This window comes from Colius striatus, chromosome 2 (genome assembly GCF_028858725.1).
Source record: "Colius striatus isolate bColStr4 chromosome 2, bColStr4.1.hap1, whole genome shotgun sequence".
Classification (NCBI taxonomy): Eukaryota; Metazoa; Chordata; class Aves; order Coliiformes; family Coliidae; genus Colius; species Colius striatus.
In genome coordinates, this window is record NC_084760.1 from 51,084,423 (window position 1) to 51,372,780 (window position 288,358).

The following is a 288,358-nucleotide window of genomic DNA, read 5'->3' on the forward strand; positions in this document are numbered from 1 at the left end:
TGAAAATTCATCATTATGTATTCAGAGGGCTGGTCAGTAACACTGCATTTGTCTTTCTTCCATGTGCAGAGTAAAAGTGGCATAGCCAGTCAATCCCCATCACATTCTGCTATTAGTTCTCCTACATATTCTGTTTTCAATGTCAGCATTGCCTCCTTTATGTCACTTGAAACCCAAGATTTTCTTGAAGTCTGTGTTACATTTCCTCCCATAATCTCAACATACATCCACCCTAATTCATTATCCAAAATTTAAATGAGATTATCATCTGGTGATTTCACCATAAACTTGACCTTATCTTTCAACAGGTCTATCGCATCCAGTGTTGACTGAAGCTGCATTTTCATCATTCAGGTGACTGGATGGAACTGACTTTAATTTTTTTTCTTTAGTGCTAAACTTTTACTGCAAGTCTGTGTACATATTATACAATAGTTGCACTTTCTATTCATCCACCCATAAATTGCATTTTTCCCTGACCTCAATATTAGGTAAACAATTTTATTCTCCTGTAGAATCAAGTACCTTCTGAATGTCCCATTTAAGGTATTTTGGAATATTGGATAGCATAACATAGCAAGAAAGATATTTTTTAAGAGATTTGTACGTGAATTCTCAGAGTCGGGAGACAAAGAACCATAAACCGTATTCCCCTCAACAAACAGTTAATATCTAGACAGTCTGTTAACAGATAGGTTACACAAGAGAAGGAATAGGAGAAAAATAGAATCCTTGTTGTAATATGAAGAAAACAAATTTCTTAGTAGTCAGTAACAAGATTAGCATTTAGTAATCCCAAAAAACATTATCATCAAACAAACAGTTACTGTTGTATTTACTTTCTGATGAAACCCAGTAATGATTTCTCTATGTTAATTGTGGTAATATAAATACTTACTATGTAATTAAAAACGTACATTTATATTAAAATATAAAGTTTTGGTGAAGGCCCCTCTTTTGCATTTGAATGATAATGGAGTACTTCTTTTTGCAGGGCCCAGTCATTAGCACATTCCATTCAATTTTGGGGCAAGAGACACCTTTGTCTGGGCATGCTGAAGTAGTATTAGTTTTTCCAAAGTAGAAGCAGGTAAGCAGTAGTATGGGGATGGAATTTTGAAACTACCTCTTATTGGAAGCTATTGATACAAAATCCTGGAAAAAAAGATGAAGGAGCTGGACTTGTGTTTTGGCTCACTCTGAAGCAAATTTGAGGCATAAAAAGTAATAGGAGTCAACAATTGTAGCTTTCTGTGAAACAAGGTAAGGATGTTGGATTTCCACAGAATGAGACTGCCAAGGCTGTGAAGCACCTGATGAGCTTGTCAACTGTGTACTGCAAGGTAAGAGGAAACTTGGGAGCTTCTGTAAGTGCTAGGTGCATGCTTCTATTTTAACTTCCGCTCATCTCTTTCCAAAGCTTTTTTAATTGTGTTCTTTGGTAAACTCATTCTCTATATTTCTTTGATCTTAACCTATCTTGCACTAAAGGTGATCTCAGTATAACTGGAAAATTCAAAGACTTGTCATTCTTAAAAGTAAGATAATGAACCATCTCATGAAATGGACTATATCATCTCACAGTGTCCAGCTTTCGAACGGCATTTCATGCAATAATTGGAATATAACAGAATATGCCTCTATACACACCAGTTTGAGAGCTGGCAATTCAGCTGTTTGTTGACAATAAATATTTTTCAGAATTAGCGTTATTGCGGAAATTCTTTTGTCTTGCAGTACAACAGTGGTGAGTGTGCTTGAATTACATGGAACCAGAGGAAGCATGAAGCTAAGTTAATCTTGAAAATCTAATGTTGGTTAGAAGGCCAAATTTTCTGTGTATAGGAAAGGGATTTGCACAATGCAGAAAAGTATTCCAATGGCAGAGTAGATCATATCATACACAAAGTACCTTTGCGACTCTCAGTTTCCACTTGCCCAGACAAAAAGTTTCCTTCAAAACAGACATGTTTTGACTGATATAAAGCCCTTAATCCCTGCTTTGTTGGTGCTGACAGAACAGATCCCTAGATGCACAGGATATGAGATATTCGGCATGCAGGAAGCTTGGGATTGAGGTGTACTAAGGGATGCTTGTTTGTAGCAGCCCAATTTCTCCTCATAATTATATCACTGGATATTAATTTGCTGAAATGACTTTTATGAAACTTCAAAAATATAGGCTTTAGGGCCCACTTCTTATGAAGCACATGACATTACAAAAACCCCTTTTTGAATGGGTTTATGCTTGGAATAGAAGAAAGTAAGCTCAGATAGTAAACTAAGAAAAAAAATATAGCCTAGAAATTAACAATACAAATGTAGGGAAATATCAGCTCTATGTCTTCTAATGCATTTGTCTTAAAATGCTGAGACATGTCCAAAAATCTTCTTGGACAGCATTTCCATTTTACTTTTCTTCTACTTCTTGCTCCATGTGTTTCTGATGCCATATACTTCTGGTGATGTTCTCACTGAAGATCAAAAAGTTTTATGTTAGACTTCTGTCATCAACTTGTGCTTGTTTGTTGTATGTAGGTCACAGATCACTGATCCGTATCTGAACAGCAAGGATGGTTCAGATAGGTGTGTTAGCTAAAGTGCATAGTCTCACACTCTGCTGTCAGTGTTACCTGGTGCTGGTTTGGAGAGTTAAACTTTCAAGAGATGGCATGATTTCTCTGAGGTTACTGTTATATTTTAATTGCAGGAGGTTGTAGTGGTTTTGCCAGGGCCAGATTTTGGTAGCATGAGGGCTACAGGAGTGGCTTCTTTAAACAAAAAGCTACCAGAAGCTTCCCCTGTATCTGATAGAGCCATTGCCAGTCAATTCTAAGATGAATCCCCAGCTGACCAAGGCCTGGACAATTAGTGATTGAGATAATGTCTCAGTGAATGACGTATTGGAGAAGGGGAAGAAGTTACTGCACAGTTGTTAAACTGCAGCAGCAGCAACAGGGAATGAGAATGTCAGAACATCTCTACAGACACCAAGGTCAGTGGAAAAGGAAGGGGATGAGGTGCCCAGGCCCTGGAAAAAGTATTCCTCCATGACGTGTGGTAAAGACCATCGTGAGGCAGCTGTGCCCCTGCAGACCATGGAGACCACTGGGGAGCAGAGATACACTGGCAGCCCATGGAGGTCCCTGTGCCAGAGTAGGTGGATACCTGAAGGAGGCTGTGCCTCTGTGGGAAGCTCACTCTGCAGTAAGTTGCTGGCTGGACCTGGGAGCCTGTGGGGAGAGAGGAGTCCACACCAGAGCAGGTTCGCTGTCAGGACTTGTGATCCTGTGAGGGACTCAGGCTGGAGCAGTCGGTACCTGAAGGACTGTTCTCCTGGTGGTTGACCCACTCTGAGGCAAGGTGTGAGGAGCTGCCCCTGTGGGAGGCCCCATACTGGAGCAGTTTGTGAGAGACTGTAGCCCTTTGGAAGGATACGTATTAGAGAAGTTCATGGAGGACTATATTTTGTGGGAGTGACCCCACAGTGTAGCAGTGGGAAGTGTAATGAGGCCTCCCCCTGAGAAGAAGCAGTGGCAAAGTCCATCTGTAATGAACTGACCGCAATTCCGATCCCCCATCCCCTGCACCGCTGGGGGGAAAGGAAGGAGAGTCCTGGGAAGAAGGATGAGTGGGGAGAGATGTTTTAAGTTTTGGTTTTATTTCTTATTTCCCTGTTCTGCTCTGATTGTTCATTAATAAATCAAACAATTTGTCCTCAAACTGAGTCTGTTTTGCTCATGACACTAATTACTGAGAGATCTCCCTGTGCTTATCTCGGCACACAAACCTCTCATTATATTTCTCTGTCTCCACTGTCCAGGTTAGGAGGGGGAGTGATAGAAAGACTTGGTGGGTATCTGGCTCCCAGTCAAGAGCCACAGAGGTGCTAACTAGCCATGTACTAAATCCAGGGAATGAAAGGAAATTCTTGTTTAAAAGTTTAATATCCAGTAAAGATACTCCCAGTCTAACATCAGGCAGAGCTACAGTCCTTGCTCTCTTCCTCTGGGTGTCAGGAGGATCCTATGCTAGGACCAGCCTTGGTAAGGAGTGGTTTCACTGTCATCCCCAGTAAGAGGTTTACCAAGTGCTGATGTTGTTACCTTGTATCCAGTAAAACAAGCAGGATCCAAGATGACTTCTGATAAAAGCAGGGTTATGTCTCTGTCCTGAGAGTGCCTAAGTAGATACTGTGGTACTATGCCACCTAGGCTTCTTCAAAATTCAGGATAACTCAGTCCCTAGAACCAGAACAAGGGAGATCTAACTGAATTGACTGATTTATGTTGCTCAATTCTGCATATTTGACAAAGTTTCTGAATTGCATTTTTCCATATTCCTGGTGGAGATCCTATAAAATCTGCAGAAAATGCCGACAAATAACAACTGCAGATCATTTATATTTTAGTGCAGTGCGTTACTTTGTGACTCTAAATTCAGGATAAGACATATTAAAAAAAAAAAGACATGAAAAGAAGAGATACATCTCATTGACCTCAAAATGTTGTTAACTTCTCTTATTCCTCTTGCTCTAAATAAGAGGCTTCAGTTTCTCTCTCAGGCAAGATAAATTGATGATAATGCTGAAAGACAAAATAAATTACTTATGTTTTCAACATAGATATTAACTTAGAGGTGGTCTCTTAGAGTCTAACACATTACTTGCAATTTTACTTTAAAATGAGATTCTAATTGACTTCTATTGATCTACTTTGTTTGTAAGGTATGTGTACTAAATAAATGATACAAATAGAGGTTCCTATTGATAAACAATCAATTACTGATAAAATTCAACCTCAAAACTGATGAGACTGCTTTTTAGACAGCACTCCAATTAATTCAGAAGGAGCTGATTCGCAAAGCAACCTCTGCAGTCATTATATAGTATCTACTTACTGTGGAGTTTACTGATCAGGGCAATTCACCTCTTACAAACATTTTTTGTTCTTTTTTTTATTATTATTTGTTTATTTTAAATTTTTACAAACATTTTATTTTAGTTTTGACTTAGAGTACACACCTCTACCGTAAGCTAAGGAAGTATTTCTCTGGCTTTACATTCTTAGGCTTCGGTTTAAAGTCAACAAAGAGATACCCACTGATTTAGCAGACTTTGGATTAGGTCCTTGGCTGTGATGCTAAACACCAGGAAAAACTCTACCTTATCAGTCCTGTGCTATGTCTGGAATATGATCATGCAAATTGTACACAGTGCTCATACTGCACCTTACATCTTGATAGGGTCCTGGGCAAGACAAGGCTCAGCTGTTCTGCATAACGGAAAACAATGAATAAAACAAGTACATTAGGGTCTGTTGCATATGATACAGAAATACCACTGCAAGGATTCCTGTTTCAGTGCAAAGCTCATAAGACTTGGGCTGTTCTCCAACCCTCTTGATTGTGAACTAAAGCTTATGCATAGATAAAACTTGGATCCAGCAGAGTCTATTACTCAAAGCTCTGTGGGAAAGTAGGTGTTGTATTTCTGTGTCTGTTTCAGACCTGGAAGCAATACATCTGTATTAATGATGGGCTTCATGTGTTACTAAACACTCTGTTGGATGTGAGGGTCTGAATACCTAGAACGAATGATCAACAGAGCACATCGCCTTCTCAGAAATAAATGAGGTCTGGCTGTATTTGGCAAACATGAATCTCTGTGTCTAATGAATATGTCATGTAAGCTTGAAGTTATATATGGGTTTTTAGTCCATAAACTCCACAAGATGCTTATTGGTTTTATTATTAACACAAAAAAACTTGTTAACAAAACAAAATATTGTGGGTTCATCCCATATAGAAAAAATTCCTGTAATATTTTAAAGTTTTTAGCAGGCTTTTGCTTTGCTTTCATTATATATCGAAAATAAGTAGGCTTTTGGTGAATACTTCATTGCATTACTATAAGAGCTGAACCAAACTTTTGTGGAGATTAATGGGAAAAGAGAGTATATTTGGGACAAGACATTATAATAAACAATAAGCAAGAATAAAAGTAAATAAATGATCTAGAAATAAATTATTAAATAAAAATGGTGCTCTATTGAGACAGAAAGTCATGGAAAAAACTGAAGAATCTTAGAAAATATAGTCAAGATAAGGCTCAAAGAAAGAAGAAGAAAAGTTTAGGGAGTATTCATTTATCAGATGAAGATATCCAGGTTGGTCCATCAGTCTAAGCTATGGATCTACTTAATCATGCTGATCTCTTGAACTGAAGGCACTTGGATTCAGCAAAGATAATTATGAGATTTTTTGTACTGATACTATAATAGCAGTTTATTTTAAAATATTGGCCACAAGAAAATCATTGTTGTCTTTAAAAGTATCCTTTAGTCTATCATTTTACTTTGTACAAATATGTTTAAAAGAAATGCATGTATATCAAAGGGATAAGAAAATTAGGGGCATTGAGTAGAAATTTTGTGCAAATCTCTTGAATCCACTTGGGAAACCAAAGCCCCAGGAGACTTTCAGGATTCAGCTTACATTGGATATTGAAAAATTGACTGATTAGATAAGAAGAAACAACATTTGAATAGTTTTAATATATTCAACTGAAGTTTGGAAAGTAATTCATTTCAGGCTAATATTAATGGTAAAATTTGGCCTCTGAGTATAGGCTCTCAATATAATATATTTCACCAGTCAATACAGACTGATGAAGCTCTATTCCTGTTACTAGAGCCATACATCTTTACACTGGAGCTCTGGCTCAGCTATAGACACTTATGCATATAAATAGTCTTTTCACATTAATATCCTCCTCAAGTCCTCAGAATAAGGTTTGAATAAGGAAAAACATGTTTGTGCATCTATGGGGTCATACTTAATTCACATCACGTCTTTATTTTGGAACATGTTATCAATACTGGTAAAATTCCTGAGTATTGTAAAGCTTGTATTCAGGAAAAAAGGGTGTCACAGACTCATATAAATTAGGGGAGTACATCTTTTCTGAGGAAACAGAAAATCATGATGAACAGCAGCCAGTCAGATGCCTAGTGCAAAACTGAAATAAAAATTGCTTTTCTGAGATGAGGTAAGAAAGAAAGGACTGAGAAGGAATGTTTGACTGGCAGATAGTTTGGCATTTTTTTTATTTTGGATTATTGATCCGAAGTACAATCCTATTTTCATTGGCAGTGAAGATCTTAACCAGCATAGATAATTATTGGCTTAGATTGTACTACCAAAATCTCAGCAGTTTGACAGTTAAATCAAGCATCTGCATTTCCTTTGAGGGAAAATTACCTCAGGATAGACTGACAACATTAATCTGTTCCAAATCAGTTTCTTTTATTATTATTTAACTAATGTTTTTGTCAGTAATATAATTTTTTATTAGTTTATACACTTTCCCAGAGCTGTAGAAAATCATGTACAACTTGTAATAAAATGGAAGCCCACAAGGAAAATTAGAAATCACTCACAGGCAGTGAAAATAGAATATTTGTTTCTTTCACACTTTGAAAATACGCAACCAGACAATATAAATAAAAAATACTTTTCTTATCTGTTTCACTCTAACATAGATAGGTTCAGCAAGTTCTGAAACTTGAGTGAAAGGGAAAAGTAATAAGTAGCTAGTTTAGGACATCTTGTGTATATTTATGAAGTGGGATTGCCAGTCATGAATTTCCAAAGAGATGAGAGGGATGTGATTGGGTGTAGTGTGTAGCTTGCCTGGGATTTGGGATGAGAAATCTGTGGAAGAGTGGAAGAGCTTTCTTGTTGGTCTTGAAAACCAATTTACTATAAGGGTAAGCTGAGTCAGATGGATTACTGAATAATTATTATTATTGTTCTTGTTATCATTCATACGGTTCTTATGTTTACTATTTCTATCTATAAATATTTGCAAGATGCCAAAATACTGAATTAGTCTACATAAATACTTTAACAAAGATAGAAATAACAGATCCATCACTTCTTCTTCAGAAAAAAAAAAAAAAACCAAACCACTTTGATGACACTTACTTTGGTGGCCAAAGGTAGAATTGTGGCTGTTCTTACTTCCTGATAGAGTATTTCTTCATCCTCTCTGTATTCCCAGGATTTTCTAGGTCGAACTAATAATTTTTCTCCTTACTGTATCTGGAGTCTGGTAGTTGAAGAAGAGTAAAATAAAGGGTAGGAAATTATTAATCTCAATTATCTTGCACATCTAAAAGTGTTTTTATATTCTGGTCCACATTGATATAAGGAATAAATTTTCTTTTTTTATCTCTGTCAAATAATTATTAGTTTAGATATGTCTGCTTTAACAAATCAGGTGTTCAGGAGAATCTGGGCTTAGGTGAAATCTCTCATATCCAGAGCACAGCCTGAATTGTTTTCTGCCAATTCCGAGCTTCAAGTAACTTGTTATGAAGATATCAGCAGTTCATCTTTTCCTCCTTTTTAAATAGTGACACAATGAATGACCAAAACTTGATCTTTGCATTGATTAGTAATAACAGTTTTGCAACGACTAGCCCTAGATAGCCGCTTAAAAGACATGAGATAAGAAATTTCAAAAATAGTCCACTGTGAAAATTTCACTGTTCTTTGTACCAGCTCTCTGCTCCATCAGCAGAGGGTTTATCATGTAGCTACTAAGCACAAATCTGTACTCCAATAAAAGCTTAAATTAACAGAAAAACACTTGCAGCTCATTAAAGTGGTATGAAAAAAGAAAGAAGATAGAAGATAAACACCAAAGTACTTTACGTATGGTTAAGTTCAATATCCAAGTATTATTTATTCATCCAATGTCTGCTGTGCCCTGTATTTATTATATGTTCTGTATAGCTGCTAAGAAGGATGCCTGGACAGCAGGAAACATAACTACTTACCTCAGCCAGCAAATCTGAGCGTGAACACGCAAAAGAAGGTTTGATCCTAATGGGAAACTACAGGGTTTCTCAGGTGACCTTTCTCATGAGCTGAAAGAAGCAGTGCAATTATTTACATAGGTATGCTCTAGGTACCCTGAAGTGATGAGGTCTGGACAACCCTTAGCACAGGCCAGTGCTATAAGCTGTAGAACAGATCTTATCTCCCTTTCCTCCTCTCAGCTTCAAACTGGTTTTAAATATGCTTTGGTCTCCACTGATGAGGTAACTGTAATCAGGAATTTATTTTTATTTCCTAACACAGAAGCAAGAAAAGAATTTTAACCATTACTCTTGCAAAGTTTTAATGTGATTAAAGAAACAAATGCCTTAATCTACATAGAAGTTTATTGGTGGATTTTTTGCTTTACTTAAACTAAAAAAAAAAACAAACCCAAAACCAAAAACAAAACCAAGTCAAAAAACCCACAACAAATACTCCAGTCTGGGAAAACAAAGTTGTGTTTTCACTGCAACTGAAATATTGCAACTTGTAATAGCGATACTGGCGTTTCCCAGACAACCTGGTCAAATGGAGAAATGCAGGAATAGAGTTTCTAACTCATCTGGAATGAGCTTGCTCATGTCTATGGCATGCAAAATTGTATCAATTAACATTGCTGTTTCACTTTGTTCGTGTATACATATCATGTACCTGAGTTGTGGTGAGGAAAAGGCAGTGCTATCTTCCTTTAGGTTATGTGATTTGTGGAGGGCAGGTGTTGTTTCTGGGTTTTTTATTGTTGTTTCTATCTGTATAAAATGAATATTCCTCAGTGATAACTAAACGTGTTAGAAATATGTTAAGGAAATTGTATTTGAATTATTCAAGTACAAAAAGGCTTGCAGAAATATTGTGTTCTGCAAGTTAACTGTGATTTTCAAGAAGCTTGTAAAATGTTTACACATATGAAGAGTTAGCAGGACAATATCCCACTAGTCATTTCTACTCTAGCACTACTGTATTAACAAAAAGGAAAATGTTCACTGATTTTGTTTTTCTTTTCCAGTCTCTGTAATCGGCAGTGAACCATACACTGAATTTCTTGCTCTGGTGGTATAATATTCCCTCTTCCATTATAATGTGCCCTACAAAAGGCAGAATACAAATAACATGATAAGAAACATTTTTTCATAATTTTACTCCAGTTTTCCCCCTTATGTATACAGAATAGTAAAACACATCCCACTAGCTAATGTATCTTATTTCTGAGCTGATAATAAGAAATTGTAAAGAGATGAGGTGGGTGGGGGTGGGGGCAGGGACAACAAGAACCCGTTCACTTAGATGGGTTAAATTACATCTTAATGGGCTAACTCCATACTAACCTAATTTTGTATTCTTTACCCTCAGCTCTGTATTACTGATCCTATTCCCACATGGATTCTCTTGCCATTCAATATTTAGAAAGTGCTTCTCTGCTCTACCTTTTAGGGACTAAATAACATTCACAACCTCTTCATAAGAAGCTGACCTCCACTGGCTGCTGATTCCCTCCCCCCACACAACAACCAGACACCAAAAGGCATAAAGAGCATGAAAAGCAATACCCCAGCTGCAGCCTGGGAGTGTTTTTTTGGGCTGTGTCAGAGTCTGCCAGACAGCCATGGAAATCCCTTCACACTACATCCCTTAAAACTTCACCTACCAAAAGTACTAATGTAGAAACTTTAAAAAATATCATGTAAACCTTCCTGGCATAGTTATATTAGACTTGATCTAAGATGTAACTTTGATGACAAGAGATCTAAATTATTGTATTTTAAATAGTAGTCTTGGATCAAGTACTGTATCTAGTTCTTGCTTCACCCAGCAGTGGCCCAGCTGTGGGTGTCCCCATATCAGCATTGCTATCAACCACTGCTTCAAATGAGCTGAAATTTCAGTGCTTTTCTTCCATTAAAATGCAAAAAAAAACCCAAAGCCAAAAAAATCAACCCAGCTGAACAAAGACAGCATAACAGTCCATTAAGGTTCCGGTCTTCATGGGAGATACCTAGTGAGCAGTACACAAATAAGGTAATGGTGCAGTGGTATTCTCTTGTAACACTCCCCCAAGGCAATTTTCCTCTCTCCAAAAGCTTTGACACTGTGTGGATCTGTCCATAGCATTTCACACCCTTGAAAGTTTTAGGAAATGAGCAACCTGTACTGCACTGCAGTGCTCAGGTGTGGAGTGGGGTCTCTACCACAGGTAGGACACCACAGGTAGGACAAAGGTTAGTAAATGGTTGAGCTGTCTGTCAGGTTACATTTGTTTTGTAATATTTACTCTGATATAAATTTACTTTTAACTTCCTGAAAATTCAAGATCTTGGTTTGCAAAGTGAGTGGCTTTAAGGATGCACTGGCCAGGACATACCCTCTTTTTAAAGCTTCATATGAGCTACCTGAAATAAGAGTTTAATCCTTTTAGATGAACTATCCAAAGGAGATACCGGCTTTTCCAACTTGAGCATTGCAGAAGTTTTCCCCAAAGCTTCTTTTTTGTTTTGTTTAGATTCAATAAAAGACTGTACATTCCCTCGTTACTATCTGCAAGTGTTCAACACTTCTCAGTGTAAAAAAGAAAACAAAAAAGTGAAGGCATAGTTATCTAAATGCCAACTAAATAAAAGCTGGGAATAAACCCCAAGTATTAGTACCTGTCACAAATAATCCTTGTTGAGTAATCAGTAGGAGTGTTTTTTTGCTGACATGCAATATATGAACAAATGCAGTATGAAAGAGTTGTTATTCTGTTTAGGATTATTAATTAAATTAAATACCTCTTTGATATAAGCCTCCACGCACCAAGTTATTTTAGCAGAGTTATATTTAGCTGCAGTTACCCATTTCAAAACTTTTACTTGTTCTTTACTACAGAAATAACAAGCAAATTCCACCATTTCAAGTCTTGTTAAATCCTTCCTTCAGAGATTGCATGTAAATACAGCTCAGTTTATATTCTTGAGGATTTCAGTAAAGATTTTTCAAGGTACATGCTAGTTTTCTCAGTGATAAGGATTCAAGAGTACAACTACAGATTTAAAAGTGTACCAACTGCTTATTTTAACAAGAATTTTATTTTCCTCTTCTCTGTTTTGTGGCAAAATTTGACAGGGGGTTCACAAAAAAATGTCATAATGGATTTTGCTCTTAGGGGGGAAAAAGGTAACAAACATAAAAAACATTTTTTTAATTCACTAACAGCTTTGTGTGAGCATTAATGTTTGAATGAAGTCTATAGACTGAGACCTGAGCTGTTGCTGGATGTTAAACAAAAAAGAATTTTTTGATTTGTTTTTCTGCTTAGCTACAGCGATGGAGATATGTAATTCTGTAACTGTGTTCTGTTGTACTACCCGTGACCTCAGTGGCGAGGGAGAAAATGGGCTTTTGCTGTCAGCTTCTCATCCTGTTACAGATTTGAGTTTTACTCCAACATTACTTCCAGTCTAATTGCATTTGACCCAGCACTCTTGCTGTGCTAGTGTCAGTCAGCATAACTGGAGGCCTGTGTAAGAGCTAGTATCTATACAGTAAATATAATTACTTGCTAAGCTTTAGACTTACCAGCGTTATGAACTTCCTCATTTTCATTTCCGTTTATGGAGGCAATACAGAGAAAGTATTTATGTATCCTAAGCACAACCAGTCTGCACTGAGAAATGAAGCTAGGAAAGTAATAAAGCTTGCCCTTTTAGTCTAAGTTTAAATTAAAACCAGTAGTTTGTTGTCAGGTGTAAAAATTCCTGCATATGTTTACAAGCAAATTACTGATGTTCACATGTACGCATTTTAAAATTGCAGAGTTGTTCATGTGTTTGTGCAGCTAGGGGATGTTTTTAATTCCCTGTTTCCTTCAATGTCCTTATTGTTTCTGCCATTACACCACAAAGTATCTAGGTCTGTTTGCCTTTGCATACTTACCTAAGTTTTTGTTCAATTTGAGAGTGGATTTAGCATTTCAGAATGGAAACCTACAAGTCACTCTTCTGCAGTATTCTGTTAACACCTGAAGCCACACACAGGCTAGACCCACAATAGTTTGGGACAGAGTTTTATTTCTTCAGCATCAGCATATTCTATACACAGTAAAGTGAACATATGACTTTCATATCTCTGAAGTGATGCCTGGAGCAAGTTGCAATACTAGTGCTTTCAGGCTCAGTGCTGCACAGTTCCAAGTGCATCTTTAAGGATGATTAGAAACATCAGCTTGGGGCTTATGTACCCATGAGAGGGGAAAAAGTAGAATATTTTGCAGTAGTAGGCTTTGCATTATGCATATCCATTGCTCTCCCAACTTGACAAAAGACATTGTGTCGGTTACAGCACAAGGCTGGGTGTATGCTAATCTCAGTTCTCTTCAGTTGTTTTTAAATCAGAGCAAGATATCTTCAATATACAAGCTGTTTCACTTTCACAATTCAGCCCTTTGCTTCACACTCAAACTGCAGTGCACCAAAAAGCTCTAAACCAGCAGGATATCCACAGTTATGTACTGATTCATATGTACTGGAAATCTGAAGGTTCATGTCTCTTTTAAGTTAACATAATTGAAAGCGGAAAATGACCTGTAAAATGCTACTGTTCTATTTCACAAAATAAAAAATGAGCATGTGCAAGATCCATCTACTGGGATCCTCTCCTCAAACAGTCTCATAACTTTCCTGTGATTCACATTCCCTGAGATTCACCATCCTCCCCCTCAAAAAAACCCCTTATCTTCTGTATTTTAAGCTTTAGTGCAAGATATTCAAACAACGTCTTTTGCGTGGATGCTCAGATGGAAGGTTTTAATTATTAAAAAGCACAAATCAATTATTTCTAGGTTTCTGGTTTCTAGTCATGCCTTTCTTTGTGTTTATGCATTTTCTCTAGTAAGGACTCTATTTTTGTCCTGGTATAACACTGAACACCCTAGACAGAATGTGACTTTTTGCAATGCAAAGCATGTGCCTTGTAAGTCTACTTAAGTACTGGATGCACCAGACTCTCAACACATGAACAGGTGAATTTTCCAGCTCACGTCCATTGAATCAAACAAATCCAGCTCTGCAGCATATGAATAGCATAACAGGCAGTCTCAGAGGATTCATTTGCACATAGAAGGGTGATACCCATGGGACTCACTCTGTCTGAGCCCATTTTCCTGCACATCAAGCAGTCAGGTCAGATCTACTGTCAGACTTTCTGCAATCCTTTTCAAACGTCATCATTAAGCCAGTAAAGAGCAGCTCTTGACCTGCAGCTGGCACAATAAATGTGCTTCAGGCTTCAGCATTCTGCTGTTTCTGCAAATGCATCCTAAACAGTAAATGTATTCCTTTTCCCTGCAGGTCTGAATTGCCCCATCTCATGGAAGTCATATACTTCTGGTCAGCGGAGATTTGGGAAGCACAGAGGAAACCTGGTGTCAGACAATACTTCCAGTATATTTTGTCACCAAGGGGCATGGAAAACCCCTGTATGCATCTTGAAGTGGGGTATGAAGTAGGAGTCCAACATGAATCCGTTGCCATCGCTGTTCAGTAGCTTCGTTAACCACATCTTCCTCCTGCATAGCAGTATTCAAGCACTACTGCAGTTTCCTCAGGTTCCCCAGGACTCCCAGCTTTAGTGTTTAGCATATGACTGGTCCTGAGGTTTTTCATCTTGACCACATGAGTACAATTATTCCCCCAGTGAAAAAACTACAATGCCAGATAAATGTCAAGGTTTTGCTCTTCACCTCCTAAAACAACTATGAGTGTTATGAAAGCTTGTAGCACTACATTTTTAATGTGCATCACATCTGTACATCTCTAGAATGATCCATCTAGATGAATAACAGCTGAAACACCTCTTTCTCTATGGCTGCCAAAAGCCTTTATGCACATCACATTGGTCAACACAGAAGAAATTGGTCATTTTTATAAATAAAATGCCAGCAACTCCTTTTCAAAATATTTAAAACATTTTTGGCAAATCAGATTTTTATAATCCTTAAACAGCTGTTTCATACTGAAACAAAACATAATGTTATACATGATGAATGTTTCAGAACCTCCCTTTCAATTTTATTAGCACAAACAGATGAGACAGAACAAAAAAAAAAAAAACCCTAAAACAAACGCAAAACAAACAAACAAACAAAAATAGTAGTGATAGAAAACCACATCTCTGTTTGTGGTTGTCTTGTTACACATCACGTTGGCAGCATCAGTAAAGTATGTGCAGCTAAGGCAGAGTGAGATCATACTATAAGGGCATAGCATGAAGACATCCAAAAGGTGAAGTGAAAGGAGAAGTTGAAAAATGCATATTCTTTTATAGAACTACTTGGGCCTGGTTTCTCTTCTGGTATGGACAGGCCAGTGGTGAAGGACTGGAGAGGCTGCAGGTATCTGACTGCTCCTGTAATTATGCTGTAGAAACAGCAGATGTGATCTGTGGGGCTGGTGTGACTGAATGTAGTAATTATCAGACTTTATTAGAGAAGACCATACTTTGTTCCTTTTGCTGAAGTGAAACATGTGCTTCCAGCAAGTCTTGAAAGGCTGGTACTTCTCTCTGCCCTAACAGCCCAGATGCCAGTGTTCGCTCTGGTACAGCCTATGTTCTTTTAATCTCAAAGATTTCTCCTGTTTTCTTCTGCATCTTGATTTTACCCAATGGACAAAATCACATTGTTCCAGAATACTCATTAACAGAATTAGTGGATTTACTCTAGGCTGACACAAGTAGGTAGGAACCATAGCAGGATCTGTCTCGTTTGCTTTGTGAACACCCCGAAACTTCCTTTCTCTGCCCTCCCATCTGGCTATCTTAAGAGTCTGGCGAATGAGAGGCACTGTTTTTAATATCTTATTCAGATAACAATATGGTATAAGTGGCAAATAATTATTGTTTTTAATACAGGAAAAAATACACAGTGTCATTGTTTCTATGTTACAAGCTGCATTAAAAAAATCTCTTCGTGTTGATTGTAATGATTATTTGTGCTACTGCAGCCTATAGACTTTTCATTTAAAAGTTTACTATTAATCAGTGTACTTGGAGCATTTTTCTCTGTGTGCATATGTCTGTGGATTTTATTATCCTAAAGAACCTACTCAGTAGGGTGTAAAAAGTGATTTAGAAAGTAAGTTTTAAAAGTACTTCAATAAAATAATGTATATAAATAATACATTGAAAACATTACAAATAAGGCTGCTAAATAAAGCACTTAAATGTTGATTTTGCATGGATATTCTTAATGTAGATTTTTTTTTTAAACTGGGCCTAAGATACACCATTTTCCTTTAAATGACAAAAGATGTGCATTATTGCTAAGGATACAATGCGAGTCAAATTCTAGTCTCCACTCTGAGATAGAAAGACATTGTGTACTACATGGGTATCGGAAAATAACTTTTTAATATGGGAAATGACAGACCTTATTCTCAGCTTTGTTCCAAGAAATGAGATTTGGTCTGATTTTGAAAAAACACTCTAAAATCTGATCAGCATTCTGTGTGAGAATGCGGAAATCCAGCAGAGAAACAAGTAAATAGAAGCACTTTTACACAAAGTGCTGTTCAACATCAGTAATGGGATGTTTCAAATATCATATAAACAAGTGTAATTATATGGTTAGTTAAATGCTTTTAAATTAAAATTTTAAACCTACTCTCTGAGACAGGGTGCAATATGTAGGGACGAATGGTCCTTCACGTTTGACCTCCAAGCACTGGAATGTTCTGTGATGCCCAAGCTGAGGAAGAGAAAGCAAACGCAGAGACAGATGGGGAATAGGGTTAGGAGGGAGCCTAAGGTCTTACTGAGAACAAGAGTTTCCAGCTATACTAAACAGCCATTACTTTCCTTCTTTAGATGGAGAACAGACAAATAACTTCTGTCTGAAACCTCTAGTAATCACAGCATGGGAAATTCAACACATTTTCCTTCACAGATCTTTGTAGAGAAACGTCCATTTTTTATACTGGGTAAAACTGCTGCTATAAGTCAGCTCTGGAGGTTTTGCACTAGTTTTTTCTTTTTGCAAATTATTAAAGCACTATGCAGAACATGTGTTTGCATTGCTGACAAGTTTATCACAAACTAGGCCAAGCACATGAGGTCCGTGGAAACCTGCTGAGAAAATCCTGAAGAGAGCCTGATGTCCTAACAATGGCAGAAGTCATGCCAGGCAGAGCTGCTGCACGGAACAGATGAGATGCATGTCCTCCTCACATCCCCACTTTGCTGGTTGACCCCCTTTTATGTTTAGAGATACTGAGATGAAAAGTGCACCCAGATCATGCAGGATCTCCAGGAAGAGAAAATTCCACAGAGATCATCTCTCAGAGATGGTTGTATCCCTAAACAGTTTCTTATAAAGTAAGCAAACTCGGGAGCTCCCAGGCCAGCCTGAGAGGATGTTAATTATGTTCTCAGTAAATATAGCGTAGCTCTGAATTGGTTAGTGGTTTGTTCGTTTCATCTTTATCTCAAAGAACAAGAGGCTGAGGAGGTGCATAGCCTGTCCCTCACTGGCACAACCCTGGACATCTGACTGAAGGAAGATCTTTAATACCGAGCAGAGAGAGATCTCAGGCAAGAGGTGGGGCTGGAAGGGCTGTAGAGCCAGAAAAGTCCATTTTGACATATAGGAGTAGAAAGATCAGCTCTTTGTGAAACTGCTCTTTTAGGAAATTGTGTGTTCTCTTTCCACAAAGGCATTATTTTCTCACAGAGACCAGGACACGAGAAATCCCCACTTTGCTATCTGTTGTTTGATATTGAGCAGTCAATGAAGAGCTTATCTTTTTTGGTAAAAGATGATCCTGAGGTAAAATGCATAAGTATTTTGCCTTATAATGATGTCTGAGCCCTTTGACAAAATGGTACAGCTTCCTAACAGAGGTCTCTTCTATTTTTTTTTTTTTTTCACCAGACTGAAGTTATTATTCTGCTATGGAAAGTAAAGGTTTTGCCTCCCTTCCCATTAAAATTCCACCCATTTTAATAGCAAAAGAGAAATATTTATTCTTCCCATTTCTAGTCCCCATTGAAATCTTTGCAATCTTATAATGTGTTTATCCTGAAGAACAGGGAAATATATGTGTTTTCCCCATATTGCAGATTGAGAATTAAGGCAGAAGTGGAGTAAACATCACAAGCTGAGCAGAGCTCAGCTCAGAAGTTCCAGGATTGACACTGTGGTTCATGAACCTGAGAGAGAAGCTGTGCTGATGCTGCTGCAGAACAGTGAAGAAGGGATGCTCTGACAGTAAAACATCCATGCTGTGAGTGTGTAGATCTATAGCTTCTACTCCTACTGTCACCCTCAAACAGGCTCTGCTTGGGGATTCCTCCAGTAGATAAAGGATCCAGGTTTAATACCACGAATAGCATAAACCTGACTCTCTGTAGATAAAACACAGGCGGTGAGAAGTGCCTGGTCAGCCATGGAGGATGAAGAAGGGAGAACCATGAATGGAAAGAGCCCATTCTCTCTCTGCTTTGTGACAGACTGTCTCTCTTCCGTCTTTCCAGGCAAGTAGGGAAGCACATGTTCAAATCTATCTCCTCTTCTCCTTCCCGGATGAAAACATTGGTCTCCCTTGCTTACATGTCCCCTTGCTCCTCCTGGCAACTAAATAGAAGATTAGGATTGGTAGTGGCAGTTCCTGACACAAGAGTGTTTGAAGAGGGCTGCTACCTTCATGATGGGGAAATGCAGAGAAGGAGATGACTGCCAAGGTAGACGGGGAGGGATAAATAGACAGATTGTTGTGTGCACAGGGAGCATTGCCTGCGTGGGGAATAGCGTGTTGGAGGCTGCAAAACGCAGAGCTTCTCCCCCCTAGACAGTCCAGCCTGGATTACTCCTGTGGGCACTTACATGACAATAATAATCTTCTCTATACAGTTATGCCAGTACAGGATGACTACGCAACCACCGACCTCCCGATGTGCTGTATCACTTATTTTTACCCTTTGGGTTTGATTGGGGATTTTTCTGGATTCAGCACCACTTTCTGATTATGCTGGAAGCACTTGGGGGATTTGTAACAGTAATAAAGTATGGTAGGTTTGGATAGGAATATTCTATTTAACAAAAAATGCTGAGATTTTGAAACTTATTTTCATTCTGTGTTGGAATAAAATCAAAGTCTTCCAAAAACTATTTTGGCAATTGAGCAGAGTAATCCATTACAGACCCACTGGGAGGTAGGAGGTCCTGAGCAAAACAGGATTATGGGTCTGGGTCTCTCCTCCCCTAAAAGTGGGCCCTAGACAGGAACTATTCAACAGTGCTGCTCCTTTGTTCTGATTCAGACTAGAAATTCCATTTCTGGATCTCCTTATGGAAAAACAATTTATTTTATTAGCAAAATTTCATTGCGATATATTTGTATTGTCTATTGAAAAAATCCAGGTCAGCTTCAAATTGAGGCCAAGCACAGAAATTAAGTATGTAGGTTCTCAGCATTCATTTCCTTTTTCTTCTAAGTGTGTATTAGGCTGCATCACTAAACTTTATGTTTATTATTTTACTTTTAAAATGTGCCATTTATAAAAAAAAAAATAATTAAAACCACAGCAACTGAACTTCTGTGGGAAATGACCTGACTCACCTTTCAGCCACTGCTTGCCAGCTTCACTTCAGAAGATCATTTGACCCAGAAGATCATTTACTTTCAGAAATGCACTGAAGGGATTCCAAGACATGTACGAGATTAGTAAAGTCATTTCAGGAGCAGCAATAAAACAGATCTCCACCTCAGGGTTCAGTTGACCTGAAGTGATGAGCCAACAGCAATCTTGTGGAATTCAAGGAGTATCAATGTAAACTCCTGGACCTCTGAGGAGCTAACCCTGCAAAGGTGCTGGCTGGGGGAAGCTGGGCTGGAGAGAAGATCTGAGGGAGGTGCTGATGTCCTGAAGCACCGTGAGCCATGCCAGAACCAGCAGTGACTAGGCAACAGGAGTACAGTCTATTCATCTAGGGATGAGACTATCCTTCTCTGCTGTGCACTCATGAGCCCTGAGGATATAGTACATGGTTTTGGGCCCCTTCCCCACAATACAAAACATGGACAAACTTCTGTGAGTTCAGTGAGATATCTCAAGATGGTCAGGACTGGAGCAGTTGCCCTGTGAGGAGAAGCTGAGGGATGGGGCTGGCTTGATGTGGGGAAGGTATGGCTCCAGGGAGGCTGTGGGGACCCCATGGTATCTACATGGAGGCAGTTCAGAAGAAGGAGCCAGGCTCCTTACAGCAATGAAACAATAGCTCTGATTTTGCTCTCATGTAGCCTCTTCTACAACAATTGTTCTTTCATTTCTAATAAAACTGTGAACTAATGGTTGTATGATTCATCAGATCTTAGTTTTAACAATCCGACATAGAAAAGATCACTTTATGTGGAAAGGAGAACTGGACATTTAGCTCTCCCTGGTGAGTGCAAGAAGACTACCTGGGGAACAGCAGGAGACATGGCTCCTAATGCAGACCCCTGTCTTTTGAAGCTGCCCCACAGTGGAGAAAATGTATCTGTACTGCTTTTTTTTTTTTTTTTTAAAGAATGGTGACAGGAAATAACCACTGCCATTATTTTGTTTCAAACTGTATTGAAATCTCACATTCCCAAACCTCTCTATCCACAACTACTTCACTCTGTCTCTTGATAACGTGGTCTAACCCTACTAATGGAGTAGATCTATAAATTCATTTATAGAAATTTATTTTCTAATTCAGAATTGTGTCCTATAATGAGTAATTTTAAATGCTTTGATTGGTTAAGTCTGACCAAACTCCTTTGTAATGGCTTGTTGAAATACTGGTCCCCAACAGATGTCACAGGTTAGTAAATGTCACATGGAAGAAACTTCTTTAAGCGATATCACTGTTAAGAGAAACATTTTATGCAGTATTATTTGCATTTTAACTGGTAAGAAGAAATAAAAGTGATATACTACTTTCAGTGTGAGGATTTTCTTTCATTGGCTTTGTTTTGGTTTGGTTTCACTCATATAACATGATCCTCATCTTCATGTAATAAAACCAGTTTGGACTCAATTTCTCAATCTTTTATTGGCTCAATCTCTTTGCAAATGAATCCATTATAAATAAATTTACAGCATGAGCCTTTTCCCCCATTCTATGGAAATTGGTCTTATTTTACTATCAATTACGTATGACAATCTAATACAGGATTGATACATACATGCAGATGGGAGACCACTTTGCCCATTAGGAGGCATTAATGACATTTATTCGTCATTTCACAGGAGGCCTTTGTCATAATATCACCTCTAATCCTATTTTCCGTGTCTAACAGGAAATATATTAACACTCGCTTCTTAAAGAAATGGTGCAGCTTCCTCTTGATGTTGCCCCAGGCTTATCTTCAGCCATGTGCAGCTGGGGCTGAGAACATGCTCAGCATTTGGAGAAGAGGACCTGGGAAGTTACAGAGAGCAATGTGTCTGTCTGAGAGGAAATCAAGCTTCAAGACTCTGCTGCAAATTTCAGCCCTGCAGAGCTGTGGGGCTTGCGGAACCAGGGTTTTGTTTCAACCCCAGAAAATGACAGAAATCCTTTGTGCAAATTGGGAGCAGATGTGGGGCTGGTTATCACACATAACCTACATTCTTGGCTGTTTGCATGTCAGATTTTGTTTGCAGAATATACCCAATTTTTGAATTGCACATTATTTCTTCTTCAGTTTCAGAAGTGGTGAAAACTTTGGCCAAATACCACTTGGTCCCTGGCTGTTTGTGGTGGTTTAGCCCTGGCTGGGTTCCAGATGCCCACCAAGTTGTTCTATCACTCCCCCCTCTAAAGTGGACAGGGGAGAGAGAAATATAACAAGAAGTTTGTGAGTTAAGGACAAGGAAATAATTCAGCAACAAGCATCACTGACAAAACAGACTCGAGGAGAAATTGTTTGATTTCTTTATGAACAATTAAAACAGAGCAGGGAGATGGCAAATAAAACAGAATCGTAAAAACATCTCCCCCTACCTCTTCTCAAGAGGAGGCCTCCTCACACTTCCCACTACTACAGTACAGAGTTCCTCCCATGGTAGACAGTCCGTGAAATTCTCCAGTACGGGTCCTTCTCATGGGCTACAGCTCCTCACGAATTGCTCCAGCATGGGATGTCCCACAGGGGCAGCTGCTCACACCCTGCCCCAGTGTGGGTCACCAGGAGAACAGTCCTTCAGGTGCCTACTGCTCCAGCTTGAGTTTCTCACAGGATCACAAGTCCTGACAACGAATCTGCTCTGGCTCTCCCCACAGGCTCCCAGGTCCTGCCAGCAACTTGCTCCAGGGTGAACTTCCCACAGAATCACAGCCTCCTTCAGGCATCCATTTGCTCTGGCGTGGGGTACTCCACGGGCTGTGAGTAGATCTCTGCTCCCCGCTGGCCTCCTTGGACTGCAGGGGTACAGCTGACTCACCATGGTCTTCAAGTCACAGGGGAACCTTTCTTCCAGTGCCTAGGCACCTCCTCCCTCCTTCTTCACTGACCTTGGTGTCTGTAGAAATGTTGTTCTCACATTCTCGCTCCCTGTTGCTGCTGCTGCAGTTTAGCAACTGTGCAGTAACTTCTTCCCCTTCTCAAATACATTATTCACAGAGGCGTTACCTCAATCACTAATTGGCCAGGCCTTGGTCAGCTGTGGGTCCATCTTAGACTTGACTGGTATTAGTCCTATCAGCTATAGGGGAAGCTTCTCTCAGATCTTTGTTTAAAGAAGTCATTCCTGTAGTCTTATGATACCAAAACCTGCCCTAGACAAAACCATTACACTGGTGAAGGGAAGCCCTGTTTGGGAAGGTGCTTGCTTGCTCTGCTGTTTCCTACAAGAGGGAGAGAGGGAGAGCACTGCCTCAGTCATGTGGGTGCACACCATTCCTTTGTGATAGGTGTCCTTCCCCGCTCCCCCGGGGCCCATGTCACATGCATGCAGGGCTGAACAGAAGACGAACAGTACTGTGGACCACATGCCCTCACCAACGGTGCCTCTACCTGAATTCTACACCATGACATGTCCATCTTCTCTCCTGTGTGCTATTTGGCTGTCTGTGCTGCCTGGTGAAACAAGAAGATGAGACAAAACCAAGTTTCCTTAAGGCTAGCTGTTTCATAGCCGTATTCTGAGTACTCTTCATACACATGCAGTGTGCAGAGTATGGGGGAAGGTGCTGCTGTCTACCAGTAAAACATTCCACTTATCCCATGGAGAGCTGAGTTGTTCCAGTTTATCTTATACAGAGTACATTTTTGTTGTCTGCAATGGATAGAAAAGAGCCCTGAGGGAATTAATAAAGCTGAGGTTGAGAAGTTTTAACTTAGACGTGCATAAGGAATAAATTAATTTTTAATACATTTTTTAAGAAGCACTTTTTTGGCTTGAAACCATCATGCCTGGTATGTTTATAAAGGCACCCATAGCATGCTCCAGTTAAGAGTCTGTCAGTGTTTCCACTGTAAACTGTTTTTTCAGGGATTTATATTATAATTCCAATATAAAATTCAATCCAGGCAAGAAAACTGGCATCAATCTTGGCCTGGGAGTGATGTTTACTTTAATGATTATTTAAAATTAGTTTTTCTATTATCAACATTTGAATATTGTTAATTAATAACAATATTTTGACCTTTAATCATTGTTAAACTTAAAATGGTATCCTGACAAGGTGCTTGCAGTATAAATGAACTTGGTGGTTTTCACACTTGCACAGCTTAAAAACATTTCCAAAACTCTAGATTAATTTTTTTTTTTAAAGCCATGAACTCATTTTCTGCAATCTCCTACTATTTAGGATAAAATACTAACCTGGGAGGGAACTGTAGCAACCAATTCTCACTGAAACACTCTAACTATCCTCCCAGAAGTGCTATTTGGCATTTTGCAGTCTGGACTCCTGGTCAAACTTGTTGCAATCCCACTAGGAAAAGGATGTACGGTGGAAACTCACTGGATGAAGTTCAACTCCCCAGTGGAAAGTATGTTTAATCAGCACCACTGAAAGGCAGAGAGACCATTGCATACACCAACCATCCCCTTGTACAGTGTTTTCATTGTTTTAAACACACATGCTCTCAAGACCTCCACAGAAAGTGAGGGGCTCAAAATTACATTCATCTATTTTAGATCTTTTTAATTAATGTTAATCTTAAATAAAAATATTTATAGTTCAATATCTGCTCATGAAAACAGAAAAATCCAGTGTTAGCCTAATGATGCAGCTTCACCCTTATCAACTTGTTTGTATCAATAGGATTTATAAGTTTCTCATCACTGGGTAATGTTATATACCATATGCTTTGCCTGCAGTACCTCAGCACATCGGGGCAGATTAAGGATAGAATTTCCGCCTACCCTTTGAAGATTTATATGAGACCTTTTAACCTCCTGTGAAAACAGTTTGGTGTTTTAATTGTTTTTATGATACTCAACAACAGCTTTTATACTTCCACAAACACTATGTAGCTCTCATGCTGTAAACAGTCATAAATTCAGTCAGACTTTTCCATATTGGAGCAAGGAATGACAGAAAGCAATGGTGTTCAGGGCTTTGTCAACATGATTCTGTGAACTTTCTCTCCTGCCAATCAGGGTTCACAAAATTTGTTGAGTTCATAGACTTTTCTCTCTGATCCTTTTTATCACCCTAGTTTAAATGAACAAATATGCTTGGGTTTTTGTGTATTGCACTATGACTGGGAAAACACACCTGAAATTCAAGACTGACACATATTGAGACCATATACAGCGCAATATATCTGTGATCTGCAAATCCTTCACCTTCCTCATTAGGCTGAATACTGCACATGTCAGGATTTTCCAGACAACCTCTCTAGAAGACAAGTCTGTGATATGATACTGAGCTTTCCAGCTTTTACTCACCAAAGAAAGTCTACGTAGCTGTGTTCTGGGCTTCCTATTGTCATTTCAACATGCCTTGCAAACTGTGAATGGATGTATCACACACAACATTACTGAGCAGTATTTTTATGGTTGTAGAGCTGAATCAGAGATTAAATGACTTGGTGAAAGTCATACAGGAAATTTGTGACAAAGCCAAGAATTTCCTCAAAGCAAACCAGCTGTTTTTAATTATAATTTTTCTAGTTCTTCTTTGGTAGTATTCAAACTTGAGGTGGACTCATACATGAGTACTCAGCATTCGTCTCTGTATATATACTCATTAAAAGAAGATCTGTAGATCTTACTCTAAAAAGCCTCTCTGAGTAGGGAAAAGAGACAGAGCAGGAGAAAGGACTCATTAGCTACACCCCATGCGTTTGTCAGAAGCTAAAACATAGAGCCAGCAATGCAGTTTGATCCAGGCCACACAGTAAGTTTGCATCACAGACAAGGAATTTAATCTATATCCCCTGAAACACCAGCCCAATGCTTTCAACATCTCCCTGAAACAGTTCATCTTTCATATGATATGCAGTCTATATTGCATGGCCTTGGAAATAATTTTTTTTTTAACTCTCTCTTCCTCCCTGAAATAAAGTAATCCAGGAACATTTCCACTGAACTTTTGAACCTTTGATGTTTAAATAGGTTTGAAATTAAGCAAACTGTGTTTTCATATTGTTAATTAGAAACACTCTGCCTTTAGCAGCTTTTACTTGATTAACTTCAAGCTCCCATGTCAGCCTGGAAAATGAAAAATCAAATGCCTTTAAATGTGTTAATCATTTTATCTGTACAATATGGTGAGGGAAGTAGATCTTTTGAGCACTGCATCAGGAGAAGGACTTCCTCCTGCCTAGGTTGAAAGTCATTATTTTGAACTAATAGCTGACCCCTTTGGCCCCTGGAAGGCCATTATGCTTAATGGTCTGAACTAATTTGCTGTGCTACAGGGTTGTCTGATCTTTATTTTAATCTCTTGCATCTTCTCCTGATCTTGCCAGGGAAAGCAACTGCTATGATATAATCCAGTTGGCACCAAATTGCCTAGGGGAGGGAACAGTTGAGCTGCTAAGAGACAAGGCTATACAGTCATTTACTGAGGTTTGACTCTCCTGGAAAAAAAAAAAAAAAAACCCAAACAAACAGGCAAGGCAAGGCAAGACATATGCATCCACATGCACATACACACATGTGCACAGTGTAAGAGGGTGGGAGAGCAGGAGAGTGAAGCTAGGTAAAGAGAAAATGGGAATAAGGAAAAGCATGAGACACACTATCACAAGCAAATCTACATTTCTAACCCTATTTTTCTTCCTTTGGCAGACTTTGGAAGAAAAATGATTTGCTGCTAGGAAGCAGAACTAGCTTTGCTAGCACTCTCTCACAAAATCAAGTGCTTATTTGAAATGTAAAATCCCTTTGCCAGCCACACGTGCCCATGTCTCTTCTAGCATTATTGAAGAAGCTGTTATAAAAAATAGCTAAAATATAAAGCAAACATATAAGGACCATCAGCTGCTATAGATATGTCCTTCAAGGTAAGGCAAGGTCTCATGGAGTGCTGCTTTCACAACCTCTGTCCAGATAAAGGGATTTTTAACTCCTTGAAACCTTTCTTCAGGTCCTCAGACCAGGGATGATGGAGAAAAGTCTGACTTAGGGGAGAGCAGCATTGCTTAGGTGGGATATGGGGCTCCACCACCAGTGGGGCTGCAGGGGTGCCAGGTAAAGAGGGAGACAGCCTCTTATCCCCTCTTCATCTTTCCCCTGTTCTAAGCAGCAGTATATCACAGAGTCTTTGCTTTCTGTCTCAGCTGACATCATTTTGTCTTTGCTCCTTACTTTACTGATCCCCATCTTCTGCACATATCCTGTTCTCTAAGCAAGGTAGAAATACGATAAAAATATGTCAAGTCAGCAGTAAACTGAAGATTTTGCAGTATGAGAGAGCTTACAACAAAGCTGTTTTACATATGTGTGTTTTTTATCTGCAGTCACACATGCATGAAATGCCCCAGAAATGTGCACAGCATGACCAACTATTTCAAATTACAGGTCCTCGTGCTTCCCTTTTCTTCCATTTTTCATGGCCAGCTGCTCTTGCTGATATCTTGTCTAATGTGCTGTGTCTGACTGTCTGGGGAGTCTTGGACCCTCTGCTTTGTAGCTGTTCTATTCAGAAAACTACAGAAGTAACAGTGTGTATTTGTGGTTTCTCCCATCTGCATCCATCGCAGCTGGCAATGAGCAGTGCCTCTGTCTCTGGGGCTTCAGTCCTTTCCATACTGGAGCCTTCTAGATGTGAGTGGTGAAAGTCCCAGGCACTTGTGAGCCCATCATAGATTCTGGCTCCTATCAGACAGTGCAGTCCTGCCAGCAAACTGAATGGAAACACAGTGTTTGTCTCCATGGCTCAGCCCTGAGTCTGAGGCTGTCCCTGTTAACAATGTCTGGACTATTGTGACTAAATTAGCAACCCTGAAGTTCAGGGGCAGGATGGACATCTATCAGCTAATATGCTTCAGTGTCTGGATTCTTAAAAATAACATTATTCCCTTGTACCTAACAAAAACAAAACAAAACAAAAAAGTCACATGGATTAATTTCTATTACATATCAGTCCCCTATTCAACCCCTGGGGCCCCTTGGACATGCTGTGATGGTAGCTTAAAATCACAACTGCACAAAGGAAGGCCTACTGCTCCAGCGGTCCTGGGGCACTACATGCCTCTGTCACATAAGGAGAGGAGTATTCCCATGGGGTGGCCCAGGCTCAGCCATGTGGATCCCTGTCCCCAGGCAGCTTCACTGTGCATGAGAAATCCTTTACTACCCTTGTATGGCAGCTTCGCATTCACTTGGGGTTATCAGGAAAATCCAGACCCCAGGATCTTGATTGTTTGGCAGAGTGTGTGCACCTCAGGGGTATTAAACACACGTCTAATCTTTCCATCTATGTCAGGATGAAAATTTATGTTATTACCCTTTATGTTTTAACCAATCAAACGGAAAACTAATTTTAAAAGCAATTTCTTGCAGCAAATCGGTCAAAGGAAAACAATTAAAAACATCAAGAGCTAAAAATTATCTGTCTGGAACAGCACACATCTCTCAAAGTTTTGCCATGTGTGCAGCAGGGTTACCATGGTTTTCTCTCCAAAGTTTTTTTTTTTTTTTCACAAAATCCTTTTATAAGACTTTCAGGGTTTCTAATGCTTTGAGTTACATTGTTCCCAGAGGACCTTCTCCGTGGTAGAGTGAATGCCTCAGTGAAATAAAAGGCCTCCTGCAGGTGGTGCTACAATGCTGCAAGTATTTTTAATTAGACTAGGCACAAAAACCACCCCCATTATAATTTTTTCTCACATTGCACCAAACGGAAACCTCATTATAGGCAGCAAAGTTCAAACTAGCTTCAAATGAAGATGTACAGATAAAGCATCTTGGAGACCTGGAGTTAGCAACAAAACTCCACTTTTTCAACATAGCTGGCAATTAGTTGTACATTAAGAAAACCATTTTCTTTCCCCCTGAAAATTCTGAAGAAAATTGTGGCTACATTCCTCATTGCTCAATGACTTGTGCAGTCAAATACTATGATGCAAAATGAGGACAAAGTAGATGTAAGATGTCATGTACCAGATAGGTTAGAATCTTTTACCTACAGCGACTTTACTAATGTCCAAGCAATGGACAAAGGGGTAATTTTGAGGTGTTGTTTGTTGGTTTTTAACATAATAATCTGACTGTTAATGGAAAAAACTTCATTGTTAAGGAATCCAATTTTCCACAAACTGGATAAAATAGCCTGTCTTAACCAGTCTAGCCCAAAGAGTCACTTCTGCATAGGCATGATCAGGGCTTGTTTCTCTTTGCCTTTAAATGACATCAGATGGCGCAACAAAATGAGGGCATTATGTATAAGACAAAGTTAGCTGTTGTTAGCTGATGTTTAGAACCTTCATCACTTCAATGGTTTTTAAGAGAAGATTGTTATTTTCTAGTCTTTAAAAGTGGGATTTCTTTCCTTGTTTCTCACCTGCTGACATTTATTTTTCTGCTTTATTTCCCTTTTTTCCCCCCCTATTTACTGATTTTGTTGTTATTGTGAAAGGAAAAAGGGAATAAAAAGAAAACATAAAAGGTCAAAATATTTTGAAAAAAAAACAGAATTTTTCAATTAAACATAAGAAAATTTATTTTCAGGTATCACTTACTACTGCTTAGGCATTCATTTTTATTCCCAATGTGCCCATAAGACATTGTTTTCTTTTTTTTGTGTTTATCTGTTTTCTAATCACAAACCATTGCAATCCAGGTTGCCTTGTAGTTAAAATAATTTGACATGATATCCTGTGAACTTCCCCCACTTGCAGTTGTTGAGGGAAAGAAACAATTAAGCCATCAGCACAAAGGCATCTAGGGCTGTCAGATCAGAAAATAAATGAAGACTGAATGGTGAAGCAGTACCAACAACTTCCAGAAGAAACAGTTTCAATTAAATTAAAAATGCAATAACAATAATTAAAATGCATGAGATATGCCTCTCAGCTAAGCTTGAATCTTTTGCTTTGATTTGATTTCATATTTTTTCTCTTCCTTATGTACAGCACCTGAAATTTCCCAGGGTATTTACAAGGAGAGGCACAGATTTGGAGACAGTGATATCCTACTCTTCAGTGACTTTTTAAAGAAAGTCACTGTAAGTATAGTGCTCTTATACTCTTCATTGTTTCATTTTCAGAGAGGCACAATGTGTCTGGGTTAGCATGGCTATTAGCTGTGCAAAGGCAAAATGTTTTTCATAATCAGAGAAGAGGTTGTCGCTTGCAAATAGAAAGCCTATTAGTACTCACTAGTTGAGCTGGTAGTGTTACATACAGCCCTTTCCTTGCAACGTAATATTGTGACCAAGTAGACATTCCTTATTTACTGTAATATTACAATTGACATGATAGATTTTTTTTCATGAGGTGAAACCGTGCATATAGAAAGGTTTTAAAACACTGAAAACAATCCCTGTCGTAAAACAGCTGCATATTATTGAAAAAAATCGGATAGATAAAGGGAATAAAGAGAAATTTTCTGTTATTTCTTTGAAGAAGTCCAGTCTTTGGATGAAGTCCATAATGAAGTAAATGAGAATAGAAAAGTTCTGTTTCTGAATGTGCACATCTTTCACCCTCTTGGGAAGGAAGCTTTGCCTTAGAGGGTTAACAGTTCTCATTTTTGGAGACACTAACCTTGGGGACTGTTCGTATGGATGTTATTTATGGCCTTATTGAAAGACATCAGTGTGTCCTTGAGAGTATAGGAATGACACCGGGCCCAGACTTATCACTCCAGGGGTTTCTGCAGATAGCAGCAGATATCCCTGGAGGATCCTTCCGCTATAACCTATATATTTTATCACTCTCTGCCTTTCTTAGGATGAGGCACAGAACTCTGAGGTAAGATTAGATGGTGACATCTGGTTTGCAGACCCCAAGGGTTTTATGTAGCACCTTGTGCTTAGCTGCTCAGTGCTGCAGAGGTTGAAGTGATTTACGGGCATGGGCAGTAGCAGAGATTTAGGCATACAGAGGACTCCACTCACAGGGACATAGACTCTAGGGCCACTGACAGAGGACTTGGGATGAAGTCAGTGCTGTGTTCAGACACCGCATGTAGTAGTGAGGTCATTATCACAGAAAATTCCTTTTTTTCTGGATTGATTTTTCTTCAGTATATAAAATTCCTCACCATAGTTATTTTTATTACTGCATGTACATATCATCACAGAGCTGATGTGAAGGCCCAGCAGACACTATTTATAAAGCACTCATTTAATAATAATAATAATAATAAAAATAAAAATAATTTGTAGGAACATAATGCTCTTCTGAAACAAATTCTCTGCCTTGGGCTTTCTTAATAGACTAGAATTGTGGATTAAACTTTTAGTGATTGGAAAATAACTTTATGGATTTTCACCTGTGAAAGGAATGGTTGTGATGTCTCCTTGGTCTAACTAATTTAAGATACTTCCAAAGCTTTCAATTTTTTGTTTGTAACCATCTTACACAGGAAATGTGGTACTGACATAACAGACATCTACCTAACACCATCAGAAAAAACACAAAGTCTATCAAAGAAGAAAGAACAAGGCACTACTTTTTTTCAGAGAACCACAGACCTTTTGTATTTACTGAAGAATTCCCCCTGACCAGTTGACATGAACTTGAAGCAACTGAGAAACCATACAGAAACTACAGACTACAGAGTACTCTGTTCAATTGCTGGTAGAAGCCTGTTGTTTCTTTCTATAAAAAAAGAAGCCGAACTTTATTTTTTCATTTGAAACTGCCATCAACTTTGTTTAGTTTTAACAGTATGGCAAGACTCATAGGCAAGAAGCCTACAGATTGAATTGAGAGGCCTTTGATCATAACCAGGTTGTCTTGCCTATGAGAAATGACTTGAATGGAAACAAGCAGAAGTCTCAGTCATGCTTTTCTCTTCTCCATGAAATCTGGAAGTTCTTGCCTCAACTCCTTGTGAAAAGCCATGACCCACCACATCTTTCACTGTAACCTTGAAAAGATTTCCATAATGTAGCCTGAGAGTAACTTCACTGTATAGGTGAGCGATCTACAACAAGTCTCCCCATAGACCAGTTCCTTGTTAATTTGAGGCCTTGGAAAGGACTAAATAACTCTGCTAAGTCAGAGTTCATCTGTTGGTGATTGGAGAGGACCTAATTCAAAATGTCCATATTCAAACTGAATTAACCACAGACCAGAGGAAGAAATTAGCTGAGTGAACAAGCCTTTCATTTTGTTCATTTTCACTCACTTCTTAGCATACATAGAAATAAAGAGAACAAAGTCCAAACAGCCTAGAAGAAACTACAGTATTTACCTTGTGGTCAGAAGCTGTTCTCAGTTGCCCTGGTCTTATATATAGGTTATATTAATTCTTGCTTAAAGTAGTGTTTGCAATGTCTCACACAAAAGCACAATTGTTCTGGATGTAAGTCTGTAGTCATATTGTCTCAAAGAAAAAGATAAACAACCTACAAACATAATTATACTCCTGCAGTGCAGGGAAACTTTTTCCTCTTGTCTCCACACATGTTAGATGGCACCCCCTCCTAGGTGTTTTTGTAAAGCACGGCTTTATTCTGTAAATTGCAGGATATAGTGCTTCAGAGGCCTGGCAACAAGAGTACAGATTTTTATCTCCATTCTGTATTAAACACTCCTGAATGCAGGGAACAATATTTGTGGCCAGCAGGTAACTCAAGGACTGATTGGATTGCCACTTGCAAGTCCTGCTGCGCAGAAAGAGGCTTTCCTGTCCCAGATAGATTTTCATGAGTTCAAAATTTCCATTCTGAATAATAATGAATGGTTACTCTCACTATTTTTTTCATTATTGTTTTTTAATTCCAATTATCTTGGTTAAAACAATGCTGACAGTTATTCCCGTAGTTGCAAAATGCTTAATTTATTAAAATGTTTTTCTCTCAAAAAGTATTTATGTTTTACTTGATATTAAATTGTGTTTCTAGGTGAAAAATTTCAGAACAGAAATGTTATGAAAAACTGAGATTTTTTTTACCAATTTGGAAAAAAGAAAAAAAAAAGAGTAAGACAGTTTTAAAACATATCAACCTAAATTCTATGGAGATATTGGAGGCTGAGTCTTGAACAAGCAGCTATTTCTAGTGAAAATTTTGGCTATGCATGTCCAGTTGACAAACTACATTTCCAACAAGGTGAGTGCAAGGGAGATAGAAAGACCCACATCATTTTGTAGTCTGTATTTATGAACATTCGTATTCACACGTGCTGAACAGTCAGCAGAAGCCCACAAGCAAAACCAGCCAGTGTAATGTCAGCATATGTCTTACCTAATGACTACTCTTTTCATTTCTGTTACAGTGGAGATAGTATACTTTTTATAATGCTTGCATTTCCTTTATTATTTTTCTTCCAAAACTGTGAAAAACAATGCACCATTAGAATATTTTTTTCTTGAATAAATAATAACATGACATACTACAAAAAGATATTTATTGTCTAGTGTTTACTTTTAAGACTTTTCGGCAATAGTAAAAATCAATAATAGCTGAAAGGGTTGTCATGCATTGGAAGGGGCTGTCCAGGGAAGTGGTGGAGTCACTGTCCCTTGGAGGTGTTTCAGAGGTGGTTGGATGTTACACTTAGAGAAATAGTCTAGTGATTGATAGGGCCGAGACAGAGGCTTGACTCGGTGATCTTAAAGGTCTCTTCCAACCAAAATCAATCTAAGATTCTATGATTCTAAAGAAATCAATAGTAGCTAAAGAAATCAGTTTTGATTTTTGGAACCTGGTACACATAGTTGGCATATTTTCAGTTTGTTTACTATTTCTTTACACTTGTATTTAGCTATTACTTATGACTTTGCAGTATTCTGACTTTTGCAGTATTCTGAGCAGTATTCTGAGAAATGGTTCCAAATAATGTATCTCAGAGATAGAAAGGTCAAAAAGATCTTTTAAAGTAAAGTTCAGGGTTTTTTTTTCATTGTTAAATTTCAAGTAGGAGTGTTGTTTTCTTAAGTTCTTTAGTAATGGGAACTTGTAGAGCAGCAGATAGAAAATTTGGTATATTCTGAAAACTGACACAATTTGTTAATTAGATATATATCCTTTTTTTGCAAAGAAATATTTTGCTTATGACTAATGTCTGCTTCCTACAAAATATTTTGATTTTTTTTTAACCCATAAAACACTGAAAACAGAAAATTTAAATAAAAAAATGTGGATTAAATCCAGAAGGAAGAAAACAATTGTGATGTCTCCTGCTCCATTTCTCATCGCTGTCTGGATGCTCAAGACACCAGGTATGATGGTTTGTCTTTGTTATGAGAATATTTTGTAGTTTTTCAGCAGAACAAGAGATAAGGATGCATTGGCTGATCTTTCTAGGAGGATAGAGAAAGTAGACAGGACCTGTGGTATGATTGCTGCAAGTTATTAACTGCCTACTTCAGCCTCTGCATGTGACAGGAAAAGTTGCAGCCCATGGTTTACATACACCAGAGAAAGACAATATGCAGACTAATTGACAAGCAGATATATCAAAATAACAGGCTGTAACATATAGTGATGAAAGTTATTCAACATATACCACATTTACCCAGTCTATCTACAAGGAAAGCTATGCTTATGTCTGTAATAGTTTTCTGTAAATGCTTGGCATTTACAGAATACAAGCACGAATTCTTATTAATGGAGAAAAGGAAATAGTGTTGCTGTGAAAAACGACACCTCTAAAGGAAAGAAACAGATCCAAGCAGCCAAAGAAAGAACAGGAGTCTGCATAAGTAAGTGTACTTGCACATGTGTCCACAAAACCACATACCTTTATGCATATCCTCATTCCAAATATAAAGTGTGATTAATCTTGGTTAATATGGGACAGGAAATATTTAGACTTTATCTGAAGAATTATTCTTTGGAAGTTTCTTAATTTGTAGAGTTAAATAGGGAGAATGAGTAGTTTCATCCTGAAGCAGAAATCTTAAACTCAATCTGATAAACTCCTTGCTCCTCCCTCTCTCCTTCAGCCACTCACTAATTTCTGACTTTCTCTTCCACAACCTTTCCATAATCTCTCTAATTAATATAGAAAAAGAAGCTTCCAGAGCTATGATGTGACATACGGATGGAGCTCAGAAGGAATGTCTTAGGGATGCAGCCGCTTTCCAAAATGTTGACTAGGATAAAGTCATATTAAGCCTTGTGGAATTCACCTTAATATGCATAGTCTCTTTGAATAAAATTTTCTCCCAAGGTTCCTAAAATTTGAACTAAATAAATTGCCTAATGGAAAGACTGCAAAACCTGAATGCATTTTTTATTGTATTTAAACACTTTAAATCAAAAGTGTGTTCCTGTAGCCCTTCAAGTGCTCAACTGAGAGTCATTTAACAGACTAGAAAGTGATTTAGAAATATCCAGAACATCAACTTGGTTTTTTTTCTGTGTATAGAGGTGACATAACAGCCTCCAGTACTGCACTAGATAACATTACTCTTACTGCTGGCAAAACATTCAGACAACGTAGGAGCTGATCTGAAATAGTACCAAATCAACTTCAGCTCAAGCTAAAATTTTAGCAGAATTTAGTTTGTTTTAAGTAACTTTTTCATTAATGCAGGTTTACATGGGTTTTCTTTTCTCAATCAGGTACAGAAGTGGAAGTTCAGAAAAATTATTTTTTTGGTTTATTGGGAGAGGAGATCTCAAAAAGGACTTGAGAAAGTTGGTTTTCTTAAGAATTTTAACACTCTGAACAGATTCACATAGTCTTCAGGAGGGATATTTATCCTCATCTATCTAGATAAATTGAGATTTTCCTTGAGTTGAAAATAATTTATTTTATGTCTTAAAATCTGTACCTGACAAAGTTTCAATTAGTAATCTTTTCCTCTCATTTTTTTTTCTCTAAGTAGCCCCCTAAAGTCCACCTGCAATGTGATATTTTTTAACATTCTACACATTTTTTCAGTAATTAATCTTTCATTGAAAACACTTTCTATGTTGCAGATCTATATTTGTCCTGTGTTTGTAACTGCTGTTGATGCCAAGTACTGCCCACTGAACATGTCAGGAAAAAGCCATCTACATAGCTTAGGTCAGGGGAATTACTACTTGCTAAAAGTCAAAGGTCTGCATTTACTGATGTGAGTTTTAATTTCTGGATGCAATTCTGGTGAATACCATGTGTATCTTAACAATGTTGGTACAACCACTAACAGAAAAAATGTGTCTTTGGTGTGTATTAAGGGAGAAGTTGCCTCCTTTTCAGTAAGGACAAGATCCAGCTGAATGCCAGCAGTTCTAGCCTACCTTTACATTAATAAATTCGAAGACAATGGCCCAGGCTTTATTTAACCGGCACTAAGTTAACCAGCACTCTCTCAGGGGTGTTCTAGGGAGACTCCAAGGGTTAGCAAGAGCATGGGCCATTCCTAGCAAATAATCTGTATGTAACCATCCTGTCTTGTCTTCAAAAACAAGGATGCGAGCCAGTCCCCACACAACCAAACACAGAGAATGAGCACTCATACAATGTCATATAATAGAGTAGATGTTGCTTTAGACTTTTTACTGCCTATGGTTATGCAAACCAGAAAAGAATGATGGGTAAAATAGAATACTGAACCTAAACTAAGATACGTTTGGGGTTATAAAAGTAAAATTTTGGTGACAGAAATGGAGGTAGGCATATTTATCTTGAATTCATATTTCCCATTCCTCTCCAGCTATAACTAGTAACAGAAGACTTGCAAATCACAATACTTAACCCATGATGAGATCTGTGATGGCTTCTGGTTTAAGCATACATGAGACTTTTGGCAAGATTAATTTTGAAAGGAATCAGGAAACTAAACCAAAGCCTTATTGGGGGGTATTTCTCCACTTACTATGATGTGGTCTCATCATGTCACTCAGGAATGAGGCATTTGCTGTTACATTAAACACAAAAATAACACAGGAAATTGATTTATGTTGGCACAGTTTTCCTATTTTAAATTATTTACCTGAAATCCAAACCAGAACTGTAGTCAAAGTATAGTTCAGAGCTCAGATTCCTTGGACTCACATGTTAGAGAACTCGACATTTGCTCCAGATGGTCCATCTGCCTTTGATTACTATTTTCTGGTAAATAAAATGAAGAGGTTACATACATTCATTACCGCATTAGAAAAAGATAAAATAATGTCAAGAGGTTTATAGAAGAAACTAATGAAAATTACCAGAGAGTGAGAACAAATATTAGAAAATAAGTATGTCCAGAACAGATCTTTAAGATTCTCTTTTATGTACTGTGTCTTGAGTTGGTACTTGGAGTCATGAGAATAAGCCATGGAGACGCTCATCATGTTATGCAGTAAGAAATTCCAACCACTGTGCAGGCAGGGCAATCGCTTGTAAATATGGATTGAAGTAAAAAATCTTTTTTTTTTCAGTTTTGAGGAAGTGTTTTGTCTGAAGAAATAGAGAACTATGCCATAGGAAAGGGGAAACTGAAGGTCAGAGGACATCTTACCTATGAGAGTGTCGAGACGGGGAATCCATTAAGGTGGTTGATATCACATTTTACTACATCTGCCAAACTGTAGTGCAAGTATTAGTGTAAACGTTTTTGAGATAGGAAGGATTTGGTTAACTTTCTGATTATCATTAAATTTTATTCCTCATGCTTTTGTGCTTTGGGTACTAGCCAGAACCTGAAAAGGAAATACCTCTGTACCCTGAGAGAAACTATTTGTGAGGAATTTCTGGCTTGACCTTAAACAGGAATTGTCTGAAATTACAGGAAAGACTTTTTACAAGATTTCCCTCCTAGTTTTGCAAATGCAAGCCATTCAAAGGTTTTGAATGCTTATCAGTAACTTCAGGAAGCATTTAAGGTTTGTCCAGTTTATAGTTAACGGGGAGAGGTCCTTGCAAGCAGCAAAGAATAATGTCATTTTCTCTAAAAGTTATTAGTTTCCTGACTCTGGGCTGAGTTGGAACAGTGGAGAAACAGGAGTAAAAACAGCATATATGTAGGATATTTTAGTATTCAACCTTGAGATGTTTAGCATGACCATTCAGTGCTACTATAGTCGTGAAAAGGATTGAAGAAGGTATGTGTGTTGCGTTAATTGCATTAATATTAGCTCTTTAAATTATAGTCCCAAGTGGACTTTTCCTACTGTGCATGCAGAAAGTATTACCTTTTCACAGCCAAACAATTTTAAAGCAGGTCTTTGTTATAAAAAGCTCCATTTCACAGTTTTCTGAGAAAAACAGGTAAACATCTCTTTTCCAAATCCATGGTTGTAACTGCCCAACACTGAGCAGAGAAAATGTAACATACTAGTCAGACATTGATGCAATTGAAAGCACTGCCATGTAAGTGTCAGCCTGTAAGATTGCTGACCTTAGAAGAACTACTGGCATGAAAGTATTCCACTTCTAACCTTATGCCTGTTAGGAAATTTCTGAAGAATTAGTATTTCCATATGGCTGAGGCCTCCTATTCAGTTTTCCTCTGGAAGCATTCTCTGTTACTGAGTATTTACTATAGAATCGTTCTTAAGAGTGCTGCTTGTCATGTGATAAGAAGATGCATTTACTGAGTGAAGATTTTGGTCACTTCATTGAAACCCAAGAGAAAAAATAAGAGAGGTGTCCTAGTCAAAATGTCCTTCCCTGCTCATTTCTGTGAATGAAGACTTCTGCTTGCTAGGTGAAATGTCCAACTATTCTTCTATTCTCTTTCAAGAAGTAAAGGAAGTCTCCCAAATTCAGCTTTTGAAGGAATGTCTTTATCACACAACTTCAAGACAGAAAAGAGGTTCTGATGCTGTTAAGAGCTTTTCCTTATTAATATATAATGATCTTGTTTTAACGAAATCACTGACTCCTCTTAATATTTTATTGTGGATAACCAGTGAAACAAACTTATGTGTGTTATATTATGTTACACTGAAGGGCAGTTTATTTGAATCTTAGTATTATTGGAAAACTCAGATATAGTTTAAGACATAAACGCCAAACTAAATAAATATTCCGTGTTTCTTCATAATTTTGCCAAATTTCTAGTAGTGATTAATTACAGGTCCTCTTTAGATTTATCCACACATCTTTTTTTTATCTTCAGAATATTGTTATTGTTATCATTATCATTGTTGCTGTCATTATCCTTATTGCTATTATTATTATTATTAGTAGTAGTAGTAGTAGTATTTAACCTTCATTATTCTTACCCACTCAGCTGACACAAAGTGTTCCACAGGAGAGGCTATTTTTCCAGAGAGCTTACCATGCTGTTACCTCATAGTCTAAAGAATGTAGTGGTATGTGATCATGGATTAAAATAGTGCTAAACATGATTTTCTTTAAATTTATTTAACATGAGAATCAAATCTTTAAACTTGACACGGGAAAACAAACATTTTTACCCAAAGGTTTGGCCAACTCAAGTTGGTACTTTGTTTTACCATGATCTTATACTTTTCAATACAGCCTAGGCCTAAGATGGAGGTAATGTTGACTTTTAGAGGTAGCAACTGATCTAATGCTTTAGACACTCCACAGACATCACATTTGTCTATAAACCTCACTACAGTTTGTTTCCATCTTTGTGACTTTGACACCCTTTTTACATTGTCCCTGTTTTCTGAGAGCTAAAATTCCTTTGTCTTGATACCCTTTGTATTTCACTTGTGTGTTTACTTACTTGTCCAGTTCCCATAAGCTTCAGTTGTAGATGCATCCCACCCTTTGACCTCAGAGACACTGAGTTGTTTTTCCTTAAGGACCCTTCTCTCTACTGAGAAGATATGTTCAGTTGGTATTTGGGAAAAGTGCTTTAGTCCCAAATCATTTTTGTATGTGGAATTGCAGAGACATCCCAGGGTACTGAAAGTACATGTAGGAACATTGCACCACACCAAAAAAGCCTCATAATTTAGTGCTTTGCCTAAGGTAGCTTCTTAAAAGATAATAAATTAGATCAAAATTTGCATAGATTTGTTTGAAATAGATTAGATCTCAGCACCTATACCTGAAACCATGTATTCCCAAAAGAGAAGGAATATTAGGCATAGATTTACCAAAATAGAAAAAAAGATTTTTCTTTTTATTTCTCCCTGTTAGTCATTGTTGAGAGTTGGTTGTGACTTGAGGGAAGAGCTCAGCTGAGTTGTAAGGACCTCTGAGAGCATAGCACCTTTCTGTCTCTCACACTCAGTCTGACAGAAATATACTATAAAAAAATTCACTTTTTAATAACGTGTTAGCCTTATGTTAATCTTGTAAATGTATATATCTAAGCTACTCAAAGGGCCAACTTCAAGCACTGTTTCTTTAAATATTGGCCTAGACCACGCTGTGAAAGCAGCAAATAATGTTTGACAGCTAAACAACAAGCATACTTGTCTTAACATTTTTCTTGCTTCGTTAGTTAAGCATTCTGTCTCCTTTTCACTAAAGATATATATTTTTAAATAGGCATTTAGGGACATATCCAGAGCTCATATACGATAATTGATTGAATAAATTTTCATTAATTCACTAGTTATTTTTCCCTCAATGTTTTATATTTTTAAAGCAAAATCTATGAATGATGGAAACTAGTTCAGTTTAGGATCTTGAGCAAAGCAATTAAAAGAAAAATATTTTTTGATGTGTCATGGTTTGACATGACAGCCTTTTCTGGTAAGGGGGAAGGGGCTGTAAAGATGGCTCCTGTAAGAAGTTGCTCGCAACTCTCCCCAGCTCTGAGCCAGACCCACTTCTGGGGCTGAGCCAATTAGATGCCTCCATGATCACTTTTTTGAGAAGAAGCCGGAAGGGGAGGTTTCTTTCTCCATCTTCTTTCCTTCTTCTGCCCCTTCTTTCTTCTGGCTGGTGGTGGTGCAAGGAGTAGGAACGGTGAGAGAAACAACCATGCGGACTCCAAGGTCAGTGATGAAAGAGAGGAGGAGGTGTGCTGGAACAGAGACTCCCCTGCATTCTATGGAGAGAACTGGTGAAGCTGAGATTTATTTTCATTTCTTTAAAGACCCCGCATCAGCGGTAAAGACTCATTATGATAAAGCTGACCCCGGACCAGGGGCAGCGATTCACTTCATTAAAGGCCCCGAGCCAGGGACGGTGACTATGGCCGGAGGAGGCCGTGTTCCGAAGGAGGGGCCCTTTATCACTATGGCCGGAGCAGGCCTTGTCCCCAGAGAGGGACCCTGCAAATGCAGAAGCTGCAGCTGCGGTGAAGAATCCACGCCAGAGATATTCACCAAGGACTGCGTCCCGTGTGAGGGACCCTGTATATTGGCAGAAGCTGCAGCTGTTGGGAACAACCCACACCAGAGAAGTTTGTGAAGGACTGTGTTCCGGGGGAGGAACCCCGTGTTGGAGCAGAGGAAGAATGCCAGGAGTCGTCCTCATCTGAGAAGACAGAAGCGGCAGAGCCCATCTGTGAGAGACTGACCACATTCCCCATTCCCTGCCCCTCTGAGCCATTGAGGGGGGGGGAGGTAGAGATATTGGGAGCAGTGAGCTCGGCCCGGGATGAAAGGAGGGATGGGGGAGGGAGATCTTAAAGTGCTGGTTGTAATTTTCTCATCATCCTACTCCCTTTTTGCTTTTATTCCATTCTGTTTCTTGTAGAATAAACTTTCCTACTTTCCTCTCTAAGTCGAGTACTGGAGTCTGTTTTGCCCAGAACCATAATTGGCAGTGAGCCCTCCCTGCCCTTGTCTCAATCCACAACAACCTTGCTTATTTTTTTTACTCCCATTTCGCTGGGGCCTCCGCCATCCTAACCAGGGTGGGGGTGAATGGGGGCACCGAGCGAGAGACTGTCGTGGTGCTGCTGTGCTAGCTGGGCCAAACCACGACATGATGAAAAAAAATTATGTTCTTGTCATGTAACTGAGTCTTCTCAGGCACTGAATATTGCTTCAGGAAACTGTACTATATCTTTGTCCTGCTTTAACAAAACCATGTATCCATACAGATTTGACTAAATTATGGCCTAGAAGTCATTGTACACGTAATAACTCAGGTATGTGTGAATTATCTATTTAAGTGATGTAGGTCATATAATCCTTACTGTGGACTAAGGAAACAATGTCTTGGAATTGGTTCAGGGGATATGAGAGGCTGCAAAATTTTATTTCCTAAAGTGTGCTGTTTAACACAGATATCACTGTAGTGATGAATGACTGTTGAATCTATGAGGTTGCTGGCAGAGCTCCAAGAAGGGAAGGCCAGCTTTCCTCTTGGACCCAGTTCTTTGCAGACCCTTCCGTTTAATTCTTGAGTAAAGAATGCTCCAAGCTTATATACCATATACTGCTGACCAACAGAGAGCTGGTCCAGGGCTGAATTCAGGAGGAGGTTACATAGAAATAGTTGGTCATTGCATTATACTCGACTTGGAATCCCAACAAGGTTTTCCTCTTAATGACATTAATGATAGCCGGGCTGTTTTTTGGTTTTTTTTTTTTTTTTCCCCTGCAGAAAGACCATGGGCTAATGAAATTTATTTGTCAGAGGAAAAAACTCAGATGATATGTTCTTTAAATATATACTTCTTTTATTTTCCCTACATGATTAAACACAGATTCTTGTCCGTAAATTCCAAGCATGGCTATTCTTACTTTCCTCTCATTCTCCGTTGTGGATTCACAGAATTACAGAAAGATGAGACCATTGCATGTCATCCCACTCATTGTAAAATTAATCCAATATTTTCAGTAAAGGAATATTTTTTCATTACCGACTGATCCTCTGTTATGAAATTTAACCCACTTGGGTGTGTGGGGAGAACATCTCAGTTTTCCATCTCCAAAATATGTACTTTTGTGCCAGAGTCAACAGGAAAAGACTTACAGCATCCAACTGACTGAGTTTCATATTTCCCTGATGCCCAAACAACAGGAAAGCAGCAGGACCAAAACATTTCATAAATTTCTTCCTAGGTGGTACAGACACCAAGACAGGATGTTTGGAGCTTTGTCCAGTCCCTGCAGGAATATTACAATACAGAGAAATTTTGTGCACACTATGCACATTTATGAGACATGTTTATAACTGAACTGGACAATGCACTAGCAAATATACTACAGCAAACAGTCCTGATCTGCCATGCAGTTGATGGAGAAGGCATTTATACTCCCAAATCTCCCCATTGTATCTATCTTTATGGTGTGCTTCAGCAATTACACAGGTGATAAATCTGTTCACTCTACGACCCTTTTCAGGTGCCTTAGGTCATGAATCAGGCAACCCTGATCTTTTCAGTTCCTTTCAATATGAGAATAATAATGGTTGCAATAATAAGAAGTATTACAAATTTCTTAGCATTTAAGAGAGGCAGTTCATTAGACAAGATACCAGTGGACCTTATGGGCAAATGTTCACCTGTACATTCATGCTAGCAGTTTCAGTTCCACTTCTGAGGTAGTTAGAAAGGACCCTCAGTTTCTTGGCTTATTTTATGTGCATGCAGTTAAGATATTTTTCACTGATTTTTTTTTTTTCTTAATTGGAAGCTTAACAATACTCAGTAGGCCACTTCTGGTTTTTACACTAAATAGATCTTTCTTTAGTTATTATTGACATTTGTGTTCCTCTTGACATTTCTTTCTGCTTGGCCACTACCTTGGACACTATGTAAAAACAAATCGTATCTCACAGAGCTTATGATCTAAGTGGATAAGATGAAAACAGAGAGAGAGTCACTTTTCCAAGGTCATCAATAAGCAGTGTGTAGAAACCAAAATAAAACTCAGTCTTCTTGACTCTTGGTCTCCCTCTTTGTTTTCTGAATCTTGCAACTTTTCTGGGAAATATTCTTTGGAGTCTGAAATCTTTATTTGGTATAAAAAGAAACATTACATATTATGTCATTACTTTGTAATATTCATTCAAGTGAGTCAAGGTGATAAACTATTCAGTTGATCAAGTGTTTTATTTTGTGAAGAGTCTTCCATATTAGAAGCAAAAACTAAAACGATTTTGCCTGAGAGTAAAATATTATTTATTCTATTTGGAAATATGTGTGAACTTGAACAAAGACTGTGTGAGGGAGGCTAAATTCACAACATTTGAAACACATTTGAGACACAGAAGTCTTTTTTTTGTACAAAAATCCTGATCAATTTAAGATTATAAAATATATTGACTGTAGATCTCATGGTTCTTCAGTTACTTCCATTACTTCTGTGTAGAGTAATTAGCATGTTTTCTGTGCAGATTGCTTCAAAATATCATAGCACACAGTCCAGTTGTTTGTGGACTTTACTGCCCAATAGAAGTTTATTATGTAAGAATATTAGAAAATTGTCCATGATTGTTTTGTGTCATCTCTCCTAAATTTCACCATCTGTTTGGTCCAGAGTAGAAGTTAGTTGTGTAAGCTATCTTCCTGGTCAACTAAAAAAAAAGTCCTCCAGGTAATGTGTTCTCTAAGTTCTTTCCAAAGACTACACAGAGGATAGAGTGAGTATCATAGCCTAGATGGCAATTTAGAGTTTGCTACATTGAAGTGGGATTAATTCTTCCAATCAATGACATAATAATAGCAGTTAGAAAAAATAGCTGAAATTCAGTATAGCAATTTATGATAATTCTTCATCCTTTAATTCTTCCATGATGGCTTTAGTTTTACTAGTTTAGTTTAGTTTTGTGGTGTGTGGCATTTGTCCATGTATATTAAAACGTAAAAATATCACAAATTTTTCTTTAAGGATTTAAATATGCTGAAAAAACTTCATAAGATGAATAAAAAACTTGCATCTGGTTTCTTCCAGAAGGTCTGTTGAATAAGTGTAGAAGGAGTCTATATGTTCATAGTAATTTACTCCTCCTGCCTTTCCTCTGTGCTTAATGTCTGTGGATGTTCTAGTGAATTAGTTTATTGATCATAGTTTTTGCAGGAACATTGAGACTTAGTACATGTTAAAGGAAAACTAATTTTGGTTTTATTGAGACAACTTTGTAGAGGGAAATCTGGGTTCTAAATGCTGTAGTAAAAAGCTGAGGAGCAAAAGTAATGTGTGAGATATGGTTCCAGTCACAAATATCTTTGAAACTATCCCTACTGTTTCATGTATAAAGGGCAAGTGAGGTCTGAAAATATTCCTTCTAAATTAAATAACACCCATATATTGTTGGACTCCAGTAAATTTGAAAGCCAACAGTGGCTGCAGACAAAGCTGAATGCCAGTTCTCTTTTTATATGAAGAACAACAGGTGAAACCTTGGCTTTGAGAGCCTGTAAAGTAAGCGATGTATGGGTGAGTGATGCTGGAATACTAGGGTCTCAGTTTAGTATAGCATATGGAAGATGTATGAAGACTTTTGTGCAATGTGAAGTGAATATGCTGTTCTGATGCTGAGGACAAACTAACAAGATCACATTGCAATCCACAGGTGCTTAAAAACTAAATCCCTAGAAATAATGTTACTGGATTAAATGTCGAGAAACATATCAGAATTACCAATAATGAATATCACAAGATTTGTGATAAAATCTCAAGAGCTAGCAACATGTGCAAATTCCACTCAGATATGAGTGGAAAAATACCAAATGTTTTAATTAAAAATCAGTCTATGCAGACAAGAATGTCCTTTCATTTAAGTATAAAAAGTAATTTTTCAATGTTTATTACAGTATAGTAATATTAAAATGTTTACAGTGAACTAAATTTCTTATTTTTGAGAATATCCTCTCATCATTTTTTACCTTATTGTGGATATTATTGTCTCCACAAGTATTTTGATGCTGAGATTTATTTTATTTCAAATCAGTTACAAAACCTGAAAGTTTCTATTTTCCATGATTACATACCTGAACTAAAAATTATTTTAGAAGTCTGTGGAAGGAGAGGAAAATCTGAGCCATATTTCACATAGATCTGACTTTGCTTCTCCTTCATGATTTCCTAGACAAAATACTGCTGATGGTAACAACAGGAGACCTCTGTGACTTTTTCAGAGACAATCAGTGGTGGAGATGATAGTGAGAAAATGTAAACACAATTATGCACACATCAATCACTAAAGTATTTCCTCCATCAGCTGTGAATGAGGCTGTAGAAAACAAAAGCAGGGTTACTAGAGCAAGGCAAAATTTCTTCACAGGAAAAAAAAAAGTGAATTCATTATAAATCCATAATAGATCACAGGTGAAAGAAATTATTTAAACAAGTCATGCTGTAACTTAAGAGAAGCAGGAAACATGAAAAAAATTCAGTAAGAGTCTAAACTTTGTCATACAGTATTTTCTGCTGCAACTAATTTAAAGGCAAAACATGATGATTTTCTGCTTGCTACCTTATTATGAAGGTATTATTTTCCATTATGAAATGCATGAAGGATCACCTTTGAAATTTCTTGAGTTTGATTTTAACTCCAAAATATGTATTCTAACATTAAAAAAATTGATGGAATCTGAGGAAATATGTACTTCAAAGTATCAGAGTACATGCTGTGGAGTATATATCCTCATATTGCTGTCCATTTGTTCCTGATTTGAAATGAAACCTGATCTCTCTTAGAATCGATTACAATATCAGCATCTTGTTCAATACTGTAAAGTTACTTGCCTTGATTCTAAGATTCATCTACAATTATTGATCTAAACATGCTATTGTTGTGAGGAACTGAAGAAATGGCTAGATGTTAAAAGAAAGATACTTTGTAATACCCTTTTACATTTTATAAATAAGAACTTTTAAGAAATGTTAAAATAAGAAGTATATTTAGACTGTAAATAAATATAGTAACAAACTGCTTTTATCAGATTTACTTCCATGCTGAATCTCACTTTTTAAATTCTCATTGAAGTTGATATTACAAGACTAATACGCCAATTTTGTTGGTGAAAAAAAAATAAGTAAATACCATAAAAGGATGTTGACAATATAAAGCCTATCTCTAGAGGATTAATTTATACTTCTTTTTATTACTACAGTAATTCTTTGAATCACCCAATCTGACAAGCAAACTAGTGTTTGAAGCAGGGTTATATCATTTGAACTTAGGTAATGCATGGAATCGTTACATGAGTATTCAAAAGTGTGAATGAATACTCAAGTTATAGTACGTTTACGAACTACAAATAATCATCCACAGATTTATGTCAGAATTTTGTTACTCATCTTCCACCTATTGTATTTCTGAAGATGGTGATTCTAGACTTAATACACTATAAGTTTAATTGTTTCTTGCAGTTTCTATGTCTCATGTAATTTTCAAGGTTTCGATCATGTCCTACTGAATGTGCTGAGGAATTATGACTGATTAAACAAGAGAATAAATCTTCTTTGGCAGAATTCTTTAGGCATGTTTAGTGCTGAAGAAAGACCTGAGATGGATCAAATTGCAGATCCACTGTGTTTCTGTTTTAACTGCCACAGTTTCTTGCAGAGCTGTGGTCCTGGCATCATTTCCAGTCTACTTGGAACTCAAAAAGCATAGAATATTTAATTTATAAGCAAAGAAAAACTATAATATAAATTGGAAACCTCATAGTCAGAAGTAAAGAACATTGAGGAGAGTGATTATTGGAAAGGCTATGTATAAGTTGCAGATTTCCCACATGTCTATCAGTATATGAATTGAGGTTTGGATCAGGATCATACTGTTTGATAAAAGAGTCATACGAGCTTTGTCAGCAAAGACTAGCCTTCCACAGAAATTGAGAGAAAATATTTTCATAGGGAAAAGGGAACAGAGAATTTTCTTAGACTATCTAAAAAACTGTGTTACAAGACAGAAAGAAAATAAGAGAAGATTATTTGCTTTTCATGACTTTTTATATTGAATTATACCGTATTTGTAGTGTAATATAACATTTTTGTTAAGCAGCAACATTATTTTATTTAAGGATGTCAGTTTTGTGAAAAACATACACTACTTGTTATTGGCAAATTCAGAGTAAAGGGAAACAATGAAGAATCTATGTTAATGACATCTATTTACTAATTTTTACAGTCATAGACCAAACTTTCCATCTCCCTGAAGCTTGGTGTAGTTATATTATAGAATAATTATCATTCAATCACACAGTCCGCATGGAGAAATAATATATTAGTTTTTATAACCTCTTGAGCTTTCAAGTACAATCCTTTCATCAGAGGGAATACAAGTTATTACCTTCCTGTAAGAAACTTGGTGCTCTTGTATTCCTGGACTATCAAACACTTTGATTATCTACAAGATTTAAATCCCATTGTTCACAGTAGTATGTTACAAATGAAGGAGAAAATGAAGACTAGTGTACATAATACATGAACTTTGGAGTTATGAAAGCTGGGGTTTTACCTTGATTTGATTAATGATGACTAGCATATAGGTCAGGAAATTGTCTTTTGTCTATGTACTTTGTTTTTTCATTTTCAGGTGCTTTAGTTATTTCCATTACAAATATATGTGTGTCTGTATGATGTCACTCTCAACAAGGTCTGTTGATGTTAAAATGTGACAAATTTGTTAAAAAAAATCCAAAACACAAAAAACTCCACTATCATATGAAGTGTCACTAGCTCTGTCAGACTGTGACATAAATGTTCTGAAATGAAAGGATAATTTAAGTACTATCCAGATATGAAGCTGTAATAATTTATACAGTATTTCTATGAGTTACATTATAAATAACTATATTTGGAATCTTAAGATTAAACTTTTTAGTTCATATAGGACTTCTATGTGTCTTTGAGATAGTTTGGAGATCAGTTTGGACATATTTCATCAGTATTTCTGAATATCCAGTGAACACTGATAAACCAACAGAAATTTTCCAACACTGTTCTTATGAAGAGATTGAGATTTTTTTCTGAAATTTGATGTCCAGTGATGTCCAGTTAGATGAGTCCAGTGCTCAGATTTGTAAGACCCACAGTGGCAGGCTGCCTGCTGAGAACCAGAAGAGTCTGGAGGGATTGGTCATAGAATCATAGAATGCTTTGCTATGGAAGGAACTTCTGAAGATCACCTCAGTCTGCCTCCTCTGCCACTGGCAGGCACATCTTCTACTAGGTCAGATTATTCAACGCAACAATGAGGCATTCGCAGTTTCTCTGGGCAATCTATTCCAGAGTTTCACCATCTTCATAGTAAAGCATTTCTTTCTTATATCTAAACTAAATCTAACCTCTCTTAGTTCAAAAGTGTTACCTTGTGCCCTATTAATACAGACCCTATTAAAAATTCTCTCTCCATCTTATAAGCCTCCTTTAAGTAATGAAAAGTCAAAATAGGATCTCCCCAGAGTCTTCTCTTTTCCAAGCTGAATAACCCCAACTGTCTCAGTCATTCTTCATGGTCCAGCCTTCTAATCGTTTTCATGGCCCTCTTATGGAACCATCCACAGGTCTATCTTGTGCTGGGGGTCTCAGAGCTGAACATAGTACTCCAGAGAGGATGTCATCAGAGTGTAGTCTAGGCAGAGAATCACCTCTCTTGAGCTGTTGACCATACTCCTCTTGATGTAGCCCAGGATACTATTGGCTTTCTGGACTGCAAGTGCACATTGCTGGGTCATACCCAATTTTTCATCCACCATTGCTCCCAAAATCTTCTCTGCAAGGATGCCCTCAGTCTATTCATCACTCAGTCTGTACTCATTGATACTGGTGATTGCATGACCCAGGTGCAAGAGCTTGCACTTGGCCTTATTGAACCTCATGAGGTCTATACAGACCCAGTCCTCAAGTCAAGGTCCCGCTGGATAGCATTTGTTCTGTCAAGTGTATCAGCAGCACTGCTCAGCATGGTGTCATCTGCAGACTTACTGAGAGTGCAATCAATCCCACTGCTGATGTCATTAATAAAGATATTGAACTGTATGTGCTCCAGTAAGGACTTCTGATCTCCTTTTGGACAATAAGCCATTGACTTCAACTCTTTGGATGCAGCCATACAGACATTCCAGCCAATTACCTATCCGTTAAATAGTCCACCCATCAAATCCATATATCTCCAATCTAGCAACCAGGATGTTGTGTAAGATCATGTCAAAGGCCTTACAGAATCCAAGGTGGATGGTATCAGTTGCTCGTCCTTTATTCACCAACACAGTCACTCAATTGTAGAAAACCATGAGGTTAGTCAAGTCTTTGTTGTATGTCTTTAATCTCCATCTGCCTTGACATAGCTTCCAAGGGGATCTGTTTAATGATTTTAGGAAATAGAGGTGAGGCTAACTAACAGATAGTTCCTAGGATCCTTCTTTTTACTCTTTTTAAAAATGAGTGCAATGTTTCCCTGGGGACTTTGCCTGATTGCCATGAATTTTCTAATATGATGCAGTGGCTTAAGAAATACACTTGCTAGTTCCCTCAGGCTACCCATCTCATTTATCTTATTTATCACAAAGCAGTAAAATATCTTTTGTATTCTTTTTCTCAATAATGTACTTTTTCTATTATTCTTCATATCCTTTGAAAAATTTAGGTCCAGCTGTGCCTTAGCTTTCCTGACCCTACTTGTACACTTCTAAGAAGTATCTATATTCCTGGACAGCATATCTCTGCTGTCTGTGATAGCATGGAGTACTCTGCCAAGATGACTCTATAAAATCATGTAACAAAAGACAGAAATTGTTCCCCTTTGTTTAAATTGAAACTACTAGTGTAAGTGTTGTCCTGCAGCAATAAGCTACACTAGATGATACTTTTTTTTTTTTTTTATGTTTTGTTTAGTACAGAGAAAGGAAGGCTTAGTTGAGAAAAAAAGAAACATGTTGTTTAATGTTGTTCCAAAACTGAGAACAGTCTTTCCCTTTTTGATTTTGGTTTTGGGATAACTGTTCACATTGTATTTATTCAAGTACTCATACTTTGCTGTCATTTAATCATTAAGGAATTATTTTTTCATAACTAAGAAAGTTCTGGTTTTGGTTTGTGTTTTTTTTTTTTTTTTTTTCTTGATATCTATGTTTATGTTGGTCTAAAGCATAACACTTTTTAAAAAATTCTGAGTGTCATGCCAAGGAGAGTATCAGCTGAAACCTTACATTAGTCTCATTGCCATACTGGATGTTTGCAATTAGTTGTCTTTCCACCTACTAATTATGTCATTCAGAGTCCAACTCTCAGCATAATAACAAAGAGCTAAGCTTGACAGTATTAGCAGGGGTTTTTTTAGCTACTGAAAACAAAACTAACCATTGTGTTTGTTAAGGAAAGCTGTGTGATTTTCAGCAGGGTCTTATAGGAAACAACAAATGTTATGATTTAACACATTCATTTTCATATTTAATTTGTACACAGTTATCATAAACCTCTAAGAGCTTCACACACATAATCAGTTGGATATTACTTGGTAACTTAACATGAAAAAATTATTTGTGACTTTGAATTTCTCTGTCTGTTTTATTACATTTGATTATATTTCAGTAGAGTTTGGCCTAGGATGTTTCTTATCTTGTCCCGAAAATTACTGCAAGGAAGAAGTGTTTAGACAGGGACTCTTCAGTCGGAGGAATAACCCTGTGAAAAGTGTTTTATCACTGTAGTATTGCATGAAGAAAAAGTAATCAAAACTCTTTCATTTTTTTCTAAAAACTTCTCTTTCCTAAGTTCCTTTCAAGAGTCATAATTCCTGTACAGCATCTTAAGTGAAACTTTAGAAAAATCTGGAGGTTATGATAACTGCCAGTCTTTCAAGATAACTGCAAGAGCTGTTAAGCTCCTGTGTGGAATAGACAGCTGGAACAGTAAGAGTCATTGCCCAAAGCACTTTTTTTTTTTTTAAAAAAAAAAATTGGTTAGGATTCAGATATATAGTGTGAATCTTCAGTCGTTTACATGTGCAGCTGAGGAACTGAGTATAAGATGATAGGAGTGTTTGTGTACACAGTAACGATGTCACTAAAGAAGTTCACAAACAAGCACCAGAAACGTAGTGAGGAATATTTCTATGCATTTAAGTAAAAACTAAAGAGAGCACATTTAGTTGATGTGTTTGCTGTTAAAAGCTGTAGTACTGCAGACAAATAAAGCACTTCTGGTCTTAGGGTTCTGTTGTGTTTAGGAATCAAGTTTTTTTTTTTTTTATGTGACAGTAATATCAAGGTTGCAATAGAGGAAGGCAAAAGAAGTACCTTAATGTTTAATTTCTTCTCTAATGGAAAAGAATAAGCATGAAAACCATGAATACTAACTACAACTACATGATGTTACCTATATTCACCTTCCTGCTATCTATGGAAAGAATTGAGAAAAAAAGAGTGAAAAACTCTTCCTTAAGAAAAAGAGAGATTTGATTCAGAAGAAAAATGAAGGCAGGAGCTTTGTATCTTCAACATCAAGAGAGAATTGTACCTCCTTCTACTCCCATATCAGTCATTGACAGGCACTACACAGAATAAGGTCATCAGGTAGGCTAATACTGTTTTGTACACAAATTTCTTATTAGGTACTAAAGGAGAACAGTTCTGTAAGCTTCCTGACTGTAATCTCAACCATGTGAGAAAAACCACCATTACTTCATCTGAAACCAGAGTTTTGCTCCAAAAGCTCAACGGAAGGAATATTGAATCTTTTTTTCTCTCTCTTTTTTTTTTTTCTTTCTTTCTGAAGGAATTTTAAAGCTTCTGCAGCTGTGCTGTTTGGTCTCAAAGGGAAGCCTAGGGCCTAGGATCAGCCTCAGATCATCTGCTTATGTGCTTTAATACTTAAACTAGAAAAACTAAATAAAAGGATGGATGCATTGACTTACACAGTACGGCAAATACTTTTGAATTTTGGTAGATTAGAGATCAGTCTGCTTTGGTTGAAAGGGGGAAGAAGTCTGAGAGAGCTCTATTTCTCTTGTTCTCTCTATTTCTCTTCTATTTCTCTATCTAATCCAAATGGCTTTCACTAGGTGAAGTCAATTACTCTGAAATGTTTGGTTCTTCAGTGACTCTCTAACCAAGGCCTCAGTTAAATGAATAATGAGACAGAAAGGAAACAATGTAAGATTAATTTTCTGCTAAAAGAACTGTATTAATCAGTAACAACTTACAGATTTCATGGGGAGCACCAGCAGGTTTACAACCTGACCTAATGATAGCTCTTGTCCTGGAACTGGTAAAAGTTTTCATGCTGAGGATCAGAGAAAGATTATATTATATGAATCCTCCCTTCACAGCTGTTTGTAAGGGTTAACTGAAAGGTTACAAATGCTCTTTACACTTGTCATAGTTTAATCCCAGCCACCAACTGAATGCCACACAGTCACCCACTCACTCTTCCCCTACCACAGGATGAGGAGGAGAATCGAAAACCAAGACTTGCAGGTTGAATTAAAAACAATATATAAAATAAAAGAAAATAAAAAAATATATTTAAAATAATAAAACAGATATAATAATAATGATTGTAATGAAAAGGAATATAACAAAAAGAGAAAGAGAAGCAAAGACCAAGAAAAAACTCAAGTGATCCACAATGCAATTGCTCCCCATCCTGCCCAAGCAGTGACCTGTCTCACTCCACAGCTCCCCCGGTTTCTATATTGAACATGACATTCCATAGTATGGAATAGCCCTTTGGCTAGTTTGTTCAGCTATCTTGGCCATGCCCCTTCCCAGTTTCTTGTGCATCCCCAGCCCACTCATTGGCGGGATGATGTGATGAACAGATAAGACATTGAGTTTGTGTGAATACTGCTGGGCAGTAATCAAAACATCCCTATGTTAACAACATTCTATTCAGCACAAATCTGAAATACAGCCCTGTATCAGCCACTAGGAAGAAAATTATTCCAGCTGAATCCAGGACACCACCATTAATTGCCTTGGGAGAGTTTTCAGCTATTGCAAGTCTAAATGACTCCTCACAGTTCACCAGTTTCTAGAACAACTCTTGTGAGAAAAGATGACAAAACCTAACCCTAAATTTTTCTTACATATGTCTTTTCTTACAAGACTCTTCCCTGTACAGATTCTTTATGGTAAACACAATAGTCACCCACTTCATAGAACCGCTACAATAAGATCCAGTATTTAAAAGTACTTTTGTAAAATCCCATATTATTTTGTAAACATGATAAAGTTAAAAATGATATGCTCTTTGAAAATATATGCACCAACCAAAAGCCATTGGTAATTAATTAATTGGATTCTGATCTCAGGTCTCGCAACATGTATACAGAGTTGCTTCATTGACATCAATAGCAGGTTGTCTTGGGGATCTGCATTTAGACTGATCTTGCTCCTCAAATGGTATAATTCATCTGAACATGGACAAGACAATCAAATCAAGACAACCTTCTGAATCAACTTTCCATTTTGAATTTTTTAACTATGTTGTAGCTAAAGACAACTTTACACCTTAAGAAATACTATTAGACTCTTCTTTTAGTCAAAGGGACAAGTAAAACTCTAGAATTGAAGCCCATGTAGAGGAACCTATGACTCATTCCAGATTTTTAAACTCTAAGAGAATATTTTAACTTGAATTGTCACAGTAAAAGAGTAAGGGAAAATAATCTGCAAGGCGGATTGAACTAAATAAGGTCCACACCTTGCATGGACCTCAGATCTTTATAGGAAATCAGTACAGTTCTCAGCAAATACATTTTTGTTAGCTAGTGCGGACAAAAAAAGATAGTATTCATTAGCAACCAATCTTGGTAAACTAAATACATTAATATTGAGGGAAAATGGATACTATAAGATGTTATTAAAAAAAAAAAGTAAATAGTCTAATGTTTCCAGCAGCAGGGTTTTTTTGAATAATCTTATTGCTCTGGGTCTTTCTTTGTTGCCAGACTCATTCCCAGGTAGGAAGATCTGATTTCCATCTTGATTTTACTGCCTTAAACATTCACAACTTTAAAAATATATAATGTGGTTTTTTTAGTTACCTTTAGGGTTTATTCTTCTCCTTCTTTGCAGGTGTCCTGTATCATGTAGTGTTTAAACAGAGATAGAGAGTTCTTTATACAATACTACTAAGCACCTGAAGAGGCAAAGTAGGTAATGTAAGCAATGTTTCAGGTGATTTGGGCAAATTTTGAGACAGATACAATGGATTTCAAAGAACTATGATAACCTTCATACACCATGCAGAATCAGTATGATGAATTAAAGCACATGGGTCCACACTAAGCTTCAGCTTGATTCCCCTGAGAAGGGGTCCTGGTTATGAAATCTACTGCAGACATTTAAGCAACTCCAAAGGAGTAGAGATTTCCCCATGGCACTGAAACCACACTCTCACACCATTTTGAGTACCTTAAAATATGTGAATAGAGATTAAAATAAAAGAACCAGCTGCTTTATGTGCACAAGCAGACATATTGTGTTAACGTTTTGTCAGGCAAAGTGGGGGGGAAAAGTAGGGAAAGACCCTGAAATTCAGCTTTGGTGACAGGGAGGCTGTGGATGGAATTTAGGAAAGGAAATCCAGGTGAGTGGTTTATAGAGCTGTCATTTGGGGTTGCCCTAGACTTTTGTTGATGACCTTCCCTGGCACACTTGCAATGTCCCTAGAGCTTAGTGCCCTATTCATGCTCATGCTCTGACATGATTTGGGGATGATCTGGACAGGTCCCAGTTGTCTCCTCCGACAGTGCAGATGATACTAACTGAAAGGGTACTGTAGCCTCAGTGCTTCTCATTGAAAACCTTGTCAAGCTTTAGTGCTGCTCTCTGCTTACCTAGCAGCAGCCATGTGGCTAAAACTTGACCCATAGAGCAAGAGAATTGTGACTATATCTCCCCATCTGGAGAGAATGCGATCATTGAAGAGATGAGGAGACTTTGGGCTTCTGTTATAAAGTAAAAGGGGTAACAAGAGAAGCATCCTCATCCTTCTCAAAGAGTAACCCTTGCTCAGTGAACTTCCTGCTCCAACATCTTGGGGAAGCTGTGGGGCAGCTCTGAATTTGAATGCACCATGTGCCATTTTTTTTTCCTGGGGGTGAGGTATGGATTGTTCTACTCACTGAAAGGGTTCTTGAGGGAACTGCACTGCCATTGACTTCCTAAAAATTTACATGTCTTTTACTGAAAGATCCTAGGATCTTTCAGCTATACACACACAGTTTTAGACATTTTAACAATGACATCCCAAAAGCTGGAAGTATTTAAGATGCTTCCTTGTGTTTCACCCTTAGCCTGTGAGTTAGCAAAAGAACTGTACAAGGAATGGGCATGTTTAGTGAAAAGAGGGTGCAGTTCTGTAAAATATTGCTATATACCTCAAATATTTCTAAAATACTTTAATAGCTCGGCATGAATTTTTACATTTCCAGTGTTCACCTTTGCCATAGTTTTCATGTAATCTGCAGAAGCAGTAATCAACAATAAATGCATGTGACACATGAAAGTTTCCATTGGAAAAAAATCCTTTAGGAAACTGCAGTTATTTGAGACAATGTATAGAAACAGATGCAGAAATGTGCTGCCAGTTGTTGAAGACTGTATTCTTAATGGTACCAAATATCTCTTTCTGGGTTGCTGCTGTCTGCTGACTGAGCAACTGGCAAATAGTCAAAGCTGCCTACCAAAGAAAAGCCTTTCTCAGTGTCAACTACATTTAAAATCCAGCCTCATTTTAGCTTTATTCTGAGCCTGGGTTCAGGAAAACCTGAGGTGTAAATAACATTATTTCAGAATGTGTGCTTCTTCCTGTAACACTTAATTGTTTGTACAGATATAAGCTGACAGTGGTATAGCTTGGCCCATTTTGATTCTTTTTGTTATACTGTGAATGCTTGCATGTGTTTTGATAGCTTCTCTTTCAAGATAAGACTTTTATTTCAGTCTTACTTGAATGTAGAACATGAAGCAAGAACACTTGGCTGTTTCCCTGTCTTTTTTCCCTAGATGTTAAAAAAAAGAGTCATTGCTATCATCTCCTTGTCTGTCCCACTTTCATTCACTCCCATTTCTGCCTCCTATTGTTGTTAACTTTTGCCATAGTTATTCATGTCCAAGCAACAGCCAGTAAAAAAGATGAGGATGCTTAAGTGCTTTATCCGTCACTGGAAAAGCATGAAAGAGCAGACATAGTATATACACTTCTAAACTGTCTCTCCTCTTGCTTTGTTTTCTGCATGTAGTACCAGGTGATATATAGCAGCTGCAAGAGAGATCAGTCTCAGTTTTTGGGCTTTATCTGAGCTCAAAACTCAAAGGTCAGGATCCATGACCCTAAATAGATTAAACTAAATAGAAAGGTATAAAGAAACCCTGCCATATGAACTGTTAACCTGAGGGAGAAAATCACTTTGCATTCATCTCTGGACAGAGGTTAAACTGAGTTTGGAGACATGGTGCTTAAGCTCCACTCTGAAGAAGTTAATATGCCTGCCAAACTGATTAAATGAGATATAATAATGTATTCATCTTAGATGTTCCCACTAGGCATTGAAATTAGCATACCCCTAAAACACAGCAGCTCTCAACAAATGTCATTTTTCTTTCCTTTCAACTGACTCAGTAAGATGGCCCAGAGTAATTTCTGACTAGGAAGACTTCTTTGAAAATAAAAAGTTGGAAACTGCACAGAGCATTAATATTCACCAAGCTTTGTGACTATTTTTAAGTAGAAATCTCATGGCCCCAAGGCTTGATATTTTTATTTTCTTAAAGATTAAAAAAAAAAAAATCACCTTTTAAAAAAAAAAAGAAAAAAGTTCTATCAGAGATAAAAAGAGGAAAACATAGATAGATGGACAGATAACGTTATATTACAGGAAAAGGTTCTATTTCAGGCTTACCCTAGCAGTACTTCCTATGAAGCAAAGCTTTCATAGGAGAGTTGTTCTGCTGGGATCCTAATACTATTAACAAATTAGCCAACACTGTTTCTGAGTTAAGATTTTTGGCTTTCAATAAATTACTCTCCCTACACAGTGCTGCCTGTCTTTTTCATGCCACTTTACTGCCTATTACATTATCTTAAATGGTGGTGAGAAGCAGGTTCAGTATGTTTTAGGTAAAAAACTTTCCAATTTAATTGCTTTATTACTGGATTAGTAGTTTTTATTTGTGATTAATTATCATGGTAAATTTATGTTGAAAATAAATTATGTAGCTTCTATGAATGTATCCTGCATTCTTGATTAACATGTTAAGATGCAGGAAAGAGTCTTATAAAATATGGTGAATGTTTTTTGTTTTTTCATAAATTATATGAATTTTTATATATATATATATATATATATAAAAGATAATTTGTTTACAGTACATTTCCTTGTCTGTGAAAATATAAAAATCATGTGAAATCATGTGATAATCCTGCTGCACAGGAGTTTGTGTATGAATTTTCTGAGTTCAGAATTCCTTGTGGCATTCAGTTGTGCTGATGTGCTTGTACAAGTTTATAAATGCAGCAATATTTGAAGAAAATATCTTTGCTTTCAGAATTCCCATATATTTCTAGCATTATCCTCATATTACCACAGAAAAAACCATTAATTTGTTATCAGAAATAGCAATAACATAAATCTTTTATTTATCATGTTACACTACAAAACCGCAAGTAGTTTGAAGATGGGGACAACATTTCGCAAGATTTTTTTATTAGACTAGATTTCTACTGAAAAAATAGTGTGAGCACCTAGCTCTTTTAGGCACATTTAAGTATGTTCCAGATTTTGCAGATAGCATTTTTTTCAAGTTTTGTATGAGATTCATTGGGATTTAAATTCAGAGACAGAAGTATTAATAGGAGATACTATCCATTTAAATATCCAAAATATGTAGGACGAGGCATACATCTGGGATGCAAAAGGCTCCGGAACTGTTAGTAAGGAAATAAGGAAACTTTCCCATCCAATTCTATTTCTCACATGAAGTCCTGAGCCCTGACAGACAAACAATATAATATGAAGTCATGAGAATGATGTTTCATAGCTACCAAGAATGAAGTGAGATGAATGTATGTGGAGAAACAATTCATTGTCTCACATAAAGTACTTCAACTGGGAAAAAACCCACTTTTTGTGTAGAACAAGCCTCCCTGTGTTAAAATGTGATACCTATGAACAGAATTGCATATGAACTCAAATAGCTTAATTTCCAAGCTAAAACATTACACATATATCCAGGCTAAAATTTTTTTCATTGCTCTGCACATGTATGTGTATCATTTGTTTTTTTATCTAAATCATGAGTCTTGACCTTAGATAATATGGGTTTTGATCTTCCTGACATTTTATCATACTTATTGGAAGACAAGAGAAGTATATACAAGGTACTCCTTTTCCTATTAACGTTACTTTGAAAATTAAATTCAGAAGGCAATTCCCTTATCTTGGCAGAACTGTCTTGGCTCCAAGGTTAAAATTCTTGGCTGTTTTGAGTTTGGAAGGCTTCCCATTTTAATCATATTCTATATCAGAGTGTGGTCTATATGCTTGGCATTGCCTTATTTAGATCTGTCAGGCAGCATTGACTGGCTGAAACCAGTTTAACTTTCAGCAGAAAACTAACAGGAGCCCAGTGCCGGTCTTGAATGAACCAGAATGATCTTAGCAAGAAGCTCTTTCCAGATAAGCAAAAACACTGTCCTATAGAGAGCTTGTCTCTGCTGAAAGACTGGAGATACATTGTTTTAATGAACATGGCTCAAGCTGCTGAAATCATTTGAGAGAACAGCTTTGGGGTTTATGATTTTCCTAAATCTCTTTGATTTCAAAAATATGGAAAATGTGATTGGAATCAAGATCATTTCTATTTAGCCCTTATCCCAACCACATGCATGCACTCTGGCTTTGTGTGTGTCCATGGGTATTCTCTTAGGAAGACAAAGCTCAGGATTTATTTGTTTTTTTTTTACTGTTCCACTGTAGTTATAAAAATAACTGTGACACAGCATCCTTCACAGCTTATAATTTAAAATGAGAAAAAAATTAATTAATTTTCCTGTTGACAGGAGCATTCAAGTCTGTACTCTTTTGCTTTGTCTCGAAATAAAGCTTCACTTTCTTCCCATAAACCAAGACAATCCTGGTGTAAGTTTCCAATCATTCATGTAGTCTCTCTTTCCTCTGTCTACTTAGTCTACAAGACTTTTACTTCTATACCTAATTTCCTTCAGTGCTTGAGGGACTTCAAGACCTCAGGACAGCAGCACATTTGAGAGACTGCTGATGCCTCCTAGCACACAGTCATAAGGGAGAGCAGCTTGGCTAACCAGCCACTCAGTATTTTGGATAGTGGTTTATCATCTGAAACTACTAGTGCAAAGCTTGGACTCTAATTCTTCCTGAGTGCATTCCTCATTCATTTAATTATTTATTTATTAGTGGAATCATTACCCTAACTTAAGAAGGATTGATTTTTGCTTTACAGCTACTGATAGAAAATATGCTGCTTTTGAAAGATGGGCATACAGGAGGAAGGAATAGACTTGTACTCAGACTTCACCACGCTCAAGAGAACAGTACTGTAGCTAGCCCTCTCATGATATTCTTTGTCTGACTGCTACTGACTTTAGCACATTAGATTGCTATTGGGCAGGAAAGAAGATGATTTAGGTTTTGGCCACTTGATAGCTATTCTTTGAAAAATGACCTGTCCTGAGGTTGCTTGGTACAAGTGACCCAGCTGAAAATGTACAAATTTACTGTCAAGAAGATACGGATTTTGGAGATGGTGTCAGTCTGATATATCACTTCACTAGCTCAACCAACACACAACATACTCTCTCGCTTCTTAAATTAAAGCATGAGGGAGAAGAAAGGAAAAAAACTTCCTTTGTCCTTGACTGTTGATGTGGGGTTCAATATGTAAATAGATTTATCTACAGTTTTACAATTGTGTCTCTAATTTTCTCAAAATCTCTCTTCTTCCTTTTCTCAGGATGGAAGACAAGTATAAGGCTGGATTGCAAGCTGACCTTCCCAAAATTTAGAAAAATTTAGTCTGTTTTGGTGTTTATTGATTAAAATCCAAGATGTCTCAATGCAAAAGTTAATGCGTTGTGAGTACTTCTGAGCTGGGACAGCTTCTCAGATGAGGTTTCTGCCTTATGCAGGTAAGTCTGAGACTAAAATAAATGTTTTCTTTTCACACAGTTATACCAAACCTCAAGTTCACTTGTTCCTCAGTGATCCCTGAGGAGAGATGTTGGCAAACCACGGTGTATCGCTTCACTGATAATGGGGAAAGCAGCAGAAGTGTACCTCTCTCCTATGGTCATGGGGACCTAATTTTCTACCAATCTGTAAAGAGAATTTGCTAATGTGGATAGTCTCGGTGACTGTGGATTCAGAATTTAGGAGATCTAACCTCTTTTATTGAAATTATTTTATTTTCCAATGTCATTAAGGTAAATAAAGGTGGAATTCTTTCTGAAACCCTTACCTAGGATATTCATAGCAGGAGGGAGAAAAGGAAACCATAGAGCATTCCAATTCCTTGCCTGCAGACTGTTTCTAACAAAATGAGATTATGAGATTATATTATTTTTTTATACCTTTTCATAGATACAATATCTAGCAATAAATATATGCATTTATATCTGTATCATATAGCAATATTGTTATAATAAAATTATATAGATATATGTCACGTTATTGATTCATAAAGATCTTTTGGCCAATATAAGTCAAATTAGGAATAACAGAAGATTTCTTAAAAACAATTTCTAACAAATTTGTTAAAAATGAGTGGCTGAGCAGAGGACAGAAACCAAGTCAGTGTCTGAGAGATGGAAAAGGCAGGAAGAAGTCAGGTATACTTGGTCAAAAACAGCTAGTTGGCTTACTAGCCAGTGCACATATAACAGATACATCACACATTGTATCTAAAAGGGGCAAGGAGCCTTGGGGACATGAGTGAGAAGTAAGGATATCAACCAGTTTCATTAGTTTCACTATAGAGGCAATAACTTCATTTTTCTTTCTGTAGTATATCAGTTTCTTACCTTGAACTTGTTATGTTCAGAGAGTGGAAAAAGCTGAAGTGCCTTTGTTGTCCAAAGCTCTGCGGCAACAATGAAATGGGATATGTCCAGACTAGCTATGTCTTTTACCATGCAGTATAAAGAGAAGAAAAATTTATCAAGATTCATCAGAATTTAGGAAAAAGTGGCAATCAGTTTGACTTACTAAGCAGGTGCGAACAAGGAATTTATCTCTAACCCTATTATTGCTATACCTTCAGTTTGTGACCAGTTACTCTGGCTGTAGCTCTCTATTTCAGGTTCTTTAGCAACTTCTCTAGAGTCTCTCTTCCTTGACTATATGAGCTCCTAAGGACTTTGGCTCCTAAGCGTAGAAGTCCTCAATCTCAATTTAAGACTAGAGACATATTTAAAACAGAGAAATGCCCTTGACATAATGCAAAGTTATAAAGTTGTTTTATAAATTCCCAGGACAATGCAGATCATCCTGATCTTTCTAAGATCAATGGAAGAAAACATTTAGCAGTGGGAACCATGGAGTCACCTGTGCATGTTTCATGACCAGAAGTTAACATTAACATCTGATTGTATTCTTGTGTGTGAAAATTACTGAATAAATGGTTATCAGTAAAGCTGTACTGTACCTCACTATCATCACTATAACAGTCATGCTAACTGAACTATTGCAGATAGTTTTGCTTTGGTCCTGAAGAATTTCTTTCCTATTCAAGGATAACACATGATACTGGGAACACTAAACAAAGATTGCTTTGCCACATCTTTTTGCTATTACTTTTGTACAGATAAGCCAAGTTTCCTCTGTCAAAGCTGTCAATCTAACACCTTTTACAAGAGTTATATTCACTATAAAAATGAAAATAAAATAAAAAAGTTGGGGAAAAAAACCCCTGATTGTTGTCAAATACTATACACAGAAAAATCTAGACATGTATTATTGGGTAGAAATGAACTTTAAGGTGTGATAGAAATACATGAATTTTAGCCCACTTACACTATGGAAAAAATTAAAACAGTTAGAAATTAAAGTATCTAACTGATGTAGAAAAATACAGGCTATGACAATGGGCAATGAAAGTTTATCAACCTTACCATCTCCATGTGCTCCTGGACATATAAGCAGTGATCAGAAAACTCTGACTGGGTAGAAAAAAAATGACAAATACACAGCTGTAAGTAGTAGCCCTGTAATGAATTGTAGACAGGTGACACTGCAATGGTAACACTAAGAAGAGAATAGAAAGATGTTTCACAAGTAAATCTTGAAATACACAGTGAACAAAACACTTTTTTTCAGATAGCTTATGATAATATTTAGCTACCTTGTTAATAATTTACAATTGAATTTAACTGAAATTGAACTTAATTTCACTTAAATTTAACTTAATTTCACTTAAATTTAACTTAAATATTTTCATCAAATTTTTTAGAATGGGGTTTTGTTATCAAATCTTCAGGTTCTGCTTTGTAAATGTATCTAGGAGCTTCTGGAATACTGATTGAATGCTGTGTTATCCCATATAGTTTTGCCTTACCATTGCCTTTCTTCTCTATGTTATCCATTTCTTTGGATGACTTTTTAGCACCCATACACATAAGTAACTGCAGAGGCTGCAGAGTTGAGCATACCAAGTAAAGGAATAGCAGAATGAAGGTTACCTCTTGGACACACTTGAGTGAGCTCCTATATGTGCCTACATTTGTGTCAACAAGGTTTTTTTTAATGTCATCTTTCCCGTAGGACTCTTGCTTCAGCTTCTGCCCAACATGGCTAGGTCCCAAGCAGCAGTTCAGTCTTTTCATCTCCTTGTTGGTGCCAAGTTAATGCCTGAGTTTCTGAGTGCTTTTGAATTTCTGGTCTAGAGATGGAATTTATTTTTTCTTTTAATTCTTGTGTAACTTATCACTGAATATCTGAAGGCTTTGTGAACAGCAATTACTCAATTTTCACAAAAATACTACTCAGAGGGGAGAAGTGTTTTGTTTTGGTTTTTTTTTAATACTTCAGAGAATATAGGCAGTGGGGAATTAAGCTCAAAACTATTGACTGGATTATTCATTTTCATCCTGAGACAGAAAAGACCTTCCTATTTACCCTTTGCATTATTAGCACTGTAAATTAATTTCCACAAATCAGAATCGAGCTTTCAGATGGGATAATTAGATGATAAGGAACATGTAATTTAATGAACACTTTTAAGGTGTGGATTAAGTGACTGAACCTGATATTGTAGAGGGATTCTTGGTACTTCGTAATCATGTCACCTAAGTGCATGTGAGGAAGAGTACAGAGCATAAAAGATGCTCTCACCTAACATCTTACTCAATTCATCAAGCAGAAAGCTGCCACAATTTCAAAATATTACTGTTCAAAATTGTTTATTATTACCCTGCTTCTAGATGATATTAACAGAACTGGCCGATGAAACTTTATGATAGTCCTTCAACTTCCTCTTATCTTTCTCATTCTACCAGGTTGACATGTGTGCACAAATCCACTTTAATCCGCCCAGTCTGTGTTAGTATTCTAGAAAAGCTTTGAGAGACTTATGAGTTTGACCTATAGGTTTAATTATAAGAAAGACAATCTGAATCACAGAATAATAATAACTGCCCCATAAAAGCCCCCTTAATTGATGCATTATTATTATATTCCACTGTTGACAGCTGGTTTTCAAGAATATTTTGCAAAAACCGTAAATTTAAAATCTTATGTACAGAATTCAGCATTATAATCACAGAGTAAGAATTTTCAATCACTCAGTATAGAATTAAAATGATACATTTAAATTATCTAAGTTCTGGCATTGTTCGTTATGTATTTTGTTGTACTAGTCTTAATAGTGATTACAGTTACACAGTCATTGATTTGTTTCAAGCTTGTTAGCCAAGTAAGTTAGGATGACTCTATCCACCCTGTAATTTGGTAGCAGAGCTGAGTCTAGTTTGCTGCCTTACACCCCCTGCATTCCAACATGACATATCCCTTTATGTGTAAACCTATTCCTCCATACCACATTGACCTGTGATTTGTTTCTAGTTTAGGCACTAATCGTTTTCTAGGTGCATCATGTGAGAACATAGTTGCTGCAACCAGAATCTTCTTAACACTTAATAAGACATGCATTAAGTACACTCTGGGTACATTAACCTTCACATTCTTCTGCCCTTCCCACCAACAAAGTGAGTATGTTTTCTGAAGATCTGTTCCTGACCTGAAAGGAAAGTGTCTGAGAAACGTCTTCCACTCAAGGACTCAGACTGTTGCACACCTTAGGTGACACTCTCCACACTCACTAAGCCTAGTAAATCCAGACTCTTGGAGTTTATGCTGAGCTGATCAGTGAACGTGGGCTTTTAATGTAGGAGTGCTCTTCCTTCCTACTCTTATGGTCTGGAGCACCTCAGGTCACCAATGTCTGTGATCCTCCTGACAGTTAGCTACTGTTTTCCCAGATGTTGTGGAACACTAGTTGACGATGTATTAGGTATTGGTATAGTCTGTCTTAATTTTTTCAAATACAAGGTGATCTTATTTCCAAATTCAGATATACCTGATGAGATAGCTTTCGCTGGTCAGGGTTCATTTGTGTAAGGTGCACACCAGAGCTGTCCTTTCCAGCAACAAACAATGAGATTGTTTCCCCAAAGCCACAGTAAGGTCCTGCCTGGGATGTACAGCCAGCTTTCAGAGAGATTTCCTGGTAAAAGAGGACTTTCTGCTTGCTATGATAGTGAAAAAAAGAATTGGCATAGGGACTTTCAGGTCTGAGGTTTCATACAATCCTAAGGCAACAGATGGTTTAGAAGGACACAATGCTCCTCAGCACTGTGCTCTTCTTATGCTCTGAGGGGAGGCAGAATACAAAGTACCAGTACTTGAACTGTACCAATATTCACGTGTACTCTCTCTGCACACTCAGCCTCCCTTTCCAGTCATTTGGTTATTCCCTGACTGCAGCAGTGTTTCTTCAGTTTCTGTCAATAGAAAGAGCTGTTAACAATTACTTGTTCAAGTTCTATTAATGACTGCCTCTTTCTCTGTCACAGCAAAGGCATTATTCTTATCTGCTGGAAAAAAACTCTTTCTCCCTTCTCCTGGAACTGTGTTGACTCTTGCCCATGGACTGGAGTCTACTGTCCTTGATTCTTGACTGTACTGTTATACATCTGACTTCTGCACTCAGTTCCCATTGGGAATTCAACTTTTGGTCAGTACACCAAACCTTTTGAACAGAATTTCAATCATAAATTCATAAGGTGTGGAGAAAGTAATTTCTTCTATTTACTTCTCTCTATCTCTTTTTTTTAATTTTATTTTTTTAATTTTTTTCCCTACAATGATAGGAACTTGAAAAATTAAAAGAGAATATAATGAAATGTGTTTTCCGCACAATGGAAAAAGATGTTTTTCCAGACATAAACATTTTTTGGTTCACATGGACACCAAAAAACCCCACAAAACACTCTTTCTAGCCTTTAGCAAATATGTAACCTGGTACATCATATTACAAATGAAAAGTAAGGAAATCATTACACTGATGATAAACTAGGTTTGCCTATGGAGTGAAATTAAACACTATATTGCCTCAGTGGTGATACACATTGCCCTTTATACCAAGTGACAATGCCAGTCAGTGCACGAAATACATGAGTCCATGTGCTTCTTTAAAACCTAATGTGGTGTGCATTGTGTTTGACATGAGATTTTTCAGGGCAAAAAAATTCCATATTGAGTATGCAATAGTTGTACTGATATACCATAGTAAAAATCTGTAAGTACAAACTATAAGAAGTCTACATTTACTTTTGCAAAAGAATTCCCTCTTCAGGAAAACTCACAATAGTCTGAAAACAGTGCTAAAATATCAAGTTCCGTGGCTATTGTAACCAAAGATGTTAGAAACACTCTACAGTTAAGATAAAGAAAATAGAAAAAGATGGAAGGGAAGGGATTATTCTGCACAGCTGTGGGAAGAATTGTTGCATTAAAGATAATTTATTAGGTAGTTTTTCTTGGAGCAGGTAACGAAGTACTGCATAGACACAGTTTCAACATTCAAAAAAACCTGTTCAAAAAGAAATTCAAGAAGACTTTTCTGTTAAGGTGATTTCCTTGTGTTCTCTGTGTCACATGGCTGTTTTGAAAACTACCGAGTTGGTGTTTACAGTTTTCAAAGAACTGAGTAATCAATGAAATGTTTGCAAATTGCTTAGAAATATAATAACATGAGTTCTAAGTGTTATTTTTATCTATAACAATATTTCAGTTTAAAGCATTCATTTATTCTAACTGAACTGAGAAAATGCAAATACGAACACTTTTTTAGGCATTTGTGCATATTTTTTTTTAAAAAAAAAAGCCTAATTTGAGCAGGGGCTTTTCAATCTATATTTTAAGCAGAACTATCCCTCCAGCCAAACAAAATCTCAACCTTTTAAAGAAAGAAAATACAGAAAATATTTACAACTCTCTGGGACAGACCAACAGTATCTGAGAAGATGAAAGGCTTCAGTACATACAAGGTGCACAGCTTCTATGTATCCTATAAATATAAATGTAAATAAGGAAGAGAGACTTTTAAAAGACTGACATATAAATCTGTGGCTTGTCACCTTTGCATTTTATTTGATCTTAGCTACCAGTGTTAAACACAAGGCTGCTGAAGTAATTACTCCTAGGGCTACAATCCTATACATGTTTAGAAAACCTTAAATTGAATCTAGAAATGCCTAATTATTTTCTAATTCATAAATATATTAATGCATTATTAATAATTAATAAAATAAAAATTAATTGAGATGACTAATGCATGAACTAGGGAAAAAAAATGAAATGTGATAACTTCCAAGCCATGTCATAAATTGTTTTCCAGCAGTGTTGAGCAACAAAACCTGTATGTTCATTGTATATGAAAATATGTGGAAAAAAAAGGTTTCATATGTATTTTTCTGTTCACTAGCAAATCATATGAAATTATTTTACTAGTTTTTGTAATGCTCATCAAGAAGAGATTCTCCACACCAGAGAGAAACACATTCTCTACGCTCTAGCAGAACACAGCATATGGTTTTAAAGACACTTAAAGAAATCAGTCAATTTACAGAAGTACTTTATTCAGAATTCTAGAAAAGACATATAATTTAGGATTAACCTGGTGATGTTGCTGGTGCCAAAAGCTGTCCATTGTTCAGGAGACCTTGGTACAGCTGTGGCTGGCAACATGCTACCCTGCCGATGCCAGCCAATGTCTTCATGTAGGGAACAGCAGAAGCATTTGTAGTGTATCTGGAGTCCTAGGGAGAAAAGTAGACTGTATTCAAGCTGAAAATAAATAATTTTGTGAAACACGATATACATTCAACCACGCCATTTTGAGAGCGAAAATAAATATCCGTGGCCACTTCTCCATCTAAGCTTCAAAGCCTTCAGCAGTTTACCTTTATTCTGTGAGTGTTGCAAATCACTATGTACAGGTAATTTTGAGTTAAGGAACAATTGGACATAAGCTCAGTAAATGGCTATGGATTTTTCTCAATGTAATAGTTTGTTGTTGAAATGTTTATAGAAGGCACATGAAGGTGGGAAGAGACAATAGTAGTGATAATTTATATCACCTTGACGCTAGCTGACATCTTCCCTGAGATGAGAGAGACTGTGTGTAGCCTGGACCTCTTTGCAGACCTGGACCTTGCCTTCCTGTTCTGTTGGCTACCAAGTCCAACTGGTAGCTCTGTCAGTGTCTGTCCCTCAGCCTTTTCTGAAGCAGGAATCAGCTCAGCACTGAAAAGAAAGGGATATAACACCTCAGCATTTCAGATTGTTAGAGGAATGGGAATTTTCTCACATGGTATTGTTTACATGCAAAGCAAAGCAAAAAGTAGCTTTGTTCAGAGTTCTTTTATAAATTATGTGGATTTGTGTTTTCTAAAAAAAAAGTCCTTCTCTTTCTAATATACCCCACTCTTTTGAGTTTTTCATTCATCACTTTTGCCATTTTTCAGCTCTGAGCTTTTTGCTAGCTGTCTGACACAATGTCAAATTCTAGTTCCCTGCAGAGATATAGGGAGCCATTTTGTCAGACTTCCTTTGAAACCACTTCCTATTACCTTAAAACCAGCAGTAGCAAAAAGCTTGACATAACCTGGGAGGGGGGAGGGGCCAGGAAAGGTCTTGAAAGGAAAAGCTGGAAGAATAGTCATCCCCAGGATACAGACTATGCTCTGGTTTACATTACTTTGAGGTTGGTTATGTTAACATAAAAAGACATGCTCCAAGAAGCAATTGAGTTTACACAATATAAAATATGTGGAGATAGTGACTACATGATGGAAACAACAACTGCTGAAAACTTTAAAGCAATTGCAACTTCCATTTATTCTCCATGCAAATACACACACTCCTTCATCTCAACTATTGTATATTTCACTTACTCTTCTTTTTGTTCTGTGAATGATGATTAAATGCACAGGTTGCAAACGGAAAATGGAGTCTCCACGTGTCTCCTATGTAAACTTGAACTTTTAACATTTACCTTAAGTAGGCTTTCTAAATAAATACCATCTGATTGCAAATTTCACTGAGGCTCATGTAAAGCTGGAGGCGTTCCATTTTATACACCATCATTATGAACAAGCAATTAGTTCTGAGTGACTGCATTTGCTGATTACAAAATTTTATGTGAACTAACAAACATCAGTCCTCTCTTTCTAGACCCCATCATGGGATATATAAAGCTTTCTTGTCTCTGAACATGTTCTGATGTCAGAACTGACACTCCGTCTACCATAGAATCATAGAATGGTAGGGGTTGGAAGGGACCTTTAGAGATCATCTAGTCCAAATCCCCTGCAGAAGCAGATTCACCTAGATCAGGTCGCATAGGAACATGTCCAGGTGGGTCTCAAAGACCTCCAAGGAAGGAGACTCCACAACCCCTCTGGGCAGCCTGTGCCATTGCTCCATCACCCTCACAGTGAAATAGTTTTTTCTTAAAAGTAGAACTTTTTGTGTTCCGGCTTCATCCCATTACCCCTTGTCCTGTTGCTAGCTACTATAGAAAAAAGGGATGCCCCAACCTTTTGACACTCACCCTTTAGATATTTATAAATGTTAATAAGATCTCCTGTCAGTCTCCTCTTCTCCACACTAAACAGCCCCAGTTCCCCCAGCCTTTCCTCATATGAAAGAGGTTCCAGTCCCCTGATAATCTTGATGGCCCTGTGCTGTATTCTCTCCAGCAGTTCCCTGTCCCTCTTGAGCTGGGGAGCCCAGAGCTGGACACAGGACTCCAGATGAGGCCTCACCAGGGCAGAGTAGAGGGGGAGAAGAACCTCCCCCAACCTGCTGGCCACACTCTTCTTGATGCATCCCAGGATGCCATTGGCCTTCTTGGCCATGAGGGCACTTTGCTGGCTCATGGTTAGTTTATTATCAATCAGGACTCCCAGGTCTCTCTGCAGAGCTGCTCTTCAGCAGTTCGACCCCCAGCCTGTACTGGTGCAGTGGGTTGTTCCTTCCCAGATGCAGGACTCTGCACTTGTCCTTGTTGAACCTCATGAGGTTCCTCTCTGCCCAACTCTCAAGCCAGTCGAGATCCTGCTGCATGGCAGCACAGCCTTCTGGGGAATCAGCCAGTCCTCCCAGTTTGGTGTCATCAGCCAGCTTGCTGAGGGTACGCTCTGTCCCCTCATCCAGGTTGTTGATGAAGATGTTGAACAAGACTGGCCCCAGAATCGATCCCTGTGGAACTCCACTGGCCACAGGCCTCCAACTCGACTCTGTGCCATTGATCACCACCCTCTGGGCTCTGTCATTCAGCCAGCTCTCCATCCACCTCACTGTCCACTTATCCAAGCCATACTACCTGAGCTCTCTGATGAGGATGTTGTGGGAAACAGTGTCAAAAGCCTTGCTGAAGTCAAGTTAGATGACATTTGCAGCTCTCCCCTCATCTAGCCAACTGGTTATGCACTCATAGAAGGATATCAGGTTAGTCCAACAGGATTTCCCATTGGTGAAGCCATGTTGACTCCCCCTGATAACCACCTTATCCTTCAAATGTTCAGTGATAACATTCAGGATGAGTTGTTCCATCACTTTTCCAGCGATGGAGGTGAGGCTGACTGGCCTGTAGTTTCCTGGGTCGTCCTTCCTGCCCTTTCTTCAGTCCTCAGGCACCTTGCCTGTCCTCCATGATTGTTTGAAAATGATAGAGAGAGGCTTAGCAATAACATCAGCCAGCTCCCTCAGCACTCTAGGATGCATCCCATCAGGACCCATTGACTTATGAGCCTTAAGCTTGGCCAACAAGTCTTTAACCTCTTCCTCTTTCACTCAGGGCAAGTCCTCTGCTGTCTTGGCCATCCTGTTATTGTTGCCAGACTGGGCTTCCTGAGGGCCATTTCCTTGGCCCATTCAAGCAGAAGAGAAAATTAATGGAAAATGTTAATTAAAACCCAATAGCATGTGAGCTGGGATCTCCAGGACTAATGCAGATAACTGTTCAAATCAAGAGTCCCTTATACTGTGTATTATACACCCCTTTTCTCCTTCATATGGCTGTTTGGACTATGTGTGTGAAAGTAGAGATGGGCTGCTTCTTTAGATCTAGCAGAAAAATGAGAAATGGCCAATGACTTGATAGCAGATCAGATATGATACTGAAACTGCAGTGACACAGTCTATTTTGGGCTGGGCTTAGCTGAATAGGTTTGGTACCATAAGCTGTGTGTTCCCTATCATGTCTGTGCCCATCATTTAATTTTCCATACAAATTCCATAATTCACTGCTTCTTGTCAAGTATCTTCTATCCTTTATCCTGCCTTTAAAACTGGAGCTGGACCATCTTAAATCTGGACTTAACCCTCTTCAAAACTGAAAATGCTGTTTATATCAGGAAAGGTCATGTGTCAAGCAGCAGACATATAGTAGTTACAGCTCTCAGGAGGGAGGATTATTCTTTAAAATGAGGCATTGTCTTAGATTTCATTTGTCCTGTTCACTTAGTCTCAATCTTGCTTCATTTTTAGTGGTAGGTCACAGAGTATAATTAAAGAGTGGGTGGAAAGCAAATGTGCAATCTACAAAGATAATGAAATGACAGAAAAATACTGATCTGTTGGTAATCCCAGGAAACATTAAATATATTTCATATTGGAGAAGCTTTTCAAATATGTTATCATGAATGGTTTACACTATCTCTGTGAACATTCTGTGAACCTATAAACCCAAACATAAGGTGTACTTGTGGTTTTCTTGCACTTCCACTAGTGAATAGGATTCACGTAAATATATGTAAGAGGCAGATTTGACCTGGATTGTCACCTTACAAACCTCTGAAAAGACTTCCTGCTCATCTTTGCATGGATGAAGTATCTATTAATTTAGAGATATAAAGATTACATGTAGAAAGAGTATACAATTGTACTTCAACTTAGACCCATGCAGAATGTTCCCCAAATCATATAAGACAGAGATTCACATGTAACTGCCAACACTGCATCTAGTTCTCTTCTGAAATAACAATGAAACAGCTGAAGAACTCCCAGGGTATTTATTATTATTCCACTGAAGGTAACTTGGAAAACAAGTGAAGTTGCTATCAGAATTAAAAAGTACAAATAAAATGTGTAGAATCTTTAGTTTAATTAATTGCTAATACTCTGTAATTTAAATATTTTTCAAAGTTTCCTCACTCTTTATTCCCCGATGAAGAAAGAGAGTGATTGTTTGAATTCAGGCTGGTTACGCATCTGACCAAGTGTGTTGAAAACAGGCATAGACCAACAGAAGTTCCTTTAGTTTGCTCTTATACTTAGGTCTCTTCTGTGTGTGGCTTAGTGAGGTCATTAGCATTTTGTGATAAACAACAGCCTGCCTGTGAAGCTGTGGAAAATGATCAAACACTAGTTGCTAAAACTCAGTTATATTTAATTGTGCATTCACATCCTGAGATGTAGACCTGTAAAAATGAATGGTTAATTTTCACTGAGCAATAAAGGCTCAGAGTTTTGCACATACTATTTTCATGACATGATAGGTATTTGTTCCCACTGCTTATTTTGACAGGGAAGAGGATGGTTCAGAGGGTAGCCAGCCTGCATGTAACAAAACCACAAGAAATTGTGACACATTTTGACAAAAGGTAGTGATTTTATCATGTATGTCTAGAAAACCTGTATCTGTAAACATTATACATATATGAGAGAGAGATATATATGTCTCTATACATGTGTGATCTTTGTATGTGTTTTTCTTGCATTTCCATATTCTTGTAATTAATAAAAAGGAGTAAATGATGTGAACATCCTTTGGCTTTGGTCATCCCAGGAAGTATTTCGAATCACTTTGTTTTCGTCTCTTTTTTTTTTTTTTTTTGCAGTCCCAACATACCAGGACATTTCTCTAGGAAGCTAAAAGGGCACGGACAACAAAGTCCTTTTAATAGGAACGTGATATTGAAAAAGGCAAGACTGAAAAATGATCCACTTTCAGTACTGCTTTCGACTGTGATTTTGCGTTAGCATTGCTGGAACTCTGTATTTAGGTTTCTAGGCTGGACCTAAATACCACGGTAATGGGCAATTGAAAAGCATAGAGATTTTGGTCAGCAGCAGCTTGCAGTTTCTGTTTGTTTGTTTGCTTTTGTATATTTTTCTCTTGAAAACCTGTTCAAAACCATTAACACCAATGGAACTGAGTGGCTTTCACTGAGGGCATAATTTGAATATCATGGGCTTATTCAGATGTAGCGATGGCCTAATTTGTTTGGAGATCCTTTATTGTTAGTGACTCAAGAAAAGAAAAGACCTCAGAGCACACATTATGTCTATTGGTGGCAGTTAAGAAAAGAAAATCTTATTGCTTATAAACAGAACATATGTGCCATGGAATCACTGAGACAAAGAAAACACTGAATCCTACAGTGTATTTTAATAAAGGGTTTCATTTCAAAGAGGGATTATGCTTTAAACTGTGTTTCGTCTCTTAGAAGATACAAACATCTTAAATAAGTTTTGACAGATCTGCACACAAAAACCCTATTGCATTTGGACCAAACCCACAAAGATTCATATAGTTCTAACCAATTTCAATGTCTTTGATACTCTACTGCTATGGTATGAGAAGCACTTAAAACAGTAGGTTCAATAGCAACATTGTTTAATCAATAAATGTGAAAAGAAGGTAGAAATTTAAAGCCACCTCCACAAAAAAAAAAATAGGCACATATCTTCATCTGGAACCAAAAAATAGGCAAATCTCATGTGAATGTAAGACTTTTGCTATGTTCTAGATAAGGATATACAATAGAGGTCATCAATTTGAAGATAAGTTTGTTTAATATGAATTTAGAATTAATATTTCTGTTGTTTCGCACTTAAAAATAGTTTCTCTCTGTTCAGCATAAAAGTTCTGCTTATCCTGCAGGAGAAGTTTGGTACTTGCAAGAAAAGCAATATAAGACTCAAAAAGATTCTAAGGAAATGTTCTTTACATACTTTAGAATAGTGGCAGATCATTTACCTGGACTGCACAAGGGATGGTCTTTAGTTCTCCACATGTTCACAAAGAATACAAAAAAGCCATCCTTGTCGACCACAAGGGCATAGCTGGACTCCTAGATGAAAGAATCATTCTCACTATTTTGCTCAATGTGTTGGAAAATCTTTACTGGAAAAAACAAATAAAAGCAGAAAAAAAACCTGCAAGGAGGGCATTTCATAGCAAAACATGGCAGGTAGGTAATTTTTTTTTTTTAATTCTTCTTGCATATATGAGGCTTAAGTTCAAATTTTCTTTCTGTCTGATCCAAAGTAAACACCTGGCTTAGGCTTTCCAACTTTTGACTGAAATGTGAAACTTCCTTCATAGTTCTGGGTACTCTAATTACTTCCATGTAAAACTATCCCACCTTCTTGGTCTATATCCTCCAATTCAGTGAGCCAGAGGGTCAAAATTGTCGTTTGACTTGGAGGCTGGAGCTTCTTGGAGTGGAATGTATGAGTTTGAGTTACTGTGCGTCTGAATGCTTAAGTATGAAGGTGTAGTGCAACAGCACTGCAGGGTGAACTGGGAGTGCTGCTCTACCTGTAGGCCTGATGTTCAAGTGCTATCCTCAGAAATCAGATGATTTTGGTTTCTCTTGCAGACAGCGGAGGTCTCTGAGTGCTACATCTTTCCTGAGAGCTCTAAGCACTGACACAATATACTAAAGGGAATTGACGTCCTTCCTATTCTGAGACCCTCTCCACCTGTAAACTATCTAGTCAGATTGATCTGAAGTCAGGATTCTATTTCTGGATGCCAAATACAAATTTTTCAATGAGTTTCCTAATTTTCCGAGTTTCCTAATTTTTAGTGAATTCATAGAAATATCCCTTGGAAAGAGATAGCCTTGACCTTTCAGTGTCTCATCATCCAAAGAGCCTTTGAAGTAGGCCAAACAGTATTCTATACTGCAGGGAAATGAACTATATTATATCTTGCATATAATATATGCCATATTATATCTTGCAAAAAAAAAAAAAATCATTTAAGTTAGAGGAACTTTCAGAAGAGAGCACAGAGGCTAAACTAAGCCACGTTCCACACCTGTGCTGAGCTTCTGGTTCACTCCTGAAGACCTGTCCTGGAGGATACATGGGCTGGGAATGATGTAAATACATTCTACTTCAAGTTAGGGACAAGGAGAAGAGTGACACCATGCAATGCTGTCATAGAGCAGTTCCAATATACAAAACTATAATACATTTTGAAAATGAAAAATTAAATAAAATATATTGAAGACTGCTGTGGGTTTCTCCTAAAGATAAATGTGAAAGGAAAGTCTGGAACTGATTCTTATTTAACACAGCTGTTTAAACAGCTAAGTTTGTTGAATGTGGCACTAACAAAGTTTTCATATTTTGATATGGAAAGACTGCTTTAAATTGGCTTATTTTATATGAGAAACATTTTGGCTTAAGTAGATATAAGAGTTTAATTTCTTGATTTTCTGTTGAAATATAGCAAAAAACCTTATTACAAAAGCCTACAGTTGCAACTGATGACCTATTGCCATTTCAAATGAGGACTTAAATTGCAAATATGTAAGCAGGGCCTCACTCTCACTACTATAAAACATCAATTTGAAATGGTCCCATTAGTAAGTAGAGTGTCTACTTGGAAGTGTTTACAAGACTAGAACTTAAAATAGAAACTATAATCAGTGGGCTATGTACTCAGCTCAACATCTGTAAGTGTTCACTAATGACACCAAAAATACAAGGAAAATTACTAATGTGAGAGCTATTCACCTTAAATCAAGTACATTCCTTACTTTATTCAGAGATCAACCACTCTACTAATACAAAACTTCCTGCAAATCTGATAGAATATACAGATTTATTTCCCCCATTAAATTACAAAAGACCAATGCAGTAAGGAAAGAATTTTCCTACTTTTAGTAGTGTTGAATCTCTCCATAAATAGAGTCTTGATCTGGGTTATATATGTAAATGATGCTAAATCAAGGAGAGCTTAGAGTACTATATAATTTCCTGAAAATTTCTTATGCACAGATTTTGAATGAGGCTGTGTTGACATAAGGAGTGAGAGACTTAAGGAATTACCATTACTAGGTGGCCTCAATGTTCCTTTCTGGTTTAATCATCTAGAAACATTGACAAATAACATACTACAAACCTACAGGCTGGCTCATACCTGTGGCTCTTTCTTGCATGGAGAATGAATACTAAGAGACTGGAGCCCAGCTCTTTCAGGTCAATACCAGAAATGCAAAGAGCCATGAAGGACTACCAGTGTATCTGGGTCCTGCTTTCCTTGTGCTCAATTTCAGAGCCAATTTGCAGCACCTGAGATTGTCAGATTAATTTCCTTCCTTCAAATTCTCACATATTGTCCTGCCTCAGAAAGATTGGGCATCAGTATGATGTTCGACACAATCTCAAATTAGTGCCTTGCCTACTGTTAATTGGAGTATTAGCCTTTGGTCTGAATAATTAGCAAAAGATAATTTTCATTCTAGTTTTCTGCTGATTATGTTACTGAATCCTATGTGTCATAGAAACCATTGAGTTTTTCTGTAATTGAATCATAAAGTATTTTCTTTTCTGTGCTTTTCAAATCTAGGAAACCATTACATAATGAGCATCTTCTGCATCTCATATGCTGTATTGCTCAGGCTGTTTTAGCAGTAAAGCAGCATTATTGCCTTTTTATTTTGCAAATAAGCTATTTTTTTCCTTCTATTACTTATAATAGAATTCTATTTTCCTTCTATGAGTTATAATTGCTTCTAATATTTATAATAGAAAAATCCAATAAAGGAGAATATCTTTGTAATTACTCAAACGGCAGACTAATTTTCTAATTAACAACAAAAAGTCATGATATTGTAATTGCTCCATTTCCATAGGACATAACTTACACACAAAAAGAAGTCCTGATGATATAATTGCTTCACATATATTTTATAGTCCCATGAATGAATTTCTCTTCCATGCTCAATTTAAAAAAAAAAAAGTTATTCTATATAATTAGAAGTTATTTCCTTCTTCCTTCTTCATATCCCTGTAATTAGAAAACAGAAAAGAACATATTTTTGGAAGCAGAATATAATACATAAAGAACTCTCCTTGCATTCCTATGTTTATACACAGCAAAATATATGCTAAGTTTGAAACTCTTGTATGATTCTATGAAAAGACTCAAGTAACTAAGAAATAATCAAGAATACAGTTAAGAGTGCTTCATTTTTATGATATTTACCTTTTTTTAAATTAAACTGGAAATTTTAGCAAGAATGGAAAATTTAAGCAAGAAGCATGCCTATCAGTCTGACCTCAGTGCTGGGGAAGGTTGGGGCATCTTCAGTGCCATCATGCGGCATGTTCAGGACAATCAGGTGATCAGGCTTAGTCAGCATGGCTTTATGAAAGGCAGGTCCTGTTTGACTAACTTGATCTGCTATGACAAGGTGACCTGCTTAGTGGATGAGAGGAAGGCTGTGGATGTGATCCACATGAAATTTAGTAAAGGCTTTGACACAGTCTCCCACAGTATACTGCTGGAGAAAGTGGCTGTGCATGGGTTTGGTGGACCCATTCTTCATTGAGAGGAAAACTGTCTTGATGATTGGGTCCGGAGAGTGGTGGTGAATAGACTCAAATTCAGTTAGTGGCTGGTCACCAAGTGATATTCCCCAGGGCTCAATGTTGGGGCCTGTTCTGTTTGATATCTTTATTGAAGATCTGGATGAAGGTGTTGAGTTTACCTTCAGTAAGCCTGTAGATGACACCAAGATAGATGGGTGTGTAGACCTGCTTGAAGGCAGGAAGGTTCTTCAGAGGGACTTGGACAGGCTGAATTGATGGGCTGAGGCCAACTGTATGAGGTTCAACAAGGCGAAGTGCTAGGTCCTGCACTTGGGCCACAACAACTCCATGAAATACTACAGGCTTGGAGCAGAGTGTCTGGAAAGCTGTCTGGTGGAAAAGGACCCAGGAGTGTTGATTGACAGCTAGCTGAACATGAGCCATCAGTATGCTTGTGTGTCCAAGAAGCCCAGTGGCGTACTGGCTTGTATCTAAAAGAGTGTGACCAGCAGGACTGGGGAAGCAATTGTTCCCCTGTATTCTGCCCTGGTGAGGCCTCACCTCTAAGGATGTATTTACTTTTGGACCCCTCACTATAAGAGAGATGTTGAGGTACTGTAGAGTGATGTCCAAAAGAGTATAACAAAGCTGTTGAGGGGTTTAGTGCATAAGTCCTATGAGGAACAGCTGAAAGAGCTGGAGTTGTTTAGCTGGGAGAAAAGGAAGCTGAGGGGAAACATTTAAGTCTACAGTTACCTGGAAGGAGGTTGCAGTGAGGTGCATGTTTGTCTCTTCTCCCAAGTTACAAATGATAGGACATGAGTAAACAACCTCAAATTGCACACTGAAGGAGGTTTGGATCACATATTAGGATTTTTTTTTTTTTCATCAAAATGTTTGTCAAGCACTGGATAAGGCTGTTCAGGGAAGTGATTGAGTCATCATCCCTGGGGGTGTTCACAAGATGGGTAGATGCAATGCTCAGAGACATGATTTAGAGGTGGACATGGCAGTGTTAGCTACCAATTATACTCAATGATTTAAAATTTCTTTTCCAACCTAAATAATTCTGTGTTTCTGTGTGGTTTTGCTATATATGTTATTTTTATAGAAGAACACACAGACATATACATTCACATACAGCACAAACACACAAAGTTTAACTAGTAACACGGAAAAACAAAGAAAATATTGTTTTCTATGTGTGTCATTTATTTATGAGTTTTAAATTTCTTGAAAATCTCAAATACATTTGTGATGTTAAAGCTACAGTCTTTTCCTTTTTATCTGATGTCTCCTAGGGGAAATGCATCTATTTTCCTAATGAGTAGAAATTGTATGCTGTATTCCCTAGGAGATACAAAGCAACTTTCATTACTAAGCTGAAGTTTTCCATAGTTTTTGAGATAGAGAAATCCTAAAGGACAGCTGTTTTACTAGAGACAACGTCTCACATGGCCAATCTGGGTGCAGACCACATCACTGGTTATTTTAAGGACACTGTAAGTTTTACATGTATATTGAGACTCTAGATAAAGCCTCTTAGCTAGGATGAATGCGGCCTTTGCTACCTGCTTTACTGTTACAAGAGAACACCTGGTGCTCCCTCAGAGCAGGCTCTCAGGCTGGACAGGGATGCAGGATACACCTATGGCCTCATCCTAAATCACAGAATCATAGAAAGGTAGAGATTGGAAAGGACTTTTAGAGATCATCTAGTCCAACTCACCTGCAGAAGCAGGTCCACCTAGATCAGGTCGCAGAGGAATGCATCCAGGCAGGTCTTAAAGACCAACAAGGAAGGAGACTCCACACCCTCCCTGAGCAGTCTGTGCCAGGGCTCCCTCATCTGAACAGTAAAATTATCTCTTCTTATGTTCTTATTTTCTTTTCAACCTCAGGCTGGAAAGACAGCCAAAGGACTCCTCACCCTAGCTGACCTTTGAGAGCTTTACACAGACTCAGGAATATGAGGGTACTGGAGGAAGGGAAGAGAAGTCATCATGTTGACTGCCTGTGCTGACAAATTATTTTATCCTCACCTTTGAGGCAAAAGAATTCAGTTTTGCTTACACAACTGAAAAGTCTTAAACATACTCCATCTTCATTTTTGTTAACATATCTGGACCAGGCTCCTCACTGGAGGTGGATTTGAGGTAGTTGGGGTAAATCCTTAGATGCAAAATATCAACGATTATGAAGTAGAGTCAACTTATATTTTTACAGAGGAGAAAAGAGAATAGAGCCTCACTTCTGAACAATAGCCCTGAGGTGTAGCATGTTAGTTTTCAAGAAGCTGTGTTGGAACAGAATAACAGTATTATTTCACTTCTAGTAAAAAACACTGTGAGGTATTTGGTCAACTTCTCCCCTCACACAAAGTTCAACAGAGAAATTGCTGAGATTTAATTTTTTTTTTTTTTGCACCTCCATGTGAGGATTATGTGTTTCACTAGCCCCAAATCTCCTTTGCCCTTAACCTGGGGCCCCATTTACATCCCAAGTGAACAACAGAGGTGACCAGGAAGCCTTTGGGAAAGTACACTGAATGAGGTGATGCTTGAGTCTTACCATCTGTAGCATACTTTATTCTGTAGTCACCTACCATTGAGTTTGTAAAGTACAAAACCAGATCCTGTGATAGCTTACAGAAATTTCCTTTTCTTATATGTATCACAGTCAGAGATACTTCTGAATAGAAGGACATTGGAAAACTATCTGATGCTGCAGTGTGTGTATATATATATATATATATATATATATGGTGTGAAGATGTAACAAGATGCCCAGACACGTGGTCCACAATCTGGAGCACAATGAGCAGACACGGCCATGATGACTCTGAATCACAGCCTTTTGACTTGCAGCACACCTTGAAAACGTAAAACTCACTCCACTCCACCCCTCTTGTGACTGGTCCTCTGCCCACCTTGAAACACAACAGAGGGAAGCTTGGTGTGTTTAAGTTTTGCTCTTTCACTGCACTTGTTTCTGCAAGATTAGCACTCAGCAGCAACTGGGTGCAGACCTGACAGTATTTAGATACCTATGGCCATAGCCATGACTCTGGATTTTTTTTTCTGGTGTGTGTCAGAACTCCACACTGTTAATTTACAGATGAACTCTGATTTTAGTTACCATACTGAAGTTCTGCATGCTAACACTGCAGCTCCTATTCAGCCTCCTGCATCTCTCTGGGTCCAGTACGAGTTTGTCATATGAGTTACTGGACTTTGTCGATGTGAGCATCCTATTCTAATATACTTCTATATAAATTGTCTTTGCACCATCTATAGCCTGTACTATATAGCCTTTACTGGGACTTAAGTCTCATTTACTGTATCTTACCTACTTAGTTCCTCCCTCAAAGACAGTAAGCATTTCTATGCATAGCAAGTATGTATTAGATTAAGAATCATCACCAAACTGTCACTCCTCACGGATTCTCTGTTTTTAGTCAAATACTACTTTTATGAGTAGCCACAGCAAATGTACTCCTCAGATATGTAGAAAATTATGCTTTAATTAAAAAAGGGCATTCCAGGAAAGGTGGATATTGAGTCAGCAATCCAGCCTCCAGCCCAGCAGTGGCTGTGTGATCAAATCTGCCTGCATCTCATTTGTTGACTGGACAGGGACCTTGCTGAACAGAACTCAAGGTCAGCTGTTGCACTGGGTACTGCTATGTGAGGCTTCTCTGTGCTTTTTATCCCAGTAGAAACTTCACATAACACCTCAGTACACAGGCCTGTCTATGCTTGGTAGATTCTGAGGAATTAATTTTGGCAAAGGAAGAAGTGTTTCTCTGCCTTACTTTTTTATAGTCATAAAGTGCCTGATCCTGTATGGTGAGGCAACAAGTCTATCCCTGTCTTGACATAGGAAGAAGGGGTCAAAGAAACCAGTTCCCATGATTTCTTCCTTACAGAAAATTTAATTTGCTAAAGAGCAATATTTATTTTCATTTTGATTGTCATTATGGAAAATCTTGGAGCAACGTGTCTTTTTCCAGCTATAAGATCTGCCTTTCCTTCCTTATAAGTGTCTTTCCTTCCACTTAACATGCTATCAACACAGGTGTTGTAGAAACCTTTGTATTTCTCTTTCTGCCTTCTATCTCCAGCTAAAATAGCAAAAAAAAAAAACCCAAAAAAAAGCCATTGTAAGAAAGTATTATATTGTTGCCTACATTTTTCACTTGTAGTACTAATTACCTCCAGTGCTGTTTGACAGTTTAGTTTCTGCATTCCTCTAGTGCATACCTGTATAGAAGGAAAATAGTTAAGAAAATTATAATGAAGTTTAAATAAAATCCTCTTGTATCAGTCACTCTGCCTTTGAACACCTAGGCTTCCTGCAATAGGGGATTTGCTTTCAAATTTAAAAGTTTCTGCATTATTTCAACTATTTGTACTTACCAGTAAGCATTGATTTTGCACCCATTTGAAAACCAATGGCAAAGATGAGAGGTAGGGGCTTGTCTAGCTGGGCCAAGGAAAAGTTTTACATCAGAGGAACAGAGTTTGAGGTTCTGCATTGTCTAATGAACAAGGATTGTTCTTGATTTGTACTGTACACCTGATGCTTGTGTGGTTTGTGGTTTATTGAAACCCCATCATCTAACTATGGAGAGTGAGTTTATTCTTAGATACTCAGAAAAGTCAGTGTTTTTTGTAGCAGTACTCTCTCCAGTGTGACTGACTTTGAAGCATTACACATGCTGATTTATCTTGTTGCTCTTGTTAAGATTTGTTCCCTTTCTTCCTCATCATTGAGTTTACCAGCATAACAAGAAACATATTTGTATAGCTAGTCCTAGATTTTCAACTAAGGTTTTGGTCTGGCAAACCTAACATCCTACCAATATTGTGTCCACATTTGGAGAAAGTCATGCATTTCAGAGCAGAGAGAAAAACTAACATCTCAAAGGAAATGTGTAGGCTGCTTAGTGTCTGAAGACTAGTGCCTGCCCTTCTCTCCCAAGGAAAGTCAATGAGATAATGTTAAACCACAGGTGTCTGAACATTATGGCACTGGTCTCCAGTATTTCTCTCTCCCAGGAGTTTGTGCTGCATATTTTTAACTTTACCCTAAAAGGGATTAAAATGTGCCAATAAAGCTGAGCTACAGTCTATGAAGCTACTCTTGGATGTGAATTTCTTCCTGACTTTCTGTATCACTTGCTGTTACTTCATTTAATCTACTGTGGTGGTTTGACCAAGCCAGCACATAAGTCATCCACATAGCCACTTGCCCATTGGCTCCCTGGTAAGGTGAGAAAAGGAATCCAAAGAGAAAAATTGTTTAAATTGAGATGTAGATTGAGTGTTTAATACGTGAAGTAAATCTGTGCATACAAGGAGAGAAAAATAAGATATTCAGATTCCTATTCTCAGGCAGATGTCCAGCCACTTCCCTGGGAAGCAGGACCTCAGTATACACTATGATTACTTGGTAAAAAAAAAAATGTCCAAATCACAAATGTCTCCACTTCCTTCTTTTCCCAAGGCTTTTATTGCTGAGGGCAATATAATTTGGCATGAAGTATCCCTTTGATGAGTTTGAGTCCATTGTCTCAACTATGTCATCTCGTAGCTTCTTGTGTACCCCCAGTCTACTTGGTGTACAAGCTGAGTGAGGGGGAAAAAGCCCCACGAAATAAAGAATCCCTCAGTGCAGTGCAAACACTGTTCACAAACTGCCAAGACATAGGTTTGAAATCAACACTATTTTAGTCACAAATCCGATCCATATGGCTTGCTATGAAGAAAATTAACTGCATTCAAACCAGAGCCAGAACACCTGCCCACAACCTCATAAAAGAACATGACTGTCTTCTGATTGTAGGATCTCTATGCGTTTCAAGCCATGAATCAAGAGAAAAATAATGTAGGCCATGGGATGTTAACTTTCTGAATAGCCAAAGATTTCAGGGATAAGGTTGCTTTTAGATTTGGTTCAAATGACTGTATAGCTGTACCCAGAGGAATCATACTGGATATAGGCAGAATTCAAATTGAAAAAGTTCTATGCCAAGAGTAAAAGGCTTGGAAACAACTCAAATATTCAGCTATAGATTACTTCCAATTTTGTTTCTGCGTGTATTGCAGGGGTGTTCTCTTTTTTTCCTACCGAAACTTCCCAAAGGAGCTCAAATGTATTTTATTAGCCAAGTATGTGTGCTCAGCAACAGGGAAAAATCAGATACTTCTGTTTCCATTAATGCAATAGTTTAGATACACAGAAGGACTGAATCACAATGAATGCTTGGGGCTTTTTTTTTGTGTTGCTTGAAAAGGTTAAAAGTTACACAAAGAAATCTACCACTCAATGGAAACTAACAACTAAAATATACACTAAAAGTTTAAAAGAAATAGTTATGAAAAAATATGTAAAACACCCAAACATGAGAGACAAGATGCATTTTTGTTGTAAGTATCTCAGAAATTTAGCTTTGTGTAAATAAAAATTACTTTTGACACTTGTTCTAAAACACTTTTTTTTTTTACTAGTTCATTCTAGCACATAGGGCAGAAGTGGTCAAACAGCAGTTTTTGAACTATGCACAGTTTATCACCCATTCAACTCTCTCCTGTGTTGTACATACATCATGTAACAGGCTCTCCAGTGACTATGCTGTCCATATCACTGAGTTCATCTCCAAAGTCTTTGTGTACTGCAGTGGAGACGTGGGATGCCTAAAGAGTTGCCACATGTCATTTTTCAGCTACTTCTGTCCAAAAAATGAAACATCTTATGATTTTTAGCAATAGGGAAGTTCATAGCATCGAGTTTGGACAACTCAGAAAAAAAAAGAAAATATGTACTTACTTTTAATTATTTTTTTAATAAAATGAAATATACTTTCTAGTTATAAACTGAAGAACACTAAGATTCCTGTATATCTTGACCTTTCCAAGCATGGTGTCAGAAAGTGATGTTGTTTCTGTAGTGAAAGAGAAGAAAAGAAAACAAAACATTATAGATTTCTGTTGTATAAAATTAGCCATTGAGGTGAAAGTTTTTGTTCCTTTCTAAGAGAATCATTTTTCAGGAAAATCTCTGTCAGCTGTGGGAGAGATTGTGAGAACTGTGTCTATTTATCACCTCTAACTACTGTACATATATCTATATGTTTGCTCACACAAACACATGAAGACACACATAAAGGGACACAGTCAGTTTGGCCTCCTAACTTTCCTGAGCATTAATAAATAAGGCAACAAGGTAGTAGATGTTGGCATGGGAGAAGTCTGTATTTTTTCTCACACCCTCTTATGGAACATATACATTGCATCCAAGCACTCTGATATTGTAATAACTAAATTTTAGATTTTTTAAAATCTTGGCATTCAATATGATAAAGGACATGTTAAGAACAGGACAATAGATATAAAAATTTAGGTCCAACCCAACATCCATGCTCCTAACTCTCTGATCATATAGATATTCAAGCCTTACAGAGAAATAAGGAGTCTAAATTCTTTGTTGAATCTGAACAAAAGATATTTAAGACCATTTTTAGGGCAACAAGATGAGTAAGTTCTCTAAGTGAAAGTTTAGTGGTTCTAGTTAAAGAATTTATGGGAAACAAAATATTCCATTGTCTAGGTGTATGCTTGTATTATGGCTGTAGGTTGAAGCAACTGATGTACACTATCATACTCTACAAAAGCTCCTAAGGGAAGTGGGATTTTTTTCTCTGTCTGTGACCATAAAAATACAAACCAAACTGCTTATCTGTAATGTCTCCCATAGATATAAAAACAGAAATATGTTTGGGGAGTTCCAATCCTTACAGATGATCAGGGAATAACAGATATTTATGGTAGAGACTGAACAGATCATTGTACAATCTGAACTGTAAGGATTTTAGTTTACTTCCCCTTGCCCCTGGTAGTTTAACATTAATCCACATTCTAAGACAAATTTAATTACCAATAACATGAGTCTAGCGAAATACTGTTGAGGCCAGAATAACAGGTCTGCTGTTATTTTGTCAAGGCAAATAAAGTAAAAAGTTTTTTTTCTTTTGTCAATTCCCAAAAGAGAAAAAGAAAACTTAACTTCAGTTGACAAGTTCCAGTAACTACTGGGAATCACTGGACAGAGATATTAGTAACAGTAGTTAAGCTGGACAAAATCAGGAAATGAAACTTTTGCAAGGCAGGTTGTAATTTTACCTGCATGTATGTGCAGTGGGAATAGGAGGAGCTAGAAACCATCTCTCAGAATTGGTAAATAAGGCAGATTGTAGAGAGTTGCCAAAGGCATTTATACAGATACATTAGAAAAAAGTTGAAGTCTTCTCACATTATCTACATCATTATGGGACACGAATAAAGTGCTATGCATGCTTGCATCATACTTTGAAGCACGTGGCTGTGAAAGGAGAGGGAACATTTTTTTCAGTGGTCAACATTAATATTACTCCTATCACAACTATTTGTAGGGGAGCTACAAATAGATGCATTAGGCACAGGATGGAAGAGGTTTTAGGCAAAGCTGCGATTTCCTCCCCACTTCAGTCAGTAGAGCTTTAGGAAAGTTGAATTCTGCATTCAGCCCAGACTATCAAGTTATCTCTTTTCACATACAGGCAACTGGATAAGTGTTGTGCCTCTGAAATACACTGCAACTGCTATTGTATGTATATATGTCAGTGCCCATAGCAAGTGAGCAATGCATATAGGTTGATCTGACCTGCTGCTAATTAGTAATACTTTTTATTTATTTTACACAATCTCCAAGGGACTGAATAGCATAATTCAATGAAATCAAATCAGATATTCCATGTGATTGACATGACATTTTTGAAACACTTATTTCTCTCATGGAAGCCAGATAAAATTTGCCATTGATGTTAAGGTCAACAATGAAAACAAACTCACCATCGTGAACCTTGACTATAGAAATCAAAATACTAAGGCATGTATAGTTAATTTATCATCTACGTGAAACTTGTGTAATGGTGTTGTTTGAGGCACAGAGAGACCTGTGTTAAACTACTGTTCAAGTGAGTAACAGAAAACCATCTAATACAAGGGGCTAGTAATGTTAGCGTAGTAATATGAGAAACTAAAAAGGGATCCATGAAGAATTGGATTACTGTATATAGGCTGGTTTCTGTCAGTGGAACTACAGAATGAAGTGTGTAAACAGGTGCATTGCCAATAGCACGAACACCCAATGATATCAATAACAGAAACGGTGATTAACGTGGATGCCACAGCTCAAGTTTCTTAAACTCTGTGGAAAACGAAACAAAAAAAAAAATCCCATGATGTTATGCTTTCTAAAAGACACTGTAAGAAAGAGGACAAATTAGGTGAAAGGGCTGTTCGTTCAAACTTTAGCACTGCTGAGGACCTACACCTCTGTTTCTTCTGAGCCAACAATTTGTGGTGCTTTGTGAGAGTCGTGGTCTCACAATAGCCTTGACCTGAGGCTGAGCATGTGGTACTCCCTCTCCTTTCCCCACGTCTGATTTATGACGTGGCCTAGCTTAGCTTTTTGCCACCTCTGTCTTCCCTCTCTGGGCTGTGACCCAGGGCTGCCTGCCCCTAAAACCCATACTCAATATTAGGATTTTAGCCCTTGAACAGAAGGAAAGTTTTACAGGAAGCATGAGAGAAACCTTTCAAAAGCCCTTATAAATGTTAGAGTCAATGTCTTTCAATGAAGTTTAAGCTCCTGAATGAGGTAATATTTTTTGGAAAGGAAAATCATGCCTATTAACTCACTAGAAATATGTAAACATCTGGATATTACCAGTCAAAGCATTTCCACTCAAGTGGGACCAAAAAAATTCAGATCTTTCCAACTGATGTGTATTTGCATTTACTTGGCTGGTATTAAACAGATAGTTGACTGCAAAATCCAGTTGTACAAATTTTAAATCAATTGTGCTATAATGTGTAAACTTATGAAATTTTGTTTCTTTATACACTTACATTTTCTTTCCCTCCCTAACTATCTGTAGATCTGGTAGATTACCTTAAGAGTTCTTGTCTGACATGTGATTTATATTTTCAACACTGGGAAAACTGTTTAAGACAAATAAAAGTCTTTTAGCCACTGTGGGTTTCTCTTTTTGCTTCTGGCAGTAGGCATAGAAAATAGTCTTCCACATTCACTATGCCCAGGTTAATTAAAAAAACAGTTTATCTATTTCAATGACCTTTCAAATAACTTTCCATTTAAGACAAATGACACCCCAACAAGTGTTTATCCTCACAATATATCAATGTGTACCTTGATGGACTGTACTCTTTAGAGTGATCACCAGATTTAAAGTGAAAGGAGTTTGGGAAGTACCAAGAAAAAGAAGACTGAGGATCCCTGGATCTTTTTGTGCCAAAAGTAGAAATGTAGTTTTACTTGCAGAGACAATTTTTCCGTCTTGATTCTTTCCTATATCATCAGTTTTGCTAACAAATGTAATTTTATATGCCAACAGAGTCAGTTATATCTGTGAACCGATTTTGGAGAAGGTATTTGATTTTTCCTGCATCATGAAGGAAACACTGTAAAGCAGAGCTACATGTTTGTGTAATTGCTAATATACAAGGTGAGGTTGTCTAGGAAGAAATTAAGGGAAATGAGAAAAAAAGAGGTAAAAACTCTTTTCTCCCCCATCTGCAAGGCATCTCATGGTAGGAATTAAGTGGCTGGTGTTCCCTTCGTGGCTACTGCTAAAGACACAGGAATATCTATGCTGCTCTGAGGTAGTGGGAAAGAGCTCACCATGGCAAAATCCAGTTTTATGATTCTTGAGTGTACAATACCTCCCTTAATTCTATGATTCTATAATGTCTCTCATATTCAGATTTCCACAGGAACCAGACCTCCAGGTCCTACAATAGGTCCCCCAGCTGGGAAATGACTAACCAAAGCTCCAAGATACTAAACTGACTGCAATACTACTGACATACTGTCATGAAGGGCACAGTGGAGATTTAAAACATTCAAAATTACTTCCCTTATTTTCCTTATTTTTGATGGAGCAATTTAAAATTGTGTATAAGTCTAAAAATTTTGTGTGTTGATTACTAGTCAGTATTAATAAAATTTACTGTATTCTGAAAAAAAATCTCAGCAGAAAATGAAAAATAATCACTGAAAACTGGTCATTTTTCTTCCTCTAGCTTAAAGGCAGTCACTGGAGGGAATAGATATAAGGAAAATCCTTGTAAGGACTGTTAATAAGAGATTACTAAAGCTGGGAAATAGAGAATGGAGTGTAGGAGACAACAAAAGAAGAAAATCAAAAAAAGATGAGGAAAAACAGTAGACTGTGAGCGACCTTTGGTATATCTCAGTGACCTTCTCTGCCAAGGTGCCAGCAACTTTAGGCTACTGAAATCCAAAGAAAGTAACTGTCTGCTACTAATGGAAGTCATCAACCACAGTTTGGAGAAGTCAATCTGCCAGACCCCGTGAAGAAAGTGTTTTACTAGTTCTGAACAATTTTACATTTGTCAAATATCACCAGTTCAGCTACTTCTCTCCATCTAACCTTTCACTCCCAGCCAAGCCACCAAGACAGTAGTAACGGGTTACATTATGTATGGAAACCCATTCCCGAGTGAAGGAGGCTGCCATGAATTTGTGTTTTGATGTTGTGATCCCAAAAGATACAGAGTAATTTCCATTGAGGCCACATCTGTGATCTTCTGGGATATCAGTGGTTTAACTCATTACTGACTTAAGCCAAAGTGCACCACTGATTGCATATCAACACACAGTGCAGAAAAAAAAAGTTTATTTTGCTGGACCAAAAAAATCAGGAAACACATGAAAAAGTAACAAATTGCTGAAGAAAAACACCTGTCACAAATAGATTCAGTCTAGGTAGGAATTTCAGAAGGAGAGATACAATCAGGAATGTGATTATTTTTCACCTGTAATAAACTTCTGCACACTTAGTCAAAGTTTCCTGTCACAAGCATGTCAAAAGAGAAAGATCGAAAAAAAAGGAAAAATAAAAAATTCCAGGCAAAACACCATACAGTACAGAAAGCAACAACAGTCTCCACTGTAATAGATCTTTAACTGGTTTAGATCATTATGAATCTAGAAATATTAAGTGATATTTTCTGTTATACCAGACAAAGTTTAAGATTTTGAGGCACATCAGTGAAAATAAACTAAGATAGTTTTAGATGCAGTGTAGGTAGATACTGTAGGTTGCTTTAATTGTACAGACAGATAAAAGTAATAACTTATTTCTCCACTTGTGAATGTTGTTTGCTCTTATTTTTTTTTTTATTCTTCCTTGATTTGCCTGATGCATTCTTCTATATTCAAGTGACGGAGAGCAGAAGATAACATAAAGTCCACCAGGGAACTCCTGATTCAATTACCTTAAGAAGCTCTTAGATACCATGGTAATGAGAGCCTAAAATAGCTCTAAGCTAGTTGTATACATTGCAATGACTACCTATTGTGCTACTACTTTTCTAAAGGTCTGTAGGAGGTGGTCTTGATGATAAATTATAGTTTATAGTTAGAAGCTACAAGAGTGATTTAATTATCATCTCCTATTTTTAGTGTTACTTGAATCTTAATAACACTAAATGATAATTAATGTACTGGAAGTGATCACTGCAAATAACATGTTCAGAAGAAGATACTCCTATCTTTTGTTCCTCTGGCTAATCCAAGCTCTTTCAGTATTGTAGCAGACACTTTGTTTCTATTTTTCAGTGAAGGGTAGCCCTCACAATTATAGTTCATAAGAACATGGCAATACTTTATTTCATTTGACATCCTTTCTAGTTGCACCTTTTTTTTTTTTGCCTTGTCACTGTTTGGATGGAAGTGACAGAGGGATTTGTGCCTTTGACCTTTCTCTTCTTCATTTAATGGTTATTGAAGCTTGGATGCTAAGCAAAAATAGTTTCATCAAGCACCAGTAACAACTACATAAGAGCATCTCATTTCACTAAAACCTAAAGATCAAAAGTGTAATTATTAATGAGATGCTGATCACGTATCTTTCTATGATAAATCTTCCATAAAGGACAACTCTATCTCTTTAGGTCTTGTTACTTTAACACATGTAGTAATTACAGTTTAACAAGGAAAATGTCTATTGGTCGTCTCACACTTTGGTCTTCATCATTGTCACACCCATTTGAAAGCTGTTTGTATTTTTTTTTCCTCGTGAAGAACTAGCATGGGAGATACAGAGTCAAAGTCACTTGATAGGGAATATCTACTGAGTCTTTGTATTAACAAACAAGAACTCATTTGAAAATTAGCTAATCTTCTCCTTTTCAAAACAAACAAATAAATAAAAAAGAAAACTACTATGCAATGCTTTTAGTGTGAGCCTTCTCTGTTTATACTGCATAATTACTAACATTTTATTTAGAAGGTCACATTCATCAGTCTGTTTAAATCAACAGTGCCAACTGTGTCGTGTAAAGATGTGGGCAGCTGGCTGTGATGCCTGCAATTCACCCGACAGCCCAGGCAGCTCCTACCAACCCTCTATGCAAAACAGCTCTGCTTTATGCTTTGCCTTCTACTATATCCTTCTCCTCCACCCTGCCTCAGTCTCTTCTACCCTTTCTGCTTTCTCAGGGCTGCTGTGAAGCCAGAGATCCCATTTAATTTTCAGTTACAAACAAATGAGAGTTTGCAGGCAATGTGGAGAGTGTTTGTAAATAGACTAAAAGAGGATTTCTGAATAAACAAAGACTTGGAAACAGTCAGATGTTATCAAAACAGAAAATATGCTTTGAGTTCCTTAAGTGTATGTGGATATGCAAGGCTTTGAGTTCATTAAATGGATGTGAATCTGTTAGGCTAACTGAGATAAGTTGACTGAGATATTTTTGCTCATATTCCACTTTCAAAACGGGAAAAAATATATACTTTTAAAGCTCTACTGTTGGAATCTTAATCAGAGGCTGATTGCTCAGCTAAAGCAATGATTTCACTAAAACTTGTGGATGAAAAGTTAAAAAGAACTATTCAGAACACTGGAATAAATGTTGCAGAGAGGTAGTTACATCATGTATATATTTTTACAAAAGATGCCTTTTTCTCTACAGAATGGAGTAAATGTGAAGAGGTAGCAGTATTTTTTACTAAGGCAGAATTAGAACCTTTCATTCAAGCTGAAAATCCTCCTCGATCTCCTGAAGTTTCTTTTAACTTCACCTCATGGAGTGAGGCATATGAATGAAGACACTTAGAACAGGATCCAACTCCTTGCATACACCCTGCTTTCAATGGTGTTGAAGAAAACTTTTCATTGATAATGCTCAGAGAAGCTTTCAAGCTTTGTCTTAATAATTTTACTTTCCAGTTTTCTTCAAAAGACTTTTCTTTCTTTAATGCTGATTCTCAGTGAGGGGCAGACAGGAGTGAGAGACTGTGTCTGCTGCAACAAGGCAAGAAAACTGAGACACTTGCTTTGGAGTTTAGCAGATTTGATTACTTTCCTGAGTAATCATAGCAAAGACACAATTGACTGTGGCTTTGTGATGACATTGTTTGTGATGTTGCCCATAGTAGAGTCACTGTTGTAATATGAATTATTGGATCTGACTTGTGGTTTATCAATAAACAATTTTCATCACGGTAGTCTTGTACCACAGAAGAAAGTGACTCTCTGACTTTTGAAAATACTAAAGCAACAGTGTCTGTTTTCTGACATTCCCTTTAGATAAACATTATCTTTGTGTTAATTCAATGTTTTTTCTGAGCTTATCTTCAGATAGTCTCTTACTGAGCAACATATGTGAGTAGTATCAGCTGCAGAACAATAAATTGCAAGAGGAACAATTGCATGTAGTTGAATTATATTCTACATCAACTTAGGTCTAAGAGTATAAAAGTACAGGTCACAGGATGTTTTTCTCACACATTAGAGCATATAATATTTGAAAAAGAAGAAATGCTTTCAAACAATACTTTGTATGTTCCTGTGTTTTCAAGTGTGATATTTAAGCAAGAATTGTAATTAAATAACCATTGTAATTTTATTTAAAATACCAGGCAAAAATAGATGCATAGTATTCTAAACTGTCTAGATATGTATGACTCTGTAAGATTTATGCTACACATATAAATTACATTCAAGTAATAAAGATATGTACATATTGATATTTTTACGTCCTTACAGTTTGCTTATCCTGAACAAACCAGCACTGCATCAAACAGCCTCCATGTGACACCAGTCTGACTCCTGACAGCCTCCCAGCTGTTGACAATTTTCCTTCTTTAATTGGTTCCTGAACATCCAACCATTTTGTTTACAAATCAGTTTTGTCTGTTAGTCAATTTAATGTGCTTCAAAAGTCCTGTAGCATAACTGGCTAATTGCTTACCAATTAGCAAATAGTGATTATGATTTTTCTTTCCACAAATCCCTGCAGCCATGGTCAGGTTTAATTTATATTTAGAATCATTAACAGCTATGATTTAAACACAGTTTGAATATTTAGAGACTGAATCTATTTTTGCAACCTTCAATGTCAAAGTCCACCCAAGAGCACTTCTGTACAGGGCATGTGTCTTTATAACATAAACTGCAACACTGCCTCACTGTCACTGACACAAATGCGCAACAATAACACAAGCCATGAATATTATGACTTCCCAGCTCCTGACAGGTACTGATGCCTGTTGCCATGGCACTGGCTTAGATTCCTGCCAGTCCTGAGCTGCAGATTGTAGCTCTTCCTGCATCCAGCTATCACTGTGTTGCAGAACATTTTCCTCTGACATCAGGGTACACAGCTTTTTAACTAATGCTCTACATGTCTGGCAAAACAGGTGTGGACATAATGAATGTATTTCCCTGCATATTTGTGTATCAGATCTGTAGTTTTAGTCTGCTTGTACCAAGTGTGGAGACGGAGAGATATTCCCTCCATATTCGTGTGAGAAAGATCGATTGACATTTATTCCTGAAACTCTGGGAAATCCTTACTGCTTCTCATCCCATTTAATGGCAAGCAGGTGTGAAGACATAAAAATAAAGCAGCATACATCTTTGTTAAGCGCAGTCAGGGAACTACAGAACTAGATATTTTTCATTAAGCAGAAGACATTATATGGAGTTCAATGTCTGTTATCTATGACTTTCAGGGTGTTGCCCAGCTATGAACTTTTTGAAATAACATAAATCAAGATCATCTGCTCATTTTGCAGTGCTGGGGACCTCCCTGAGTCTGAAGAAGGAAGACATGGACTTCTTGCAAGCCTTTGTCTCTGCTCATGTGAAAAGAGCAAAACATCTTGAATGGTTTCAGAGACATCTAGATGACAGTAGTTCTTGGAAATGTGCAGTAACAGCCGCTGAAATGGTAAAAGGTCTATCAATTAAGGCTCAATTGTCCCATAGTTTCCACATGACCATCATCTGAAAGCTGAGCCAACCACAAGCTCCTTTTATAGACTCAATGCTCCAGTAGCAGGGAGAGGAGGTGTTAGTATCAGGTTTTGCTTCTCTCTTTCCCCTTGCCCTGCTCCCATTTGTGGGGCTCCTCTGAGCATTAGGTGGTGTGCTGCAATAGGAGGCTTCTCAATGGAAGGGACAGAGGAGGAAAAAAGGGTCCTCGTGTTGAAGCTTGAAGCCCCAGATAAGCAGATCTCAGCTTCTTACACAAAGTAACCTTGTTTCAGGAGAAGAGGCTAATGACGATGATAGAAAAAAAATCATCTCCTGCTACACACAGAATGTGTATACATATATATGCATACATTTGAATACATATCTTCTGAGGAAATCATGTAGCTCTGTCTTTTGTGAATTCAACTCTGTGTTACAGGCTGCAGGGTGGCGAGGAGAAACCAAAGGAAAGGAGTACTGTGTTCATATTCTAGAAAGTCTGAGCTCTGGCCAGTGGCAGAAGCAAGGAGGAAAATGGCTTTTGCAGTATCTCTTAAAGCCTTTTGTAAACATTCCTCTTTCTTACACAGCTTTGCTTTTCCATTGTATTTGACTATTCTTTCTTACATTTTGGCAGTTGTGCTGAATGTTGTAGGTCACCTCCTTGCCTGCCTACACCCCGCTACAATAAGCTTCCTAGCAATTTTTTTAGGGTTCCGAAGAGTACCAAAAATACCAACAGTACACAGGGAGAGGTGAATTACAGTTATTATTTTACAAAGTGTAAACTGAGGCAAAGAAAATTTTCAGACAGGACAATTTCATGGGAAAAAAGCCAGGCCTCTGGAATCCTGCTTTCCTGCTTTAACCCCTAGACCACAACCAGGAACAACATAAAATATTCTGGAACGGAACAATGAATTTTGCTGGCAAGTTCTGTAAATCTCATGCTTTCTGTATTCACTAAAGCCTAAGCTAATGGTTTCCTTGAGCTTTGTGTGCACAGTCCTCAGGGGTATGTGCACAAGCCAAAAAAGAGGGAAAGGAGATGGCTGTAAATTCTTGGCTTCAGTATGTGCATTACATCTGTCACAAGGGAAACAGTGAGAAAGGTTTGAAATATGCAAGCCAGTGCAATTAATGCTGGCCAGAGGAGAGGTAAAGTAATGTTTTAAAAATTTGCTTTTAGTGATGCTTCTGCAAGAGATCCTTATGTGCACATAGAATATAAACCAACAGTTACAAGGAGGGGGAAAAAAAAAGAAGAAATGTTAGCCAAATGAACCAGTTTGGCCCCTATATAACTCAACTGGAGGGACTCAAGATGTGAATATTACTCTAGAAATCAGCCATGGTCCCACTGGAAAATTGCTGAAATTTATCTTTTCAGAAGTAATTTTCATAATAATGCTTTCATTATGTTTCAGAACAGAATGACCACATGCTGCAGGAAAAAAAAAAAAAAAGATGAAAGTAATGGCAGAAACCATCCATCTAAAGGGAAAGTAAAAAAGGATAAGACCATAAAGACACAGTATTAGAATATTACATATTCCATTGATGGAATTGATGACATTCAATTCAGGCTTGATGATATTCAAAAAGACGAAGACTCAGAGGTGATAGTTTAGGGGAGCTTGGCATTGGCTGAGTCTAATTTGTTGTTTGTTATAAAGTAGCAAAGAAAGTAGACAGTGTATTCCTCAAAAGAATTCACATCACAGATTTTATGACTAATCCCTTACTTGCTAGCTTTGATCCCATAGAGGAACTAGCCACCTGAACTGAGGGACTAAAAACATTAAAATCACCTGTTGTATTTTAACCAGCTGTATTTGGAGAACTCGTGGTCCAGGTCACCTCTGTGCTGTATGCATTGTCATTGAGCTCAGGTATTAAGTTGAAAGAAAATACTACTGTCTCCAAAGTTGTGTTCTGTTTTTAAAAACAGCTACTCTCCTCTATGGGATATTTAGCTGTTGATCTGCATGGTCAACTCATTACTGGAGCCTGGTTGATATGAATTCTGCTTCCAGCAAAGACCTGCCTCCAACAGATTTGATCAACTGTGGCTATGGAAGCATGATAAACCCAAAGCATGAAATTTTCAAGGTAATACATCTCAAATAGTTGGGCTTTTAACAGTAGCAAAGGGTTTTTTAAAATTTTTAAGGTAGCAGTTACAACTTCATGAGGTGTCAGAACAAGATTTGGCTCTCATTCACAGGAGATATTTTATCTTAAGGGCTCTGGAAAGGAAAAGCTTGAGAAATAAAACAGTGTCATGCTTCAGTTGGACACTTAAGCAGTATTATCCCATTTATAAAGAAGTGAAGCTGGTTCATGAGCTCACTTTCAGGACACTGAAAGCAGTTAAACCCACCCAAACTGGCACAGTGCATTCAAACCTACTACAGAAGATGCTCCCACCCCTTCACCATTCTGTGATTAGAAATGCAAAGATGAGCCAAATGAATGTCTCAAAGGGATGGCTGAAATACAACAGAACTGCATGAAAATAGTAAAGAAATGGAGACAGAATGTCTTGCTCAAAAAAATTAGGTGGAATGTGTTCTTTCCCTTCCTTCCACAAGAAGGAACGTGAGATCTTTGATACTCCCATTTCCTGCCTCTCTAGGTTGGGCAAAGAGCCAAAAAAAAGAGTCTTATAAAAGCAAGACAATGAGTTTGAGGTCATATCAACAGTATTTCGTATGAAAGAACGTCTTGCACATATCTACTAGTCAGACAATACTCTCAGATGAAAAAATGTAAGCAGAAGAATTAGTTAAGGAAATACATTACTCTCCAAAACAGGAATGCTTTCACCTTTTTCTTTGAAGCAGTGTGACATATACACTTACTATGAATAACTTAGAGCATGTATTTAAATGGAGCATGTCTGAAAGTCATCCAAAAAGGACTGGTTCAGCTGGTGTAGTCACTCAACACGCAGTATTTCACTTGTACATAGTGATGGCACATGTGGAATTTTTTTTTTCCTGATAGTGTAAAAAACAGCTCAATTGACTCCTCATATAGCAAATGCTTCTTGTTAGTAACCATTCTCTTAAAAGCATTTGTCAGTGCCGGTGAACTCTGTGACATTCTGGGATTGTCCCCACAGAACATTATTTTTTATTACAGCATGTTGCTATTAGTTTTTCTTGATGGTAGTTCATTTCCCTTAGATCAAATGGAAGGAGTGAGGAGGAAAAAAGGATGAAGACTGAACATAAGATAAAAATGTTTTGAACAAAAATCATGAGTGGAATCAGCAGTTTGAAAAGAATTGCTGATGCTGGTGGTCCCCACTGCCTTTCTTTGAGTAGTATTATCACAATGGAATGCCCTTCTATATCCTAAAAGAAAGAACAAGAAAGAAAAAGAGAAAGAAAAGAAAGAAAGGTTAAATAAATGTTTAGTGATTTTAATAGTGCTGACACCTAAATCCATAGAGAGGTGGGTGTATTAGAGCCAATGATCTTTAACAAGACAGCTTCTTTTTACAAGTATCTTTTCACTACTTTAGCAATTTTTCCTTTTACATCGCATTCACTTTCTTGCTCATGGGAAATGCAACAAAAACAGCAGTCATCTATATTTACAATAAGACACTGGAAAATTCAGTGACGGCAATAGCACTTCTTTGGTTTCTGGGATAAACTGTAACTAGGAAGTCTAGAAATAATTCTTTTGCATTTAGCCCTTCTAGTGAAAGTTATTTTCATAAGCTTGACTGAAGGTAAAAGACTGATGGTGTCAACATCTCCAACTCTCATGGGGAAACTATTTTTGACTCTCTAATGCTACTGCTGCTTTTTGTTTCCAAATGCTGGTCCCTCATAAATTATCATATTCCTCAAAAGTTTAAAATTCCCCTTGTTTCCTCTCTTTGTGCTTATGCATAGCAGAAGCTTCCCAGTCCTTATGATGAAGGATGACGCCAATCCTTTCCAGTATAGGAATGTTCCCAAGGAAATGGAGGGCTCCTGGACCCGAGGGAGACAGGGAGCAGAGCAGGATGTGCTGCAATACACAAAGCAAAGTCTCTCTAGCAAAGGCAATGCCACCTGCAAGGGAGAGATGGACAGGATGTGAGTGATGCACAGGAAGTGATGCAGGCAGGAAACATGAAAGCCAAGTGAAGAGATTTCCAAAGTAAAACAGGAAAATGGTTGAAAGGAAAGCAAACTAAATGACGTGGAAAAAGATGATGGAGTTTTGTTGTGTTTTGTTTCATTCAGACTAATAGTAAAGCTTGGGCAAAACAATTGAGCTGTGCGTCCTAAACTGATGTTTCATGGAGACTTTGGCAACTTCAGGTGTGAGATCTTGAAGCAGCCTTCCAAAAAAGCCTTGCAAAGAACTAAAAGTCTTATGTGCATTTTTATGCAGTGTGCATTACAGCTGTATGTTCACAAAGCATAACAAAGCCCGTATGTGCTTCAAAACAATGATTTTAAATAGATAGTAAACTCAAATTTCCTTTCATTACCGTAAAAATCCCTTCTGTGACAAACTCTCAACATAAAAAGAAAGATTCTATCTCACACCAGTAATTTTAATGAGTTTGTGTCCAAGTTGTACCAGTGTTTCTGCTATTGGAATTAGGATCAATCTGTTTTTCTGGAACATACTTCAATTTACAAGATACACACTGGATCTTGACATATGCTATACTGTATTTCCAGAGTTAAAAACAGCTAGAGAGTCTGTTTCTTCCTTTCAGTTTATGTCAAATGTCAGTAGTGTGTAACATTAATTATGTAGTTATTCTATTCCCATAAGGAAGACAAACAGAATTAAAACATTTTTAGATTGTTATGTTACTGTAGTTTTCAGGAAATTGCATATACTAGTTTATAATACACATTACTACTTTTACTACCTTTATTACCTTAGAAATATAACATCATTAGCTTCACTTCCTTCACATTTAAAAAAACCCACATTTGATATCAAGGATATGTCATTACTAATGTCTCAAAAATATTATTTGTGCAATTTTAGTCAGTTACATTAAGTTTCTCTGAGCTTTCACATAAGAACATTGTAAAGAACTGACATTTTTTGTCATTATCATTACCACAAAAAAATATCCACTATTAAAAATTGTACCATTAGTGTTCATAATAGTTTGAGTTCATTTCTTATGAATTTCTTATGAATTCTTATGAATGATGAATCCAAAGAGATTACACTTCCAGATCTTTCTCTGCTTTCACTGTTTTTCAGGGCCTTAAGCTGCTGTAAATGAAACTTTCTTATTATTAAAAAAAACCATCAACCATGCTTCCTGAGAGAGCAAAGACAAGGTATTGATTACAATGCATAGACTCTAATACAAGCGTATCACAAGATGGAGCCAAAGAGACTGGATAGGAGAACTGAAATGAAAAGTATAAGTGTGGAGAAGTAATTCTTTCCTATCTGGTAACTGTGAAGAACTCCACAGTCTTCAAAGAGCTATTTTCCAGTAGTACTATAATTCACATGCCCCTCTGACAAAACAATCAGTTTCAAGTAAATAAAATAGTTTTTAAAAACAATGTGGTCTTATGCATTTCCAACAGGGTATTACATTTTGAAATCTGTCCTGAAAATAAAGTCAAATACATGCCAAATTATGTCCTGTTAAATACATTGCTAATAAAAAAAGCACTCTCTCAGAAGACAAGAGGGTAGAAAAATGTGGGGAAGGTCTTTTAACCCCAAATATCTTGGGGTCTCTTCATATACTTGCTGAGTTAATTTTTGACTTCGTTGAGGTATGGAATAATTTAAACTGCCATTCTCCAGTTGTGATTAATTGACAGTACAGCTCTGTGAGCTCAATCTCTAGTGCACTTTGACAATGAAACGTGACATTGCCTTCAGTGTTTACACAGCCTATTCCTGAAGTCCCCCTGTTTCACTAACATAACAATTGCATTTGACCTCATTTATGGACTGGACCCTGTTCTGACTTAAAATAATTCTTTCTGGGGTTCATGTGATCTGTAGTTTTTGAAAGGGCCAAGGAGCTTTCCAGAAGAGAGGGAAATGAGAGATAGGCATGGCATTTCCAGTGGAAGAGGTCCTATTTGCACAACACACATTTTAGGTGTTTGTTTGCTTTGGTTTTGTTAGTTATATGATAAGCTTGAGGTGAAGACAGACTTTACATTTACTATCTGATAACACTATTAGGATGAAGAAAAAAAATCATGTGCATTCCTGAGGAAAGGGATATTTTTGCCATTCATGAATGCCACCTCTCAGCTCCACCACTGGCAGAGCACACTGGTCTCATGGATGGTGATGTTAATCTAGAGCCTTTAGCTGAAGTTTTACATTTCCTGAAATTGGGTTACTTTGGCTTCATGTGTTTAGATTTTTAATGATCAAAAGTAATCTCTGTTTGTTGACTTCTTATCAGATTCTAGGAAATGGATTTGATAAACTTAATGTAATTTCTATGAGACATAAAAAATAAAGACTGTTGACATGATTCTTTCCTTGCAAAGACCCACATTGTTGAGAGTGCTTTTTCATGCACTGGACAGATGATGCCCTAGCCTGGGAGGGGCTCATGTCTGCTCAGATCACATAACCCCTGAATAAACATGAGCTCTGTTTTCCAAAACTGTCTATTCAAATCCTGAAGCAATTCCTAATTCTCCCACGTTTCTGGTCCTCATTCCCTGCAGCGACGGATACCTACCTGTTCAAGCATTGTGATACAACTGCCAAATATGAAGTAAGACACAGCTCCCTTAATGTCAAACTTATTGAAATCAGAGCAGTAGCCTGCAATCTGGTGCTCACATGCCCAGGTTTTATTTTCTTCTGAAACAAAGTTATCCAGTTACTTAGATGAAGGCTTATACTGAGCTGAATGTAGATTTTCTTTTCTAAAGTAAAAAGCAGCCAGTGGAGCTATACCACAGATTCATGGAGCAGTACTGAAGGTACTCAGGGGAGGCTATTTGGCCTAATGTCTCTGACCCCTTTTTCACCTCTGTTGTGATTCCTTCATGATTCTTGCTTACAAAATGCAAATCTGTTGCTCTAGCCTATGCCATGCAGCAGGTGCTCTACCTGTGAAATTGGGTCAAAGCCCAATACTAGTCCCTTTCCTGGCAGAAGAGACTCACAGCTCTTCTTCCATGGAGATGATGGTTAGATTTACTTCTTAGAGAATGCTAGGGAGCATTCACTTGTTAGGTGTTAGTTATTACACTGTTACTGCTGACCCCATGCTGAACTCTGTGGAGAAGTATGGAAAAAATACTGCCACTATCTTGGTCTCAGAAGAATAAGATTCCTGATTGGGTTATATAACTCACACTGTATTTCAAGGGTGTCCCGTGTGGGCAATAGATTAGATGTGAAGTTATTTTTATTTTCACATATCCATCTGCCACAATTCATGTTTTATCAAAGCAATTTACATGATTCCAGGCAGGGCTGTTAAAGAGCATTGGTTTCTGAAGTTGCCATAGATACCAAGCAACGTGTTTTCATTTTATGACGTGATAATTTTTTACAATTCCATGTTAATTCATTTTTTTATGACACTAGCTTCTTCATCCTCCTCTCAGCCACATTTTATGACAAAATTCTGACAGGGACTGAATGTGAGGTTTGCACTGCCTATAATCCCAAAAATAAACTAGGTAAAATCAGATAACGGGCATGTCAGTTTAAATAGGCTGAAATCAGTGAATACACTAGTAGATGGTGTCTTCATCAGCCATTCAAGACAAACTATCTTCCTCTTGAAAATTATTCCATTTTCATTAAAGTTTTCCCTGATGTTTTTCGAAAGAATATATTTTCTTTTTCTTTAGGTACTTGTCAAGAAGCCTCTCTTCCTTTCACATTGTGTGATGCAGGTCAATTGTTTATTAAGATACCTTCTTCTTTTACAAACTGAACCAAGATCTTTTTTGATGTGAATTGGTATTCCAGTTTATATCAACTAACTCTCATATCCATCCAGTATCACAAAACCCTTTGCTCCACAATACCAGCTGCCCTTTTCTCTCAGAGGATGGCTTAGTGTATTTCAGTGATGTTGTGCATATAGTAGCTGGACTTTGTAAAGCACTTTGGGATCCCTCCTGACAAACACTACCTTATAAGTGAAAGCTGTTATTAACTGTCAGAAGAAGTAAGGTCCTTCTAAAATTGCATATGCTTCTTCCTTAGCCAGATGTAAAAGTTTTAGGACTTTTTCCTTCCTCTTTTTCTTGCCTTTTCAGACCAGATATGAGATCTGTGATTTATCAGCACTGAGATTTAGTTGTTTTACAGCAATATGTCTTGAAATATGTTCTTCCAAAATGTGCTGCAAATGGAGTTGCGATAAATCCAGTGACAGCTGAAAGCAAAACAGGTTCCCTCTGCAGAACCCAAATTTAATATTTGACTAAGCCTTTCTGTTGAGAGAAATAAATTCTGGACAGCTAAAAGAATTAAAAGCATGTATATGCTTATGTAGAAAAGCTCAACCCCTTTACTAGTCTGTAGAACTTGATGTTCAGATATAATGAAAGTGAAATGGTTTTCTTACATGAGGAATAGTCAGTGAGTGTTTAGTGTTGTCAAGAAAAGATGTGAAAATTGCCACCAGATTAAAGCTGTAGAACTGATCAATCTAAAACTAAAGCTACAGGTTCAGAAATAATTACAAATAAACAGAAATAAATTTGTCTGTACATGGTGGGATTGTAGCAGAAGGAAGGCAGAGAACAGTGATGCAAAAAACCCCCAGATGTTCAATCCAGATGTAGCTCATGTCTATCTGCACTCCTAGCTCCCTAACATGGTGTTATATTTGATAACACTGGGCATGTGATCACGGATTAACCCATAAAACCTGTAGCAGATAGCATTCATTGAGCATTTTTTTCATTAACAGTACCCCAGCTAGCTGGATACATACAAATCTAAACCACCAAGTCCAAAGTATTCTGGTTTGGGTGTTCACAAGCCCTGAAATGGATTAGATTACCATTTTTGAAGATGATGCCAAAATCCTTTTTTTTGTTTAAAAGAGAGTAGCATTAGTGTGTGGTTAATTGCTCCTACCAGCGTTAGGCAAAAGCAATCAAAGTGAGGGTTGAAGTCTATGTTTCTGGTGGTCATTTTGGCCTGGGTTACCTGAGCTACTTCACCTTCAGTTTGATGTGATTCACCTGTTCACTGGCACTTGCCTCTGTGATGAATATCCTCCCTCGACATGCATGAGATAGTTCAGCTCTCTTTTAAGCAGGAGAAGGCAGCTATGAATCACACTGTCTATGTCATTGGATAAAAAGAATATCTGTGGTGTGCATGGCTGGACTTGGAGGTCTTGGTGAGGACAAGTTGGAGGAAGAATTAGAAATGGCCTGGAAGATAGAAATAATGGAATAAAGGCATGTAATTTGGAGAGAAAGATAGTGAGAGAAGGCTAGTGGAAGTTGGATGAGTGACCAGGAGAGGAGCGTAAATAAAAAACATAATGGGGAGAATATGGGGTGAGAATCCTGCCTGGATAAGATGTGACATAAGAATGGTGAGGGTAGCCTGAGATTCAAGACTAGAGTTGAGCTATTTCCTTTGTGAAGCATTTTTCCTTTACACTCAATTTGTTACATTGATTATAATACAATTACCAGCCCACTAGATAGCAGGATGTTTCTTATACTTGTCTCCCTCTGATAACTCCCAAATGAAGCATTGGCTGGCTGTTTGCCAACATAAAATTAACAATCATTTTCTGTCTTTTAAAATAAATATTTGAATCTGTTAACTGTGACAGAGAATGCTAAAAGCAGCTCAAAACAAGATCAGTTCAACGTGAAAGCTTGTCTAAATGAGGGAAACGCTTCATCCATGCACCTCCTCCTTTATGTGTGAGCATTCTTGTTTTAAGAATACTTAGTGTAAATCAGCAATGAGCAATTGCTTTTGAAGCCCTTTAGTTCAGCTGGAAACATTTTCCTCCTTAGAGAAAGCTTGCATTTCAACAAAGCTATTCATGTGGTTCAGTGGGAAGGAGTTTAATGCCCTGTCTCTATTTACAGTCTTGACTAGTATAACACACTTGTTTAGAACACGCATTTGCCTTACCTCTTCTGCTCTGAGACAAGCAAACCAGTGCAATGAATGACAGGCAACAATGACAAGACAGCCATGTATTTGCTGCAGGCTGCTACTGAAAAGGCAGAAGAAAAACAGTCTGAAACAACAAATTACCGCTACTTTTACAGTTACTAGTAACCACAATTTGATCTTTTCTACTCAGTAAAATTAGTTCCAGAGGAACTACCAGGAACCAGTAAATAATTAGCTATAGACATAGCTGGCAATTACTGATTCAGAGAAGTGCTGGTGCCCTTAATTCCTTCTTGTGACAATGGCTGGGGCATTTTCCAAATTGCTTTTCTATAGTGATTAGTGCCACTGATATTTTAGTGCAACTGAAGCTATTTTGTTATATCTTTCCTTTTACAATAGATCTTTTTCTCTGACTGAAATTGTAGCTGCTCTTTATAACCTTAATTTGATGTCCATCAGCTATTTCAGTAGCGGGAGAAACACAGAAGTACTGTAATTCTCATATTAAATAATAGGCTGAATAATTTCCTGTGATTTTCTTGAAAAGTTTTAATTAACCTCTTGATTTTTAAAAGTATCTGTTCTCACTGGTCACTGAAACAGTGCCAGAATTTTCACACTTTGCTGCTACCATTCTTCAAGCCTGACCTGCAGAGATAATTTATGAAGGATTCCCAAAGGCCCTGACTCTCTAAAGTATTTTGCTTGGTTAGGGCCTAAATTTACATTAATCCTCAGGGATGGCAAATATATTTAGGATATGACTATATATTATATATCATTTTTTTATCATTGAGGATGATAAAAACACACTACTTAGATTCCTGGCCAACCTAGGCCTCTGCCAAACACAGAGGAATCATAATATATAACTGAGAATCTGTCCTTTATTTCTTCTCCCTCAGATTTACACTATTTCAAGCATCATGCATGTTCTGTTTATCATACAGTTTTTGTACTATATGTGTTGAGAGTGCTTCTGTTAGCAAATTGCAGACTACTCCAGAATTGATATGACAGCAATCAGCCTTGTGAAAACAACAGCAGACTCATCTGTATCTTCCAATACCATTATTCGTTTCATATTAATTGCTTATCTACTGCAAATTGCTATACAACAACTGAAGATAAAGCCTCATACCTGAAAACATTTTGTATGCTTTGCTATATCTTGCTGATATAGTGTGATATTAGTAGCTATGCATTATATGATAAACTTTAATACTGCAGTTGCCTGTCTGTGAACCAAACCTTTCTATGGTTTACTCAGTTTGTTTCCATTCTGCAGTTCTACTTATATAATCATGTTCTTTTGATACGTAAACTGTTTCTTATTGACTTATCATATGTCCAGCATGCTTAAGGAATAGTTCAGTTTTGCTGTGTATGCTGATATTTATTCTAAGTGAAGTTATAAAGTGCTGTCTTCATTTCAGAGTGTCTTACCTTCGTTTTATACAAACTGGCAGTAGAAATACTTGGAGAAACATTCTAACAAATTTTAAATGGTTGCAATTAACCATCACTAATGAAGAAAGTGATTCCAATCTGTCTTTCTGGATATGTTTCTATATGCAATTGTAGTTCAACAAGGAATCCTAATTACTTTTTCTCAGCATGTTTTTCATATTTCATGTCACTATTGTTTCCTATGAAGATATACTATGGACTTTTTAAAATAGAACTAAGTTTTATACTGGTCTTATGTTTCTAAACTCTGCACAGGCATTCATTGCCTTGAAAGCATCTATTTGAACCTACATATCTGAATTACTCTATGGTTTTAGAAAAAACATATGGTTACAGTATAGATTATTTGAAGGTCTTTTTTTTTTTTGTTCTAACTGAAGATGACAAATATGGTAAGCTTCTATGATCCATACATTGGGAATACTGAATGTTGCAACAATAGTTAGCAAGCCTTATTCGGAGGAATATCAACTTTGTAACAGATTCTTCTGGTTCTCCATTTACAAATAAACACACTCATATTTCTCATGAATGTATTATTTATTATCTCACCCTGCCTAACTGTTTTCTTCTAGTAATTATGCAACCAACAAACACTCGAACCACAAACAGATCTTCACTAATATTGATAAAGATTCTTTTTTCTGTTACTTAATCTTTCAACTTTTAGCTTTTTAGACTCCCTCCTTGGAAGACAAACTACTTGTGTCACCAAGAGCTGCTCATTTTCATTGAAAGAGACATGGATGAGACATGCCTGTTTCAGTCATCTTACACACTTGTTGTTTTACACTGTATTCCACTGTATCTTTAGCAGCTGGTTAATAGATTATGTTTATCTGCTATTAAAAGATCTTATCTTTATGTAAAGATGCTGTAAAGAAGGAAACATTGCAACTATCAGAATTAAAAAAGGTTTTGATATATTATGCAGCTATGATTTTTGGCAATACATTTTAAATAATTTTATCTCTTCCTTCTACTTAATATCCCAGTAACTCAGTCCTGACCAACTCTGCAGGCAAGTGAATTGTACACTCAAACCCTAACTTTCCAAAGTAACCTTCTATCTGTCCTAGATTGAGCGTGTTTCCAAATATTCAAGATATTGCCTTTCCTCTCACCTTCCAATCCAAGAGATGGCCTAGCTACTTGATATACAATCAAAGACCTTATGTTAGTTCCTCTTTTCCATAAAAACTTGGGTCACCAACTAGAAGGTGCACTGTGACAATCAGTGGTGGCTTTAGGACGGCCATTCCACCTTTTCTGGCAGTTGTTTGAAGAGAAGCCTTGTTTGTTCCTAGGTATGAGAAGCCATTTTCCAAACTGTTGTTCTGAGAACCTTCCTTTTTTCTTTCATGTCGTTCTCTTTACCCTGTGTTTCACCTTTTCTCCCTCTACTTTCAGATAAAACATTCCAACCCCACACTTTCTTACTTACACCCTGATTGCTTTCTTTCATAGCATCTATTATCCACAGGAATCTCACATTTTCTTCTGCTACTATTCTGTGCCTATCCTTTCAGATCAAGATGTCAGAATCCAAACTGGCTAGAACTCCTCAAGTTTGCCAATTCAAGGAAAAAAGACATATTTCCTATTCTAAAATGAAAGACTGAGGATTAAAGCTGTACAGAGATACCAAAACCCAAATTTTGTCAGATTTTAGATATAGGAAAGAATCAACTTGTTCTTCATGTCATCCTACTGATATTATGAATGACTGAAAGCAGAAAATTTATTGCTGCGGGCCTTTTGCTCTTTGTCCATTGAAGATACTCAGGGAGGACATCTTCAAAGTTTAGCGTCTTTTTCCACACAGGTGTACTATGGCATGAGCTTCAGGCTTCAATAAATCCTGTAATTTGTCATTTTTGTGCTGAAAAGCACAAACACAAGATTTTGCATCTACTTTTTTTTTTGTTGTTGTTCCAATTCTTTCTGTCTGTCTGTTATAGGTTTTTGTGAAGCTGTTTTTTGCTTGGTAAGAGGGGGAGGGAGCTGCTCAAAACATCCCCTAGCTCTGAGGTGGATCCACCTCCAGCCCAGCCAGGACAATCTGGGAAATCTGAGCTGGAAGAGGAGATGGAGAAGTGGTGCAAGAGACAAACATGTGGATCCAACAGTCAGAGGAGGAGGAATAAAGGAGGAGCACCAGACCAGAGACGCCTCTGCAACCCGTGGTGAGAACTCAGGCTGTACCCCTGCAACTCATGGAGGCCAATGGTAGCACTGAGAGCCACCAGCAGCTCCGTGTGAGTGCTGCAGCCCTTGGGATGAACACACGTTGGAGCAGCCCAGGGAGAACTGGAGAGGAACATGTCTGACAAGCATCAGGAAAGGACTGACTGAAACCCCCATTGCCTGCCCTCTTGAGCTGTTCAGAGGAGAGGAGATACAGACACTGGGATCAGGGGTCTGAGCCCGGGAAGAGGGAAAGGGTGGGGAGAAGGTGGTCTTAAAGGACTCTTCATCATTGTACCACTCTGTGTTGTTTTCTATTTGTTATGTTTTGTGGTTTTATGTTTTTGATTGGTGGTGGATCAATTGAATTTGTTTTCTTCCCCAAGCTGAGTAGTCTTGTCTGTTTTTCCTGGGACAATAAGTGGCAATTGAGCCCTCCCTGTCCTTAGGGGCTTACAAAGGCCCTAGGTACTTATGACTGATCATGGTCCTTTGTTCCTAGGTGGGCTGAAAACAGGACACTGTCATGCACAGAAAAGTCAAATGTAAGGGCACATATTAAATACATTCTTCATCTAGACCACTGACAGGACAAACTCAGTGGGAAGGAAGTGCCAGTAGTCAGATTCAAAACAAATAAACTAAATCTATTCCTTACATTAACTTTTCCAGATGGTTAGACACTGTCACTGTGGCTCAGGGGCCATGTTGCTTGCAGCCTCTGCAATGTTGTGAAACATTTTGCACAAGGTTGTTGCTGTGGAAGCTTGTATATTAATTAGTAAACCACTTTCCCATGTCTATTTATATTTACACAATTGCCTTTCTTTTCCTTTGTTTTTTTTTGTTTGTTTGTTTTTGTTTATTTTTGAAAGCCTTATGATAACTCTTTAAGCCAGTACTTTAGCTGATGTAAATCAACATTGATAAGACCATTACTATCACCTGAGGAGGACATATTTCCTTCTTTTCTCACTGAATGAGGGAGGAGTGGGGAGCTAAAAAGAGAAGTGAGACCTTGGATCTAATCAGACTTCCCAGATCTCTCTGGACCTAATTTCTACCTTCCTCCCTCTGTTGTGTGGGAATCACTGGAGGGAACTCTTCCTGCCCACAGGACTGATGACGATGAGCTTTTAGTGTTAATGGGAGGACTATAAATCAGACACTATCTTCTGAGGCCCAGCTGTTTAGCTATCCTGAAGTCAGTTGATGGTAGTGTAAGTATGATATACATTTAGATGCTTCTTGTAAGTTACTAAAGATGTGTAGCTATAAAAATCAACAGCCGCTCCATTTAATACAGTATGCTCATTGAACATAGTTAAAATATAGATTCAATTTAGTGTATTTTTGTATATTTTTGTAAATATATTTATATATCCATCCCTGTGATATAAATATTCCCCAAGATTTACTTCTGTGACTTGTGCTTTTCCATTGTTGAAGAGATAAGGTACTAAGGAGGAAGTCCTGACCTTGCTGAAGTCAATGATAAAGGCTATTCTCTCCACCGGGGTCACAATTTCACCTGGGTGTTTATTTTGTTCTCTAAAGGTCATCTTTGACAACAGTGTATTGACGCAGTATGTTTTGAGGCTATCAAAACAGCAGCTTTGAGAGACAGCAGCTTAACTACTGAATAATAAACTTCCCAACTAATGTCTTATGTGGAACATTTTCTTTACAGAAGTTTTAGCTGTAGAGAAATCTTGGTGGATGTCTTCTGTAAAGCACTGTGTTCTTAAGAAAAAAAAAAAAAAAAACCAAAGCAAAATAACTAAAGCCTGCAATCTTATAAAACTACATTCTCTGTTTTTTACAGCATGCACATTTTCACCAGCTAGCAAATGATTTTCTCCTCTTCCTTAAACAAAAAAAAAAAAAGGGGGATAAAGAAAAGACTTGTAAGTCTAGGGGTAATCCCCAGTGGGCTTGACATTTTTCCAGAAGAAATTAAGAGCAGAATTCATCAAACACTAATGTTAAGAAGTCAGAAATTCTGGAATGTTTGTCCAAAGTCCCAAGACCCTGAGCAAACACTGTCATCCTGCCGGGCTCCAGCTGAAAGTCAGTGCCAAAATAAACAGAGGCAGAAACTCCATCTGACTGATCCTGTGGAAACAGCTGTAACCACTTAGGTGGAAAACCACCTCAAATTCTTCTCCCAGAAAACACTGATGACATGGGAGATGGCGAGCAGGAAAGTCCTGTCAGGGTCTCTCTTCAACTGTGGTCAGGAAAATATTTTCTTTCTCCTCTACTGTAAATAGAAGAGTTCAACTTTGGCCACAATAAAATGCAAACACAGAAGTTAAATGCCTCTTTTCTCTTGTCCTTTTCTCTCGTATATTTCTTAAAGTTTGCTATTAAGATCCCTTCCACAAAAACCTTATCTGCAAGATAAGTTATTATTCCATAGGAGACCCACATTTGTATTCAAAAGTGTAATTTGATGAGACCCTAGTGTTTGTGGAGAGATTGTGATTTACAAAGTTGTCTGAAATGTACTCCTTGATTTTCTGAAATGAAGCCAGCATTCAGACTAAACATCTTCTACTCACCCTTTTTCTTATTATTCTTTTCCGAGGGCTTTTGTCAAGTGCTATTTGGCAGAAAAATAGAGAGCATGTTGGAAGAAATAGCAAACATAAACAAAGCTGAAGGAGAAGGAACTCCGACTTGAGTTTTCCAAGCTGTACGTGGCTTCCCTAAGGAATTTGACAGGTAGAGGAAACAGAAAGAGAAGACCAAATGGGAATCATTGGGGGGTTAACATGAAAAGAAAACTGGCTAGCTGTCTCCATGCTTCCTCTCTATGCAAAATAATGCTTGAGCATACTGGATCTTTAAGGTGCAGAAGAGAGCACTTTAGGAACACAATCTGCTTTCACATTTTATTCATTGACAAATGCAATAATTCTGTATTCCTCATTTTAATAAGAAGGCAATATTTACTTTCCTGAAACTTTCATTCTGTCCAAGAATTATGTTTAGTTTTAGCCCATCAGCAAGCTGAGAAGAAATGCATGGTAACATTTTAAGATGTTGCTAAGATGGAAAAATCATTACCATTTCTTGTCCTCTGTGTCTTCCTACGTTCATCAAGACTGATCTACCTTCCTAACTGACATTCCTTTCAGGTTTTTTTCTTGTACTTCGGTTTTGAATATCTTATTTTCATTCTTTTTGATATAAGTCAATGTACAAGTGGCATTGGTTTTCCTGTCTAGCCATATTTTCAGGGAAGAGTTTTCATGCAAGAAGTAGGAAGCTGGAGGAACTTGTTTTGACCAGTATATGTGACACTTTTAGAGCAACTTCATTTATTTCATAGATAAAGCTTTGCAAAACAAACGTTAAGAGCAAGATAATATTTTTTTCATCCTTGAACATTTCCACAGATGAATGAAAAAGATAGCAATCATTCCTGCATTGATGGCAGTTTAAGAAATGCTGGCACCATCAAAAAGCTGCATTTGTGAAGGCACAGCTATACTGTATATGATATGAGATTTATAAAATTTTGTGTGTATGAGTCAATGTTTATTCACATATTCTATATATATGTGAATACATACTCTGAATTTTAACTGAGTGTTTTATAATATATTAAAAATACATGGCCTCTTACAAGCTCCAACAAAATGAAACAAGAGTTATAAACTTGTAGCATTTCCTTATTTTTGACAAATCAGACCACACAGATTATTCTATTATTGTTATATAATGGACTTTGTACAACCCCACTTTTCCCCCATGAGCTCTCTCTGCCTCCTTCCCACTCTTTATGTTCACAGATCCTGATCCTTCTTGCTTTAGATCTCCATACAAAGTAGCTAGGGACTGTCTGCATGACAGCTTGGATCTGCAATATATTTTTGTGTGTATCATTCAAAAATCAGGCAATTGTATGCAACACAGGTCCTTTTCAGGGCATTTACCAAAGCAGTAGAGATCCTTCCACGATGTAACTGCTTGAGATGTATGTAAAGGAATATAATGCTTGAAGTCCTCTTTGAGTCTTTGGTAGGAACAACTTAGATTTTGCTCTCTATATAAGATATAAATCAAAGAACTAGCCCGTAGAGTGAAGGCCACTGCAAGACTTTTACATAGGTACAACATAGCTAAATGGATTCAGGTTTCTGTGTTTTGTAAATGCCACAGATATGCTGAGAAACAACTCCTTATTTCACAGATATGAAAAAGTTTAAATTGGGAAGGTAAATTAAAACAGGGTGAGAGCAGAAACAGTGGGGCAGTGGTTTGGAGAAGGAAATCACAGAAACCCTACAACTGACTGACTAATGCTACCTTGAATACTGATGCCAGGATGATGTAAGCTGAAATGACAGAAAGAAGATTTTATTATTATTATATGTATCCTTTTTCCACAGCTGCAGCTGGATTAGAGCCCAGGATCCCAGAGAGGCCAACAAAACCCCTTCCTCAGGATAACAACATAACAAGAACATCTGCTGTAACTATGAAGGTCAGACAAGTAAGGTCTGCGGTGGGACGTACCACAGATGACACGTCTCTTTGGACAGGCCTCTGGACTCAGATCCAGTAATGGCACATGATCTTTCTTGTGAGCTGCATAGGAGGGGAGCAGGTGTGATCTATCTGTTTTGTAATAACTAAGTCATCTTCCAACCTCCTCTGCAGGGCTGTAAAGAGCATGATGGAGAATAGCTCTGCCTAGAGCCCCATTTTGCTACTTGGTAAGGTTCCCAGCAGATCCAGTAGCAGATCACAGCAGCCAGAGGATGGGCATGGGATCAACACAGAAATGCCTGGGAATCTCTTTCAAGTCAGATTTGGGCAAAGCTGAGCAGCCAAGGTAGCTGCAGCAATGTCTTCAATCAAGTAAGCAGAGAAAATAATGGAAGTCTGCTTTAGTGCTCCTATTTTTGTCACTCTAAGCAAGGCTGTATTCTTAAATGTAGGCAGAAGGTAACTTTCTCTGTTCACATTGTCATGGGTTGCAGCTCCCTTTGTGGCCCTTCCCCCATCTCTGCTTACAGTCTGAAACCTGTTCTCCAAGGATCGTGGTCCAGTCTAAGTCAATCTGTTCTCTAATAGTTTCTTTGGCATTCATCACAGCCCATGAACATGAAGAGCATCTGCCTAGAGATTACTATGACTGGAGGAGCAGCTGTGCAGTTCCTCTGCCTATATGCTTAATGACCTCCTAAGAGAGTTCATGGCTCAAAACAGTAAAGATTTTGAAGTGTGGGCTTTAGAAAAGCCTTAAAAAGAGTGACTAGTGTTGGATAAATAGTGTCAGTTAAACACATGATGTCATTTTCAGAAAAAAAAAAGTTATTTTAATATTTGTGTCTTTAAAATTGATTAAATTAAATATAAAAATAGATTCCATTACACTGAACTGCACAAACTCTTTGTCATTACCCTTTGTGTGATCATATCGGAACATGAAAATTTCCAACACAAAAGTTATGTGTTAATTCCCATTGACCCTGTACAGAAAAGGGTTAATTCCTTTTCAGCCTTTGCACTTGTCTAATACTCTGGAAAGTGCTTCTGTTACAACCCATTGTCTGTCAATGTCTACCAAGACCCAGCACTAGCTACAGAATAATCAGTCTACTTCAGGTGACAAGATGATTGGCTACCCAAAAAGAAGGTTTTACCTCTCATAGCTGACTCAGAGCAGTAATGGCTAAAAATGTTACCATTAATTACTACTGAGACAAATGGTTGGTCTACATAATATAATTGGACTTCTCAGGCCGAGTTTTAGTAGACGATTGCCCACATGAGGAAAAACAAACAACTAAATCCATAAACACATGGTGATATCATCCCTGTTGGAAACCACAGTGGAGATGCCAAAGGCAAAAGAGTTGGGAGTGCTGAAACGTTCTCTCACCACTACATAGGAGGTTTTAGACAGTCTGTGGAATTAACATAAGGATGGTTATGCTTTTCTCTGAACAGAAGATGGATGGAGAAATACAAACCTGTCAGCTCAATACTGTTCGTCAGCATGAAATTTCCTACTAGAAAAAAACAACAAATTAATCTTTAATTTTTGAAAAGGGGAGAGCCTTTTGGTTTTGCCAAGCCATCTGCTCTAGTCCCCTGCTACAAGGTCTTAGCTGGCAGCACGTAGCCCTGAGGGTGAGATCCTAATCATTAAAAACACAAGATGAGCCAGAAGCCTCTTCAAAAACCTGACTCTTGTTATACTGTGTATTAACCTCCCCAAGCCGTCCAGAGATTTGTTGATTGGCTTCTGTGATCTACTCACCTAGTATGAATGGGCGTGATGCCATGGTAGCAGGTGGACTAGGACATTGACTTACCAGTGAACATGTGGGCTTCTGGAAACTAGGGGGGACTGTCTTCCCATGCAGGAGCATTGATTTATGCTTTGTGAAAAATCTCCACGTAGTATGAAATAGAAGGTACATCACTCCCACTCCTGCTTAAAACTGGAATAATTCAGGTCAAAATCTCCAAACCACAGATTTAATTTTTTTTCTCTTTATGATTTTGATTTGTAACAGTCTTTACTTTTTAGTGAATATGAATAGTTTTAATTATTTTATTTTAATCTGAAGACTTCATGAATTTTTACCTCATTATTGGTTTTTTTTCCCTAGCATTAAAAGGAAATATTAGGTTAAAAGGATACATTTAACTAAACATAATTTGACCAGATTATATTATCTCCAAAAGTAAATTTAGGTGGGATTTTTTCAGAGTAGAATCATAGAATGGCAGGGGTTGGAAGGGACCTTAGAAAGCAAAGTTAATTAGTGTCTACTTTTTTCGCAAGAGGTTGAGGGCAGGAAGAAATCTGATGCTCCTGAACTAAGTTCCTAAATTCAAAGGAGAAAAGCAGATTTCAGAGGATGATCCAATGCATCTGTTTTCTGAAGCTTTAGTTTACTATTTGGAAATGGCAGACACTTATATGCATTTTAAAATCTAAGTTGACTTATGGCTACCTAACAATTCAGGTCTAGCTTTATTTTGAAGAAAGAAGTAGCATTGCCTTACATATTTCTCCTAATAACCTTCTAGTTTTGCTGTTTATCCCAGGGCAGAAATCTGTCTTTTAGTTGTATTTCAATCACTGTGTGACTATGTATGTGTGGATGAGGGAAGAGCAAGATGTATCTATCACACATAGTACCTCTGAATTCTAGAAATGAATGGAAGGGCTACTTCCAACTATCCTGGTGAAATTGGACCCATGAGACTTCATGGACATAAGCCATGGGGCAACCTGTGACCCATGGAGGATTCAGGCTTTTGTCTCTGCTGTTTACTGCAGTCATGCACTATCCTACAGGTGTACAGGGAAAGCAGTTGGAAAAAACTCTCTCCTCTGCTAGCTGAGTCCTCTGACTTGTAGGATACATTTGATTTCCTTCTTTTCTCATTTTTCTTTCACATACACAATTCTTGCCTTGTTTGCTACAGAAAAATTGGAGAGACTGAGTGCCCTGACAGGATTTCCCAGGACTTAGTGACCCGGCTGCTTTCCTGAACTGCTGACATGCAGACACTCATGAATAAAGTCCCATTTGTGTAAAGTCCCAGTGTACGATTCCACAATTCTTTTCCCAGTGTCTTCGCCAGCATTTGGTTTTATGAACAATTTCCATCCCTAGCAGGTAGGAATCAGTGTGCTCCTTGGCATGAATGAGAACCAAAAGCTAATTACTGAGGAAGCTTTCCACTGAAGAAAGGCAGTATTAAAAGAGTTCATGAATCTAGGCTATTAGGAGGCCTACAAAGAAGCAGGACTGCATGAGTGTAAGGTCATATCTGAACTGAATCCTGTCCTCTGCTCAAGATTTCAGCAGAGAAACCTTCAAACAGCTTTTTTTTGTTGTTTTTTTTGCAGAGTAAAGTGGGAAACTTTAATTCTTCCTCTTCCTAGAGGAGTTGTGACCTCACCTGCCTATACTTTGAGTTGATTTCCCTTGAATATGAGGTGAATTGAGAACTGACCTAATGACAGAGCCCAGAGGGTGACGACAAATGGTGCTGAGTTCAGTAGGAGGTCTGTGGCTAGTGAGATTCCACAGCAATTGGTCCTGGGGCCAGTCTTGTTCAGCATCTTCATCAATGGCCTGGATGACGTGTTTGAAGAAACATCAGCAAGTTCGCTGACGACACCAAACTGGGAGGACTGGCTAATTCACCAGAAGGCTGTGCTGCCATTCAGCCAGTTCTTGACTCTTGAAAGCCGGCAGAGAGGAATCTCATGAGGTTCAACAAGGACAAGTGCAGAGTCCTGCACCTGGGGAAGAGCAATCCCATGCACCAGTACAGGCTGGGAAGTTACCCGATGAAGAATAGCTCTGTGGAGACCTGGGAGCTGTGATTGATAATAAACTAAACATGAGCCAGCAATGTGTCCTTATGGCCAAGAAGGCTAATGGCGTTCTGGGATGTATCAAGAAGAGTGTGGCCAGAAGGTTGAGGGAGGTTCTGCTTTCCCTCTACGCTGCCCTGGTGAGACCTCATCTGGAGTACTGTGTCCAGTTCTGGGCTTCACAGTTCAAGACAGACAAGGAACTTCTTAAGAGAGTCCAAAGAAGACCTAGAAAGATGTTTAGGGCACCTTGTGTCTTGCAAGGAGACCTGAGGTTGTTTAGCCTGGAGAAGAGAGATTGTGATGGAACCCTATCAACACTTACAAATACCTAAAGGATAGGTATAGAGAGAGGTAATAGACACAAGGTGGAATTTAAAAAGTTCCTGTGAGTGTGAGTGAGCCCTAGCATAGGCTGCCCAAGGAGTTTGTGGAGTCTCCTTCTCCAGGATGTTTTCAAAACCCAATTGGACACATTTCTGTGTGATCTGATCAAGGTGAACCTGTTTTAGCAGAGGAATTGGACTAGATGATTTCTAGATGTCCTTACCAACCCTAACCATTCTATGATACTCTGAAAAAAGGTGTATGTGGTTCAGTTGGGATGTAAAGCTGTGATGTTAGAAGCACAATGTTGAGGCATTGCTCTTTTGTTGAGTGGTTAGAATCTTGGAGTAGTAGAAATTTTTCACTGTAATTTAACACAACTACGTCTTGCAGAGAATCATGGTGAACAGGAGCCCACTCATTGCTGACTCTGGTTTTTCCTCTGAAATTTTAGAGGATACTAGGAGGAGATTTTTTTTTATCCTCAGTTGATGATGTCCTAAAGAGAACTATTTGTAGCCATCATTCATTTATTGGGTATTAAGTATTTGGGAAAGAATTATAAAGTTCCATACTTTAGCGCCAATGTAAGGAAACAGTGATGTTATCTGAGAAACCAAAGAAGAACTGAAGGCATTTTTAAGTGACAGAAAAACAATGTCTATTAAACCTGATTCTCCACGTGGCTCAGTATTTTCCAAGGGAGAAACTGTTTCCATACAGTTAAACAACATAAACATGGAAAATAAAAAAAATAGCAATTGTTTGTGCAACATCCTTAACTATGTCTAAGTATCAGAAGAAAAATATGAGACCTTGCAGCAGTAAGTTTTGGTTTTTTCCTATTTTTTGCATATAACATCAGTAGCATTTTAACAAGTCTTTTGAATTGTTACTATCTTTTGTCTAAAAACACCTGCATCATAGAAGCATTTATTCTTCACACTTACAGGACTGTTTTGTTCTTATATAAGTTACCACAGATGTGCACACATTTGTATCCTAAAATTTAAGTAGTTATGGCAGAGTTAAAACCAGCTGCAAAACTCAAATTTTAAAGAATACTGGTGGGGGCAACCTCCTATTTCTTGTACATTCTGTGTATTCATTGGTATTGTATCTCTAAATTCTACTGAATTGATATTTTCTAACATGATGTCTGGAGATGTGTTATTCCAGTCATATATGTTAAGTTAAAGTCCAAAAATAATTTTTATTCAATGATTTTAAACCCTCTAAAAGTACTGTTTTAGAAAGGAAATCACGACAACCCTCATCAATAGCATAGCAAACGTGGAGCTGTAATGTCTCTACCACCTCTTCAAAAGGTATGTCACCTAAATACGTCTGAATACTTGTCATGTTGTGAACACTTGCAAGTAGCAATTGGAGCAAATTTGCATAAACATATTAGACGGAAAAAATATATGCCTGGAGATCCAAATAGCACAGAAAGGAAAGCAACCAGTGGTAAGAAAAAAATTGCACATGCATTCAGATTGCCTCTATTTCTTTCATTTCATTTTCAGAAACTCTGTCTGAATTAGCCTTGTCTAGTTCCATGTAAATCTTTAGTTTCTCTCAATGAAAAAAGAATAAAATAACATAATTTTTCTACTTGCAAATCTATAAAGGGACTCTTAACTCTAATTGTGGATACTGTTCTTGTGTAAACAGAAGGTTTTGTTAAGTATTTTGAACTCGTGGCATAAAGGCCTTCTATAGATGCTGCTCTAGGAGTATGTAATGTCTCACAATTGTAAAGACCCATGTGGATTCCTCATGAACCTTCAGGTAATCATATCAAACAGCCTTCATAGTGTCTATGCTTCAGCAACTGCATTGAGCCTCCTGTGGCTGAAAGATTCATTCAGTCAGGTAGTAACAGATGGCCTAGGAGAGAGGAAGGGCCTGAGGCTAAGAACCTTGAGTCAACAAGGTTCAAATCATGGACGGCTTCCAAAGAGAGGTTCCGGTGTCACTTTTACAAATTATCTGAGCATCCTCATTCCAGCCAGTTTATCTATCAGAGCTTCACTCTGATGAACAGAGCCTGCCCAGAGAAAAGCCATGCTTTGGTCATGGGATGCATTTGGGAATACATGCACCCCCATAATACATAATTAAAGTAGATGCCTCAAAAAATCTGTCAAAATAACTGAGCTCTCTGATAGATGCCTCAAAGGTAAGGGGTCATTATCGATACATATGAAGAAAACTAGGAACAAAAGGAGAAGAAATTATACTAGAAGTAGAGTTAGAGAGGAATTAAAGGATGTGATGTAAAATTGCAGCCAAATTCCCAAATAATTTTGCATAAGCATAACTAGTGTAGACCCTTATGGCTTCTCTGGCACTAATTAAAACCTCTTGGAAAAGGAAAATAGTTTTTCCATACTGTCCAAGCTGACATGTAGCAATTGGAAACTATTTTAAAAGCAATTTTTTGTTCCTTCTCACAGTATTTAAAGCAAGAAATATATGGAGAAATAAAATTTGTGTTGTAAAATCCAATTAATAGATTAAGAGATTTTCAATTTGGAGAGAGACTACTTTGGCTTTAAAAAGCCTTTTTAACATCTTCCAGCTTCACTGGCCTTGCTGCTGACCCTGAAGGAAAATGACTGACAAGTGACATAATTTGTAACTCTCCATCACTGATGTTTAAAAATATTTTAACAGATCCAATTACATGGAATAAAAGGATGCCACTACACAGAGATGTCTACTTTTAGGATGGCAGAATGCACTTCCATACATTAGTCCACGTTTTCTGTTTTTCTAGGTCATTAAAGGTAGTCTTTTCTTCTTCTCTCTTTCCCCCTGAACCTTCATTTTATATGCAAAAGGTTACATGCATTATCTATATGCATATCTAAATCATATCAATTTTCTAAGAATCTCACCAATCTATAGGAAAGAGCTTCCAAAAAAAGAAAACACTCTTGGACCAGTGTTATGAAACATGAAATTGTAATCTCTGTAGGAACATAGGAAGGCAATGAATGTTTAGAAAAACTTTCAGCTTTTAATTCGTGTTAAAGTCAGATGACTCCAGAAAAAAAGACTGCTTTACTGCAGATCGGATTATACCACTGGCCTTCTTGCTTTTATTAATTTAAGTTCTGTCTGGCTGTGCTGAATGGAAAAGCTTTCCAGTTGCCAGTGGTTAGGAGTTAATGGGAGTTAATTAGGAGTTAATGAGTCACATGCCTCATCAGTTTTATTCAAAACTTCCATTTAAAAATTGAGAAGTTTTGCAGGAAATATATATTCAACTTTTTTTACTTATGATCAACACTTACCTCCATCTATAAAGGTGCAGTGTATCTAATCTGATTTTTTTTCACACAAAAGTTTAGATATTAATTTTAAAAAATCATAAACCAGGTGGAATCTTCCCCAAGAGGGAAGCTATGATGATTACTTCCTAGGTTCTCTTATGCTTTGATTCAGAGAAAGCTGTATTCTGAAATTCTATGCATGCATAGATACATACACACGTGTACATGCATCTATACAAATATATGTCTGATGATTCTCTGAGATCAAAACCTCCTTTTCAAATCACTTCTTTCCTTGGAATGTAATATCAAGCAGATTTGAAATTGAGACTACTGTAATGGAGCAGAAATGATAGAGGGAAGATTATGCTATTATTTTCTGGATGCCACTCGAGATTTAAGTATATATTTTTGAACACAGATGTTTTTAGCACATAATCTCATATTTCTCTGTCCAGTTAATGTTTCTAATTTTGAAGTACGGGAATATTTATAAAGTACTAGAGAAATATTAAAATAAAGTTTTAGCAGTAAAGGCAAAATTTTAATATTTAGATAAATACTATAAAAGGGAAGGATAAAATATAAATGCATTTAATTTCATTTTTTTACTCAATTTCAGGCACTTGGATTTACTTCTTTGGACATTTTTTGTACATAGAGAATAATTTGTTACTAGTTCTTTTATGAAAATGTATGTGAAACTGTAGAATGTAATAAATAGATTTAGGACAACTGAAGTACTAAAACTCAGTACCCAAAAATGAGATCGAAGGTGTCTGGTAGTCCCAAACTTCCTGCTGATATTTTGTAGTAAGACATCCAGCTTTGCTTCATAGTCCTGTAATGGTATATGGTAAAAAGCATGTTATGTACCCTCAACAAGTTCGCTGATGGCACCAAACTGGGAGGACTGGTCAATTCCCCAGAAGTCTGTGCTGCCATTCAGTAGGATCTCAACTAGCATGAGAGTTGGGCAGAGAGGAACCTCATGAGGTTCAACAAGGACAAGTGCAGAGTCCTGCCATCTGGAAAGGAACAGTCCCATTCACCAGGACAGGCTGGGGGTTGACCTCCCAGGGAGCAACTCTTTAGAGACAGACCTGGGAGTCCTGATTGATGATAAACTAACCATGAGCCAGCAATGTGCCCTCGAGGCCAAGAAGGCCAATGGCATCCTGCGATGTATCAAGAAGAGTGTGGCCAGCAGGTCGAGGGAGGTTCTCTTCCCCTTCTGCCCTGGTGAGGCATCATCTGGAGTCCTGTGTTCAGTTCTGGGCTCCCCAGCTCAAGAGGGACAGAGAACTTCTGGAGAGAGTCCAGCGCAGGGCCACCAAGATGATCAAGGGACTGGAGCATCTTCCTTATAGGAAAGACTGTGAGAACTGGGGCTGTTCAGTCTAGAGAAGAGGAGACTGAGAGGGGATCTCATTAATATTTACAAATATCTAAATGATGGATATCAGAACGTTGAGACATCTCTTTTTTCTATTGTATCTAGCAACAGGACAATGGGTAATGGGATGAAACTGGAACATAAAAAGTTCCATTTAAACATAAGAAAAAACTATTTTACTGTGAGAGTGGGGGAGCCCTGGCACAGTCTGCCCAGGGAGGTTGTGGAGTTTCCTTCCTTGGAGATCTTCAAGACCCATCTGGACATGTACCTATGCGACCTGATCTAGGTGGACCTACTTGAGCAGGGAGGTTGGACTAGATGATCTCTAAAGGTCTCTTCCGACCCCTACCATTCTATGATTCTATGTAAAGAGCTTGCAGTCTGAAAGGAAAAGATCAGGTATTTGATTCGCAATGGGACTTCTACTCAGGACCTCACAGCTGGGCTCAAATTTTATGTATTATCTATCAGATTGGACTCACTCTCACCAAATACATCATATGATTACAACATTCATCACAAAAACAAGAGTACACAAAATCAGACCTGGCATCTGGTCAAACTTTTAGCCTTTTTGACTGCTAATGTGAATAATTTACCAAAAGGTGAACCAAATTTTTTTGGCATTTAATGGTAGTTTTTTAACAAAATGTCAGGGCAGAAATTGATACTCAGTGTTTTAAATCCCTATTTGCTTTCAGAATGATATAATTCTCTGTTCATAGATCACATGACAATAAATTCATAATATCAGCACTGTTATTTCATCCAAACAGAGAAGCTCTTGGAAGTAATTGAGGGTAGCCCTGCAATGTCTGTGGTTATTTCAGATCCACTGGATTTCACACACATAGATCTCTTCTGAGGTTGTAACATTGTGCATGAATATGAGAATGGATAGTTTTGGCCATATTTTAACATACAGTAAAATGCAATTAAATTTACATTTTGTCTTACCTTTTATTGTTTTCCTTTTTTTCCAGTAATTTTTCAGGGACAATATATGGGACAAACCAGAATGAGCAGAGAAACAGCTGCTAAAACATCATAATATTATTGGGCAATTGTGAATTCAGTACTTGTAATGCCAAATTAATTTCTTCTTGGTATTTTACCCTTCTGTACTTCAACTTATTGCAAGTAGGATCTATAAGTTATTTCATATTTTTCACAGATTTTTTTTACCACTTCAATCTGGTCAATAAAAAGTATTTGGGCTTTGAGATATCTGTAGTATCTGCACAATTTATGCATCTCATCAGTTGAGTACTTCAGTACCTGTGAGTTATGTCGTTAAAGGCTTTATAACAAAGATATATATTAGTATGACCTTAGTTTTCTAGTTCATAATGTTGTACTACTTAGATAAGCATTAAGGAGCCCTTTATCCTGCATTTTTGCAAAGTGTAACAAGTTGAGATTTCTTTTTATTGGAAAGATTTCTTGAGTGAAACAGGCTTTGTCTGCAGTCTCTCTGTATGAAGGCTTCTGAGAGCATGGAGTGGGTGCATGTACAGGTCATGTTTTTCCCAGCATTTCTGGGCACTTGCCTTAGAAAACCAAACTGGCATCACCAAAGGAAGGCCCAAACCTACTAACCTCACTTGTGAGAGTGAAACAACACCCACATCACTAGAAGACACAGTTAAGGAACATGATAAAAAGACAAACATCCCATCTATCTACCAGAAGCAGGATCCAGGGAATTGAAAGTCAATCAGCAACTGAGTCCCTAGGAATGTTATGAAGAAAATCCTTCCTGAAGCCATTTCCAGGCACAAAAATGACAAATTTAGGTGATGACTAGGAGCAGGCAGCATGGATTTACCATGTCATACCTGACCAAGCTGATGACATGAGTGCCTGTGTAGATAAGGGGAAAACAGTGACATAAGACAAAAATCCCACAAAACCCCTTTGAGAGTGTCTCCACTAGAACATATTTCCCAGAGAGTTGGTGGAGTCTCAGCTCTGGAGACAAAACTCAAATGGACATATTCATGGAAAACTTGCTCTAGCTGTCCCTGTCTTGAGCATGGGGTTAATTTAGAGACATCCAGAGGACTACATGTTTCTGGAATGCTATGACAAAGTGAACTCCATGATCCCACAGAGCTTTTAGCTGCTTGGGAAAACAGTTGGGACTTACAATTTTAAATGCCAGAGGGTACCAGGATACAGTGTGCCGAGACACTTAGCAACCGTTTTGTATATCTCCTTACTTGTTCACTTCCTTTCCTCTTAGATGGCTCAAACTAACTTTTTATTTTCTATTGATTCCATTGATAATGAGTGAAAAGAAATTATTTTCTGAGTCTTTTCATTTTTTTCCCATGTCTGATTTTTCTGACAAGCTGATGAGACAAGTAGAATAATATGTTTAAAAAAATGAAAAACAGTTGTATTTAATTTTCTCTTGACTGACAATAGTCTTGGAATGCAGTCACTGACCTGCTGACGTGTGTCATAGATATATAGACAGAAAATTAGAATAGCTAGGGTAAGATGTGCTGATCTTGGATCTGAGCTAGATTTTGTATATTTTTTTTAATTGATTTGTAACTAAATGTTGGAGAAATGAGGAAGCAATGTTCCCACCATTTTCAGGCAGAATCAGCTGTAATGTTCTACTCCATGGGGTTTGTTAATACCTAAAATTGTATAGAGAATGAGATTTTTTAATTAAATATTTTATCCTGTAGATAAAGTTCCCTATGTCTTTTTTAGAGCTAATCAGGAATAGATAGTTGATTCAAGGACTGCAATATTAAAATATAAATACAAACCACAAGAAACTAACACTTCAAAACTCTTTGTATGAGACAGACAAATTAAGAGAAAAAGACCCCCGTGATTACAATTATAGCATTAAGATTTTTTTTTTATATTCAATCTCTTATGAACACTTATCAAACAGCAAAGACAACTTACAATATATAAGGCATTTACTTAAATCCATTGTTTCATCATTCCTATTTATTAAATCATTGATGACTTCAAGCCAATTTTCTCAATTCTCTCCAGCTGGGAAAAAGTGTGGGAGTTAACATTATTTGCCTTTTAGTGTATACTATGTCATATTGTCATTCTCATTTCCATCCTCTCCATGACAAGTCTGTTTAAAACCACCTTTCAGGGCTACCAAACAGTAATTTAAGTATCAAGCTTAAGTTACTCTGTGGTATGGGACTTTTAGGCTGTTATTCACTACACCATTCCAAAAGTGTCCTGGAATGCATGTCCCACCTCCAGGTTCAATCCTTATACGTTAAGTCTTGCACTCAGTGTTGACTGAACAATTTCATGTGAAACAACAGCTATAACAGATGATCTTACAGTTTAACAAACAAGATATTGTCTTTGAAGCTGTGAGTTAGAGACATAAATTTCTTCAGGTACAGGTGGAATTGGTGTCTTTAGGCAATTCCCACAGCATAAGACCCTAATACTTTTTTGAATCCACCTTTTCAATGTTTCCTTCCACTAGAATATATTTACATCAAATGGATTTTCTAATCCTTAAAAACTTACCTATAGGAAAGCTTCAATGTCAGAAATCCTGTGGGATCTGATGCAACTAGAGTTTCTTTGCTGAGCATAACAACTGTTTAAAAGAACCTTTGAAAACAGATGTGCTAATATTCTTGAATGGAAAACACTATATACTCATCACCATCCATTCTTTAGCTTAGGATGCAAAACAAATGACACTCATCTTCAGAAGTTACTATTTAAAGTTTCATTGTGTTTCTGGCAAATGTCAATAATGAGGATGGGAGGGAGGAAAAGTGCAGGTGATCATAAATGGAGAATCTGGATGGTAGTTTATATTTAGAATTTCCCCAGTGGAGGGAGGTAGAGATGGTGAGATTTTACCTACTTTCTAGAAAGTCATTCTTTTAACTTGAAAAGTCCTCCAGATACGACAAAGGTACTCAAACTAGAGTTGTGCTTCTGAGATTTCTAGACTGTAGAAAATGGCTTTTGTTCTACAAAATTCTACAACTACAGATTAAGTTAATGTGCACAGTTGGTAGTGACACTTTTTCTAACAGCAGTGAAATAAAATGACTGATTCTATGACAAAAATATCCTTTTAATTGTCCGGTCTGGGCAATGACCCAAGGTACAAACAAGCAGACTAAATGGCCCATTGCCATATCTCTCAAGAAACAATTATAATATTGTTCTTCCATTCCGTGTGTTGGCTTGCTTCCCATTTCTTAATCTGTTTGTAAGGGCTGACATTATTATTTCTCTGTATTTGCTTTTTAAATTGTACATTCTAGAGTTTCTCTTTTTGTCTACATTTGAACCTCTTTCTCACACTTTTCTGCTATGCTACTGAATTTTCTCATCTATTCCATTTTTTTTTTTTTTTGTCCTGGCAATGATTGTGATTGTTAGTCGCAATTGTGAGGTTAGCTTAAATCTATCTACTTTCCATTCACTTCTCTAAGTCCCCCAGAATGAGAGCATGTCATCAAATACTGAAAAATATGCCAATTGTACCTTCAGAGAAGGAATTTCAAAAAAGTATCCCCTTGTTCAGGCAAAAAGGAAGGCAGCAAAAGAAGGACATTCATAGGTGTCATATTAGTGGAGTGGCATGCAGAGAGAAAGCTCAAGAGGAGGATCTAAAAACTAGCATCAAGGCAATGCATGCTTAGCACAGAAATAAACATTGAGTTGAGCACATGGACACTTATGTTACACTTGAAGCCATCTGGACCACACAGAATATCCAACACTGTGCTTACTTATGGTCTGCATGAGATATTTGATTGGAAAAGAGGAGTCCATACTTTAGTCCTTGGCACTGATGAAACTGAAGGTGGAAAATCAAGGTTTTCAGATGAGCTGTGTCTCCAAGGACCTTGTCACTGTCATTGCTGATGTGTCTTACAGCTTCTATTCAAATTTGAAGATGATACAGTGATATTTATGGCAATGTGAACCTGGAGATTGTTATAGCAGTTGAGTTGCTTTGGAACGTCTGAAATAGTAAACTTTACGTCCCTCTGTCCTTCACCTGGAATCCTATTGATAGTTTTTTGTGAATTGAATGGAGAAAGTGTTGGCATTAAGAAATGAAGCATAACAAACAGATAGAAAAAAGAGAAGATGGCTCTATTTTGAGCAGTGAGAATGGACAGAATGAAATCCACCTTAGTCTCAGAGGTATATGGGAGCCCCATCCTCCTCCATTTGCCTTCAGCACAGAGCACAGTGGGGAGGAATTCTAAAAAAAATGTCCTTAGGCAGCTAAGAAAGAAATATGATTTTAAGCACAAAGTATATTGAATTTTACTGTTTTTATTTGTCTATGACCTTATCATATATGTTTCAATTGAGATCTTCCCTTGTTTTTTCATAAGAAACCAACACATTTTTCTCCATTAAGTTGTCTGATATTAAAAATGAACCTAAAAGTAACTGTCAATCCACGATACACACAACTCTTGTAATAGTGAACCTAATTAAAGTGATGAATTAAAGGTACCACAAGGGATACTCATAACATGAGACACATTTAGGGGGGCCAGGAGCTGGATTTCTTCAAATAGTTTAGCATGAGAGCTGAAATTGAAATCAGGCAGCACCCATCTGGCAGGAAGCCGACAGCAGAGACACAGCTCTCAGCCCTACCTGGCCATATCCAGGCTGTCACTCCCACTCAAGAGCTCGGTGTTGTGGTTTTTTTTAATTGCCAAGCTATGCATCACAATGCCCAGTTTCTTTTAGAACTTGATATTTTCATGCTGAAAAAAATCAATGTATATAAATATATTTTTGGCAAAGCAGTGCAGAAAGTAAAGAAGGAATGAATCTTAAATATTGCTGCAAAGAGGGACTGGAGGAACAGTGTCTGTCCCCTCAGTATAGAAGGTTAACACTGGAGAGGTACATTAGCAGGAACAGTGTGCTACTAGACACACCATCAAAGGAAGGTTGAAGAAACTGTGTGGTCCTCTTGCTCCCTGCTACAGTCTGAACAGCCTTTTCGAGGCACAGGGATAAAGAAAGTGTAGGCAACTCAAATACAGAGATCTCCCTCCCATATGTACAGGTCAAAGAGAGAATCTCATCACCCACAACTACAGTAAAACATTTGTTTTCATCTGTAGCCCTTTCTTGGCAGAAAGTGATCAGAACTATTGCCTTTCAACAGCAACAATACTACAATTTATTATCATTATTTTCAATGGAAAGCAATTGTTCTTGCAGGGTAAAATTTAAAGATAACAAGCTGGAATCATGTACAGCTTTATTAACATACTGAATTCCTCCCTCCCTGCCCCCCTCCAAACACAAACCCATATTGGGCCTATGAAATGGAATCTGTCTTTAAAAAAACAAGGAAAGGACATGACACAATGAATGGAGATGCCCAAAAGACTCATGCTGGCAAATAATGAAAGCCTTACTGAAAGAAATGGACTACAAATGTCCATTACAGAAACACTAGTTAAGAGATAAAGGACAACAATCTGACCCCAAAAGAAACATTGTTTAAGACATGTCCCCCATTAACTTTTTATCTTCACCTGTATATTTCTCTTAAATTATTGGAGTTGTGTCATCTAAAGAGTTTCTTTGCAGTCAGTCATTTCATCAAAAGTCACCTTTAATTGTGACTACTCTCTGACAACAAAAACAATTAAGTACATATTTCTGTATGATTTAAGAGATTATCTGTAATTTCTGGGAGAATATAAACTTCTTTTGGCATCTCAAATATGATTATACTATATTTTATTTATTCACATAATGACACATAATCGACATTCACATAATCAACAATAAACTCACCCTGAGCCAGCAAATTGCCCTTGTGCCAAGAAGGTGAATGGCATCCTGGGATGCATCAAGAAGAGTGTGGCCAGCAAGTGGAGGGACATTCTCCTCCCCTCTACTCTGCCGTGGTGAGATCTCATCTGGAGTCCCAGATTCTGGGCTCCCCAGATCAAGAAAGGTCACGAAGATGGTCAGGGAACTGGTGCATCTTCCTAATGAGGAAAGACTGTGGGAACTGGGACTGAGGAGACTGAAGGGTGATTTCATTAATATTTACAAGTATATAAATGTTGGATGTCAGGAAGTTGAGGTATCCCTTTTTTCTATTGTATCTAGTAACAGGACAAGGGGTAATGGGATGAAGCTGAAACACAAAAAGTTCCATTTAAACATAAGAAAAAACTATTTTACTGTGAGGGAACCCTGGCACAGGCTGCCTGGGGAGAGGGTGGAGTCTCTTTCCTTGGAGGTCTTAAAGACCCTTCTGGATGGATTTCTGTGCAACCTGATCTAGGTGGACCTGCTTCTGCATGGGGATTGGACTAGATGATCTCTAAAGGTCCCTTCCAACTCGTACCATTCTATGATTCTATGATAATGCATTTGCTCTCCATTTTCTTCTCAATCCTCCTTCATTCAAGGCTGTTTCAAAAAGTTATGATCAGTATGCGCAACTATACACAACCCCTGTTTCCAGCTGTTCCATTTACAGAACAAAAAAAATTGTATCCCTGGTTGTTCTGTGAGCATGGACGGTATTGAATCCCTTTAGAATGGTGAACCAACCAACCTGGTAAATAATTTTCTTTTTTAAAATTATCAGCTTTGTCTAGTTCCTCCTCTTTAATAACTCATTTTGTGATAGTCTCTATCTTTTTTAGGCCAGACTTTTCCACAACCTTCCTGATTTTGATAGACTTCACTCTTGTTTTTTCTATCTGTTGTCCATCTACTCATCAGTTTTTGGTGAGTTTCCTTAAGAATATGAGCAAAAATTCAGCACGTCAAATGTTTAATTAGCTTACTATCCCACTTTTAGTAGTCATCAGTAATGGATATTAAAGCAAGCAGGTAAGGAATAGTTCTTCCCTCTTGATGGTGTCTCAGTTTGTAGCAGTAGAAATTTAAGGACTTCATTTGCAGTAGGTTGTTGCCAGGCCACAGTTTATTAGCCTACTCATGGCCCCTCCTCCACCTATTCTTTTTCTGGTTTATAGCTATTTTTAGTCTACACAACATCCTGTGGCACTACTAGCACAATGCATGAAAAGAAGCTCTTCCTTTCATTTTGATTGTGATCATGTTACTTTTTAATTTCATTAGATGACTTCATGCTTGGACATTGTGAGAAATACCACAGCTTCATTCATGATTTTATGAATCATGATTTTCTTGACCTATCTGATACTATCTTTTACTAATTTTTCAACCATGCGTACTCTTGCTTGTTTAGCTTATTATTTTCTCTTTCTTCTTGGCTAAAGGTTGCCCAAGACAAGAAAGTTGTTATTGTTTCCAGCTTTTTTTTCCTTTTTGAGATAAGGAAACTAGAACTGCATGCAGCATTCAAGAACAGACACAAAATGTTTTCTGTGCTTGCTTATATATTTTCCTTCTTTGGTTTTTTTTCTGAATGTATCTGAACTTTCTGCATGGTCTTTTTCATCACTGATGTTTTCCTCAAATTGTATACAATGCTCTCTGGATATCTTTTCTACATCCTTTAGTGGACAACATCATATGTGTAAATATGTAGGCTATTTTTGTCTGCAATGTATATTGCTTTGCATTTATGAATACTGAATTCAAGTAGTCACAACAAAGTTTTTAATGGTTTATTTTGTGTCAGAGTTTTGTTTGACTTTTTGAGTAAATAATGTCTGATACTTGTCATCTAAAGGTATTTTTTCTGTCCATTTTTTCAAAACTCCTTTCTATAATTGGGGGAGGTGGAGAGTGGAGAGGGAGTTGAACCAGATCACGTCTAGGGGTCCTTTCCAAATGTTCTGTGGTTCTGTGACAGTGCTTATTTTGGACAGTTCTTCCCTGGGGGGCCAGACCCTAGTATGGAAACTCCCCAGACTCCTGTGTCAACACTGACATAGTATCCATTTACCTTTTCTACTTTATTTTCCTGTAGTTCTCCTTTCCAAGTCAATTACCTATTGACTCTATGGGCTCTCAGCAAGCTTCCCAATCCTGAAGTTTTCAAAATCTTTTTATTAATAGTTTATTAAGTTTTTATTAATAATTTTTATACCGTTTACAAGTTGTTCAGAAAATCATTTTCTGTATGGCCTTGTTACAGTTTACGTTTAACTTGCTGAACTTTATTCTCTTTTCCGTTTTCTTCAGTTGAGTGTTACTTCGGATTTTGTGGAATGCCTTTTACTCTTTTTGTAACTTGATGGCACATATATTTACTGTTGACTTCTAATTAAATGACTTTTAAAAAGTTTGTTTATGTTATTATTTCCTTTCAAGTAGCTGTCTACCTTTATGCTATAAAGACATGCATGAACTAAAGATTATGGATGATAAGTGTTATATAGTGGACTTCAGGCTTTTTTTTTCTTTTCTGAGTCATTAAGACTATTTTATTTAAGTGTATTATGGTTACTGTGACAGATTTGATCTTCAGGAATAAGATTTATGCATTTTCAGTTCTTCTCCTTTATCTTAAGAATTTGTTCTTTCCAGTCCTCAGAGATGTGACTGTAAGCTGCCTCTCCTACTAACTCTAAAAAGTGGAGCACAATGCCCTTTGAACTACAACTGACTTTACAGATGGCGATAGACTTATAAGCTAAGGAATTTTTTCTGTACTATATAACTAGATTATATGATAGGTAGCATGCACTTCTGAAAATTCTACCCAGAAAATACTAAGAAATTATGTTTTTGATAAAAACAGCATAGAAAATCCTTTGAAAATCTGAATCCTAGTGCTTCCTAGCAGCAGGAACAGGAGATTCCCCCACCCTCTCCCTCCCACCTCTCAATCTTATTATTTTTGGATTTTTTTTGTTGTTTATAGGAACCAAAAAATAGTTACACTAACATAACTTGCTAAGTAAAATGTCCCTTTGGCAACTATCCCGGAACAGCAACTACAAACACATGTTTAGGTTTTAAGCAGTATTATACACGAGATAATTTATCATTTCCCTGCCATAGCCTTTTCATTTCAAGTCATTAGTCAGATCTGTACAAATAAATCACAACTAACAAAACTTTAACAATCCATATAAAGGAAATAGCATTCTCGTCTTTTCTGTATTTGCAGAGAAAACTTGTAAGGAAAATTTAATAGAGGTGTAAAATGCTTACTTTGCTTTTTACCTTATTAAATTATATTCCTGGATATTTTGTTTCACAGGGGGATTTGGCCTTCTGATAGCACTAGGCCTACTCTTTTTTCAAGTATACATTCCTTTATGTTTTATTTGGCTGAGGAATCAAACTCACTCTTCCAGTCTGTAGGTTAGTCATCAGATATTCCCAATTACTTTGAGCAGAGACTATGTTCTTCAGTGCTGCACATCAGGTAATTCCAGCACCTAGGCTGACAAGAAAAAGAGTTAAACTACTGACAACTGAGATTTCTTCACCAATAATCAGGGAAGATTTGAAGCATGTCTCACCTACATTTTGCAGGAGAAATTTAGGTATTTGCATGTGGCCCATCGCTGATTGCTGTCTGCAGTAGCATACTGTCTGTGTGTGTGCTCCCAAAGAAAAGTTTTGACTTTGCATTAATAATAATGACTGTGATTAAGACTTTAAAAGAAAAGAAAAAATTAATATAAGATGTGATGCCAAACCTATTTTGTCCATGATCTGAAATTGCTCATAGATTTTTTTTTAATTCTTTAGACTATGTAAATTATAAAAACAAATTAATTCACACTTTCTAATCATAAGACTTTAAACCTTTCTTTATGCACCAGGGATGTCTTTTCTAGAAACAGATCTAAGAGCAACAGTGTGCAACTTAAGAAATGCTCAGTTTTAACCTTCCTAGAAAGTTTGTCAAATTGTTTATGGAAGATTTTTCATCCAGGCATTTCAAATCAGACCAGGGTGAGCAAAGGAAAAGCCTGTCAACATAAACCTATTAAGAGTGTCATGAATGCAGTGAGAAGGACAGTGGGATTGTCTTTCATGGGCATTCTATTTGATTGTGATTATGTTCCAGTTTGAGAAATTATATTTACAGCTGTGACTACCTTACTATGATAGCAGCAGCACTGACATCCCTTTTATGGGAACAGGACAACTATTTACATTTTCCTTTTTGCAGCTCAGGCTTCATCTCTTTCTTGCGTCCTTCTCAATTGTGACATGCATGAATACCTTTTGTCTGGCCTCTCACCTGTGTTTTTTTGTTTTGTTTTTCTGGAAAAGAGTGGCATTGGTGCAAGGCATTTAGCAGGGAGAAGTAGTTGTTTAAAACTTTCTGTAGAACTGCTTCTTGATGCTACTTAAATCTTCACCCTTTCTCCCTTAGAACCTAACCATGCTGTGTGCCCTGCTTTCAGCCACACATGCTCTTGGTTTTGTCATCACAATACCACAGCTCAAAACCGAGCAAGCCACTCTCTTGTTTCTTGGAAAGAGAGGCCCGTCTGCCTGTCTGTCTGTCTGTCAAGTGTGTGAACCCCTGCTATTCCCCAGAGTGCTAGCAGAAAGCAAGTCTCATTGCGTCTGCCATTTCCTAGCCAACATTAGCACAATGGAGAGCATGTAAACAGTTCGCTGGGCTGATTGTTACAATGATTGAAGCAAATCAAGGGCCGCTTTGCCTTAAACAATGAAATCTGTACTCTGTATGCAAATTCCTCCCTGCTTTCACTTCTCTTTCTCATCTGTGCCAGCGTGGACTTAGTAAACCTCCTATGAACTACAAGTTGCCAAACCTTGCACATCACTGGTCTTTTATTGTAAGCTTTCAGTTTCACTTACTTTGCACAAAACATGTCTGAGTAAAGAACTCGGGCTGTACAGCTGGACGCTTTCAGGCAGTTGTTGTCTTCCCCACCCCATTGTTTTTTTAACACTGGGCGTTGTCTTTTTATTTGCAATGTTATTAAATAAAGCAATACAAAAATTAGACAAAGAAAGAATGACTGCATTTTTCAGTCCCATGGTTCTCTATCTTTTCTATCAATCACAATGTGGGGCAGCTGTTAGATTTACCAACCTCAGTATGGTACAGGAATGCCTTGTATCATTTAAGAAACAGCATTATTTTTATCTTTCTTGCAGAAGTAACCTCGCACATCAGCTCTGAGGACCCAACACCTGCTTTACCCTTTGCTATGTGTGAATGGCCACATGCCAGCTGCTGAATTTAATCATGTGCTCTCCTCACTGATGTGAAGCTTGAGAGGTTCAATAGGCCAACTCCCTGGCTTTCAGTGTTGCACTAAACTGCTCCATGCAAATTGGTTTATTTTCTGCTGAGGGAAACGTGCTTTATCCTTTCTTGGGCACATGTGCTGAAATAGAGTTATTCCATTAATTCAGTAATACGTACTTCTGCTTTGTCAGAATACGCATTTCTACTCAGCCTACTCCTACATGTAGTTGGACTTGTGAACATTTGTTCTGGCTGTTAGTAGTCATTATTAACAGTCATTCAACGGACAATCTTTGTTATCAGTTTTCATAAGAGAGTATTGTGATTTTGTTTCTAGACACTTCACTTCTTACTGGAAAATGATTTTGAAACTTTTTGTACAGATAAACCAGAACTCAGGGTTATCCTCATGAGGTACCACACCTGGTATCATGTATGGTTGCTTGTGTTTGCTGTATTACTTGGCTGGTGCTGATAACCCCTACTTTGGAGACAAACTGTGTTTCATGTTACAAAACAAAGCTGAAGAAGGGAGAGACAGAGGAATTCATTGCAGAATAATCATTGCTTTCTTGTTTTGGTTGTTGACCAAGAATTGTTCCACTTCATGCTAACTGGTTTCATTCCCATGTTGTGGTGTCATCCAAAGAATCATTTTTCCTTCATTTTATGGAAATGGCATGATAGAACTGAAGAGCTGACTGAATATCTCCAAATTAAGGCTCTCTAAGGATTTAAAGGGGAAATCTTTTGAACAGTCTGCAGACATAGAATCAAGGCTTATCAAGTGTTTTCTTTCTTCAGTAGTGAGGCTTGTGATAATGGAGCAGAAGCATGGCTGACACAAGAATGTAAGCAGGTCAGTAAATTGAATGAAAAACAGCAGATAATAGATATAAAGCCCCACTTAGTAGGGACTATGGAAAGGTAGTAGAAGATAAGGAATTTAAATTGAAATTTATAAGCCAGAATCCAATGTTGCTGAAGAGATCAGTCACAAGCCCATAAATGGTTAGTGTTATTGTAGCTGTGTTCTATGACCCTGGAAAGGACAATCAGTCTAAGCTGAAAGCAACCCTAAACTGAGGCTAGAGGTTTTGGGGACTGCACAGAGCCTTGGATGGAGGAGATAGTTACGGAAGTGTTTGGATTAAGACAGTGAGCATTTTTTATTTGTTAGTTATGTTTTTGGTTTTGATTTTTTTTTCCCTGCAGGAATATAGCTCTTTGTGAGGAGATAAAGTGTCAAGTGTATCCAGCCACTACCAGGGTAGCCGTACCCTATGTACCGCAGCAATGACTGCTTTTTCTAAGTGTATGTTTACATTGTTAGTGCAAAGCTTTACACAGCCTCATTTGTGTAGTAACATAACCATCTTTCACTGTCATAAAAATGTATGGTGAGAGAGTTATCTGCATCTGGCTTGGACATAAACATTAGGTCAGTGACAAGCAATATCCTCTCTAATGTTTCATATAAGCAGAACTTTCAAACAGTAATGAAATCTATTTTGAAAAGCCTCTGAAATAATCCTCTTTAAATATACTTTGCTTGATATTTTGTACCATTTTTTCAAAATTCATGGATGCAAGAAATCTTTCAGTTGCTTTATGTTTGTATCATTAGTGCATTAAGAATGACCACTTAGCCTGTCAAACCTGGTTTCACAAAGAAGCCTCTACTTAGCACAGAGTTTCAGACTTTATTTAACATGTAAAAAAAACCCCAAACAAACAACCAAAAAAACCACACAATAAAAGAAGGTTGCAAATCAAGGACTTCAATTAGATCCTTCCTGATCACATTCTGCTTTACTTTGCCTTCATTCTTCTTTGCCTTCAGTCCAGACATTTGATCCTTTTGTTTCCAACAAAATATTGTACATTCTTACTTGTATAGCATCCAGACTGTTCATTACTTAATCAATTAGAAAAGCAAAGTCTCATAAGTTAGATTGTTTAAAGAAGCTTTACTTATGGTTAGATATTGTTCTTCTAAACTTTTTTTTTATAGACCGAGGAAAGGTCGTTTTTCCATCTTTTTTTTTTTTTTTTAATCCAAATAATTTAATTGTAAATAAGGTTTGCTTTCACAGAAATTACAATTAACATGCTACAATATGTATTGGGAAAAAAAATTAGGAAGCTTTTATATCAAATCTTTATGAGGCAAAGCTTTCAGCATAAATCAATCCATTAAACAGTGTCCCTTGGCTGTAGTTTATGGCAATACTGACACAAGTGCAGAGCTTTACAGAGAAGAGGGTGTGCAGAGCATGTAAATAGATAAACGACTATTACCTGGAGAAAACATTTTGGCAAGAACTGAAGTTTAGATTTTTCTATCAAGTCAGCACTTTAGGAGGGCAATTCAAGTTTTTGACCTCTTGTCACATACCTGAGCTGGAGCCAACACCAATTGGCTGCAAAAGTGTAGAGATCATTTCTCTTTTAATCCATCCCACTATATTTCTTGGGATGGAATTCTGACATACGTCAGGCATAATTTCCTCTTCTGAAAGAGGCAGAATTTCATTTGATTTCCCCCTTGGCTCCTGAGTTTTTAGGAACAGGAATTTATACAACTTAGACAAATGCTACAGAGTTTTGACTACAATGGCCTATCTTTTTTTTTTCTTTTTTTTTCTGTTTTGTTTTGTATTCAGCATTATCTTTACAAGTGAGATTGATTAGTGTTTACCCTTATTCAATTTCTTGCATAAAAGGTGCGTTTCAGGATTGAAGGAAAAAACCCCACATCTCAATAGAGCTGTGTATTAGATTTGACAATATTTCAATTGCTCCTTAGTCTGTTTACCAAGATGCAAAGCAATAAAGGATGAAATCTGTAATGCTTATTCAAAAGCAGTGGATTAAAAATTGGGTAAGTGTAGTTATAATCATTTCTTTCGGTTAAAACACTATTGATATTGACTATTTAGATTCTAAACACAGAAAGCTGCCACTAAATTGCAGCTTATCTAAACCACATCAATTACTTTCAAAACCAAATGAAAACATTTATTTCTTTTCTTAACACAGTATTTTAACATAGACCTGTTATCTGAGCACCAGAGGTTTTCTCAACACATTACACAGACTTATTTGCACCCAGAAACTGAGATTTTGCTTTAAATAGTATTACTTTTGAGAAGGGAATGGTAATAACTGTGGTGTTAAAAGAGTTATAATAGTTCCATCAGATTAGACTTCTATGATGTTTATAGGTATATTACTAATGGAGCTGTTTGGATATTATAGAACAAAAAAATTTACTTCAGTTTGTTTGTTACTTCTAAAATATCTTTGATAAGATTTCCCGATTAAGGAAAAATTCTCAACTGGTGTGTGTCTTCACTGCATAGAGTAAAGGATGAGGATCTAGACAGTGAAAAGTTAACAAATATTTATCTGGCTAGGTGTGCAACTCAATTTTGACTCGGTGATAAATCACAACATTTCCTTTCCTTCATAAGGAGATTGTGTAAGAATTTGAAGAACATGTGTTTCTGAGAACAAAAGGGCATGCTAGAATGAGATTTAATAAAAATTGCTGAATATAGCTTCGTAGCTCCTTTTTTCACAATTCTTGGTACCAGTAAAATTAGGAATGTTTAAGGGTATAATATAACCAAAATTGCATGACGTGGAGAATGGAAAATGTCTCAAATTTGCAAATTTTTATTTTAAAAAATATTTTATCTTTCAGTTCTGATGAAGACTCTATGTACAATATTACAGATATAATCTTTGCACTAGTTTAACTTTCATTATTTTTAGATTAATTAGCCAGCTTTTTATAATAAGTTTTAGACTTTGACATGTTAACTTATCTGAAATCAATTAATAGAAAACTGGAAGCGGTCGCTGCAATCTTCTGATTGGAGCTTCATAACACCAATCATAACACTATATTGTTGTTTGAATAAAGGTGTATGTTTAAAAGAGAACTCCACTTTGGTTTAAATGTCATCAATAAGAAAGAAACTTCATCTCAATTTTTGCCAAGTTTGACAAATTGCTTCAATTCTTCATTAAGGCATTTTTAAGATATATATTCTATTTCGTATAATCTAGTATACGGCTTGGAGATAATGACCTATGTGACTGCTTTGTTTTTCACTTGACATGAGTAAAATTGCACCCAAGAATTCTCAAATGAATACAGAATCTGAAACTCCTGATTCAGAGAGAATACTGACCACATCTCTATATAAATTATCCATAGTAATTAACCTTCCATCAAAGAAACTTCCATCAAAGAACTTTATAAAAATGAGTACCATTTTGATATCATAATTTTATTAACTATCCATAGGAAAGAGAAAAGAGATGATAATTTATCTTCCTGGCACATAGTTTTAATTTAATTGGGGAATAAAGAAAATAAGAAAGAAATTTTTACCTTGCCTCGAGCAGAAATGTGATCAGAAACAGCTGTGAGTATAGGCTAGACAGATAGAGGTACAAACTACATATCAAGGTAAAGCAGTAATACAAGTACAATAAACTATTTAGAGACTGTAAGACTTTTGAATAACTGGAAAAATTAACTAGAGTCATCTGATTAGCCCTTTACATAACAGAGACATCTCTCTGCCCTGAAACACAGATGCAGAGCATAGCAGTGACTTCTGACTTGCTTACTAGTGGCCAGAGCAGCTCCTATAACTCAATAACACTTTGATGGCATATTAAAGAAATTAAAATGTGTCAGACTCCATGGTGCTATAGAAGCACCTGTGGCTGCATTTAAGCAGACTTGGGCTTGAATGCTCTTTAGTCATCAGCACACTCTCTCACATGTAGTTTTGGCTTGTGCCACCGAGATGTTGGCTGGGGCTGCTGTAAGGAATGATGCAATTCGGGGATGATTCCTAATGACTGTACAGTGAAGTAAGACTGCTCTGGGAAGAGAGAAAGTTTGGGTATATAAGTGGGAGTCCTGCTGCATTGTCCAGTCTGAAGACTGTCAAGTACCCAGTAGCATTTTATTTGCTAGCACAGAAGTAGTCTTTATCACAGAATCACAGAATGGTAGGGGTGGGAAGGGACCTCTAGAGATCATCTACTCCAACCCTTCTCGTAAGGCAGGTTCATCTAGATGAGATCACACAGGAATACATCCAGTTGGGTTTTGAAAACTTCCAGAGGAGACTCCACAACCTCCTTGGGCAGCCCCTTCCAGTGCTCCATCACTCTTACAGTAAAATAGTTTTTCCTTATGTTTAAGTGGAACATTTTGTGTTCCAGGTTTTGTCTATTACCCCTAGTCCTGTCACTGGACACTACAAAAAAAAAGTGTTGTCCCATCTTCTTGACACACCTTTTAAATACTTGTAAGTATTAATGAGTTCCACCCTCAGTCTCCTTTTCTCCAGGCGGAACAGTCCCAGGTCCTCCAACCTTTCCTCATTTATGAATGCTTGACAAGAAGACAGTGTGTCCTGCAAAGGCTATAGTTTAAAAGACTCTAGTCTAAAGTCTAAAAATCAAAAGATATTAAGTAGACTCAGAGAGGGCTGCAAGATAACAGTGAAAGAGAATCAGCAATTGTAGCTGGTAGTCTCAGTACACTGACTGCTGTTCCCATGCAAACCTGGGCAAATGCTTCCCCACCGTATCCTATCCTTTCTTAGCAGCTCTCATCATATCAAAGAAATAGAGAAAGTCCACTGCTTACAAAGTGACACAGATTGTAGATGTCTTATATGGAAGCACAGGATGAGCAGGCCTCCCCTGGCATCTCCCACAGGTGGTCAAATCTTGTCGTGTCCTTCCCCAACTAGCTATGTCTTGGGAAGGAATCACAGAATCAGAGAGGAATGGAGAACAAGCTAGTTCATACACTGTGAAACCATTTGCAGAACTAATATGAATTTAATTTAGTGAAGATTATTTACATTCTTCAAAGGGGAAAAGAGTGATGACTTCTATTCTGGATATATTTTATCTTTCCTTATTGAGAACTTGCCTGCTCTGGAGACCATTTTACTAGAGTGCTATAAACCTCTGCATATTAGGATTAATATTTAAAGTACTAATATATTTTTAACTATACTACTGCAAATGCAGCCGTAATACAGTCACACAGAATCTACTTAACATGCCTACTGGAAAAACAGACCAATGAAATTTTCATGAATGTTTTATATTGCGGATATGAGGAATCATTCAGTGCTTAATGCTCCTTAGTAATAGCTTTGCAAACAATTTTCTAAGGAGGCAAGCTGTGCTGCCAAATATGTATGAAGTATCACCCATCCCACTAAAAACAAGCCTTCTCATGTACTGCATATAACATATACAGGTACACAATGCACACATGCTCACAGATGCACTCCCTTCTCTCTCTCTCTCACCATATCTACAGACTGTTATGTGGAGAAAGCAGCAAAGCATGATGTGCATCTTTTAAATGGGTAACAACCTCAGCCCTTTTACCTCCACAATGGTATGCACCTATCTGAGTACATAATAAAAATAAAAATGGAGAGCGAAGAATAGAGTATTCTGACATTTTAATCACCATCATAGCTTTAGTCACAGTTCAGCATTATGCTGAGGAGGAGAAACTGGAAAGAATGAGAAGTAATGAGCTACGAAGAAATAGTTTTGTCATGACATATGTCATTCCATATCAGTGTGTTCTTGTCCAAGCAGACACCACATATCTCTTTCAACACTTTCTGTATTGCCCTTCATAGAAATATGCTAGAAATGAGGGAATAATTCACAGCAAAAAAAAATGTACAGAACCTTAGAGTATGCTTTTGTTGTTACTCATTTTACAGAGGGCTAGCTATAATTGTTAATGATTGTGTATGTCACATGAGATTGTTCCTGCTTCCTGTCTGGAAGCATATAAGTTTCCAATCAGGAGGAGGGTAAGAGGAAGCCACTGCGACTTCAACTTTATGGAGGATTAGTTAGGATATGATTAATCAGTAGGTGACCAAAACCTGAGTAATGTAAGAGCACTTTTTAATCTTTTTTTTTTTTTTTCCCCAGAAGGGATTTGTTAACTAAAAGACAGCACTGTTAGGTATTCAGACTGTTATGACACTTCGTGGCTCAAATGAGAAATTTCACCAAGTTTCTCATCAGATAAGAATTTGAAGACCAGATGTAAAAAGGATGCAATTAGATTCCTATCTAATTCTTTGTGCCAAGGCTCTGTTCAGAATGATTTTGCCAAGCCTTATCTTAAAAGCAGAAAGTCACATTCCTGACCTATGACAGAAAGAGCAATCTCTCCCTAATCAGTGCTTTGTTACTTGAGTATTTTGATTTAAGCACATGTAGAGGAGACAAAACCATCCAGTTCATTTATTTTGCCAGAATATCTTACATAATTGTTCATATACATCTTTTTTCCAGTGACCAGATAAAGGCATCCACATGAGAGGGTTCATAGAGTCTCCATCCACCCCTAATGCACAACAGAGCCACAGTCTGCAGGGGAATGCTCTTCGACCTGCTTGGAAATGACTGCAGAACTAAAGTCATTCCTCTGCTTTTCAAACTGGTAAATTTTATTGCTCTGCACAAGAGCAGAGCACATTCTCTTTTTCATAAGTAACTTCTCAGGAAATGCTTGTTCTTCAGAATTCTTGCTTTTCAAGACTTACTGTTGTAGATATTGTTACTGTTTTTCCAGACAAAAACTCTTCTGATTTGGGATCAGCCAGCAAGAGTAAGACTTTTTTTTTTTTTCATGGATGATGAGGTTTGTGAACTTCCTGAAAGAATTTATACTTTATGGCTTTAAGCTACCTTAAGATTACCCAATAATAATTAGTTAAATTAATGAGTTTCATTGATTATGGCTTTTCATTTATTTCCCTTTTAATTTAGGCAGATTTCACCCCAGTACAGGGTGATTGTGGAAGGTTCGGGACTTGCTCAATATATTTTACACCTTTAAAACTAAATATTGTTGTTAATGCACCTTCTACTAATACATATAAATACATCATGTTATGAATTCACAGCACTGCTGTGAAGAGGCATTGCATTCCCATTGCAGCAATTATCTCACCTTATCTTTATCCATGTACTATTATGAAATGATAGTAATGTTATTCAAGAAAATAACATAATGTGTCATCAAAGCATCCAGAAAAAAACAACTTTATCTTATTATAAAAGTATGAATTCCAGCATTTTTAAACTTTTGTAATGATATCTTGCCTCTCTTGATCAGAATAGTGTGCAATTGCAACTTGACCATTCTTGAACATTTGTGGTAGCAATATTCATGGACCTAGCTCAACTTAGTCAAAATATTGGTTGAAGCTGCTCTTTTCCAAATGTATATTTTGGGACTGCATAATGAAATTAGATAAAGCACAGCAAGACTCCCTTTCCAGTTATCATATCTGTTCTACACCAAGAACTAGACTCCCTGTTGGGTCACGAAATACTTGAATTTGGAGTCAGTATTGAACATGAAAAATTCTAAAGATTTTAATAGGCATTATACTAATAGCAGTCTTGGGTTTATTAGATTCACCCCCCATTATCTTCCCTCTAGCAATCTACACAAAACTGACTTTTTCACAGCACTGTAGCTACTCTCTGCCTCCTTCCCAGCTAATGAAACTTTATACAGCTTTGCAGCAGCTAGAAATCTGTGTCTTTGTCCCATGTACTTTCACTATCATATATCTCAGCTATGTGTGATTTGCAATGTAGAGTGGACTTTATATTTATGGGACATAGTCTGAACCTGGGAGAAAGAAGAGAGAAGAGCTCAGCTCAGTATATTCCTGTTTTTGTTTCATGAACTCCTGGCCAATAGGACTTTAGTTTGTGTTCTCAATAAGGATATACTAGAGCACTAAAAAAATGTCCTATGTCCTATAGAAACTGTAGAAGATAGGGACTTTAGGCATATGAATAAAATGAACCTAAGGATAGGAGAGTGTTAGTACTTTTATTGGATTTACAGTCATATCCATAAAGGGAAACTCAGCAAAGATGTTTGCAAAATTCAAGAAGTAAAATCTCATGTCATTCTTTGTGATTAACTGTTTAAAATGCCTTGAAAAATATAGTACAGTGTAAATACTGTGTTAGATGCAGACAAATGTAATTGTTCTCACTGAACTATGCATTAATTATCAAATGATAAATCCGTGGTTGTTTGTCCACAGGGAGAAAACATTGAATTTCTATTCACTATCTGCAGAATTTTTCATCAGTCTTCAGGGAAATACAAAAGATCACTGTAGTTTTAAAAAAGCCTTATATCTAGTCATCATCAAATCAAAAAGATATTCACTTATTAAAAATTAGCTAACATTATCCCATATTTCATGACCATCTCCATATATCAGAAAAGTGTTTGTTAATAGCAACCTGTAATGGAAAGCTGAAGTGCTGGCTCGTTTGATTTTTGCCCTACCTACCACCATGTGGTCTGGTCTTTCTAATAATAAAGTAATTGATTTCACTATACTTTTTAGCAGCTTAAGAAGCTGTAATTAATCTCCTTAAAGTTTTGTTAAACATAAATCCTGTAAATCTGTCTAATATGCTTATGAGACCAAAACACCAGGCCAGTGGCTTAGGGTCTGAACCGTGATTCTAAGCACATCCCTCTATTTAGGTTTTACAGATGAGCTTTCCGATGGAAGTGGTGAGATGGTGAAAACTGAATTTTATAGACTTATGATCATCTCTTCCATAAATGCTACCAAACATAAATACAACTGGAGAACATTTTAATTTTACCTGGTGATCAAAATTTTCTTTTATATAGGATGACCAGTTGAAGATAATGAGCATTGCTTCTGGCCAACTGTAGTCTTGGGAACAAATTCAAAGGATTTACACTGAAAAATAGGGACTTACTGTTGGTGCTGAAGGCTCTGTGGACATCTCTGAATATACAAAGCTCAATTGGCTCTAATTTAGAGGTGCAAAGAAAGAAGGCATGAATACAAATGCAACATCTCTCTTACCTGCTAAGTTTCAAGACAGTAAGAAGTAAAGAAAATTTGTTTGCTAACCTAATCCAATGACATATATCATTTTAACAAAAGCAAAAGGAATCTCCACTTGGAAGAACATAAGACATGTTATGTGGTTATTAGGTACTGAAACATTTGCTTTTTCATCATAGAAATGGCATAGAGAATGTAAAATTAATATGTATACATTTCTTATATTCTAAGCTTTCTAGCAGAGAACCTTTAAATAGCATCAGTAACAAAAGAAAGGGAAAGATTTGACAGGCACTCAGAGAAGTCTCAATGTTGAATATAGATTTGACTCCTTCAAGTGAGCTTGAAATGAAATAAACAGAAAAGCTTCAGAAGTTTAGAGATGAAGGGAAGTCATCCATCACAGTGGAGGAATGTTTGATCTGATGTACAGTAGTTTAGCTCACAAACTTCATTGCTAAAAACATTCAGCTCTGCACTCATTGCAGATTCTAATGATAGAAGGCATGTCCTGAAGAAATTCAATATGCCAAGTAACTGTGAGCATCAGTCTTATGGAATGTGGGAAAAATAGACACAGTGGACATTCAAATACATTCTGTTTCTGTCTGTGCTTGACAAGAATTAAAAAAAAATGTCACATAACAACACTTTCATAAAGTGCCTCAGATATTTAACAAGCTTTTATATGATTTTCCATTCTTAGAAGAAAATAGTTAAATGTTTATTTCTTAACTATAAGTTTATTGGCAACTAAGTGTTCATGGGAATTTTTCTGTTTTTCCTTCACCTTGTTCTAGACACTCTGATCTTATTAATTGATTCATATTCTTGTTATGTTTGTTGGAAATTGTGATTACCACAAAATTCAGATGTATTTAGAAATATGGTCTGCCATAAGGCTTTTCTTCCAAAAATATTAAGCATGCAGCAGTTCAGAAATAACCCGACATGACTGGTAATGTTCAGCCTTGTGATCTATATTATTTTTGAATACATAGTTAAAAGTGCCATCCACAAATATTCCTTAATTAAAAAAATCTGATCATTTTATCAACTTGTCTTTTTCCTCTTCCCTTTCAGTTATTTTAATGCATAATGTGTGAACAGTGAATTCTCCTTTTAGGTAACAAAAAAGAAGTTTATTCGACACTCTCAAGGTTAATATGGGGTAGAATGAAAAATACCATCTTCTCCCTGGAACACATAGTTATTCTGTGATAATTCAAGGTTAATTCTTACTGCTTAAAGGAGATTACACTTCAATGTTTCATCTTGACCTCTAATGCACCTGTAAAATATGATGGCCTACAGAGAACACAGAAGTTAAATCTGTGAGTTAATAACAGTATCAACTCAAATCTGAAGTATACATCCTTCTCCGGAATATATACATGAGCTGCAGAAGCATGCTTGTCTTTTTTTTTCCGACAGCTAGATAATCCTGTACTATCAAATAACCAAAGAGTACATTGACAGAGAAGAAAGGTCTCATAAAAGGCTCATCTTGAATAATTTTTAATTTCAATAGTCTCATAAGAAACGTTTCTAGAAAATTTTCAGATTTCTCCAAATTAATAAAGGCATTTAGTGGTAGATTTTCACTTCTTCTTTTGTTGTGTTTTTTTTTTTTATTGTGACTATAAACTTGATATTTTCAGACCTGAAAATATTGATTGAAGCACCATCCTTATTGTAGAGTTAAATTTCCCTTGGTAAAACTCACAAGCTTTCACTTCATTGAATTTTTCTGGTTTTGATGTCTCCAGATGTCATCAAAGTGGAAAGTAAGCTTTAATCCATTACATTTTCATGAGCCACTATACTGTCTTCATTCAGCTGCTGGCCCTCAAAATTCCTGGGGCAAAAGACATAAATGTAGAGACATGACTTTTTTTCTGTGTGTGTGTATTGCATATAATGACTATATTATTTTGCTAGACACCTAAAGGATCTGAATAGAATAGAAACTTAAATTGGGAAGTTGGATTATGTCATTTAAAAATACACATTATGAATTAGGTAACATATTAACCACCTTATTTAGAAGATATTTGTAAATCTGAAGTCCCTGAAGATGATGGTTCTTTCACATACTCTTCCCTTTTTATCAGTCCTATTTAAATATCCTGATATAGTCAGTAACTATCTCATTTAGTGCTTGTCTCTACCTTTGTTAGGAGGGTTTTCCAAATTCTTTATCTATGAGACTTTCTGAATACTTAGACTACAATTTCTAGTCTACATTTGGAGAATGTGATTAGTTTCAAAGGTAGATACAAAACCAGATTTGTTTTTTTTCCTCTTTTATCACAGAATCACAGACTCTTGAGAGTTGGAGGGGACCTTGAAAGATCATCTGGTCCAATCCCCCTGTCAGAGCAGGACCACCTAGAGTAGGTCACACGGGAGTTCATCCAGGTGGGTTTTGAATGTTCCCAGAGAAAGAGTCTCCACAACCCATCTGGGCAGCCCACTCCAGTGCTCCATCACTCTCACAGTGAAGAAATTCTTCTTATATTTCTTTGGAACCTCTTATGTTCTATCTTGTACCCACTTCCCTCTGTCTTATCATTGGACGTTATTGTGAGGAGCCTGGCTCCATCCTCTTGACACCCACCCTTTACATATTTGTAAACATTAAAGAGGTCACCCCTCAGTCTCCTCTTCTTCAAGTTGAAGAGCCCCAGCTCCCTCAGCCTTTGATCGTAAGGGAGATGCTCTACTCCATCATCTTTGTGACCCAGTGTTGAACTTTCTCCAGCAGGTCCCTGTCCTTGAACTGAGGAGCTCAGAACTGGACACAATATTCCTTTCTAGCTGGAGAATCATTTCTTTTCCGTACTAATCTTCCAATCAGCTGTCACTAGTGCACACAAGAACATTATCTTCTTAAAGCTTGTCAGTTCATTTTTGCACTCATTGTCAGATGCCTCTAACAAACTTTCTGGAAAGCCACAAATCTAACCAGAAATATCAAATGTGGTTTGTTCCTTGGTGGTGTTCAAGGAGAGAAAACTGTTTTATTAGTGTTATTATACTAGCACTTCTGGAGGTGCAACTGTTGGAGAATTTGTACTGAAGTTTACGATAAATTTAATAGATATGGAAATTTTGATACACCTAGTGCTGTGAAAAAGTTATATTTAGATAATCAAGTTGGCAATACTGTATAAAAGGTCTTTAATGAAGGCTTACACTTTTAAAACAATACTTTAAAGAATCAATCTGCTTTCAGTCACTAAAAATATCCTCCAGCTGTCCTAATTACAGAATTGGGTGCTATGTCACTAAGAAGCACACAAATGGAAAATTAACATCACAATTTAAGCTAGTTATTGGAGTATTCACAAGCAGTACAGCAGTATAACCTTTGTCAAGTCTAATCTAGATATCAATGCATCCTTCATAAATCATCCAGGAATTAGTGAAACCCTATCCAAGGATGGTAGCAGTATCTCATGTTATGACTATGTGGAAGCCTTGCCTGAAAAGTTTATTCTTAAAATCTGTGGTGTCTTACCCATAAATAAAGGCTGAACAGTAATTTCAACGGATGTAGTATTACCAGTTGTTAAAAGCAAATAATGAAATAACTAGTTGAAATGAAGACAAGTGTCTGTCATCTAATCTTATTCTGTAATGCAAATCTTTCAATAGCAAAAAATGGAAATGAGAATACTGACATGTTTTGTGTTGGGCTTAACAGCAAGAATACTTTCAGACTGCACAAAAATCAAATCCTACTTTAGTCATCATCTCTTGTCTGAATTTGCATTGGCCAGTTGCTATAACACCACACATGTAATTTCTCCTAGCCTCTTAAATTTTAAAAAGATAGGCTGCAAAGGATATTTTAAGTAACTTAACGTCATAATAGAAAATTCAAAGCTACTGCTAGAAATATATGATCTTTCTGTCACACTGTTTTCAAGGTGCATCCCAAGAAGCTAGAGTATTATGTATATGTATTATGTGCCCAAAGCCAGAAATAGCTCCCTCTTGCTGAAGATCCCAGCTGTGATGGTCTTACCGGTTGCTGAAGGGTTGACTTCTTTATTAACTAAGGAAAGGTGGAAATTGTGGCAGATCTTCTTAATAAATATAGATATGACTGACAGAAAAGATAGTATAAGCATAAAGAATGTTCCTGGTGATTCAAAAGAGAGAGAGAATAATTCTTCACTGGCACTACAGATGAGTTTATGTATCAGTTCCATGAAAGTTATAGAACATCAAACAAGCAATAAATGCCAGGAAAAGGAATAGACTCATCATATCAGAGAGCCATATACAATGGTTGAACCAACTCTGCAAACCAATTCCTGTAGAGTGGCAAAGTGAAAATTTGCCTTGATAATGTTTGAGCTGAACTGAAAAATCATTGGGTTGATCCTTTAGAGTATGTTCAACTACTTAGAAAATCCCTGAGGACTCCAGCACCCAACTAAATATATATCAGAGTGGATAAATTTTAGGCCTATGCCTTATTCAGTCATCTGCATAACTTAAGTGAGTGCCTTCTCTTACATTGCTGATCACGATTTGTTGAAGAGCATATTTGTCAAAGAAACTGTGCACCACTCAGGAAAGTAATTTACTACTCAAATGTGGATATCACTCAGTGTATTGGTAATGGCCTTGAAAAAATACACTCTCATGTGCATGTTTGTATACTACATCAGTGAAGGCTTCCTATCAAAAGATAAAGCTCTAATGGTGATGACAATAACTTGCCAACAGTGGAGAAAATTTATGACAATCCTGTTTAACGTGCAAAAATAATCAGCCCATCTATTTCAACTTACTTAAGTAATAGCAAAGGATTCCTACCAATTAAAGACACATTAATATGTGTATTTCAAGACTATTGATTACCATATCATAACTCTAATGTACTGGACCTGGCTAAAGCACTATTTCATCTCTTTAGTCCGCAGGTAAATGCAAAAATAGTAATCATGTGTTCAGTAGAAGTAGCATATTTTAAGCATACTATCGTCTCTCTTCTAATTACATACTGGTACCACAGAATCACAGAATCATAGTGGTTGGAAGGCATCTTTAGAGATTGACTCCTCAATAATGCGGGTCCACCTAGATCAGGTCACACAGGAACGCATCCAGGTGGGTCTTGAAGACCTCCAAGCAAGGAGACTCCACAATCCCCTGGGAAACCTGTGACAGAGCTCTGTCACCCCCACAGTAAAATAGTTTTTACATATGTTTAAATTGAACTTTTGTGTTCCAACTTCTTTCCATCATCCCTTGTCCTGTCAATAGATACAACAAAAAAAAATGAGGTCCCAACCTCCTGACATCCACCATTTAGATATTTGTAGATCTCCCCACAATCTTCTCTAGACTAAACAGCCCCAGTTCCTGCAGCCTTTCCTCATAAGAAAGATGCTCCAGTCCCCTAATTGTCTTGGTGGCCCTGTGCTGGACTCTCTCCAGAAGTTCTGTGTGCCCCTTGAGCTGTGGAGCCCAGAACTGGACACAGTACTCCAGATGAGTCCTCACCAGGGCAGAGTAAAGGGGAGGAGAACGTCCCTCGATCTGCTGGCCACGCTTTTCTTGATGCAACCCAGGATAACATTGGCCTTCTTGGCCATGAGGGCACATTGCTGGCTCATGTTTAATTTATTGTCAACCTGAACTCCCGGAGATCTGAGATCTCTGAGATCTGCTATCCAGCAGGTTAATTGCTCTCCCCCATTCTCTCTTGTAGTAGGATAAATATTTTAATGACTCTCTCCATTAGAAACAGTTTTCTCCTCCACAGTGTACCAACTACCTTGTCTCACAGTCTAATCAATTAACATATTAAGCTGAGAGCAATTTTTTCAGCCCATATTCAATTTTCGAGTATGCTGAGTCCATTAACAGAAAGTTTTTGATAGCTGGAAAGATTATCCACTTTCCAATTCTGCTAGTTACCTTAATGTTTTTTTTCTCTTTCTATGAACTCCGACTTGTATCATATAGACCTATCATCTCATTTGGAGCTAGCTCAGAGTAGCTCTTAATTTATCTCTGCCTAGCACAGTGAGGTTACCCTGCGTGAGCGGTGACAGCTGAATCCAAATATTTGAAGGTTCTCATTGCTTTCCAAATTAGACCAAAAGACAGAAGGATTTCATATACATCTTGATATACAGCAGACAACATTTCAGAAGAGCTCCCCACATAGATAGCATGACTGTCAGGATGTGATGGCTAGAATAGGCACTTCAGTACCTCTTACTGTAATTTCCAAAGAGAAACACAACCTTGACAAGAATGAAGACTTACTAAATAGAGCTGATCAAGAAGAGATCTGGTTATGCTCCTTTATACAGAAACTAGAAATAACAGCTCCTTAAAATTAGTATCTGCACAAAGCAGTGTTTAATGTTTTTTTTCTAAAGCTATCAGAAAATCTTGTTTATGAGAGAAATTGAGAGCACTTGACACCATAAACAGAGACTGTCGAAAAAAGAAAAAAAGAATTAAAAGAAAGACATTTGCAAAGAGTGGAAGGATTAGAGAATTTTGAAAAAGTCAATATGGGGTCTGACTTCCTATACTGCCTCTCCTTCTTCCATGATGACAAAAATAACATATCTTAGCATGTGTAACCTGTAGCATTCATAGTGCTACACACCTAATATGTGGACACTTATCTGAAGAGATCATTTATCTTGAACTTCTCAAGCTAACTGTTAGCAGTAGTGTCAGCAACATCTGGTGTTAACTACAGCTTGTGGCGGCTTTAAAGAGCTGCAGGCTGTTCAAAGAGCTATCCTGCTGTAGTGGGCTTCTGATAAATCCCTCCTGCAAAAGTCTCTGAAACAAATATTGTATTAGTGCTATTACCAGTAGTCTGAAGAAGGCTTTTTTGTGTTCTAGACTTGCAGATTTTTTTTATGTTTCTCATATTCATATTTCTTATTCAATGGGAAAATATTTTTAAAAACAAGATTTTTTTCCCTAAAAAAAGGAAAAAAATGTTAGCATAGAAAAATATGATTTATTTGCATTCGACTTGTTCTCAATCTATGAATATTTGCTGAAGAAAAAATGAGATCATGACATATCTGACAGATATAGATTGTTTTATATTCATGTAATGCACAGAAACAGAACACTGAGCATTTTGAAACAGAGACTGTTACTAAGAGTAACAGATATGTAAACATCTCAAAGAAGATCCTGCTTATTTAATTTACAGTCCTATGTATGAATAGATCTAGAAAGTGTAGGTATAACAATTAGACTCAGTAGTACCTTAGCTTGCTCCCTAGATCAGGTAAGATTGTCTATTTAGAACATCACTCAAAACCAGTTTCTGCCCATGCACCTTGTTCAATTGACTGTCAGAATTTTCAAGAAAGAAAATAAAAATATCCAACAATTATAGTTTATTAAAACCTCATTATTTTTATGAGGTTTTGATGTTGAGTCAGAGATTTTTGAAAGTTTTGCATTGGTAGAGCTGTAACTTTCTTTTTCATGTCTAAGAGGATGGTTCCTGTGGTCCAGTTGATGAAAGAAGTAGCAATAGTCTTCATTAGAAAGGAAATATCTTTTCCTCAAATTACAGAGTCCTACAAAACCACACAATAAATTCTTAGGATTAGCCCTAACATTAAAATCCTAATGCCTTTTGCAACCACAAGAAGAAGAAAAAGAATCATTCCTTATGAAGAAATCAACTCCTAATCAGGTGTGATGCCTCATTGCCTGTTATAAAACATGCTTTGGCAACTTAACCTCATTAGTTTAATGACAGAGAGACCTGTGCAATTACATCAAACCTGCAGGCAAGGTCTGGAATAAGAGATACAGTTATAGTACTTTCAGTGAAGGTTATAAATAGCACAAACTTTCCCCATAGCCTAATATTTAGACCACTGACTACTTCATACAAAAAAATAACTGTTTTTAAAGAGGTTGTAGAGTTTTATAGAAATGTTCTACTATTTATTAGAATACTTTAAAGTAAGGCATGTTAATGGCATGTAGGAAAGAAACAGGATGAGGTTTTATGGTCTATATTATAGCGGATGTTAAGAGCATTTCAATAATTTTTCTGGCCTTAAAAACTTATGAACCTATGGGTCACTTACATCTGTGCAACACATTAATTGGCTACATTATGGAAGACTGACTTTAATTTAAATTAAATCTGGGGAAATGTGGATGTAGATTGTCATTCTCCTAATCTTAGTGTTTTGGTAAATTTACGGATAAATGTAACATTTTATGGATTTTTTTCTGAATTAGAAATTTATAAATTCAACTAACATTGTACTAATCCGTATTAATTACTTTAATCAAACATTCTATGTATCACCAACCAATGTTTAAATGTGAATGTGACCTGTTATCTTTTGATCCTAAAATATTCAGAAATACATTTCAATGATATGAGAATACATTCCAACATTTGAAAATCCCCTCTGTTGTATTTTTCTTGCCCTTACATTTAATTTTGAGATTAAGATTCCAAACCTTAAAAATTTAATTTATTGAAAGAAGGGCTTCAGAATCCACAGTTACACTGCAATAAAATATTAGCTTTCAAAGTTTATTTGAAGCATCCTGAGATATGGCTTTTGCACCATATGTTCTTCTGTAACCTGACTGGTTTTTGTTTACAAAAGCCATTATCACTGTTAAAAAGGGGTTTTTTAAAAATGAACTGTCATGGACATTACCTCAACACAGTTTCTGACTGTGGTTCTACTATCTGAAACTACCTGTTACCCACTAAAATAAGCATGTGTTTTAAAGTGTGACTTATTTTTTGCAATATTGTGTCTAAGTTACAATGATATATATATTCTCAAATGATAATTTCACGTAATTCAGTGCGAATGTAATCCACACTGGACATTGAAGCTGAAATAAACTGTCAATCTCTAAATATTGTTTCAAGATGCAAATCAGCATCTTGCAAATAAGCAAATGTTATCTGCATTTGACTTCTAACATAGAAGAGCATAAATTAGGTTTGAATGTGGACACAGACATGTGCACAAGACTCACATTTTCATCCCTCAGGACTCAGATAGTTCCAGTTTTCAAAAAGTATGTGGAAGAAAAATACATATACATAGTAACAGTAACAAGCCTGTAAGAATTATCTCTGCACACATCAGGGGTACTGATGATAGATTGCCACTTACTTTTAAAGGTGAAGGATATAATGAGAATGGAAAAGCAAGATTTTTAATACAGTAACTGTAATAAATTGTCAATGCTTTGCAAGGCCATGATAAATTTGGGTCCTGAAATTCTGTCGTGGTTTTGCCCAGCCAACAATGAAGCACCACAAGTCTCTTGCTTGGTGCCCCCTATCCACCCCCACCCTCCTTAGGTCAGCAAAGACCCCAGTGAGATGGGAGGAAAAAAAGTAACCAAGGACGTTACGGATTGAGACAAAAGTAGGGAGGGCAGAGAAGAACTGCCAATTACAGTTCTGGGCAAAATAGACTCCAGTACTTGACTTAGAGAGGAAAGTAAGAAAGTTTATTCTACTACCTACAAGAAGCAGAAAAGAGCAAAAAGCAAAGAGATCAGGATGATGAGAAAATTATAACCAGCACTTTAAGATCTATCTTCCCCATCCCTCCTTTCTTCCTGGGTCCAGCTCACTGCTCCCGATATCTCTACCTCCTCCCCCCTCAAGGGCTCAAGGGGGTAGGGAACTGCAGATGTGGTGAATTTCTCACATATGGGCTCTGCCACTTCTCTCTTCTCAGAGAAGGACGACTCCTTGCATTCTTCTGCTACTCTGATACAGGGTCTCTCCCACAGGACACAGTCCTTAACGAAATTCTCTGGTGGGGTTCTTCCCAACATCTATGGCTTCTTCAAATACAGAGTCCCTCATATGGGACATGGCCTCCTCTGGGCATAGTCACTGCCCCATGAACAGGGTCTTTTACAAAGTGCAAACAAACCACAGTTTGATCAGTCCTTTCCACAGGATTCGGGGGAGTCTCTGCTCCAACACACCTCCTCCTCTCTTCCCTCACTGACCTTAGGGTCTGCATGGTCACTACTCTCTCTCTTCTCACTATAAAAAGGATGGACCTGAACTTTTTCGTGGCAATCAGTGACAGCGCAAGAGGGATGTTATATGTCATATCTCTGTGTACAAAGAGATGGAACTGTCAAGTTTGTCAGAGATGCAGAAAACAATTAAAACTAACATGATTATTGCCTGAAGTAATCACAGTTTATCTTATACAAAATTATACAAAACAAATTTTAATTTGGTCAAAACCATTAAGTTCACTATTGACTCTAAAACTGATCCTGAAGGCTAAGAGGAGGTAAAAAATGATCACAAGGATAGCCTTAGAACAAAAACCCAGAGGCAGAACAGTGACATATTTAAGATTGGGTAGTGGAAATGGAATTGAAAATTACTATTGATGCTCTAGTCGCAGAGTTCTTCTTGTGTTTATGTACATGAACATGAAAATTTCTCCATCTCTTCTATAAATCTACTAATTTATAATCTATTTATTGTTTTAATGCACTGCTTTCAGTTTTCTGCATTCAATGCCTCTCTTGCCCTTTTTTTTTCTTTAAAAAAATTCTGAATTACTTTTTTTATCTTCTCTGACATGAAGGTCAGATTGTCTTTGACCTCTGAATTTCACACTCTCAGCTACTCTTCCATACATAGATCACAAAGTTAGTACTTCAAAACCCTCTTTTCTTGACATGCATTTTAGACTGACTTGTTTTCAGCTACTATCCTTTTTTTTCTAAATTCTCGTAAAAACCTACATTGAAATAGTTTAGCAAGTATAAACAGAGCATGATATTTATTGTATCAGTTGACTCTCATTCACTATGTTGTACAAATGGGAAGACTTTTGCAGGTGAGGAGTGTTCACAGCTTTCCAAAGTTTAACATCTATATTATAAACCATTTCTCTTCACTTTGTAACTGTTTTTTCAAAACTGTCACCCTTCTTGCTGAAAGTTTCAGCATCTCTGTCTTTCTGAAAAGTGACTTTTTTTACTGGAATTCTATCACCTTCTACTCACTGACAGTGAAAAAGTCTGAACAAAGCAAGAACACATAGGAAGACTCATTCTGCTCAAAATATTTCACATCTAATTAAAAATATATCTATATCCTTGAAATAATCAGAATATATCCATTCTGCAAAGAGATCAAGGTTTAGGATACCACAAGTACTGAAATGCATTAGCCCTGGAACTCTAGATTTCTGTTACTCAGATATAGTCACTTAGGAGAAAAGCAGACCTCTCCATGGTAAGGTCTGTATTGTTATGGTGACAGGTGATGTGGTGATCAATGAAGGAAAATATTTACAGTTTACATGAGAAACTATATATATATATATATATAACAACAAGTTCTGCATCTTCTCAAGAGAACACAAAAAGAAAATTTAAAAAAAAATTAAAAGGGATGATAGTTACTGGTTTTAGAGATTCTCCAACAAATTTAGCTGAAATGCTGTTACAAAAATTCAAAATTTAATGAAGTAAGAGAAATTATATTTCTATTTTTTTTCTATGAAAAAATATTATCTGATGATGTTCCAGCATTTCGAATCATAGTATCACAGAATGTTTTGATTTGGAAGGGATTTTAAAGATCATCTAGTTCCAACCCCACTGCCATGGGCAGTGAGACCCTTTCCACTAGACCAGGTTGCTCAAAGCCTCATCCAGTCTGGCCCTGAGCACTTCCAGGGATGGGACATTCACAGTATTTCTGGGCAACTTGTTCCAGTGCCTAAGCAAGATCACAGGGTAGAACTTCTTTCTAGTACCTAATCTAAATACATCCTTTTTTAGTTTGAAGCCATTACCTTTTGTCTTATTGCTACATTCCTTGAAAAAAGTCCCTCTCCAATTTCCTCATAAACCTCTTTAGGTACTGGAACACTGCTATAAGGTGTCCCCAGAACTGCTTCTTCTCCAGGTTGAGAAGACGTACCAGAATATGGTTGACTTTCTGGGTTGCAAGTAAATATTGCTTGCTTGTATTCAATTTTTCATGCACTAACACCCTGAAGCACTAGGAAAATTAATCTGATTTCATTTACTTTTCTATGTGTTCAAAGAAAAAATGAAATCTTCTGGATGGAAAAAACCCCAAAAAACAAAGAAAAAAAAGCAACTCGGAAAAAAAAGCTGTAATTCACATCTGCATCTCCTACAAGAAGGATCAACTTTTTTTTTTTTTTTTCACTTGACACTTTGGCTCTGTGTATAAGTATCTGTGGTCATAAGATTTTAAGTTTTGTCTAGACATCATTTTGCCTGATGACACATAGTCATATAGTTTAGATTAATAGAAACTGATTGGAATAACAAAGATGCTTTATCAAGGTATTTTATCATCCATCTTCTTTTGATACATTTAGAAATCTTAATTTTGTGTAATGACTTTTGCAATAGCATCTTAAACCAAACACAAGCATAAGTCAAGTTTCTTACAACGTTTGTTTAAAAATGTTCTCCTTTTTTACAAATAAATTAATACAACTGTAACAAAGAAAAAAAACAAGAAAGAAGGGAATATCTTCAAGAATCACATTCTTGTCTTGTTTAAAAATTTCCAAAGTTAATGTTTAAATTATTCTACAGAATATCAGAGAGTAATATTTGAAAGGAATTTTTCAGACAGGATACTCATTTCTATTTTTCCTTACCAAATGTATTTTTCCATTAAAAAACTTCAAACAGTGCTTTGAAATGCAGCTTATTTTTTCTGTTTAATAACTGAATTCTAAACCACTTCCATTCACCGTTTCCTTTCCCCACCTGTTTCAGCTGGGTCAATTGATGCTGTGTGGCATGGTTTGCAAAGAACTGATGGTACATTTCTTCTACCCAAAGCCTGTGAAAGAAGCAGTGAGAAGTTCAGTCATAACCTCACACCAGGTGGTCCCACAAGCAGCAAGGGCACTGAAACTGTTGAGGAAATTAAATGGTCAGAAGCTGTGATCAGCATCTCAAGGGAATATATTTTCAGAAGAACTAAAAAGTACTGTTCTAAAGTGTCCTACTCACTGCTAAGCTGAAGTCTTATCAAAACGATTTACATAATTTAAAAAAAAAAAAAGCCTACATTTGTGCCTCACTAAGACTTCTTAGAAGGTCCTGCTCAAGCACACATACATGTATATTTAACTCAGTTGAATTCAGATTGCCACTAAATTATGTACTTGGTAAATTAGAGCTTAATGATTGCGGGGTCCAGAGTTGTGTTTCGAACTTAATAAGCATGAAAGCAAGAAGGAGTGGAAAAGTGAAAGTTACAGAAGCATCATTATTGCCTGAAGGAATTTGATCTATCACTAACACTTTTCTCTTATCAGAATTTCCAATATTCTTTTTTGTTTACACAGTGAATCAAAGCTTAAAGAAAAATATCATACTGCATCATTCTTATCTGCACTGATTTGTCCTGAAATGTTTTGCTTAGATATTTCGTGGTTGAAAATAAAAACCACAAAATGAAAAAAAACTTTTCTCATTTAAAAAGATATTCTTTGAGGTAGATCTCACTGAATATCAGAGCAGTAAATAACTTATTATTGCAGTGTAACAGTCACATTTGCTTATTTAACCATAGATGTGAATTACATATACAAGACAAAGAAATGAGATAGAGAAGAGCTATGAACATGGTAGAAGATAAATTAATTGTTCTCAAATACATCCCTATTATTTTTCATACAGTGAGACAGTTTAGAAAGAGGAAGGCTTTACACTTGTAAGAGAACCAATAAATCAGTGTGAAGATTCCCATTTCCTGTGGTGCATCAGTTTTGAACTCATTTTGAACTCTTTACTAACCCCACCATCCAAACTTTTACTGAGGACACATTTCAGCTTGTGACTCGTGTCTAGAGAAAAAGGGAAATGCATATACTGTCAAAACAGTTGAAAGAATCTTTTTAAGGCTGAAAAGTATTAAAGTTGTATATCTGTAGAATATACCTTTAACTGTAAACACAGAACATGGCTGTTACAGTGAGTCTTAACGGGCAAGAATATTGGAAAGCTGCTGCCAGTGCTGAAGCTGGTGTAAAACAATTACTCATGGGTCAGGATGACTTCAAAGGGAAATCACCTCATTAAGATAATTGTTGGAAATATATCTCCCTAGATGCTAGATTCATTCTTTACAGTTGCTAACTTAACCAGTTCATTTGCTTGCACATGTAATATTGTCTCTGCAAGGGAAACAAATATAATTTTAAAAGAAATCTTAAAAAGAGGGAAGCAGAACCTTGTATAAAACCTGAAAATGTGAGAACTTACAGATTTTAATGACCTACAAGAGCAGATTAGGAGTAAGAGAAATGGTTAATTGAATATTTATATTTGTTAAAGATTTTGAACAAACAAAATAATCAAAACAATGAGAAACATTAATTTTCTTCCCAACTTCTCAATCATATCATAACTATATTAATGTCATAATTCCACTTATTTCCAGCTTGCTAAGAAATGTAATTTTACAGCATTTCCGTATTATAATTTAGGCTTTGACTTTGCTCATTCTGAGCATTACAGAGATCTACAAGCTACATTTAAAAGTACTTTTATGCAGCCATTTAAACTGAGATGGTTAATACCATCTAACCTGTAATCTCCCATGGACAGATCATACTTCACTATCTCCTATTACAGCAAAGGAACTCCAATAAGTTATCTGGTTCCAATTGTTTTGTTTTCTGACACGTCAGAAAAGCTCTATTTTTTATCCGGATATTCCTCAGATCCTTTCCTACAAATATGTGGGTTAGATGCAAAAGAGCTTCCAATCTAAGCCTTTCCAAAGCTGCAGTTAAAGAGCTGTCAAAGGAAGCAATCAATCACCCAAGCTGAAACTGAGAGGATACATCTTCATAGATGAGAAATCATCTTACCTTTGATTTACGAAGAGTTGCAGACTAAGTATCCAAATGATTCTTACTTCAACATTTGCACATCCAAGGACAATTCCAGTTCTAGGTTTCCTTTACAAAGATGAAAAGTACTAGGTCAGCCTTCTGAGCTCAGACATAACTCAAAGCAAATACTCAACTGTTCACAGTACTTAAGCCAGCCATGAAGATTTTATTACTTTTTCTTTTTTTTAATCACAGTACTAGTTTTCTCCCACACTTTTGTATTCTTTGAGAAGATAAATAGAATGATAACTCTCCGATGGGATTCCGGTAGTGACATATGTATTATAAAAATTAAAGATAAATATTACAGTCACTTCCTCGAGATATCTCTGTCAGAAGTTTCTTGATTTCTTCAACAAATAACTTAGGGAAATAACAAAATCAGAGATCTAATTTTGTAGAATTTGTTTTAGATGTAGATTTTTACAGCTACTTTTTCTGCTTTTTAATTTCTAAACCCAAGGGACAGCAAAATGCAAGACATTATTATATCTCCAAATTTTTAGGGCTTAGCTATGCTTAATCTGGAGACTGCAGTAAAGATATCTTTATCATATTTAATAAAAAGAAAAAAATGTTTTTAAAAACTATTTATTAGATAAAATATTAGAAAAGTGTGAGAAAAATGATGAAGGACTTTGTGCAATTGTACTGATTTAAATTTGAATGTTAAATACCCCTCATAAGCTGAAATATAACTGTTGCCAGAATTTCCAGAATGGGCAATATCTTGTCTAGCATGGAGGTCAATGCAGGATCTGACTTTAACAGTGGCCATACTTCACCTAAATACTTCAAATTTCAGCTCAGACATATGTCTACTTTCTTTGAAAAAAATCCTACACATCCATTATCATTATTTAGTCAGTTTAACTCATATCACTTTTTCTGGAGAAACACAAGGAGAAATTTTTCTGTTCAGGTGAGGGAGTCCCGGTACAGGCTGCCTAGGGAGGTTGTGAAGTCTCTTCTGGAGGTTTTCAAAACACACCTTTGAATAAGAATGTGCCTCCCATTTTTATGAAGCTAAATATGAGTTTAAGAGCAGAGATACCTTGACAGGAAGCAAAGGAAATAATCTTCCAAAATTCATCATTCTTAAAATGTAGAAATGTTCTGGTCAGCTGAACATTACTAACAAAAATATCTGAATACTTTAGAAAGTGAGATCATAAGTAGAGATATTGAATATGCTGTGTTGGTAGCATATATAAATTACATATGAAAATACCACTTGGTACTTATAAATAATACATATTATGCATAGTCAATGTCTTTGAATATAAATATTTGTTTAATCTAATTGATCATTTTTAATCTTTAATGATTTTATTTTATGGAAGCATATGAACTGATAAAAGATTTTATCTTTAGATGTCACTCTCTGAAAAACTCCAGAGTACTCAGTGAACTTCATAATTAGTTCACTGGAAAAACTGAGTGCCATAAAAAAAATAAACTTTGGGGAATGGTTAAAATCTGTAGCGAGTCATGAGGTTTTTTATGTTGAGCCTTTTCTGAAACTGATGAATAACATGACCTCTGCTTTTCCTGGGCCAGTTAATCTACATGTGGTTTCTGTAATGAGCATTTCTATCCTCCAGCACCTCTGGCAGCTGAGATCTTGATGTCCACCTCTACTCTTACATTCTCAGCAATGAGACATCCATAGAAATCCCATTTGGACATATCATGCTGCAGACCACCATGATTTTCTGTTCATGAGCAGTAAGAGTAGCCTGCTTCTGGAGTTAGCAACAAGGCAAGGACAGTGACTATCTTGACCATGGAAAAGAACCCAAGTAAGGGTGGTGAAAACCCACCAAGTGTCCAGGTTTGAGCCTAAATGGAGCTATGGAGCAATGGGCAGATGGTGCCTTGGTGGAGTTCCTGGTGAGAGTGATCAGGCAGGTCCGCTTATCCCAATCAACAATTTTTATCCTGCAGAAGAAACTTTGGCTATTACTATACAATTAGTATTATGGGAATATACTGGATGAATAGGAAACCTCACAGACTGCTGTGGCACTGATCACAGCAGTTGGTCCTGACTGGTGTTACCTAGGACTTTCCCACAGGTTTCTGCCCTTTGATCTGAGATCTCTGTTTTCGTTCAGGTTCTACCTTGCCAGAGCTTTTTAGAGGTGCTTGTGCTCGATCCTGTCTCTGCTGTCCTGAATCACTGACTGCTCTTCTGATATTGATCCCAGACCTGGAGAGTAGGAAACTTTGTCTCCAGTCCTGTTTCAAAACTGTCTCCTTTTATTTTTTCCTGGGCTTCCAGGCTGGTACCTGACTCATCTATCACCATTCCTGAGACCACTTCAGAAAGGTTATGCCTATCACTGCACTGCCTCTGTGTTCTGTTGGAGAGTTCACAGCCTACCCTGTGGGACCACTCTCTCAGCTCATACCCCTCATGGAGTAGCTCCTGCTGCTCCTTGCATGAGCATTGGCAACAAGTACTGAATAAATGCATGAGCCTGCAGTTAAGCAAAGATGGAGCAATACTTACATATTCATGTAAAAATGATCTATTTATACAGATGCAAATTTGACAAGAAATTTCTACGGCAATTCAAAAGACTAAAACTCAATCTGGAAGAGTTTGTTTAGTTCTATTCTGCTTATGTATGTCAGAGATATAAATTCATTATTTTTGAATTTAGATTCGTCCACTTTCTATTTTCCTATGTAAATTAACTGTTGCCAATGTTTTTATATGTACTTATCCACAAATCCCCATTTTAATTAGAAATATCATCCCCAGATAGTCTGTGTCTAGAGAGTGGCTACGGATGCTTCAGGGCACATCTCACACCTTGACATATGTACTATATACACAGAACATGGCTGGTTATAAGATTGTTCTTCTAGCATTGGCCAATCCTTTATTATAATAAAAATTTCTATTCAGGGATCTACTGTGTCTACGTAACTAATTTGTGGGTATTATTTAACCTTCTTTCTTGTGCAGATGATATTTCTAAGAGGTTGTAGGTTTTTTTTGCTAGTTGCTATCTTTATGGAATTTTCCATTCCAGTGAGGTTTAAATAAAAACTCTCCTGATTGATGAATGTGATTTTGCAGCCTAAAACCAGATGCTTTTCAGATGGTCTTGTTTTACATTTTCAACCAGTGCTTGTTCATCATTTGTTTTCCTTAGGGCCCTGTTCTGAAGCTTGGCTGAATACTATGGATAGCTCCACCTTTCCAACGTCAGAGGAGAATTTTCACACGATCCAGTACACATGTACAATCTGGAAAGTGTTTATTTTACTTTGGTATGTATCACAGACTTTTGTACAATCTTATCTGCCCTGTTTCTTGCTGGTGTTGACTATCAGCCACATAGTCTACAGTGCTCTATCATGGGCCTTGAAATTCACAATGAAGTTCTTAGTCTGTCAGTGATAAACTCTTTGACAATTGTATTTAAGATGAATTCTTCAGATACTTTTGTAACTGGGGCTACATGAGAGATAATTATTAATTTCATATTTCCTATTATCTCTTCGCAAGCATAATGCTATGAATCAAGACAGATCTTTAAGTCTTTAAAGTAGGAAAAACACAGGAGCAAAGCAGTGGCTTCCACAAACATATACAAATATAGTAAGTGTATAAATAAATATTTCAAAAGAAATCAACTCATATTAGAAAATCTCAACCTTTCAAGTTGGCAGGAAAGCTAATTGTCTAACATCACTTTTTTTTTTTTTGTTTTGTTTACTTTCACTGTATATCATTCCCCGTTCAGGCCTTCAGTCCTCTATTTTGAGAGTGGAGCTCTTGCAGTCAAGTCCTGTAATACATTCCTCTCACCGTATTCCCTCACAGGACAGCAGCCGGGCTTCTGGGTGCTCACCTTGATCAATACCCTAGAATCAGGCAAATAAGGAACAGCCTGGAGTGCTTTGATTAGAAAAAGTCCACTCTTCAATGTGACAGAGACTAGAAGTCATGAAGAAATTTCTCCATGACCTTCAGGGTTAGAGCTAGGAGTAACCATGAGGAAAGTTCACAAAATCATAGAATCATTTTGTTTGGAAAATATCTTTAAGATCGAGTCCAACCACTATCCTAACACTACCAAGCCCACCACTGGAAAATGTCCCTCAGCATTTCATCAATATTTCTTTTAAATATTTCCAGGGATGCTGACTCCACCACCTCCATGGGCAGCCTGTGCGAGTGTTTAACTGAATGTCTTATAAGGGAGAAAGCTGGATTCAAATATATGTTGTTCTCTCTAAATGGGGATGTGATTGTTGTTGTCTAACAGTAACTTGCTATCAGGTGCCATATGGACAAAGTCAGGGAAATATATTAAATACCAGTGGCAGGGTAATGAAGAAATTACAACTGTGTGCATTGTTAAAATTGAGTTTGAATAAGATTTTCAAAGTGGCATGGATGTGGATGCTGAAGGGTAGGAGTGGATGTGCCTTTTATGTGGAGTAAACCTGTGGGATCTTAAGGTCTAATTGGTTCAGGAGTTAAAGTGATAGATAGCTCCTCTGGGTGACTAAAAGTTTGACATTGCTAGCCATTTTCTATCCATCCCAGGACACTGGCAATCACTCTTATTTAGTCAGAAATACTCTCCTAAACTTTAAGATATCACAGAGCTACAGAATCTCAGGGGCTGGAAGGGACTTTGAATGATCATCATGTCCAGCCCCCCTGTCCGAGCAGGACCACCTAGAGTACCTAGAGAACTCATCCAGGTGGATTTTGCATGTCTCTAGACAAGGAGACTCAACAACCCATCTGGGCAGCCTGTTCCAGTGCTCTGTCACCCTCACAGTGAAGAAGCTTTTCCCTGTGTTTCTTTGGAACCTCTTATATTCCAGCTTGTACAGTTGCCCCTTGTCCTATAATTGGACATTACTGAGAAGAGCCTGACTCCATACTCCTGATAATTTGTAAACATTAATGAGATCACCCCTCAGTCTCCTCCAAGCTAAAGAGCCCCAGCTCCCTGGAGATGCTAACCACCCATTGACCACTCAACTGTCAAGCAGCAATCTGCCACTCTCCACTGACTCCTCCCAGTTTAGATAATGGCCATGAATCTCTATGGTATGGAATGGTCTTTTGACTAGTTGGAATCAGCTGTCCTGGCCATGAGTCCTCCAAGCTTCTTGTGCATCTTCAGTCTCCTCACTGGTGGGGCAGAGTGAGAAGCAGAAAAAGTCTTGACACTGTGCAAGCACTGCTTAGTAATAACCAAAACATCCTTGTGTTATCAATGCTGTTCTCAGTACAAATCCAAGACATAGCCTTTTACCAGCTATGAAGAAAATTAACTCCTATCCCAGCTGAAAGCAGGACAATAGTCTATTGACTGATTTGTTTTGTGTTTGGTGGTTTTTTTTAATTGTGAGTAGATTTCATTGTTAAGATTTATTGTTATATCATCATGAGAATATTTTACACAAAATGTAATAGGTAGTAGAGTGTACATTAGAGAAAAATAAGACTTCATACTTGGTAGAAACTGACATATATACCATGATCACTTTTGTTTAGTATCTGCATTGCAGATTAATGAAGAACAGAGATATTTAGGTTCAGATTTATGTCCAAAGTATTTTTCATATTGTTTAGCAGAGCCCACAGTCTTAGGAGTACTAAATTCTTCTTTTAAAATCCTATAAGCAATAGAATTTCAGAATGCAGATGGCACTTTGTTTATTACATGGCTTATTGGTGGTATTGTAGCCACATTTTAGAACTCCAAAATTTTTTCCAAAGTATAAATCTTTACTCACTCCTCGACAATATTTATTGTTTTCTAGCCTATGGTTCAGAAAATAGAATTTAGACAATAGAATGCAAAACAGTTATAAAAGTGAGTAGTAAGAAGTTCTATGCTTGCAATTGGACCTGCCTTCAGAATCAGGTTTTTAACCATCCTGGCAATGCTAGAAAGATGTATAGGGATGAACTCTCAGAGAGAATCCAGGCAACAATTCATCTTATGATGCAGATTTAGGTATAGAATATTGTTATTCTCATTGCAAAGATTATTTCTTCTCACAAAAAAATACATTCATGATGAGAGGAATTTAAGAGTAACTGATAAATATTTGTAGTTATAAAATGGGTGAATATCTGTAAAATATTTTGTAACCTAAATATTTCACTTGTTAATGCTTGTTTTATGAAATGTTTTACAATTATTTTGTTAAATAATACAGTATTAATTATGCTACATGTTGCCATAAAGCAAGCAAGATAAATAGTTCCCATTAGGGAATCAGAGAAAAGCTTTATTTATGTTAGCTTGGTTAACACATTTTCAGGAATAAGCTACCAGTTTTAGAAAAAGGATAGAATCTTCTAAAATGGCATACACAAAGCAAAGGCACGTGCTCTGGAAACACACCAGAGGGGAAACAAATCATGAGAAAATACAAATATAGTATATGTATATGTTTTAATAAATATCTTTCAAAGAAAGCTATCTTTAGGCATAGTTGTTCTATACAAGAACAATATCCTCCCCCCCTTTTCAAGGAAACAGGTCTCTTGAGTTTTCCTACAGTCTTTGGAGTATTAAAGCATCAAGTCAGAGCCCAGAGGTGGAGAACTTAAAAACACATTCTGTCCTCAAAAATTTTTTGCAGAAACTATCTTGCTTGTAATTTATCTGTTTCCTGGTTTCTTGATCTAGAAACATGTGAGGTCACCTTATTACATTTATTTTATCAATTTGTAGCTGTTTGTTAAGAATTCTTAAATATCTAAGACTATGATTTATTTGTTGAATTACTGTTATTGAATTTTAAATATGTAGTTTACTGATTGGCCATAATTGTATGGCATTAACAAATAACAAACTTCTTTAATCTTGATTTGTTAAACTATTTGACCTGGGTATTTTTTTTTTCATTGCGACAAATCCTCTCTGTGGCTGTAAGAAAATATGATGTGGGAGAATATGGCAGTACTGCTTTATGGTATATTTGATCCAGACCAGGGAGAAATGTTTAAAAGCTGTTGTAGTCTACTCAGGTAGAAATGGTCTAAGCATCTTGAAAAGTTGCAAATGTAACAAGTAATGCAGACATACTGATAAGAAAAGTCAAGTCTCAAAACTTGAGAATTTAAGTATAAACAGGGATTATCATTGTGAATTATAGCAACATAATTATTTTCTGCTTTTAGTCACAATTTTTTACACTGCAGGCTTGGAAAGGTCATACAGGTACCCTGAAAACAGTTTCCTTATAGTACATGCTGAACTCAGTTCACTTAATATAGATCAAAATCATGTGCCAAAAATTGTATATGAACACAGTACCTTTCTTTTCCTTTTTTGTCTGCATGTCATCACCAAAACTCCTAAAAACTTGCAATATTAATAAAGACTTATTGCTTGAAAAAAAACATGCAAGGAGCTTAGACAACTAGTACATATGTAGATCTGCACTGAAAATGTTTCATGCAGATGACTGAATCTGGAGATGAATCCTTACCTGTTATTCTCTGTAAGTACTCCCTAGAAAAGACATAATTTATTCCCACAAATGTGTTTTGGGGAATCCCAACCAGAACTTAGCCCAATATTTTTCATTAATTATGTCAATAGTGAGCATTAGGTAGTCGAATGTGGTATTCAGTGCACCGATGTAAGCAATGCCTACATTGCAAGAGCCTTTCATTTCCCAACATTTATGTTGCGCAAAGGAGCTATCTGTCCCGTAGTCTTTGATCATTATCTAATTAGGCTTTTTGTTTGATTTTTTGCCTAACAGGTCACACACATACCCCTTTTTGGCAGTAAATAAACCCACATTGACAGAATTGCTTTGCTGCTGCTTTCTAAAGCTGTTAAAAGGCAAGTAATCACTAGTCAAACACCACTCAGAAGAAGATCAGGCAGAGGTACACATGCCCCTCCCTGACACCACTACTTCAGAGGTTTCCAGGAGAGAAGACTGACGAGAAATGGAGCTTATGTTAATCTGTTTTCCCCTTCATGAATTTTATTCTTGTTCAGGCATGTCCCAGAAAGTTAAAGACTGTATTTGGGGCTGCCTAATCTTTTTGGGGAATGTAGGTCATCCTCAAGCGGGAACAGGAGCTGTCATCTTCCAAGCTGGCTTGCACAGAGCAGGAAGCTCAGGATCACAGCAGATAAACAGAGCCCAAGAATACTGACAAAGAGACAGGAGTGACAGAAAGATTGTCAGATGTTGATTTGCATGACAGAAAAATATGTCTGATGTGTGACACATGGTGGCTCACATTTTCTGATGGTGGCTAAGGTATGATGGATACTTGCTGTGAAGCTAAATTGTAAGATTTGTACCACAATTTAGCACATTTATTTTAGACTATTGTTGTTTTTCAAACACTTAGGAGCATTTCAAAATGGCAAGAGATGTTCTTGGTATTGACCAAGGAGCAGAGGATACCCTCATCTGAATGCTGACTATATTTGTAGGCTTGCTCAACATATTTCTTGAGGGGCTCCTGTTATGTGATAATCTTTGGAGGTGTAGCAATAGGTGGAAGTGTGTACCCACAAAAATTGCTTTATTGTGAGTGCTGTTAGAGAGCAGCAGCTGTATAGTTCCATGAGTGACATCCCAGAAACACTGCCTCACAACACCACTCCTTTGTAGTCAAACTTAGCATTCTTGTGAAAGGAGTTGAAGGGAACAGAAATAGAAGGAAACTTTATCTGTTCAGGTTATTAAGACACGCAATAAACATCTGTTAACTGGAAATACTGTAACAGTATTTTGGCTTGTTAATTATTCCACTAAAATCATGGTGTTAAAAAGCACTAGCTAGGAGTATGTGTAAATGACTCTAGCAGTTGATATCTGGAGGGCTGACCTTGGGGAGTGGGATCATGATTTCCAAACTGCTTCTTGCTTCCCCCTATTTTACGGGATGATTCCAGAAGCTGAGGAGAAACAACTTCTGCTCTTCTGAGTCATGGTTTAAGAGCTTTAGGTCTTGAAAACCACAGCAGGAAGCTCTGACTGTCAGTAGTTCGTTATCTACACTGACAATTTTTGGTAGCTCTCGGCATTGTGTGGCTACTTTTGCAAATGTAGTGAGTCAGAAGTGCTAGCAGGAAAGAGGTTCCCTGTCGGAGATGGACTGATTGAAAACTTTGTGTGGTGGCTCAGCACCTGGGGTGAAGTGGTTTTACTGCCTTAATGCAGCTCAGGCAAGTATAAAGTGTACTTGCTCTCCTGGGTTTTTGGAGGGATGCCTAACATCCATCAGGCTCTATAGGGCTTAATTATATGGACTAAACTTACTATGGTGTGATACACATTTATATGTTAATGGGAATAATGTACATGGAAGGGACAAAAAGAAGATTTACTATATCTCACTTTCCTGACAGTTTTCCCAAGTATCATTTTGGTGGCTCATAGGCTCAGAGCACTTGATAGTGCTCAGAACAGTGTCTCATTTGAGTTGCTAATGTTTGTCCACATATAGTTAAATGGTGTTAGTTGTCTCACACATATGAAAATGCTACTGCTACTTCATAACAGCATATTCTGGTTTATGCATGGTTTTATGTACATACATAGCACTGAGCTCTAATGAATATATGGGCTATTCCTTTCTGATATCTATAAATAATAGATCAATGTGCTGTGAGGGTTTTTTTTGATAGTTTTTTTACTCCTGGTTTAGGTTTATAAATTAGAAAAAATAAAATATCCATGATGGTTGATTTTATGATCTTGTTGACAATGAACTGAAAGAGCTAAGCTTTTACATGTCCTTCATTTCATAGCATTCTCTTGTTCAACAATTGTGTGCCACTGTTGAAAGAATGCTGATGCATTCTTGTAATGGGATGGATGCATCAGATTATGATAAATAAAGATAGGTGCCTAAGGTACATGGAAAAGATTGTCCTCTGGATGTATTTCTCTCTTTATTGGAGAGGGGGAATGAATTATTTTAATAAAGCTAATTGACTCTTTTCCCAAGACACTGCTCTACTTGGATTCTCACAGTGGAGCGACATATTCAGCTGAATACAGAACAAAATCCAGTACAACTATGAAGCACTACAAATTCAGTAAAAAATTTAATTTAACCACTAATCTATATTTAGTCACTAATGCCATAATGTAATAGCCTATTTTTAATTCACTATTTCCAGGTCTTGCTTTTTATGGTCCTGAAATGCAGATTTACTGTGATTTTAAACAGGAGTATTAGAACATAAAACTTCTGAACTGATCAGCTGTTTTAACGACTTTGCTGTGTTTCATATCTTGCTATAGATCTTCTTTCACATATTACCTGACTGACAAATGTCAAGTTTAGTATTACCATAAGAATTACTTTCTGTTCCAAGGCAAACCTTTATTAACCTTAATTGTGATTGTTCTTTGCCCATATTTCTTTCAATATTTTTTTTTATTTTAAAAAATCACAAAAACAAAGATGAAATGCCTCTTTATATTAGATTTTGAAATATGTTGCTGTTAAAAGTCACTTACTATCAGTAAATTATGGCTTTGTGGTCAAAACTTCTGTTGTTTTAATTATACAGTCTGAAAAGTTTAAAGCTCTTCTGATATTAAAAAAAAACATCATAAGTGTGAAGACGTAGATGGTGAATTATTCAGTCTTTCTTACTAAGGTCAATATTGATTTTTTTTTCCTATTGAAAAACTTGCACATTACAATTCCCCCAAGATGTAGCTTTGTATTTCATTCATATCTGAATGGCCAATATTTCTTTTTCAAGTGTATTATCAGAGTTAGCCATATGAACCCACTTTTAAAGATATTGTATGTTGATGGTGTATTTGGTATTCTGAGAAAAAGTAAATTCTAGTCTGGTGAATCCATATATCGTCCTGCATGTCCAAAGCGGAAAAAAGAAGAAAAAGGAAAAAAAAATAGAAAAAAAAAGTAATTTAATCTGCTGAATTTGAACTGGATGCTATAGTCCCTCTGTATTTCAGAAGACTGAACTATACTGATCCCACTTCTAACACCACAGATGTGACTTGATTTTGTCTTTTATAATTAAACAAGCTGACACACTCAAGTGCTGTGTATGCTCATTTCTGGGGACGCTCAGGGGTAGTAACACATTATTTTATCTATGCTGGATATGTCCATGACCTTTATTCCAACATTTTATTTCAGATGTATACTTACTTAGAGCTTTCTTCAACTGCATCCAAATGCAGATGATTTTTCAGGGCTCTTAGCAAGGAGACAAGCTGTAGTTTTGTAATTCATGCCCACTTTTTTTCAGAAAGGACATATTTATTTATTAAATATAATCTTGACTGACTATTAGTATCAGCTGAGTTACTAATTTCAGTATAAAACCCCTACATATTTCGAGGCCTGCAAATATTTCCTCAAAGGTTGAACTAGATGTTATGATCATTTTTTGCAGTGCCACTTCTTGTGTTCAAGAGTAGATAGGTTTCACTGAAGGGTTTTAAGCTTTGGGATTTATTTTAACTCTTATCTGAGAAGGCCTTAATGTGTAGGCTCCTAAGACAGTTTGAGCAACACTTTGTTAGAAACTATAGCACAGGACAAACAGGAGACCCACTGCCTTCTGAAATGACAGTGCTTCCTAAAATGCCTAAAATTACACTGCACATCTATGTTTAGCCGTCCAAATGGCTTTCTGTTGTAGTGCACTCTCTTTAAGGTAAAGAGTTGCCTCAATAAAACTGATACAAACTTTGTGATGGGTCAAGAGAGAATTGGGAATTTGAGAAGCTGCAAGGATAACTAGGATTCAGAGCTTGATTTACTTTCTGAATATATGCTTCCAACTCGTAGCAGACATACATTTTTCACTGCAGAGCAAAGGTACAATGAAGAAATAGTGAACAAAGTATGCATCTGGATAAAAGGATTAAAAATTTACAGTATCACTGGCTTGAGTGGATCTCTGTATAGTTCTAAGATTCAGTCTGAATCACTAAATAGGCAGATTCAAACACTTCACACAGACTGCTCATGCCCAAGAACATAATGGACGGCAACACCCCATGGCAAACACATGGGTACTCCTGCCTGGCATTTAAAGAGCTTTCTCCTCAGATATGCTACTGTCCTTTTGAAATGAATCAGGAAACTCTCTCTTTTTCCTTGACACAGAAAAAAAAAAAAATCCTTAAAATTCAAATGGTTTAGAGCTGTCACTATGAAAAACTAAAACCCAAAAAGGCTATTGTTTACCTGCTGACATGCTTCTTTTCCCATGGATTTAATTTTTCCTTGTAGAAGTATAGTTTTTGCTTGTAGTAGTGTAGCAATTTTTGCTTGTATAGTGGTTTTGCCTGGGCCGGGTTTTGGTAGTGGGGATGGCTACAGGAGTGGCTTCTTTGAACAAAGAGCTGCCAGAAGCTTCCCATGTAGCTGATAAGGCTAGAGTCAGTCAGTTCTAAGATGGGCCCTGCAGATGACTCAGGCCTGACCAGTTAGTGATTGACGTATTTGAGAAGGAGAAGAAACTGCTGTGCAATTGTTAAAACTGCAGCAGTAACAGGGAGTAAGAAAATGAGAACATCTCCATAGACACCAAGCTTAGTGGAAAAGGAGGAGGAGGAGGTGCTCAGGCCCTGGAAGAAATATTCTGGTGTGAGCTGTGGTGCAGCCCATAGTGAGACAGCTGTACACCTGCAATCCATGGAGGCCACAGGGGAGCAGAGATCCACTCGCAGCCGGTGGGGATGTTGGAGCAGATGGATGCCTGAAGAAGGCTGTGATTCAATGGGATGTGCATACTGGAGCAAGTTTCTGGCAGGACCTCAGAGTCTGTGGAGAGAGGAGCCCACACCAGAGTAGGTTTGCTGTCAGAACTTGTGATCCTGTGAGGGACTCAGACTGGAGTAGTCAGTACCTGAAGGACTGTTATCCTGATGAGTGACCCATTTTGGGTCAGGGTGTGAGAAGCTGCCCCTGTGGGAGGCCCCATGCTAGAGCAGCTCGTGAGAGACTGTAGTGCATGGGAAGGACTCATGTTGGAGAAGCTTGTAGAGGACTGTCTCCCATGGAGTGACCCCACACTGTAGCAGTGGAAAGTGTGAGGAGGCCTCCCCCTGAGAAGAAGCAGTAGCAAAGTCCATCTGTAATGAACTGACCGCAACCCTCATCCTCTGTGCTGCTGGGGGGGAAGGAAGAAGAGTCCTGGGAAGAGGGAGGAGTGGAGGAAGATGTTTTAAGATTTGGTTTTATTTCTCATTTCCCTACTCTGTTTTGATTGTTTATTAATAAATCAAACCATTTCTCCCCAAGTTGAGTCTGTTTTGCCTATGATGCTAATTGCTGAGTGACCTCCCTGTCCTTATCATGACTTACAAACCTCTCATTGTAATTATCTCTCCCCTGTCCAGTTTAGGAAAGGGAGTGATAGAATGACTTGGTAAGCATTTGACACCCAACCAGGACTAAAACCAGCACATACTGTAAACCTCATTTTTTCTTAATAAACACTTTCCACAGTAAAACTTCCAGATGATTTATTTCTTTCTTATTCATTCCCAGATGTGCATATAGCAGTGATTACTATTATGTGTCTGAGTTTCTAGAATAAAGTACTTATGAATTATAATTTTTTAGTTCTATTGTCTATTATTCCTAGACCAAATTCTCAGCTGGTGTCAGTCAGTGTAGCTTCATTGATTTCACTGGTACTATTTTACAGGTTGGATCATTTGAATATGTTTCATTTGGGAGTCTGATTTTCTGTACTAATCATGAACTACAGACTACCATAGAGAGTAGTATGCATATTCCAAGCTGAATTAAGGTGCTGATCCAACAAAACAGTTACAGATATACTTAAATTTTATCAGGCTTTAAGTGTGCTCATTTAGATAATACTACTTAGCATTAAGTAGATTCTTTAGTTTTCTGGAAAGTATGAACTAAATAAGTTTGTTAAGAAGCCCATAAACTTTCCTAGGATCCACCAAGTGAGCAATAAATAAAAATACCATGTAAATTACAAACAGTAGCATAAACAGAGAAGGCACTGATGAAAATAAATTTCTAGTTTAAAGATAGGATTGCAAATGTTCTTTGCCATTCTGACAGTTCTCTACCAGCACTGAGATTCTTGAGTGCTGATTGAGTGGAACACTGACAAAAAACAAGATAATATCTTTTTTCACAGCTTGTGCAAGATCCCAACATAATAGTGAGTTGTGTTATACATCCTCTGGAAATGAAATAATCCAAAAAGCGATGTAAATCTTCCTCCAAGCCTTAATATCATCCCTGGCAGTGAAGTTGATACATTACCAATGTCTTGTTCCACACTTTTACAGATCTAATAAGCCTAGAACTTCTGAGAGAAACAGTCCAAAGTCCAACTAATACCAACACATCATATGTGCCAAAGTCTGAATGGAATATATTCAATCCTGCAGCAATACAAAGCAGACATATCAGCTGGATTTCAGTCCTTCAAGATCTTCTCTTTATCCTCTAGATGTTCAAAATTTTACATCAAAATCCTAGACTCTGGTAAATTAAAAACTTTACAAAAGGAAGAAAAGAGTCCAAATGTCTAAAGATGTCCCATGAAAATAGGTAAGCAGTATTTCTGATGAACTTTTTAGGTGATATTGTTTACACTTTGATCACTGTAAGCATTTTGATCACTGAGTACTTCATTTAATGAGTCCAAATAATGGTTTGATTGTAGATATAATACAACATTCTCTTCAAAGCTGAGAAATCTGGAGCAGTGAGATAAGGATTAATCTGGGTTTCTAACACTTCTGTTCTTAATTATAAAACTTACAGTACAGTTCCATTGATTTAAGTTTTACTACCCATATTGGCAATTATTGCTTGGTCTTTAGCATATGTTGTTTATTTTTACCATTGTTTGTTTTTATCATTGCTTACTAAAGTTTAAAGGATCTTTAAAACAAAAGAGAGAGCTCTTGCAGAAAGACTTATTCCACAATTCTACAGAATAACAAACAAGGTTTAAAAGAAGTACCAGAGATGTGGAAGGTGTGGCACTTTCCCTACTACTTATACATGAACTTTATCCCAAGCAATTTCCTCTACCCATTTTCCAATGTTTGTTTACATTTGTGGAAAAACTACTGTCATATTTAACAAAAGTTAACTTGTTTGTTTCCTTTGGTTCAGAAATAATTTTATTACTCAAACATATCTTTGCCAATGTGACAAAAATAATTACATCTGTAAGTGCTGTTAATTAATGTATTTGCTAAGATACTTTTCCAGAGCGGGAACAGAAAGACAACAGTGAGCAAATCTATGCATCATCTATATGTTAAAATATAGGTAGTATTTTTAATATAAAATGGACACAAATAACACTGAAAAATTAATGATATTATCTGATGTATTCTAAGATTAAAAATTCAAACCAAATATCTACCACTTTCAATATTGTGGAGTATTTTCTTATGATTTTTAATTATATCATATTTGATCCTTTTATCACTTCAGAAGTAAAAGCTTCTACATTGATAGAAGCGCTGTGTAAATGTCCTGCAAGGTTGTTCTAATGGGACCATGGCAAAGGCTTACTCGAGTAGCTTCACACACAAGACTTCGAGTGGCATGCTTTGATTGGAGCAAAACCTCAATTCATTTTAGTTTTCTTAATTACAAAGCCAAAATTGTGTTGATTTTTTTTATATACTCTTGAATGATAGAATCAAACCTCTCTTTATTCTAAATCATACATTTCTTCTAGCAAACTTCACAGACAAGTTAAATTTACATTATTCTAAAAAAGAGATATCCTGACTTTCTCTGACATCTCAGTTGACATCTTGGCTAAAGGTACTTTTTTCACTAAAGGATGTGCTCTTCTGCTAAATTCATGAAATAGTTTATGAAGATAACATTGATTTACACAAGTAATGAAAATGTTCTTGATTGTATTGTAGATATAGAAATAATTTTTCCTCATTTGGACAAAAAGCCAGATAATCACTGCATTCCAGTTTGTTTTCTTTTTGTTTTGTTTTGTTTATTTTTTTCCAAATCTTTAAAAAAGCATAAACTGCTTTAAGTTTAGTTATTTCCTTTCAGATACATCAGATGAAGCCTTTTATTGTCAGCCTCTGTCAGGAGTAATTACAGAACAGAGAAATTTGAAAACCTACTGTAAAATGTACAAGAAACTACATGAAATTCAAATTATTTCTTATGTGTTATATCTGCCTGTCCCCCCAACAGTTTAACTTCTAGGATTAAGAAAGGAAGAACAAATCTGGTAGCTTTCCAGTGAGGAATCTGTGCGCTATCAGAGACTGAAGGTAAGAAACCACAACTTAGAAGTGTAGTGCAGCAGTTACCAGTAGTGCACAGTGACCTTGGCTAAATCACAATCCTTTTAACAGTCTACTATTTGATTCCATGGTGAACTATAAAGGGAATGATTCACTGATGATTCTATGAAGGCCATTATTTGACAGCTTAGATTCATTATTTTCAAATGAGTCTTTTTGATTCAGCTTTCTTATATCTTAATTATTTCTTATATCTAGTATCTTCCTTTGAAAATGAAATTTGTCAATCATAGTCCTAAAGTCTCTTCAATAATCTTATATGAACACACACACAAAAAGATAAAGAGACTAAAATGGACTATGCACAAAATTCTCTCTGCTTTGTATTTCCACATCTCCTTTAAAAACACCAGTCACTGAAGTAAAGCAATGAATAGCCTGCCCTATCACACAACCTGTAGACCCAGAGATTGAGTGAGCTGTTAGGACAGAAAGTAGGCTGTGAGGACCAAAAGATTGTGAAACACTAGAACCAAGGAAACTACAGAGTAAGGTAGTTTTAACAAATTTCTCTTGCGGTACCTGCATCTGTACTGCTCAGTTACATTTTTCTCCACATACAGCATCATGCTTCATATGTAAATGATACACATAATATAAAACCCACAACATGCTATACATATATATGCCATGGAATATATGTATATAATATGAATTTACAAATAATGACAATGTTAAATATACAAAAATATATTTGTCATGTGGTGGTACCTGAAAACTAGTCTTAATTTGACATTTCATAGAATCATCATAGAATTGTAGGGGTTGGAAGGGACCTTTAGAGATCTTCTAGTCCAACACTCCTGCCGAAGCAGGTCCACCTAGATCTGGCCAAATGTTCCATTCATGTAAATTTTTTTTCTGTTTTATATCACTATTCAAGTGTACTGGGTATGTTATTTGGTTTTTTTTTTTCAATAGGACTTTAAATAAAGAAAAAAAAGTTACTTTGCAATTTTACTTAAGATAATTAAAGGGTTGTCCAGAGTGATCACATCTAAACAATCACTCCAAACATTCCTCTTCAGCAATTTGTGAGGTTCCATTTTAAAAGTAGTTGCCATATTGACTCTACTGCAGATTTTGCTAAACTGTTTAGAGCTTTACCATCTGATGATCACAATGATTTTACCAGTTGCCCACTTTAATTATTCATGGACAACTTAGAATTCTTTATCTTTGAGTCACTGTTAATTTTTAGTATTTCTCTGACTTTGTATTCCTATTATATATTTGCAGAATTAAATATTATGTGTACTGAACTGATACAAATGCTTTAGCAGCCAAGGCTTGTAAGGAGCATAATGTCTTTGGCTACAGCAGATGGACAAGACTAGAATCTCATTACTGGGTCATGCCCAAATGCATACTAAAATATTGACGTCAGTTAACACCACATGAAATGTTAAATCCATATTCAAACAAAAGGATTCAGTTGACTTTTTTCAAGGAAATGTTTTCTGTGCTTGTTTCAGCTAGGATATGTAAAAATGTGTCATCAACTCTGTTCATCATTTATTCACTAACGCATTTTTTCACAATCCTGATCTGTGACTATTACTTTTTTAGCTTTATGCAGTATGCAAAGACTAGTTGATCCATCTTTAGAAGTGTTAACTCATCTAAGCTTGTATTCAGATATTTTTTGGTTTATGATCTCTTTCAGATTTTCAAATTAAAATAAGTTAGTCCAGGTCACGTTTGGTCTAAGAAATGTCTAAAGAATGGTTTGATATTGGAAAGAGAGGGAGAGATAGCTCTGCATTCCTTTGCCAATAGAATCTCTCACTCCTTAACATGTTAAAAATCTCTGAAAAAAAGCCACTGACCAGGGATCCTTGCTATGTCAAACATTTTCACCTCAAAAACTTTGTTTCTATGAGTAGGGTGTGGATGTGTTTAAAAATAATAAAAAATAATTAACATAAATCACTTTTCCACTAAAATACAGATTTCTTTTTTCTTAAAAAGTATTACTTCTGTGCTTATTGGATGCCACATATTTCTCAGGCTCCAAAATGGAAGATGATAGTTCCTGAGATTCCCCAGCAGTGCATCTTAGACTATAAATCCAAAGTTCATCCTCTAGGGGAGAACAGAGACATGGAGACATAAGTGAACCGAAGTTTTCAAGACTTGTATCTACTTGTATATACATAGATAGAACCATAGAATCGTTTATGTTGGAAAACACTTTTAAGATCATCAAGTCCAACCATTAACCCAGCACTAGCACTTTTCAGATGTCAACAAAAGATATTTCTATCTTGAAAAGAATATAATTTTTGAACTATTATTTTCAGACATTTTCTATTTTGTCAGCGTAACACAACAGCCACAGAAAGAAAGCAATCTGGGGGGACATGGAAAGGAAACATCATAATAAAAACCCAAATTTTGTGTCAAAGTGGTCTCATTAATATATTCAGCCAATCTAAGTAACAGGATGATAGAATTAGTTTTTTTTTCCTATTTGGCATCTCCGTTCTTGGTTACAACTCACAAACAAGCTATGTACCACTTCAAAAAGAATACTGAATTCCCTACTATCCTTGAGATCCCTACTGTCTCCTCTAAAATTTATTTCAATGAAAACTGTAAGGAATTTTAAAGATGTTGAAATTGTATCCTTTTTTTACTTTACCAGATTACCAGCCTGGTCTATAACACAAGCATTGCTTACTCACATTGCCTTTTTAGGCTTTTACAAAGTCCCTTTCTTACATCAGTGCAAGCTTCCCAGACAACTGATGAACAATTAAACTGACAGGGTGGAAGAGCAAATGCCTAGTAGTTTTTTTCACATAGACATTGCTACAAGATTTTTTAACAGATAAATTCCTTTCAGCCTTCGGTCTTTTAAAAATTAATGATTTTATGTCTTAAAATATTAAAATCTCCCACCAGCCTGTGCATTTTAAATGCCCATGCCATAATCTGCCATTGTATAAGTACAAAGGGTAAACTAAGAATACAGCATTTTTAAATGATAGTTGTCTTCATATTATAATTCAGATTGCATAGATCATGTTATTCCAATTTCTTTTTAAAAGCTGGAAGGAGAAAATACATTTACTGTACTTAAGAAAAATAAGCCAGATCCATCCTTGTGTATGTAAAGACATTTAGGCCAAGAGGTTTTCTTATCTGATGTAGTTTGGTTTTCTTTATGGAACTTTGCAATGGCCTTATCTCGAAAATGTCATTCTGAGCTTAATTAGTTCTGGCATGATGATTACATCAACAGATAACAGAGTTGTGCCAGACATTGTTTTGTAGTGTAAGCTCTTACCGGGTTCATAAACTGCTCCTTACTATTATTTAGCAAACAGAAGGACAAAAACATTGTCAATATATTTTTTTAGTCTCATTAATATAGCAATAACTTTCAATGTAAAGTGATAGCATTATTGCTGTCTCATCAGATGGTTTTTCTGATTGTAAAGATGAAGCTGTGGCACCACTGCAGTCTGAATACATCAGCCTTACATATGACAGAATGCATTCTGTTGGCCATGCAACCACCCTGAACTTGAGATTGAGACCCAGAAAAAAAATGTCTAAGAAAGGGAAAATAGAAAATGAGACACAGAACATAGAATTTGACTAAAACATGCTATCGTATCTTGCATTAATTATGCACCAGTGGGGACAAATATATCCACTTGTCAGCAATAGCATCCAAAATGTGGTGAGCCACACTTTCTTCCAGAGACTTACTTTCATTTTCCTGTTCTCCATGGCTCGTCTATTCTTGGTGTAGGCCTACACATATTGCTTGTATCACACATGATTAGAGGTGTAAGAGCAGGCCTTATTTTTTTTTTTTCCCTGGAAGTAAAGATGGAGAACATTCCCATAAATGGAAATTTTAGTATTAGTTGTGTTATTAGGATTTCTTTCATCCTGGAATCCATAGCATTTAAATACCCCCAACCTCAGAGTGTGAATACCAGGGAAAGTAGAGAATAGAAAAAAAATTAAGAAATTATGGAGCATTCAGTTTTGTCCTTTCGACAAGGCCGTGCTTGTGTCCTTCTTTTTAAAAAACGTATTTGTGTATTTAGCCTACTTTTACTCACTCTTTTGCACACTACAGCTCATGGGAACAGCTACAGCAGTAGACTAAGTTCTTCTCTGCTAAAGTGTATTCTCACACATTTCTGATGTGAGAGTTGCAGAATTCTTTGGTTTTAGCTCCACTTGGAGAAAGACCTCTGAGAAAACAGATTTAGAATTTCAGATGGTCAAATTTTGATTAATTAATTTATCTTTTTGATGGATTTTCTGTATGCTACACTCAAAGGACTGATATAGTTCTAAACATTCTTTGAGTTGTTGTTCCTTCTGCTATTTTGATAAGGTTATTTCTTTTTCTTATTTTTTCTTCTTCACATCTACTCAATTTTTAATATCATTTTCCACATTATAATATTTCTTTGTCTCTTTTGTGCTCAAAATTCTGTAAGCAATGTAAGAAGGAATATTGTAGGCTGAGATATTCATTGACCCAACATATTTTCATTGAAATGGTGACATTTAAGGATGTCTTGTTCCACTTAGCGTTTGTTTTCCCTTGAGTGATAGTTGACTCCTTGCAACAAAGAAGGATGAAACTTAATTTCACCTGGAAAAGGAAAAGAAAGAAAACCAAACAACCAAACACTTCAAAATAAATGGGTAGTTGGACAACAATGTCTTTCTTGCTCTAGCACATATCATCACATTTTACTGGCAGAAAATATGTGGAGATCTGTCCATGAAAACATATATACTAACTCTCAAGGAGGCAATCTCATGTTTTACAGAGAGCTTAATGAAATGAGGAAAATTATGAAGATTTATTGTTACTATTGTGATTAGGATGGGCAAGACTCCATTACCATGGTGGTCACAAGTAAAAGAATGGAAAGAGTACCTAAAACAGTAGTCAAATAGATTTTGCGACAAGTATCAAAACTGTAATCTCTGTAGTGCCTTGATATGGATCTTATTTCAATGGGTAGGGCATTTAGTTTCTTCAAGAGGTCTAATAATGTGTTCCACTCTATCTTCACACACAAGTAGCCTTGAAATTAAAGGAACAACTAACTGAAGCTGAGTTGCTGCCTGAGCTCTGTCAGGATGTTCCAGAAGTGTCAGCGAAGGTGCATAATGAGACCAAAATAGAAATACTCTGTACAGGTATCCTACACACATGGTGTAATGGTGAATGCTCTGTGTCTCTTAACACTTGTACATTTAAAATAGTGTGATGCAGCAATATTGCTCTTCCATTGCATTTGATCAACTAATTGATCTATTATCTGGAAAAAAATGGAATTATAGAAGTACATATACTATAAAAAAACCCCTAATTAATGCAATTCCATTACTGTTACCTTATATATGTGTGTTTGCATACAGGATGTATGCCTTTTGACTTGGAAAGCAGTGTTATATAAACAAAGAAGTCCAGAAAAGTTTATCCACCTTGCTGTGGAGATGAAGACCAAAATGAATGTAAAAAAAAAGTAGATAGAATAACAGCAATTGTATAATAGTATTGAGGAACTCAATCCACAAGAGTGAACTGGAAATATTTACAATATCCATTATATATTTCATAAGCATCTAAAATTGAACTAAAACATTAAAAATAGCTAATGGGTTTTTTTCCCAAAAATTTTTTTACAAGAAAAATAGTTTTCATTTATAGACCAACTCAGAAAAACTTGGATATTCTGAATCAAATTATATTTTATTTATTCCTTATATAAGAAACTAAATCATTCAGCTAGTTTTATGTCAGAAGAATATAATAAATATATGTCAGTTTTGATGCAAACTCCTCCTCACTGTCCTCAAAATTAAGTTTCACAATACAGAATGATAGGGATTTGACGGGACCTCTAGAGATCACCTAGTCTACTCACTCTACTAAAGTAGGTTCACCTCAATCAAGCTTCACAGGAATGCATCCTAGTGGGTTTTGAAAACCTCCAGAGGAGACTTCACAGCCTCTCTTGTCAGCCTGTACTCACCCTTACAGGAAAAAAAGATTTTCCTCATGTTCAAATGGAAGTTCTCGTGTTTCAGTTGTGCTTATTACCATTTTTTCTTTCACTGCATCCTGCAGAAAAAACCTCTTCCCCTTGACACCAGCCGTTTAGGTATTTATAATTATTTATAAGATTCAATATTTAATTCAATATTGAAATACAAGAGTATCTCTTATATGCAGATAAATAATGTCAGATTCTCAGAAATCTGTTTTGTGGCTTTCTGTAATACAATCCTCTTCACACTCCTTTTACTGGCAAATGACAGGAGGCATATATGATCTCTGCTCTGTCAAGGTAAAGGATTCATAGGTGAAATCACAGAATTGCACAATTGCATCCATAAATTTGTCATCTGCAAAATTCCCTTTAAGAAGATGAATGGAAGAATTGTTACGAAAATATTTTATGATATTTCAGTTCTGCAATATGAAAATAGTTAAATACATACAGACACAAAAAAAAATTTTTCTGCTTGACTAAAATGATTTCTGTAGAGCTGAAACAGTGCATGAAATGCTGTCAGACTGGAAACTCCTGGAGAGTTAGTTCTGTATATACAACACCAGCATGAACGAAGCACTCATAAAGATGTTCTCTTATATTTCAAACATGAGGTACCTACAAAACCCAAATGTCATTCTGAATTTTATCATGATTGAAAATTTCTTATTATGAATTAGTTATTTTCTTCCCTCTTCCAGGGTTTGTGTGATTAATGCCTCTGGCAGATAGAAGTGGGTTGTAATAGTCTCCTAGATCCTTGCACCCAGACAGTTTCCATGGCAGGATTGGACTCTATATTTTTTCTCATCCTTCAGCTGCTATTTTAAGATTTCATATGACTAGAATGCAGCTTTCTAAAAATCTGTCAAATCTCAAAAACAGAAAGAGAGAGTTTAATGGCAGATAGTTACAAATTGTTATTTCAGTAGAGTGTAAACTTCAGATTGATAAAATGGCTGTTTTCTTCTCTTTTTAAAGTAGTAGTGGGATAACTAGCTTTTACACTTGGTCTTCATAATGGCAATTGTGCCTTTATGTGATGATTAGGATCAAAGGCTTATGTCTAGAAGATCAATAAATAGCATGACTTTATAAGCAGCTTCATGAAGAGTTACAAGAAGAGTATAAAATCTACCTGATTTAGGCAATCAGATGACAAGTCATCAAGATTTTAGCAGCTAGTGCACTTCCTCTTTATTCATTTTTGGAATAAAATATTTATTAAATGACTTCTAATATCAAATGAATTTAAAAAAAATTTACTTCTTTCCCTTGAATTTTACCAAAATATAAAGGAATATATGTCTGGCTACAAATAATAAAATTCATTCTCATGAATGAAGGATGAATGTCAGAAGTGCTCACCAAGCCACTCTCCATCATCTACCAGCAGCCCTCATTCACCAGGGAGGTCCCAGTGGACTGGAGATCAACAAATGTTACCCCATCCTACAAGAAGGGCCAGAAGCAGAATTCTGGGAACTACAGACCCATTAGCCTGACAGCTGTGTCAGGGAAGGTTATAGAAGAGGTCATCCTGAGCACTATTCTACTGCACATATAAGACAATCATGAGCTCAGGATCAGCCAGCATGGCTTTGTGAACAGCATCTCCTTCCACAACAAGATGAGCTGCTTAGTAGATGAGGGAAAGCTTGTAATGTAGTCTACCTGAAGTTTACTAAAGCCTTTGATACCATCTCCCACACATGCTGCTGGAGAAACTGGCTGCTCATGCCTTGGATGGGCTTACTCTTTGTTGGTTGGAAAACCATCTGAATGCCCAGGTCCAGAGAGTGATGGAGAATGGAGTTAAATCTACTTGGCAGCCAGTCACCAGTGGTGTTCCCCAGAGCTCAGTATTGGGAGCTGTTCTGTTTAATATCTTTATCAGTGACCTAGATGAGGAGATTGAGTCCAATCTCAATAAGTTGTCAGATAATACGAAGCTGGGCAGGTGCTCAGACCTGCTTGAGGGCAGGAAGGCTCTTCAGAGGGACCTGGACCAACTGCATTGATGGGCCAAGGTCAGCTGGATGAGGTTTAATGAAGTCAAGTGCTGGGTCCTGCACTTGGGCCACAAAAACTCCATGTAGTGCTACAGACTTAGGGCAGAGTGTCTGGAAAAATTTCTGGAGGAAAAGGACCTGAGAGTTTTGGTTAACAACTGTCTGAACATGATCCATCAGTGTGTCCAGGTGGTCAAGAAGGCCAATGGCATCCTGACTTGTATCAGGAATAGTGTGACCAGTAGGACCAGGAAAGCAATTATCCACCTGTATTTGACACTGGTGAGGTCACACCTTAAACACTCTGTTCAGTTCTGGACACCTCACCACAAGAAGGACATTGAGATGCTGGAGTGTGTCCCAAGAAGGGCAACAAAACTCATGAAAGATCTAGAGCACAAGTCTTCTGAGGAGCAGCTGAGGGAACTGGGGTAATTTAGAGGCTGAGGCTGGAGGAGGCTGAGGGGAGATGTGGTAATTCTTTGCAACTTTTGGAAAAATCAGCCAAGTGAACTGGCTGAGAGACTGCTGCTGGTGGGAAGGCTTTGGGTTCTTTGACAATGGATCCTTCCTTGGGGACTACAGCTAGATAGGATGGAATGGGATTCATCTCTCCCGTAAGGAATATTTGGGAATAGACTAGCAAACTTAGTAAAGAGATCTTTAAACTAAGGGACTTGTTGAGTGGGGGGAGAAGCAAAATGGAACAAGTTGTCCCCTCTAGCTGGGGAACAAGGCAGGACAGGGAATGTAATGATAAGTGCCTTTCATCTGCACACTGGTCTGAGATACGGAAGGCTGACCACCCTGAGAAAGAGCCAACTGGGGAGGAACGTCCTGCACCTGCCCAGGGAAACCCGTGTGTTTGAGTAAGCTCCTGCCCTGCCTCTACACCAATGCGCACAGCCTGGGGAATAAGCAGGAGGAACTGGAGATGTTGGTGTGGATGCAGGGCTGCGACCTCATTGTGGTCACAGAAACGTGATGGGACAGCTGCCATGACTGGAGCACAGCCATGGAGCGTTACATATTGTTCAGGAAAGACAGACTGACAAAGCGTGGAGGTGGAGTTGCTCTCTATGTGAGGGAGCAATTAACGTGTACTGAACTGTGCCTGGGTAGGGATGAGGAGTGGGTGGAGTGCCTGTGGGTAAAAATTAATGATCAGGGCAAGGCAGGTGATACTGTTGTATGAGTTTGCTACAGGCCATCTGATCAGGAGGAGGAAGTAGATGAGGCCTTCTACGAACACCTAAGAGCTACCTCACGATCACAGTTTCTGGTGCTCATGGGGGACTTGAACCACCCTGATATTTGCTGGGATAGCCACACAGCTAAGCACACATAGTCCAGGAGGTTCCTACAGATTGTTGACAACAACTTCCTGTCGCAGGTGATTGATTAACCAACGAGGAGAGGTGTGCAAGTACCTCTTGAATCAGTGTGTCCCAATGCGCAAGAAAAGAGGAAAATGAGGTAGGAGGCCTCCGTGGATGAGCAAGGATGTGCTGGGACAACTCAGGCAGAAAGCAGTAATCTATGAGGAGTGGAAACAGGGGCTGGCTTCTTGGGAAGAGTAGAGGAATAGTGCCAGGACTTACAGAGGTGAAACTAGGAAGGTTAGAGCCCTATTAGAATTAAATTTAGCCAGGGATGTTAAGGGCAGTAATAAGGCATTTTTCCAGTATGTCAGCAGCAGAAGGAAGACAAGGAGGAATGTGGGCCCACTGCTAAACACTGAGGGTTCCCTGGTAACTGAAGATGCAGAGAAGGTTGAAATACTAAATGCCTTCTTTGCTTCAGTCTTTACGGTCAAGGCCGGCCCTCAGGACGCCCAGTCCAGAAACGAAAACAGCATGGCCAGGACAGCAGAGGACTTGCCCTGGGTGGAAGAGGTTAAAGACTTGTTGGCCAAGCTTAAGGCTCACAAGTCAATGGGTCCTGATGGGATGCATCCTAGAGTGCTGAGGGAGCTGGATGATGTGATTGCTAAGCCTCTCTCCATCATTTTTGAACTATCATGGAGGATAAGCAAGATGCCTGAGGACTGGAGAAAGGCCAATGTCATTCCAGTCTTCAAAAAAGAGCAGGAAGGATGACCCAGGAAACTACAGGCCAGTCAGCCCCACCTCTATCCCTGGAAAGATCATGGAATAACATCCTGAATGATATCACTAAACATATGAAGGAAAAGATGATTACCAGGGGGAGTCAACATGGATTCATCAAGGGGAAATCCTGTTTGACCAACCTGATAGCCTTCTATGAGTGCATAACTGGCTGGCTTGATGAGGGGAGAGCAGCGGATGTCATCTACCTTGACTTCAGCAAGGTTATTGACACTGTCTCCCATAACATTCTCATCAGAAAGCTCAGGCAGTGTAGCTTGGATGAGTGGACAGTGAGGTGGGTGGAGAGCTGGCTGAATGACAGAGCTCAGAGGGTGGTGATCAATGGCACAGGGTCAAGTTGGAGGCCTGTGGCCAGTGGAGTTCCACAGGGATCAATTCTGGGGCCAATCTTGTTCACCATCTTCATTAACAACCTGGATGAGGGGACAGAGTGTATCCTCAGCAAGTTGGTTGATGACACCAAACTGGGAGGACTGACTGATTCCCCAGAAGACTGTACTGCCATTCAGTGGGATCTCAACCGACTTGAGAGTTGGACAGAGAGGAACCTCATGAGGTTCAACAAGGACAAATGCAGAGTCCTGCATCTATGAAGGAACAACCCCCTGCACCAGTACAGACTGGGGGTTGAGAGCAGCTCTGCAGAGAGAGACTTGGAGGTCCTATCTGATAATAAACTAACCATGAGCCAGCAATGTGGCCTCGTAGCCAAGAAGGCCAATGGCATCTTGGGATGCATCAAGAAGAGTGTGGCCATTAGGTCAAAGGAGGTTCTTCTCCCCCCTCTACTCTGCCCTGGAGAGGCCTCATCTGGAGTCCTGTGTCCAGTTCTGGGCTCCTCAGCTCAAGAGGGACAGAGAACTTCTGGAGAGAGTCCAGCGCAGGGACACCAAGATGATCGGGGACTGGAACATCTTTCATATGAGGAAAGGCTGCAGGAACTTGGACTGTTTAGTCTAAAGAAGAGGAGACTGAGAGGAGATCTAATTAACATTTACAAATGTCTAAAGGGTGGGTGTCAGAAGGTTGAGGCATCCCTTTTTTCTATAGTAGATAGTAACAGGACAAGGGGTAATGGGATGAAGCTGGAACACAAAAAGTTACATTTAAACATAAGAAAAAGCTATTTCACTGAGAGGGTGATGGAGCAGTGGAACAAGTTGCCCAGAGGGATTGTGGAGTCTCCTTCCTTGGAGATCTTCAAGACCTAGCTGGAATTGTTCCTATGCGACCTGATCTAGGTGAACCTGCTTCTGCAGGGAGGATTGGACTGGATGGTCTCTAAAGGTCCTTTCCAACCCCTACCATATGATTCTATGAATTACCTGAAAGATGGTTGTGGTGAGGTGGGAATCAATCTCTTCTACCAAGTAATAAGTTACAGAATAAGCAGAAATGGCCTCAAGTTGCACTGGGGGAGCTTTAGATTGGAGATGAGGGAAAAAAATTCACCAAAAGGGTTGTCAAGCATTGGAACAAGCTGTCCACAGAAGTTGAGTCATCTGGAGGTATTCAAAAGGCATGTAAGGAAGGTGCAGAGGGACATGGTTTAGCGGTCAGCTTGGCAGTGTTAGATTATTGTTTGGACTCAATGATCTTAACTGTCTTTTCCATATTAAACAATTCCATGATTCTATGATTCACTCTGTTAATTGGATAGGAGATGTTAGAAAGTGGCAAGGAACTTCCTAACTTCTTCACTTACACTTACTTGTTGATAATATTGGAATAATTGCATTAAAATATACCATGCCTTAGCTGTTGTTGCAATATCTTCTGAATATCTATAAAGTAGAATTTAAGGGATTTATTTCATTAAAGTAGTGACTAGCGGGATTTAATGCTATAATACTTCTTTGAAATGTAACTGAATACTTTTCTTACTTTCTTCTTATCCTCTGGCACACTATTCCAGGCTATTTAGCATATCAGAGAGAATTGTTGTATTACCTTTCTTTAGGCTGAAAAAAAAAAAAAAAAAATTTCAAAATCTATTTCAAGAAATCTCACCTCTACCTGTTAAGTCTTCTCAGAGGTGCATTCCTCATGCTATCTCCAACAGAACATACCCATTAAAGAATCACCAAAGCAAAATAAGCAGTCAACAGCAATGTATACTAGCCCACAGTTGCACTGATTTCAGCCCAAATATCTGGCAACAAGATCATAAGCTGATGCAAACAGTCCTTGAGAGTTAAGAGCTCTAGGGACTATTTCCCTGCATCTGTGGTTACATTGAAAGAAATCAGGTTGCACTGTCTAGGAATGTTGGTATATAAAAAATAAAAGCTAACATGGGGAGAGATAAATGGTAGTGCCTGGCAATGAACTAAAATCAAACCCAGATAGCCAATAAGCTTTATTTATTTTAAACCCCAGATAATAAAGTCAGTAACCACAATAAATGTGGCTGGTTGCAATTATGATTAACTAAACCGTTTAGACTAGCTTAATATGTGGTTTAGGCTTAAAAGATGTATTGGATTTTGACAATAAGAAAAAATAATTGAAATATATTTGACATGCTAGTGAGTAAGAAAGAAATCTTACTCTCCTAAGGGAAATATGTGAAGTGGGCATACTAAATGACAGAAAATCATGTAAAGTGTGTTATATCTTCTCCCTGTATCCTTTATCCAAGGATCTTAAGTGTGGTGGTACACTTTAGCATTGGAATGAATGAGAAAGGAGCAAGGAATAGGAAATGCCAAAAAGAGTAGCATGTCTGGATATCATTGTAATTTTCTTAGTGAGACTGAGGTTCATGATTTGAAATCTTTTCCCGAGCTTCAGACATATTTTTTAAAAAGATTTTTTCGTTTTCTTTTAAAATAGAGGTGGTAGTAAGTAGTCTAGAGAATATGAGACTTGAATGGAAAGCAACCTAGTCCTTATGGTCAGATCTAGGCTGAAGTCATTGCTCAACCAAGAGTTTACTTATCTATTGAAAAATATGAATGAATCTTGGTCTGTAATCCTGATGATGTTAGTTGAAAATTCAATTTCCTTTACTCATTTTGTCATTACATTTTTTGTTAAAGACTCATCAGATAAAGTACTGAATTATTTACAAATTAATTTCAGAACTTCCAGTTGTGTGAATAACTGGACACTGAAAGGAAGAACCTGTATCTGCTTTCAAAGCAGCAATAATGTTGTATATATGCCTTTTGATTTTTGCTTTATTAGCATTAATAGATCTTATGTTTGCATTTGCCTAAATTTATGGAGTTATGGACATTTTCCTTTTGGTGTGCTACACAAGAATACGAGGTAGTAGAAAAGTGAGGAAAAGTGAGAAGAGACAACTGAAAGTCTGTGGATATTTCTTGTACTTTCAGAGTTCAGAAAAGTATGTCTGTGAGTGGTAGAGAATTTAAAACTAATAATTATTTTATTATACATATTTTTTGGGCCACAATGTATGGCATGGGTGGCACAGTTGAACAAGTTAAGAAAGTTGTTGCTAGCCCTAGTAGCAGTTGTTTCAGGGACTGGAGAATGTGATATGACATGAGCTCATAGAAATAAATAATTTATAAAGCACATTGAGCTTTTCATATTATAAATAAATAAATCTTAAAAGGAAAGATCTAAATTTGCAGCAACTCAATACAAGGTCCAGTGGAAGCAAGGTCATTTCGAAAAAGGGTACATGAACACACATGCAGGAAAGCATTAGTTATAGAATTCAGTTGTGTTGAAACATGCAAAACTGAAAGGTAAGACTTTTTAAAAACTCATCACTCGTACATCAATATCTGCATTTTACTATAATGTTTGAAGTGATTTCAAGGAAAATTGGGATTGTGTCTTTTTGGTTTTTTTAATAGTATTTTACAGAAAGCTAAATAACTAGCATAAATGAACACTTTTTCTAAATTTGTTTATGTTTTAAATATTTTTTTCAGGAATTCAAAATTTTCAATGGCATTGTATTTGAAATTTTGACTTAGTAACAGACCTCCATTTTCTCAGCTTTTATTTTAATTTGTTTTCACGCCTCATCATTTCACACTTGTTAAATAAATCAGGAACTGAAGTAATAGTCTTTAATGAATGATTGGAAATTTTGAACTTGACAATAAACAGTTCAAATTCATTTTATAGGACACAGATTGGGAAGAAACTTTCAAATAATTTCTGCTCAGGAATACTTTAGAGAGCTTTGTAATCTGCTTTTGAATATTTCATGGGACAAAAAGAAAAAAAAGAAAAATCCATTGAATAAATTATTCATTTTGATTTATTCACTCATCTGTATTCTGGCAAGAGCTTAAATATCATTTCATCATGTTGTACCATGATGTGATGACATCTAGTGTTGCAATATTGAAGTCTTCTTATTCAATTATAACCTTAAAAATTCCCAGCAGTTCGGTGCATGAAATGAAGATTGTCTTCTGATTGAGTTAAGATCTAAGCCTCAAACTTTCTGTTTTGTAGCTCTTCCTAATGTTACAAATACAAAATTACCAATGAATTGCACTAGAAAAAAAATTCCTGATTAAATCTGGAAATGCTTCCTGGTCTTCTCGATTCAATTATCAGAAATATTCTGTATACAAAAAAAAAAGAAAAATGCACCAAGTTTTTAGAAAGAATAAGAGCAGCACTAGGGATTAGCAAAAGTTACATGGCATTATACTAACATTTTGTCTTGGACAATGAATCATCAAAGCATAGAACATATATTAAAAGAAATTTTTTTATAAAAAGATTGAAAAAAATTAAAATCCTTTAAAATGGATTTTTGTCCTCCTAAATATCAATAGCCATTGAAATAAAAATAAACTTTTCTACTGATTTGGCTGGACTCTCTATCGTATATATACTATATTTGAAAATGCTGAGAACTCATAATTCCTTATCAGTAAATAGACTTCTGTTCTCATTAAGATTTCATCAGATCTTTATTCTGACTCCTGTACTGCATATATGCATAATGAAATTCTAATACTAAAAATTGAAAATACTCTGTACTTTGTTGTAAGTTTGGTCAGTATAAGAGAGATTTAAAGTGGTCAAGAATAAGGATTTAGAGCTCCGTAGCCTTTTAAGCAAAGTATTTTAAAAAATTATTCTCAAGTGTATGAGTGAAACCTATTTTATAAAGGCCACTAATTTTATGTCAGGGAAATTCCAGAACTAACTTAAAATTATGCACACTGCTCTCTGTTTTCTTGGATGATAGGGATTCTTCTGAATTGAGGCTTGATCGTGGAAAATTTGTCACCATTCAGTAAAGTTGAGTAGAAACAATTTCAGCTTTAAATATTCATAAAATTCCTTTGACATAATCAATGCTTACTGCTAAATGAACATTTAAGTGCTTTGTTAAATTGAACTTTAGTTAGGTATGAAATTAGTATCCACTCCTCCAATCAGACTATCAGGAAAGTGTAGAAATAAATACCAAAACTTAGACAAAATCAGTAAGATTATCCTATGCAGCCAGTTACCTTTCTATCCAGAGAGGTGACTTCTACAGCATTAAATATATCTGACAATATATTATCTTTTTCTTTTGAACAGTTTTAAATTTAGCTTATTTTGCAATAACTTCCTTCAACTCCTTACCACTTGTCTCTGCTTTAAAGGTAGAGATTTCAAAAAGAATCATCATGTTTTGTCTCTAAAAAGCTTGAGTTGTAGAGGGTGGAAAGGTATTAAACACAAAGTTCAACTTGAGGACATAAAAGAAACCACTGCAATTATAAGATTGATTTTAAAATAAATTCATGCTTTTCCAAAGCACAATAGGTATCATGTGGCATGGCTTGATACTAGAGACAGCACTATTTATCATCATTTCCAAGTATAATAGATCCTTAGCATGGATACTAAGTTGTCCTATGGTTGTGTGCGTTACCTTGCATAATACAGACCCACTGATTCAAGCTCTGAATTCATCACTGTCATCACTAAAGATCCCTGCCAATGCTGTTCAAAGTTCAGTTTAATTTTCCCACAAAACATTAACTTAGGCTGGAATTTCTTCAAAGGTTTCAATGCAGAAAGACTATATAGCTTCCTCCCAATAACCTTATATTTTATGCTTGGACCCATTAAATTTACAAGAGGTGTATGTGTCCTAATAGTCTATCCATCAGCCAATACACTGAGGCACGTCACACTCCTGTAATTCACAACTACATATAAGACAACTACATGAATAGAAGAACTTTACAATGGGATACATGATGTCCAGCACACCAAGACAGGAAAGCCTGTGCCAGCCAACAAGAACGCCACAGGGAAGGATGTTCTGGGTTGCTTCCTCAGACTGAAGTGTTGATCTGTGGCCTTAGTCACTCTTTAGGACTGAAATTGATAGACAGAAACTCTTTTATGTGTTTAGATACACACACATACACACACAAAAAAAAAAAAAAACCACAAAAAACTCAACAAAAAAAAAACCAAACCCAAAAGGAGAGAAAGGGCACGTCATTTTCATGACAACCTAGCAGTTAGACCATGAGTGACTAGGGTTCTCTGTCCTTTTCTGAACATGAAAACCTTTCAAGTGGGCATAATGCACCACTGGATTGTATTTACTTTTTATCTCTTCTGCTAAAGGTTGGACAGATTTTGGGGGGCTTAATGGAGTGCAAACACCATTGTATGTGGGGTCTAGTAATGAGTACATTCTCCTGGAAGGTCTAGTCTTGGATTTCAGGTCCTCCTGGCAATGCCAAAAATTTTTTAATGCAGAAAAGCTGAAGAATTCCTGAAGCACAGAGCAGATCAGCCACAGTTTTAATACAGTTTGTCAGCTTTCTCCCTGTTAGTTTGTTGAGAGGAGTTTTTTTAATATCTTCTATATTCTCTGTATGGCAAATTATTTCACAAAATGATCTTAGATGACTTTGAACTTCTTTATGATATAAAAATACCTATTTCTTACATCCATGACATTTCCCCCAATGTTATTATCAGCACACAAATCAGAAAGTCTTCTGTGTCAAACCTGATTAAGTTACCTTTGTTTTCTCTTCCACATTTATTTCAGTTTCTTTTTCTAAAGTCAGCACTTGCAACATGCACCAAAACGTATGTGCAGATGAATATTGCTTAAAAATTATCCCAGAAATTGCTTTCAATTCAAGTCAGAATGTCACTTCTGGAACCATCTTCAGCAAAAATAATACAACTGTCATCAACAAAAAAGAATGGATTTAGAGAACTTTTGTGCAATCTCAATGATAAGATCTTTACAATCAGAAAAGTCAGTTCCTCAGACACTTAAGACTTGATTTTGCTAAATCATTTAAATACATGAAAACCTTAAATTACATGTATCAATATTTTTGAAATAAAATACACACTTATTTACACACTTCATGCAATATATTAGTTTTATATTTCACAGGATCACAGCATCATTTAGATTGGAGAATATCTTTAAGATCATTGAGTCCAACCACTAACCTAACACTACCAAACACATCACTAAACCATGTTCACCAGCACCTCATCTATGTGTCTTTTAAATATCTCCAGGGATGGGGACTCCACCACTTCCCTGGGCAGCCTGTGCCAATGTCTAACAAACCTCTCAGTGAAAAAGTTACTCCTAACACCCAATCTCCACAGGTGCAACTTGAGTCATTGACTTGACTCTGTTCAGTCAGCTGTAACTGGGAGAAGAGACTGATCCCTACTTCACTACAACCTTCTTCAGGTAGTTGTAGGGTGATGATGTCTTTCCCTCAATCTTCTCTTCTGCAGACTAAACGCCCAGTTCCCTCAGCAGCTCCTGATAAGATTTGTGCTCCAGATCCTTCACCAGCTTCCTTGTCCATCTCTGGACATGCTCCAGCACCACAATGTCCCTCTTGAAGTGAGAAGCCCATAAAGGAACACAGTATTTGAGGTGTGACCTCACTAGTGTCAAATACAGGGGGGCAATCAACTCCCTGGTCCCGCTGGTTACACTATTTCTGATACAAGCCAAGATGCCATTGACCTTCTTGGCCACCTGGACACACTGATGGCTCATGTTCAGTCAGCTGTTGACCAACACCCTCCAACAGACAGTCACTCATACCGAAGCCTGTATGTTTGCATGTGGTTCTTGTGGCCCAAATTCAGGACCAGAGACTTGATCTTGAACCTCATGCAATTGTCCTTGGCTCATTGATTCAACTTGTTCAGATGCCTCTGTAGAGCCTTTCTACCCTCAAATCAACACTTCCAATTAAGTTGGTATAATCTGCAAACTTACTGAGGTTTCACTTGATCCCTTCTTCCAGGTCATCGAAAAAGATATTAAAAACAAATGGCCCCAGTACTAAGTCCCAGTGAACACTATTTGTGACTGCTGTCCAAGAGAGCACACCTAACCAAATCACGGGCAGCCAGTTTCTCCAGGAGGATACTGTGGGAAATTTTGTCAAAGGCTTTACTACTAGTTAGATAACATCCACAGTCTTGCCCTCTCCACTAAGTGGGTCATCTTGTTGTAAAAGGAGATGTTTGTCCCATATATGCTGCACTCAAGATGGTCTGCTCCATAACCTATGCTGGCAAAGAGGTCAGGCTGACAGGCCTGTAGTTCCCAGCATCAGATCTCCTTTGTTTGCCAAGACTGCTGATAAATGATCAAAAGTGGCTTAGTAATTACTTGCATCAGCCACCTCAGGGCTTTTGTGTATATCCCATTCAGCCCCATAGACTTTTGTGTGTCTAAGTGGTGTAGAAGGTTTTCCCTCCAGGACTACCTCCAAAGAGACTTTGTCAACTAGATTCCTAAATAGGTCAAACTCTGCCTTCCAGAAGTGAAAGGCAGCTGTTCTACTGACTTCTCCAAGAATTAAAAACTATCATTTTGTAGTTACTGTGCCCAAGGTAGCCTCCAACCATCACATTTATATGAATTCAGTAGTTTGAAACATCAGAATGTCACGATTATTGTAATACAAAATTAAATAAACCAATAACACTTTTTAATTTATTGTATCAATTTATTCTTATTATAATTGTTCACTAACAAGTTGATATAAAAATTGCAGTATCCTGCATTGCACAGAGAAGCACAATAGCATTTGATAGAACTTGCTTGTGCTGTGTACATACAAAGAGTCATATTAATGTTAATGGTTATATTGGTCAAGTTCTCTTTTTGACATATTTTGTGTTTTAAGTTACCAGAAATGTTTCTTCAATAAAACAAGGATTCATTTTGTTTTGTTATTTAATTTTTATTTTAATATACTTTATTTCTTGAGAAGCTACTCCAGGCAGCCAAGGCCACACAGTCAGGCAATTACTTCATAAGCTCTGTTTGCCAAAAATTTTAATACTTAATTTTCAGTATCTTCCACCTGCCAGAAACTGTTTGCTGTGCAAGTGGTGAAATACTATCTTACTGATTGGTTCAAGTACAGTTCACTTTTGTCTTGATAGACTTGTATAGAAAGTTAAACTCTTCAGATAGTTAACTAGCTTGACAGTCCAGAGAGTAACATGCTGCAAGTTATTTCCTTACTCTGTTATTTCTATTATTTCTATGCTTTTTTTTTAATGGCAAACAGATTTCTTAATCTTGAAAAGTTACTTGACTTGCTCAAAGAGTAAGAAAATTTTTCTTTTAAAGTTGGGCAAACATATATACTTTTGGAAGTATCTTCTTTAGTGCATATTTGTCAGAAGGGAAAAGAATACTACCACTTACAACATTTATTTGTACTATCTATTTCTACCAAGAAAGGAAATTCCAGAGAAGGGGAAAAAGAAAAGAAAAAGTAATGAAGTAGGACTATGCTTAGCCTGCCAATACACTCCAAAAAGGGCACGGGTTCATTCTGTGAATCTGAAATAACAAGGAATGAAATGTGAAGCTCTAATCTAAGAGTTTGAAAGTAAAAGTGAAAAAAGCTTTTCATGAGTCTGGTTTGCAAGACTCAAGCTTTAACTACAACCTTGTTCAAATTATGTCAGATTCTTCTACAGATGGAATTAGAAAATTGCAATCATATGGCTATAAATTGCAGGATTCCTAATAGTGTCATATAGGGGCAATTCTTGAAAAAAAGGTCAAACTCTTTTTTCAAAATGTAATATGTTGACCTTGACCAGAAACTAAGCACTCACCAGTCACTAGCTCCCAGTCATGGTAGGATGTGAGGGAAAATTGGAAAACTGAGAAAAAATAATAGGTCAAGATAAAAACGCTTTTATAAATGAAGGGAAAAAATCAAGTGATGCAAAGGCAAGCACTCAACACCTCCCACCATGAGACTGATTCCCAGACAGTCTTCTACCAAAAGCTTCTTTGGAAGGACTAGATGGAGACGGTATCTGCTCCCAGAATCTTAAAAAAAAAAAAAACCACAAACTTCTGTGGAGATGCTAGTAGTGGCTTCTACAGTGAAGATAAGCAGCTTGAGTTTGATAAGGGAGAAGGGTGGGCAAGTGTAGGACTGTGGAGACATGTCACATGATCATAGCAGAAAATGTCTTTTTTCTGATAAAGACTGTAATATCTGGGCAAAATGTGGGCAGAAAGATCTACAGAAGAGATTGAGTTGAAAGAGACTAACAGGTCATGGATCAGAAAAAAATAAACAATAGAAATATTGAAAGAAAATGTGAAGAGGGAGATGATGAAACTATTTTAGCTATCTTCTTGAGTGGCTCTTAGTCTAGAAAGAAGCTGGTTAGTCTAGAGTACACATCTGGGAGCCATTCTTATTAAGAAAATCATTATATTTGGGTTTGTAATGAGGTTACAGAGAAATGAGTCACAGGGGAGGATGAACAGCGAAGCAGGTCAAAGAAGATGCAGAAGTACTGGTTCTGAGATCTGGCTAACAACCATTAGAGGCTGTAATAAGAGCAGCTTTATTTTGTGTAAATGATAAAAACAGGGAGGGATGTAGTGTACACCTGACAGAAAAGCTGTCAGCAATTATATATATATATATTTTTTTTTTTTTGAGATGACTTAGGCAAACGTTAAAAGAAGATAGACAAATAACTGAAGTATTAGAAGGTGATGAGATCTGGATATGTATTTTAAGTTCAAAAGTATTCAACAATGAATAATTAATCAGACAATTAATTCTAGTTTTCTTAAACCAGATTTAAGACTTGTAATATTCTGATGGGTTCTTCAGGCTGTATATCCTTCATGACCTATGCTCCCCTGCATCTCTCAATACTTCTTCATGTCTCTGAGTGCTTTGAGATCTGTTCAATATCATTTACAATGAATCTGCATAAGATGAAAATTCTTTATATGTCCATTGAACACATTCATGTATGTAAGTTTTTTTAATTATTATTTCACTGTGTCCTGCAACCCTAATAACACTCTCTTAATTGTGGAAACAGTAGCTTCATAGCTAGAAAATTGAGTTATTCAGGGAGATGATTTTTGCTTTTACAGTGAAATCTGAACTTTGTGGAAAATATTTGTTAATGAAAAATTAATTCTAAATGGACATTTTTATTAGAAATTGAGGAAAAAAAATATTTTGTATTCCCCTGCAGTCAATTAGCAAATGATATGCCTGTTATCTTAGTACTAACTTCCTGGATAGCACAGAAAATCGTTACTTGGGGGCTTTCAAAATCTGTAATTAAACTTTTGTGTTTTCTCAAATTTCTTCTGTTATTCCTCATAGAACACATTTGAACACTATTCAAAATATTACTATGACACAAAATCATAGAATAATAGAATAGTTTGGTTTGAAAAGGACCTTAAAGATCATCTAGTTCCAAAATCTCTGCCATGGGCAGGGACATCTTCCACTAAAACAGATTGTTCAAAGCCCCATCCAACCTGGCAGTGAACTCTTCCAGGAATGGGGCATCCACAGTCTCTCTGCCCAATTTGTGCGAGTGCCTCACCACCTTCACAGAGAACTTCTTCCTTATACCTAATCTAAATCTTCCTTCTTTCAGTTTAAAGCCATTACTGCTTGTCCTATCACTACATGTTCCTATAAAAAGTCCTCTCCAGCTTTCTTATAGGCTTCTGTAGGTACTGGAAGGCTGCTATAAGATTCCCCCTGGAGCCTTTTCTTATCTAGGCTGAACAATCCCAACTCTCTCATCCTGTCTTCATAGCAGAGCTCCAGTCCTCTGATCATCTTAGAGACCATCTGGACCTGTTCCAACAGATCTGTGTCCTTCTTATGCTGGAGTCTCTAGAGCTAAGCACAGTAATTTAGGTGGACGTGTCATGAGAGCAGAGGGGGAGAATCACCTCCCTCGTCTTTATGGCCATGCTGCTTTGATACAGCTGAGGACATGGTTTTCTTTCTGGGCTGCAAGTACACATTGCTAGCTTGTATTCAAGTTTTCACTGGCTTAACACCCTGAATCACTAGGAAGTATAATCTGGTTATCTCCTTTTACCACTGAGAGGTCCATCCATCAAGCTTGCCATATACCATCCTTTCTGTCCTAAAGATCTTGAACCTCACTATTTCATGGTCACTGCAGCCAAGGCTGACTTGAGCTTCACATTCATCACCAGCCCCTCCTTGTTGGTGAGAACAAGGTTCAGAAGCCATCTGGATCATTTAAGCTCTGCCATGTTGTCTCTCATAACTATAACCTCAGAACTATAGCCATGCAGCAAGTTTTAGTCATAGTCAAGACTGCAGTTTCTAAGACATATAGTTGGTACTAACCAGTTATAGGAAATTTCTAAACAATTTCTGCTCCATTTCCCCTTCCTATTTTTTCTTTTCACATTTGAGAGTGATTGAGTTATAGAAATGATTTTGCATGTGGATTTCTCCATCTATGGTGCCAATACGCGTGCCTCTGAATACTGGAACTGAATGGAACAACCCTGCAGTACATCCTCTACTGTCACTTCCCACAAAGTTAAGGATCCTAGATGAATCTGGGACACTGACTGTCCGTGGTTGTGCTATACCACAGTCCTATTGAAAACATTCAGAGAAGAAAAACAGTAAACCAAGCACGAGAAATCTCAAAACCATTCACAAAAATTGTTATCACCACAGAGGAACTGAATTCACACTATAACAGTCAGCTTTGCTTCTTACATGTTTTCCTAGGAAAGAGAATAACAAACATAACACTCACATTTGTCAGCACATCCTCATCTCTGTCCTCTGTGGTAACTTCTTTAGAGACAGGAAGATATCAAGGCCACATCCATTCATCCTATGTATACAGAAGTCTGAGGATATGCCACTTTAACCTTGATCAAAAGCACACATGGCACTGTACTTATTGGCTTCCTAATAGATATGTAACTAAAAATTAGGTGTGGTTTAGTTTGTTTTTCAGCAAAGACAGTTATATTAATCAAACTGCATGACCCTTACTTCTTCTGAGGCTAGCATAGAAGACATAAATGAAACTGCTTAAATTTAAACTCTGAGTTAGATGGATTTGTGTCATCTTAGAAAACCATATGTAAAAAGAACATATTTAAAATATAAATTGTTTAAAAGCTGGTATGAAAAAAGGGGTTAGGTCATGACCAGAGCCATTCTGGGCCTGAAGGGGAAACAAATGAAAACTATATGATGACTGAGTAAAATCATAACTCTGCAGGAAGTATATATGTCTGTCCTAGACAAACCACTTTCCACAAAGTCTAACTTTCCTCCATCACATCTTGGTAAGCATATGGATCTAACCTTTTACTAATATGAAACTTTCTGAATATAGCAAATCATGGTAAAATGAGGTCCTGTCAGTTTATTTCCACTAATTATAAGAGGAAGTTGATAGTGGAGGGAAAAAATAAATCCAAGTGTCCTAGCCCTCATTCAGCAAATAAATTACAGAATCCTTCTTCTGAAGTAATGCAGTTTAACCATAATTTATTTGTATGTCTTTCTAACAAATTGCATTCTAGAATCATTTTACAACAGTACTGGGAGAGATTTAAAAATGATAGCATTAGTAGAGAAATTAAAAGATACTGCTAAACCATTCAATAAAAAAATTCTTAACTGGGATATACTTAATTAAAAAATACTCTTAACCAGATTGTTTCCAGAAAGTTGATTGAAAGCTAATGATAAAAATCATCAATATCTACTGCTTGAAAGTACTTGTCCAGATGCAGGTTGAATCACCAAGCACTTCCTCCCAATCTTCTTTGTCTGATTTGCTTATAAAGCATCTGTCTGACTTGGGGTCATCTTTAGTGCAACAGCTTTTAGCATAAAACCAGAGTTGTATATTAGCAAACACAGATTTTGTTAAATTAATCTAATTCCTTTCTATGACAGTGTAACAGGACACAGTCTGCAGAGGAGAAGCAAGTGTCATATATCCTGACCTTAATGGGGTTTTCAATACTTTCTCAGGTGTCATTGTCCTAGCCACACTAGGGAGCTATGTTCTTGATGAAACTACTGTTGGGTAGAATCTTGCTAAATAAGTATGCCAAAGAGTAGCTGGGAACAACTCGTTGCCTGGATGGAGGAATGGAAGAGGTAGTATTCACTAAGGTTTCACTTGGGCTCCTGTCCAGGCCTGCTTGATTTATTAAGTAATAGGTGACATAACATAGGTCAAGTATATTAAATTAACAGTATGTGAAACTGGGAATACATTGGGAAACACTGAATATTATCATATCGACAACAGCATCTGTTGATAAACAGCAACAGTTTCATATCAACATCTCTGGAGAGATCTGTGGATTGTTCCAGTTAACTGCAGCATTTGTATGCATACTTAAATTGCGTTGGTCTCCAAACATGGTCTGTCCTCCCTTGGTGTTCTTTGGCAAAAAGCAGAGATGAAATGATCTATACTCATATCCATAGTAGATGGAAGAAGAAATATCAATCTTAAATTGCAGATAAATGTCAGGAAAACCCTCAAGGATTAGAGTCACTAAATTCTAGAGCAGTCTGCCTAGAGCTTGCATCTTTGTCACTGGTTAAAGAAGGCTGAACTTGTCAGGATGGAGGTCCCAGCTTATCCTTCCTGTCCTTGACCCACAGCAATGAGCATGTTACAAGTCCCTGCCCATGTCCCAGCCAGCAATAGATGCACACATATGGAGCACATGCATGCATGGTCACACAGATCCACAACAGTCAGAGCAGTCTTAGACCAGTAGCCATGCAGCACTCAAACATGAAGCATGCAGATGGCATCAGTCTTCTGTTCCACCAGGAGAGGATTGAAACTCAAAATAACGAAATATATGCACAAACAATATGTGTCTCTTCAGCAGTTGACCTTAGAAGCTCAGTCTATCTAGTTGTTATCCCTGAGGCTCTGGTCTTCTCCCGTTGCTGACACATGCACATACAAGTCCACTTCAGCTACTGGAACTCAGATAGCTTGCCCTGCTCACTATGTAATTTGACAATATTCTCACATGTGCTGAATAGAGAGCACACACATATCAAATACACTGAGAAATAAAATGAATGAGGGGAACACAAACTGCAGTGATCATACATAGGCTCAGTCAGAGAAGTGTACTGACCAGCAGCTGGTTTTGCGCTTCTTCTTATCCCCTTCTCTCTCTATTTTTGCCATACTTTTTTCCCCCTTGATCCACCCTCATCCCTCTCTTTTCCCACTTTTTCCCCCAAGCATCTCATAACTATCTCACTTTTTTTTCCATGTCCTTAAAACACCCCATAAGTTTTATACAGTTCTAGAATTTTATGCTCCCAGCATCCTACAATAATTCCCATCCTTCTGGAGGCAATGATCCCATTTAGTCTTACTGGTGGTCCCTTAACTTCTCTCAGTGGCTTTCCCACCAAGTCCAATCATTCTCCTTTGATGGTTCTAGGAGTAGCCAAGTCAGTGTGCTTTTTTTGCCCATATATTGGGTCTGAGGTGATTTCCACAGCAGACCTTGTAGTGCTGTGCCGTCTGTTGGTGGTACATCAATGTTCTGATTACTGCTTACACAGCATCAAGGCTGTCCCTCCAGGATTTCTTCCCCCACCTTCACCAGCAGGCTGCAGGTGGGCAGGATCCTTGGAGCAGACATGGCCAGGACAGCTGACCCAGGCTGACCATGAGATATTCCATATAATACAGAATGATGAAATCATAGAATAGTAGAGGCTGGAAGGGACTTTTGGAGATCATCTAGTCCAACTCCCTGCAGAAGCAGGTCCACTTAGATCAGGTTGCATAGAAACATGTCCAGGCAGGTCTTGAAGACCTCCAAGGAAGGAGACTCCACAATCCTCCCTGGGCAGCCTGTGCCAGGGCTCCCTCACCTTCACAGTAAAGTAGTTTTTTCTTATCATAGAATCATAGAACGGTCCACTGCAATACTTGAATCACTTAAGCAATGTTTTATTCATTTTAATTTTAAGAAACAAATTTGTTTTGAACATATTAGATAGATAAACTGGAAGTATTGCTATTGTTTTAATTTATCTGTTTATTGCTCTGTAATTTTAAGGCTTAAAGACTGAATAGGAAATGCTCTAATTAGTTTCTCATAAGTAACGGCAGTCACCCATTCCGTCTTCATTGTCTCAGGTCCTTGCCTGTTTCCAATGCATAAATGCTTTTGTCTTGTCTCTATCAAAGACTGAGGAAAGCTCATATTAAAGAATCTTCACCAATCTTATATCAGTAAACTATATCTCTCCGACAATAATAGATCTGGCATTGCTGTGTTTATTCATCTTGTCAATTGCTATGATGTACTGGATTGTAAATTTTACAGTTGGCATTGCAAATGAGGCAAATGAGAAATATTAAGAAACATTTTAGTTTCTGGGTCAGAAGGATATTTTTTTCCCCCAAATACTAATAAGATTCACTGACAGATGATCCATTAAAAAATGTTCCCTACTTCATAGATTTTTAATTATTCTTTCATTTGAATGAAAACATGCACATATGCTCAGTCATGTAAAGTATCTTGCAGGATCAGCAGTTCTTCCAGCAATCATGGTGACTTTGGAAAAGTTAAATAGTTCACATATTGCATGTGAATGAATGTATCTGACAGCTGTCACACACATCCCCTCTGTCCATAGTTTTGAATTCTGTACAGTTATTATGACTTGCAAAAGATAATAGCTCCTAAAATCTGTTTTTCAAGCTAAAAATCCATGTATTGACAAGCATATACAGATCACACACTGTACACATACACTGTGTTAAAGGAATCTTTCTTTGCTGACATCCAACTGCAAAGAAACTAACAGTTTATTTCCTTTTTCCATTACATTTTCTAAGAATGTGTGTTTACATGAATTCCAAGTCTTACATCCAAAATTTATTTATTTGTCCTAAATGTGGAGAATTTCGGGACAGACATATTTTGGTGAAAGGACAGGAAGAACATCTGGATTAATGCTGCTGTGACCATATTCCCCTCTGCAGTATTTGGGGGAGATGGACAGATTCTGCTAGTTAGTCTGATTTCTGGTGCAGCTGTGCCAAACTCCACAAAGCTTGGTGGGGTCAGGTCTCAAAAAAATCAGAATTTAGCTTCAACTGAAGGCTTTTTGCTTCACATTCAAAAGTGACTTTTAAATGGGAATTTCAAACCTGTGTAATTTAATGTGGGTAATACTGTACTAGGCACTAGACTTCATTTCCCCACACCTCTGGAAATCCCAACCAACTCTAGTACTTAAAAATCCTATTTTAACCCCCCAAAAATAATTTCTATACTTCTAAGTTACCACCTGCTACAGCCAGTAATATTTTTCCGGTCAAACCTGGCAGATGTTCAGAGGCTCCTTCAGCACATGTCACCTTTCAGACACTGCTGTGTTTTAGAGGTCTTACAGACTCAGGCAGCAACAGCTTAGCCTGCCCAGTGTGAATGTGTTCAGACCATGTCTTACAGTGATATAATCTCTAACCAGAACAGATTTTGGCAAAAGCAACCACAGAAATTGCCTGTCGTCAAAAGCCACATTGAGGCCCTACTTAGGAAAGTTAGTACTCGAGGAAAAATATAATGAGCCGATGAGGACACAGGTTACCTTCCACCTGCCTTAGCTCCACATGAGACTTGCATGAACCTTCTGGTGGTTCAACTTTTAACTCTTAAAGCAATATAAATACCACCCTGTATATGAATATTGTTTTATTTTTCACAGAGAAGAGTAGAAAATTGAAGTGTAATCTCATCTCCTCATCTTGCAGTTCAGGACTTCATTTTTTCAATAAATTTACAACATATGTTTTTTTTTCTCTCCTCAAATAGTATCTCAAGGACCACCTAAACCAACACCTTGGATAAATGAAATTCCTTCATCGTTACCTTTTTCAATCAAAGCTCTACTGGGAAAGCAGTTGAATGAGCTTCTTGCTCTCTTGCTCCCACCCCTCCTCCATCTGTCTATCGGAGTCGTATAACTCCTGGTAGAAACTCAAAAGGAAATAAAGTAATATTTTTGATCAGAGCCAAAATTTTTTTGTAGAATAACAGCTGTCAAAACCTGGCCAAAAAGCTTTACTTTAACTGTGTATAAAGTTTCACTCTTCGGTCTGTACAGTGATTTGTAAAAGGGTCAGTGGCATTGTCTAAGACTATACGAAAGCACTGCTGAAAGTATTTAAAATATTAGGGGGGGGAAAAAAAATCCCTGTCAATCAACTTTTCAAATGTTCAATGATTTTTTTCTCTTTTTAGTATGACAACTGTGCTCAGGACAAAAGGCTTTGAGTGTATATGCAGTTAAGGATGAGGAAATTCTAGGGGAATATGCTGCACATCAGACCTGAATGAGAAAGAAAAAAGATTTCAAGCCATGAGTTTTGCTAAGGTACACTTCAGAACTGTTTTTGTTAAAAGACAATAAGGGCATTGTCTCCTTCTCCTCCCCCTCCACAGGCACTCTGGGTTATTCTCTTCTACTTTGTTCAAAAACATTACCAATCCACAGCATATTCAAAGAATCATTGTCAGATTGTGTACTCCTAATTCTCTTTCCAGACTGATTTTCCCAGTTATCACACATGACTGGCATTTTTGTCCACGATGTGGTCTATGTAACTCCTTCCAAAGCTCCTAGTCAAATGACCAGCCTTATTCAGGGAGAGACCACAGCTGTCTGTCCCTCACTGTGAAGACGTGTATTGGAGCATGGCTGGTACAGCTGTGTGGAGTTCATTCACAAGCAGACTAGAGAAAAGAGCCATTCTGACTACAAAAGGAGAGGGAAGGGGCTACCAGTGAAATGAGGCTAACATCTAGAGGAAGCCAGGATTACCTTCATGTTTTGCTGGCTTGCCTGGAGTCAATGATTTTTTGTTTGAAGACTGAAAGTGTCTGAAAGAAGTAGAGAATACTTGCACCTCATCTTTGAAAAGAACAAGTTCTGAACTACGGTTTTGCAATCTACACCTAGTAGTTCCTAAGACTTATAAGAAAGTTTCATGTTGACCAATTTTGCTTTGACTGCATATCACACATTACTTAAGTCTTCTCTATCACCCAAAGAGAAGAGGTCTCCTTTATAGCATCACAGTGCTATAGGAAGTGCCCATTAAAGATTCTTCCCTGGGAAATTTGTGTGTCTCCTGCAAGTAGACCAGCAAAATCTTTTTGATACTAGTGTTAAGGCACTTTCCTAAAAGACCTCAGTCATATTGTGAAATGAACTGCATTTCCAGTGCAAATTTGTTCCTCAAAAAACTACTTTAGCACTGAAATTTAGTTCACAAATGAAAGTAAAAAATTTCTACTGGCAACATTTTCTAATGCAGATAGGTCTCTATTTGTTTTTCCTTCAAATGAGACAAGATACAAGTTAATTCAGTAACTTGTAGGGTTACAAACTCCTATCTGAGAATGTGCAAGTCAAATTGAAATAATGTTTTCTAATATTTCATCATCCATTTACAGCTGAAAGAAAAAAAGCTTTAACCCAAAACACTTCATGTTCCCAATATTAAACTATATATGGTTGTTTTAAGTGGACTTCCTCATCACATAATTGCTCAAAATTTTGTAAACAGGCAAATTGTTTCCATACAAGGTGGAAAAGACTACAGCTTTGTTATGCTCTTTCTACTGGTCTAAAAGATTTCAACAAGGCAGTAAATTTGTTTCTGTCAGCTAATAATCCTAACCAGATACAATTCTAAATACACAGTTTTATTATATGCAAAAGAAAGAGCTCTTAAATTAGAAGATGACACTTTTACAGCTATTTTTTAAAGGCAGTTTGATGTATCTACTTTAGAAGTGTGGTGGTTTAATCCTGACTGGATGCCAGATGTTCATCAAGTTCTTCTATCTCTTTCCCTCCTAAACTGTACACGGGAGAGAAATGTAACAAGAGGTTAGTGAGTTGAAATAAGGACAGGGAGATCACTCAGTTTGGGAAGAAATTGATTTGCTAGTGAACAATCAGAACAGAGCAGAGAGATGAGAATTAAAACCAAATCTTAAAACACTTCCTCCCACCAATCCTTCTTCCCAAGACTCTCCTTCCTTATCCCCAGCAGCTCAGAGGATGGAGGATGGGGGTTACGGACAGTTCATCACAGATGGACTTTGCCACTGCTTCTTCTCAGGGGGAGGCCTCATCACACTTCCCACTGCTACACTGTGGGGTTCTTTTCTATAGGAGACAGTCCCTCGTGAACTTCTCCAATGTGTGTCCTTCCCATGGAATATAGTTCTTCACAAACTGCTCTGGCATGGAGTCTCCCACAGGGGCAGCTCCTCACACCCTGCCCCAACATGGGTCATCCCCAGGAATGTCCTTCAGGAAAAGACTGCTCCAGTGTGGATCCCAAATCCTGACAGCAAACCTGTTCTGGTGTGGCTCCTCTCTCTCAACGGACTCCGAGGTCCTGCCAGGAACTTGCTCTAGCATGCGCACCTCAAGGAGTCACAGCCTCCTTCAGGCATCTATCCACTCTGGTGTGGGCTTCTCTCCAAGGTGTAAGTGGATCTCTCCTCCGTGGTGTCCTCCATGGACTGCAATGGGACACATGCTTCACCATGGTCTTCACCATAGGTCACAGGGGAATCTTCCTTCTAGAGTCTCAGCATTTCCTCCTTCTCCTTCTCCACTGACCATGATGTCTGCAGAGATGTTGTTCTCACATTTTCACTCCCTGTTGCTGCTGCAGTTCAGCAACTGTGCAACAAGTTCTTTCTCTTCTCAAATATGTTATTCACAGAGGTGTTACCTCAGTCACTAACTGGCTAGACCTCGGTCAACTGCAGGTCCATCTTAGTATTGACTGACATTACACTTATCAGCTACCGGGGAAGCTTCTGGCAAATTATTGTTTAAAGAAGCCACCTCTGTAGCCTCCCCGCTACCAAAACCTGGTCTAGAGAAAATCAGTACAGGAAGAGTATGGCTGGCAGTGATGACTGATAAAACTACATTTTTGTGTACTTCTGATTGTTATAGCAGTTAAGAATGTAGGTGTCAGGAGATTGGGACATCTTTTTTTTTCTATAGTAGCTAGCAACAGGAAAAAGGGTAATAGGATGAAGCTGGAACACAAAAAGTTCCATTAAATATAAGAAAAAACTTTTTCACTGTGAGGGTGACAGAGTAGTGGAACAGGCTGCCCAGAGGGGTTGTGGAATCTCCTTCCTTTGAGGTCTTCAAGATCCTCCTGGACATGTTTCTGTGTGACCTGATCTAGGTGAACCTGTTTCTGCAGGGGGTTGGACTATATGATCTCTACAGGTCCCTTCCAATCCTAACATTCTATGATTCTCTGATTCTATGATAAGAAAGAAGTTATCACAGAAGATCAATCTAATCTGAAAAGTATTTTTCTTGTAAAATATAGGGGTAAACATTTATCTAAGGTGTTCCAGCTCTGTTTTCCATTAAAAATGATTTATCAACTTTCAAGGAAAGAATATTTCAGAAGTAGTTTAAATTTTACAGATATAATAATAACTGGTGAAGAAAAAGGGATTTAAAAACTTCAATCTAAATTTAAAAAATGTCACAGATCACTACTAATTAAATGACATATGCATAAGACCTTTAGTGGATAAATTGTTTTTCGACACATCTACCTTCAATTAAGAGTATGGGGTCTTAGTCCCTGTAAATTTCATCCAAAGTCACATTTTGTTTTGTTTTGCTTTGTTTTGAGATGAATGGACTTTGCTAAATAACCATATTGAAAAAGAGGAACAATCTTTTTGATCTAGCAAATAATTACAACAGTCTGCTTGTAAATTGCCTAAGTGAACTGAATCCCTGTCAAGTTCACAATAAAAATCAGTATGATAAAATTACAACCTCCTCTGAAAATTCAAGTGTAATTCCAACAGTTATGGCAAAACCCCTATGGTTGTAGACAGGACATATAGGGAATTGAGCATATCAGATCAGGATAAGGATTAAACTTCTGTCTGTAATGTGATCACTGATTTGTTGGATGACAACATCAGTGCTAAAGCCCAGGAAACAGGAAGAGTGTTATGAGAGAAAGAGAGTTGTGTGCTTTTACTACCTACATGGAGCAAAACCCTCCCTATCTGTCCAACTGCATATTATTTTTCAAACTATTCCTCGTGTAGTTTTCTGCTTTCTTTGTTCTGTTAATGATATATTTGTGGAAGAATGTAAAAAACACGTGATGGGTTGTGGAGTTTCCTTCTCTGGAGACATTCAAAACCCACCTGGATGACCTCCTGTGTGACCTACTCTAGGTGGTCCTGCCCTCGCAGAGGGATTGAACTAGATGATCTTTTGAGGTCCCTTCCAACCCTTAAAGATTCTTTGATTCTATGATTCTGTAATTTATGTCCGTGTTATGGAGGAGGAAATGAAGAAGATGATTATAGGAATCTTTGTACGAGGTAGAAGGCAAGGAGAATTTATGACTTTCCACTGGTGGACGAGGATGAAGTTAGAGACCTGTTGGTCAAGGTAGACACCCACAGATCTATGGGACTTGATGGGATGCACCCACAAGTGCTGAGGGAGCTGGCTGATGTTATTGCTAAACCACTGTCCATTATTTTCAAATGGTTGTGGAGGACTGGTGAAGTGCCTGAGAATTGGAGGAAGGCCAATGTTGCTCCAGTCTTCAAGTAAAAGAAGAAAGATTACTCAAAAAATTCCACCTCCATCCCTGGAAAGGTGATGGAACAGCTCATCCTGGATGTCATCTCAAAACACATGAAGAAAAAGATAGATGTCAGGGCACTCAACACAGATTCACCAAGGGGAAATCCTGCTTGACCAAACTGATAGCCTTCTATGAGAGTATAACTGACTGGCTAGGTCAGGGGAGAACAGTGAATGTCATCTACCTTGATTCCAGCAAGGCTTTTGACATTGTCTCTCATTATATCCTCAATTGAAAAGCTCAGGCAGTGTGGGTTGGATGAGTTGATGAGATGGATGGAGAATTGGTTGAATGACGGAGTCCAGATGGTAGTGATCAACGGCACTGGGTTGAGTTAGAGGACTGTGGCTAGTGGAGATCTACAGGGACAGTTCTGGGTTTAGTCTTATTCAACATCTTCATCAATGACCTGGAGGAAGAGACAGAGTGTACCCTCAGCAAATTAAGAGTTGTGGCCAGTTCACTAGAAGGCTGTGCTGCCATTCAGCAAGATCTTGACCAGCTTGAGAGTTGAGTAGAGAAAAATATCACAAGATTCAACAATGACAACTGCAGAGCCCTGCACCTTGGAAGGAATAACCCCATGCACCAGTACAGGTGGGGGATTGACCCACTGGAGAGAAGCTCTGCAGAGAGACCTGGGAGTCCTGATTGATAACAAACTACGCATGAGCCAGTTTACTCTCATGGCCAAGAAGATCAATGTTATCCTGGGTTGCATCAAGAAGAGTATGGACAGCAGATCAGGGAAGGTTCCTCTCCTTCTCTACTCTGCCCTCATGAGGCTTCATCTGGAGTCTTGTGTCCGGTTCTGGGCTCCTCAGCTCAGGAGGGACAGAGTTCTGGAGAGAGTCCAGTGCAGGGCCACCAAGGTGATCAGGGGACTGGAGCATCTTCCTTATGAGGAAAGGCTGTGGCAACTGGGGCTGTTTAGCCTGGAGAAGAGAAAACTGAGGGGAGACCTCATTAATATTTACAAGTATATGAAAGATGAATATCAGGAGGACGGGGCAATACTTTTTTCTGTATGCCCAGTGATAGGACTAGGGGTAATGGACAAAAGCTGGAACACAAAAAGTTCCACTTAAACTTAAGAAAAAACTTAAGGGTGAAGGAGCCCTGGCACAGGATGCCCAGGGAGGGTGTAGAGTCTCTGGAGGTTTTCAAAACCCTCCTGGACACATTCTTATGTGACTTGATCTAATGCAGAACCGCTTGAGCAGGGAAGTTGGACTAGATGATCTGTAGAGGTCCGTTCCAACCCCTGCCTTTCTATGATTTCTGTGAATGAGTGAGTAGTCCTTACCTACTCTCTGCCCTTTCTGCCATGGAGTCAAAACTATGGGTAAAAGCCTCTAAGGTAGCTATCAACAGGAATTGCAGTTCTATCTTAATTTAGACAAAAAAATGTGGTTTAAAAATAAAGTAACTAAATTGAGTTTACTTTTATGTCTGAAACGGAAGTGTGCATCAACAGCAGCACAGCTTAGCATCTTTAAAATATATTACTTAAAATACAAAACTTAACAAAGAGCAGAAAATCTTTCTTTCTCAAGATTAGATATCTTAACAGAAACAATTTTAAAACCATCTGTAATTCATCAAATGCAAAACCTTGTGTCACTTTCAGTAGTCTTGAATTTATTGCCAACTCCTATAGTTTAAAGTCTATAAAGTCTATGATAAAGTCTGGGAATATTGTTAATATTCTGGGATAAGATAGTTCAGTTGTTCATCCTCACTAAACCAAAAGCAAATAAAATTATGTTTCACTGTGTTGTCCCCTATTTTTGAGAAACTTGAGTCAATTAAACTGTCATCTTGGTAGGCACTATTATGACAAGGTGAGACACTTAGTGGATGAGGGAAAGGCTGTGGATGTGGTCTACCTGAACTTTAGTAAGGCCTTTGACAGTCTCTCACAGCATCCTCCTGAAGAGACTGGCTGCCGATGGCTGGATTGAGTGGAAAATTGTTTGGATGGACAGACTCAAAAAATTATGGGGAATGGACTTAAATCTAGTTGGTGGCCAGTCACCAGTAGTGTTCCCCAGGGCTCAGTGTTGGGACCTGTTCTGTTTAACATCTTTATCAGTGATCTGGATGAGGGGATCAAGTGCATCCTCAGTAAGTTTGCAAATGACACAAAGCTGAATGTGTTGTTCTGCTTGAAGGTGGGAAGACTCTTCAGAGGGAACTGGACAGGCTGGATCAATGGGCCAAAGCCAGTTGTATGAGGTTCAACAAGGCCAAGAGCTGGGTTCTGCACTTGGGCCACAAAAACCCCATGCAATGCTGCAGACTTGGGTAGAGTGGCTTGAGGATTGTCTTGTGGAACAGGACCTGAGGGTTTTAACTGACAGCTGGCTGAACATGAGCCATCAGTGTGCCCAGGTGGCCAAGAAGGTCAGTGACATCTTGGCTTGTATCAGAAATAGTGTAACCAGCAGGACCAGGAAGTTGATTGTCCTCTTTATTTGGCACTGGTGAGGTCATACCTCAAGTACTGTGTTAATTTCTGGGCCCCTCACTGAAAGAATGACATTGAGGTGCTGCAGCATGTCCAAGGATGGGAAAAGAAGCTGGTGGGTGATCTGAAGCACAAGCCTTATTAGGAGCAGCTGAGGGAACTGGGGTTGTTCAGTTTGGAGAAGAGGAGGCTGAGGGGAGACATGATCCCTCTATACAACTACCTGGAAGATTGTAGCAAGGTGGAGATTAGTCTCTTCTCCAAAATTACAAGTGAAAGGACAAGAGAAAATGGCCTGAAGTTGTGCCAGGTGAGATTTTGATTGGATATTAGGAAAAAAATATTTATCAAAAGGATTGTAAGAACAGGTTGCCCAGGGAGGAGGTTGAGTCACCATCCCTTCGAGGTATTTTCAAGAATTGCATGTGAGATGATATGGTTTAGTGGTGGGCTTGGCAGTGTTAGATTTGTGGCTGGATTTGATGACCTTAAAGGACTTTTACAACTGAAATAATTCTATGATTCTATGATTCACGCGATTATTGTCTCAATGTAGTTCCTTGTAAATCTTAAAAATACTTCAGTTAAATATATATAATTGTCGTGGTTTGGCCCAGCTAGCACAGCAGCACCACGACACTCTCTCGTTCGGTGCCCCCATTCACCCCCACCCTCCTTAGGATGGTGGAGGCCCCAGTGAAATAGGAGTAAAAATATAAGCAAGATTGTTGTGGATTGAGACAAGGGCAGGGAGAGCTCACTGACAATTATAATTCCAGGCAAAACAGACTATAATACTCGACTTACGAGAGTAGGAAAGTTTATTCCACAAGAAACAGAACGGAATAAAAGCAAAAAGGGAGTAGGACCATGAGAAATTTACAACCAGCGCTTTAAGATCTCCCTCCCCCATCTCTCTTTTCTTCCTGGGCCCAGCTCAATGCTCCTGATATCTCTACCTCCTTCCCCCTCAACGGCTCAGGGGGGCAGGGAGTGGGGAATGTGGTCAGTCTCTCACAGATGGGCTCTGCTGCTTCTGTCTTCTCAGATGAGGACGACTCCTGGCATTCTTCCCCTGCTCCAACACGGGGTTCCTCCCCCGGGACACAGTCCTTAACGAACTTCTCTGGTTTGGATTGCCAACAGCTGTGATTTCTGCCAATACAGGGTCCCTCAAATGGGACGCAGTCCTTGGTGACTATCTCTGGCGTGGATTCTTTGCATGGTTTCAGTTTCTGCAGTTACAGGGTCCCTCTCTCAGGACAAGACCTCTTCTGAGCATAAGTTTAATGAGCTGCTTTGTAGTGGGTTCCTCCTCACAGTTACAGCTATGGATATTTGGTCCCTTCCTTGGGACACGACCTCTTCCGGCCATAGTTTTAAAGAAGAAAATCACTGCCTCTGACTTGGGGTCTGTAGTGAAGTGATCGGGTCCCCCCATGGGACACGGCCTCCTCCGGCCATAGTCACTGTCCCTGGCTCGGGGCCTTCAATGAAGTGAATCGCTGCCCCTGGTCTGGAGCCAACTTTAGGAAAATGGGTCTCTGCCCCTGATACGGGCTCATTATCAAAATGAGTCTCTACCACTGACGTGGGGTCTTTAAAGAAGTGAAAATGAATCTCAGCTTCACCAGTTCTCTCCATAGAATGAAGGGGAGTCTCTGCTCCAGCACACTTCCTCCTCTCTTTCATCACTGACCTTGGAGTCCACATGATTGTTTCACTCACTTTTCCTATTTCTTGCACCACCACTAGCCAGAAGAAAAAGAAGAGACACAGAAAAGAAGATGATGGAGGAAGAAACCTCCCCTTCTGACTTCTTCTTAGAAAGTAATTGTGAAGGTGTCTAATTGGCTCAGCCCCAGAAGTGGGTCTGGCTCAGAGCTGGGGAGAGTTGCGAGCAACTTCTTACAGGAGCCATCTTTACAGCTCCTTCCCCCTTACCAGAAAAGGCTATCATTTCATACCATGACAATAATTAAATTTTCTTAATTACACACCATCATCAGAGATATGGCTGATATAGAAGATGGTGCTTTTGATGTTTATTCTTTTAGAGAACAACATTTATTTCCAAAGCCAAGTTTTTATATAAGAGCTATGAACAGACAAACTCACTACTCACAGAAACAAAACAGATGAACTGCTCTGCAAAACACACCAGTAAATATTTTTTTAAAATGAGATTCCTAGAGTTGTATTCCTAAATCGAAATAAGTGGTCTTATTTCCAAAAGAAGGCACTAGTTGTTGAATATCTTTAATCATGAGCTGAATTTATTTATATCAGGAGGTATTTGTGAATCTTACCCCTTCATTTTTAGCTTTTTGTTTTCAAGGTGATAATCAGATTTTTTTACTTATTTCAAAAGCTTCACAGAAAACAAACTGGTCTATACTATTGTTCTGGTCTCATATTAAAGTTGTTCTCCCTAGCTTAATGTTAAAGGTCTTAAGCAGTATAAGAAGTAGAATCAAGAAGCTTGTATCAAGAGAAAATGAAATACAAACTTCATGCCAGATTCCAGCATCTTGTTCCTCAAAGTGGTTATGAATTTCATTCTTAGAGATCTTGGTACAAATAGGAGAGTTTTAGTATGCTTAGTGAAGTTACCTGAGTATTCTATTATGTTGTAGTAAGCTGTAGAATTGCAATGCTCTCTTTTTAATAGTCAGATTTGGCTGCTTTAGGAGTATGATCAGTAGAGATGAGACATGTTTTTATTACTCTATCTTCTATTCTACTATCAATTGTAGGAGAGTGGTGCACAACCGTAGAATTCAGGCCTTGGTTTTACACAAATTTTTGTACATTAGGGGATTTCATCATTGAAAGAAAAATGTTGAAAGTGACCATGCTTCTTCTGTTCCTTAGGTACAACTTCAGTTAAGGTACTGATATTTTCCAAAGCAGATGGCCACAAGTAGTGATAAAGTCTAGCTACTTATTGGCAAATATAAAAATCTGGAGAACTCATTCCTGTTGTGTGGGTTCCCAAGCTTCAGCTAGAATACACATGGGTATCAGCACCACTGTGTGCTAATAAAGTCTCATGTAGGCTCAGGAGACATAAAAAAAATGTCTTTGATTGTTCTGGGTATTTATGATCCTAGGAATTCAGATCAGTTCAAGGGAAATAAAAATCACGAAAACCAGAGATACGCAGAGGTAAAATATTAACATAGTCTGATTAGAAAAACAAAACACAGTCATGCATCTTCTAAGAAAATATTAGCATAATTCATTAACTGAACTTCATTATTTGTGGGAAAAAAAAAAAAAAAATAAGATCTGTGCATTGGAACAAGGGCATGTTTTACTTTGTATGCAGTGAGATGGGGAGGTCATAAGACAGGAACTTGGGAAGATGTGGGGAACTCTTTCTACTAACAGCAGAAAGAGAGCAAGGGATGCCCTGGCACAGAAGATTGCTGATAGCTTCCTTGCCTGCTAAAAGTGAACTTGTCAAATAAAACACAAGCTGTTTGAAAAGGTGATGCCAACATGTTATAAATCAGATATGAAATTCAGGAGCTAGAGGGAAAAAGTCTTGTAAGCTCAGATACTTCAAGAGCTTGAGAACTTTTCTTTTTGGATTGCAATTGTTAAATGAAATTCCATAGAAGAGCACAAACTAAAACAAGGTTCTGAAATGTTTTCTATATTTCTTTGCTTCATATAATAAACTACTGCCTGTGGACTTCTGATCTCTTAAGGAACTGGGGCAAAGCTCACATTAAGGGAAATTTGTTTTCTATTTCCAAAAACAAGAGAAACATTAAAAACATCACCTGGTTACTCAGGCCTCCTAAGAGTAGGCGAGACAGACTGTTGATTTTACAGCTCCAGTTTCAGGTCAGATATCTGGGTTTGAATAAGATCATTAAAAAGCCACACAGCCTCATTTGCAGGATCTGTGAGGAATGTTTCCCAGAAGTAACACGTCAAGGGCTACAAGGGGCAAGGCTACTACAACTTGGTTTGAGAGCCTGGTAGGTGCACATATTCCTGGTTTGTTCTCTGTTCCAGCTGCCTCCTTCAGCTTGCCTTGGCTTGCCCGTTCCGCTGCTCTGGCTTCAAAGACTGATCGCAGTGAGTGATTACTCACTTGCAGGGCTTATGTGGACCTCTAGAAAGACATATGAGAGATTTTCCTGTGCTAGAGAAATTTGTCAAAGTGGGAGTAGAACTCATAGATGCTCGTTGACATCACAGGTGAAGATGTCAGATAAAGATACCAGCTTGTTGCCTGGCACAGAAAAGACATATTGGAGCAGAAAGAGATTGAAGTACCCATATTTGAAGGACAGGAATTATATTTTCAGACTGTTTTGATTTTCTGATATTTTTTTACTAGTTTGTAAAACAGTTAGTAGGTTCTGAGTACATAGAATACTCTGTGCTCTGCTTTCTAACATTCACCTTTTAGCCTGTGGGTTTTCATTATGCAAGGTTCCATTCAGCTGTATTTCAAATGTAGTCCAGACTATCCACTGCAGGCTGTTCACTAAAGAGGGAACAAAATACTGTGTTCTGTCTGGTTGGGTCTTTTCCATTAATCAGATTGCATAATCTTCCAGTAATAAAGTAATACTGATTTTATAGACTACTTACATGAAACCTAACAATTCCCCATTCTGCTTAAGCTAACATACACTTTAGTATGGATTATGATCCCATAGTTAGAAAGAGAAAATGGTAGTGTTCTCAACATAATTGATACTGACAATAATTAACAGTTCCCTTCCATTGGCTTTTATTTCAAGGATTGCTGTAAAAATGAATTGCTTTCATATTATATAGATGAGTTGGCTCAAATGTTCTGACTCAAGAAAACCATTTATGCTAGATTTGAATCTGTTTCTCATACACAAAAAGACACTGAAGTTCCTCTCTGTGTCTGGCTAAAGCAATTCAACACTGCTCATTTTTCATATTTTTCACAGAATTTTGGCAAGTTCTTTGATATTATCTGTTTTTCTTATGTCTTTCATTATTTTTCAATAAACCATTTCAATAAAACATTCTCCATCTCTCCAACACTTTTGCATTAGATGATATCAAGATATATTTACAAACTGAATAAAAAAATGTTCCTAGCTAGCATCCGTACGTGTTGCACTACAGGAAGCAAAATAATCAGAAAGTCCAGAATGATCTGGTAGATGCAAATTTTGCAATCAAATAAATAATATCTGCAAAGCTAAAAACTCTCATTTATAAAATCTCTTAGGTTTATATTTTCATATCTGTATAGACATATACACTTACATCTAGGATTCTATAGTAGCAAAGTAGAATATTTCAATTTAATTTTCTCACTATCATGTTTATAAATACAGTAATATCACATACATATATTATTCACATATGATTATAGTTTTCTTCTAGTGTTCATTGCAATGATACTTGAAAATAACTATGGATCAATTGGCTTTTTTTGGCTCCTATATGAAGTCAGGGTAAAAGGATGGCACTTTTTTGTATTTACAGTATAAATTGTTCATGTGTCTCTTTGAGCACATCAACCAATTCCAATGTTACTTTAGACAACTCTCTAGGACTGGTGGATTACTTCTCAGTGTTTTGTGAAAGGTTACCAAAAAAACAAGTTTATTACAAACTTCAACAGAGACTCATAACTCCACTTGGAAACTAAAAATGTTGAAATCAATAATAGCTGTCCACTGGCTAACAGAATGGTATTTACAGCATGCATTGAACAACAAAATCACCTATTTTCTTCCTCAGACTTTAACCATTGCTTTTGTATTCACAAGCTACTTTTTTGTTCACATTTGCCAGGGAAAGATATCAAAATTGTTTTCATACTATACACTGCTAAGATGATTATAAGTATAAATTAATTCTTCTCCATATAATTTAAAACAACAGAAGCAACGGTTTTATCACTGCAATTTTTTTCTTTTATTGCTACTACTGGACTTTAGTGATTGAATTAACTAAAATTAAACTGATAAATGTCATTCAAGACAACTATCTTCTCTAATTATTTACTAACACATAACAGGAAATTGAATTGAAAACAAATAGAAAAACTACTTCAACAAATAAATCTCAACTGACAAGGAATCTCAGAGGTGAAGAGGTAAAATGCAATTTTTGTTTTGCAGTATTGACAGTGGTTTTGCAATATTTGATGGTGTCCCCAACAGGCTGATATCAAGAAAACTTTAGCAAGTAATTCTCTGATTCTGCATATAATATCCCTGAGGACATAAGTTGTTAATAATGGATAGTTCTATCTTCAAAAATGCATGAGGGAAAGTTATGAAATATCATTGATTGATTGCTGTCTCCACAGCAAGTGAGTAATCTGAACGCAATTCTGTCTTTTATAAATTAAAATGTTCTTAAGGTATTGGGACTGCGATAGAGGTGTTTGCTATTGTCAAGAAGCAGACTCAATTTTGAATTAGAAACCCAAAGGTGTGAAAAAGTTGAGACTGAAAAGCTGCTTCACAGGACAACTAGTGCTGACAAAGTCTCACCCATTACTGACTGAAATGTAGATTACTGTCCTGCAAATCAATACTCAAGAGTTTCAAAAGCAGAGGAAGGTGTAGTAATAATTAACTACCTAACTATCCTGAACCCTTCTGAAATTCTAGTCAGAAACACAGTTATATTAGACTGTTGCAGAAATGATATAATCTTTTTTAAGGGTCTTCAATATGTAAATGAGCACATATATTTCTGCTCATGTATTGTTGTCCAAATGAGATGTACACAAAAAACCTGAGTAGTAAAGAATGCTTTTAGATTAAAAAAAAATGAGTCATAAGAAGTGATAAAGGTAAATGCAAACAAATTGAAATTGTAAATACAGCCTATATTAAATACTAAACACGTTTAAGTATTGAAGCAAACTGCATAGGGAGATGGTGGATTCTTCATTTCTAGGTTATGTATAAGGTGAGGGTCAAATATCTGATTGTATCCCTTTCCTTGAGAATGGTAAGTGTTAAAATTTGATTTAGAAATTATAGAGGAAGAAAATGCACCAGAAGCACTGTTCAGATATGGCGAAGCATCTGGGCTTGTTTTCCAGGAATCAGCACACAGGTGCTGACATTGAGCACAAGCTAAAAGACTTGTAATAGGGATTCAGTGAATATTATGAAATAATTTGGGTAAAACTGGTTTCTAGGGCAGAATTACCTGCAGAATTATAGAAAGATGATGTGGAACAGACTTTTTGAAGTCATCTAATTAAACATCCCACTCAGAGCAGGATTATCACCACTGCTAGATCAGATCAGTTTTGTATTTGCTTAAAAATCTCTGAATTCTTTTGTCTTGAAAAGTTGAAAATCTTGAAAAATAATATTGCAGTGTTATATTATCCTCCAATAAATATTTATTTATTTGTCCAAAAGGCTAACCTGAAGCTCCCAAGCTCCACATTTCCGGTCATTGTCCCTTGTTAAACTTACTAGACTTTCTAGAACTACAAAGACTCCAGAATTTGACTTCATTATTTTTGTAACTGTCCTTACAGCAATTTTAGGCAAATAGATTGCCCTTTAGCTTCTTCTTTGCTGAATACAATCCCAGCTCACTCATCTTCTTTCTGAAAGTTGAGAGAGCTGGAATCTAGGAAATAATTTCTAAAAATTACTCATACTTGAGAAATAATAACATTAGAATGAAAGTTGGATATGTATCATCATAAGATAGTGTTCCTTCAGCTTGCACTTGCAATAAAATTTTTCTTCCTATAATCCAGGTAATTTAGCATTTAAACACTACTTCACAAGCTATTTCAGAACTGCTATAGAGGTTGTATGGGAAAAATGAAATAAGAGCTCAGAGAAGAGAAGAGATATTTTCCTATTGTCTCTACTGTGTTCTAGATTATCTCAGTTTTCAACTATCTGGTGGCTGAAAATGCCACTAATAGCACTCTCGAAGTGTAGACAGTTTAGTTTTTCTTCACATCGGACAAGAATCTCACATAGTCTTTAGGTCAAACTTTTCTCTGAGAATTGAGGCAAATTTAAGAGATCCACAACTAGCCCAACATGTGTTATTATAGTGTATACAGGACTTTAGACAGTCAATGTCGCCTATGTCATCTCTCTCATTTTAAGATTGTGGTCACTTGCTGTGGTATTCAAAAAATTCTTTTAGTATCAGCACAATATGTCAGCTTATATCTTTTAGAACTGGGGCATATTTTGGTTATGCCAGATTGAGTTTGATCTATTTAAATGGGTTTTTTTACATGAGATTAATTACATTTTTCATAGCTTAGCATTTACTCAGTTATGACTTTCAGAAAAAAATATTACTTAATCTTTTCCTTAGACTGATTTCTGCGTTCAATAATATGCTGTTCTACTAACGTGTATTCAAACCTAATGCTCAGCTGTATGCCATTTTAATGAAAGCATTGAGGTTCTCTGGGTAAAGAATCTACAGTTCTATATACAAAATAAATCTATTCTTTACATATTTTGGAATTAATTAAATAAATACTTGATGTCAGGAAAGGAAAAAAGAAAACCTGAAAATTACTGAGTCAAATAGTTATGCAAATAATGAAATGGGTGTAGAGGAAATATATCTCCAAGAATGTCTCGATGATAACTTAAAATATTGAACTGTGGTTTCTCACCAATATTCCAGTACCTTTAGATATTTTTTATCATTCCTATTCATAATCTTATGAGACTTTGCAATTCAAGTTTATTTTTCTTTCATATTTTATTAGTCTTTCTTCAGGTTACTGACATTTAGATACTGGTTCAAATATTACTATTATGAAAGAGTGATCTGATTTTTTTTCTAGGAGAAGAAATAAGAGGAATAGGAGAATAATTCTCTCTTCCTCGCTCCTGCCCCAGCCTATTCTCTTCCTAAAGGAAGAAATCTTTCGCTTCATATTTCTGAAAAAGTCATACAAACAATATTCTTTTTTTCCATACAGTTCTGAAAGCAAAATGATGGTTGTGGGACTGGTAGTTTTCTATAGGAATTGTAGGTATTGAATATATATAAATTTAAACCAAGGGATTCTTCTGATCTTTATACTTTGCTTTTTTTTGTCTGAGAATAAAGTCCTGCAAAAAAAGTGTTCTAAAACAGCCTTGGATGAGTGGCTTGGATGTGTGGCTTGGATGAGTGGATGGTGAGATCGATCAAGAACTCTCTGAATAACAGAGCCTAGAGGATGGTGATCAATGGCACAGAATTAAGTTAGAAGCCTGTGGCCAATGGAGTTCCACAGGGATCAGTTCAGGGGCCAGTCTTGTTCAACATCTTCATTAACAACCTGGATGAGGGGACAGAGTGTACCCTCAGCAAGTTGGCTGATGACACCAAACTGTGAGGACTGGCTGATTCCCCAGAAGGCTGTGCTGCCATTCAGTGGGATCTTGACCAGCTTGAGGGCTGGGCAGAAAGGAACCTTGTGAGGTTCAACAAGGACAAGTGCAGAGTCCTGCATCTGGGAAGGAACAAAACCCATGTACTAGTACAAGCTGGGGATTGACCTGCTGAAGAGCAGCTCTGCAGAGAGAGACCTGGGAGTCCTGATTGATACTAAACTAACCACGAGCCAGCATTGTGGCCTCATGGCCAAGAAGGCCAATGGCATCTTGGGATGCATCAAGAAGAGTGTGGCCAGCAGTTTGAGGGAAGTTCTGCTCCCCCTCTACTCTGCCCTGACGAGTCCTCATCTGGAGTCCTGTGTCCAGTTCTGGGCTCCTCAGCTCAAGAGGGACAGAAACTTTCTGGAGAGAGTCCAGCACAGGGCCACCAAGGGACTGGATCAAGGTACTGGAGCATCTTCCTTATACGGAAAGACTGCAGGAACTGGAGTTTTTTAGTCTGGAAAAGAGTGAGGGGGGATTTTATTAATATTAACAAATATCTAAATGGTGGATATCAGGAGGTTAGGGCACCCCGTTTTTCCATGCTATCTAACAACAGGACAAGGGGTAATGGGCTGAAGCTGGAACACAAAATGTTCCGTTAAATATAAGAAAAAAAAAACTATTTTATTTTGAGAGTGAAGGAGCCCTGGCACAGGCTGCCCAGGGAGGGTTTGTAGTCTCCTTCCTTGGAGGTCTTCAAGACCTGCCTGGACATGTTTCTATGCGACCTGATCTAGGTGGACCTGCTTCTGCCTTAAGTTTGCCTTAAGCTAAATAAGAGTAGAAAATGTCTTCCAAAATATTTTTTGTAATAGTAAACCAGGAGTGAGACTATTTTTTTTGTCTCTGGGTTTTGTTTGTTTGTTTGTTTACTTCTCTAGTCCAAAGCTCAGACTTGCTTTCTACTATTTTTTAATAGGAAAGAAATCCAATTTGTGACCTCTTCCAAAACAATGGGGGTAAAGTCCCTTGACATCCATCAAAACGTATCTAGTAACACTCTAAAGTAAAAACACTTTAAAGAGAATCCAAAAGGGAAAAAAAATCATTCAAGATCAATAGGCTTTTCAAAGTCCAATCCAGCATGAGAAAAACATTAATTTAGCTTAGAAGAAGCTTTATAAAAACCTGACATGAACTGTAAATTCTCCTTGTTGAACAATAAATTGTTACAATAATGTTCAAAACCGATAGAAAACAAGTGACTGTAACATTCTACTGCATCCATTTGTAAACTGATCTACCAATATTGCTCCTGGCAATCTGTTGATATGAGAAAATGCAATAACACAGTGCAGACAGAAAATTTGGAAACAGGTACCTAAATACGTCAAATTTCAGCTGCTATTGTGTTGAGCTCTGTGTTGTGCATGACCCAAAAGCAGAACTTGTTTGACATCATTGTGCTGTTGTTGTTATTGTTGTTCTTGTTATGTAAACAATGGCATTAAGTTTGTAACAAAGCAGTTTATTTTCAAACTGTGGCTGTTCTCTATTTTCAAGTGGCTCTTAATTATGTCCATTTTGCCCAAGAGAATTAATTACATACCAGGAATGCTTAATGTATCTACTGTTGTAGCTTTGTTTCCTCACTGGACTTTTGATTTGCTGCTGACAATAATAGAATCATAAGAGCAGCAGGAGCTTCTGTCTGTGTCTATACAGACAGTTTCTGGTCTTGTTCTGTAGCCAGAATGTATAAAATATCAGGTTATACACCAAAGCTGTGGACAACAAAGCACTATAATCCAACTCTGATTGGATGTTTAATTTCTCCTCTTTCCAAGCTTCAGTAAGGAGCTTCTTCTGTCAGGACACATATTTTAAACCCATGGAATCAAAATAAGATCATATTCCAAATTCCACGTTTCCCTTTGGAAATGACCAGGACACGCTCAACTAGTAATCATTACTTAGGCATGATGTTTTTTGAATGATCATGCCTAAGATGTACAGGGAACACTCTCATATATGAAACCTAATCTTCCTCCTGTTAAACAGTGTCTAGCCCAGAACTGGCTCCTTGCCTGCAGCCCATTCAACGAGTCACCACAGAGTTGGTGATTGTACTTTCAGCCAAGATTCATTTGGCCAAAGTGTTTAAGGAAAGTTGAGAGGTATACAAAAGCATTTAGATAGGGTGTCAGTAAAGTCAAATGCTGACTTAAGCATGCAGCTTGCTACCCAAAGGCTGGGTTCAGAGTTCTGTTCCCTTATCTTAAATGCCTCCTATTTTGCATTTGAAACATTAAAAGAATGATACCTATTAGATATTTATTTTAATCAATTTACACACATAGGGAAATTCTTTGTCTACAAGTGAAAAAAACCTGTCCCATATTCTGACCTCCTACCTATCACATAATTGGAATTTTCTTTAGTGGAGGTAGTGAGCAACATAACTAATACCACCAATCACAAGATTTTTAGGCCCAAAAATTTTTTCAACTAAGCAAATAAGTAGAATAACATTTCTCACATTCCCTTCTAGGCTGCTTTGGAATTTTATCTGTAGCTTATTTCTAACACTGGTTTGGTTTTTTTAGTGGATAAATAGTAGCTGAATTCTATGACAATTAAATTCTACCATTCAAATTAAACAAGTATTTAATAATAGTTCTCTGTGAGTAGTGATTCAGACATTACATGTTTTGATGGAATATGAAGGGAAGGAAAGCATGCTAGTATGTATTGGAAATAACGACATGCAATCAGCTATCTAATTTTAGCTATAATTTATCTTTAGATAAAGCACAGACATAGCCTCACACCTAAAGCCCCTTCTTAGTGACTGAGAGAGACTGTACCAGTGGAGTCATTGTGGTTTTGGTGTGCAAGTATATAGGTAAGACTATACAGGGGTTGGTAGAGTGAGATCAGATAAGAAATGAGAGAAGAGAGAAAATATTGCCAAGTAAAAGACAATGAGGGAGTGCAACTGAGGTGAACAAGGTCATCTCACAGGGACATTTGATGATGAAACTCAACAGCTTTACAAGTATCCTGAGACTATATGGCTAATATATGTCCAGAGCTAAAAATCCATGTGATCTCAGGGGGATGGTGCTATATACATGCAGTTTGTACTTACAGCATTCATATTCAGCTGTAATCCTACAGTATAAAATTCATCTGGAGAAAGGAAAATTCATCTATAGTTTTATTTTCCCTGTTACAGCATAAATAAGACAATAAAGATGTGAAACATTCCTTAATTAACTCACGTCAGTAATGATCTGAAATGAGTGAACTGAGGTGGACACTAAATGATGGAGGTTTAGAGCTATTACTAACTTGGTTTATAAGAAATGACTACAAATGATTGAGGACTGTGAAAGTGATTTACAGCTTCATAAAGTATTGCATGCACACAAGGGAACAATAAAAGCCTTTCCAAATGAAATATGGCACCAAGTAAATACTGTGACTGGCATTTCTTTTTTAAGTCCTGCAGCTTCAGCGTATATACTCTGCTTATAACATGGATAAAGATGTATATTGGTAAAACTGTAAATAAAGAGGTAAAATGCTTCAGTGATTCACTTGCAGATACAGCACTTCACAAAACTCAGAGCCAGGGACTGTAGAGAAGCAAGACCCATCCATACAGGAACTACTCACTGTTTCTTGGTAGCTCTTATGGTTTTATTGCTTAAATAAAATAAATAAGTGCGTGTTTTATACAAGAGGGTACAAAGAGAACATGAAACATTCAAAGCATATTATCAAAGCATAAGGTCTATTCTTTATTTAGAAGGACAATAAAAGGTCCAAATGTATCTGCAAGCAACACTAAAGGTACATATTTAAAGCTTCTATATGTGGAACAACATTGTATAATTCCACTAACATAGACATGATGGGGAAGAATAAGTGAGAAGGAAAAGAGCACATAATGTAGGTGTATATTGAGGGTTGTATGTCTCTCTTTCAATGCTTAACAGAGATGTTGAAGTCTTTTAGAGGTTAAAAAAAAAAAACAACCATTTTCAACATTTTAGTTATTGCAATGAAAACATGATCACAGAGTTTGAAACAGATTGTTTCGTTCTGTTAATATCTACTCTGAGTATTAACATCAGCTCCAAGAGTTAGTGAGTGACATCTCAAGTATTTTAAAATTAGTAATATCTTGAAATAGATGATGACAGAAGATGGCCATACGTTGAGGACACATAGTTTAGCTCCTATTAGAATACAGCAATACGTTTAAAAATCTACAAATTACTGAATATACCTCTGGTGTGCTTGAAGTCACAAATCAGAAAAGAGGTAACAGTCTGAAATATATGTTGCTTTTAATTGTTTTCTCTCAAAGGACTGCAAATCTAGTACAGCTACTATTTCAGCACTTCTTCTCGACCTCTACCGTGGTTGAGTATCTGTGCCTGCTTTTTGTAATATGTGATATCATTTCTGTAATGCTTGGTGTAAAACTCGGTATGGAAGTCCCACATTTCAGAATATAATGCCACATGTAAGCATCTGGAATTATTTCCTCTATCTTATTTTCCAGGTTCTTGTGTATGCTTTTGGGCACTTTCATGTTTGACTGCTGAGAGTTTTGTCCTATAGATCACAGAGCTGTGATCTGCACCAGATTGGATAGGTCACCCTTCCTATCTGCACCATATTAGATAGATCACCCATCCTACAGATGTTTTAACCTGTATTTAAGTCACTTCTGTGAAGGCTAAATGCTTCCTGTGAGCTTTGTGGCCAAGTGTGGCTATGTCCCAAACCATAAAAGCTACAGGGAGGCATATGGGATGTTGGGAAAACAGTCATGATCTGAGCTTACTTTCGTGCCTGAAAATTCCATGCTATGAGTTTTGGTTGGTATAGGGCTGTTTTCCTTCACAGCGGCTAACATGGGACTATGTTTTAGATTTGTGCTGGAAACGGGGTTAATAACACATGCATGTTTTTGTTATTGATAAGAGTGTCAAGGCCTTTTCTACTTCTCACTCACCCTACTAGTGGTGCACAAAGAGCTGGGAGGGGACACAATGGGACAGCTGACCCCAGTTGACCAAAAGGATATTCCATACCACATGACAGCATGCTCAGTCTATAAAGCTGGGAAAAGAAGAAAGAAGGGGTGGACTTTCAGAATTATGGTGTTTTGTCTTCCCACATAACTATTATTCGCAATGGAGCCCTGCTTTCCTGGAGATGGCTGAACATCTCCCTACTGATGGAAGGTAGTAAATGCATTCCTTATTTTGCTTTGCTTTCTTGAATTGCTGTTACTTTAGCTATTAAATTGCTTTTGTCTCAACCCACAAGTTTTCTCACTTTTACCCTTCCTAATCTCTCTCCATTGCACCAGGGGAGAGTAGTGAGCAGCTGTGTGAAGTTTAGTTGACAAGTAGGGTTAAACCACAACACAAAGCCATGGGCAGCTTTGATCCTTCCCTGTGCATCCATACAGATACAGTAGCTAGCTACTCAATATCTGAATCAGGACATCTGGGGAGTTTAAATACAGCCAGCTCAGGTCTCAAGTTGCATATATGCTTTAGACACAGACTTCATAAATTTAGCAGGAGTTTCAGGCAAAGTGATGCATCATGTCTGTATTGCTTTAGGAGAAGTGAATGCTAGGACAGAAGACCTAGAACACAACGACTAGTCTGTAAACCAGGTGTAATTCTGACAGGCCACACTGCAGGGATAGATTTGCTCAACTGGAAACAGGAGAAATGAATCTGAGACATGGGATACCCTGTGCAGGAGTCCCACACAGCCCAAGCCAACAGCTGCAGGAGAGCAGGAATTCGGGATAAGTCTTTGGTCCACTATCCCTCTGACCTTATGTGGGCTTAGAGGGAAATAAGACGTAGGTCTCTGGCATAAACATTTTGTGCTGTACCCAATCTTTTATTTCTCAGTCAGGAAATAACCCTGAGTCTGACTACATGTCTGCTTTTTTATTTAGAAAATGGGACTGTGCAACACTGAAAGTATTTACTTTAGGATCCAGCCGTGGATTGAACAGCCGTGCAAATAGAATCATATCAGTTGTCACATCACTTTAATCAATAGAGTTGGGATGGACCTTGTTGCTGTTTGCAGCTAGACTTTTCTTTTTCTGAATTTTAGAGATGATTAGGAAATGGAAAACATATTTTAGAACTATGTTATGTCAAAGATGTTTCTTCATTTTTTAAATCAAATTTCATCTTGATTAAGATTTTCCAAGTAAACACAAGAAATTACTGGGCCAAATTAATCCCAAGAGTGTCTTTACCTCTTGCACTGAAAGATCTTGTGCAAAGCCAAGGAGTTCAGGATGGTGGAAGAAAGTGTTTTTGGAGTTACTAAATTACAGTCCCCATAGTGATTTTCTTGCCATATATTAAATAAGCATTAATTTCTATGGTGAGGCGTCTTGCAGTAGGTGTGAAGAAGGAGGTAAGGAAAGGCACCGAGGGGAAGGGACAGAAGTAGAAGAATGATGTGGAGAGAAAGCCATGGCAAGAGGTACAGAGATTTTTTTCTTTTTTCTTTTTTTTTTTGCTATGTGGAATAAACTGCTTTGAAGCTGGAGTTCAAACTGCATGAGGTTTCAAATAAAGCCTTTCTGCTGACATTTTAAAGGTTTGCACTTAAATTATAGCAACTATAATCACCATCTCCCTCCTTTGTATAACAGAGATACTAACACTTAGATAGCTTACTGAAATACTTTAAAGGTCAATTGTTTGCATGCAGTATAGAATTTTAAATGTTCAAGCAGTAATACAGTTACTTGTATTTATTTCACAAGTCAATAATAATTTTTTATATGGCCTACTGTTATAGTCTAAATACTTTACAGATACCTTTAATACTGGCTTTACTCTTAAACATAGCTTTTTTACATTGAGGATGGTCTTTTACTACTAATTAAATTACTACTACTAATTATTAAATTACTACTAATGTAATTTAAACTATCAATACTGCAAACTAACCAGCTTATTTCTGATGTTCGATTTTATGCTAGAATAGAACTACAATGTTATGCATATAGATCGAGTGCAAGTCAAGATTTAGGCTCTTCTAACTATGTTTATTAGTATACAGAAAAGTCAGTTGTGAAGCCACAGACTTCAGTTCTAAGGTACAAAATGCTCTTCAGATGACCTGGTTTATAACTTTCAGAGAAAATTAGAGATTTCCAGCTTCTGGAAATTCTGAAAATGTCTATGAATAGTTTTGCTTACAGTATGTCATGACTTCATCTTTTCTCCAAATTGGAGATATGGAGTCACAAAAGCGTAATGGTAAAAAAAAATAACATTGATATGATGTTTAAAACCTCATCTAGGTACATTTACCAGAAATAAGAATATATATATATTTAATGAGATTACATTCAAGCCCAGTAATCAAGGTCCAGTCTCCCATATCTCTAGGAATACTGCAAAAGTGGTTAGAATCCTTGTCCAAAATTATTACAGTCTGATGTGAATTGAGAGCATATCAAATTTTGAGAATAAATAGAAGAAACAAGAAAAACAACAACAAAAGAACCCCATGTTTAACCTAAATAGCTGTTACATAGCTATAAAGCTCTGTAACACTGGAATATATGCCACTTTCATGTTTTCATATAGACAACTACTGCTGACAAACACAATATTCATTAGACATTCTTGTGCAATTGTTCACTTATTCCTTTACCAAATTATTTACATCCTGAAAACATTCTTTTGCAAAGTCCAATTTATGTTTTCATAGGCACATGGATGAAAAGCACTCACTTTATAATACAGGACATACATGTATTTAGAGTCAGTTAGACTAGAGAAAGCATGATCTATTTAGAACAGAGGATTGCAGGGGTAACAAAATTACTACAGCCATTATGTTGTTTCTGCCTATACTAGAAGAGGCAGAGTCCAGCTGTTTGACTACTACATATTAACACGGGAATCAGTGTCTCCTCCCTCATGTTTCTTGCCATGTGACTGGGATTCTACTCTCACTGTAGGAGGAGGTGGGTGGAAGTGTGCAGAGCTTACTTGTTGGACTCCAGACATGGGTCTCTAATATTATTGCTGCAACTATGGAAAGGAAGTGGGTGGCTGATTACAAAGAATAGACATCAGGATGAAAGTAGCCTCTGTATGAACATGGCCTCTGTAGCCATGTTCAGCCCTTATAAGGCCTCTGAACCTACTGCTTGTGTTAGAAAGCCTTGTCTTCCTGGAAAGCAAATACTCTCCATTTGTTTACTGAGTCTATGTTTATTTTTCCTTTTAACATTGTCACTACTTTTTTGTTTGCAATGACCAGTAAAGGTGTAAATCTGATACAGCTCTGCCATATCAGATTCCTGTTATCTGGATACCAATAGAGTGAATATTGTTCAAAATTTTGAAAATTTGGGGTATTATATAACCTTGTTCTCCTAGGGTCTTCTGGCTTGCAAAATGATGACCATGATTCAGAGCAATCACAAGCCAAAAAATGATTGAATCAAGCTCACTGAAACTGTCAAGATAAACACAAACAAGACTTAAATTCTTGGAGCCATAAATCTTTGACAAGAATATTTATTCAGATATTTACTTCAGGTATGTTAATAATATTCTACATGTTCCTAGAATTAGAATGCCTTCAGTCGGAAAACATCTGACCGAAAAGCAGTAATGGACTTTTCAGCTTTTAAAACTATAACATTTTTTTTAAATGTTGTCAATCCTTAACTTCATCATTGCAATGTCACGAAAATTAATTATCAAGTAAACCTCTCAGCAGATATCCACAGGAAAGCCACTGCTTGCGACATGAATTTATTCACATATCTGAAATGGTAAAGTAACTGAATCACAAATTAATGTTGCTCAACTCAATGGAGCAGACTACCTAATTTTACAAATGTTTTGAAAATTACTTCCTCTGACATTGTTACTTATTCCTTTAATTACTAAGTAGATCCTTCAACTCAAAAATTGACTGCTGTTTTATACCTGCTACATTTTTCTCTGAGAGGTCACCTAGGGTTTGGATGAAGTCAGACAGCTGCAGACTTCCTACAAAGGCTATGAGATGGCTAGATAAGAGCTAGTTCAAAAAAACAGAGTGCATGAACAAACAGAGCTTGCCAAAAGATCCAGGAAGACCTTTGCTCATCGTTTTGTTACTCCCTGGTTAACAATGCACCTATACAAACAATTTAACTTGATTCTTTTCAAGTGATCACCGTTTTTTAAAAAATCTGCAAAATGCTGATAACCTATGCAAGTGCAAGGTGACCTATAAGGACATTAACATAAGCTGTGGTCTTTCCCACCTCTTCTTCACACTTAAAAAAAGTGAGTTCAGCAATCATAGAATCACAGAATCACAGAATCATAGAATCGTAGAATGGTAGGGATTGTAGCTGCCCAAACAACTTTTTCCTTCTCAATATTCTGTTCATAGTTCATACAACCGCTTACAGGATCCCAACAAATGTATAGCTGAGCCAGTTAGGACACAATTGCCCCTTGAAAACTGGAATAATTCTCATGAGCTTTGGATAGTTGACTAATTCTTGCTGAGAATAACACTACTTAACCTTTCTTTACAGTCTATTTATATTCACACTTTTTAGAAGTTGAGAAGTTTTTCAATCTTCTACTCCCTAGTACTTCCAAAGACAAATGCCCTACAATATTCAGTAAAATATGCTTCTGAATTAACATTTCCTTCCTTTATTTTCAAAATGAATAGTTTCATCTGCTTTTCACTCATGAAAATGTCTCCACAGTCACTCCTCACTTCATTTCATTTAGTAAGTGGCTCAGTGACGTTAGATTACAGGACAAGGTGAATGGGGCTATTTGAAAGTTTGTTTAAATGCTGTCACTCTAAAGTGTCTCCCTGCATTGTTTGCAAAAAAAATTTTGTGAAAGCAGGTAGAAACAACATTTTAATAAATATGCCATGGTAAGATAACTTCAGGTCATTTCTGTGGTTTCCCATTCAATGTTTCCTTAAAACTTGGACTAAAATTTAACAGAAAAAACAAATTTGTTGATTTGAACTGAAGTAATGGTATGATAATACCTCTATATAGAGATTATTTGTTAACCTCTATTATATCTTACATCTGTCATGTAAGCTGAGTGTATCTGTTTCTGTGTTTTGCTCTGGACTGGAATAAATGTCAGAAGCATTTATCGGAAACAAAGTGACTACATTATCACCAGGACCTTCTTTCCCCATTGAGCACACATTTCTGTAGAACTATTGTTAGAGAGTTAAATTACTATATTTCGTACTGCACTGGGAGTCCAAAAGCAAGGACACATTACTCTGATGAGCTTGGGTATAGTTTCCTGAATCAATACTACTTCTTCAGCTGAGATGCAGAAGCAGACAATTGCATAATGAAGCTGTCTTTATTTACACAATGTATTTCTGTATTCAGCAGGCCAGAAAGAATAGTTCTGTGTAGCAGCTGTCATTGTTTTTTTTGCTTATCTCTGTCCTGTCTGCCAATGTTATAATTCACCAGCTGACACCCGCCTTGGCAGAGACCAAGTGCGATGATTCGATGCCAGAGTGACAACAGTACTCTGAACTATGACATGATTCATCCCCATTCCAGTCAGCAACAGGGCACTCTTTCGGCTTTTTCATTTGTTTTTTAGATACACTTTGTGACCGTGGGGCTGCAGCAAAAGTGAGCTCTGAGAAACAGTTATATCTTTGTTTTACACCATGGCAGAGGTCTACAGGAAGGAAGGAAGGCAGGGTCAGTTGTGAAGAGTGATGGTGATGGACACCCAGAAGGAGACATTCTGGATGGTTTGATTTTGAGGAATCAGGGTGGTATGAGGTCAGGCTGGAAAGGCAGCATTCAAGTTACTCTGTCACAAGGCTTGAGGTATCATGTTTAGTATTTTTGATGGTGCCTTTGCTCAGAGAAGCAGAAGCTCCTTGACTCTATTGGGAGTGTTGGCTGCATCAGGAGTGAAGCTGGAAAAATGGGATCAATTAAAGATTCATGGGTAATTGTGAAAATGAAACATACAGGTATGATGCTTTTTTTCCTCTTTTTTCATTAACATTTTCATGAACATTATTCTTAAAAATCTAGTTTCGTTCTTTGAATATTCATAGAAATAAAAATAGATGATAACAGACAAAAAAAAGGTGATTTTTTTCCCTTTGTTTTGGCTACATTATGCCAAAATCTTTTTCTGTATCTGTTCCCCAAAGCATATAAAGCCACAACAACTGTCAATTGTATATTTATAGACTTGCCTGAGAGATAAAGTTGCACTTCACTTGGTATGTAACCTACATGGACTGTTATTTCAGTTTAAGAAACTCATTTGTTAATCAGCCAAAGTCAATCTGAAATAGAAAAGCTTAAAACTGAAATTGCAGCTCCAGACAAGTCTGTGATTCAGAATTTAAGATGTCTTTAAAGGGAAAGAAAAAGGAAAAGATAAAAGGAAAGGGAGAAAGAAAAAAAAAAAAGAAGAAAAGGAAAGGAAAAGGAGAAGAAAAGGAAAAAAGGAGAACAATAGAGAAGAAAATAGGGCAGAAGAAAGAGAACAGAGAATGGAAAGGAAAAAAGAGAGAATTAGTTACATTAGAGTGAACAGAGGAGAGTCATCAGTGTAGCTCAAATCCTAGAGGCACTTCACAAGGACATGCCTCATCACAAGGAAGCGCACTGAGAGTGTGTTGAGAGAGGAGGGAAGTGAAATGAGCAGGATGTGATCACTCTGGAAAGCCTCCAATGTGCTACATCCTGAGGGCCTGCCACTGCCAAGTGCAGAGCAGCATCCAGGTACCCAAGTAAGCACATCACTTGGAAAGGAAAAGACCAGAAATATCAGAGAATGAAAATCATGGGACCACATGGACAGGAAGAAGTGGTTGTAAAGGATCTGTCTTCTGCCTTTCATGAATGTGTACGTCTGAGAAACAAAGAATCCTTAAATAGAGAGAAAGGTGTTAGATGGCAGGCTTACTTGTAGCTGAGAGGAGTCTGCTTGCTTTTGCATATGAGTTGACTGTGCATACAAACGTGTTTGGAGGAGGGGGAAAAGGGGGAACATCATAGCAGACTATAAACAGACTATGGCAGAGGAATTCATATGTCAGGATAACTCTAAATCTCTGAAATGAGATGTTGCTAATAGGTAGTCATCAATTTTCTGTAAAGTACTAAAATTAAAAATTAAGTTCTGCAGAAGTGGCACTGGTTCTTTGAATTATGGAAGCCACCTTCAGTCTCAATGTTCCTTTCTGAGGAAAGAGGTGAGCCATTCAGCCTTGACACCAAGGCTGGATAAAATCAAAAACTCTTCTATCACCTTGTGACATCATGGGGATCTGTAGAATTTAGTTGGTTGAGGCAAATTAATTATATCCTTAACTGAGGTGTATGTCCCAGTCCCCCTACCTACCTCAGAATGTAAATTAATTTAGGCATTTGGTATCAACTTCTCTTGTCCAGACTTCTAACACATCAGTTAGGTGGAAAAGGTGGATTACAATTCCTTTTCCTTGAACATTTATTCTCAGGTTCTGATAGAAGGTGATGTTGCTGATATGCCAGTATTTGCAACATAACTTCCACCAAGATCTGTGACCTTGTGAGAACAAAAATTATATGAGACAGGACATCTGCAAGGAAAAACAACACAAAGAATACAATGTAAGACTTACGACACAATGAATGGAACAATAAAGTGGCTGAATTGAAAATTATCATATAGTCTTGCTCGTCATTTTAATAGTCCTGCATTGATGCTAGGCTAATAGACTTAATGATGAAAGAATATGCTGGAGAAAAGCATTATAAGAATCGTGTAATTTCACCAGTTGTCAAAACATGATCAAGATTGGTCTTTTGATAATTAATTCATGATTTAAAAAAAAACCAAAAAAACTCCACAAGTTTTATTTTCAGCATTAGAGGATTTTAATGTCAATTTCACTACAGTCTAGATATAATTAAACTGCATTTGCACATTTATTAAATGTTTTTGCTACTGAATTCAACTCATACAATCAAGTTGAACTGAACCAAAAAAGGCTGAAAGGTTCTTTTACTTCTCCATTTTGATGATGCTTCCTAGTAGCAACAGCAAATAAAACAGTCTAATCCCACAAGAGAGACTTGGAAACCATCAAAAGAACCCAAAGGGGAAAAAATAACAGTGGAACAAGAATAGCTGAAATGAAGGGTTTCCCTGGCACACACAGCTTCCCAGTGACTCCCAACATTGTTTCGCTCTCCCAAAGGCACAGAGCCCAGTGTTTGTGGCAGAGTTTTGTAGAAATACTGACTCCTACCATGCCAAGGAGAAAGAAAGAAAGAGGAAGAGAAAGAAAAAGGACTGTGCTGCTGGTTTCTACATTACAGGCCAACATGGAAAGTTCAATTGTGGAAATGAAATGTTCAAGGACACGTGGAAAGACTTGGGAAAATGGATATGAAGATGAGAGGAAACACTCACAAAGAAATTATTCTGGAAACTTACATACATATATAATTTTGATTATTACTAACCAAAAATGGCCAGAGAGGCAGAAATACAGGTGGTGAGTAAGTAATGGAAAGAGTGAAGGAAGGAAAACTTAAAATTACACCATTGCAATGAATACAAATATGTGGTTTAAAAGCTATTTTGGGAGAAGAATCAAAAGACTCAACATAGAATGCTCACTGTGTGAAGAAAGGGTGCTTCCACTGGAACTGAACAAGAGTAAAACTTGCAGGCAGTAAAGGTGAAATAACTTCAGATGCCAGACTCTTTCTTTTTTCTAATTCCTATTCCTAAGGTAGGAGGAAGTAGTTAATAATTAGCATGCAAGAGCCATGACTTACTGTGCTCAGGGAACTGTAAAAAGCTGAGACATATACATGACATAGCGGAATAGAAAAGAAACAACACAATTAAAACCAAAATATACAGTAAAGAGATTCAATGAATAAACCTCTAGCACTGCATGAATTTATTTAAACTCATAAGAACAAATTTTGGGACTAAGCAGAGATCTGAACAAGGGCTGATATATGAGATATACAACCCCAGGTCTAGAGATATTGTGGCACAGAGACATTACTGACTCATATTTTAGTTCAACTCACCAAGCCCATGCTTGTGTGACTGCTAATTTACTGCTAGTCTGTAATAACAGAAAAATTTCTAATTCACTCCATGGTAGTTCAGTTGTTCAACAAAGCAACTGCATTATCAACTAACTAAATTGGATAAAAGCAAAGTATCAACCATTTCTGTTCTCTCTGTGGATGACCCACGTTGGGAGAGGATGTGAGGAGCTGCCCTCATGAGAGGCCCCATGCCAGAGCAGTTTGTGAAGAACTGTAGCCTGTGGGAAGGACCCACGTTGGAGAAGTTTGTTTAGTTTAACATCTTTGCTCATGGGCTGTAATTTCATAAATCCATATTGTTATTGATGATGGGGCTATGGCTTTTGAAAACTGTTTCCTGGAATTTATTGAGAGATTATATAGAAAAATAAATGTACCAGATTCTCGGAATATGAAAAACTGTAATTTGCTTAATTCAATTAGGTATCTGGTTCAGATAATGTAAAAGCCACATAGTGGCTGACACCAGTGTTGAGGTCTGAGGATCAGGTTCAGATGTCCATCTGTGTTTGAGTGATCCACTGACCAGCATGGTTATATGATTTCCCCAGGCAAGGTGTCTAGGCAACCAGCCAACATAGCTAACTGTTTAAACTCCAGACCACCGATCAACTACCCATTCACAGCTGGCTTGATTAACAGTTATCTTTGACTTGAGTACAGAATGAAGTTCAAATTCTAGCATGCAGAGCTGTATCAAGATGTCTAACTGCTCTTTTTTCTATGCTTTCTAAATGAACCAAAAATATACCATACCCTGCAGACGCTATTACTGTATTACTGTGTTCTGTTCAATTCCATCCTTTTCCATGCTCATTATCTTTATACTTGAATATATCCAGCTGTTCTATATGACAGCCATCTCTGTGGTTTCTTTTGTCTTCCCAAGGGAAGAAGGACAGATAAGGGGTTATTTTGGTTCAGGGATGAGAGTTTATACTAAACATAGAGGATAAAGGGAGGAGTCTATTAAAAACAGTTTTTGAAAGCCCTGGTTCTGCCAGAGAATACATTCTAGTTTCTGAGAAAACTTCTTTCTCTTCCAAAGGTATATTTCACCATCACTTTCACTCTTCCAAAAGAGAAAAAATGTACATCTTATAATTTTAGTTAATTTTGATATGTCTTGGAGTCCTTGAATGCTTTAAAGATAGTGATGTGCAGTTTGAACTTGATTCCATACCTTCTTTGAAGCCAGTATAAACAACGGAGGATACAGCTGATATTGCTTCTGATTCTCGAGAAATGCACACTGTGTTCTGTACTACTTAGCATTTCTGATAGTGAGACAGCTTTGTTCCGCAGTTTGCCTTGCTTTTGCTAAGAAATTATCAAGATAGCTAGAAAGGAGGTCATCACTTACTGTGCTGTAGATGATACAAGTAATTAGTTGCATGTGAATCTTCAGCATAAATAAGTTTTGCTCAGCATAAAAAGCACTTCAAAATAAACATGACCATGCATTTTTCACTAATGAGGCCATAATGTGGCTACATACTCCTTTTACAGGACTCTACATAGTCCTGAGCCCTCTGAAGATCTGAGATGAGGCAGAACATGCCTAATGAGAACAAGCATCTGAAATTCAGCTTCCTTCAGCTGCTTATTATCTCCCTCTGAATCCAAGTCCTTCTGTGAGACTGGCTGTATTTTTTTTTTTTTATGTCAATGACCAAAATGATTAAAGTAGTAAATATGGTTCAATTACTCCCTACAGGATCTACAGGGCTGCCATGAGATCAGTCTGTGAACAGTGTGTGTTTCTTGCACCATGCTGGGAATACAGTATTCACCCTGATCATGTGAGCAATTGTTACTGATAAACGAGGTTTAAAAAATTACAGGCAAAGAGTAGATGTCAATAATCCAGATCTAGAAAACATTCAAAAAACCCTCAAAAAGTTTCTTGCAAGACCATCCTTCCAAGTCAGCTTGAATCCTTCCACAACTTAAAGATAGCAAGCGTACAAACAAAAAAATACAGAAATCTACTTAATGTCATTGCTTGGCTACCACTCTTGTTTTTTCTTTTTTTCCACCTCCTAGTGTTTAATGCTTTCTGCAATGCAAATCTCTGACTAAAGAATTCACAAATAGAAAACTCTGCTAAATTACATGGGTTTAAAAAAAATAAACTGAAAATTCTTGATAAATTTCATCTAGCTCAGACTATAACATTTGTTGTTTTACTGAAATATTTGCACCACAAATCAAAGCTCAAAATTTGAGACATCTGCAAAAACAAACTAAACATTGTTTTTAGCTTTTCTTCTGAATCATTCTTTGATTAACTCTCCAGCGAAGAACCTCACTGGGAATACAAGAAGGTATCTTTCTCTTTCCATCAAGCACTTTATATTTGGTTATTTACTAGCAACTGTTCATGTTAAGAAGTACAGAGATTCACAGGGATCTGTGAGTGTGCGGTAGGTAATAAATCTGCCAAAGATTATCAAGGTTTGTGTATTTTAACATACTGTGATGTGACCTTAATCTCTCTAAGTCTAAAGAAAAAGAAATTCTGTCTCTTTATAAAAGATCCGTTATGTACACAACATTATCTGATGTCTAACCATTTTTTTGTTGATGGATTCTTGGCACATATTACAGAAAGGTCGAACAGGAGATATGTCTTTGTGTTGTACAATCAGACAAAACCGGATATTTTAGATGTGATGGAACTACTTCATAGCATCTTGAGATTCTTTTATAAGCTGGAATTTTGAAAAGATAAGAAACATGTAAATGCAAAGTATAATTTGCAAAATTACTACCACTTGCCACAAACCATGAGTGCTTGTTTGCATTATTGTCAAGGATATTCAAATATGTGTTATTTTGGGTTTTTAAGATCCTAAGCTTAGTACAATAGTAAAGACTTCACTGCCTTCATGTTTTACAAAGTAAGAGTGATGCTAAAGCTTAAAGCCCCAGAGAAGACTAAAGATCATTGAAAAACCTTCAGGAGGTAAAAAAGAAATGAGATCACTTCTTCATGGCCTAATGTAGTGTCTTTAAAAGCTTGCAGGTAAGTTTGTCCAAGTTTAACCTTTAATATGTGGCTTCAGTACTTTCATCCACACTGTAAATACTGACCATATAATGACTTTTATGATAGAAGTTAATTTTAAGAATAATCATTAGAAATTCACATTATTTGCACTAAAAATATGTTGTTCTGTTATTCCATTTTATTAGATTCTGTTTCTTCTCTTCACATGAGCTAGCTCTTTTCCAAGTGAATGGTCAAACCTAGTCCGCAGCATATTACATGATAGAAAAACCATCAAAATCCTCACAGAATGTGACGAAAAGACTACATCAATACTTTCCCCCCCCCCCCCCGTCTGTGAAGGAAATAAAAAATGGAAGTTGCATCTGTTCATCTCCTTTTTTTTGCCTCTTTATTTGCACCTTTTGATCTTAGTCAGTAACCATCACTTTCATCTTTAAGCATTTGTAAGTGTGTATTTATTTTGTTAGAATTTTTTGTGCAATACTGCACATTATTGCACAGATTATTAGAAATATAATAAATATCTGTTTTCAGAATCACTCCTATATCTATTAATTTATTAATAATATAGATTTAATATATTCTATCTTTGAAATCTACCAAATTTGTTAAGGCATGTCCTTATTTAAGCTATAAAATACAAATGCAAACAGATATTTCTCCTTTATTTCTGGATTGGTTTTGAAAAAAAACCAAAAACATTTTGCACAAAGATGTAGGTAAAAAAATGCAAGTAGTTTATTTCTGCCACAGCTTGTCTTTTGCTTGTATTCAGACATTGTGATTACACGGACTCCATATATGTTTGATATCAGATTGCTGCTTTATTATTCAATATGATATATTAAGCATGACCTGCATAGATTTCATGCACAGAGGGCTTCTGTTTAAAATTCTCAATTGCAATGTGACAAAAGTTACAGATCTCCTTAGACAAATGGTTCTTATATTGATGTCTACATGCATCCAGAGACTGAGTTCAACCACCTTGTTCACTTTCTTTTTTTTTTCCCTGCAGACTGCCTCATTGTTCAAACACCTTCAGTTTCTTACCATTGGTTATCAATGAAGATGACTTCTTGGTCAAGTTTGACAGTATTGAGCTGTATTGCTGTGGTAGAACTATTGACATCGAAACACCTACTCTCCATTTCACCAAGCAGTTTAAAGCTATAAGGAAGACAACATTATAAGGAAAGACAAACCTTAGCTAAAAAGGCTAATAATTAACCCTAATTCTTGCTGAACTGGATAAATCAATATTACATCTCATAACATAGGACTTACGCCTAGAAACTGGTAGGTAGATGGGATCTTACTCCTCTTCAAGCCTGTTCCTCAGGTGAAAGATAAAATTTATTTATTTTGGATAAAATAAAGATGAAAGAGAAATATTCTTACACTACTATTTAAACCCCACAAAACTCTACCCACAAAGAAAAATTTGTAGGTGAATGTGCCTGTGCATCTTTACAGTCTTTTTTTTTTACTATACCCTTTATCACTAAATATTTCTTGTGTTGTGCATTTGGTTGAGCTTTTTTGTGTTGAACTCTCAGTGAACTACTTCACTGAAGCTGCCTAAAGCTGAGCAGAATTTAGAGCTGAGTGCACCTTCACGGTACAAATCTTCTGCCTAAGAGAAGAAAGAAAGTGAAGATGTTTCCACAGTTTGTAAATAACTGAACATTCCTTTGGAGAGAAAAAGAGTGTTATTGTGTCTGTTGAAATCACTGGAACATAGTAAAACTCCAGCTCATTTATTTCCATTGAATATAAAGTAAAAGAGATATCTCAGTAGAGATTTGAAAAACACGCAGAGGAATAGTCAACATCAAAATTCAAAAGGCTTAGGTGATGCTCTGTCCCATACAGAAACAAAGATAATCAAATGAACACTGTCGTAGAGTTACTTTCAGAGTCCTCAATCTGGTCTGTATATTCTCTGTTGCTGAATGAAGGAGAATAAGGCAATTACTAGTGTTCAGCATAGTCAGCACACAGGGAAGCCGAAACCAGGCACACAGATGTCTGAGGAACAAGTTCTTCAGACATCTCTCTTAGGACCACTCTGGCATCTTGCTACGAAATTGAAATTTGAGTAGAATTTGAGTAACTTTCTTATTTCAAGCATCTACAGGGTATTATTTCCTACTAAAATAGCAATAGCTATCCTCTTTGTAACAGCAATGAAAGTCGTTTTCCAGGGACTGGAACACCACATTTCCACACTTTTTGTGTCCACTAAAAGACTAAAAGGAGTCTTCAGTGTTCCAGTCCCGAAGGTGGGCTTTATGTGCCTCCAGGAAATTGTCTATTGCAGACTTTTAAGAACAGCAAACCTCAGTTAATTTTTATAACTTTGGACATTATTTTACTGTTTGTGAAAAGTATGGTTAAATTGTTTCTATTGAGGAATGATAAGAAATTCTGCACTTACTTAATCTGTAAGGAAATATGTCAATTCAATAACACAGACTTCTGCACAACGTTGAGCCTCTAACGATGCTGCAACAGCTGTTAATCTTAGTGCCTTAGCAGTTTCTTCAGTGAAGAAAAAAAAAAGCACTAGGGAACAGACAAAAGTAATATAATTCAAGATTTCTGTAAAAAAATCATTCTTCAATCACTGGCAGTGTTTCAACATTGTTTATTGGTAAGAAGTGGTTTTTGACATATAATGCTTCTTCTAGCACCAAAGGTGTCAGCAGTTTGCTCCTCTAACTTATGTTTGCATGAATATCTGGAGAAATTGCGGAGATCTTGGACAGCTTGCAACCACTTGTGGTCCTGTTTCATTACAACTGACATTTGTAACAGATATCTGTTACAGATCAGGAGCTTAATCTTGACTTTGTATGATCTCTTGTAAATCAGGAGGAATGCTATTGCAACATTCAATGTATCTACTATTGCTACTATGTGTTATTGTCATATTATTATTTAATATTTGCTTTTCAGTAGTCCTAGAGGCATTGTGAAGATCTGAGTTCCACTAAACTAAGCAAATAGAATTATGATCCCTATTGAAGCAATATGTAGCTAAAGGATTTGTCTCCTAAGGGACACTGCAGAGCTAAAACGAATTAACTCAATATGTGAAATTAAACTTATAAAATATACCAAACCCTGCAGGTTCCCCCTTAGAAGTAATGGGCTTCTGCTCACTGTCATTTAAATTCTGGAGGAGTTAATTACAAATTTCTTGTGTGTTACTTTTGCAAATTTCAACATCCAGCCAAATGCAGGTGAAGGTATTCAACCAGAATCTCAATGAAAAGAGAAGCAAATCCCTATCTGTTCAGGTCAGTAGACTGTAAGTTCTGAACTTGGAAAGATATGTAGGAAGAGTAGGACAAGAGGTAAATAACTTTTATAAAGCTCCTTATGTCTTCAGTATGTTGATTCTCTAGCCTATTATCTGGATGTGATCTTTGTATGGGCGCATCTTTTTCAAGATAATCAGATATAGACTTACCAAAGGACTCAAGGTGTGTGGGAGCTCCTTATTAGCATACACCTCCACCCTGCACAAGACAACTTGCTCAGAGCTGCAGCAGCTGTTGATCTTCCATGGGTCCCAGAAAAACAGCCATGGTGCATACTTAGAGTACATGCATAGTCCCAATATGGTTCGGATGAACCAAATTCATGCAAAGTGTATCCCACATGCAGGTGGATAAAGCTATTCTGTCTGACATAAAATGTCACATAAAATAAGGGCAGTGCATCCCAATGTTGTTAGAGTCCAGATTATGAGCATCACAATCTCATTTGCTTCCCAGGTATCCCAAATGAAATATGGGAACCCTAAATACATTTAATGTGAATGTGATCACCTCTCTGCATAAATGAGTCTCCCTTTGATTGCACTGTGTCTATCCCTACTAAATTTCTTTGTAAAAAGATTGGCCATGTTCTCAGATATCAAAGCAGTCTTAAAAGTTTTGGAATATCCTTAAAGAATCTTCTCTGTATTTTCAAATATTTGATTATTCACACCATAGCAGGACTACCAGCTGTCTGGATTTGCACAAAAATTTGTGAGTACAATTGCTATGGGTGTGATGTGTTTGTAATGGCAATGGCAGTCAGGTAAGCAGAGTATTTGAAAATGTTACTTTTATGATAATCTATGTTAAGCATGCATTAAAATCTTGTCCATAATAACATAAAACAGGAAAGCATTTATGCATATAATGTGATGAAGAAAAATAGACCCTAATGCAGGACTCACAAAATTTAGTAGGAGTCTTTTGTCTCATTTCAATGGGACAATCCCAAAATACAAGATACATATTGACACCAATAATTACATCTATATTATTATTCTTGAAAAAAAAAAAAAAGAGGAATTACAGGAGAAGTCAAAGCCACAGGAAATCTCATACAGACACTAGAGCCATGTTCAGTATCTTATCACTAAGGTATTATGTAACACTGCATAAATACAATTGGTATTTGTCAAGTCGGGAGATTTACTTTGGTTTACATATGTGTTTCAGTCATTTCTGCAATAGTCAAAATATTTCCCATCTGCGATCTATGAACTTTTCCTGGTTTCATGACTTTTCATAACTCAGTTCTTAGAAGACAATAATGGTAGTATATTTTTTTTATTGTTTTTTTAACATGTGTTGTCCATATTATGCTGAAGCTGATATTAGATCATAGTTACCTTAAACCTTAAGAGTTTAGTAAAATATATTCAAAAGAGAAAGGTAGTAATGATGTGGTTATTAATTTAGAGATCACTGAGTTAAGTACTGCTCTGGACTGTGATCACTCTGCCTGGATAACCTTCATATACCAGTTTGGAGCATGGTTTTTTAGGATTCATAAAGTTTAGGATCTAGTCAAAGACACTGAATACATATGTATGTGCATAAGATATGTATGCACTTAAACAAGACTTTATTCACACTTAACTGATAATCATGATATGAATTTCCAAATTACCAAAGGGAACTATAGATGAAGATTTCTGAATACCTAGAAAGGTAAGAATAACATGAAGAAGGAGAATTTGAAGACTATAACAGTCAAGTTCTAACTGGAGATATTTTTCATGAGAAAAGTTGTTGGCAGCTTTAACATCAACTAGAGGAAACAAATCAGTATCGGTGTGGAATGAAATCACATGCATGTTTCTGTTTCAGCAATTGAGATTTTAAAGATCTTATATTTAGAAGTGTAGGCAGTGAGGAAGATTCTACATATTACATCAAAACAAATGTAAACAATCAACATAATTTAATTTGTTTAGTGTCTGAATTGTTACTCTGACATTAACCTGGTGTCTAAATGAATATTTACAATCTCAAAGCATCAGTTTATTGTATAGGTCAAAGATTAAAAGTACTCTTACATAAGTTTCAGCACTCTGTAATTTGACATCCTGTATTACATGCATTGTGGAAACTTAATTTCCAAAATAAAGACCAGCATTTTACAGCTAGTGGGTAATTATAAGAAAGCATACATGCACCATGATATGAAGAGTCTGTTAAGCAAAGTAGAATAATCATAGTCCGTCCCGACTATGAAAAATGATAGTTTTTTCACTAAATCCACAATCATATATCCAAACAGTTCATAGCTTCAGCCCAACACACTTTATAAACATTTTTAGTATGGGGAACTCATAGACTAAAGGATAAAAGTGTTAAATTACAAAAGAAAAAGATGTACCTTATAGAAAGGACCACTTTTATAACTAGAGAGTAACACATGAATAGGACCAGACCCATCAAAATTATTAAACAATGGGTGTCAAAGGACTAATGCACTGCTCATGGTTTATATAACAAACACTTTACTGCAATAAGAATGTGTCTTTCTTTTGTACAATCAAATGTTTATTTTTATGTGTATGAATATGATTTTCTGTGTAATGTAACTTCTTCATACATTTAGAGAAGTTACACAGTTATTTCAGTAAAATGCCACTCATCAGAGTGACTGCTAGCCCACAGTTGTACTACCCAGGAAAATACTTGTATCTATGAACAGAACAGTAAGGGCTTTGCACTGTGAGAAGAAAAGTGGTGGCAGGATGACTTCCTTTGTCTTTAAACTTTCAGGTGGCTGAAGTGAATAGTATATGGATCACTAAGGTTGCATTCATAAACTCTGCATGTTTACGTGGCTATATTAGTATGCTATCAAAAGTCAGATAGATTTAAAATTAAAAGAATGATTTCATTGTATATTTGCTTTGTGCATACAGAAGACCCAGTTTTAAATTAAAATTTTGTAATATCTGGCAAGATTCTGTGGAAAAAGCCCTAAAACTTCGTGAAGTTTTAAAATGGTTTTGATTCTACATGGTTGGCACACCATATATGTCATTCTGTTTCAGTTTAATCCATCTTCCCAGTGAAGACAAAGGCATTCAAAATGTTCATGAATTACCTATTTAAAGTTCAAAACTGCTTGGAATCAGTTTCCCTTTGAGATCATTTGACCTTTACAGATTCCAGTCTCTTTTCTAGAAAACTCATTTTCAGTTCAGATGAGTTGATATGTCATGAACCCTACCTTTCAGTTTTGAACTGTAATAAAATGAGCACAAGGGAAATTTTATACAGAGTTGTGGGACTCTTCTCATTTTTCTCATGTTCTGTCAATTGATTCAAAGGACAATCTGTTACTTGATGTAAACAAATATCCTTCTCTGTTCTGTGTTTTTACTTGTTTCATTCCAAGCTGGGATAATAATCCATTTTGTCCTGTAAAATTTTGTTTCCACCTGATGTTGGAAAGAAGTAAAACAAAAAAAGAGGGCTTTCTGGTTTCTTTCTCTTACATAGACTTGGAAGAATGGCACTTGAAAGGTAGAATCATATACATCATGCACAGATCAACAAAAATTTCCCACTTTTAGTCATTTTACTTCTTCAAACTCAGTACTACTACAGTAGCATAGGTTTAAACATAAGATGTTCATTTATAGAGTGAACCTTCCTAACGTCTTATTTCCCTCTGTAGCTGGCGACTGTACCTGTGTCACTCTTTAAAATTTGCATCTTATGAGTGGTTTAAACATCAGTTTTATAACTGGTTTGTCATTTTTGAGGAAAACAGTTACTACTTAGGTACCATTGCAGACTTCATGATGTGATGAGTTTTTTTTTTACATCCTCTTGTAGATGCAATAATCACAGTGCCCTTCCCAAATTCCTCTGGGAATTCATACTTGAATGATATATTTTTTTAAAACATATAAACAGGAAAGTAGAACTAGTAGACAGTAAAGTGTCCTTTGTCTTTCCTAATCTATTTACATGAAATTGAGATTATCTTTTTCTAAATTATAATGGTTAATGTTTGTTACGGTTTCTTTAAGTACAGCCAAGAAGTTTATGGTGGTTTTAAAAAATTTTAGCAAACTTATATTGACTAAGATGTGGTTAGTATTTAAAAAGTATTTAAACCTGCAATGTTTCATTATTTAACATTTTTTTCTTCTTACGTAGAACTGCTAGGAAAAATATTCCATGTTATGAATGGGAATTTGGCCACGTGGTTCTCATTATTCTCAATGTGATTCAGATGGCTAACTCACCACCTTGACTTTGAATATTTATAGATGTGTGTACACATACTGCTGTTTCACTAGAGCTGTTATTCTCTGAGGAACAAGAATCCTTATTTCTACCTGGAAATCTGCTAGCATTTGCTAAATTTTTCTGAAGAGTTTTGGGCAAATTTTTGTCCATCAGTGACTTCAGTGTGCTTGTAACCTTACTATTCACTCTCCATAAACACTTCTTTAAGGAAGGGGTTTTTTTTTAGCATTTGGGGAATGAATGTTAATTTTTCTTCAAATAAATTGCTAAAATAATAGTCAATCACCTGTTAATAGTTATGACCTTTACAAAAAAAGAGATATAAAACATCACGGTGTAAGCTAGAAGATTAATTAAACATCATTAACATAGAATAGAGAATTTTCAGACAAAGATACCATCAAAGAACTGATGGAGAATTTTCTCTGCTGTTTATGAAAGTATATGACAATACTATGAATTTCTATCACAATATCTATGAACACGCAGACTAACTCTGCATTGTAAGCATAGATATTTGCAGCATAACAGCCTGCACTCCTGAATAGTTCTTACCCACTTTAATGTAGGCCAGTGTAGGATCAATTTAAGAGCTCCTTATGCTGCTCTTCTACATTTCAAAAGAAAAGACAGTCTAGAACAGAAAGCCTCTAGGCAAAGTTCACTGTAGTGATCATAGGTGTTGCTGCACTTAACTCTCTTGACACCACCAAAGGTTGCAATCTTTCCTAGTAGGGAAACCAGTAAAACTTATGTTCTTTAATTCAACTGCTACATCTCACAAACTGATGCCTTAGTTGCATTTGCTACTGAATACGTGTTTCAAATATACTCACTCTGACCCCACCAGCAGTAGCCAGGCCAAAGCACATGTGAGTAGCTTTCCTCTCAGTTGCCCACTCTCATGCCCCTTCAACAGTATGTCCCATAGTGCCTAAATATTTATTCACAGACCAAATATCCAAAAAAAGCCAGCTTTAAGGATTAAAAATCCGAACAAATTCAACCCCCTTCCCCTCATTGTGCTTGTAACTATTCCAGTTCAAGTAGTGACCTGTCATGACATTTTAACACTGTAAGTAATTCACCACCAGCATCTGAAGTAATATACTCATAGGACATACTGGGTAGCAATGAATGACATATTTTTGTACAGGGCTTGTAGAAACCAACGTCTTCTCTTCCCCCTCAGATACAAGAAAGTCTCTTTCCTGTTTATGTGAAGAATTTGCCCTTACTGGCCCAATTTCTCTCACTCCTCCTGTCAGACGTACAACCTACCATGTGTAACTATAATATAATCCAGACATGGTATTTGGTTTTCATTTGTTCTTTTTGTCTAGCGCGCCCTGTTTTCCGCAGCAGAACTGTCCCTGGACACATCAATTACACAATCTTGCATCAATTACACAAACATTTAGATTATTTGCCACACTGAATGACTACTAAGTGAGAAAAGGAAACATTCTTTCTATAACACTGACAGCAGACACCACATTCTTCAGAATGTCCTTTTTAAAAGGCATTTAGCTTCACGTAAGCCCAGATATCTAGAATTAAAAAGGTCTATCTGTTTCTTCCCTATCCAGTGCAAGAGCTTTCTTCTGTCACAAAGACATGAGTGTTTCAGACAGTTTAGTTTTAGTTTTTGGGGAATATCCCCAAAATCTATTATTAGTAGTATATCCATATTTTCCTATGTGCTAGACTTTACCTATAGATACAAGATTAAATAAACCTTAGAACACGATTTAATCACCAAATGGTTGTTTCCACCAACAATTTTCCTGTAATGTTGTGACCTACTTTCCCAGTCTTCATATCTTTATTTGGATCCCAGTTCTAACCTTGATTAATGAGCACCATGAATCTCATTTTCAGATGTTGTTACATCCTCAATACTTGCAGTATGTCATCATACCCATTCCCTTCAGGACAATGACACTCTCAGGGTTATTACCTCAATAAAGTAAGTTTATGGGAATCTCTCAGTGTTTTCTACTTCAAGGTACTAAACAGGAAAACATATGAATTGATTTTTTAATTCAACAAACAGAGAGAGTGAAAATAAAGGTGGCAGCTAAAAGAGCTAATTTTCAAATGTGAGTTTACTTGTCAGCACATTCTCATTTCTATGTTGTCCTTCTCTCACTCCAAACACATGAAGATAAGTTAAAAGTTTAATTTTCTTTCTCAAAAATAGTTTCATACACTGTAAAAAAATAATGTCCTCAGGAAATAAAACTTCAACCACAAAATTTCCTCTACCTCACAGCTTTAAAAATCTTTCAGATGGGTGAACAGTTTCCTTGTGTTTAGTGGTATACATTTTATGTTTCAAGTTAATCAATTTATTTTCCTTCTAGCATCCTGGTTTTTCATTTTTGATAATACAGTACCCAAATTTCAACTAACTATCCAAGGTATGCATTCTGAAGGGTAAGATAAAAAGATATTATTATATTCCTCCTCCATGGTATGATTTCTCCATGGAGACATTTTAAAATTACATTGGTGATTTTCTTCCATATCATAACACAAACTCTTATTATATCGTGTTTACTATTTCATATAATCTCAAAGCTACTTTTGGCATTCTTCTTTTCCAGTTTCTCTTCTGCAGTTGTGCAGGGCTTTTGAATGATTTTATTTATATTTATCATCTTATACTTTATAATAACATACATTTGTCTAACACCTTTGGGATTTCTTTCTAATGTTCTGTGTTCTTTGCTTTTTACAAATTCATATTGTATGGAAATTTACTAACATATTTGCACTCTTTCTTCTAGATTATTACCAAATTCGAAAAGCAGAACTAAAATACATTGATGAAATTGATCGAAATATGTAACAAATCTCAGTGAAAGCCAGATTTTCCTAATCATCATTCTTTCTATCATCATGTCTGCCTTCAGGTTATTTCTCAACTGTTTTGGATTTTTTTCTTTAAATCAGTTTTGTGAGATACACAGTGCTCACAAACACATTTGGTACTTACAAAATTGTGATCATATGCTGTGAAAGTAGTTTACTAGGTTTACTAGTAGTTTACAGTAGTTTACTGTAGTTTACTAGGTTGCAATTTCTGTTTTTTTTCCAACTTTTAAGTGTCAAATACATAACATAGAATTCCAAAATGCTGAAGACTTGGAGAGTCTTCAACATTAAAAGACAGAAAACAATGGAAGTCCAGATGGATTTCTAACAATTGGAAAGAGACCATGTTAAAAACTGAACATCAGTTTCTGGTAGACATGGGATCTTTTTGGGGCTCTTTGGAGACTATATTCTCATTGATTTTGTTAGTCCATCTCATTATCTAGTTAGTTAGTCTAAATTTCACTCCTGATCTTTCATTACCATTTTAACTATTTTGTATTACTTCATGTTGAACTGCTTTCTTCAAAAAGTGATTCCTTTCTGGAGCTACATCACAATTAATCTTTTTCAAAATCCATCTCAGACACTTCTTGATGCGAGAAAGGTAGCAACATAATTAATCAATGAAGCAGTGTGTTATCATTTAAGTAACTAGTTCAAGACGTTAAATGATCCTTGATTTCCCTTACAAGGCTTTCATTTAAAAAAAACAGAGGAAAATATTTTATATTTTTTTCATCTATTTCTTATTATTTTAATATATACAGCTATTTATATTGTACAAAACAATTAATAAACTCAGCCACAAGCTTAGAGTAACATTATATACTTCTGTCTTCACAACTTGCAAATTTCACAGAAAATATCTTAGAGGTCTGGATATTAAACTCTTTCTATAACTCTTCCATAGGGTTCTTAATAGAACCACCATGTTTACATATTGTATATAAAAATTAAATAAGACAGATAAACTAGTTTTGCTCCTACTACAAACATGCCACAATAAAAATTAACTACTAAGGTTTAACTCTTCGATCCATCAAAACAGTTAACCGCATATATAATCTCATGGAATTTATCAATTCAACACATAAGTCCTTGATTGAGCCAGATCTCCAGATTGTAATAGCAAAATGATGGAGAAACTTAAACAGGCTCCATTTTCAGGATTTTGTTTTGTTTTAAGATATATGATTCATTTGTTTACCCTGTATTTAAATGTTTTTCTGTCTTAGATCTTGTATTTTTTGTAGGCCTAGTGTACACAAAGGTTCACTTCAAAAAGTGGAACATATCAGGAGTATGATTAAGTGGACTGATCACAAAGACTATAAAACAAAGGGTTTTAGATCCAGTTCAGATTGTCTCATCTACCACTTAATAGTCTTCAGTGGTATTTACTATAGATACTATTGAATATTTGACAGATCTATCACTTCCTCTGTTAAAGAAAAATCTTCAAATTTGTGCAGCGGGGAGAAAGACTTCTCCAGCATTTTCACATTCTAGAAATTTAGTTATATAAATAATATTTCCATGCTCAAAAATGTTATCACAGCTAAGATTTGTAACAGAAGACAATCTGAACTACTTGAACTTTTATTAGTGGAAAAATTATAATTGAATTCAGATGATTGAATGCAAATCCAAATTGCAGAGTAATTCCAACTGCATGTGACTTCCCTCCTCATGTTAAAAAAGTGCGGTCACAGTTTTCTCTACTTAATTCGATAGACATATCACCACAAATAAACTTATTATAGCAGCTTGGTCCTGTTTCACTACAGAATACTTACATTATATCTCTATTAAGACTTTAAAATTATCCATTACCTTTGTGCAAACAATTAAAAAGCATACAAGCAAGCACTTTTTTATTATTATTTCTTTTTCAGTTTAGGATTTTGTAGTGCTGCACAAATAGCAGGAAGCATCTGTCCCAGCATACAGTAAATTCAATCAGGAATTAACTTGTACAAATTGAAGCATGCTATTTCTGATCTACTACGGAAATGTGTTTTGTAAGTTGCCAACAGTCAACCCCATAGATTAGTTTTGGATGATATTCAAATCTTCCCAAGAATACCAGAGTCCTTTACTAATTGGCCAGTATTTCACTGTTTAATATAACATGTAGTAATTTCTTTTTGTGTATAAATCATTCAATAGCATTGAAGATCCTGTAGATCATTCAACCCAGATTCCATCCTCTGAAACCTTTATTACACAGCTGCTTCCACAAGATGTTACTAATTAAACATGAGGTAACAAAGTCAGTAGAAAATCTTCTCTTAAAATAGACAAGCTGTGCAGAATAATATCCTTCCTAATGGAGAAACCCTGCTTTGCAGAAATTTCTTCTTTCATTTCCAGAAGCCACAGAATTAGACTCATATGACTGAATAAACTCTCTCTGGCCATTTGTAACATCTTTTGTAACAAGTGACAATTTTCTGCTGTCCTGGACCGTCAGTCACAAAACCTTTTTTCTTCTTTGAACTTTTTTTCTGCCTTTGCCTAATATGATTGAGGGGAGAGACTTATGTTAAAGATTATACCACAAAGCAAACAACATGTCAGATATTAGGACTCTCCTTCAAAATATAGAATTGATTCTGGCATTGAAGCAATGTAAAAAAGAGAGAATCAAGGCTTATAAACATGTAACATCTTTATTCCTCAGAGAACGACAATAATGAAAAGAAGCATAGCTATTATCAGAAACAATGTGGCCAGCAGGACCAGGGAAGTGATTATTCCCCTATACTTGGTGCTGGTGATGCCACACCTCAAATACTGTGCTTGGTTTTGAGCCCCTCACTACAAGAAAGACAATGAGGTACTGGGAACAATGAAGGAACAATGAAGCTGATTAAGGGTCTGGAGTACAAGTCTTATGAGGTGCAGCTGAGAGAGCTTGGTTTGTTTAATCTTAAGAAGAGGGGGCTGAGAAGAGACATAATCACTTTCTGAAACTACCTGAAAGGATGTTGTGGTGAGTTAAATGTCAATCTCTTTTTTTTCAAGTAGTAAGTAATAGGACGAGAGAAAATGAACTCAAGTTGTGCCAGGAGAGATTTAGATTGGATATCAAGAAAAACTTGTTCACTGTAAGGGTTGTTAAAAAGTGGAACAGGCTGCCCAGGGAAACAGAGCTATTTAAAAGATGTACAGCTGTGGTACTTGGGGATATGGTTTAGTGGTGGGCTTGGCAGTCCTGGGTTTACGGTTGGACTTGATGATCTAAAGATCTTTTCCAACCAAAATGATTCCATGATTCTATTATTGTGACTATGATACGGGAAAATTGGCAAGGGTGGGTATGTGAATTGGTTTATAAGATGCAGATTGCTTCCCTGGAAGTTAGATATTATACTTGATTTTGAGTAAACAGGATAAAGTAACTGCAGCAGTATTTAAAAGATATTAGAGACAGCAAGATATGTGTCTGTTTCAACTGATGATTGTGGTTGTTACAAGATCTATAAAGACAAAAATCAATACAAAAATTGACATGTATGCCTGTACGCAAGCAAGGAAGACCCGACTGAGCTGACCAAATGGATATATCTACCATGTAAACACATACAGCAGAAAGGGTCATACCTTTGTAGTCAGTGGAAAGAAGTAAACACACATAGTATTTGATTCATAGTATTTTAAAAGAGATGTCAGAAATTGGCCATACGTACTGAAAATGCCTCATGAGACTCAAATGGCAATATTCTGCACAGAAATGCAAATCTAAAGCAATGAATCTCAGTTTCCTTTACTGTGAAGCAGTCAGATTTCTGTTCTTGTGCTTTTCCTGGCTCCTGCTGAGGTCAGAATTTAAAAGTGCACAATTGGTAGAAGAAATGTCATGTTTACAATTCTTTTCAGCACGGTGAGAAACAGGAAGTGACAGAAATAGTATTCTTGGCTGACATTCTAGCAAAGGGCTCTCAGACATTATTCTTGGAGGTTCATCACAAATGTCTTACATTATGGTTTTGTGACTTTGCAGAGTGGTAGAAACGAAAATCTGGGGAATTCATTTATTTTTTTTTTCATTAAAAAAAAAAAAGTTTCCTAGAACAGGAACAAGCTCCAAAAAGGAAGACACACACTTAGCAAACAAACTTATATTAAGAGTGCTTTACTGGAAATATTTGTACTTTACTCCTGGAAATCATACAAAATACAGTTTCACAGTGGCATAATTTGAATCAAAGGGTCTCTACTTGTTAAGATATTGAATGGAGGTCCAAGGTTATCCTTTCTGATGAATTTTGTTTAAAAGAACTTGACACATGTTGAAATCTGTTTCTTTGAAATGTCAAACAAAAACTGGCCTTTCTAAAAGTTGCACAAAGTTCAGTATCTTGTATGTGGTTGAAGTAGTACTCAAAGTGCACAAGGAGGATCCTCTTTCTAAACCTTTAACAGCCGTGTTATCTTTTCACCATGTCACATAGCCTAATGTGATTCTATATCTTTTCACTGACCATGTGTGAAACATACTTTCAGTCACTCTGATTAAGGACAGTGAAAATCTTATGGCATGGAAAGAGTACCAGTCAACTGTCCATAGCCTGTGTTCTCTTAATGAGATTTTGAGATGCAGGATGAGAGTGCTGGGATCGCTTATCTCAATTGTGGGATACTTGATTTTCTTGCTGTCATGATGATTGGTTTAGATTCTGATGTAGTAAACAAAAACATGTGTTAAAATGTTATGTTGGAGAAAAAAAAGCTCATCTAAAGCTGCTCTTTTGTCACATACTGATAAAATTGTGTCTTTCCCACAATGCCTACTGAACACCTTAACATGCTCTAGTCTCCATTGGGCCAAATTAGTAATTAGCTATCTTTTGAAGTTAGCCTTTTGAAGTTTTTGGTGGTTTGTTTGTTTTGTTTTTTTCATCAGAGTGGGTTAGATAGAGCTAATGTAGTAGCTGATGTAGTCAGTCAGACAGTGGAGGGTGTCAGTAGCCTTGAGGGAGACACAGTGATGAGTATCTGGAGTGGAAAGCTCTTAGAACAGCTGAGACTGGAAGAGGACAGTTGTCCTCAGCCTCCTCCTCCAGGAATAAGGCCTACTAAAGGCAAACAGATGGGCTGAACATGTGTGAGACGTTTATCTCTTCAACACATACTATGACCTGTGAACTGCTGAATAAACAGGAACACAAAAAGGCACTCTCAATGAAGAAAAGCCTTCTTTCTTTTGCCTACAAATACAAGGTCTCTTCATTATTCCCTTTTGTCTTCTTCCATAAAAATTCAATTGAAGACCATAGTTTGCGCCCATAAACATATTGGAGGAACAGGAACATTGATTTTTGTAGGTAGACTTTAAGTAAAGCATCTTCAATTTTGTTAATCTTTATTTTCTCTTTCATATTTTCAGACTGAAAGATGACAAACTGTCACTAAAAGATCTGAACACTCTTATGAGGAGCTCTTCTGGCCACTGAAGTGCACAACATACTTTTGGCACTGTGTCCTTGTCATTATGTATAAGACACTGGCAACAAATGACTTCAGAATTAGCCTTCTGCATAAACAGGCTGACCCAGAAAGACAAAGCTTTGACAATTCTCTCGTGTTCTTGTTCTCGAGCTGCAAAGCTGATGTGTTTCAGAACCAGAACAGAGAAAGCTTTCTACATTTGTCTTTATAGTGAAGAAAGCGCATAAGAAAGAACAAGGAACTGTGTAAGTTAATTTCATTAGGTTCTCCCCATTAGGTTTTTGCCCATTCAAACTTCTTTTACTTATGCTTGTTAAACATAATAATATACTTGAAAAAAGTTAACTCCTAAATACTTACCTTCTCTTTCCACATAACTCATAATACAGATTTTCTCTAAGTGATTCTTGACTTTAGCCCTGTTCTCAGTCTCCTCTGTTTTCATCAGACACTAGAAAGACTGATGCTTTTCTCCAAATAATGGGCTGCTGGTTTAGCTTACATGGCCCACAGTAAGAACTAGCTCACCACTTGAGTGAACTTGTAGTTTGTTCACAAACTTGTAGTTTGTGAACAAAAAAAGATATACTCCATACTCCAGAGTGATGATACTTTTCAGATACATTTTAAAGCTGTTGACTCAAGGAACTTTGTCATGGTACAATATCCCAAAAGTCACTATTTTGTTTCTGAACTAGAATCCAAGTAGATGAATGTCATTATTAATTTTTGTGGCTTTGTGACTTTTATATGAATAAAAAACATCTGCATCATTAAAACTACTATATTTAATTGATACAGTTGCTAGGAAATTTGGAAGGAGTCAGAAGCGGAAGGATTATTATTTCACTGCTAGAAAGTACGACTGACGAAAGTTAGCAAATTTTGGCTGCACAAGTTTTTGTATCAAACGTATTTCTTCAGTAAATAATTCCTGTAGTGTTTCTCTCCACTCCCAATTATTTTCAAATACTATTGTATTGTGCTCAATGGGTAGTGTTTATGAATATATCTTATTTTTTCTCATCTGCCATTCTAGAAGGTCTTTATATGGTATTCCAGACCCTTTTGCTTTTACCTGTGCTTTAGTAGAGCACTTGCACTTTGAAAAGTGGCTATTAGTTGTAGTGGTTCAAGGTAAATTGATGTCTCTGAGGTGAACAATTTACTTTCTAGAAGTATCCTTGTTCTCCACATGGGAAAGGATATTGAACAATAAGCTTGAACAGAGTGAATTTTCACATAACTGAAAATAAATATGATGGATACCACAATATGGATCTATATGCTACATGTGAGCATCTTATGGAAAAATGCAAATACACACAGGAATATTATGTACTCCCAAAGCTAGACTCCATACTCCACAGACTATGCATGTGAACTATTGCACAACGATTTGCCATTTCTCACTGTTCTTTTTCCCTTGAACTTATGCATATGTTTATTTGTGGCAATTTGATGTTTTTGTTTTAAACTAGACTGCAATAATGAGATTTAGCGCCTGATTAAGAGACTTATATTTAATTGCAGCTGGGCATACCCGTAACTAAGGGATTTGCAGCTCTGAGAAGACAACTGATGTGACTGCCCTCATCTGGATCTGACTCCTTGCAAATAGCAGACATGTATTTTAGCCTTAGTTTTTTTCCACCACACAGGCCACTCAGGATTCATCTCTGTGAAGCATTTACTAATCTCACCAAATTAGAAAGAGACTTAGAAAACTCTTAGAAGAAGTAAGTGAACAAAGACTTTTTTCCTTATATGGCCTTTCACTATATCTGTTTATATATCTCTATACCTCTAATGTCCTTTAGCTTTATACTCAGGTGTGGTAGGATAGATGAGAATTTGTTTTAAACATGATATATATTCTGAGTTAGTTTATGTGTCTCTAAGTGACCATTCAGACAGAATTGTATCTCTAGCTGTGCAGAGATTTTGTTTACTTTGAAATATTGTATTTACTTACATCATAAGAGAAAAAAAAGGTCTCTGGGTTTCAACATAAGTGAATTAACTCAGTGATAGTGACAAAGCAGTAGGATCATGCTTGTCTGTGTATGATTGGGCTCTTTTAAAGACAAGAATGGTTCAGAGCTTCATTTCTGTCTCCATCTGTATTTGTTATGACATATGTGATGCACCAGGTGACTGAGAAATGTACATCACTGAAGGGCAAAGCTGTTGATGGATCTTTTCATGGAACCATAGGACCTGATCAAGAGAAGAGAGAGCTTGGATGAAAGAAAAGGAATATGAAGGATATCTGTATCATGTCATATCATGTCATATCAATTCATACTGTATTGTATCATATCATATAGCATAAACAGAATCCACAAAAGTCACATATTGAAAGGTGAAATGTTCTATTTTTAGACAGAATTACAATTCTGGCTGACAGTCATAACTGAATCTCTGACAAGTCAAATACAAGTAGATTACTATGGAAATAGCAATTAGACAGATAAATCCTTTCTTGCCAAGCAGTTTTCACACTTTTTAACAAGTATTCTTCTTTTGCTTCTCCAAATAGCTATATTTAGATGTATATACAAAGAAAAAATAAAAAGGGGTTTTTTTTTCCTTTTGGATATTCTAGCATCTTACAATCAGAGACACTACATACAATCACGAATACATTAGAAAAACCATGGAAAGTCAGCAAGTAGAAAGTGAATGACTGATATCCAAGATCATGAAGCAAATCAAGAAGCCCTTTCTCCTTAATTGGAATATTTTTGCTCAAGAAAATGTTGGGCTTTATTTATTCTGGGATCAATTTACTTATGATGAGGTGTGAGAAGAGAGGAGTTATTCTTTGCCCTAGTTTAGGAGTTTCAGAAATTATTTTTTGACTATTTTTTCCACTGTTTTCATTATTGTCTCTGGCAAACTCATCTCTTATGTTTTCATCTTGCCTTTGTCACTATAGTGTGTGTGCAATTAATACCTTCTTCTGCTCACAACTACAATGAGGCAATAATTGCCCCTTGACAGATGGTGAACAGTCCAAAGGTGCAGAAAGGAGCTTAAACACCATTGTGTTGAACAGTGACAACTAACATGATGACTTACTTCCCCAGACATGGACATGTTTGAGATCAAAATTCATCGGCACGCAGTAGCTTGGTCATTACAATGCCCTAGGCATGTGGTGAACCTTGCACCTCACAGTGGAGTTTAGGTCTTAGTCCACAAGATATATTCTAGCGCCTTCCTTTGAAGGCAGAAATTTGAACCTTTTTGAAAAAAACTGCATGGGCTACAGGGAAGAGGATTAAGGAAGCAAGCAAAATCGGGAAACTTTTGGTTTTTAAAAGAGACCAGGGGAAATGTGTGTTCACCTCTCCTCTGGCTTGAACTTATCCAGACTGCAGTCTGTCAGGGGTGTATCTGCTCCAAGTGGAATCTTGTCTATAAGACACAGTTTCTTCAGGGGTATACCTGCTGCAACATATACTTGTCCACAGCCACAGTCCCTTCAGAAGTAAAGGTGCTCCAACATGGCCTTACCCATGGCTGAAGTCCCTTCAAGAGTGTATCTCCTTTGTTGTGGGCTTATCCATGGCCACACATTTTGAGATGCTGTAGCATGACCCTTCATGCACAGCCATAGATGCCTCAAGGTGTGTGTTCTCCAGCGTGAACCACAATTCCTTCAGAGGTGTACCTGTTGTGGCACAGACACAATGATAGCTGTAGATACTTCAAGATGTATCTGCTCTGGCATAGACTTATCCATAGCCACAGATACTTCAGGATGTCCTGCTGCTGCATGGACTCATCCACAGAATACAGTCCCTTAGACACAAGTTCCCATTGGAGCTCCAGATTATCCAGTACGGCAGCAAATAAACAGCAATGATGCCATGGCCATCTGCAAGTCTAGTCACATGGTCATTACTGTTATCAAAATTTTCTCAGTCACAGCAAAGATGATGATAAGTACAGCAGTACAACAAGTAGCACAAGCAAAAAGCATTCATCAACGAACACAAGACTAATTTACAGTAAGGCAAGCAAGCCCTATGACAAACACAGGAGTCTGTCAATTAACAGCTAAACAGCAATAACAGCCGTAAATTTCATCTACCAAATTCCAATCAGATCTGTCCTTATCTTGTACCCATAGATCCTCATATTGGGTGCTATGTCATGGACTGTCATGGTTTAACCCCAGCTGGCAACTAAACACCCCACAGCAGCTCACTCACTCTCTCCCCTGGTGGGATGGGAGAGAGACTAGGAAAGGGAAAAGTGAGAAAACTTGTAGGTTGAGATAAAGGTAGTTTAATAGATAAAGCAAAAGCCACACACACAAGCAAAGCAAACCAAGGAATTCATTCACCGCTTCCTATGGACAGACAGGTGTTCAGCCATCTCCAGGAAAGTACGGCTCCATCACACATAATGGTTACTTGGGAAGACAAATACCATCACCCCAAACGTCCCTCTCTTTCATGTTGTTTATGATGTGGAATATCTCTTTGATCAGATGGGATCAACTGTCGCAGCTGTCTCCCTTCTCAACTCCTTATCCATCTCCAGCCTATTCACTAGTGGGGCAGAATGAGAAGCAGAAAAGCCCTTGGCTTTGTGCAAGTACTTTTCAGCAATAGCTAAAACATCTCGGAGCTATCAACGCTGTTTTCAATACAAGTCCAGAACATAGCCCATATTAGCTACTAAGAAGAATCTTAACTGTATCTGAGAGAAAACCATCACAAGTGTTTTCACAAAGTGAGAAAATAAAATATTCACCAGTCACAGGCCTGTGTCCAGGGCTCGGTCTGTGACTGAGGGATTTCCAATCCATATTTTCTAACTTTTAAGACAAAATTAAGGCATAGATTTATCTATTTACCTATTTAGCTATTTAACACACATTGACATGTTCCTATGTGACCTGATCTAGGTGAACCTGCTTCTGCAGGGGGGTTGGACTAGATGATCTTTAAAGGTCTCTTCCAATCCCTACTACTCTATGATTCTATGATTATGGTTACATTTGAACAGCTTGATTATAAAATAATTTGTGACAAGCCAAATCCAGGAATATGTTTCTGAAAATGTCATGAAAAAAAGATTAATTTGTGTAAGAATGGATAAAAATAGAGGAAATTTATTCAGGTACCTTTTCCAAACTTTACAAAAAATATAACATTGAAGTGATAACTAATTTTGTGTAAGTGGCCAACTATCAATAGATATAGCAGGTGATTGACTTAGTATACTGAACATACTGTTAAGTAACATATTGAGTGTCTTATTTCTGTACTTCATGCTCCTTATTGATTTAACTAGGATTATTATGAAAGATAGCAGTCATTTCTGTCATAAAAAGACTTTTCACTGTAGTTTCCGAAACATGGCTTTCTATATTACAGGTCAAAGAAAGGAACAGAGTAGGTTGTAATTATTTTACCCTGCAACATCACTCAGAGACTTTGTTACCTGAGTCTTCATACTTAAACATTTTTCTGGGAATTATGTTACTGGAAAATGAAATTACATGAATATGTCCAGACCAATTGTTAAAACTGTTACAGTGAAGTGAATTGTTACTTCATCTTATGACCTATGATGCTAATGAAGCAGATGATTTTAAGTAGTATTTATCATAGAATTTCTCATAGAATTTCTCTTTTTTCTCCTGAAAGCCATGTAACATCAGGTAACCAATAAAGTTCCTTCTGTCAGCCTTCACATTAGAGAAAATGCATTCAAAGACAACATTTAGAGGCTTTTAGTGCAATTTAAAGGAGTTCACTAGCTTTCTTAAACTGTACTTGCCCTTCTCAGGATGCAGATATCCGAGATTGACAATAATTCATGTAATTAATTGAACTACAAAAGGTATAGATTAGATTAAGTGGAATGTTTTATTTTCACAAAACAGTTTGTCTTCAATTTCTTCTTCTTGCCCACAAATCCTCCACTTGCTGTGAATTGTGTTATGTTGTGGCATAAGCATATAAGAATAAGCATACATGACATTGCAGTGACATCAGAAATTATAGTAGCTTGCATCTTTTCATTACAAAGTCCATTTTAAGCTCCTCATATATTTCCTAATAAAATACATGCACATCAAGAGCTGGAATCCTGCTGTTTTAAGGAACTCTTTATAACTCAGGCAACTCTAACTAAAGCAAAAATGTATGCATTTAACAAGCTATTATGTTTTTAATGCAGTCAGTTGTGGCTTTGACACAAGTTTTGTGAGGAAGCTGGCTTTGTAGCCCTAGAAGCCTGGAACCTAAAAAAAAAGGGACTCTGCCTAGAAAATATAAAACTACAACCTGCTTCTTAGCTTCTCTTTTCCAGGTGCGAAAGAAAATAGACTTTTCTATGAATGGAGCCAATTGTGATATTCTTCTGTATGGGGGATGGACTAGATGTTCTCTGAAGGTCCCTTCCAACTCTACCATTCTATGATTCTATGATTCCCTTGGCTCAACTCAACCCTCTCTTTGTGAGGGAGGAGGCAAAGTCCTTCTGCTCCCCGTTGCCAGGAGCATCTGCATGCCTGATTGTGAGGCATGCTCTTATGTCTATGTGAGAGCTCCTGTTTTGTTCCCAGATCCCAGGGTAGAGTAAGGTTTTCCTCTTATGTTCTCCAATTAGCTTAGGATAAGAAGAAAAGGAAGGGATGAAGGGAGAAGGAAATGAAGAGAAGAAAGACAAAAGGAAGAAAGGATTGAAGCTAAGCAGGAAAGGAGGAAGGAGTAGAGATTCAGGAATACCTAGGAGTCTACTTTGCAAAATGAAACACAGCCATTTTTAGAAGCAGAATGAGGCAAAGATAAGAGTTATTATCAATATCTCTTTCCTTTTTTTCCCCCTAAAATCTCCTCTTTTTGTTTTGATAGACACTTCACAAAGCATTCCCTGAACATAACATGTGAGGAATTTGCACATCAGAATCTTTCTGAGGTTTACAAATATTATCTACTGAGTCATCCAAATGTCTCCACAAGTGTCATTTTAAAAATGAGAAGAAAAGAAACATAACTACAGTTATCTCCATCACTAGATACACAGAAGCTGTGAGAGATACCAGCACATTCAGTCATCCAGTGTTAGAAGAAGGAATCCTCTCATCTCAAGAGAAATGCAGAAATTAGCATCCTTGCTTTAAGAGATCCTCCCTGATGCACAACTGATGTTCTCTGGGTTGCAGAACAGGATAGATATAATCTAAGCTCTCCTCTACTTTTATATCCCTCTGTATAACTTTTGGTGCACTTTGCACTCCTGAGGAGTGTAGAATGAATTCCTAAGAGACAGAGTAAGGAAAATAATGCTGCTAATTAAGACCCAAGTACTCTATATGGGAGATTTATCCTTCTGGTTTTATGCTAGCTGTACCTATGCCTCTGGACAGAATATGGTCACTGAAACTTAAATTCTGTTGTATATATTACAGGCAATTTTCTTGGGGTTACAGCCATTGATAAGGCTGATATTTTTTCTTTGCTTTCTGAATCACATGTAAGTGGTGTAGAATCCACTGGATAAATAACAATTCTGTGGTCATGACAGATATATTCTTTATGCAAAACCATCTCTTAGTACTCTTGATTTTAAAGAAGTTCATTAAGCACTGAAAAAGGTGAGTCAGCAGAAGCCAAGTCAGCAAATACAGCTTTAATGCCTATCTGTAATTAGTTTAGACATTCAGATAACAAAGGATGCTAAATTATTCCTCTTTGACAGTATCATAAAAAGACAGTCAAAAGAAGCCAGGGCAGGTTAGTGTATTACATCAAATGATTTCCATGGAGAGAAACACATTCATTGCACAACATGCCGCTGAGACATCTGTCTGTTACTGGTAAAGAATTCATTACCGAACACATGCTCTTTCCTCAATGAAACCATTGCTAACCACATCTTCACCTAATCAATTATGACATGGATCCAAGTTAACAAACCCTTTTTTTAGGGGGGTTCAGAAGCTTGGGTACCTCAATATTAGTTTTCTAAGATAAGTAAAAGAGTTAGCTTGTTCACTTAGCCACACCTAGTTGGGTTCACTGGAATAAATGAGAAAGATGTGTATCTATCTCCATCATCCATGCAGAATCGGCTTCACAGGTACCTGGTAATTAGGGAGCATAGAGCTTGCTGATTAATATCAAATGTCAAAGCTTCTCATGGTGATTCACCTCACATTCAGCATAATGTAAGTATTCTTGTGTAAGTAGCAAGTCTTATTATAGACAAAGTATGTGAACTGATTTAAGGCAAATGGAATTTTCCCTGTTTCACTTAAACAAAGGACTGAGGTACAAACTCAGAAATAACCCTAAGTTCTTAATGCCACACTAGAAGAACTGAGGGAGTTGAGTCTAACAATCCTGGTCTCCTGATCCCTTCTTACCTTCCTTCCATTTATGTTTCAGACATCCAAACTCAACACTTAATATCAATATTTAATAGTTCATCTCTCTCAAGAGCACAGGTTCTGCAATTCCTTAGCAGCTCTCCATTGAGTATATTGATGACTAATTGTATTGGTTTCAACTGGGATAGAGTTAATTTTCTTGATAACATTGATACCATATTGATAACACAGGAATGTTTTGAGCAGTACACAGTATCAAAGCCTTCTCTGTTTCTCATCCTGCTCTGCCAGCAAGTATGCTGAGGAGGCACAATAAACTGGGAGGGAGCATAGCTAGGACAGCTGATCTGAATTAGTCAAACGAACATTCCATACCATTGAACTTCATACCCAGTATATAAACTGGGATGAGTATACTACCATTAATATAAATAGGGCAAGCACAAAAGAAATAAAAGAGCATTATGCAAGAATGAGAAAATATTAATAAGAGATGTGTATTGTTGTTCTTATTATTTATAAAGAAAATACTTTGAAAAGTACTTGCAAGTAGGGCCAGGGTAAAAAAGAAGAAAGAAAATTATTACTGTGTAAATTATCAAAAATGTGGAGGCAGAAATTAAACTATGCATAAAGTATCAGAGGGATGCATTGTTTGGACCACAAGAATATGCTGTTCAGGACACAGGGTTCAGGCTTTTCCATTCCATTATTTCTGAGTCTATCATTTAAGGGAGCACAGATTGCTTCCCCCATAGAAGAAAGTGTCAATACATTTTGTAACAGGAAATTTCAAAGGATTTCCATAGGAGTGTTCTTTGATTCATTCAGTTTCCAAAAATGTCCATCATCCTGATGTGCTATTTTTATCATTAGTTCCCATGATCCATCCACATGCAGGTGCCACAGCTTTCTGTGTAGTGTCCAAAATAATTAGGATTATAATTAGTAGGTCTCGTTACTGCCATAGATCCTATTGATTGTAAACTCAGGCAGGGAAATAGCATAGGTAAGAAAATAGTTGCTCTGCCTGTAGGAATTTACTCCTGCTTCCTTAACAGAACTTGAGGACAGATATTTTGTCAAGTCTTGAGCAGAAGGTTTGGGCAGAAGACTGAGTCTAAGGGTCTTTCATACATAAGGGTTTGCAAAGCATGCAGAAAAATCTGTTTCTCAGTGCTGCTAGAATTTAAATGTCCCAAACACAGTGTCTATTCCAGATTAAGCCTGATCCTATACACTTCAGACAGCAAAAACTTCCATTAAATATCACCTCCAGTTCCTTTCCTTCTCCCTTTCCTTTGAATCTTTTGTCCTTTTTTTTCCTTTTTAGTTTTCTTTTCTTTTATATCTGTTTCTAGTATGGTTTACTAACATAGTAATGGACTGCACAAAACGTATGTGCTTAAAAATATGGCAGAAAAAAAGTGATAGTTTCCTTAGTTTTAACATGGTGAAGAAAATATCTAGCTATGAAACAATCCTTCATCCACAATCCATCATTCTCCGTGTGATTTCTTGATGTAATGGATACAAACAGTAAAAGCTCCAGGACTGACTCTCTACTACTGGAAGTATCTCCCTTCTGGTTGATGCAAATAAGGCTGTGGAGTTTACATCAGCAACAGATTTCTGCCACACAGCTCAAATCCATCACAAGTTATATTTCACCTGGCTATGCTTTGTCTCTTAATCTACAGTGTAGTGATGACCAGACAAAGAAAGAGTCGTTTAGTTTTTTATTTTGTTTTGTGGGAGATTTTTTGTTTCTGCTAGTTTTACTCCTTGCATCACAGCTAAGCTCCCAACAGAAAGGAGGGACCCTGCTGTGGCAGTTACTATACAAGGCTACAATGAAAATACAGTCTCTGCCTCAAGAGCTTCCTTAACCTTTTTTAATTACTGATTCAGTTTAAAGTTGCAGTCCTCACAAAATGAGGCATTCTCTCTCAGTCTTTCTTAAGAACAGAAATTTTACATTTACATTTTACGTTAGTTGTGTCTTGTATAAATTAGTCCTGAAACACATATATTACGTACATTACTCACTGACATAAATGAAAACATATGACCTGGTACTATGAATTCACCCTTCCTCCAACAAAACCCAAGCCATTTGAACTGTCATAATTTCTACAGTTTTTACCAATGAATTTCACAAGCTCAGGCATTGAAATTCATCCTGTGAATACAGTACGCCTTGCATTGTGTTCATATTGCAACACTGACACCAATGGGGTCACTAGTAAACCGGAAGTGTACTTCACATATAAAGGGCTCTTCTTTTGTGAGGTCTCAGAGACTGAAAAAAACTATTACTAATCTGAAGGTAACAACTTGTCTTAGACTTACTTTGATAATTCAAGCTTCATTCCATCCAGAATTAGGAAGTTAATATTCTACCCTTCTGAATACAAAATTGAAGGGAATTATTATTCTTTCAAATCTGTAATATACTTCCATTAAAAAATCTGTGTGTTTGTAAATAATGAAATGATTTTGATTTTTCTTTTTATTGAATGGCATGGTGATGTTTGGAATGTGAATGGAATGTGTTATTTTCTGATATTGCAAATGTAAGAAAAATATGAGGAAATATAAGAATAGAAGAAATATAAAATATAAGGAAAATGAAATATAGGGAAATATAATAATATAAGAAAATATAAGGAAATATAAGGAAATTTCATCTGAGCATTAAACTTGCCACAGGGAGTATTCTTGCTTTGTTTTGAATAATGTTTTTTAAAGATCTTTTTTAAAGGTATTTTAGTCTCTGTATATTTCATTAAAACCAACTTTTCACCTATTTGAATAAGAAATCTGAAGGGGAATAAATATAACTTCTATTTCCTATACCTAGAACAGTTAGTTTTGAAAAGTGGGTTATACTGAGATACTTCAGTCTCAGTAAAGGGATGTTGGATTTTAGAGTCTGGATAAGATGAAAATTGTTGTCAGTTAAAGCCAACAACAGTAACAATACCCAGTATAAGAAATACCTTCTTCAGTTCACCACTGAAATGCAGCTACACCTGGAATATACAACATCAATATACCTGGAGTATACAGTATCAAGATGTACCAGTGTTTAAAAAACAGACTTTTAGATGCTTGGTTCAGTATTCAATAATGTTATCAAATTACAGTAAAAACATATTTATTTACTGGAGGAGGAGAAAAGCTAAGGAGACAGACAGACTCTTGGCTTCCTCTGCAGTAACACTGCCAAGTACATAACAAGGTACAGTCCTCAACAGCACATTTGAACCAAGCATTGAAACCATTCTAATCCTTCAAACAGTGCTCTGAAACAGATATTTCTGATGCCCTCTTTTTTTTTAGAGCAAATGCTGATCAATACAAGCCATAGAAATGACAAAATAAGATGAACAGGCTGTCCAGTTGATTTACAACATTCTTCCACTACATCTTTGCTGGCCATGACAAGAACTTTTATCAGGGAAGAGTAAAAGATTTACATGTTAAGATCTATCTCTTTTGGTTCTTGAATATCTATGGCTTTAAAAAAAATAGCAGTTACAATGCCAAATAATCTCAGTTTGTGGTTTAGGGTAGGCTGCATTTTTGGCATTGTTTGGTTTGTCTGACAATAGGAACTTTAAGTACAGTACAGTAAGTGATGCTGCTCTATCCTAACCTAACACAATGCATACATCATATTTTACAGACTCCCAATGCTATCAGAAGCAAATAATACAAGATTGAGTATCTATCTGGTTAGCAAAAAGCTTTATAGTAACTCCCATGTCCGTGAAGGCAGCAGTGGGTTATAATAAGGCCTCTAGGCTACCAGGATTTTTTTCAAGCCTTCGAGGAAGAACAATTCTTGATGCTGTTCACCTCGGGTACTTTTTATTTTCCTCTTCTCTTGTTTCTTGCTGCCAAACTTGACCCTCCTTTCCTCCCAGTAGCATGCAAGCCATGCCCAGGTGACAGCAGTTACCAAGATGCAGAGGCACCAGGGTGTAATGAGGGAGTGGCAGTTCCTGTGACAGTGAGCAGGTTAGAGGTAGTGAGGCAGAAGTTAGCTTACCAATTCCTGGCCCTTGGATATTACCTTAAATTGCCTTCTCCCCTGTCATGCTAAGACTGACATTAAAGGCTAAATTGTCTCACAGGCTGTTTCACTATAATGTTAATAAACCAGAGAGATATGCAGTAATCCCAGCATATTTTTTACTGTTTTGGAGATGACAGGTTGGATAAGGAGCTTATTTTCCTCCTTTTCTTATCCTTCTCTTCTGATCCTTCTTCTATGCTTGTGTTTCTGCACACCCTGCACACATATTCAGAGTGAGAACTAAAAAATCAAGTTAATAAAAAAATCTATGTATTTCTGTTTTCCTGAAACCTTCTTTACCACAAATAAAAGATGATTGATTTCTTATATAACAAAAACTCTCAAAACCAGCAAATATAGCAGTGATATTCATCTTGAAAATACATGTGCTTTTCTGTTATTTTTTATAATGTAAAATGGATGACTATTTTAACCTTAAAGACCACATGAGTCACTTTCATAATACCCTGGTAAGTCACAAAATGCATACTTACACTTTCTTGCTCATCATGATGTTACTACGCAAGACACAATACATGCTATATTCTTTCTATGCTTAGCTTCATAACTAATCACTGCCAAAGTTGGGGAAATGAAACTCTGAATGATTCCATTGTCCTGTATCTATTTGTATATTTACTCAGTTCATCTCATGGCAGTCAAAGATGTAAGAGCAAAGGCTGGTGTAAAATTTCTAGGGCTTTGAATTAGGCCTGATCCCTTTGTGTGTAGAGGAGTATGAGGGAATAGGGGCATGGTAGTGTTTCTAGAACTACTGCAAATCAGCTTGGCCTCTGGACTACTTTAGCACATTTTAGTTTAGTGCTGAAAGGATCAGCATTTGAGCTCTTGATATGTATGGTGAAAGAGAGCAAAACAACTGATCCAAGATCAGCATGTCTTTTCCCAAAAACTCAGCCAGTCTTTATCATTCTTTTTTATTTGCTGTTGCTTGCTGATGCACAGAGGAACAGACCTGGCTTTACTAATGCTGGAAAGAAAATAGTCTTGGGAACCTGCCCTTTTACTGATTTTAGGTTTTTTTCCTTAAGAATTCACTTTTGGTAGCTGTTACAGAAGACATACTGGACTAGATGAATTTTGGTCTCATATTGTACAATTACTGTGCTAAATATGAACTAGAATTATTAACACTTTTTATAAAAGATATAATAGTGGAAATAACTCAGTAAAATGTTTTCAAAATCTATTAGCTTTTCCTTAAGAATAGCCTCATTTTTATTAATTCCCTTCAGCAAAATTATACACTGTGTTAGATGCTGCAGGACAAATAAATAGCACATATATAACTGCCTAATTGGAAATTCAGTTTGCAGAAATACATATGTATTTGGTGATAAAAACAAATAACAAAACCACATTAACTCCAAGGAGATATGGCTCCATTGACTTCAGTGAGTTACACTGACAGGAGCCAGATAAAAATCTGTGCCATCAGTTTCTCAGTACTTTTATCTGATTTATATGAATGTGTAACAGGAATAGAAATAATTTTAACCCTACCATGACTCCAAAGACTTCAAAGAGGTTTTATGAAATATCCAGAAGAAAATTAGATACTACTAAACATGTATTCCTCTTAGAAATTCACTGGATTCCATTTGAAAAGCACTGTATGACTCTGAATGACTTTTTAATGGACTTGAACTAAAATAAAATATGCCTGTTTAAGTGATCTAAGAAACATAATCATTAAGACACTGTGCCTGGTGGATATCACTCTCAAGTATTTTCTTTCCCTGATTGTGATGAAAGGGACATAATGGTCAGTTTGTGATGAGTTCTGAATGATAGGACTTGAATTATTATTGAATTGTTGCTTTTCTTATGAGCATTAAGTCAAATTTTGTTCTGCTACATATCTTTAAATAACAACAACAAAACCTTGGTTTTGATAGAGCTTGTATCAAAGGAAAAATACAGGATAAGATATCTGCACCATCTGATAACTCTGTACATGAAGAAAATGAGAACAAAATTAAAGTTGTAGAATCTCTCAATTAGCTTAGATAACAAACAAGGTGAAATCCAGAGGATTAAATTCATTACTGTAATCCTTGAAAATAGCTTTAGACTACCATCATAGATTACTTATAAACTCTGGGATTTCCAGCTTTTAGGTTCAGATATGTACACCAACTACCTCTCGGCTATATGTAGAACAAGATCCAAAAATTATCACCTTCCCCCTGCCATCCCTGTTAGTTTCCTTTGACAAGAAAATCTGTCATGCCAGTGGAAAGCAAAGCACAGCATCCTCCAAAACCAGGTGCCCTTACACAGCTGATCAGAAAAACTTATGTCATCCCATAGCACTACATTACTGAATACAACCAGAAGCACTCCCAGCCTTTGAACACGTGTACATGCTGTGAAAATCATCAGGAGCAGGTTCACTAGAAATGTAACTCAAGTGAAAAATTTTAAGGTCTAGATTCTCTTAAGTGAAAAAAACAAAAGCAAAAGTTTTTTTGAGTTCTATATTAAGATCTATGTAAAACTGGGTTCAGTTAGCAACTTCAAGTCAAACCTGGATTTAGAGGTGATTGACTCAAGTCCATGTCTAAGATGTTCAGAGCTTTTTAACTGTATCCAATTACTAAAGGTCCAACTATGGCTCTAGATACACACAATCTCTTCAGAGGTTTACACATACACCTGAGCGTGTCTTATACACTCTTACAAGACTATTGGAGGAGTACTAAATATGTAGATAAGCCAGTATTAGGCCCCAGACTTCTGGATAACCAGGACATTAGAAAACCATTAGAGATTCACTGGATAAATAGTTAAGGTAAAAAAAAAAAAAGAAAACAGAGTGTGTAATTAATCTCGTTCTCAAGTAAATTTTTAAAATTAGAGTATATATAGATTACTCATTGGCAGTAACAAGGAATGATTATGAACTGCATAACTCTTCTTCATCTCGCCACACACCAAACAGACATAGCATAACAAATTTTTCCGTCTGTTCTAGCAGTCTATGAAGTGGAATGTTTTGTAACGACAACACAGAGCTTTACAGATGTCATCAAGGAAAGGTGAAGCATTTCCCATGATTATGTGTGCATCTTCTTGGACTGACTGTCTCTATGCTAGACAGAAATATTCCTTGATTTTTTACAGACACGTGGTACCCACAGATATACGTGTTCATTGTACTTCCAAAGCTTTACTTAGCAGAAGTCAGGAGAGACACAGACAAGGATTAAAAAAAACCCAAAGAACACAAACTCCAAAAATCCAACTGAAAATCTCTACCTGGCAAACTAGTAAAAAGAAATTTTATATGTCCAGGTTGTATTCCTACAGGGGAGTAAGTAATTCTGTAAAGTCAAATTGGTTAAAAATAGTAATTGGTTTGAGCAAAGGCTTAAACCTGGTAAGAATATAAGAAGTTTCAAAGAAACATAAGGAAAAAATTCTTCACTATGAGGGTGATGGAGCACTGGAACGGGCTGCCCAGATTGGTTGTGGAATCTGCTTCTCTGTAGACATTCAAAATCCACCTGGATGAGTTGCTGTGTGGCCTACTGTAGATGACTGTGCTCTGGCAGGCTTGTTGGACTAGATGATCTTTTGAGATTCCTTCCAACCCTTAAGATTCTGTGACTTTCTAAAGAAAAAGATGTATAAAAATTTTTCATTCTTTTGTTGTTATTTAAGGCATATGTCTTCTGAGTTGGAGCTAGTGCCATCAGCACAGAATTTTCTGTCAGTGTATTTTGTTTATGCCACTCAAAGAGCAGCTCATCAAAACAGAATTTCTAGTACCTTAAAAATGAAGAATTCTAGTTTGTGCAATGTGAAAAGAAATGCTACAAGATTTAATATTTGTTACTGTAAACAATTTGTAAACTAAAGACCAGGCCCAAAATAATAAAATATTTTTAATGTAGCAAATTAATTATTTCAAAAATGTACTCTTTAAATTAACATTATGTGCACAGCCGCTGATGTAATGACTTATGGGAAACATAAACTGCACTAGATTCACAAAGCAGTTAAGTCAAGGGTGAGAAATCGAAGCATCTTAAGCATGTGGTTTAAAATACAGTGTGCAGAAATATTTGGGCAAGAGAAATGATATATCTGAATGTAAAGAATAGGAAATGAAACTACAAACAGTACTTGCAATGAACCTATAGCTTGAAATGAAACATTTCTATAAGAGGAAAAGATTGTTAATACTATTTGCAGCAGGGCTTCTTCAGCAGTGTTAATGCTTTTCTGTAATACATCAAATCAATCTATAAGGTGATTTTCAGCGCTTTTTTTCTAATTTGACAAGCATATAAAAATTTCCAGCAAGTAGAATAAACTTTCTGAAGAGAATTTAAGCTTATTGACACTCCTCTTAACTCCTCTAGTTATCTTAACACAAATCCTTTGGAAATAGACCACAAACATCAAGGTATCCATGGATCCCAGTCTGAAAATTACTGTTCAAAATTCAAGGTCGGTTGATTCGGTTTAGTAGGAGGCTTCTAAAGAAGGTAATTTCTCTCAAGATTTTATGAAAGTTATATTTGACATTTGAAATTGAGAAGGTCTGTACAATATCATATTAAAGGTGTGAACATAGGCCAAGTCTACCTGTATTACGTAGAAATAGAGGGTCTGGCAATGATCTAGATAAGACAGTCATTCAGGGAGTAGTGACTTCAATTAAAAAAGTGAACAACTGTGATTCCTAGAGTTACAAGTATTCCATGAAATTACAATAAATACTTGTTATATAGCTTAAAATATGACAAGTGTGATAATTTTTTGCCTATTAGAAATATAGTCTTGTTTTCAGGACTTACACAAACTGTATTTCATTTGCTTTATTGTATCAACCTAACTGGAAATATAGATAATACTAGGCACAACTAAAGTTTTATGAATACTTTGCTGTCTTTTTGTGCATGCAATTCATAAGTAGACATGCAAGTGACTTCAATAAATCTTAAGCTGATCATTGTAATAAAAGTGCTCTTAAATTCTTTATGATAAAAAGGAACAAATCAAAATAGAAATGAAGTAGTGGCATTTACATTTAAACTGCTAAAAAAGTACTTAAGTGTGACAATATCTTCTGCTTTCTTCTGTTTTCTTAAGTGTTTACGCTGAATATACTTTAAAAAAAAATCACAAACAAATGAAAGTCATTAAAATCCCTTTTCTCTATTATTAACCTTGTTCACAATAAATGCTACTAAATATATTATCGTAGGTGGTAATATACCAGGAAATTCCTGACCACCAAAACATCAGATTTATATGGATCTAATTGTAATAAGGGACTATCACAGAGAGACAGTTTGTTGTAAAAGGTTAAGGTTACCATCTGGAACAAAGTTCCACTGAGTCTATCTGAAGTAAATGAAAACATATTCTTCAATGACTCTTCAAATCTCTTTGACCTTATTCTGGTTTGTCAGGAAGGTTAGAAAGTTAGAAAAGGCTCTTTTTGTTTTGTAATTCAATTAAAATTAATTTGGATAGGGATAATTCTTTCGTGGATCATAAACAAAACATATGAGAACTGAGATGAGTAATATGACCATATTGACATAATTCTTCTGAAATGTTTGTTGTTAAAATATTTTAAAGAAAGAGTAATTTGATTTTGAATGTTAAAAATGTGAATTTTATCTTCTTTGTTCTTTTTAACAACACATGACATCTTATTATTACTCCGAAACATTTTCCAAATAAATAAATCTGCTTTTTAAAATGCAGTTGAGACTGTTATATCTATGATTGTCAGTAAACATATTAGTCTTTTATTCAGCTTTTTTCTTTTGTCAAGAGCAGTTAGATTAGTTTTGTATATGGCTAGATCTCCTTTCCTCTAAAAAGCCAAAGCTCTTTCCTTTCTGATGCTTAGTATATCTATGTTCTTTAATAAACAATGGAAATGTGGACTTACAGAACTTACAGAGCTTCCGTTTCTGCATTCAGCTTAGATATTGACTGCATTTTAGGAGTTCTGATGTGGAAATGTTGTCATTAGACATGATTTCTGAGGGATCTGTATTTTGTAGTTATAGCAATGGTTGGTTAGCTTGTGCTTAGTAAATATCAGAATTATTATAATTGTAATAGTAATTAAAAGAATAAATGTATAATATGAAGTAGACAATGCTCCAAGGTTTCTGATCTCCGGTAAAGTAGAAATCATAGGAAAGAAAGAAAATAAGGCCTGATATATGAGAAATTGTGTTCAAATTCCATCACATAATTCCCAGAAAATTATGAACTGAACTGTCAGTGCTTTACCACCAGCATTGACCCATATCTTGGATCTATGAGTCATACACCAAAATATTCCCATGTCTTAGAGGCATGGTGTATATTCAATATGTCTTTCCGTGGTAAAGGGAGATTAGGAACAGATCATATGTGGAAAAGGACAAGAAGTCATTTCTTCTTAATGAGATGGATCTGGTCTCACTTCCTGTACTGTCTTCCTGACACCTGTGGCCAGGAATTTGAAATGCCAAACAACACCCTGCCTGCTTGGCTCTACTGGTCCAGTAATAGCCCTGGCAAGAGCTGCAGTGAACTGCTTGCTTGATGGCCCAAGAGCTGGACTCCCTTCTGTTGTCCTCAATGAACATTCAAAGTCTTCTCCAGAGTGCAAATCAGACACTATGCTTCTGTCCTGAATTTCCATCTGGATGAGTGTGTTTCTTTCCATTGCCTGTGGATACACGTTAGTCAGACTAATCCCTTAATCTAGACACAGACAGTAGATACCTAATGTTAATAACACGAGTACATCACAGAATGTACTCCATTGAAATGTTTGCACATGTGTACTGCAATAAAAAGCAGTTTGCCAAAGCATACCAGAATTGGTGACTGATAGACAGAAAGACAGAAAAAGATCTGAGAGGGATTGTCGAGGAGATCTTCAGAATGCAGCAGTTGTATAGTGTTTTCTAAAGGAAGTTTTGAAGAATTTGTAAACATTTTTACTCTGACATATTTTTTCAAGGGGACCTTCCCTTACTGCCACTAAAACCTTAGAATTTAAAAGCAATTGTTTGTTTAGATATTTTTTCCAATTTTTTTAAAGATATAAATAAAAAATAATAATAGTCATGATTTTTTATTATTATTATTTAAAAGTACCTTAGTCTCTTCCTCATATAACCAGTACTTTGTTCAGACTCACCGGAATGAGCTACTTCAGAGAGGATGAGAATATTGTGCCACTCCTGGGCATTTTTCCTCTCTCTACTCCAAAATCTTACTGAGACAGATTCTTTTCAAGGATCCTCTTTCCCATTGTATGTCTGTCTCTGATGGAAATCTCTGCTGTTGCTGCCCATTGTCTATCCATTTACTTTTTTTTAAGTACAGGAACATTGGTCTGTCTTCCATAGGCTGCCATAAGTCCAGAAACTGAGATATCAACTATTTTGAAAATATTTGTTGTAGTTCTGAGGCTTTCCTGGCACATGTAACAAATTTGGTGCAAGCAGGTGCTTTAAATCCCACTCTTTGGAACAGCAGCAGATTTATTACATTTGGAATAGGTAATCAATTTCTGTTTGGGCAGTTAGTGCATACACACTCCGATCATCTATGAAATGAGGTAGAGTAGCTCTAGAAAGTGCAAGGGAATAGGTTTTTTTTTCTCATGGAGGGAGGAAGACCTCACTGTCCCATTAAGAATCAAAAGAGATGGCAACTTATTTGCTCACTTGTGATCTCTCAAATATATGCCTTTAAAAAATGACAGATATTTTGAGACTTATTCCTTGTGAATTCCATGACTTTCCTGTGGCTAAAGGCTGTTACTGATTGCTGATAGGTAATGACTTAGTTTTGGAAGATGAAGGGCAATATCTATCAAGCATTTTCCCGTAAGGTTCAGTATTGACATGTTTAATTGTTGGATGTAAAAAATAGTAATCTTTGGTTGACAGGAATGTTTAACTCATCATAACTTGTAATTGGTGTTCAATGTAGATTAAAGAAGTAAAAGATTAAAGAAGAAAATGGATTTTTCCAAAAATAGTGGCCTAAAATGTTTCCAGAAACCGACTTTGACACCATAATTCAGTCTTGAGATGGTAAATACAGTCTGAACCCTATCAAGATACATTTAGCTTAGAAGCTGCTTGTGAGATTGATGCTGTATAAATTCGGTAATGGATCCTGTTGCTGTATTAGGCAAGGCAATATTTGCTGGGAGAGGCAACATCTTTCATTACACCAACTGATTATCAGACTCTCAGAGCTATAAAATATTGCTAGTGCTACATTAAACCAGCTGTTGCAATTTGCCATTGAAATCTGTATCTCTCTCTGTCTTCCCATGTGTCTGCATTAATCACAAGGGCAAAAATCCACGATGAAAACATTTTTATTAATGGAAGCTTTCTCATTTTCTGCAAAGAAAATATGAGTTTTGTAGTACATTGGTTGTTCATGTTCAATGGGACATTGCTCCTTGTCTGTGGAGATGAACTACAAAATTGCAAAGTACATACTTTCTGATAACAATGGTATTATATCACTTTCACGATTAAAAAAAAAAAAAAAAATTAAAATGTAAAAGAATAAATAGTTTCTGCCAGCTATAAAGCATGCAGTATGTCTTTTAGCGTTGAGCTTGTTTCAAATATTGGCTGCAAAGTTAGTTATTTTTTTATATTCTAATAATGTTTGGAATATATGTAGATGCAGGTACTGCTTGGAAATGTGTGACAGTTCATAAAGGTAAGACAATAAGATATGGACACGTATAACAATTTGTACAAGAATGTAAGATCAATCCATATACATTTAAATATGACTATATTTAAATATGAATATGAACTGGTTTGTTACATTACTTCTATGGTTCTATTTTTAGTAACCTTTCCAAATTCCATGCAATGTTAACTCAAGAATTGGATTCTTATTATTTATCATAATGATTCCACATTTCATGCTGCCATAGCATAAAAATGCCCTCAGAGTTATACAGTAACCTTAATAAAACCCATTAAAAATAGTGGTAAATATTGGAGGAAGCATCATACAGCACAAGACTAATAGAAGCAAATTATTTCATTGAGTACTTTAGAAATAAATTCTTTCTCTTGGACTTTGACATATCAGAAACTTAGAGAAGGCTCATTTTTTGAGTTATTGCATTGTCTCTACAAGATTTTGGCACCAAGTCTGGGAAAATAGCATAAAAGACAATGGTAAAAAGGTGCAGTAGGCAATGATGCCACTCAAAATTCCAGTCTGATGCACTGCTCGATGGTAGATGTTTCTGCTCAAAGCCTTCAAGCCTGATTGCTACATTTAAAACTTTTGAGAATGAGGTAGATGAGTGAAACACAGAAGAAAGAAGAAAGTATTTAGTCCTGGGAGAAACATTGCAACTGGGCTGTGGCACTAGGGTAAAAACAGGAGGCAAACAATCAATCAAAGAAACTACAGCTTTATCTGGAAAAAAGTGTCACACAAATGGATCTGGTTTTGGTAGAAAATTGTAATAGGAAAAGATATATAAGGTGTGAATGTCAGTGGATATAAGGAGGGAGACCTCAGATATTTGGCTTTCCTTTGCTCTTCAGTCTATTTGCTCAAAATTCAGATTAGGAACCAGATAAATGGATGAATGAAAAACAATAGAGATAAATACATCATCAGTGGAATTCCACTGAGACTACTGGAATTATTCCAAGGCATAAATGAGGTTCCTAATTTAAAGTTTATATTAAAATCTTGGAGACTAGTGTAAATGGTTAAACCTGAGTTTTGGAAAATCTGACAAAACCCCTTGGACAACCCCTTCAAATCCCACAATTAGAATATTGTTTGTGTTTTGGATACTAAAATATAAGTTTAGAGAGCCCAAATCATAGATGATTGATGTTACATTTGTCACTGTATTTATTAATGGACTATTCAAAATATTATTATAGTAAAGGTGATACATGAATAAAACAGAATAGAACAGACTAGACACAATATAGTAAAAAGGCCCTCCTTTTTAATGCTCTACAGCCATATATTTTGGATAGTTTCAGGAATGGTAAGTTGATTTTCCTTCCCATTTTTCTTGTTTATGCAATCTTTTTAGTTTTCTTTTAGTTTTCCTGAAAATTGCCCGATCATTTACACATTCAAATCTAGTGTACACTATTTCAAGTACTTTCACGTCTGTAATTTTGTAATCATTGTAACACTGCATTAAAGAGCATCAGGAATAGCATATTCTTCTACTTCTAGCTGGTATCACTCTTGAAAGAATAGGGAAATGTCAGTGTTTGCTCATATTTTACTCTTGGAACACAAATAAGACAATGGAGCAATGTCAAAATTGAAAAATGAGAATTTAATAGCTGTCCAAGGTTTTGCAAATTAAAGTTGAAGACTGAATAGTAATTTATGGGGCATAAAACCCAAAAGAGAATGAGTAGACAATAGGCCTGGGGATTTGTTGGACCACACTGAACCGTCAAACGTGAGTCTGGCTACCTGCACACTAGCTGCAGCACGAGCAGGGCAGTGTGGCAAATGCAAACATCTCTGACTTCAGGGTATATATGAGATGGTGCTGGGTAGTTTGGAGGAGTGCTCAGCTAAATGCTGAGGTAGAAGTCAATTGGAGAAAGATCGTCCTTTGATGTACTCTTTACCAAATACAACACTGTTTTCCCTTTTACCTATTGCAAAACTTTATAACACAGATTTTTTTACTGAAATTGCTGTTTTTAAACAAACTTTTCCTAAGGGAATGAAATTCTGGAAGAGTAGAGGCCTTCCCTTTTCCAAGGCCATAGATTCAGCTGTCAGTGAAGATGAAAAAAATGTGCCTCCCAATCTCCAAAACTGAATAAGGTTTGAGGACATGTTGATGGCTTCAAGGGAAAGACTGGATTTCACAAAAGCAACTGAAGAGGTCAGTTACAATGCAGAGCACTAGATAAGTAAAGTTCCTAGTAGCTGTACTGAAGACAGCTCTGTTGGCGAAGCCATGTTGACTCCCCCGGATAACCACCTTATCCTTCATATGTTCAGTGATAACATTCAGGATGAGTTGTTCCATCACCTTTCCAGGGATGGAGGTGAGGCTGACTGGCCTGTAGTTTCCTGGGTCATTCTTCTTGCTGTTTTTGAAGACTGGTGTGACATTGGCCTTTCTCCAGTCCTCAGGCACTTCACCTGTCCTCCGTGATTGTTCAAAAATGATGCAGAGAGGCTTAGCAATCACATCAGGCAGCTCCCTCAGCACTCTAGGATGCATCCCATCAGGACCCATTGACTTATGAGCCTTAAGCTTGGCCAATAAGTCTTTAACCTCTTCCTCTTCCACCCAGGGCAAGTCCTCTGCTGTCTTCACTATCCTATTATCTTTGCTGGACTGTGCTTCCTGAGGGGTGGCTTTAGCTGTAAAGACTGAAGCAAAGAAGACATTCAGTACTTTGGCCTTCTCTGCATCCTCAGATACCAGAGCACTCTTAGTGTTTAGCAGTGGGCACACATTCCTCATCTTCCTTCTGCTGCTGATGTACTTGAAAAATGCCTTATTGCTGTCCTTAACCTCCCTGGCTAAATTTAATTCTAGAAGGTCTCTAGAATTCCTAGTTGCACCCCTGCATGCCCTGGCAATGTTCCTATACTCTTCCCAAGAAGCCAGCCCGTTTCCACCTCATAGATGGCTGCTTTCTGCCGGAGTTGTCCCACTAGATCCTTGCTTATCCATGGAGGCCTCCTACCTCCTTTTCCTCCTTTGTTGATCATTGGGACACACTGATCCTGGGCTTGGAGGAAGTGGGGCTTGAAAACTGACAAGCTCTCATTGGCACTTCTGTCTTCTAGAATCATATCCCATGAGATCTGTCCAAGTAGGTCTTTGAAGAGGCCAAAGTTGTTACAAATCATGTAACGATTTTAAAAGTGAGGGTTAATTAAATAAATAAAACAAGGGGTTAACTCTTGAACACAGATTCCCCATTTAGAAATGAGATTTTAATGATTTCAGCAGAAAATTGAGACATTTCATATATGTATTTAATTCTGTTCATTACCTTATACATATGCTCCATGAATAACTTCCACAGAAAATCAAGAAATAATGTAGTATTTTTGAAAATGTGTTTATTTGAAAATAATTAAGAAAACTATTGCAAAAATACAAAATCTAGGAAGCAGAATTTTTCAGTAACAACACTGTACTTGAAAACTTCAGTTTCTTCTTTTGTCCCAATGGTCTATTTCCCATGAACAGGTTTATTTTACTTTGAACATTAATCTTCTCCTTTTATTCTTCTTTGGTGGTATGCTATTGTCTTTTCCAGAGCTTCACGCTTTGTTCTGTTCTAGCTAGTTCTTGTTTGGATTAATTTGTGTTTTTAAAAGAGAAAAACTTTAGTGTTCACTTCCTGATCTTTTATTTTAGGTCTAGGAGTTGTCATAGATGCAGATGACAGTGGTTTTTTGTTATGCATTTCTTTAGTTTTGACAAGTTAAAACAAGTGTGTTTTGTTCAATCTGAGCAAATGACTGACAATAACAGGATTTCACTGTTATGATTTCAAAGCCAGACTTTACTAACCGTAACTTGAAACAACCTACTGCTACTTTGGTAACACTGCATTTTTCCTGGATGTAGAACTTCTTAATTTATGACTGCTGTGTTAGCACAATGGTCATTGACTTATTAATGTGCCATATTGTCAAATGATGCTGTTATCTCTGTTGGCTCTTTGTCAAGCAGTAATGTTTTGTTAGTGCACAAGGCATAACAGACTGGAACACATATTTGTATATTAGAAAAACAACACTGAGTTCTTACACCAGCAGAACAACTGCTCTCAGAATGCCTTGTATTATAGTTGTTGTGATTGCATTTAGTTATTCTGGCTATGATATGGTCCAAATCAACAATATCACTCACAGAGCCATAAGTGTAACTTGTAGAAGACATTATTTTAAAGTATAATTATGTCCCTCTAGCAATAATTTTAAAACTTTCTTCATTGTGGTCACAATGAAAAAAACACACCCAAAAGATTTAAAAGTTTATCTCCTCTAAAGAACTTTTAAGCATGTGCTTAATTTTTAGTACATTTGTCCCCATGAAGACAGGCTGAGAGAGTTGGAGATTACCAGGACATCTAGTGATAGGACAAGGGGTAATGGCTTCAAAATGAAAGAGGGTATAATTTAGATTGGGTATAAGGAAGACATTCTTCACTGTGAGAGTGGTGAGATACTGGAACAGGTTACTCAAAGAGGCTGTGGATGCCCCATCCCTACAAGTGTTCAGGGCCAGATTGGATGGGGTTTTGAGTAACCTGGTCCAGTGGAAGATGTCTCTGACCATGGCAGGGTGTTGGAACTAGATAACCTTTAAGATCCCTTCCAACTCAAATCATCCTATGATTCTATGATTATCTTTCCTAGGAAGGAAAGACATGCTCAAAATTTCCTTTGAATATGTTCACAACAGAAATAGATTAAGGAGCTCTTCTGTTGCAAGATTTTTCAACTACATTTCCCTTGAGAAATTTCTGTTTCATTGATGTCTTTTTTCAAGTCATAACCATCAGAATGATTGTTGATGTTTTGGGTTTTATTTTCCACTGGTGTATGTGGAAGTCCTGAGACACAGAGACACGGAGAATGCAAATTTATCCTAATCCAGGGACTGTACACAGGAATTTTCTTCAACAAGATCACTCAAAGAGAATATAAGGAACATGAGAATAGGAAAACCACAGCACATTATGTATAAGATAATGACACAGAACTCTAGCAATTGTCATGCAAAGCTAAATTTTTCACAGGAAATGAATAAATGTGTTCTGTTTCTTATCTATAACTGTAACATTCTGAGTGGGATATGGTGTATATATCTAAGTTAACTTTGTTTTCTATGTGTTTTCAAGATAATTCTACAATTAAAATGATAGCTAGTCTTAAGAACAGTAACATCTTACACCACTAAGCGTTCTAATAATAAAATTGACAGATATTGATATCATATGTTGTAATGATGCAATTTATTGTTTCTGTAGATCTATGAAGATCTATCAGTTACACTATATCAATTAGCTAGATATTTATGTTATGTTACTGAATAAGTAGGGCTATTAAAGTTAGAAGTGGATGTATGATCAGACCTAGAACTTGGATCCCTGTGAATGTTTGAAAAAAAGCTTTGTCTTTATACTAGAAGAAAACTTTTTTATTTGTAACTGTAATTCAGTATTTCCAATACTGAAATATTTAAAGAAAATCAGTATTGAAAATATTGAAAATAAATTCAATATTCACAAATTTATTGAATAATCATCACTCAGGGACAGAAGATATGTACCTGATGTCACTTATTTTCATACTACAAGACTATTGCAATTCTCTAAAATGCATTAGAATCAATAACAAGCCAGAACAATTCACCTTGAGGAGGTAAGGTATTGAAGAATTCACCAGTGTTCAATTTGTATTTACGTTTGAAATTGTGAAACTGTCATAAAGAACATCACTGCTTCGTGGAAACGAGTATAGACTTTATTTTCATGTGATCAGTGTCCAAGACATATACAAGGTAGAAAAGTTTAATGACTATTCTCTCAACAAACAAATGCAAAAGCAGAGTTAGGAGAAAGTGCTAATATTTCTTTCATTTTGAAAGAATGACAAATCACTGAAAAAAAACGCAAGATAGTGGAGCCACAAAATCACACAGGAAGGCTAACTCACAAAACAGATTCTTGGAAAAGAAGGTGAGATGAGCAAAAAGGGAAGGGGAATGGTCCAATAACCTATAACCAGAAAATTGGGCGGATTTAAAAGTACTCTTGAATTCTAAGTATTTTAATCCTAACCAAAAATGATAACAGAACTTCAGAATGAAAATATATGTAAAAAATAATTTTGGTTATTGTAATTATTGTTATTTGATATGTGCATTATTTCATCTGTTTTTGCCTTTCTCCTGACCCAAAAAGTATAAACCAGAAGGGTACGTACCACTGATAGGTTGGTAAGTTTGCAAAAGGTAAGCGCTTTCTGGAGCTAAAGAGAGTTAGTTCCATGTTGAGACTAAGCAATCAGAGGATATTCTATCTCTCAAGTGATATGAGGCCCCCACCTAAACCTCATATCTTTGAATCTACAGGTTCAAAGCCAAAACCGTTATCCAAGTTCCTTTTTCTTGCAGTAAACAGATTTTCATTTTCTCATTCAGAGTAGCTGCCTGAGTTTCCATAAGTTGGATATTAATCAAATTTATCATGAAAATGGATATGTGAGGAGTTAGTAAGCCCTTTGTTGATCAAAGAGGCATCACAGCTCACAGGGAACTACATAGTGCCTTTGAAACTTACAGAACACATAAGGGTTAAATAAAAGTAATTAGTTTTTTTACTATGCCATTTTGCAGCCTCAATACCTTTCAAAAGCTGTTCTTCCCCAGTAGCTCAGCATTGACAGCTTGCCTGTTCCCAAGATTTAGTTAAAACTGTGGGCTGAAAATTTAGAAATTTTTCCCTCTGTTGATGCACGTTGTATGTATATGTGTGTGCGTGTCCAAGATGTAGGGGATGAGTTGAGTCGGTATCATGGTTTTAGCCTATGGCAATGAAGCACCATGCAGCCTCTTGCTCACTGTCCTCCATCCACCTCCACTCTCCTTAGGATGGTGGAGGCTCCAGTAAAATGAGAGGAAAAAAAAGATAACCAAGGTTGTTGTGGATTAAGACAAGGGCAGGGAGGGCTCACTTCCAATTACAGTTCCAGGCAAAACAGACTCCACTACTCAACTTAGAGAGGAAAGTAGGAAACTTTATTCCACTACCTACAAGAAATAGAAAAGACAGAAATCAAAAAGAGAGCAGGATGATGAGAAAAAATACAACCAGCACTTTAAAATCTCCTTCCCCCACCCCTCCCCAGGCTCAGCTCACTGCTCCCAATATCTCTACCTTCTCAGATGACATGGTCGGTCCCACACAGTCTCTGCTGCTTCTCTCTTCTCAGAGGAGGATGACTACTGGTATTCTTCCTCTGCTCCAACACAGGGTCACTCCCATGAGATACAGTCCTTAATGAATCTCTCCGGTGTGACTTTTCCCCAACAGATACAGCCTCTGCTCACAAACTCCTCCAGTGTGGGACACCACTGTGGCCGGCAGTATTCTGGGCACTTTCTGCTGTAACATTGCCCTCTCACAAATTCATGGCCTCCTCCAGACAGTCACTGCCCCTGATATGGGGTCATAGAATCATAAAATAGTAGGAGTTGGAAGGGTTCTTTAGAGATCATCTAGTCCAACCCCCCTGCAGAAGCAGATCCACCTAGATCAGGTCACACAGGAATGTGTCCAGGCAGGTTTTGAAGACTTACAAAGAAGGAGACTCTACAACCTCTCTGGGCAGCCTGTGCCAAGGCTCCCTCACCCTCACGGTAAAATAGTTTTTCTTATGTTTAACTGGAACTTTTTGTGTTCCAGTTTCATCCCATTACCCCTTGTCCTGTCACTAGATACAATAGAAAAAAGGCATGCCCCAACCTCCTGACACCCACTATTTATATACTTGGAAATATTAATGAGATCCTCCCTCAGTGTCCTCTTCTCTAGACTAAATAGTTCCAGTTCCTGCAATCTTTCCTTATAGGGAAGGTGTTCCAGTCCCCTGATCATCTTAGCGGCTCTGGGGAGCCCAACTATGAAATGCAAACATCTCTCAGCTTTACCAGTCCCCTCCACAAGATGCAGGGGAGTCTCTTCTCCAGCATACCTCCTCTCTTTGCTTGCTGACCTTGAGGTCCACATGGTTGCTTCTCTCTCTTCCAACTCCTTCTAATACCACCAGTCAGAAAAAGAAAGAACAGCAAGAAGGAGCAGGAAGAACCCTCCTCTTCTGGATTCTTCTTAAAAAGTGATTGTGGAGGTGTCCAAATGGCTCAGCCCCAGAGTTGAGTCTCACTCAGAGTCAAGTAAATTTTTGAGCAACTTCTTACAGGTGACATTTTTACAACCCATTACCAGAAACAGCTTCACACAAACCCATGACAGTAGGGCAGGGGTGCAAGTTGTCTTAGTTTTCTTTTACTTTTGTGCTTCAAGTTGATGAGAATGCCAACCTGCTTGGGCTGAGAGCTAAGCATCCAAACAACTTTCCAAAGAAAGGAAGAGACTGTAATCATCTAAGAAAGTAAGAATATATGAGTGCATTGCAATTGTTTACAATTGAGAGTTAGAGCAAGGTCAATAGGAAAAGATATCCAAAACAAACAAAAAGAAAAAAAAAAATATCTGAGTCTCTTGAACTTTCTGAAAGATTAAGACTATTTTAACATGTAATTACAAGTCTTCTATTTCTGCTCCACCACCTATTTATCCTAGAAGGGACATATTACTGCTTTGGGTCTTTAAATTTCAAAAGTTTTTGTAGCAGCGAGTACATTGAGTTATGTTGCCATGTAATCATTCCAGGAACCTTTTTGCACACATTAATTGATTTAGGAATTGAATTTAGGATCTTGATTCCTTACCACAAGTAAATCTGGATCTTTGGCAAAATTGAGTACCTGAGGTCTTAATGACTACAGTTATTTTAGCAAGTGTCAGTCAGATAATATACACTTTTCTGTATGGATATGCTACCACAGGCAAAATAATAAGTAGTATTTGTAAACCAATTAATGCTCTCCATAGTGGGAGATAATATGTCAAATCTTCTAGAAGTGTAAGTCTGTTCTGTTTCCCCCCCACGACAGGAGAGGTATTTTCCCAGATTGAGATTGTCATTTGGCATACTCCTCATTTGACAGTCAACATTCAAACAGCAAGCTTAAAGTATGTCATCATTTCTGAATCCAGGACACTGCTCAGCATCTCATCCTTTGGGACATGAGTGATTTTGGAGCTGCTAACTGATACCTCCTTAATCTCCTAGTCAACTCTCTGAGCATTGGACAATACTGTCTGATTTATTGTTTGTTCCCCAGGGAACATCTGAAAATTTTAAAGGAGAAAGCAATGCACTAGTGAAGCACTGTGTCCTGAAGTTTATTGAGGACTAGGACATCGTTGGAGCCTTCAGTATGGTTAATATTTCTCTGCAATTTGTGAGGAGAACAATCCCTGAACCAAAGGCATGCCAACACACCAAAAAGCACTTGAGATATACTACCGGGAACAACATAATGTCTTCTCTCTACTTATATATTGGACTGGGAAGAAATGACACTAAATCTTATAAGCTACAAACCCAAAAATGTATCTTGCTTTTAACCAAACCTTGCAATCAAACGTATGAATACAGTGACATGAAATTCTCAGACTATTCTGTACTTACTTATCTATTCAGACTGATCTAATGCTGGTATAAGCCTGATTTTTTAAGAGAAACTACTTGAACAAATAGAAGAAAAATGTTGCTTTGAACAAAAATCTCTTAAAAGGCTATATATTTTTTGATTCAGTGAAAGAATACAAGTTAGAAATAGATCAAAATAGATCACAGAGAGTAAAGTTAATAGAAATGATAAGTGGAATATCAAAGATTTTCTGGGGTTTACCCTTGCAGTAGTCATATACATTCATAGACTACATATGTTAATGGCCAACCAGCAAAACTTTTTGCAATATACTTAATTTGTGAGGTAGTAACAGATCATGGCGGAAAAAAAAAAAGCAGCCCAAAAATGAACCAGCTTAAGGAAGCTTTGACATAATTGATGGTATATAAAATCATTCATTAAATTATTACATGAAGTCATACATGATCAAATCACTGCAAGACATTTTGAAAGATGTTCTTCATCTCTGTAACCATCTCTGCTCACTATGCACAAAGATATCTTGATCTACAAACTTCTCACTCTTTCAAGGTGCAAGTTCTGCCTCCATCACCTTTAGAATTTAATTAACCGTAAACTCTTTTTTTTTTTTTCATAGTCCAATCCTCATTCAGGTGAGATACCCTAAAAGTATAAGAAGACATCTTTGAAATCATGTTCTGCCTCTTAATAGTTCTACAATGTTCAAAAAAACTGAACTTCATTGCACCTCTGTTGATGAGGGATTTCATGGCTTTGTGCTACATACCTCTGATTTGTGAACTCTGGGAAAACAAAATAAAGCAAGGAAACCTCTAAGTTTGCCTCAACTGACACTAGTTTTGTAAAGGAAAACTTACAAGTTACAACTCTGCAAGAATAAGTTAGCAAATGTATGCAAGACTTTTTATCTCTTCTCAAAAGGCTCGTTAAAACCTGAGTTTTTTTTTTCATTGTTTGACTACATTTGCAAAAAAAAAAAAAATCTGAGTCTTTGGACTTATGCAATGTTTAGATTCTATGATATGGTACTTGGTAACAAACTCTATTCACTAAAAAAAACAGTGCTTCAGCTGTAATCAGTGCTTAAAAAATTTATGAACAGTTTATGTAAACCTCTCTTTTTTGGCACGACCAGAAGTCAGCTGTGATTTTAGAGTGTATAAATGCATTTGGTTGAATTCTCCTGTTGTGCTGTGAGAAGAGCTTGTCTTTGTATCATTTAGATTCTAAAGACTTTGTCCAGTGTCCAGATGCACTTTTAAAATGTAGTTAAGAGAATAATTACTGAATATATTGAAGAGCCATTTGTAATTTTTTTTTCAGTTTATACCCAGTAGATTCCACTATTGACACAATTACTGCTAACTCATTTGGCAAAGAGCCATTATCTTCAATGGGAATAATGCCTATTACACTAGTTCTCAGTCTTATCCATTTTTAACAATGTGCTTTTAATAACATACAACTAATGGTCTTCAAAGCAGTCCCAAAATTGCTTAACTGCTTCTCACAGCGTTGAAGCAAGTTAACAGATTCTGTAGCATGCAAAGGCAGAAGTACAGCAATCAGTGCAATAACATCAATGGCTTTTACTGTATCTGTTTATGAATAAAAATGACTGAATAAAGCTTTATCAAGAAAAAATAATAGTTGGAACAACCTAGTCCTTCCAGTTTCTGACTATCTGAGGCCAAAAATCAGCACTGACACTGAACTGAATATCTGCTGTGTACACCGAGAATACTTCTCACCAACAAGTTTTTTTACAACAGTATTAGTAGGGAACTCTAAGATGGTGGAGGTTGGTAGGTAAGATCTGAAATTTGCTTTCAAGTTCCTATTAAAGGTGTATAATCTTCTCAGTTACCTCAGAATAGAAACAATTGCATGGAAACTGACCAAAAAATTATTTAAAATTTAATTTCGGATTGTTGAACTAGGGTGAATTCACTAAGGTGAATTCCAGTTTTGAAATCAAATAATAACTCAATAAAATACTTCTTCCCACATTTTTTGTTAGAAACACATCTTAAACTCTCATGTTACTTGTTAGATTTTCTGTTAAATTAAAGATATTTGATCCCTCTGACCTTTGGCCTTTTTGACTTCTTGACTAATTCCTAGTATTTTTGTGAAAGCAATTTGAAAAAATCTCCTCCATGGAAATACCTTTGCAAGGAAGAAAATCACTTATTGCATTATTGAAAATAGAAAGAAGCAATTCACTAAGATCAAAGATCTTTTATCCCTGTGAAAATTGCCTGCCAACACATGAGAAGCCATGAAAATTCAAAGCAAAATGCCAAATTCTTGTTTTCATTGTAAGTCTGTCTCAAATAGATTTCGTTGGGTTTTTGCAAAGAGCAAGAACTTTCTTCATAATTACATACCGGCAAATGAATCAGTAGAAGATTGCAACTGAACACTCCCTGTAGAGTAGGGATACAATCTATCTTTGACTTGTAAAGCAATGCATAGGAGTTCATACAACTCTCCAGAATGTCTACACAGAAACTCCTGACAAAAGCAAATCTACTCTTCACAGAATAGACTCACTAAATGATAGGGGTTGAATGACACCTCTAGAGATCATCTAATCCAACCCCAGTCAAGCAGACCTACCTAGATCAGATCACGCAGGAATGCATCCAGACAGGTTTTGAAATCCTCCAGAGAAGGAAATTCCACAACTTCTCTGGGCAGCCTGTGCCAGAGTTCCCTCACTCTCACAGTAAAAAAAGTTTTTTCCTTACATTTAAATGGAACTTCATGTATTCTATCTTTTGTCCATTACCCCTAGTCCTATAACTGGACACTACAGAAAAAAGTATTGTCCCATTTTCCTGACATACATCTTTTAAATACTTGTAAGCATTAATGAGGTCCCACTTCAGTCCAAGCTGAACAGCCCCACATCCTTCAGCCTTTCCTCGTAAGAAGGGTGTTCCAGTCCCCTGATCATCTTGGTAGCCCTATGCTGGACTCTCTCCAGAAGTTCCTTGTCTCTCTTGAGCTGGGGAGCCCAGAACTGGACACAAGACTCCAGATCAGGCCTCATCAGGGCAAAATAGAGGGGGAGAAGAACCTCCCTCAACTTGCTGGCCACACTCCTCTTGATACATCCCAGGTTGCCGTTGTGCTTCTTGGCCTTCTCTCATCCCGTTGTTCCTAGTAAAAGAGACACATATATACTAAAAATACGGTGGGAAATTCTGAAAGATATCGTATTGTGGGTTAAGCAAACCAAAGCATATAAATAATTGTCTGTTTCTTCTTGTGTGGTTCCATTTGCATTTATTCATTTTTCCCTTTTCCAGTCAGTACAGCACTCTCTAGCAATGTAGGATAAGAATATAGAACTCCTGACAAGGTTTCCTTGAAAAGCAACAGAATTTTTTTCTTATTTAGACAAGAATCTACTTGAAAGATGGAAACTGAATACAGATAATGTGCTATTTCTGCCAATTCATATAGTCTCTTATATTAACCGGGCTGCTGAAGGAATGTGTGAAAAATAGCATCCCAGTTGTTGACATTCTCAACAAAAAATTGGTCCTCAGTATCTAGAATGAATACAAATACTAACCCTTTGTAAAGCATTCTAATTTTCAGGCTATGATAATAGTGCATTGCACTTTGATGCTGTCACTTTTCTAGTTTCCTTGGCTAGTGACTACTCTTTTGCTTCTATTATGTTCTGCTTGAATTTGTCATTAAGGCCAGATAAGGCCACTAAATGAGAAGCTTTGCAACTCCTACTCCAGTGCAAAGACAGGAACTGTGTGCTCTAGTTAGTTTTATCTCAAGGATGATTTTAAGGAGAGGAGTATTATCTCCTTAGTCTCTGGTTGTAGTAGTTTAGCCTGGGCCAGGGTTTTGATAGTGGGAGTGGGGCTACAGAGGTGGCCTCTTTAAATAAATAGCTGATAGAAGCTTCCCTTTTAGTAGATAGGGCTACTGCCATTCAATTCTAAGATGGACCCCACAGTTGAACAAGGCCTGTCCAATTAGTGACTGAGGTAACACCTCTGTGATTAACATATTTGAGGAGAAGTTGCTGTGCAGTTCACGTGAGAATGTGAAAACATCTCTGCAGACACCAAGGTCAGTGGAGAAGAAGGGGGAGGAGGGTGCTTAGGCCCTGGAAGAAAGACTCCCTTGTGACCTGTGGTGAGGACCATGGTGAGGAAGCTGTGCCCCTGCAGTCCATGGAGGCCACTAGGAAGTAGAGACCGACTTGCAGCCTGTGGAGGTTGCCACACCAGAGCAGGTGGGTGCCTGAAGGAGGCTGTGACTCCATGGGAAGCTCACCCTGGAGCAAGTTCCTGGCAGGACCTGGGAACCCATGAGGAGAGAGGAGCCCACACCAGAGTAGGTTTGCTGTCAGGACTTGTGATCCTGTGAGGGACTCAGGCTGGAGCAGTTGGTACCTTAAGGATTATTCTCCTGGTGGATGACCCACATTGGGGCAGGATGTGAGGAGCTATCCCCATGAGAGGCCCCGTGCTGGAGCAGTTCATGAAGAACTGTAGCCCATGGGAAGGACTTATGTTGGAGAAGTTAGTGAGGGACTCTCTCCCATGGAAGCAACCTCACACTGTGGCAGTGGAAAGTGTGAGGAGACCTCCTCCTGAGAAGAAGCAGTGGCACAGTCCATCTGTAATGAGCTGACCACAATCCCCATTCCTCATCCCCTTCGCCACTGGGGTGGAACAAAGGAAAGCCCTGTGAAGGGGAGGGTTGGGGGGAGGAGTTTTAAAATTTATTTTTATTACTCATTACCCTGCTCTGTTTTGATTGTTTATTAATAAATCAAACCATTTCTCCCCAAGTTAAATCTGTTTTGTCTGTGTTGCTAATTGCTGAGTTATTTTCCTGTCTTTATCTTGACACAAACTTTGTGTTACTTATTTTTCACTTCCCTTGTCCAGTTTAGTAGGGAGAGTGATATTGCCACTTGGTGGGCAACTGGCATCCAGGCGGGGCTAAACCACCACACTGGTTAACCTTTCTACCTCCATGACCTTTACAAGAATGACTCCATTCTACATCTCACCAGAGACAGCATTCTCGAGACCTCAGGCATAGATGTTGCCTCCAGAGTGGGCTGATGATGGGGAAGGGGTCACAGAGCTCTCTGCTCATGGACTAGCCTTGATCAGGTAGCTGGTCCCATGGTAAAGAGACCTGAACATCTCTGTCAATGTTTTCTTTCTGAGTTTCGAGATCATGTATCTGGTTTCTTTCCCTCTTACTCTTAAGCTTAGCCTGTATCCCTCTATCTTCCTCTGTCATCCACAAACAAGCTACAGA